Genomic DNA, 239,011 nt, shown 5'->3' with positions numbered 1-239,011 from the left:
TTGTCTTGTTGTAATAAAACTCATTAATATGAGTTGTTTGATTGTTTGTCTAGTGAACCAAGTATGCAGGATTCCTGGACACAAAAACATGGTGATGAGATGTATGAATAACATGATGCCGATGACATAGGAGCAACGCCATAGTGACAGCCTGTTAATGCTTCGAACCCAGAGCCACCAGTTGCTACAGATTGTCTCTGTTTTATTTTGTAGTGGGCTTTTGTGTTTTTCTGGGGCCTTAACTCTATCTTGTCTTTTCTTTGCAGGAGCATGTTTACATGTTTTACCAGTGTCTCTTCTAGTGTTTTTCCTTATCAGTGTCTTCAGGTTGGCGTTGCAGAAATTTTCTTTGCTTGTGTGCTTATTTTTATTGCTTCCATTGTCTATTTATTGCATTTGCCTACTTCAAAATGAGCAACCCATCTATCCCACCCCCTGCTCAGGTGTCTCAGCTACAAGCTATAGATGCAACACAGCTAACAGAGGTGTTTGAGTTTCAGATGCTTCAGATTGCAACCCTTCTAAACATGGTACTGCAGTTGCTGGCCAACCAAGCAGTGAATGCAACACGAACACCCAACCAACATGCAACAACTGTAGCACCAAGTGACATATTGCCTTTTTACCAGTTTAACAAAAAAGAAGAGGAATGGTTCGAGTGGCTGCAACAATATGAAGCCCGCATCATTGCTCACAAACTATCAGGTACAGTGAAACTACATTACTTTTTGTCAATGGTAGGAAGTGCAGAAGTGCAGCCTTTCACCTCATTCAGAAATTGTTCCCTAATTCCACTCTGAGTGGACTTTCCTATGATCAGGTTGTAGGTTCTCTAACTAAGTATTACATCCAACGAGTGAGATGTGGTGGCAGCTAAGTACCAATTTTTATGTGGCAAGAAAAGTCAGAACAAACTTATCTTGAGTGGGTAACAGATTTGCAGCATATGACAAAGAAATGCAAATTCAAATGTGCTTATGGTGCTTTATATTCAGATGTTATGTTGTGTGATGTGGGCTTGTACAATAAAACTAATGTCAAACTTAGAGAACAGATTTTGAACAGTCAGATCGATTATTTCATCATGTAGTGCAAATTCTAGATCGGTATGATTCGGGTGCCACAATGGCCAATAAATTTGAGTAGCCACCAATTTGTCGGGTTGAGTCATCCCTTGCTAGCAACTGGCCCAGTGGGCAGCAACAGCACGCGTGTGTCAAGCCATGTAAACAGTTCTCTAAACAGGTGGTTACATCAGTGAACAGAATAAGTCATGCCCTTAGTGCTATTCATGGCACAAACACCAAGATTGCCCATCCAGACAAGCACAGTGTTCCGTTTATGGCAAGAAAGGTCACATACAATCTGTATGTTTGCAATGGAACAAACTTAGAATTCTGTCCAATCACAAAAATCTAGTCACAAGGTCCATGTAATCAATGCAGTTTATTCAAAGCAAAACTAGCAAGCAAACAGTTTCTTCAGTGCTACGCCAGTCCAACAAACTTTTTGTTCATTTACATCTTAGTAGAAAACATCTGAAATTTCAGTTGGACGCGGGTGCCTCTGTTACATTGCTGAATCATAACACATATGAACTGTTAGGCTCCCCATACCTGTCTGAAACTAGCACGCACCTGATGGCTTATAAGGGATAAGACATTCCTATTCTTGGAAAATATACTTCGCCTGCCACGTATTCCTCGCATAAGTGAACTGTGACTTTCATTGCGCTACAATCATGCGATTGTGAGAACATATGTGACCTTGATTCGTTTGCTTTGTTTGGATTTAAAATTCAGGACAAAGTGTTGTCAGTGACTGCATTCAATGCCAAAGACAGTGTAGCTAGCTTGCTGAAAGAATTCCCTGAAATGTTACTATGAAAGACAATGCTCAGTCGAAATTTTGCCAGGCCAGAACTGCTCCCATTGCATTATGGGACAATGTGGCTGCTGACCTTAAAGAACTGCAGGATAGTGGAGCTTTTGCACCCACACAAGCCAGTCAATGGGCAAGTCCACTGGTTTTGCTCCCCAAACCTTTAGGTCACATTGACCTCTGTGTTGACTTTAAGTCCACCATCAACCCACAAAATGTGATTGATAATTATCTATTGCCACACATGGAGGATCTCATGCAAAGATTAGGTGCTGGTCGCTACTTTCCAAAAATTGATTTGCGCGATGCGTATCTTCAAATACCACTAGATGAAGAATCTCAAACTGTGTGTGTTGTGAACACTCATTTGGGCTTGTTTAAATATTTACATTTGCCTTTTGGTAGTGCTTCTGTACCTGCCATTTTCCAATGGTATCTGGAACAGCTGACTGCTCAAGTACCAAACTGTTCAAACTATTTTGGCGATACTGTTGTAACAGACCGTGCACCTGAAGAATACATTGCATATTTGAGTGCTTTGTTTCATGTGTTATCTGATGCAGGTCTAATGTGTAGGCTGGACAAGTGTAATTTTTTTAAACCTGCATTGCAGTATCTTGGTCATGTCATAAACAATCAACTGTACATCCTCTTCAGTCACATTTTTTACCCATATATGATCTGCCAGTTCCTCGCAATGTCACAGAATTGCGGTCAGTCTTGGGGAAAACGAACTATTATATTCAGTTCATGCCGAATGCTGCACAGGTTGCAGCTCCATTGCATCGCTTCTGCCACAAGAACTTTCCCTTGGTTTGGACAGATGAGTGCCAAGAAGCTCTTCAAAAACTTAAAGACGCATTCCTGAATGATCAATGCTTGGTTCACTTTGATCCTGATAAACCAGTTGTGTTGCAAGTTGATGCTTCCACTTACAAAATCAGTGCAGTGCTCTCACACAGATTTGGTAATAAAGTCAGGCCTATTGCTTTTGTCCAAAGCTCAATGTAACTATTTACACATAGAAAAAGAGACACTGGCTGCTGCGTATGGCATCACCAAATTCCACCACTATCTGTATGGCAGAAAATCCTACTTAGAAACGGATTACAAGCCATTGCAGTCCTTGTTTCATCTGATGAAGCTGGTTTCTGAATGAACTGCCCAAAAATTGCAAAGTTGGAATTTGTTGTTGTCTCAATACCAGTACGAAATTGTGTGTCGTCTGACAGCTCAACATTTATTTATGTATTTACACGTCTTGTTCTGTAGGACCAAATTGAGGAGCAAATCTCCAAGGTCTTGGAATGAGTCAGTACATGAAATTACAACATAAAAGTAATAACAGATAAAATAAAATGTTTATGAACACAAAACAAGTCTAGCCATAAGTTTAAGTAAATGCAATCAACAACATAACATAAGAACCAGCTTAATTTTTCAAGGAACTCCTCAGCAGAATAGAAGGGAGTGTCCCATGAGGAAAATCTTCTGTTTTAATTTGAAAGTGCATGGATTACCACTAAGATTTTTGAATTCTTGTGGTAGCTTATTGAAAATGATGCAGCAGTATATTGCACACCTTTCTGCACAAGAGTTAAGGAAGTGCAATCCAAATGCAGATCGGATTCCTTCCAAGTATTAACTGCATGAAAGCTGCTGATTATTAGGAATAAGATGATATTATTAACAAGGAACAACAGTAAAATATATATATATATAGTAAGAAGGCAATCTCAAAATATCCACACTGGTGTACAGGGGCTGAGAAGAGGTTCGCGAGCTTACACAACTTCTTGCCTGAACTGTCCACTTCTGAGCCAAAAATATCATTTTAGAACGGGAAGAGTTAGCCCAAAAAGCAGACATCTAAAAAAGTTTTGCATCACCTCGGTTCACAGAACTCCTGAAGATAGACCTTGACTGTGGATATTGTATCACAGACACAGTCTTTTTGACTGTTCAGAGATGACACTAAACCTGCCCAAAGATGTAAACAACCATCCATGAGCAAAGCCCATCAGACGGAAGGGGTCTGACAGCTGATCAGTTCCAGGCATTCCACCAGGAAGGAGGTACACAGCTCATGTTGTTTGTAGTTCAACCATGCCTAGGGTCTGTAGTTCAACCATGCCTAGACGGTCAATACTGCAGTTTGATTGTGTCCGCGTTGTTACTTTGTGCCAGGAAGAGCTCTCAACAAGGGAAGTGTCTAGGCATCTTGCAGTGAACCAAAGTGATGTTGTTCGGACACGGAGGAGATACAGAGAGACAGGAACTGTTGATGACATGCCTCGCTGAGGCCGCCCAAGGGCTACTACTGCATTGGATGACCACTACCTATGGATTATGGCTTGGAGGAACCCTGACAGTGATGCCACTATGTTGAATAATGCTTTTTGTGCAGAAACAGGAAGTCGTGTTATGACTCAAACTGTGTGCATGATGCACAACTTCACTCCCAACATATGTGGTGAGGTCCATATTTGCAACCACGACACCATGCAGCGCAGTACAGATGGGCCCAACAACATGCCAAATGGACCGCTCATGTTCTCTTCACCGATGAGTGTCACATATGCCTTCAACCAGACAATCGTTGGAGATGTGTTTGGAGGCAACCCGGTCAAGATATATGCCTTAGACACACTGTCCAGCGAGTGCAGTAAGGTGGAGGTTCCCTGATGTTTTGGGGTGGCATGGAAGGCACCGTAGCGGCTGTACAATACGTGAATGCTGTCCTCTGACCAATAGTGAAACCATATTGGCAGCACATTGGCATGGCATTTGTCTTCATGGATGACAATTCGCAACCCCATCGTGAACATCTTGTGAAAGACTACCTTCAGGAAAATGACATCGCTCAACTAGAGTGGCCAGCATGTTCTCCAGACATGAACCCTATCGAACATGCCTGTGATACATTGAAAATGGCTGTTTATTTCTGACATGACCCACCAACCACTCTGAGGGATCTACGCAGAATTGCCGATGAGGATTGTGACAATCAGGACAACAAGTGCCTTGACGAACTTGTGGCTAGTTTGCCATGACGAATACAGGCATGCATCAATGCAAGAGGACGTGCTACTGGGTATTACAGGTACCAGTGTGTACAGCAGTCTGGGTCACCACCTCTAAAGGTGTCGCTATGTGGGGGTTCAACATGCAATGAGTGGTTTTCATGAGCATTAAAAATGGCGGCAATGATGTTTATATTAATCTCTATTCCAATTTTCTGTATAGATTCTGGAACTCTTGGATCAAAGGCGATTCAAAACTTTTTTTGATGTGTGTATAATACCATACACCATAAGTGACTGAAAATAAGCAAAAATCAAACAATGGAAGATCCAGGATGGGATGTAACAATATTAGAGAAGGAGAAGTTGCCACTCATCATATAGCAAAGGTGCTGAGTTGCAGATAGGCAGAATGAAAAGATTCACACAATTCTAGCTTTTGGCCATTAAGGCCTTTGTCAACAATAGACACACATATACACACACACTCACGCAAACACAACTCGTACACACAACCGCAGTCTCAGGAAAGCACACTTGTTGGCTGAGACTGCAGTTGTGTGTGCGAGTTGTGTGTGTGTGTGTGTGTGTGTGTGTGTGTGTGTGTGTGTGTGTTTGTGTGTCTACAGTTGACAAAGGCCTTAATGTCCAAAAACTACAATTGTGTGAATCTTTTTGTTATGCCTATCTGCGACTCAGCGTCTCTGCTACATGAAAATAAGCAAAGCAGACTACTCTTCATTTTGAACGATCACTTACTTCAGGTACCGTTCGAATAGTAAAAATGGCAGCATTAAGTATTTGACCAAGATTGTGAATGTGGGCTTTCCATGACAGTTTACTATCTACCTGAACACTGTTCAGTTTCACTACTCATACGACCCTTCTGTGAAATTAAAACATTGGGTTTCATTGAATTGTGTGTCAGAAACTGTAAAAACTGAGTCTCATTATAATTTGGCATTAGTTTATTTTCTATGAACCATGAACTTATGTTATGAACTGCACTATTTGAAACAGCGCAAATGCTGCACACAACATCCTTTACTAAAAACACAACTTTTTAGAATCACCTGAAATACTAGAGAGCATGTCATATATACAAACAACGAACAGGGGTGGCCCCAACACTGATCCCTGGGGCACTCCCCATTTGACTGTGCCCCACTCAGACCCTTCATCATAACCATTCTCAACTGCGTGGATAATGACCTTTTGCTGTTTGTTGCTGAAGTAAGAAATAGGCCAACTGTGAGGTACTCCCCAAATTCCATGATGGTCCTACTTCGGGAGCTATATTTTGTGATCAACACAATTAAATGCCTCAGTTAAATAAAAAAACATGCCTAGCATTTGAAACGATTTGTTTAATCTATTCAGTACCTCACAGAGAAAATAGAATATAACATTTTCCATTCCTAAACCACTTCTAAAACCGAAATGTACATTTGATAGCTAATTATGTTAAATAAAATGGTCAATTAACCTTACATAAACAACCTTTCCAATAACTTTAGCAAACACTGATGGCATAGAAATAGGTCTAAAATTGTCTACATTATCCCTTTCTCCCTTTTTATAAAGTGGCTTTATGACTGAGTACTTTGATCATTCAGGAAACTGACCATTCTTAAAGGAAAAATTACAAATATGTCTAAGTACAGGGGTGACATGTGCAGCACAGTACTTTAATATCCTGCTAGGCTCTCCATCGTACCCATGAGAGTCATCAGTCTTCAGTGATTTAATTATTGACTCAATCTCACCCTTGTCAGTATCACAGAGGAGTATTCAGACATCAGTTTTATTTAACTCACCAACACTGCTCAGAAAATGATTGTTAAATACTGTACATACATCTGATTTATCAGTAACAGAAATATTTTTCTTACAAACTGACTTAATATTGTATAAATTGTGCTGCTTACCATACACTTCATTCACAACTGACGATATGGTTTTAATTTTATCCTGTGACTTAGTTATTCTATTTGCATACCACATACCCTTTGCCTTCTTAATAATGTTTTAAGCACTTTACAATACTGTTTGTTATGGGCTACTGTAGCTTTATTGTGACAACTTCTAACATTTTGATATAATTCCCACTTTGTTCTACATGATATCCTTATCACACTAGTCAACCATCCAGGCAGCCATTTACTGCTAGTACCCCATTTAGAATGTTCTAATGGAAAGCAACTCCAAAAGAGCATTAGAAATGAGTTAAGGAAAGCAATATATTTGTCATGTATCTTATCGACACTATAAGCATCCAGCCAGTCTTGTTCCTTAACGAGGTTAGAAAAACTATCTCTTGCTATTGGATTAGCTTTCCTACATAGTTTGTAAATATATGTGACATTTGTTTTAAGTACGAAAACTTTTTAGTGTTAAAATTTGTGCATCATAGTCTGAAAGGTCATTCACCCTTTTACTAACACAATGCCCATCTACTACTGAAAAATGAATAAAAATATTGTCTATGGCTGTGTTACTGTTCCCCTGCACCCTAGGAAAAAACACCATCTGCATCAGATCATATGAGCTGAGGATATCTAACAACATCCTTTTTTCTTGTGCAATCACATTGTTGTTGTTGTAGTGGTCTTCAGTCCAGAGACTGGTTTGATGCAGCTCTCCACGCTACTCTATCCTGTGCAAGCTTCTTCATCTCCCAGTACCTACTGCAACCTACATCCTTCTGAATCTGCTTAGTGTACTCATCTCTTGGTCTCCCTCTACGATTTTCACCCTCCACGCTGCCCTCCAATACTAAATTGGTGATCCCTTGATGCCTCAGAACATGTCCCACCAAACGATCCCTTCTTCTAGTCAAGTTGTGAAACAAACTCCTCTTCTCCCCAATTCTATTCAATACCTCCTCATTAGTTATGTGATCTACCCACGTAATCTTCAGCATTCTTCTGCAGCAACACATTTCGAAAGCTTCTATTCTCTTCTTGTCCAAACTATTTATCGTCCATGTTTCACTTCCATACATGGCTACACTCCATACAAATAGTTTCAGAAATGACTTCATGTCACTTAAATCTATACTCGATGTTAACAAACTTCTCTTCTTCAGAAACGCTTTCCTTGCCATTGCCAGTCCACACTTTATATCCCCTCTACTTCGACCATCATCAGTTATTTTGCTCCCCAAATAGCAAAACTCATTTACTACTTCAAGCATCTCATTTCCTAATTTAATTCCCTTAGCATCACCTGATCTAATTTGACTACATTCCATTATCCTCGTTTTGTTTTTGTTGATGTTCATCTTATATGCTCCTTTCAAGACACTGTCAATTCCGTTCAACTGCTCTTCCAAGTCCTTTGCTGTCTCTGACAGAATTACTATGTCATCGGCAAACCTCAAAGTTTTTATTTCTTCTCCATGGATTTTAATACCTACTCTGAATTTTTCTTTTGTTTCCTTTACTGCTTGCTCAATATACATATTGAATAACATCGGGGAGAGGCTACAACCCTGTCTCACTCCCTTACCAACCACTGCTTCCCTTTCATGCCCCTCGACTCTTATAACTGCCATCTGGTTTCTGTACAAATCGTAAATAGCCTTTCACTACCTGTATTTTACCCATGCCACATTTAGAATTTGAAAGACAGTATTCCAGTCAACATTGTAAATGGCTTTCTCTAAGTCTACAAATGCTAGAAACGTAGATTTCTCTTCCCTTAATCTTTCTTCTAAGGTAAGTCGTAGGGTCAGTATTGCCTCACGTGTTCCAAAATTTCTACAGAATCCAAACTAATCTTCCCCGAGGTCGGCTTCTACCAGTTTTTCCATTTGTCTGTAAAGAATTTGCGTTAGTATTTTGCAGCTGTGATATTAAATTGATAGTTCAGTAATTTTCACATCTGTCAACACCTACTTTCTTTGGGATTGGAATTATTATATTCTTCTTGAAGTCTGAGGGTATTTCGCCTGTCTCATACATCTTGCTCACCAGATGGTAGAATTTTGTCACGACTGGCTCTCCCAAGGCTGTCAGTAGTTCTAATGGAATGTTGTCTACTCCTGGGGTCTTGTTTTGACTCAGGTCTTTCAGTGCTCTGTCAAGCTCTTCACGCAGTTTCGTATCTCCCATCTCATCTTCATCTACATCCTCTTCCATTTCCATAATATTGTCCTCAAGTACATCGCCCTTGTATAGACCCTCTCTATACTCCTTCCCCCTTTCTGCTTTCCCTTCTTTGTTTAGAACTGGGTTTCCATCTGAGCTCTTGATGTTTATGCAAGTGGTTCTCTTATCTCCAAAGGTCTCTTTAATTTTCCTGTAGGCAGTATCTATCGTACCCCTAGTGATACTCGCTTCTGTATCCTTACATTTGTCCTCTAGCCATCCCTGCTTAGCAATTTTGCACTTCCTGTTGATCTCATTTTTGAGACGTTTGTATTCCTTTTTGCCTGCTTCATTTACTGCATTTTTGTATTTTTTCCTATCATCACTTAAATTTAATATTCCTTCTGTTACCCAAGGATTTCTACTAGCCATCGTCTTTTTATCTACTTGATCCTCTGCTGCCTTCAATACTTCATCCCTCGAAGCTACCCATTCTTCTTCTACTGTGTTTCTTTCCCCATTCCTGTCAATTGTTCCCTAATGCTCTTCCTGAAACTCTGTGCAACCTCTGGTTTAGTCAGTTTATCCAGGTCCCATCTCCTTAAAATCCCACCTTTTTGCAGTTTCTTCAGTTTTAATCTACAGTTCATAACCAAGAGATTGTGGTCAGAGTCCAAATCTGCCCTCGGAAATGTCTTACAATTTAAAACCTGGTTCCTAAATCTCTGGCTTACCATTATATAATCTATCTGATACATTCTAGTATCTCCAGGGTTCTTCCATGTATACAATATTCTTTCATGATTCTTGAACCAAGTGTTAGCTATGATTAAGTTGTGCTCTGTGCAAAATTCTACCAGGCGGCTTCCTCTTTCATTTCTTAACCCCAATTCATATTCACCTACTATGTTTCCTTCCCTCCCTTTTCCTACTCTCGAATTCCAGTCACCCATGACTATTAAATCTCCCTTCACTACCTGAATAATTTCTTTTATCTCATCATATATTTCATCAATTTCTTCGTCATCTGCCAAGCTAGTTGGTATATAAACTTGTACTACTGTAGTAGGCATGGGCTTCGTGTCTATCTTGGCAACAATAATGCGTTCACTATGCTGTTTGTAGTAGCTTACCCGCACTCCTATTTTTTTTATTCATTATTAAACCTACTCCTGCATTACCCCTATTTGATTTTGTATTTATAACCCTGTATTCACCTGACCAAAGGTCTTGTTCCTCCTGCCACCGAACTTCACTAATTCCATGCTCCGATCCGTAGAATGCCAGTTTTCTTTCTCCTGATAATGTCGTCCTCTTGAGTACTCCCTGCCCAGAGATCCGAATGGGGGACTATTTTACCTCCGGAATATTTTACCCAAGAGGACGCCATCATCATTTAATCATACAGTAAAGCTGCATGCCCTCGGGAAAAATTATGGCTGTAGCTTCCCCTCGCTTTCAGCCATTCACAGTACCATCACAGCAAGGCCGTTTTGGTTAGTGTTACAAGGCCAGATCAGTCAATCATCCAGACTGTTGCCCCTGCAACTACTGAAAAGGCAGCTGCCCCTCTTCAGGAATCACATACAAAATTAATATTGAAGTCACTACATACAACTAATTATTTTACTTCCTATAAAGTGAACCAAGAACTCTCTCTAGCTTGAGCAGAAATGCTCTGAAGTCAGAGTTGGGGACCTATAAACAACAACAATTAGAAGTTTAGTTTCACTAAATTAAACTGCCCCTGCACAACATTCAAATATCTGTTCAGTGCAGCACCATGATATATCCATGGACTCGAATGGAATACTGTTTTTTGCGTACATGGCCACACACCCACTCCACAAGGAACTCCTTGAAAAACTGCCAGCTAATCTATATTCTGGTAAAGGATTCCTCTGAATTGTCAAATTATTTAAGTGGTGCTCTGATATATCAACAATCTCAGAGTCAACATCTATAAGCAGTTCATTATTTTTATCTCTATTACCTCTTATATTTTGATGAAATATGCTAATTCCTTCTCTACTTGGATACCTGACCTCCTCTCTGAAGGTGATTCCTTAGTTAGAGGGACTTCCTTTAAGCAGGTATACCTATCAGCTGACTTCAATCTAAAAAAGTTGCAGCTCTTAACACCAACTACTACATGAATTTTTCCATGAGTGGACCCACCATCACCCACTACACTGTCACCTATAAGCTTTGCCAGCCACCCCTTCCAATACCTATTGAGGTGCAGGCCATGCTTAGTGTAACTCAATTTCTTGATGGATTCAACTGGCACCAGTGCAATGTGACCCATGCTGTCTGCCATCAGTGCCCTCACCAGCCCCATGATAACACACCTAACAGCTGCATTAGAATGAGGCCGATCAAGATGCTGAAACAGTTGCATGAAATGCAGATTAGTGCCACCAGTTTGAGTAGCTATCTTTGCCAGGTCACAACATATATCAAATACCCCGTCCCTATCAAGACTATTCCCTGCTCCACCCACAATCACTACCTTATCATCTTTCATAAAATTCCTGCATAACTCCCCTACGCTGTCAGTCACTTGAGCCAATCCTGCACTAGGTTCCACAATGCTGGTGACCTGGTACTCACTCCTCAACCTTGCTGGAACTGCTGACCCACACCTCTACCATGCAAACTTCTCAGGACCAGTACCTTCTTCTTTCTGTTAGACGTTGCAACTGATTTAGGCCTTCTAACTGCTGAGGACTGCGCATGTGTCCTACACCTACAGCTACAAGGTAATGCGGACGCACTTTCATGTCTGCTGATTGATCCTGACACAGACATTGACACTTCTGCTGCATCTTGTTGTAATATCAATGCTCATGATTCTGAATTGCTTCAGTCCATTCCTCTGAACTCTACGAAAACTGCAAAGGCCATGGTTGACATCACAGTGTCCTGCATTTGTGGAAAATCAGTCCACTCCACCAAAAAAATTCTCTACTTGGCCTTAGTCGCAATCACCAAGGCAATGTGTGCACATAGATTTTTGCGGATCCTTTTTGTAACATTTTTTGGTTGATTGTGGTAGACTCTCACAGCAAATTTCATTTTGCTGTACCAATGAACTTGACAACGGTTAAGGTGTTGTCCTCTATTTTTTGCCTTGAAGGTGCCTGAAGTCATAGCGTTGGACAACGGCCCTCAGTTCAGGTGAAATGAATTTGAAACATTCTGTGAATGCAATGGCATATGGCATCTACCTAGTGCACCATTCCATCCACAGTCAAACAGCGAAGCGTAACATTTTGTCAGAACCTTCAAGCAGAAGATGGCCAAACTTCACATCGCACACACCAGGGATCAGGCATTGCAACTGTTTCTCGCCTTCTATAGTTCGCATCCATGAGATGGACCATCAGTGGTGGAATTGCTTCATGGCCACCGCCACTGGACAGTGCTTCACCTGCTCCACTCTCCCCAGCATTCCACACTGAAGGAAGGCCACAGGTATCGCTTCATGCTGCATTATATTGTGTTTTTCAGGGTTTTTAGCAGCAGCAGATGGTCGGCACAAGGCAAGATCCTTTGCTGACTTGGTAGGCCCAGACGGATTGCAGTGCCAACATCACAATCAAATTCACCACTGTCATGTGCACGGTGACCCTTCTGTATCTATTCCCCCCAGAATCACAGATTCCAGGGAGAGAGCAGATACAACAGCTGCCAGGAGGTGTCATCACAACAGCACAGGGTGACCACAAGGAGATGGAGTCTTCGCCTCCTCTCGTCCTACTGACAGAGCTGGGTCCACCGATGGTGCAGCATCCTACACGTTCCACATCTGGGTATGGGCCTCAGGAGGTGGATGTGTACTCCCCCCCCCCCCCCCCCCCCCTGTTGTGCTCCTAAAGTCAGCACTGGCACGCCAGTCAGGAATGACAGAGAAGAGAAGGCTGTGACAATTTATTTACCTCTCACATTTATAAGAAAGATTCAAATGAAAAAGGTTTTGTACACTTAACATCTTGTCATGTCATGATTAAATACTTTCACACCTTTCTATATGCTTCTAACTGCATTTAAAATAGTTGTGAATCTCAATATCAATACTATCATTTGTAGAGAAGTGCTCTCCAAGTATGGAAAACAATGCTCTGAGCATGTTGTTGGTTAATGTGTGAAGAGCTTATTTATGGGTTTCATTGTTACCTTTTTTCTAGACAACATTCCAATAGAGCTACTGATAGCCTTGGGAGAGCCCGCCCTGACATCTGGTGAGGAAGATGTATGAGACAGGCGAAATACCCTCAGACTTCAAGAAGAATATAATAATTCCTCTCCCAAAGAAAGCAGGTGTTGATAGGTGTGAGAATTACTGGACTACCAGTTTAATAAGTCCCAGCTGCAAAATACTATCATGAATTGTTTACAGACAAATGGAAAAACAGGCAGAAGCTGACCTTAGGGAGGATCAGTTTGGATTCCATAGAAATGTTGGAACATTGAGGCAATATTGACCCTACGACTTGTCTTAGAAGATAGATTAAGGAAAGGCAAACCTACACTTCTAGCATTTGTAGACTTAGAGAAGGCTTTTGACAGTTTTGAGTGGAATGCTCTCTTTCAAATTCTGAAGGTGGCAGAGGTCAAATGCAGAGAGTGAAATGCTATTTACAATTTGTACAGAAACCAGATGGCAAGCTGGCCGGTGTAGCCAAGCGGTTCTAGGCGCTTCAGTCTGGAACCGCGCGACCGCTACAGTCGCAGGTTCGAATCCTGCCTCGGGCATGGATGTGTGTGCTGTCATTAGGTTAGTTAGGTTTAAGTAGTTCTAAGTTCTAGGGGACTGATGACCTCAGATGTTTAAGTCCCATAGTGCTCTGAGCCATTTGAACCAGATGGCAATTGTAAGAGTTGAGGGGCATGAAAAGGCAGCAGTGGTTGGAAAGGGAGTGAGACAACCTATCCACAATGTTATTCAATTTGTATCTTGTACAAGCAGTAAAGGAAAAAAAAAACATTTGGAGTAGGAATTAGAATTCATGGACAATAAATAAAAATTTGTGGTCTGCCGATGACATTGTAATTCTGTCAGAAAAAGCAAAGAACCAGGAAGAGCAGTTGAACAGAATGGACAGTGTGTTGAAAGGAGGAAATGAGATGAACATAAACAAAAGCAGAATGAACATAATGGAATGTAGTCAAATTAAATCAGGTGATTCTGAGGGAATTAGATTAGGAAATGAGACACTTAAAAGTACTAGATGAGTTTTGCTATATGGGATGCAAAATGACTGATGATGGTCCAAGTAGAAATGATATAAAATGTATACAGGCAATGGCAAGGAAAGCGTTTCTGACAAAGAGAAATTTGTTAACATCGAGTATAGATTTAAGTGTCAGAAAATCATTTCTGAAAGTATTTGTATGGAGTGTAGCCATGTATGGAAGTGAAACATGGACAATTACTAGTTTAGAAAAGAAGAGAATAGAAGCTTTTGAAATGTGGTGCTACAGAAGAATGCTAAAGATTAGATGGGTTGATCACATAGCTAACAAGAAGGTACTGAATAGAATTGGGGAGTTGAGGAATTTGTGGCACAATTTGATCTGAAGAATGGATTGGTCGGTAGGACATGTTCTGAGGCATCAAGGAATCACCAATTTAGTATTGGAGGGCAGTGTGGAGGGTAAAAACTATAGAGGGAGACCAAGAGATGAAGACACTAAGCAGATTCAGAAGCATGTAGGTTGCAGTAGTTACTTGGAGATGAAGAAACTTGCACAGGATAGAGTAACAAGGAAGGCTGCATCAAAGCAGTCTCTGGACTGAAGTCCACAACAACAACAATATTGCTACCTCTGGTGTTGCAGAGGTTTAATTTATACCATAAACTGTTAGAATGGCATAGATTTCTTTCTCTGACTATAAATACAACATTGACATCAGAACACTGGAGCTTCATGACCATTGTTACTATCAGTTGGGTTTCAGCCTAAGGCCTGTTAAGTATGAAACTTTCCAAGCAGTATGTAGCTTTCAAGCATGTCTATATCTGACCATAATAGATTTTTTTAACTACAAAACTGAGATGTAGATGAAAGAGAGAGCTTCCTCTAGACTACAACCTTTCTTCATGTCAGTCTTAACTAAAAAACCTACTCTGATGTTGTCATTTGTGGTAACAGAAGCAGTCACATCACCTATGAATAATTTCAAGATTATCACTTAGCCTGTTTTACTGCAATGAAGAGTAAGATTTTACCAGAATATGAGGGGACTATCCTCCACGTTTATCAGTCATTAAGTTCTAATTTTACAAAGTGGAAGTGTGCAACATATAGGGCAGGTTTCATATATTTGTGTACTGAAACAAATAAAGATACTATTATGTACTGCTTAAGCAGTAATTTCCCTTCAGGTACAGGCTTCATATGTTTCAACCAATACTTAATCATTTGGTACATAAGATAGGAAAATAATACAATACTGTCAGTAGTGACATAACAAGAGCCATTAACTGATACTGATATATTTTTCTCTAACAATAAACTCCCCTAAATGAAAAAGTCAAATATCATGAAGTATATTTTGAACATAATACAGTATCAGGTACCTATAACGAGGAAGGAAAAAGAAAAGATTTGGTCATTATTTATTATCCACAAAACTCTGAATGCATGGAGACATGAGCTCAGTTAACATGGCAAAGAACAAAGATACATTCAACCACTGCCAGTCACAAAAAAGACTGTCAAGGAATAGATAGTATACACAGACCTTACATAATCCCTAATAATAATTCTTTTTTCAATTGCCTGCATGCTACAAAATTCGCTTTTAGGCGTCAATATAATCCAGACTGATATGCACTTGTCAGTATGAATGCATAATATCTAGATTGTGATTGAGAGGCTTGAACAGTTTTGGTAGGTCACTAAGCACAGTTACTGGTTGTAAAATCTTGCTTGTACCCTCTAAGTTATGCTGAGCATCTCATTGGTCACAGACTGAAGTTTCTGGCATAGTAAATATGGGTTTAGGCCTGTCCTGTTCACTGTAATCGTGATAGACAAGCTATTGATTTTTGTGCCTTATAGGGTCCATCATGTGCAACTCCACATTTTGCATACATCATCATGCATGACAAAATTGGTTACAAGACTTTAAATCATAGAAAATGAATGGTTGTGTAACACTGTGCCCTTTTGAAGACACAGGTTCTAGTTGGTGTATCTGCATTCACAGGTGTTTCATAGAGTGTGATGTATCAATGGTGGGAATTCACAGGGAATGATAATGCTTGTCTGTATGTCTCTTGACAGCTGTTGGAAAAGGTATTCATTTAAGAATGCCCACAGAATGAGAAAAATATTGGTAGGTATTTGGTCCAGTGCTTTGTTGAATGACGTATGAGGACAGTCTTCAGCTAATGGTGTAGATGTTACACTATGCCATTTGCAACTGAATGCTAGGCCATCCTTCTAATACAGCTTGTTTCTGGCAATGTTACTAATGCTTATAAAAGACAAGATTCAAATCAGCTAGCCTGATCAGTCATAGTATGAAGTAGGACTTCAAACAATGTGATCCACCCCTGATGGGAGCTCTTGGCAGTGGTTGTTGCTACTGAACCTTCTATTACAAAAACGTCCACCAAGAGAGAGAACTAGTCAGTCGATCAAATCACTGTTTTGGTGAAGAAAGTAACTGGTGGTGCTGCTACCTTCAGTAGATATGCCATACATCTCACTCCTGGATTTGCAAGATTATGGAGTGAGAAGATGGCAGCACAATTAAAAAAAAAAAAAACTTTTTATGTGTTTGAAAAAGAAACTGTGGCATCAATAATACCTTTGAATTAGCAGAGCAAATCTACAACTTCAGTATTCAACATGGTGACAGGTTTGCCTCACTCAATATTATTAACCTCTACACTAATGCATCAGTTACCAAAACTATTGACAGAGTAAAGGAAAATTTATGCAAACCATTAGCAATCACGACAATAAGTACTTAAACCTTGTGTTGTATAAAATACTTTGTGACATCGGTGGTAAACTGTACACTGAACAAACAGGCTGGAATTTTCAATTCAGATTTAATGAACATACATCATGACTGGCAAGTAGTAAATATATTTTTGGGTCAACGCATTGCATGCAATAATCACTTCTTTGAGCAAAGACAGTTGGCACTCAGTGCAATCAGAATTTTGGTAGTGCCACCCCCCCCCCCCCCCCCCCCCAAAAAAAAAAAATCACCAACTTTAGTGCCTAACTAAACTTTAGAATGAAAAAGAATTTTCTTTGAGCACTTTTATTTCTGAAATAATGAGAATGAATTGTAGTTAGATTTTGTGTTTTATTAAGCCACCGACTAATGAGTCAGTCGGATGATTGCTTGTGTGTAACAATCTCTTTTGTATTTGAGTGTTTCTCAGCCGCTACAGATTATAAATCATGTTTCAAATTCATTTAGTCCTGTGTTTTTATTTTAACAATTAGTCAAAAATCTATAGCAATTTTCAGTGCATCATGACTGCTACTATGACTCCTTCTTGGATAAGAAAGTTACCTATCCACAGTGAGGGTAGACACTCATTACAAAACATGCTTCCTCTGCACTACTCCTCTCCCTTGTGGCAACTGATTCACCTACAATCCAATTTCAGATCAACCAAGCTAAAATGTGTGCACTATATTGTTTGTAAATCACTTGAATACTATTTGTAAATCACTCGATTGTTAGCTTCTTTACTCTTTACTTATGCACTGGCAGAAACTGAAAGACTTCAGGGTGTTAATGCTTTGTGTCTGGCCACGATAACTATAATAATAATAATAATAATAATAATAATAATAATAATAATATTGTGTACAGCATTATAGTAGCCCTTCTGTAGTTACTGTTGTGTCATGTTATCAATTAATTCATTTATCTTCTTCAAAGGAAGTAATGAAGCAATTTCTGGTCTGTTGCACAAAATATCTACAACTTGGAAAAGACATCTTCATCCTACATCTAGTGTTTGTTATGTATAGGCCACAATGTCTCATTTTTTACAATCACTGATATATGGTAGAAAGTACAAGGTCCGGCAGAAAAACCTCCCCTTTAAGGAAAGCTAATAAAAACAAAACCAAATAAGGTAGAACAATTTTATTTATACTAAATAAAAGTACATATTATGCCATTTTAGAAAATACTCTTATGGTCTTACTTTTTAAATAAAACATCCCTTAAATGGCTTCCTGCACTGTCGACACACTGTTTGAGTCTTTCCCTGAAGTTATTCATTACTCTTTGAGTCATTTCAGGTGGAATAGCTTCAACCTCTTGTGTAATTGCTTCTTTCAAGGCTCGTAAAGATTGTGGACGTTGTTCATAAACTTTTGCTTTTAAATAGCCCCAAAGAAAGAAATCACAGGGCGTTAAGTCCGGCGATCGTGGGGGCCAGCCAATGTCTCCACGCAACGAGATCACATGTCCAGGAAACATTTCCTTCACCAATGCCAGTGACTGCCGCGCTGTGTGGGCTGTAGCACCATCTTGCTGGAACCACACATTCTCTATTTCACCAAAAAGCTCCCTTAGTTGCGGTTGGAGAAAGTCGCGGAGCATGGCACAATAGCGTTCACTGTTGACGGTTAAATTCCTGTCATTTTCTTCGAAAAAGTAAGGACCGATCACTCCGGAATTGTAAACAGCACACCATACTGTTACTTTAGGGCTATGAAGTGGTCGTTGATGAAGTTCTTGGGGATTGTGTTCACACCAGTACCTGCAATTTTGGCTGTTCACTGTTCCGGCAAGGTGAAAGTGTGCTTCATCAGAAAAAATCACAATATCGTTGGGACGAATATTCCGAAGAAGGTCTTGGCACAAACTTACACGGACACCACAGTCTCATTCACTCAGTTCCTGCGTAGTTACAATTTTGTAAGGATGCATTTTAAGATCTCGATGCAAGATTCTTCTCACACTTCGATCAGATATCCGTAATGCTGCCGCATGCATTTTAGCGGATCGTCGAGGAGATTGTTGAACTGAAGCTCTAACTGCATCAACATTTCCGGGGCCTGTTGCAGTTCGTGGTCGTCCAGGTGATTTCCTTTTTAATGCGGAACCTGTCTCACGAAAGTTAGCAACCCAAGAATAAATTGTTTTCTTATCGGGAACAGGGTCCCGTCGTCCGAGCGCAAAGCGAACGCGAAAAGCACGTTGAGTATTAATAGGCGATTCGCCATTTTGAATAAAATCTTCCACTACGAAGGCACGATGTTCACCAGACCACGCCATGGCGTACACTGAAAACGGCACGTAGGCAGCTACTTAACGACGCGCCCCCCACCACTCTGCTCCTTCTACTGTCCGCTGCACGTTACTTTGTAATTGGGGAGTTTTTTATGCCGGACCCTGTACAAAGTATGTGTGTACTTGTTGGATTTATGAGGAGCCTGTGACATCTGCTGTAGAGTGTCATGCATTAATGCTAGTGTTTAATAAAATGTAATTATTGATCACTTATATAATCTGAGTCCTGGCATTGCTTCCACTTACTTATGCCAGGCTCCTCACTCTTATCTTTCCTATCTGGCCACCCTCAGCCAGCTCTTGTTCTTTTCCGACCCTGACGCTATTAGGTTTCGAGGGCTAGGGGTCTTTCATTTTCCAACCTATACTTCTCATGCAGCGTCTGACCCGGAGCGGGCGGCTGCAAAAGGCGTCTGTATGCCATGTTAGGGGTGGCCTCCAGAACTGTGGAAGGCAACGGAATACCACCGCAGATTATCTTCCCTGCATAGTGCAGTCTCCATTTTATGCACAAAAAATGGCTTCCTCTCATGTTAAATCAGTGTCCAGAGGTAAAATAGTCCCCCATTCGGATCTCCGGGGGGGACAACTTGAAAGGAGGCAAAAAATCAAAACGAGAATTGGTACCTGGAATGTCAGAACTCTGCTACAAGCAGGAAAACTAGAAAACCTTAAAAGAGAGATGGAAAAGAATCATATGGACCTCGTAGGAGTTCCTGAAGTAAGATGGAATGGACATGGAGAGTTGCAGTCAGATGAATATGTATTCTACTACTCAGGAGGAGAAGTAAAAGGAATTAATGGAGTAGGAATGATTATGACAAAGGAATTGGCTAAATGTGTGGAATATGTAGACTATGCAAATGACCGGGTTATTGGTGTAAGGCTGAAAGGAGCACAAAAAGATTTACTGATTGTCCAGGTGTATATGCCAACTTCAGAACATGATGACCAAATTGTAGAGGAAACGTACAATGTAATAGAGAGAATAATGGACGAAAATAAAAAATGCTGCAAAATAGTAATGGGAGACTGGAACGCCATTGTGGGAGAAGGGAAAGAGGGAAACATAGTAGGCAGTCATGGTCCTGGAAAGAGAAATGACAGAGGTGAATGGTTAATTGACTTCTGCAGGGAAAGGCAGCTGATAGTGGCAAACACATGGTTCAAGAACCATAAGAGGAGGCTCTACACTTGGAAATCACCAGGGGATAAATATAGAAACCAAATCGATTTTATACTGGTAGAAGAAAGATACAGGAATGGAATCAAGAAGGTGCACACATTACCAGGTGCAGATATTAATAGTGACCACAACTTACTTATGGCAGAAATAGAAATAAGAATGAAAAAACTGAAAAAGGCGACAATGGTGAAGAAATGGGATCTAGAGAAGATAAGGTCCAACAAAGAACAAATTACAGAAATGCTGTCTCGGGACTTTCTAAACACATTACGAGACAAAGAAGCACCTGATAATGCCAACGAGTACTGGAATATGCTGAAAGAAGGAATCATTAAAGCAGGACAGCAAAATATAGGATATGTAAAAGGAAAAAGGTCAAAAAAACCATGGGTCACACAAGAAATGATTTCCAAGATGGAGGAGAGAAGAAAATTGAAAAACAAGAACACTGAAGATGCAAGAAAGATATACGGAAGGTTAAATAACGAACTGCGAAGAGAAACAGAGCAGGCTAGGAAAAAATGGCTAAAAGAGGAAAGTGATGAAATTGAAGAACTGGACAGGAAAGGAAGATACGACTTACTATACAACAGAGTAAAGACTATGACATGGGAACAAAACAGAGCAGGAAGTGCTACTATGGAAATTTTGAGTAAAGACGAAGAGGTAGTGTATAAAGATCGTGACGATGTCCTCCAGAGATGGGAAGAATATACACTCCTGGAAATGGAAAAAAGAACACATTGACACCGGTGTGTCGGACCCACCATACTTGCTCCAGACACTGCGAGAGGGCTGTACAAGCAATGATCACACGCACGGCACAGCGGACACACCAGGAACCGCGGTGTTGGCCGTCGAATGGCGCTAGCTGCGCAGCATTTGTGCACCGCCGCCGTCAGTGTCAGCCAGTTTGCCGTGGCATACGGAGCTCCATCGCAGTCTTTAACACTGGTAGCATGCCGCGACAGCGTGGATGTGAACCGTATGTGCAGTTGACGGACTTTGAGCGAGGGCGTATAGTGGGCATGCGGGAGGCCGGGTGGACGTACCGCCGAATTGCTCAACACGTGGGGCGTGAGGTCTCCACAGTACATCGATGTTGTCGCCAGTGGTCGGCGGAAGGTGCACGTGCCCGTCGACCTGGGACCGGACCGCAGCGACGCACGGATGCACGCCAAGACCGTAGGATCCTACGCAGTGCCGTAGGGGACCGCACCGCCACTTCCCAGCAAATTAGGGACACTGTTGCTCCTGGGGTATCGGCGAGGACCATTCGCAACCGTCTCCATGAAGCTGGGCTACGGTCCCGCACACCGTTAGGCCGTCTTCCGCTCACGCCCCAACATCGTGCAGCCCGCCTCCAGTGGTGTCGCGACAGGCGTGAATGGAGGGACGAATGGAGACGTGTCGTCTTCAGCGATGAGAGTCGCTTCTGCCTTGGTGCCAATGATGGTCGTATGCGTGTTTGGCGCCGTGCAGGTGAGCGCCACAATCAGGACTGCATACGACCGAGGCACACAGGGCCAACACCCGGCATCATGGTGTGGGGAGCGATCTCCTACACTGGCCGTACACCACTGGTGATCGTCGAGGGGACACTGAATAGTGCACGGTACATCCAAACCGTCATCGGACCCATCTTTCTACCATTCCTAGACCGGCAAGGGTACTTGCTGTTCCAACAGGACAATGCACGTCCGCATGTATCCCATGCTGCCCAACGTGCTCTAGAAGGTGTAAGTCAACTACCCTGGCCAGCAAGATCTCCGGATCTGTCCCCCGTTGAGCATGTTTGGGACTGGATGAAGTGTCGTCTCACGCGGTCTGCACGTCCAGCACGAACGCTGGTCCAACTGAGGCGCCAGGTGGAAATGGCATGGCAAGCCGTTCCACAGGACTACATCCAGCATCTCTACGATCGTCTCCATGGGAGAGTAGCAGCCTGCATTGCTGCGAAAGGTGGATATACACTGTACTAGTGCCGACATTGTGCATGCTCTGTTGCCTGTGTCTATGTGCCTGTGGTTCTGTCAGTGTGTTCATGTGATGTATCTGACCCCAGGAATGTGTCAATAAAGTTTCCCCTTCCTGGGCAATGAATTCACGGTGTTCTTATTTCAATTTCCAGGAGTGTATAAAAGAGCTATATGACACAAATAGCAAACCAGAAACTCTGGAACTTGAATCACACAACAGTGTAAGTGATGAAGAGAAAGGACTGGCCATCATAATGGAAGAAGTAAAGTCTGCTATTGCTGCAATGAAAAATGGCAAAGCAGTAGGTACAGATACAGTACCGGGAGAAATACTAAAATGCTTGAACCACAATGGAATAAGAGAAATATTGAGGTTATGTAATAAAATATATGACAGTGGTGAATGGTCTGAGGACTTTTTGACAACAGTAATGATTCCATTGCCGAAAAAACAAGGAACCAAGAAATGCAGCGAGCACAGGACAATCAGCCTCATTTCACATGCAGCCAAAGTGATGTTAAGAATAATTAATAAAAGACTTGAAAAAGTGATAGAGGAGAATCTCGGCGAGGAGCAGTTTGGCTTTAGACGGAATACGGGCACCAGAGATGCAATAGGGCTCCTACGAATCTTAGGAGAAAGGTTTATTGAAAAAGGAAGAGACCTATATATGTGCTTCATCGATTTAGAAAAGGCATTTGACAATGTGGTTTGGGGCAAGCTGGCGACTATTATGAGGGAAAAGAGAGTGGACTGGAAAACCAGAAGACTTATAAACTCATTGTACCTTAATCAAAAAGTTTCAGTTAAAGTGAGAGGAGAAAGTACAAACTGGATCAGACTAGGGAAAGGAGTAAGACAGGGATGCTGTTTATCACCTACTCTTTTCAACCTGTACTTGATTGACCAATGCTCATTAGATGACAAAGGAGTAGAAATTGGAGGAAGAAGAGTAGGGTGCTTGAGATTTGCTGATGACATGGTCCTTCTAGCCACAGGGGAAAAATAATTACAGGATTTGGTGGACACCATTGCAACTAACGGAAAAAATTATGGAATGAAAATTAACACAAATAAAACAAAAGTATTGGCAATGGGAGGAAATACGGAACTAAAAATTGTGCTGAATGGAGAAAAACTAGAACAGGTGCAAAATTTTAAGTATCTTGGAAGCAGGATAGACACCGACTGGAAGTGCACCACAGAAATTAAAACAAGGATAGCAATGGCAAAAGAGGCGTTTTATAAGAAAAGGAGAATCTTCTGCAGCGGTATGGACAGAGAACTCAGAAAGAGACTCATAAAATGTCTTGTATGGAGTGTTCTTCTATATGGCGCTGAAACATGGACTATGAGGAAAAAAGACAGAGAAAGGCTGGAGGCTTTTGAGATCTGGACATGGCAGAAGATGGAAGGTATAAGTTGGATGGACAGAGTAAAAAATGAAGAGGTACTGAGAAGAGTGGGAGAGAAAAGGCAGTTACTAGATGTAATAAAGAAAAGAAAAAGAAATTGGATTGGGCATATATTAAGAAAGAATGACGGACTGATAAAAACAGTTTTAGAAGGTTATGTAGAAGGGTAAAGGAAGCGAGGAAGGAAGAGATTCCAGATACTGGATGACATGATGGACGGTACAACATACATCAGCCTTAAGAAGGAAGCAATGGATCGCAGAAAATGGAGAGGCAAAGGACCTGCTAATATAGCAGATAACTGATGATGATGATATAATCAATATATACAACCATGGTGCCCTACTGTGTTCATTATATGAAAGGTTTTTATGTACAAATTAGAATTAAACTTTTTGCAGCATTTTTCATTCTCCACACAATATGGCTATTTCTGCCATACTGTTATTGGAACAATGCCTAGCTCCATTTAAATTGCATTTTTCACATATTGAAACCAATTATGTAGAATTTGAGTTTTTATCGTTACTTACCTAATGAATTTGTTTTATCGCCATCAAAAGACTAATAATATTTCAAATGACACAGCTCTTGTTCCAAGTCTAGGTTTTAGTAACAGATAACTTCTATTATCAGAACACATCTGTATTCTTTACATCCAGCTGAAGTAGTAACTGTATCCATGATGGATCCATTACAAAATCACATATGTGTTCCAAGCCTAAGTTTCAATGACAGGCCAGTACTTCTACATTCTTGAATGGTGATCGGAATGCTTAATGCTTTTTTTGAGCTGTTTTTACTTCATACATACTTTGTGTAAGTCCTATGGAGAGGATTTTATATCTAGGTTTTTTGTCACTGGTGCAAAGACTAGAGTTCCAATACTAACATTGCACAAGCACAATATTAGAATTGCCACCAACCAACTTTTAATTCACTGGGGGGAGGGGGGGAATAAAACTAACAAAACCTGAAAACAATTACTTATAACTCAAAAAATACTGAAAAAAATTAAATGTGTTATACACCACTAAATAGACCAATTTCTCAGCTTTCCAATGGTATATAACATGTCATGCCAACTGTTAACAGAGAACAAGAAACACTAAGAGGAAACTACAGCGGCTCAGTGTGTCACAAAGTCGACAATGTAATAATGGACTTGAAACCTGTGGCTGGCTGTCAGCCAGCTGTATAAGCCACTGGGTTAATTATGCACACTTTCCCCCTCGGGGAAAACTGTTCACCATGGAAATATCCATGTCTTCACTGGAAGGAGATGAATGTTGGAGCAGATGTGCCATCACAGGAGACCACGGTCTGAAACGGTGGGGTGTGGATAGGTATGACACTCACTCCCCCTTGAAAGACAGTAAGGGAGTGCTGGTGATGGAAGCCCCATATTTGTGTCCACCTCCGGGCAGGCACTGGGCAATAGTGGCAGCAGAGAAGAGAAAAGCAGTGGCAGAGGCAGTGGGGGCAACAGGGGCACAGAGATGGAGGGGGCCCGGCACTAACTCCTCTATATGGTGGTGGTGGTACACAGAACAAAGATAGAGCAGGAGCCCAAAGGGATGTGTACTATGCCATGGGTGCCAGCGCAGGTGGTGGAGGTGGCTGCAGGGATCGTGGGATCTCCAGCACATGGTCGATCACGCACGAGCAGAGCTGATTGTAGTGTTGGGACACAGAGGTGGCAGCCTCAGCAGTGGTGGGCAACTGCCAGTATCCACTTAGGGTGCCCGTCAAACGTGTAGGCCCACATGGAAGAGCCTGTATGGAACCACTGTAGAATGGATGTCACTGGGTGGTCGGGCAGCGACCTGAAGGCCATACTGGGATGCATTTGTTGCCAAAATGAGATGCTTGCTTGGTAGGAAAAATCTTCCAAGCTATGTGCTGAGTGTAATTTTGACTTCATATGGGTAAAAGCATGCTCGAAGTTGAATAACCAGTGAAAAAGAACACCTTCACATAAGAGATCACGAAGGAGCTGATTCACCATAGCTACATCGGGAAGAAATTTATGGTAGTATGCAATCTTTCCAAGGAAGGCATGAAACTCTTTGACATTGGCAGAATGCACCACAGCCATAATGGCATCAACATGCTGGCATAATGGCCTGATGTTAGCATATGACACTTCAAAACCAAGATAAATGACAGACAGCTGAAAAAATTGCAATTTTTCCAAGCTACATTTTAACTTAGCCACCTATAGCACTGTGAACAAGGCCTGAAGGTTCTGCAAGTATTGATCTGCTGAGGGACTGCTGGGAGACTACAGTATCATCCAGACAGTTACATATTGTCCATCGTGAATCACAACATGAAACACACTGAGTAGAATCCCATCCTTGCTGCCACAAATATGACAACATTGTACAAACACAATATTATTATTCTCACCAACCAACTTTTAATTCGATCCCACATAAAAGGAAAATAAAGATACACTGAATGATGTAATAAGTGCAAAAACACACAAAATTGTGGGTCACATAATGGCACAGTCTAACAGTGATATGTTTCATAGTCACAAAAACGTTGGAGTGCTGAGTGCACTGGCTTATATACAGCTGTTTGCACACAGCGTAGTGCTTGCTGCGCTGTCTGTGACAATGTGTAGCAACTGCTTTAGGCTGGGCATGAAGGTGCATGCTGTTTAATCATGTGCATTCACTGTATATGGTTACAACAATTCCTGTTGCATTTAATGCACCTACTATACTGTATTTAATAATATAATGATACATATTTTGTTCCAAGATAAATTGTAAAAACAGGTCAATATTTACTATGTAATCGTGACCTATCAATCTTTATGTATACTACCCTTCTGAACCAATGCTGCTCGAGACAAATTACACCCAAGTCCGTGCAGAGGGTACATTGTGTCTGCACTTAATGTACGTGGAATTGTTTCTACTGTATCTAATGTATACACTACTTATGTTGTAACTAGTAATAGTACAATGCATATACTGTTCCAAACCTCTGGCATGTAATCAGAACATTTATGCTACAACCATGGTTACCAGTGGCATGCTTTTCAAGACACTTTGTCCCACACACGTTATGTGTAAGGCCCCACAGAGGGTACCTTGTGTCTAAAAATAGACAACGGACACACACACACACACACACACACACACACACACACACACACACACACACACAGCTGCAGTCTCGGGCAACTTAAAGTGTGGCTTCAGTTGCCAGAGACTGCAATCATGTGTTTTTGAACTATGTTTACAAGTGTGTGTGTGTGTGTGTGTGTGTGTGTGTGTGTGTGTGTGTGTGTGTGTTGTCTAATTTTGATGAAGGCCGTACTGGCTGAAAGCTAATTGGTGACAGTCTTTTTATTGTGCCTATCTGCAACTCAGCATCTCTGCTATATAGTGAGTAGCAACTTTCCTTTTCATAACATTGTTATAATGTAGCTGTATCACTTTTATTGTTGTGCCTATTTATTATGTGTCCTCTAATACATTTCATGCTACTCAGTTTAAAGAGAAACAGTCTGAAGATAATTATACACTGATTGAATCCAGTCACCTTTTTGGAGTAAAATTATTGTAAGTGGTCCACATCATTTTTTATTACATAAAAAATTTTAATAGTTTTTTATGGCCACTATTATTTACAAGAACTATGTTTCAACAAACTTTTAGAATTAAAAATTTATTTTACTACATAACTGCAGATAATAGTCGTTTATGCTAGCAAATTTTTATTCATCTCTGGAAACATATATGGTTCATGTAAAAATATAACAACATACCTCAAGGACAGCATACTCATTAGTGTATTGATCAGAAAGTCGAAATAGCTCGCCCTCTGGCTCCTCAGTTCGAAATCTGAGCTGCACTAAGGTCATGAAGCGATCAGTCTCAAAAGAGAGGGCGAACTTGATGTAACTGTGAGGCAGGAATGTGACAGGCTGTGTTGGCTCAGAGCAGTTAGGCCCACTCCAACCAGCATCACACCAGCACCAGGGAGGAGTGTCTGTCAGGTCAGCCTGGCATGTCCCATGTCCTGAACAGTTCAGCGTCCTGCAAGAACTTTCCGTATGTTGGCAGCCAACTGCTGTGTTCTTGGACAGTAGTGAATCAGATAGGTCCAAGATCTGTAAAAGTGAGACTGGTTATACTGACTGACAGTTAACTGAACGTACATTACAGTAACAGAAACCTGGATCTTTATTCAGCCACTTCTTTACTGGAATCTACAGATGTTACAAATCGTGACTGTGTTCATACATCAATTACATCTAATAATAGTTACCTCACTCAACTGACAATCGATTCAGCTTCAAATAATGGTAAATAATCCTGTAAGCAAGAAACAGCAGATCTAATTCCATATGCATTACTAAAAAATGGACTTGTTTATTGTTTCATTCTTTGTGCTCTGCAGGTACCATACAATGACAATTATGTCACTGTCTGATCAAAAATAAAATATTAATTGAAATAAACCTGTCAATATGCAAATAGAGTAAAATTATTGATAAAAGTAACAGATGGCTGAATATAACTATTATTTATGGCTAATAAATATACCTTTAAGTTTTAAATCTGAAAGCTGTAAATGTCCGTTATTTATTATACAAGTCTACCCTTATCTGTAAGCATATTATTCATTCCAGAATTTAGCTGCTGTACACTACTGAGAGGACAAGAAATTTTTGTTTTGTGCCATGTCATATTTTTCATAAAGAATGTAATTAGTTTCCTTCCCTGGTATATCATTTGTACAGAACAAGTGAGCAAGGCAATGAGCAACAGGATAAGATGAGGATGTAATGTGGGGGAAAAAAAAGTTAATTGTCAAGGGGCTATAAGGACCTTATATAGTATGCAACAACTTTGGTCACTAAGAAGTTAATGTTGGATGATCACTGAATACATATAGGCAGACAGTACCAAGATTTATGATAAATCTCACTCATCAAAGGTTACTCAGATGAAAGACATCCAACACAGACCATGGCTATAGCCCCTATTCCTATTGTCTACACCTATTGTTATACCCTTTCCTAGTTCTCACCTCTCCATTTCTTCCATTCTTCCCTTGCCATAAACTAAGATTCAGTTCACCTGTTTCATCCAAAACAAACATTATTCCAAGTAACCACAGTGCCTAGAGAATGCAGCTAATAGGTGTGATGTCTGAATAAGAACACAAATTTGCAATCCGAGCTACATTGATCAACTTGTGTTTTATGTGACTATAAGATAATCAGCTTGTCCACTACTTCATGAGTCATTGCCTTTAATTTTAAAATATTGACAATAATTACTTTCTGAGGAGTGCATGCTTTTAAATGAGTATGTTACCTCTAATTATACAAGTTAGTGTGCACCCTTGGGTGGCATAAGAACTGAAATTAGGGCAACAAAGCAAAGGCAGAAATTATTACTGCTGTTTTCTCATATTCTACTACACAGTAGGAGCCAAGAGATTAATTCTTGTACTGCTTAGATAAGTGATATAGATATTTGTGTTGGTTTTGAAACAGCTGAAATCCCTCAAATTGACACAATCCCAGGACCTAATGTAATCCCTGAAAGGTTCTATATTGAATTTTCAACTGAGCAAAATGTAATCCATTATCCCTGACACTCTCTTGTTGCAGAATGTTAAACAATGGTTTGAAATCAAAGACAATGGGATATTTCAAACAATGTGCCTTCCACCATGCCAATCAATCATTATGTACACTGAAAATGTTCGGCATGTGAAGACCACCTCACAGTTTTCTCATATGCAAACCTGAAAGCCATGAATCAAGGTAATCTGGTAGATGCCATATTTCTTTACTCCCATGAAGTGTTTGATTGATTATCCCACTGATGTTTATTAATACAATTTTAAACATATGGGGCAACAAGTGAAATTTTGTAAAAGACTGAGGGTGTTGTGGCAGTCAGGACTAAGCATGTTATCTTAAATGGAGCGTTATCAATAGATGTAAAAGAAACTTTAGGCACATCCAGAAAAATGTTTGGGACCTTTTCTGTTCATGTTGTATACTAATGACTTGGAAGACAATACTGATAATAATCTCAGAATTTTTATGGATAATGTAGTTATCCATAATGAATAATATCTGAAAAAAGCTGCACAAATATTTAGTTAGACCTTAATAAGATTTCAAAGTGGTGCAAAGATTGGCAACTTGTAATTAAATGTTCAAGGCTGTAGAATTGTGCATGACAGAACAGAAAAAATGTAGAATCTATTTCCACAATATCAATGAGCCACCATTAGAATAAATCGACTCATACAAATATCTGGCTTGTACAATTTGTATGGATATAAATTGGAGTGATCAGACAGGTAAGAGTTGTAGGTAAAGCAGACAGCAGCCTTACGTTCATTGAAAAGATATATGAAAAATTCATCAGCCAAGAGTAATAGGTTAAGCAGGTAGCAATCTTATGTTCATTGAAAAGATACATGGAAAATTCATTAATCTACAAAGACAACTGCCTACAAAACTTTCACATGGTCCATCCTGGAGTAGTGCTCAAGTGTGTGTAGTCATACCAAACAAAACCAATAGGGGATACTAGACATATACGAAGGAGGGTACACTAATGGTAACAGGTATGAGAGCAATGCCCATGTATGCCTGCTTAAAGAGTTTCAAGAAGAGTATTAACTGAGAAATCTCGTGAAATACCATAGCTTTCCGTGTATTGCTTCTGTATGGATGTGAAAACAAGTTTACCCTTAGTAAAGCAAATACACAGGTATTCAACCAGTCATTCTTCTTCCACTCTACACATGAAGGACCATGTTATAACACAGCTGTGTATTCCAATCACAAATGGTTCATGGGAAGATCATCAACATCTTCAGGTCACCTTATGGTGTTATTGTTGTTGTTGTGGTCTTCAGTACTCAGACTGGTTTGATGCAGCTCTCCATGCTACTCTATCCTGTGCAAGCTTCTTCATCTCCCAGTACCTACTGCAACCTACATCCTTCTGAATCTGCTTAGTGTATTCATCTCTTGGTCTCCCTCTATGATTTTTACCCTCCACACTGCCCTCCAATACTAAACTGGCAATCCCTTGATGCCTCAGAACATGTCCTACCAACCGATCCCTTCTTCTAGTCAAGTTGTGCCACAACCTTCTCTTCTCTCCAATCCTATTCAATACCTCCTCATTAGTTATGTGATCTACCCATCTAATCTTCAGCTTTCTTCTGTAGCACCACATTTCGAAAGCTTCTATTCTCTTCTTGTCCAAACTAGTTGTTGTCCATGTTTCACCTCCATACATGGCTACACTCCATACAAATACTTTCAGAAACGACTTCCTGACACTTAAATCTATACTCAATGTTAACAAATTTCTCTTCTTCAGAAACGCTTTCCTTGCCATTGCCAGTCTACATTTTATATCCTCTCTACTTCGACCATCATCAGTTATTTTGCTCCCAAAATAGCAAAACTCATTTACTACTTCAAGCATCTCATTTCCTAATTTAATTCCCTTAGCATCACCTGATCTAATTCGACTACATTCCATTATCCTCATTTTGCTTTTGTTGATGTTCATCTTATATCCTCCTTTCAAGACACTGTCAATTCTGTTCAACTGCTCTTCCAAATCCTTTGCTGTCTCTGACAGAATTACAATGTCATTGGCAAACCTCAAAGTTTTTATTTCTTCTCCATGGATTTTAATACTCACTCCGAATTTTTCTTTTGTTTCCTTTACTGCTTGCTCAATATACAGATTGAATAACAACGCGGATAGGCTACAGCCCTGTCTCACTCCCTTACCAACCACTGCTTCCCTCTCATGTCTCCGACCCTTGTAACTGCCATCTGGTTTCTGTACAGATTGTAAATAGCCTTTCGCTCCCTGTAGTTTACCCCTGTCACCTTCAGAATTTGAAAGAGAGTATTTCACTTGACAATATCAAAAGCTTTCTCTAAGTCTACAAATGCTAGAAACATAGTTTTGCCTTTCCTTAATCTAGCTTCTAAGATAAATCGTAGGGTCAGTATTGCCTCACGTGTTCCAATGTTTCTACGGAATCCAAACTGATCTGCCCCAAGGTCAGCTTCTACTAGTTTTTCCATTCGGCTGTAAAGAATTTGCATTAGTATTTTGCAGCTGTGACTTATTAAACTGATAGTTCGGTAATTTTCACATCTGTCAACACCTGCTTTCTTTGGGATTGGAATTATTATATTCTTCTTGAAGTGTGACGGTATTTCGCCTGTCTCATACATCTTGCTCGCCAGATGGTAGAGTTTTGTCAGGACTGGCTCTCCCAAGCCTGTCAATAGTTCTAATGGAATGTTGTCTACTCCCGGGGCCTTGTTTCGACTCAGGTCTTTCAGTGCTCTGTCAAACTCTTCACGCAGTTTCATATCTCCCATTTCATCTTCATCTACGTCCTCTTCCATTTCCATAATATTGTCCTCAAGTACATCGCCCTTGTATAGACCCTCTATGTACTCCTTCCACCTTTCTGCTTTCCCTTCTTTGCTTAGAACTGGTTTTCCATCTGAGCTCTTGATATTCATACAAGTGGCTCTCTTTTCTCCAAAGGTCTCTTTAATTTTCCTGTATGCAGTATCTATCTTACCCTAGTGAGATAAGCCTCTACATCTTTACATTTGTCCTCTAGCCGTCCCTGCTTAGCCATTTTGCACTTCCTGACGATCTCATTTTTGAGACGTTTGTATTCGTTATGAAACAGGCGAAATACCCTCAGACTTCAAGAAGAATATAATAATTCCAATCCCAAAGAAAGCATGTGTTGACAGATGTGAAAATTACCGAATTATCAGTTTAATAAGTCACAGCTGCAAAATACTAACGCAAATTCTTTACAGACGAATGGAAAAACTGATAGAAGCCGACCTCGGGGAAGATCAGTTTGGATTCCGTAGAAATGTTGGAACACGTGAGGCAATACTGACCCTGCGATTTATCTTAGAAGCCAGATTAAGAAGGGGCAAACCTACGTTTCTAGCATTTGTAGACTTAGAGAAAGCTTTCGACAATGTTGACTGGAATACACTCTCTTTCAAATTCTGAAGGTGGCAGGGGTAAAATACAGGGAGCGAAAGGCTATTTACAATTTGTACAGAAAGCAGATGGCAGTTATAAGAGTCGAGGGACATGAAAGGGAAGCAGTGGTTGGGAAGGGAATGAGACAGGGTTGTAGTCTCTCCCCGATGTTATTCAATCTGTATATTGAGCAAGCAGTGAAGGAAACAAAAGAAAAATTTGGAGTAGTAATTAAAACCCATGGAGGAGAAATAAAAACTTTGAGGTTCGCTGATGACATTGTAATTCTGTCAGAGACAGCAAAGGACTTGGAAGAGCAGTTGAACGGAATCGATAGTGTGTTGAAAGGAGGATATAAGATGAACATCAACAAAAGCAAAACGAGGATAATGGAATGTAGTCGAATTAAGTCGGGTGATGCTGAGGGAATTAGGTTAGGAAATGAGACACTTAAAGTAGTAAAGGAGTTTTGCTATTTGGGGAGCAAAATAACTGATGACGGTCGAAGTAGGATATAAAATGTAGACTGGCAATGGCCAGGAAAGCGTTTCTGAAGAAGAGAAATTTGTTAACATCCAGTATAGATTTAAGTGTCAGGAAGTCATTTTTGAAAGTATTTGTATGGACTGTAGCCATGTATGGAAGCGAAACATGGACAATAAATAGTTTTGACAAGAAGAGAATAGAAGCTTTCGAAATGTGGTGCTACAGAAAAATGCTGAAGATTGGATGGGTAGATCACATAACTAATGAGGAAGTATTGAATAGGATTGGGGAGAAGAGAAGTTTGTGGCACAGCTGGACTAGAAGAAGGGATCGGTTAGTTGGACATGTTCTGAGGCATCAAGGGATCACCAATTTAGTATTGGAGGGCAGCGTGGAGGGTAAAAATCGTAGAGGGAGACCAAGAGATGAATACACTAAGCAGATTCAGAAGGATGTAGGTTGAGTTAGGTACTGGGAGATGAAGAAGCTTGCATGGGATAGAGTAGCATGGAGAGCTGCATCAAACCAGCCTCAGGACTGAAGACCTCAACAACAACAACAATAAAGGCTATTGATGGGGAACATCAATTTGATTCCATATTTCTAGACTTCCAGAAGGCTTTAAAACCATTCCACACAAGCAACTTCTAAACCAATTGCTTGCCTAAGGAGTATCACCTTCATTGTGGGATTGGATTTTTGATTTCCTGTCAGAAAGGTCACAGTTCATAGTAAGTAACAGAAAGCCACCGAGTAAAACCGAATTGATGTCTCACATTCCCCAAGGAAATGTCATTGATCATCTCCTGTTCGTAATCTATATAAATGATTCAGGAGATAAACTGAGCAGGCATTTTAGATTGTTCACAGATGATGCTGTTATCTACTGTATAATAAAATCATCAGGAGATAAAACCACCTGCAAAGTGATTTAGCTAATACATATATATTGAATGAAAGTGGCAATTGACTCTAAATAATGACAAGTGTGAGCTCATCCAAATGAGTTCTAAAAAGACCACTACATTTACATCTACGTCATACTCTGAAAGCCACCTAATGGTGAGTTCTAAAAAGACCATTACATTTACATCTACGTCATACTCTGCAAGCCACCTAATGGTGTGTGGCAGAGGGTATTTCTGGTACAACTAAATGATCCCTCATTCCTTGTGCCACTCATGAATGGCGTGTGGGAAAAAAGAGTGTCAGTAATATTAGTTCTAATTTTCAAAATTTCTCACAGTGGTCGTTTCATGAAATGCATGTGGGAGAAAATAATATGTTGTCTGACTCTTTCCAGAAAGTACTCTCTTGTAATTTCAGTAGTAAACCTCACCATGATACAGTACATCTTTCTTTTAGCATGCTACTGGTGTTTTGAGCATTTCTGTAATGCTCTTGCACTGAATGGACAATCCCGTGATGAAACACACTGTTCTTTGTTGGGTCTTCTCTATCTCTTCTATCAGTCCTACATGGTAAGGCCCCGCACTGATGAACAATACATTTCTTCTTAGCAGGCAAATCATCTCTGATAATAACAGGGGGGGGGGAGTTGTTTCTCTAACCTAAGAAACTCCCATGTGCACACCACATGTACTCCACTACCCTAGTAACAGCTTCCTGCATGTAGTGCATACCTGACGTATTAAGGGAAACCCTACAACTCTCCACCCAACTGTTGAGGTCAAGAAATTTGTATCTGATACCGTTGCAGAGTTGTCCAAACTTCTGGTTTAGACTTTCCACTCCGCTCAAAATGTGAGGACAGTGATTGACACTGTGTACATGATAACTGACACAAATATAGAGGAGTCAATTCCACTGACTCCTCAAGGATTATAATTATAAATGACTTACATTGGAACAGTCATATGGATAATGATGTGGGGAAAGCAAACCAAAGACTGTGCTTTATTGGCAGAACACTTAGAAAATATGACAGGTCTACTAAAGAGACTGCCTATACTATTCTTGTCTGTCATCTTCCGGAGTATTGCTGCATGTTATAATATAGGACTGACAGAGGACTGTTCATCAAGAAAGGTCAATGAAATAGGGGAAAGATTATTATGGATATGATATCTGAGTTGCTGTAGCAATCATTCAAATAAATGTGCAATCTTTTCATGAAATTTTAATGATCAACTTTTTCCTCTGAATATGAAAATATTTTTTGGCACCAACCTACATAGGGGAAAATCAGAGCTTGCACAGAAACATTCAAGTGTTCCTTTTTCCTGCAGTCTGTTTGAGTGTGGAAAAGTAGAGATACAGCCTGAAGGTTGTTCAATGAACCTCTGCCAGGCAGTTAATCATGAAATGCAGAGTAGTAATGTAGATGCAGATTGGAACCATATCAATGGGCAATGGGGAAGTGCACAGCAAGAGTTTAGATTACACACACACACACACACACACACAAAACGTGCTATATCTTGATAGAACAATTTCATAAAGATAAATTGAGAAAAATTGAAGTATCAACTAGTTAATATGACATTGAGGATACATTAATTATTTACAATCAAAGAATTGCATTACTTTATTTAAGTGTAAGAGGGTTGTATTAATTATGTAATTTATAACATGTTTCTGCTGTATTTCTTTTATGACTGTTGGGTACCATATGGATGGTGATGATATGAATGATATGACTGGAATGTGGTAAACATAAATACATATTATTCTTGATCCATATCTACATCTATACTCAGCAAGCCACCTTACATAATGTGGCAGAGTGTACTTTGTGTACCACTGTTACTTCTCCTCTTTTCTTTTCCAGTAATGAATGGTTCACATGAAGATCAATTGTTGGTGAACATGAATCTCTCTCATTTTACATTCGTGGCATTTTTTTGAAATGTACAAGAAGTGTTCAAAACGAAAGGTGACTATATTTTTATTAAAAAATATCTATTTATTCATCAATATTCATGTTGTCCTCTTCAAAGTAATCCCCCTCCGATACAACACACTTGTGCCAACCACTCTTCCAGTCCTTGAAACACTTGTCATAAGCACTTTTTGGTAGAGCCATGAGTACTTCCAGTGATGAAGTTTTCACTTCCTTAATTGTTGAAAATCTTCAGCCTTTCATAGATCTCTTCAGTTTCAGAAACAGGAAAAAGTTGCAGGGGGCCAAATCCAGTGAATATGGTGGCTGACGCATGATTGTCTTGCACTTTTTGACCAAATAATCTCTCACAAGCAACAATGAATAAGCAGGTTCATTGTCGTGACGCAAAAGCCATGAATTGTTTTTCCACAATTCCTAAAGTTTTTTGCATATTGTGTCTCAAAAATGGTGAATAACACCAAGGTAACACTCCTCATTAACTGTACAATCTTGAGGCAAAAATTCATGATGCACTATGCCACGGTATTTGAAGAAAACAGTGATGGTCGAACTTGGCATGATTTTTTTCAGTCTTGGCTCTCTGGGATGCTTCCATTGGGATGATTGAACTTTGGTTTCAATGTCATACCCATAAACCCAAGTTTCGTCACCTCCTGAGTGATGCTCATGTGACAGTTCTTCTGATTGAGAAGTTTTGGAACAAACTATGCTGACACGTCTCATGCCCAAATCATCCGAAAAAATTGCATGACACAAGCTGACTGATACACCAACGTCCTCAGCAGCTTCCCTATGCTGACACGTCTCATGCCCAAATCATCCGAAAAAATTGCATGACACAAGCTGACTGATACACCAACGTCCTCAGCAGCTTCCCTTACAGTAATTCGATAATTTTCCAAAACAATTTTCTTCGCAGCTTCACCATTATCATCTGTCGTTGGTGTGCTGGGATGTCCAGAGCAAGGTTAATTACTGGCATCTTCTCAGCTATTTTGGAAGAGCTTGTACTACTTGCCAACTTTTTTTTTTTTTTTTTTGCTAGAGCAGACTCACCGTCAACATTTCAAGTGTTTTAGAGAACTTGATTCTATTTTTCACATAAAACTTGATTTCATTTCTTTGCTCCATTTTTTATAATAATCAAAAATTTCCAAGCACACTAAAGCATGTCTAACCTTCCTATCTGTAAAAAACAAACAAAGTATGCTGTACACTTGAAACTGCAAACATATTTTTGGGACATGTGTACCAACACAACAACAAAAAAATAGATCAATAATCGAATGTATGTTGCCTGCGCAATTTGAAAAGTCACCTTACTTTTTGAACAGCCCTCATTTGTAGAAGGTAGCTCTTCTAGGAATATACACTTCTGGAAGTTTAATAGTAAACCACACCATAATGCAGAATGCCTCTCATACAGCTTCTGCCACTGGAGGTCGCTGAGCATCTCTGTGATACTTTCATTCTTACTAAATGAACCTGTAATGAAATGCGCTGCTCTTCTTTGGATTTTTTCTATTTCCTCTATCAATCCCATCTGGTACAAATCCCAGACTGACAAGGAATATTGAAGTATTGGTCAAATGAAGGTTGTGTTAGTTACCTCCTTTGTGGGTGGCCTACATTTTTGAGATCTTTTCCAATGTATCTCATTCTATCATGTGCCTTACCTGTGATTAGTTTTATGTGGTTGTTCCTTTTTACATCATTGTGAAAGCAACCTCCTAGATATTTTAAAGAAATAACTGCTTCCAGTGATTATTATGCAATAGTATACTCATGCAATAATGGGTCTTTCTGCCCATTTATGTGCTATATCTTATATTTGCTTATGTAGTGGATCAACTGACAATTGCTGCACCAAGTGTTGATCCTCTGGATGTCTTCCTGGATTTTTGGTGCAATTTTCCACTGTTGTGCCTTCTTTTTACACAACAGCATTGTCCAAAAAATGTCTCATAGAACTTCCAATGTCACCCATTATGCCATTATATAATATGTATATACAGTATATAGTGCAAAGTAATGTTTCAATAACATTCTCTAGGGGTAAATCCAAAGTTATTTCTTTGTGTGAAGATTTCTCTTCATTGAGAGTGACATGCTGTGTTCCAATTGCTATAGAATCTCTTCACTCCAATCACATGGCTCATCATTTATTTGGTACAATTATTTTGTTCATTAGACATTGCAGAAATATGCTGAATGACTTCTGGAACCAAAGGAACACAGCATCAACCTGGGTGTCAGTATCCACTGCTTTCTGGTGATGTGGATGAACAGAGTCAGCCATGATTCATACAATCATTGGTTTCAGAATACCTTTGATTCCTAAACAGAAGATTTTTGGTGTCCAGAAATGTCATAATACATGAGTATAAAACATTTTCCAAAATTCTGCAACAGAGATGTAGGACTATAATTTTGTGCATCTGTTTGATAACCCTCCCTGAAAACGGAAATTACCTGCACTTTTCTACAATCACTAGGAATGCTTCCTTCCTTCAGCATCCTATGGTACAGGGCTGCTAGAACAGAAGCAAGTTCTTTCCCATATTCTTTGTGGAATCTTACCAGTATCCAATTGGATCTAGTGGAATTTATTTCCTCTGATGAACAATTTTAGTCGTTTTCCTGTCCCATGATCACTTATTTAGACATCTGTCATTTGGACATTCGTGTTGTACTTCTATACAGAGATAAGAACATGAAAGGAGTTCTGAATATTTTAATGTGAACACAGTTCTGATGGGTCACACATGTTCAGAGTACAAGCCAGGCCAAGTCCAAGATACAAATCACAATCCTCTCGAGAGAAGAGTCAAGTTACTATGACTCAATACAATACTGAAATGAGACAGAGGTCATTCTGCTGTGAGGTTATATGGAGCTAGTCTGTTTTAGTATCTCAAGGTGGCACTGGCCATCGGTGGTGCCTGCAGGATCTGAGGCGGTGTGGTCTTCTGCTGTTTGAGTGCGCTGTTGCCTGACGGCCAGTTCTACGCCATTTGGCACCTATGCAGGAGAGCTGAATAGCAATGCCTCTTGAAATGTTGTGGTAGCCACAGTAACGGCACCAGTACAAAATGAATGATAACATGGTGGGTTTTCACATCCAAGGTGGAATCTCCCTCAGTGAACAGTTTTCGTAAAAGGAATTTAGAATTTCAGTCTTCTCTCTGTCATTCTGCATTTTGATGCCATTATTGTCACAGGGTGTCTGAACAGATGACATTGATACATTTATTGATTGAAAACAGGACAAAAACTACTTAAGATTTTCTGTCAAGTCAATATATGGAATTTTACTTCTGAATTTGATGAATCCCTCACACATGGTTCTCCTTAGGCTAATTTTGGTTTCACTCCATTTTTGTTTGTCTGTCAGGTTTTGGATATGTTTCAATATGCTGCCTTTGTTGCAGCTTTGGTTGGTTTGTGGGGGTTGAAGGGACCAAACTACAAAGGCCATCGGTCCTGTAGCAGCTTTCTAACACAGTTGTTGAACTACAACAACGCTCAGCACATACCTCTGTAATGTCTATTACTCTTGAACTTTGTCCACTGAGGCTCAAAATTTTCAGTCCTCAAGATGCATTTTTCACGTTCATCAGTCAAGTAACCTGAAATTTCTTTTTCATCAGTCTTACAAAGCAGCAAATAACATTCTGACTTTCCTTGCATCTTATTTACAGTCATACTCAGTGATGCTGTAATGAGCTTATGATCACTGATTGCCTGTTTTAAGCTAATTGAGTCAAAACATTCAGGACTTTTCATGACCAGGAGATCTACATCTAAATTCTGCAAACCATTGTGAGATGCATGGTAGAGGGTACGTCCCATTGTACCAGTTATTATGGTTTCTTCTTGTTCCATTCACTAATGGGATGTGGGAAGAATGATTATTTTAATGCCTCTGTGCATGCAGTAATTATTCTTATCTTAACCTCATGATTCCCATTTAAGTGACCATAAGGGGTTGTCGTATATTCCTAGAGTCATCATTTAAAGCCGTTGCTTGAAACTTTGTTAACAGACTTTTCTGGGGCAGTTTACATCTATGTTCAAGAGTCTTACAATTCAGTTCCTTCAGAATCCCTATGACACTCTCCCACCAATCAAACAAACTTTGGCCATTCATGCTGTGCTTCTCTATATACATTCAATAGCCACTGTTAGTCCTATCTTATACAGGTGCCAAACACTTGAGCAATATTCTAAAACCAGCCGCACAAGCGATTTGTAAGCAATCTCCTTCATATTACCTATGACTGAGCCTCTGTGATTATTCCATTTCATATCCCTACAAAGTGTTACACCTAGATATTTATGTGAGTTGCCCAATTCCAACAGTGACTCACTGATATTATAGTCATAAGATATTATGTTTTTTTGTTTTGTGAAGTGCAAAATTTTACATTTCTGATGCAAGTTGCTGATCTCTGCATCACATAGGGAGCTTATCAAGATCAGGGTGTATACGGGGACAAAGAAAAAAAAATCCCGGATTTCTCCTGGATATCCCGTTTAAAAAATATGCTCTTTCCCAGGCGAAAATACGCTTTTTCTGTGCTAGGTGGCAGTAGGTATTCCGTGGATTTTTCCTCGGAACTGTAAAACTTATCAATCCTTTGAATCATTTGCGTTTTATACAATCGCATAGAACTTCTCGGAAAAAAAAGAAAAGACGGAGGAGAGAAGTTTTGGAGAGACTTTTAATAAAAAAAAGGAGAGAAGTTTTGGAAAGACCTTTGATTTGCAGCAACATATACGCTGCATATTTTCGTATTACGAAAGTATAAATTCGAATTGCACCAAACACAGCGCGTTAGTTTCCGGAGCGTTGAAACTGAGGTTGCCATGTTCTTTTGTAAGCCAGTCATATCTCAAGCCACGAGATCTCGCCAGCCGATGACAGCAGCTATTCAGATCATAGGACACGTGTTATAGTCAATAGAGATGGGCCAAACGGTTATTCTGGAGTAACCGTTATCACAGTTCCAGCTAATTGAGTCAAAACATTCAGGACTTTTCATGACCAGGAGATCTACAAGTAAGCGGAACTTCGCCACAGCACTGTTTAAGTAAAATATTAACAACATGCGTTTTTAAGTATGAAGTAACATGTAAACTGAGTACTGTAAAAGATAGCCCTATTGGGAAAAGTGTGAGTACGCTAACCCAAGTTTTATGTGAGATTTGGAAACTGCTCGATTTCTCCAGCTACAGCATGTTTATAACAAATGAAGACATAGGCTGTAAAAAAAAAAGTGTACAGCCTTGTAAGACAACAAAAAATATACGTAATGAGACAGATTCGTTTACTCCTGTGCTGTAAAAGATTGCCATATTGGGAAAAGTGTGAGTACGCTAATCCAAGTTTTATGTGAGATTTGGAAACTGCTCGATTTCTCCAGCTACAGCATGTTTATAGCATATGAAGACATGCAGATCGAAAAGGTTGACAGTGTTACATATCTGGGACTACAACTCGATAATAAATTCATTTGGGAAGGGCATACCACATTTTTTTCACTGTATTATTTCATAAGGGAGCATATTCTGCGGTAACTCATCAAACGTAGAAAAGTTTATTGGATGTAAAAGTGTGTAATAAAAATCGTTTGTGGTATAAATTCAAGAACATCATGTAGGAACGTGTTCAAGGAACTTTGTATTCTCACCACTGCTTCCTAGTATATTTATTCCTTAATGAAATTTGTTACAAGTATTTCCAACCAATAGCTCAATACATAATATCAGTACTAGAAATAGGAACAGCAATCTATATAACGACCTAAAATCACTTACTTTTGCCCAAAAGGGGTCCAATATTCAGGAACATGCATTTTCAATAAACTGCCAGCAAGCCAGCAACCATTAAAAACTTGGTTTCAGATAAAGCACGGTTTACAGTGTGTTTGAAGGACTTTATGATACAGAAGTGTCTGATTCCACCTATCCTCAATATGCCTATTCTAAGTGTGTCTATGACGTCACTACATACACATGGCAACAAACATGAAGATACATACAAATAATACAATAACATCTCCCACCAAAAATACAATCAAACCAACGGGACAACTGCGGGAAGTTGGGGTTTTAGGGTGAGGACAAGCTAGTAAAAAAAACACACACCATGATCCCAAAACACAAAATGAAGAACAGAAAGAAAAAAAATACAGCATTCTGCTACACCAACAAAAATCTGCAGGAATCGGACACTTCCCTTGAACACTATAGGTCAACCATAGGTGACCATACCAAAACACCAATACCCACAACTAAAAGAACGAAAATGGGAATCGGATATTTCCCCTGACCTACATAGGTCAAGCTCAGATGACGATGCCAAAACATCAACACGTACAACTATGAAAATGGGAATCGGTCATTTCCGGTGACCTATACAGGTCCACCACAGCTACTGATGCCAAAAAACCAACACCTACAACTGCGAAAAATAAAACCACAATCCCAAAAGTCCACAAATCAATCATCCCTACATAAATTAAATCACATTCAATACTCCATAAATATACAAAACATCACAGCTAGAAAAAAAAAAAAAAAATTAATTACCACCAGCAAATTCCGGCACTGCAAACTAGATCAGCCCCCCCCCCCCCCCCCCCACACACACAAAAACCAACTCATAAACACCGTGCCGTAATGACATTCACACACCACAACACCTTTACATCGAAGCACACGGGTGGAATCAGACGCTTCCATTGACCCCTCCTTCTACTCTGTAGATGAATATCGTAACAGAGACTGATAGACCAAGTTTTGACAGCACTTGGTTGCAACAGTCAAGATCGGGTATTCTGTGTATGATAAATTTATTAAAGGTGCGTAACTGTGTTTTATTCTGACAGCGTATCAATTCTGTAAATATTAGCAGTTACTGTAATATATTCACATATTTTGACAATCTCCTGAGAAATGATGAGGATAATAATTATTATATTCAACTGTATTATGTTATACTTTCTGACATGTTATTTGCCATTCGCGATGGCCAGTGGCTATTTCCGAAGAAGTACGTAAATATTTGTTCGCTCCAGTAACTATCGACTCTGAAATATCACCGGGGTCTAAGGCTGGAGTCACTGTGTCAGGAACACAGACACACAGTTATTCAGAAAACTGAAACTAATAATATATTTTTGCCCTCCGTAATTATGTGAATGTATTTTATTTTACTTGATAGCTCCCGGCCACAGAAATCCGTTTTGTTTTCATTTGACGTGGGAGCTGCACACGAAGAGAAACACCGAAATCACTTAACGTAAACACAGGTCACGCTCGAATCTGGCAGCTAGGGCGCACGAGAAAAATTTTTCTCGTTTGCATCTGGCTGCTTGCTGCTACTGCGGATACGGCTAACAGCCAAACTAAAAGTAGCGGGTAGCGGGCGAAGGTGCTGCTTATACGTGAGTGAACTGCGCATGCGCAACAGCCCGCTGGCAACTGGTCAAACAAACCTAATGTGAACAGTTGAGACATCAAGCTCATAGCAAGCAGTTTATTGTTACGAAGAATTACATAGTCTTCGCCCTACGGCCTTTGACATATTTTTGCTATTTGCAAACACTTGTGCGTGCACGGTGTTTTGTTGTTGTAAATTGCGCATTTCCTTTGCAACTAAAGTTTTATTTTCTTCCTCTTGTTTATATTTTATTGCTGCAGTATTATTCTCCAGTAGCAGGATGCAGTAACATTCTTTGCTAGAAAATCAATTCTTGTTGTTGTTGTTGTTGTGGTCTTCAGTCCTGAGACTAGTTTGATGCAGCTCTCCATGCTACTCTATCCTGTGCAAGTTTCTTCATCTCCCAGTACCTACTGCAACCTACATTCTTATGAATCTGTTTAGTGTATTCATCTCTTGGTCGCCCTCTACGATTTTTACCCTCCACGCTGCCCTCCAATGCTAAATTTGTGATCCCTTGATGCCTCAGAACATGTCCTACCAACCGGTCCCTTCTTCTAGTCAAGTTGTGACACAAACTCCTCTCCAATCCTATTCAATACCTCCTCATTAGTAATGTGATCTACCCATCTAATCTTCAGCATTCTTCTGTAGCACCTCATTTCGAAAGCTTCTATACTCTTCTTGTCCAAACTATTTATCGTCCACGTTTCACTTCCATACATGGCTACACTCCATACAAATACTTTCAGAAACGACTTCCTGACACTTCAATCTACACTCAATGTTAACGAATTTCTCTTCTTCAGAAACACTTTCCTTGCCATTACCAGTCTACATTTTATATCCTCTCTACTTCGACCGTCATCAGTTATTTTGCTCCCCAAATAGCAAAACTCCTTTACTACTTTAAGTGTCTCATTTCCTAATCTAATTCCCTCAGCATCACCCGACTTAATTCGACTGAATTCCGTTATCCTCGATTTGCTATTGTTGATGTTCATCTTATATCCTCCTTTCAACACACTGTCCATTCCGTTCAACTGCTCTTCCAAGTCCTTTGCTGTCTCTGACAGAATTACAATGTCATCGGTAAACCTCAAAGTTTTTATTTCTTCTCCATGGATTTTAATACCTACTCCGAATTTTTCTTTTGTTTCCTTTACTGCTTGCTCAATATACAGATTGAATAACATCGGGGACAGGCTACAACCCTGTCTCACTCCCTTCCCAACCGCTGCTTCCCTTTCATGCCCCTCGACTCTCATAACTGCCATCTAGTTTCTGTACAAATTGTAAATAGCCTTTCACTCCCTGTATTTTACCCCTGCCACCTTCAGAATTTGAAAGGGAGAGTATTCCACTCGACAATGCCAAAAGCTTTCTCTAAGTCTACAAATGCTAGAAACGTAGTTTTGCCTTTCCTTAATCTATTTTCTAAGATAAGTCGTAGGGTTAGTATTGCCTCACGTGTTCCAACATTTCTATGGAATCCAAATTGATCTCCCCTGAGGTTGGTTTCTATCAGTTTTTCCATTCGTCTGTAAAGAATTCGCGTTAGTATTTTGCAGCTGTGACTTATTAAACTGATAGTTCGGTAATTTTCACATCTGTCAGCACCTCCTGTCTTTGGGATTGGAATTATTATATTCTTTTTGAAGTCTGAGGGTATTTCACCTGTCTCATACATCTTGCTCACCAGATGATAGAGTTTTGTCATGACTGGCTCTCCCAAGGCTGTCAGTAGATCCAATGGAATGTTGTCTACCCCCGGGGCCTTGTTTCGACTCAGGTCTTTCAGTGCTCTGTCAAAGTCTTCACGCAATATCGTATCTCCCATTTCATCTTCATCTACATCCTCTTCCATTTCCATAATATTGTCCTCAAGTACATCGCCCTTGTATAGACCCTCTATATACTCCTTCCACCTTTCTGCTTTCCCTTCTTTGCTTAGAACTGGGTTTCCATCTGAGCTCTTGATATTCATACAAGTGGCGCTCTTTTCTCCAAAGGTCTCTTTAATTTTCCTGTAGGCTGTATCTATCTGTCTCTATCTATTCTGGATATGGAAGAGAATGTAGATGAAGACGAAATGGGAGATACAATAGTGCGTGAAGAGTTTGGCAGAGCACTGAAAGACATGAGTCGAAACAAGGCCCCAGGAGTAGACAACATTGTAGCCTCTCCCCGATGTTATTCAATATGTATATTGAGCAAGCAGTGAAGGAAACAAAAGAAAAATTCGGAGTAGGTATTAAAATCCATGGAGAAGAAATAAAAACTTTGAGGTTGACTGTCAGAGACAGCAAAGGACTTGGAAGAGCAGTTGAATGGAATGGACAGTGTCTTGAAAGGAGGATATAACATGAACATCAACAAAAGCAAATCGAGGATAATGGAATGCAGTCGAATTATGTCGGGTGATGCTGAGGGAATTAGATTAGGAAATGAGACACTTAAAGTAGTAAATGAGTTTTGCTATTTGGGGAGCAAAATAACTGATGATGGTCGAAGTAGAGAGGATATAAAATGTAGACTGGCAATGGCAAGGAAAGCGTTTCTGAAGAAGAGAAATTTGTTAACATCGAGTATAGATTTAAGTGTCAGGAAGTCGTTCTGAAAGTATTTGTATGGAGTGTAGCCATGTATGGAAGTGAAACATGGACAACAACTAGTTTGGACAAGAAGAGAATAGAAGCTTTCGAAATGTGGTGCTACAGAAGAATGCTGAAGATTAGATGGGTAGATCACATAACTAATGAGGAGGTATTGAATAGAATTGGGGAGAACAAGAGTATGTGGCACAAATTGACAAGAAGAAGGGACCGGTTGGTAGGAAGTGTTATGAGACATCAAGGGATCACAAATTTAGCATTGGAGGGCAGTGTGGAGGGTAAAAATCATAGAGGGAGACCAAGAGATGAATACACTAAGCAGATTCAGAAGGATGTAGGTTGCAGTAAGTACTAGGAGACGAAGAAGCTTGCACAGGATAGAGTAGCATGGAGAGCTGCATCAAACCAGTCTCAGGACTGAAGACCACAACAACAACAACAGTATCTATCTTGCCTCTAATGAGATAAGCCTCTACATCCTCACATTTGTCCTCTAGCCATCCCTGCTCAGCCATTTTGCACTTCCTGTCGATCGAATTTTTGAGACGTTTGTATTCCTTATTGCCTGCTTCATTTACTGTGTTTTTATATTTTCTCCTTTCATCAATTAAATTCAATATTTCTTCTGTTACCCAAGGATTTCTACTAGCCCTCGTCTTTTTACCTAATTGATCTTCTGCTGCCTTCACTACTTCATCCCTCAGAGTTGCCCATTCTTCTTCTACTGTATTTCTTTCGCCCATTCCTGTCAATTGTTCCCTTATGCTCTCCCTGAAACTCTGTACAACCTCTGGTTTAATCAGTTTATCCAGGTCCCATCTCCTTAAATTGCCACCTTTTTGCAGTTTCTTCAGTTTTAATCTACAGTTCATAACCAAGAGATTGTGGTCAGAGTCCACATCTGCCCCTGGAAATGTCTCACAACTTAAAACCTGGTTCCTAAATCTCTGCCTTACCATTATATAATCTATCTGATACCTTCTAGTATCTCCAGGGTTCTTCCATGTATACAACCTTCTTTCATGTTTCTTGAACCAAGTGTTAGCTATGATTAAGTTACTCCTTGTGCAAAATTCTACCAGATGGCTTCCTCTTTCATTTCTTCACCCTATTCCATATTCACCTACTACGTTTCCTTCTCTTCCTTTTCCAACTGTTGAATTCCTGTCACCCATGACTATTAAATTTTCGTCTCCCTTCACTACCTGAATAATTTCTTTTATCTCATCATACATTTCATCAATTTCTTCATCATCTGCAGAGCTAGTTGGCATATAAACTTGTACTACTGTAGTAGGCGTGGGCTTCGTGTCTATCATGGCCACAATAATGCATTCACTATGCTGTTTGTAGTGGCTTACCCGCACTCCTATTTTTTTATTTATTATTAAACCCACTCCTGCATTACCCCTATTTGATTTTGTATTTATAACACTGTATTCACCTGACCAAAAGTCTTGTTCCTCCTGCCACCGAACTTCACTAATTCCCACTATATCTTACGTTACCCTATCTATTTCCCTTATTAAATTTTCTAACCTACCTGCCCGATTAAGGGATCTGACATTCCACGCTCCGATCCGTAGAACGCCAGTTTTCTTTCTCCTGATAACGACGTCCTCTTGAGTAGTCCCCGCCCAGAGATCCAAATGGGAGACTATTTTACCTCTGGAATATTTTACCCAAGAGGACGCCATCATCATTTAACCATACAGTAAAGCTGCATGCCCTCGGGAAAAATTATGGCTGTAGTTTCCCCTTGCTTTCAGCCGTTCACAGTACCAGCACAGCAAGGCCGTTTTAGTTAGTGTTACAAGGGCAGATCAGTCAATCATCCAGACTGTTGCCGCTGCAACTACTGTAAAGGCTGCTGCCCCTCTTCAGGAACCACACGTCTGTCTGGCCTGTCAACAGATACCCCTCCATTGTGGTTGCACCTACAGTACGGCCATCTGTATCGCTGAGGCACACAAGCCTCCGCACCAACGACAAGGTCCATGGTTCACAGGGGGGAATCAATTCTTAAAAGTCAAAATTACAAAAATTTAATGAAAGCTAAAACAACGAAAAATTCCCGGGATTCCAAAAAACTCCCGGGTTTTTCTCAATTTTCTCCTGGATGAAAAAGTTCCCGGCTTTTTCCCGGATTTCCCGATTGTCCCAGGTCGTATACACCCTGAAGATCTGACGGAATATTTATGCAGTTTCTCTCAGGTAATACTTCATTATAGACAACTACATCATCAGGAAAAAGTCTGATTTTACTGCTAATATTGTCTGCAAGGTCATTAATATACAACATGAACAGCAAGGATCCCAACACACTTCCCTGAGGCACACCCAAAGTTACTTCTGCATCTGATGATGTGACCAAAGTTAGTGTTCATTCCCTAGCGAACGAGACAGGAAATGAAATTGAGGGCAGCAAAGCAAAAGCTGAAATGCTTAACTGTGTTTTCCAGTGTTCCTTTACAAAAGAAAACCCTGGAGAATTACCTTAATTTAATCCTAGTCTAACTGAAAAATGAATAAAATAATTGTTAGTGTCAGTGGTGTTGAGAAACAGCTGAAACTGTTAAAATTGTACAAAGCTCCACGTCATGGTGGAATTCCTTTCAGATCCTATACTGAATTTGTGGCTGAGGTAGCCTATCTTCTAATTATAATCTATTGCAGATCCCTCAAACAAAAAACTTTGCCCAGTTCTTGGAAAAAGACATAGGTCACACTCGTCTACAGGAAGGTTAGCATAAGTGATCCACAAAACTACCATCCAATATCCTTGAGATAGATTCATTGTAGAATCTTGCAACATATTCTGAGCTCAAACTTAATGAGGCATCTTGAACAGAAAGACCCACTCAGTGCCAACCAGAATGGATTTCGAAAACACTGATCACGTGAAACCCTACACGCACTTTTCTCACGTGACATAATGAAAGCTTTGAATCAAGGCAACTGGGTAGATGCAGTGTTTCTTAATTTCCAAAAAGCATTTGACTCAGTACTCCACCCATGCTAATTGTCAAAGGTATAATCATAAGCGGTATCAAGTGAAATTTATGACTGGATTGAGGACTTTTTGGTAGAGAGGACACAGCATGTTATCTTGGATGGAGAGTCATCGTCAGATCTAGAGGTAACTTCCGGTGTGAGATCTAATATGCTGTCTTTGTGACAGTTCTCTGAGTAGCTGCTAAAGGTAATGTTTTGGTAAGGCATTTAGAAGAATTTCACTTAATTCCCTGTCCCTACTACCCAGCTTAACCATTTGAGTCTCCGAGCCTATAGATAGTTAGTTGAAATCTCTAATACTGCACCATGATCAGAAAATTTACACGGCATCTTCTTCATGTTTTCCCACAAATGTTCTGCTGCTAAGGGAGGGGCCTTGACAAAAACCTCCGATTACCATTTTGGACCCTCCTTTAATAGTCATCTTCACCCAAATCTGTACTAACCTCACCAGATATCATCACATATTTTATAGCTATATACATGCCTCCACCAACAGTGTTCTATCTATTTTTGTGCTATGCATACCAATCAGAATGTAGAATTTTACTGCTTTTAAAATCTGGCTTTGCTCACCTTCCTGGGTCTAGTACTATTTGGCACTGTTACAATATTTTACAAATGAGATGAGTTTTGGGATCTTTCCATAGACGCTCCTGCAGGTAAATAACACTGAATAAAACATTTTCTTTCTCCAGTCTATCATAATACATGCTGCTCTCTTTAATAAATAACTGAATGAGGATAGCGTTCTTTCTTGCATGAAATTACATTGTATCATATTGGATTTGTGGTGGGGTTTCTCTAGCATAAAAAACCCACATGTCTAAGCCCATGTACTCTGTTAATCTAAGTAGCTGCTTCCTGTGAGTAGTTCATGCCTGACCTATTAGGGGAAGTGCTACAGTTCTTCACACAATAGTGGAGGTCAAGAAATATGCACCCACGAACATCACAGAAGCATTTGAGGTTCTGGTTTAAGTCTTCCACTTGTCTCTGAATCAGAGGATCATGATCAGTTTTGGGATAATGCTCCAAAATGCTAGTTCTGCTTCCACCCACAACTGAGGATAGCCCTCTTCATGAAAGCAATCTCCTCCACATCTCGGACCTGAACACCCAGCAAGCAAACAGAGTGGATAGTGGTTCCTTTCTGAGCTAACTACTACGTTTTTCAGTGGCTTCATCATCTGCAAATGATGGAGCTTCCAATGACAGGCATCCCCACCGTGAGTGTTTGTTCAGATATTTCTGGAACATTGGCCCCAGTCCCAATAGACAAAGGTGTCCCATGCAGACTCAGAAGTACTTTCAGCAGTGGCTAATACGTGTAACCTGTTTTTAGGGCATGAACGGACAGCCTTGTGGCCAGTACCCACTTTTGCCTTCTGCCCAGAGGATTGTGTCATTACCACTATTCACCTGATGGGGAATGTTGAACAGCCTGGATTGGCCAATCTGAAGGTGTTGCAACATTATGGACTTCAGTGAAACTATAGGCACCAGAGGGGCCAAAGCATTTGTCTCAAGTCCCCCAATGCCACCCCAGTACCCTAAAGCCCATCAACAGGGCTAACAGCTTTCAGCTGTTTACAAACAGTGGCCAACTCACTGAGCTCTTATTTATTTTATGTATTTATACATGTTTAAGATACACATTATTATTTTCATACATAGTTATTAAATATATATTGTGCGGCAGGTGCAGTTACCAAATATTTGAAAAAAAGAAGACATGAGCACTAAAATGTTCCAATATGATAAGCATTGGTAGTATTATCATTTCCTGGTCAATGAAGTAGAGTCATACTGGCTTTCTAGGGTGAGCCACTGTTATCACACAATGTTAAGCATTAAGCAACATACCAAGTTTTGTAAATATAACTATATAAGGCACATACTTCAATAACAATCAACAGTCTCACATAGTTGTTGAAGTGTGCCAATTATGCAGGTTAATTTACAAAAACTTTTTAGAATAGTCAATGCTTTGTGGTATATGATGACCATGGCTCACCTTAGCAAAGCAGTATGTCTTCATTATGTTGATGCGGGGGACAGTACTGTTGAAAGTAGTCACTGAATAAATGAAATTATAAGCTGCTTTACAGTGACTGTGGCTTCATTTTTTTCAACTATCCATTTCAATACTGTGTACTTCATCAACAATATAACTTGTCCATACAATAGTATAAAATGATCAGTGATGAATAAATACAATACTCATTACATTCTTTAACATCTACTACAAAAATATTAGAGGTCTGTTTGGACTTTGCTTACCTGTCCATTGTAAAATAGGTTGCTCAGACAGCCATCAAAATTTGCAGGACTTGGACTTGCATTCCACATCCGCATTTCTGTAGGTAATAACTTCCAGTAAATACCACCGATCTGAAGAGGACTGTTTAAAAGGAGTTGCCTGCTGAATGGAGGCAGTTCTTTTTCAGCCATGCAGCTGGTTCTATTGAAGAAGGGTACTGATATTTCTTTCACTTCCAATACGTCAGCCGATTTGCAGTGGTCAAGCAGAAGGCGAATATTCTACAATGAAATTTTAAGAGTTCTTGTATCTAAGAAGGTACTGGTTCTGCAAATATATAGCAATGTAAACCACAATGCTTCAATTTTTATAATGGAAACCCAATCATATTAAATAAATTGTAAATTTTACCAGGTGAGTGATGTCAGATGAGCTGAAGTTATTAACATCTTTTAATACTATGCAGTATTGTGAATGTAGTATTAAAGCATTGGGCCTCTTTCAGTATGTTGCATGTACAGCTCAAACGTTTCTGAAGAGGTAGTCCAGACATGATTTACCAATGTAGTGAGAGACAGTGCAGCTCACAATATGAATTATAAATATTTTTGCATACAACCACTAATATTGGGAACATAATCCACAGCAACACATTTTGGGAGTCAAGTTCCCATGATCTGCTTGTCTAATTTAATTCTACATAAAATGCACTTTAAAAGCACTCAGTATCAAAACATAAGAACAAATAAAATTATTTGGACATTAAGACCTTGTCGTACTTTAAAAACAGCAACTCCATAGTCCCTCCTCTGAAAATCCATGTTACACACATCTTCCACAGCACTGCTCTATAAGGCGGTAAAAACTGGTAACATCAGCTGCCCCTACATGCACCACTAGTTTGTCAACATATGCAGACCCATACAGATTAGATTAGATTAGATTAATTATTCATTCCATGGACCCACAAAAGAGGGGATCGTCCTGAGTATGGAACATGTCAGATAAATACACTACAAAAATGTAATTAGAAAAATTTGAGTTTCATTAATTTTAATAATCCTCAGTCAATAAACAGTCAAATTATGTACAAGATTTGAAATTAAACTTCCACTATTTACAGACTTAAGACTTACATCTTCTTTCCATGCACCCAACATTCACACAGTAGGTAGTTACTTGGCTGTTACAACCAAGTGTTGTCAAAAATTAAAGTATAAGAAATTTTCATTAAAATGGTCTACTGCACTTGTTGAGAAATTCATGGATGGAATAGAAGGAGTTGGCCACCAAAAATTCTTTTAAATTATGTTTAAGTTGTGTCTTGTCTGAAACTAGACTCTTAATGGTTGCCAGTAACTTATAGAAAATATGCGTTGCTGAATATTGGAATCCTTCCTGGGCAAGAGTAAGTGATTTTAAATGTTTAAGTATATTGTTCTTATTCCTTGCATTGATACTGCGCACTAAGCAGTTAGTTGGAAAAAGAGATGTATTATTTACAACAAACTTCATCAAGAAATAAATATACTGAGAAGCTGTGGTTAGTATGTCCAATTCTTTGAACAGGTTTCGACATGATGTTCTTGGCTTTACACTACACGTTACTCTTATTATATGCTTCTGTACTCTGAACATTTTTTCTCTGTTTGTGGAGTTACCCCAAAATATGATACCATATGACATAATGGAGTGAAAATAAGCAAAATATGCCAGTTTTTTATATTTATATCTCCTATGTCTGACATAATTCAAATTGCACACACAGACTTGTTTAGGGGCTTTAGCAGTTCATTAGTATGTTGCTCCCAACTGAATTTATTATCAAGTTGTAATCCCAAGAATTTTACACTCTCAACTTCTCCTATTTCCATGTCATCATATTTTATACACTCTAGAAGGAAATCTCTTGGATGTTCTGAACTGTATGTAGTGGGTCTTTTCAAAGTTTAATGACTGTGAATTGGCTATGAACTACTTATTAATGTAAGTAAAAAATTGATTAGATGCCCTTTCTAAATTTATATTTGATTTACTATTTATTGCTATGTTTGTATCATCTGCAAATAAGACAAACTTGGCATCTAGTAATGTAACAGATGACAGGTCATTAATATACACAAGAAAAAGTAGTGGACCTAGTATAGAACCTTGGGGAACACCACATGTAATTTCTTCCCAGTCAGATGATGTCTGATTGCCTACTGCTGAAGTGTTACATAATGACACCCTTTGCTTTCTGTTAATAAGATATGACTGAAACCACTTTGCAGCACTACCAGTGATGCCATAATATTTTAATTTACTTAAAAGAATGCTGTGATTCACACAGTCAAAAGCCTTTGACATGTCACAGAATATGCCAGTTGCCTCTAATTTGTTGTCTAATGAATTAAGGACATTTTCACTGTAAGTGATGTTAATGAACTAGTGGTGCAGAGAGACACGGCTCATAAGACTGGTTATTTATCACCTTATGGAAGCAATGCTTTGGAGGATGTGCGGAACATGGATTAGAACAGCAGGGAATCTGGTGTTGCTATTTTTCTAGAGTAAGATGAGGACTTCATGTCGTATATTTTATGTATTATTAATATAATAGAGGAAAACATTCCACGTGGGAAAAATATATTTAAAAACAAAGATGATGTGACTTACCATACGAAAGCGCTGGCAGGTCAATAGAAACACAAACAGACACATACATACACACAAAATTCAAGCTTTCGCAACAAACTGTTGCCTCATCAGGAAAGAGGGAAGGAGAGGGAAAGACGAAAGGAAGTGGGTTTTAAGGGAGAGGGTAAGGAGTCATTCCAATCCCGGGAGCGGAAAGACTTACCTTAGGGGGAAAAAAGGACGGATATACACTCGCGCACACACACACATATCCATCCACACATATACCAATGTATTATTAACTTAGACAGTGAGATGATGGGAGTTGAATCCTGAAATGAATTACTGTGGATTATGTTTCTAATATTACTGGTTGTAAGCTAAAATATTTATGATGATTACCTTAACAACTGTTACATTTGGTCCTTGAGATGGACAATATTAGAATCACAGTATGAGGTAAGATGATGACCAGCACCCATAAGACATAATGGAAGACAGTGTCATGAAGTCCCTTGCATCATTATTGACAATGAAACTAAAGGAAGGCATATTGAAAGTGTAATACTTCTGTATCGACCTCAAAGGATGAACTTTAAACCTGGTCAGGCCTATATGTTGTCAAAAACATTGTTTCTTGTTGTGTGATTTATACACTCAGGTAACTACTGCACTGAATGCTAACAGTGATTCATGAAATATTAGTGACTTCTATGCTGGTTTACACAAGCAATCAGCTCTTCTGAATGAAATATCAATAACAGTGAAGTTGACTATTCCATTCTCACTACTATAAATGCCAGCTACTTATTGTATAAATAGCTAATCAAGAGATAATCATGGAACCTAATGCTGGACAGAATCTTTGGAAGTTATCCATATAGAAGCTGTTATGTGATGTTTTCACAATTCCAATGAAATTTGATTGAATAATTTAAAAAAAAAAAGAAAAAAAGTGGAGTGGTCTACTGGTCTCTTCTCAATTGGTAAAATGAATCTGGTACTGAGTTATAACTAATTGGAAGAATAATAATCAAATACCGATAAATAGCTAGAGATATATGAAACTATGAAAAATCCAATGCATGTAATTTTGTGGCCTAAATCAAGAGCATTACATAACAGATCTGAAGATCAGAATTTCATCACGAGACACTGCAAAAGACAAGCTAGTGATGGGTCTGAAATTACTCCTTATACAAAATAAGTATTATTATAAAGCTTAGAGGCTGATTGAGTTCCAGTTGACTTAGTTATATGTAATTCACACAGATTGTGTATCTGCCGTTACAGCTGCAAAATTTCAGCATAATAACAAAATAAATTAGCAAAGCAATTAGTACAGTAAAAACAATGAAGATACAAGTTTTAGGATGGAGGAAAAGTTACCTAATGCTTCAACAATGGAAGTAGATAGATGGGTAAACTTTAGTACAATATATCTAAAGATAATAAATTAGATACAGTAATTAAAACTACTTTATCGCTGTACATTTTCACAGTATTTGAAATTTATAATTACCTTGTGGTTCCAGTATATGTCAACCTGATGCCATTTTCCATCATTTACATAGTTTGTTACTTTCAAGATTAGTTCTATTGTGTTATCATCTATATGTATCAACAGTCTGGGTTCACCCTGCCTTATCTCTAATGCAATGTAATCTGTGGAATTTTAAAAGAAATTTATTACACCTAAAATAACTTTTCACCAGTCTGATTTATGCCAGTACAACAAAACTGTTCAGTACCTGATACATTATTTGAAGTGGCGAATGACAAAGGACCATTGTACAACAGCACACCATCTTCTTTATGTGTTATGAATTCTAGGCTGAGGTGATTTTCAGCTTGTGGATGGAGTGAAGAAAACCAAGCCCATCCACCAGTCTGAAAACTTCTCACTGTCTGTTGACAACGAGGTCCTTTGAAACCAACAGGGCATACACATCTGTAAGATAAAGAATGTAGAACTAGGCGAAGGAAATTTACTCACTGAATCCAAATTAATGTGCTATTTGCTTCATCAGACAAATATCAGTTATTAAATGCTACAGCATGAGACAATATTCAGTTTTTCTGTAAGAAGAGGCAGTAAAGTTAGAAATGGCTCTTCATTAATATCTCATAATTAGATTATCATTGGATATTATTTGCGTGTCAATGAAAAGACAGTTTTTAAAACTTGTTTTTACTTAAAATGTGTGCTCAAGTCATTTTATACCTGTAACAATTTTTCATCAAAGAGATGATATAGTTTATAATGTATCTTTAGAGACAGAGACATATACATATTAATGCATCCATAGTCATTACAAAATTCCTTATGTAAGCATGCAAAAACATAGCTGCCCATGAAAATGGAATTATGTTCCATGTTATAGAAACTTGACACATTTCAAAACTATCATAGGATCATTTCTAGTTGCACATTGCTATTCTATAGCACAAACTTGCACAAATTTTAAAGATAAGCTACACTGCAAAAATAATATTTCTCTCAAATTTACCGTAAATTGGTGCCTTTCTGGAGACAGTGGCCTCCATTATAGCAGTGATATTCTGCACAAGTTTCAGAGGCAAATTTCTTTATTCTGGACCTGCATTCAGGTGTAACTATGATTGTCAGGCCAACTAGTGATGTAAAATTGGCATCCACCAGGTGTGGTTGATTTATGACTCTGAGGCTATCAGTACATGACTCTTGGCATTGCACTCTTTCAATGAAACAGTAATTTATGCCAGCCATTGACATGTCCAGACCAGTTCTTCTTTTAACCTGCAAAAGGCACACCGTCTTTCAGGAAAGAGGGTTCTCTTGAGATTACATTACTATATACTGCAGAGTGTAAATGATTGAGCTTAGCTCACAATATACAATTTTCTGGATGGTTATGCCACATTATTCTTCAAAAATATTTTTCATTAATATTTTTGGATCAATCTTCTCAATTCCCTTTTTGGGCAATGTCATTACCTCTCAGGAAATTTGTCTTGTAGAATGATGACCTTGAAATCATAATACAAAATCACAAAATACAATATCAATGAACACCCACAGTCTCTCCTCTCTCTCTCTCTCTCTCTCTCTCTCTCTCTCTCTCTCTCTCTCTCCCCCCCCCCCCCCCCCCGCCCTTCTTTCTTAACACACACACACACACACACACACACACACACACACACACACACACACACACACACACCACACCTCTGTCTATATCAAACCCACAAACAGACAACAGCACCTCCACACTGACAGCTGCTATCCCCTCTGCATCAAATGCTTGCTACTTTACAGCCTAGATATCTGTGGTAAATGGAACTGTCCCAGTGACAAATCCTACAAATTCTTTACCAATTATCTGTCTAATGTTTTCCTCTCCTGCAGCTACCCTGTAGATCATGTCCATAAGCAGATCTCCTGAGCAGGCCATTCCCACCTTCTGGCAACAATGTGCCTGCTTCCAGGCAGCACAGAAGCATTCCCTTTGTCACACCACCCAGGTCTTGAATGGTTCAACAGATTACTTTGTCATGGCAGCAGCTTTCTCAAATTGAGACCTGAAATGAAATCATCCCTCCCCCTCCACAATATCCTTCCCCTACCAACCGTAGTGCCCTTTTGTCATCCTCTTCACCTTTGCAACATCTTTGTCCAACTCTACGACATTCTCAAATCACTTTCCCTACCTACAGGTACCCACCCCTGTAACTGACCCCACTACCAAACCTGCACCATGCATCCCCCCACAACTGTCTACTCCAGACCCACCACTGGCAAAACATAAACCATTCAAGGCAGGGCCTCACATGAAATAATATGTCACTTATCAGCTGACGTGTTCATGGCATGGCATTCTGCATTGGCTTGACAACCAGCAAACTGGCTGAGAGCTTGAATGGGCACAGACAACTGTCCACCTGAGGGGTGCCCAATACCCAGTAGCAGAGCATGCCCTCCAGCACCTAACTCTAGGGACCGAAGTGCCCGATTTGCCACACAAACCATTTGGATCCTCCCAACTAACACCAGCCCCATATAACTGCACAGATGGGAACTTGTGCTCCAACACACCTGGACTAAACCTACGTTAAACACTGCTCCTGTCCCCTCTTTGGTTCTTTACTCATTTATTTTATTTTTGCACAGCTTTTCTCCCTCCACATTTGTGGAAGAGGGCAAGGAGGAGATTATTGTTTAATGAATTCATTAGAGATGGAGCACAAGCACAGATGGTGTCAAGGATAGGAAAGAAATCAGTTGGGCCATTTCAAAGGAACCATCCTGGCATTTGCTTGGATTGATTTAGGGAAATCATGGAAAACCTAAATCTGGATGGTTGACATTCTCCCGAATGTGAGTCCAGTGAACTAACCACTGCGCCACCTCGCTCAGTATCACGTGTGTGTCTAATACACATGAGGGTGTCTTGAAAAGTAATGTCTCTGAATTTTCTATGTGAAAACTCTTAAAGCTTTTTAAATAAAACAAACAATATCAACATTCTATTTCATTAATCTTCATGTCCACATGTTTCCGCATAAAAAATTGGAGACATTATATTTCAGCTTGGCCTCGAAGATTTGTATGTGTGTGTGAGTTTGTGTGTGTGCACAACACCTATAGACCTCTCTTTCTTGTTTATCATTGTTTTGTTATATTTCTCTTCTTGCTTAGTATTATCCATTTCACATAAACTTCCTACATTATCAATCTCTCTTCTTTGTTCTGAAGCTGATGAACAACTTTTGATGCACTATCTTTCGCTTACCTTCCACTTGTTACCTCATAACCTAGGTTTCTCTCTTTCCTCTATTTCCCTTTCCCTCCTCTCTCCTCCGTGATGATGGAATGAGTTTGTATAATGTAGATTTTATTTATTTTTGTCAATTTCTGTGAGTCTGTTGGCTGTGCAGAGCTAAGGTAAGTTCTGGCTGGCCCATCTGCTATCTTTTAACTGATTTGTTAACCATCTGTTTGTACTAGAAACTATTATTTGTGAATCAGATTACAGCACAAAATTTCACTAGTGAATGTTCTAAGAAAGCTGGAATTAAACATAAATTCAAAACAATGATCTGTTTATGGAAATCTACATGGCATTTAAAACATATGGAAGTTAGTAGAAGCACACTAAACATACATACCTCTTCTTTATGTATCTGCAAAAGGCCATTTACTGTTTCATGTCTTTGAGGTCTTGAAGCAGCAACAGAAAAGAAAATGTCAAGTACAGGAGGCTGCCAGCTGTGCTGCTTTACACTGAAAATGTCCACATTTTTCTTTCCAGTGTTGAGTATTTCTGCAACGTAGCTTCTAAAACGTTCCACTCTGTTATCCTGAAATTAAAGTTGCACAGAAAGTGAAATATCTAACACAGGGCAAACAACATAACATGCCACTTTTTTGTAATCTACTCTTGTAACTTTTTAACTTACTGTTTCATTCAATTCTCTTACAAAATCTTCATCTGATATTCCATGAAATCGTACTGATGCTGAATTAATTACTCTGTCATATGGAATAGTTTTAATTGTGACAGTCACACTTGCTGTCACATTGTTCTGCAAGTGTATGTGATCACATACTCTGAAATCCAGCTTATAGCTGAAAATTATTTCGATAGTATATAATAAATGGCAGCAAACTCTACACAACTGCATCTCACATACTGTTTCACAGAACTATATAGAACACTGTAAGGCTAAGAGATTTACTTTTCACACGTAATTTTACAGAGATGTATAGAATATAAGGCTAAAAGACTTACATTCCATCAGGTGTATTATGCTTCATTGTAATCATCCCAGTGTCTTCATCAATTTTGAATCTATGATGTTCGTATGTCCTCCAATAAAATGTTTTATCTCTTAAATCCCAGTCATCTGGATCTTCAACATATATTCTCCCAATATCTGTTTCTGGAGTTTGATCCTTTATATCAGTGTGGAAATACATTAACATGCACAAAAGTATACATGCAAATATATGAGTTATCTCACTATTTAATGTTAAAAAGAATAATTTATAAATTGTTCAATCTATGACTGATATTCTGTTTTGAATATTTGTTTCACACAAAGATAAAATATTCATATGCTAGAAATGGCTGCGTCTAACAATAGTAAAAACAGCTGTTCACCAAATTGCCTGGCTTCCTCAACAAGAAACATAAAATTGTTTGCAATAAAGTGAAGCAACTCCAAGATTGTTACTTTAAGGATGTATTTGAGAACAGTACATGACCAACAATGCTGAGACGAATGCAGAATAAACAAAATAAACTCTTCAAAATAAAATGGCTTTAGCATTCTAAAGTAGCTTAAAAGTTTTGCAAGATTTATAAATAAGTTCATAACAATAAGAAAAAAAATCTGATGACAGCACTAAAAAGTGCAGCAAAAAGCAAAAAGACAACTCATTAAATATGGAGAGACAGAACTATAGGAAGTCAGATACTGGTACACATATGTATGTAGAAATTTCATTAGGAAGTTTATGATAGAAATGAACCAGAAAAATTCCCAAGGGAGAAAAATGAGTGTCACAGCCTGTGTAGTTCTTTAGTTCAAATGGCTCCGAGCACTATGGGACTCGTACTTCTTTAGTATTACATGTTAAACCACTCCCTCCAGCTAGGGAAATAAGTCGTTAAATCCAAAAGATCACAATTATTTTTTCCTTTAAAGCAGAGTACCACTTTTGTCTCCTTTAAAAATATTAATGTCTGTAATCATTATCACTATTAACCACAATCAACTGACATATTTACCAGTATTATATTATCAGGCACTCAGAGCTAGATAATTGTAAGCCACACAATGAGCACTACTGAGAGTTTTGCACTTTCCTTATCCACAAGAGGATGGCGAGACACTGATGGATTAGTATTTAAACAAACAAAGAGATGGCAGCACACACTCTATTGTTATGTATTGCTCCAAGTCACAGTATGTCATTTTTTGTGCTTTAGTAAGGTAAGCTGAGCAAGATGGTGTATTGCAGAGGAAACAGTGTGACTTCTTCAGATGAAAAAATGCATCGTGGGACCAATAAGAGTGTGATGCTAGCATTGTAGATGTGTGTGATTAGTTCAGTTGATGTGATACTGCATCATCATCACAGGTTGGCATCAACAACATGTAATTATGTGGCATGATATTACAGCATGTGATTATGTGGCTTATGACAGTGCAGTACATGTAGTACTCTTAAATAATACTAATATTAAATGACTATGAAACAATTTTTAACACATTTATTTGGAGCCTATTGACTGTAAATGATTCTTATACTTGTGATGGGCAGCACCAGGCAATTGCTATGGGGATTATTATGGCTTGCTGTTATATAGCTTTAAACTGCTGTAATGCTCAGTTTAGTTAAATAGGTTCACGTTGTTAGTAACTTTTGCATTTTTTCTTTTGTACGAAGTAAGACTTAACTCCTAACATGACAAAAAGAAATACAGCAAGCAATGGGCAGACATTCTATTAACTTTCCAGGAGCAATAATGTTTAAATTTTTTGTCCAAAGTACTGATTCAATTTTTCTGAAGCACACTATTCACGGAGACTCTGGTAAAATTAATGTCAAAGAGTGTGGCTATCATACACAGACGTAATGGATTATTACCTTAACACCAAAATATCCCAGGCACAAGAAAGTGTCTGACATAATGGATCTGCTTCCCTATATACATGTGGTATATCATGAAACCATACAGCAGGTTGATGAACATGAATTGCCGTCAGTGATGCCAAATGATGGCACTGAAGCTTTGGTGTAATGGAATGACAAGCCACAAAATTATATGTATTACCTGTACTTTTTATTGTTTTTCACTATATGCAGTAATTAAACAAGTTCTGTTTCACGTGAAAAGGATACCTTATGGCATGTAGTACTTTATAATACAATAAATATACTTATATAATAGAGGGAAACATTCCAAGTTATATAGGTGATGTGACCTACCAAAAGAAAGCGCTGGCAGGTCGATAGACATACAAACAAACACAAACATACACACAAAATTCTAGCTTTCGCAACCAACGGCTGCTTCGTCAGGAAAGAGGGAAGGAGAGGGAAAGACGAAAGGATGTGGGTTTTAAGGGAGAGGGTATGGAGTCATTCCAATCCCGGGAGCGGAAAGACTTACCTTAGGGGAAAAAAGGACGGGTATACACTCACACACACACACATATCCATCCACACATATACAGACACAAGCAGGCATATTCAAAGGCAAAGAGTTTGGGCAGAGATGTCAGTCGAGGCGGAAGTGCAGAGGCAAAGATGTTGTTGAATGACAGGTGAGGTATGAGTGGCGGCAACTTGAAATTAGCGGAGATTGAGGCCTGGTGGATATCGGGAAGAGAGGATATATTGAAGGGCAAGTTCCCATCTCCGGAGTTCAGATAGGTTGGTGTTAGTGGGAAGTATCCAGATAACCCGGATCGCGTAACACTGTGCCAAGATGTGCTGGCCATGCACCAAGGCATGTTTAGCCACAGGGTGATCCTCATTACCAACAAACACTGTCTGCCTGTGTCCATTCATGCAAATTGACAGTTTGTTGCTGGTCATTCCCACATAGAATGCGTCACAGTGTAGGCAGGTCAGTTGGTAAATCACGTGGGTGCTTTCACACGTGGCTCTGCCTTTGATCGTGTACAGCTTCCGGGTTACAGGACTGGAGTAGGTGGTGGTGGGAGGGTGCATGGGACAGGTTTTACACTGGGGGCGGTTACAAGGGTAGGAGCCAGAGGGCAGGGAAGGTGGTTTGGGGATCTCATAGGGATGAACTAAGAGGTTACGAAGGTTAGGTGGACGGCGGAAAGACACTCTTGGTGGAGTGGGGAGGATTTCATGAAGGATGGATCTCATTTCAGGGCAGGATTTGAGTAAGTCATATCCCTGCTGGAGAGCCACATTCAGAGTCTAATCCAGTCCCGGAAAGTATCCTGTCACAAGTGGGGCACTTTTGTGGTTCTTCTGTGTGAGGTTCTGGGTTTGAGGGGGTGAGGAAGTGGCTCTGGTTATTTGCTTCTATACCAGGTCGGGAGGGTAGTTGCGGGATGCGAAAGCTGTTTTCAGGTTGTTGGTGTAACGGTTCAGGGATTCCGGACTGGAGCAGATTCGTTTGCCACGAAGACCTAGGCTGTAGGGAAGGGACCGTTTAATGTGGAATGGGTGGCAGCTGTCATAATGGAGGTACTGTTGCTTGTTGGTGGGTTTGATGTGGACGGCCGTGTGAAGCTGGCCATTGGACAGGTGGAGGTCAATGTCAAGGAAAGCGGCATGGGATTTGGAGTAGAACCAGGTGCATCTAATGGAACCAAAGGAGTTGAGGTTGGAGAGGAAATTCTGGAGTTCTTCTTCACTGTGAGTCCAGATCATGAAGATGTCATCAATAAATCTGTACCAAACTTTGGGTTGGCAGGCCTGGGTGGGTCAGAGATGGGAACTTGCCCTTCAATATATCCTCTCTTCCCGATATCCACCAGGCCTCAATCTCCGCTAATTTCAAGTTGCCGCCACTCATACCTCACCTGTCATTCAACAACATCTTTGCCTCTGCACTTCCGCCTCGACTGACATCTCTGCCCAAACTCTTTGCCTTTGAATATGTCTGCTTGTGTCTGTATATGTGTGGATGGATATGTGTGTGTGTGTGTGTGAGTGTATACCCGTCCTTTTTTTTCCCCTAAGGTAAGTCTTTCCGCTCCCGGGATTGGAATGACTCCTTACCCTCTCCCTTAAAACCCACATCCTTTCGTCTTTCCCTCTCCTTCCCTCTTTCCTGATGAAGCAGCCGTTGGTTGCGAAAGCTAGAATTTTGTGTGTATGTTTGTGTTTGTTTGTATGTCTATCGACCTGCCAGCGCTTTCTTTTGGTAAGTCACTTCACCTTTGTTTGTAGATATATTTTTCCCACGTGGAATGTTTCCCTAAGATGGTGTGACTTACTAAACGAGAAAGTGCTGGTAGATACACACAATAAAAAACACACAAACACACACACAAATTTCAAGCTTTCGCAACCCAAGGTTGCTTCATCAGGAAAGAGGGAAGGAGAGGGAAAGACGAAAGGATGTGGGTTTTAAGGGAGAGGGTAAGGAGTCATTCCAATCCCGGGAGTGGAAAGACTTACCTTAGGGGGAAAAAGGACAGGGGAATGACCAGCAACAAACTGTCAATTTGCATGAACGGACACAGGCAGACAGTGTTAGTAATGAGGATCACCCTGTGGCTAAACATGCCTTGGTGCACGGCCAGCACATCTTGGCACGGTGTTACACCATGCGGGTTGTCTGGATACTTCCCACTGACACCAACCTATCAGAACTCTGGGGATGGGAACTTGCCCTTCAATATATTCTCTCTTCCCGTTACCCACCAGGCCTCAACCTCCGCTAATTTCAAGTTGCTGCCCCTTCTACATCACCTGTCATTCAACAACATCTTTTCCTCTGTACTTCCGCCTCGACTGACATCTCTGCCCAACCTCTTTGCATTTACATAAGTCTGCCTATGTCTGTATATGTGTGTGTGCGAGTGTATACCTGTCCTTTTCCCCCCTAAGGTAAGTCTTCCCGCTCCCGGGATTGGAATGACTCCTTACCCTCTCCCTTAAAACCCACATCCTTTCGTCTTTCCCTCTCCTTCCCTCTTTCATGATGAAGCAACCTTGGGTTGTGAAAGCTTGAAATTTGTGTGTGTGTTTGTGTGTTTTTCATTGTGTCTATCTACCAATAAATATACTTATTACGTCAATCACCTGATTTATGAAATTTTTTGAACCTTCTTACATCTCTCCTGTAAAGATTTACTCACTGTGGCTTACCATTATCTAGTCCCAAATGCCTCATATATAGAATGATAGAAAATATGAAACTAATGAAAAGCTGAAAATATTTGACAAAAAGGAAGCTCATGCCAATCACAATAAAAGATGATTATTGCTGAAGTTTCTGAGTCATCCATGTTTGACAATCACTGTCATAATCCAGGGAGGTACTGCATTCACATAGTACCTTGAATACAAACAATATACAACAACTTTTGCTTAACTGGATTAAATTTCAGTGGACAAAACACAAGCTCTTTATAATACCATATGGGACAATGAAATATCTGAAATATCAGGATGATATCTGACCTCTTTAAATTATTAAGAAATCCTTTCTCATGATTAACTTATCCAAAGAGCACATTAACACTCAGAGCAACAGGACATGAAATGGCTAGTAATGTAATATATACGAAATATTGTATTCATGATCTACGGAACAGGTATTAATGTAATGTAATGTCCCAGCATGCAGGATGCATTTGGTCAGTTCCTCAGCAGCCTTGTCTCTCCCTTACTGAACACACAGGAGTTACAAAGACAGTGATACAGGTTTCATCCACAGTTATTACAATTATTGTCAGCAGAAGTCAATGTCAATGTGCCACTTGTGATAATGTTTGATGTGATAATATTCCTTGTTACAACTTATTACCGCGCTTTCATTTCATATCTGCAGTATGCTCATTTTATTTCCTTCTTAGTGTTCTCTCAGCTGTTACTCCAAGGGCTGTAGGTTATGACATCCCAAAAAAGAAGAACTAGTCTCTGGTGCAAATTTGATAAACTGAGTGTTTATGATTTATGCTTTTGTTTTGCAGAAGTCAATTTTAATTACAATGTAATTAAATGATAGTTGTAACACTTGTATTAATAATATTCTTAACATGTGAACAAGCTTTTAAAAGATCTCTGACTATTGTAAGGGTATAGATATTAGTACAGTTCCTACATATTGAATCTTGCCATTACTCATATCTGCTGGACTAGAGCCCGTAGGTGGTACAGGAATGCCCCATAACTGAAGTGTGTGAGTATTTTGGTGCTTGCTGATTTGGTGCATGTCTGCTGATTGGAGGAAGTCTGCAGAATGAATAACTGGTGAGTGCGTAAAGTATGTGGAACTTTAATAGTTGTTGATTCACATCAGTTTTGTGTGAAATGAAACTGCCTATAGTGTTTTATGGTGAGCTGACTGTCACAGAAAAGCAATGGGTTAACTCAAGAGGAGTTGTGGAATTGTGGGAATGTTAGTGAAATGTGAATGAGCTTCACACATTATATGGATGTTTTCTATGAACTTAAAACTTAATAAATACAATGTCTAGTAAATCTATTCTAATTTCAACAGACTTTTCTCATCATTTTTGTATGTTACTGTGGAGTGATGAGAGTAGGAATTTGATTGGGCACCTGTCACTCAGGCAGATGGTTTGGAACTTTATTATTGTGATACTTATATCTTGGGAGTAAAGCTATCTGCTAACTGTGAAGATCAGGTCCAATACCAAACCAATATGACAGCAAACTAAAGAAGTCAGCATTCATGAATCAACATTACTCCAAAACCAGCATGGGGCTTTACACAATACTTTTGGTGTGCTTCACATTAAGTCGATAATATTTTATAATTTTCAGCCTCATATTTTAAATACTTTGTGCATATTTTTTGTTTTATCAGTAAAAATTTCCGTTGTTATCTTGTGTGTGTAAAGTAGTTGCATACAAGTACCTACTCAGTTAACAAAATATAATGAAACTTCCTGGCAGATTAAAACTGTGTGCTGGACGAAGACTTGAACTCGGGAATGTCATCAGGAGACTCATACTCATCATATCATCGATGCCCACTCCTCATGTCTGTCAATCAGTGTTTCTGCCTCTAGGTCCTGCAGTCCCCAGTTCAATTTCTAACGATGTTAGAGATTTTCTACATGCAGGGACTGGTTCTTTGCATTGTCCTCATCATTTCAACTCATCATCTTTATGTGCAAGTCACCAAAGTGGTGTCAAACAGAAGGAGTTGCACTAGGTGACTTACTACGCCAGATAGGTTCTCCTGACGAATAATTCCAAATGATCATTTCATTTTTAGTATGGATAACTTCATTTGTTTAATATCATATACCTATTTACAAAAATGGAAAAAAAATCACCATACTATCAGCTTACATCTTTGCCATCTCTTCACTGATTTCTTTTTTGCTAACTATGGCTCTACACTCTATGCAAATAACACAACTATTTGTGGCTGTTTATTAAAGTTGCATTTGCTATTTTGGCTCTACAATCTGTACACACAAGGGATAAGTTTGTGGCTGACAACTGAAGTTGCTTTTGCTACAAGCAATTTGCGATGGAATCAATTATGATCTTTCTCTCTCTATAGCCAGAGCTAGCAAAATAAAAACCTGTTTAAAGATGGCAAAGATTGGCTAATAGTATACTGATTTATTGGAACTCTTTTCTTATATATATTTTTTGTACGTAGGACAAGTTGGCTATCTTTGATATGATATGATGGGTACAGATCATTACACACACAATAATGAGCTGAAACAGTCTAACAGCATGTTGGTTAATCTTTGGAATGCAATACCGTAGCAGTTTTGCATGGCATGGGTTGGACAAGACCTTGGTAGGCTTACAGAGATATGTGCCAACAAACAGCTACATATAGGTCATGCACTTCTGGTAAAGTATGGGCCGGTGATGGGTGGGTGAGGAGCTGACACCCAACAGTGTTCCAGATTCAGGTCAGGCAAATCTTGTAGCAAGGGCACTTGTGCCTACACCAGCATTGTACTCTGTCATTATACATGTCACAGATCACAACATATCCTGCTTAACAGAATGGAAAAACCTCCAAAATCAATTTTTTGTGATGAGGCATAGATGTCCAACACCTTGTTGCCTACTCATGCTTTCATCATTCTTCAACCAGTTTCCTTAAATGCTCACAACAGTAGCACGTGAGCAGTTGAATAGTTTCATTGTCTCTGAGATGTTCATTTCCAAACACTGGACTGTAACAATTTGTCTTTTGTCAAAGCAACTTATCACAGTGGATTTTTCCATTTGCAGTGAGCATTATTAATAAAATGATTCCCCATTCATCTCTGCTGTGCTTATATACTTTCCTCACTGCATCTTGTTCCCACAATGTAACTGGGTGGTATTCAGTCTCCCAGTGGGCAGTGGTCATAATGTTTTGGGCTAATCAGTCACAAAAGACAGCAAATGGAGATGAATCACTCAAATTTAAAAATGCAGCCTCAAACAAAGTTACAAAGCTAATTCAGTTCATATAATACATGGACTATTATAGGTATAATCAAAGTGTTAAAACAGCCATAGAATTAAAGTACAACCTTCGTCAAATATGTGCTTAACCATTATCAACTGGATTTGTCTAAACCTAAATTTATCACACTAGTGTACAGTTTTATTAAGCAAATCCAACTATGTAAATTTCTAGCTCTCACATCATTCAAGTTTTCCCTTACCTGATATTTATAAACCAACACATTTTTATTTCCAGGTCCCATTTTGTTGTCATTGATATCACCAATAACAATTCTCACAGTTGCTGTTCCAGAGAGCTGAGGGTGGCCAGCATCTGTCACTAGTATAGGTACAAAGTACTCTTTTTGTTCTTCTCGGTCAAAAGACCTCAATGATGATATAACAGCTGAGCCATGGCCATTCGGACCTTCTGTTGATGAAAACTACTTGAACTAGTGAAACAGATAAGTAACATTGTTACAAGTCACTTTAAAACTATAAACTTATTCAAGAAATGAGGATATTTTTCATTATACTGCCACAAATAATAATCATTTCCAGAAAGATTTCTCTCACAATCGTGTGAGCATATCTCCACTTACAAAAGGAGAAACAGATAAACTAAATGTAACACATTTATTTCATATCTTTTATTTCCAGAACTGAAGCACGTATACATATTTTAGGAGGGAAACTGAACCAATGCATTTGAAAAAAAGGTCACAGAAGGGATCCAGACATGCGTATAGCTACTTCTCCAAGTACTGCAGTGTCAAAGCAAATTAACAGTTTTGCAGTATAATACACCACTAAGATATTTTGAGGGAACCTGGACATACTAAGTAGCAAGAGATAAACCAGAACCTTCAATGCCAACACATGTTCATACAAAGCAGGCACACCTCACACACACGACTGCCATCTCTGGCAGCTCAGACCAGCATTCCAGTCTGAACTGCTGGAGATGGCAGTCATGTGTATGTGAGCTATACTTGCTTATTTGAATGTGTGTGCACTTTCTTTTTTGAATAAGACTTTCACGAAAAGCTACATGTGTAATAGTCTTTTCATTACGTCTGTCTGCAACTTAACATGTCATCTTTATGGTGAGTAGTAATCTACCCTTTTCTTTATATTGTTGACACTCCAACCCTGGGTTTCCATTGTTTGAAATTGCATGTAGGAGTAAACATAGTCCCCAAGGATAGATGCTTACTTGTGTTAATTGATTGCGCCTTCCAGAATGATGTGATCACCCAGGGAATGTCACAAATTACATTCCCCATATCATAATGCTCCCTCCTTGTTTGCCTTCAGACGTTTCATGCCATACACAACAAGAGCCACCTGATGGACAATGAATGTGATTCATCGGAAAAGGCCACCGGTCACCATTCAGTGGATATTCAGCTGTCATACTGCCATGCAAATTCCATCCTTCAACACCAATGAACAGCAGTCGGCACGGATGCCTGAACCAGGTATCTGCTGTGGAGTACTATAGCAGCAACTTTTACTATATGGCCATTGAGGAAACACTGTTGGCAGCCCCTAGGTTCATCTGTATGGTCAGTTGCATGTCTATTTGCCAGTACCTATCTTTGCAGCTATCGTTCGCCTCTGTCATCTATGGCCCCCTGGTGCACCGCAGTTGTCTGGGCACCAGTTGTAGATAGCCTCATTTTGTCATGCATGGTATGCTTTAAGCATGGCAGCACGTAAATAGTTTACAAGCTTAGCCATTTTGAAATGCTTACATCCTCGGCCCAAAAGCCAATGATTGTGCCCATTTGGATGTAAGATAAATCACTCATTTTTCATATTATGACAATGACTGCATAATTTTCTACAGCTCCTCCAGTCAACGAACTTTATATATCCTCCACTGATAGTGCTGCCACCTGCTATCCGTGAATGGTTATTGCATGCTGATGTTGAACAGAGGTGGTGGTCACATTAATGTGACTTGATTGTGTAAATATACTAGCCAGTGACCCTCCTCTAACAAAGCCTAATTTAAGAGCTTCAGTTTACAAGCATCTCTTTCCTGAGATTTCCCATGAGAAACTAGGGTCTAATTCAAGTATTTGCTCAGTACATACTTTTAAACTTTCACAGTATTACATTATTGCATTCTTTCTGTTACAGAATTAAAGATTCATTCTGGAAACAAACAATTTGATTTTGAGCATGTAGATGCAAAAACTCTATTTCTTCAACTGACATTTCCACCTTTGGCAATCTACCAAGTGACATGATAGACTGGAGTTGCAGCACTTACATACAGACTTTTAAACCCAAGGCCATGCCACTACACAAGTGGTTGCAAACACACAAGGGCCAGAAATGACATTTGGCAGCAAATATATGAATTTATGGTTAGAAACTTGATATTATGATATGTAGATGGTTCAATAAGAGCTGGACATTAACTACGTATTTGAAAGTTGATCAAAGGAAGTATTGAATTCTATGCTTCATCCCACCTGAAATCATTATCTCTCATAATTAAATCCTTTGCCTAGTAAATTTCTATTTCTTCCTTCACCATCATGCCTCAGAACAATGGTTGATGCTAGAATTTTGACATTGTCATATAGAAGAGAGTGGCTAGTGTCAATGCAGTGCCCAACAACAACTTGTTTATTGGACTTTAAGAGACAGTGCATATTCAGTATTCCATGCAGCTCTAAATTTCTGTACATATTGTCTGCCTCAATGTATGAAATGTCATACTTACAGGGCACTATCTAAACCCTAGCCTTGCGGAGCACCATTAGATGAAAATTTCTGTCCTCTAAGCTCAAATTTTATCTGAAGGAACAAAAAAAAAAAAAAGTCACCTGGGACTAGACCAGGTGAGTAAGAAGAGTGGCCAAGTAGCTGACACTGAAATTCATGGATTTTCACCATGGCAACCGCTGAAATGTTATACAGCGCACTGTCTTAGTGAAAATTTTTTTTCTTCTGCAAATGTTAGCTTTTTTAAATTTCTGCATTCAGCTTGTCAAGTAATGTCACTTACTATGCTCATATAGTATTTCGTCCTTTTTCTCTAACATCATTTGGTGAACTTGAGAAATGTTGTCACCAATGGTTACAGTTTTTGCCTATCCCAAACGTTCATTATTACCCAAACTGCTACATACGTACACACGTATCCAGTGATGAAAGGTCTTGCAGACCCACATGCTGCTTCCACAGACTGTCTCCATTCCTTTCTGTTTGTGCTTGGTTCTTCCAGGTGGCTTCAATCCCCAGGCCTGGCAGGAACTTTACCAGGACATCCATCCAACACTGCCTTGGTTGCCCTATGGGGTGTTTGGCATTTGGTTTCCCCTTGAGTGCTTTCTTCATCTGTCTTTCTTCTAGCATATTAGAGCTGCATGGCCTGCCGACTGGACTGTTTTGCTCTTCAGCTTCTCTAGGATTGTTGGTTGTTGGATCAACAGGTAGATTTCCTCATTTCCCTCCTCCTTGTATGGCCGCCTTTAAATTCAGATGCCAAAAATTTCACAGTGCAGAGTCCTCATACATAGCAACCAACTGGTGCTCAATTTGTGCAAGCCTACCTTTCAAAAACAAAAATATACTAACATCTCTGTACTCAATTGTCTCCATTTTCGCAAAAACCCTCATGTTGACTCCCTAAAACAACTGTCAAATAACTGCACATCGAAAATGGCTGAAATTTTGGTGAGCTACTATGCATGTGCAACAGATTTCCCAACTTTTGTTGACAAGTACTACCATCTTCATGCTGATATTGGAAACTTTTCAGACTACCCTCATACATGTCCATATGAGTTGGCCTGCAGCAAACTGCATTTCCCATACTGCCGTCATCTATGAGATGAAACTAAACATTGAATAATGGAAGGCACCTTTCCATTCTGACTTGCACTGTAAACTGAGTATTTCCATGAATGGAATTTAGCCACTTCAAAACTTGATGTAACTCACACTCCCCATGGGGACCACTCTCTACAGATGTAATCAACAAATCTCCAAAATACAGGAGGTCTTAAACTAGTAGAGTCCAGTGCCTCTCTTTGAAATATTTCGTAAATAAATTAGCCACCCATAGTGACAATTGCAGTGTGTTAATAAATTCATTATCAAATCTGAACATTTTTGAATAAAGCTATAACATTTTTATCAAAACGTTTGCTATTAAGAGATAAATATGTTGAAGGAGGACCCTTAGTAAGTAAGGATATCACATCTTAACTGACTAATATGGCAGAACTGATCAGTGTCAGTGATTATGTTTACCAATACAGTTGACAGAACTGTGTACCGTATATAAAGAGGCTAAGTTGTTATTTGGTGAGCCAATGTTACTCACTATTGGTCAAATAGGAACATCATTCTTATGATTTTATGGAGTCCATTAGGCCTAAGAGGAATGAAACCTCTTGGTTTCAATCTTTTCACTCCCTCTGGAAAGAAAGCAGAGGCATTCAGAAGTGCAGCAGTCTTTCTCATAATATGGTTGATAGAGTGTTCTGATATGTGCTGTTACACAGTAAACTACATAGTGGTCCAGAAAAAAGACATACCGTTACAATTCTTACATAGGGGAAACTCATTTTATGTATTCAAAGTAACCCCAATTAGCAGCCAAACAATGTCAATATCGCTGAACTGTTGGCTGAACTATGGCTATTAGAGTTGCCAGTGTGGTAGCAGCACAGAATGCCTTAATGGTTTCTCATAGCCTGCATTCAGTGATACTGATGAACTACATTTTTCAAGGTCTCCTCAAGGTAGAAATCAAGAGGTGTAAGGTCTGGAGGCTGTGTTGGGCACTCAACAGCTCCTCTTTGATCAATCCATTGCCCAGGTAGATATTCATCCAAGCAGGCTCTGTCATCTCTGTGGTAGTGAGGCGGAGTGCCATCATGTTGTAGGTACAATCTTTCATTCCCAAACACCTCTCAGATGGCAAGTAAAACTAATGTTTCTGCAGCATGCGAAGATACTTCTCACCAGTTACGGTGAGAATGGGCCAATCAAACCGCGCGATGACAGACCACACCACACATCAACACCTGGTAGATTAAAATGTTTGTCCTCACCAACATGAGGATTTCCAAGAGACCAGTACATGCAGTTGTGGTAGTTTACAGTATCATTCAATTTGAATTGCACCTTGTAAGACAATACAACCATCCCTGCAAACTATTTATCTTTACAAACCATGCCTTCAAACCATTCACAGTACTCCATCCTTTGATCCAGGTCATCCTTGTTCACAGTGTGCACCAAACTTGGAATGTATACTTTCCACTTTGCACCCTCCAGAATTCATCATATGCTTGATTGCCTTACCCAGCTTTCATGTGCACCCTGTTTCACAGATTTTTGAGGTTACCTTCTAAAATGTTGCAACACAGCAGTGCTGGAAGCTGGACTTGTTGACATTCTTGGTTGGCCAGACCTTTCCTTATGAACGTCCTGAATAGTAATGTCAGTTTCACATTTATCCTGAATATGATAAATTGTTGTATGTGTTTTGTAAACATTACACCACTGCTGTTGTACTTCTGTCATGTTTTCGTACTACCAGTACCACTTCAACATAGCTTTGCATTCCTCAAACAACAGTCTTAACTTCATTCTTTGCTGAACTATAATTTTCTGGAAAACACATGCCAAGATCTGTTGAGAGAACAATGGACTATGCTACCATGCAAAAATGCAATGGTATCTCATTTGGGTCCAAAGATATTAATTACCAAAGAGTGTATGGACCTCTCTGTATACAGCTTATTATGATAGTTGTCAAGAGAAACTGAAGAGTTGTATTACCTTTGTCAGCTGAAAGAACCAACATCTGACCTCATGAATTTTAGGCAGTGCAGCTCACTCCATTACAGATATATTACTCCTTTGTGGGCAAGATTTCATAATATCCCAGAAACTTTCAAATCTTATTTCTCATGCTGACCCCGTAGAAAGTGGCTGAATTCTTCAAAGATAGGCATTAGCAGAACTTTTGTTGTAAGTACCAAGTTCAATCCTTTAATTAAAGCCATCACTTCAGCATCACCCAGATCTCTACCATTTGTATTAATCATGGAGCATCAACTAATAGTTTTCTGCTGCAAATAAGGCTCAAGTCAGCTAAACATTGGCTGAGTGTGACCACCTCATGAACCCAGTTCTGTGAGCTGTTGGATACTTCCACAGAGGTCTTCAGGTGCTAGCAATATTGTTTTTCAGAAACCAAATCCAAATTCTGTTAGTTGCCAAATGCGGTAGTGCACTGCACTGACGCTAGCCATTCTACAGTGTATGACAATGTCAACATTCTAGTATCAGCTTGTAGTGCTTCGAGAGTTTCCATGTAAATTCTAGAACCACTTGGCCTTCCTCCATCTCAAACCCACGATATTTTAAACAGAAGGGTGACAGAGATGAATCTGACCTACCGCGCATTGCATGTTTGTGTGTGCAGGTCTAAAAACAGTTACGAGCTAAATATGAATGTGGCGGCCGAACGGCAGCCAACAAGTATCTGCTGTATGATCCGTAGATTCAGTGTATGTGCAGAGAAGGGCCTGTGCTATTCTTTGCTGGTTTAGTGACTGTGACGATTGTTAAGGACAAATGAAGAAATGAGATTAGACTTTTAAGTAATTCATGTGTTTGACTTGCTAGAAGCAAGACATGTTCATAAATTATGTGGTTGTTAAACCAACGCTATTGTAAATGTATGTAGTCAAGTCTAATGTGAGACAAATCGGTTGACTTGCATACTTTCGAATATTTATGTGAGAAATGGTGAATTTGTTCTTTGTGGAAGTTGAAATATACCAAGACTAAACTAAAAGTATTCTGTGAGTACCCACTTATTTCAAGAGTAGAGAGAGAGAGAGAGAGAGAGAGAGAGAGAGAGAGAGAGAGAGAGAGAGAGAGAGAGAGAGAGCTTTATTCTTCAGAGAAGAAGTTTTGGAGATCGACATGGCTGACTATCCAGAGACGAAGATCAGCTGTGGATACCAAGTACATCAACTGATGTGAGAGACGTGTGAAGTTGGCAAACCAGCTCCACTTCACTTCTTGTCATCTAAAGCATTAGAAGCCCCATCATTCCAGGGCTTGGTGCTGGAGGGAGTAGTGGAAATTTGTCTGACAAAGGATGTAATTAATATAGATAGTGGATACAGCCTGGAAAAAGCATGGTATCTTGCACTTTTTTTGATAAACTCACAAAAATGTCACTACACTGCAGCTCGTATTGCTGTGTTAATATCCTAACAAGGATCGAACAATTAACAGCAGATAAAGTTCACACAATGTTCTCTGCCACTGAATGGCTCACTCAGAAGAGGTGACAGGTATACAGCCAAATTATCATCTGAAGAAATGTTTATGCCACTTATATGGTACTGTCACAGTACAAAGTGAAAGCAACATATAGAATGACGACCTACATGATTCATTTCATACACTAACATATCATATAACTGGCATTAACATGGTGTTCCTATATGGTCAAATAATGAATATGATATTCTTGACATGTAGTACAACATGCAATATAACTGATTTGGAACAGACAATAATACATCACTTGAAAATGGATAAAAAGTCAAAATTCAAATATTGTATCCTGAAGGAAATAAAATAACAGCCAAATGGCAGCAGTATTATTATTTACACAACACAAACTCAATTATTGCCAACACATATCCTTGCAGTAAATTAGCACCCCATTTATCTTACAATACAGGAGTTATGGTATGTACTCTGCAACACATCTAAAGCACCACACAAAGCTAATGGAAAGTTATAAAAGATGAGTTCAAGGTATGAAGATCTGGCTCAATTCCGTCCGAGTTTTGTTGAATAGAATTTAGGTCAGGTGATTTGGGTGTTTACACAAGCATTCTCGTATCAGTGAACTGTTTCTCAAATCATTCTGATACAGTTTGAGAGTAGTTTAATACTACATTCTCTTTACGGTGCAGGTTTCCAGAAGGGTACTCTAAACAAACAAACCGATGAAGATGTTTGGGCAGTAGGTTCCTGCACAATTAGGTGCTGAGAGGTAATAGAATACATATCAGGTAGGTTACCCAATTTTGTCCCATGTTAAAGTTATCCACTGACATACCTCCATCACTTCTGGAGTAGTACTCTGATGGCAAATGTGATGTATTGCCCTAAATATGTTTTTAACATATGTGAACCACAGGATTAGCTTTTACCAACATGTACTGCAACACATTAATCCAAATGATCTTGTTATCAACAGGATGTTTAGCCGTACTAATCTGCCCTTCCTTTTAACTGATGTGTCTGAACAATAGTTCACCATCAACACGTGAAAAAAACACCGTGAAATGCTTCTCTGCTTCAAGAAGGTGTTACTAATTTATCACATTTAGTGACACTACTGGAACTGAATCAACAAACTGTAATTTACTGAGACTAAATGTTAAAATCAGTTTGCATTTGTACATATCAGCAAGGTCAAGATGTTGGCACAAACTCAATTTCAGTGTATGCTAAATGCTGCTCTACTAGGAAATGTATTGCCTTTGACATGTAAAATTCAGTTCTAAAAATTTCAGTGGTTTCAATCTGTATGGAACATCATTTGTCTCTCACCATCTAACTGGGCAAGAAATATATTTAAATACTATAAAGATGTTTGAGATGCATTGTAACTTGTTTGTTTCAAGCACTTTTTCTCATAAACAGATGGTAGGATAAATTATTGTTTGAAGATAGCAGCACATTTCCAAAGAATAAGGTTTCAGCAAACATTCTTTTGGGTGTTAGATTTTGCTTTCCTTTCTGGTCATCATCATGCTAACTGTGTTTCATCTTGTTTAATATTATTTCTGACAATAATACATTTTGGAGCTGAAGAGTTGATGAAATATGCTTTCTGACATTTATTTGGATGTCAGTATGTTGTCTGAAATATTGTAAGCTCTCTATCCTGAGACTGATCAATTTTGAACATGTCCATAAATTTGATCTACAAAATGGTGATGAAATACTTGACCATTATTTTTTAACTATGGAAAGGGACATTACTGAAAGTGTGGAACATATGATTTAGGAGTGCAGTGGAACAAGGGCCTATCTCAATTAGGGTTGGCTTTGAGTAAAAAGGAGTTTTACTAAATTACACTTTCAGCAGATATGTAAGTTTTACAACATATCTTTTCGGCACAGCATTACAATCTACCTGAAAATGTTCAGGCAGCTGTATGAATTAAATATTTATGCTTTATTGTTACCTTCCAAAGCATTCATGCACAAATGGACAAGTGTTGTATCATGTGAGGATTTATTGATTGGAATGCCTTTCTTGCTGCTGCAATTCTTTGATTACTGCACACATTGAAAACACATTAAATAAAGACAGTACGTACAAGGCAGATCAGAAAACTTGCACATCTCTTAAACAGCGATTACTAGTTCTGAAAGGATTAAGCTGCCATCTTCAGATCCACAGAGTGAAGGTTATGATATCACACTATATGAAAAACCACATATTTGTTGTAGTACCACAGTAACGGACGTATAATAAAAGACAGTAGAGCATTACAAAATATAGCTGTGTTTTCATGCCAAAATAGAATCTTACAAGTGTGGCACATCAAGAAGTGCTGCATGTGTCTGGATTGGCTGAGTTTGTTGCCAACAGCCACACTTATATGACTCTATCTTGCCAAGAAAATGTAGCTGTATTTTTTAATGTTCTACTCTCTTTTTATTATGAGTCCATTAAGATAGTTAAAAAAAACAAAAAAAAAAAAAAAAAAAAAACCCACACACAACTACTACATGTGGTTGATTGCACAGTATGATTTCCTAACCATAACCTCTGCTCTGTGGATCTGAAGATGGCAGCTTAGTCCTGTCAAATCCAGAGTTCATACATATGATCAAGACAGTAAAAAAAAAAAAAAAATCATATCAGACACTTTCTTTAGATTGAATTAATTGATCACTCTCCAGCCAACAATGTCAGGTAATTATTGTATTCTTCGGCTGCCATTTTAGGAAACAGACTATGAAGTATTCAACTGATAACAGTTAATGGTGGATCACAGGCTGAATGTTTTATTGTTAAAATTTTTATTTGTCTCAAACCAATTCCAACTATGCTTTGATTTAGTAACATCCCATGTGCCACAGTACCAATTAACTGCTTCCCACTGAAACTTCTGATTTGATGAAAATGTGGTGCAAATAATTAGACTAGGCATAGCATTGATTATCTACAAATAAATATGTCTGAAACATGACTACATCTAATGTGAGCAGCCAACCGACCACTTGACTCATTACACCAAGTGTACCTCACATGACAACAAAAACAAGATACACTGTCAGTACAAAAAGATTAATTTTTGACTGCTAAACCAGTTGCAGCTGCATTAATATAATACTTCGTTTATGGTGATGATGATGATGAGTCCCATACTTCTTTACAGAGCATAGGGGAGCGACGCGGGAGACCCGCGCGCACCTTATGGTAATGCTAGACAAAAAATCTTGAACAAAATGTTAAAGAAGATCACAATTTACAGCATGCGAGGATACAGGACCCTCACATCTTTCTGTCTCTGCATTGAGACTTCTGCTGAACATCAGATACACAGGTGCATCATAAACATAACCATATTTTAGCATTTTAATGGAATGCCATGATGGTATCTCACTGAAAAGATAACATGTGGCACAGAATATTTTCCACTTTTCTTTTTGTGGGTTACTTTTTCTAAAATTTTGTCACTAATAGAAAACTTCAATACGGTGCACACTGACAGCTGTAAAATCATCCTACTTCATGAACTTCCTGCTACTTACTAGCACTGATCAAAATTTAATTTTGAGTAGGAAAAGTCTTTCAAAATTCTCAGTCCTCATTTCTTTGACTTATGCATTCTCAGCACTTTTCATGAGTTCAGTGTATTATTTTGATGACTAAACTACTTGTAGTCTCTTTTCTGTTACAGCTATATCAGTCTCTTATGGGTGTAATAGATGCGCATAGATACATTCAATTTCCTCAAACGATGAACTAATAGTAACTTTCAGCTGTACCTCCATTACTGTGAAATTCTTATTCTGGCCAACATAATTTTTCTTCTTTAACCTCTTCAAGAATCAATGATATAACTTTCAAAAAATTGCTTCTTCACAGGAATAAATTGTTCAGAGATATAGATATATTCCTTTCTGTTATCATGCACAATTGTATTGTTCAATTTTTTCCATTTGCAGACATAGCTTGTTCATTCCTTCCGTTAATTCCACTGTTACCATCACTATTCAAATTAGCTTAGTCAGTTGGTAAATCAGCCATACAACAGCAACTATCAAAACAATGAAAATATCCTTTTGCTGCCACAACAATGTGGATACATGCTCATGTTTGACCATTCATTCAGTCACACATGGAAATACTGCAACTGTGCACAGAAAAAAGTTTCTCCTGCGGCATAGTAGAGAAAACATTAAACATAACTGTAGGTCAGAAATCAAACCCGATATTTATTTTATTTGGAGTAATGGCAGAAGTACATAATTTAAAAAAAAAAAAAAAAAAAAAAGAAACATAAAACAAAGTATAAAACTCAAACCACAGAAATCAGGCATTCATCCAAAGAACAAACAGTGCACTTCACTGATCAGTCTCTTTTTCTTACACAGCCCCCCCTTAAAGTGCGGAGCACCTGGGATGTAGGGGTATTTGAATTTGACTTGTCATCCAGCACTTATACTGATGACTGGTTGACGTGTCATTGTGAGCACAGGTCTGACTGGTTCTTCTGTAGTCCTCTGCCATTTTGGCATTCTCTCTTCAGTTTGACTGGGTATAGGCTTGCCTGACCCTCAATCATCCTGAACTGAAGGAGTGCTTTCGTGCTTTGGCGATGGTAAGGCCCATGATGGTTTCACTCTTTCAATGGACAACCTGACAGTTTTTCCATTTTGTGCGATGTCTATAGCATGGGCATTATGTTGCAGTACTTGGTAGGGCCCACTATAAGGAGGTTGAAGGGAAGCCCATATGGCGTCTCTGCGCAACATGATGTGTGAGCGATCCCAAGCTTTGTGCACAAAGACCGGATGGTCACCATGATGGGATGCCAGTGGCCCTCTCATCCTTGCTGCATGGTCATGAATGTGCTGTCCCAGCAGTGGTAGCTACATTTGTGTGGTTGTGTGGTGCTGTTGTGAGATAGTCTGCACAAATTCTCAATGGTTCTCCTTAAACCATCTCCGCTACTGGTGCGCCTAGCCTATATCTGCCTTATAGGCAGTCCGTAAATCAAGAAGTACTAGTGGTAGTGCCTCTCTCCAACTCTCTTGGTGACACATGAGGGCTGCCTTCAGTGTTTTGTGCCACCTTTCCACCATCCTGTTGCTTTCCGGATTGCAACTGGTTGTGTGATGACGCTGGAATCCACACAGTCTGGCCAGTTCATTGAACAGATTAGATTCGAATTGTCGACCCTGATCCGTTGTCATATATAGGTCATAAATCAAACCCACATATACTAAGAGACATTTATTTTATTTGGACTAACATCAGAAGTATGGCTCTAAAACAAAAAAAAAGATAAAGAAAGAATAAACATCAAACCAGAGAAATCAGCTATTCGTCCAAAGAACGAACAACGCATTCACTGATCGGTCTCTTGTTCTCACATTACTACAGGTGGAGTCAGGATACATGCTAATTGTGTACATCATTTCCAGTTGTTGGTTGGGATGGGCCTTTCTTCCTTCCATTAGACTGTGTACTTCATTAATCCATACTAATAGTAATTCTGTCCATTATGTTTTGCTGACTAAACTGCTGAACTGATTTTGATGAAACTTGGTAAGGAGGTAGACTGAACCTTAAGAAATAACACAGGCTACTTTAGAAACTGTAAAGTTCAAGATATTTATTGATTTAAAGAATATTACACGAATTAGGGAAAAATATTTGCTCTTTGAAAATCAATGGTATTTACTCTTTGACTTTTGAACATTATCATATTTGTGAAAATGCTTTTATTGATTGATATTTCTTACATAATACGATTCAACATGATGAATAGAATACTCTATACAATCCTTAGCACATTTAATCCATACTTCCACAGTAATATTATTAAACGTGACAGTAGCTCCGTCTGTTACATTTTCAACATTAAATCACTGAACTGATTTCAGTGAAATTAGGTATGTAGAGAACTTGAACTCTGAGGGAGAGCACACAGTACTTAAGAAGGTTCCCCCCCACCACCTACGGGTGAACATCTTTTTTATATATACAGGGTGGTCCATTGATAGTGACCGGGCCAAATATCTCACGAAATAAGCATCAAACGAAAAAATTACAAAGAACAACACTCATCTAGCTTGACGGGGGGAAACCAGATGGTGCTATGGTTGGCCCACTAGATGTCATTTTTTTAAAAAAGGAACCCCCATTTTTTATTACATATTCGTGTAGTACGTAAAGAAATATGAATGTTTTATTTGTTAAAATGGACCATTTACCAATTGTGGAAAAGGTCGATATTGTGTTGCTGTATGGCTACAGTGATCAAAATGCCCAACGGGCGTGTGCTATGTATGCTGCTTGGTATCCTGGATGACATCATCCAAGTGTCCGGACCATTCACCAGATAGTTACGTTATTTAAGGAAACAGGAAGTGTTCAGCCACATGTGAAATGTTAACCACAACCGGCAACAGATGATTATGCCCAAGTAGGTGTTTTAGCTGCTGTCACGGCTAATCCACACATCAGTAGCAGACAAACTGTGTGAGAATCGGGAATCTCAAAAACGTCGGTGTTGAGAATGCTACGTCAACATCGATTGCACCCGTACCATATTTCTATGCACCAGGAATTGCATGGCGATGACTGTGAACATGGTGTACAGTTCTGCCACTGGGTACAAGAGAAATTATGGGACAATGACAGATTTTTTACATGCATTCTATTTAGTGATGAAGCATCAGCGGTAACATAAACCAGCATAATACGTGCTATTGGGCAATGGAAAATCCACGATGGCTGCGACAAGTGGAACATCAGCAACCTTGGTGGGTTAATGTATGGTGCGGCATTATGGGAGGAAGGATAATTGGCCCCCATTTTATTGATGGCAATCTAAATGGTGCATGACTATTACAGCACCATCTATCACAAATCGAAAAAAGATTTGTATACAGTTACACATCGATAACAGCACCCCTGTATGAATTTGTTAAGAGTGTACCAAAGTCGAACGACAAGTTTCACTGGACAGACAATGTGTTTCAAGCAGCACAAACAGCAATTGCAGAGGCTGCACAGTTAGCACATCCCTTGGCACAGGAGCCACTTGCACTTATGGCTGATGCCTCGCCTACAGCCGTTGGCACTATACTGTAACAACAGGTTGAGCATTGTTTGCAGCTGATAGCATTCTTCAGTCTGAAGTTATCACCTTCACAGCAACATTGGGCAACCTATGACTGCAAACTGCATGCAGCTTACGCTACACTCAAGAAATTAAGGGATTTACTGGAGAGCTGAAAGTTCACTATTTATACAGATCACAAGCCACTGATGTACGCCTTTGCTGTAAAACCAGAAAAAGCATCACTGAGGCGACTATGCCATTTGGATTACATTAGCCAATTCCCCACCTGCATTGTTTACATACAAAGGAAGCTGAAGATACCAGCAGTTGTGCTATTACGTGTAGAGGCTGTGAATGCAATGGCAGACACCTACTCACATGTTGAAGTTGTAAGGGCTACCATTGATTTTGATGCCCTTGCCCATGCCCACCAGTGTGATAATGAGTTACAAGATTTGTTGAAACAACCAAGATGATTGAAGTTAAAATGTGTCATGATGCCTGAAGCGAATGTTGAATTGTATGATGGCCTATCTGGAGTGAAAGCATGTCCATTTGTGCCACAACACTATCGAGTACAAGCAACTGCATCAGTACACAATTTGGCACATCCAGAAGTACAAGCCACTATCAGATTGGTCAAACAAAGTTTCATCTGGCCTGGAATGCATGCAGACTGTAAAACATTTGACAAACATTGCATTGTGTGTCAGAGGAACAAGATTACATGGCAAGTCAGAGCTCCGCTAGGCGCATTTCTGCTGCCAAATCAACATTTCAAACATGTGCACGTCAATATTGTAGGCCTGCTCACAGTCTCAGAAGGCTATAATTATTGTCTTACAGTTGTGGACCGATTTACCAGGTGGCCTGAAGCATTCCCCATGAAGGATATCATAGCCGAAACCCTGGTGCAGACATTTTTTCACGGTTGGATCACCGGTTTGGCGTACCGCTATGGATTACCACAGATCAGGGATGAAAATTCGAAGCCTACCTTTTCAGAGCATTAGCTACATTATTAGACATGAAGCGTATATGCATCACAGCCTATCATTGTGCATCAAATGGTATACTGAACAGCTGCACTGCCAACTGAAAGCAGCTCTACAATGTCACATGATGCAGAGTTGGATTGAGGAATTACCTATTGTACTCCTCAGACTACAAGCTTCGGCATTCAAAAGTGATCTCAGAACTACAGCAGCAGAGCTAGTGCATGGGCAAATGCTATGTCTGCCAGAAGAATTCTTACACAGCATAGCAGATGATACTGCTGATGCAGATTACGAGAGCACATACACCAGCTCAGACCAACGGTGTCCAGAAGTCAGGCTGGGATGCTTGTATTTGCAGATCTTGAGAATTGCACACATTTTGTTATGCAATGATGCAGTACGCAAGCTGTTGCAGCCACCACATCTGGTGATTAGCAGAGGTGGCCACACATTCCAGATTAGAGTAAATGGTAAGCCAGCACTGTTGCACTAGACAGACTAAAGGCTGCATTTTTCAATGCATTGGACACAGCAAGGACTGCAGGAGGCGAATGAAGATATGAATGTAGCACCAGAAAATGTCCCCACACCCCAGAGCCACCACAAGACACTACAGATGCCAGGTGCCTCGGAGATGGAAACAACACCAAAGACTGGTACCTCATGTCCTGCTGGAACCACAAGCTCCAATGGCACAATCCCAGGTTTCAAGAAAACAGTGGTAATGCCTGCAGGATGACATGTGAGGTTCAATCTGCAATATCGTTAACACTAGGGCGGGAGAGGTGGGAGGGAGATATGTAGCATCTCATTCTGTCCCTGCAAATGTGAGTGTACAGTGGTGCATAAATATTTCATGTGACTAGTATTTTTCATTATAGTTACTCTTTGTCATTAGTGATATAGAAAATTCAATTCCTCTCTTAACAGTTAATTGTTCAACCTTCAATGCTTGCAAGCTATCCAGCATAGATGCATTTTACACAGAAATAAATGTTCAGTTCTGCCAGATACCACACATTTATGCTTTGGGCAGTGATATGTCTCATCACATTGGCCTGTCTTGGAATCTGTAATTTAGAGTTGGGTAATTTCCAAGAGTGATTGCCTATTGAATTCATGGTGTCCAAACGACACATATCGAATGTGTGATTGAAAATTCATGCAAGTCTCATGGCGGGCGTTATGATCAATTATTTGTGATTGTCATTTTTATCTGTTTTCTGTCGTTCCTTTCGTTGTTCTAAATTACATTCCTCCACGAATTATTTGTGAGTTGCTTGGGAAAATCAGACGTTTTCTGTTGATAGTGAGTGTGATGTCTGGTGTTATTGACATTTATTCCGTGGATTCTCTTACATGGAAAAATCTAATTCCATGCTTATCCTGCGTAGAAAATGGTTTGATTTTTTGTCACAAATATGGAGTACTACCGGACAACGAAAGGAGGGACTGTGGTGGCCCAAGTGTGTAAAACTTCGTACGAGAAGTTTTGCTGCTGAAAAACCAATTCAATTTCATTGAGGACAGTGCAGAAAACTAACGAGTTTCAGGAAGAATACATGTTTCAACACTTCCAAATTATTCATCCAGACCAGTTTAATTCTTCTATCTTGCTGGATTGGAGACCACACATTGCAAGCACATTATCTGCTAATACCGTGTGACTCTTTCAGGTTTTGCAGATAAGTCTGTGATGTGGTAGTGACAAACGACAGTGTACCAATTGGTGGAGTGAGTAAAGTTGTGGAAGTGCGTGAATCTCATATAGTTAGAAGGAAGAACCACAGAGGACGACCCTCAAAGAATGAAATCGATCATATTTGGGTATTCGGTGGAATAGAAAGAGAGTACCAGAAGTGTTTTGTTGTGAGAGTATTGTCCCGAGACATGGTCACTTTAGTGCGTCTGATAAAGCACTTCGTGCTGCCTGGTATTAAAGTCATTACAGATGGGTTTCAGTCCTACAAGACTCTGAAATCTGAAGGATTCGACCACGAGTTCATGAACCAGTCTGTACAGTTCATGTCTTTGGATACCCCTAGTGTGCACATGCAGAATATCGAGCGGCTATGGAAATTTGTGAAGTCTTCCATTAAAAGAGAAGGGCATCCAGGACAAAGAGACGAACTGTACTTGTTTCAGTATCTCTATTTCCACAACTTGCATTTGTGGGGAAAAGTTAATGCATGTGACACTCTGCCGAAATTCTTGTGTGACATTGACAGAGTTTACCCAGGCTATGGCAAAAAGGGAATTGTCCCTGTAGTGTACACTTCACATGGTCTTTCACATGACAACAACACCAACGACGAGTAAAGTAAGTCATCTCCTTTGTAATTACCAGTATTTTTTTAATGTTCTTCTTTTGTCGTAGTTGTAGTGACCACTGTAAACGTATTCATAATGCCCACGACAAGAGCCGCATGATCGATTTACAATCGCACGTTCGATATGTGTAATTTGGACCCCGCGACTTCGATGCACAATCATTCTTGGAAATTACCAGTTCTACCAGATACCACATATTCATGCTTTGGGTAGTGATATGTCTCGTCACATTGGTCTGTCTTGCAAACTGTAATTTAGAGTTGACTTCATTGCTCCCTTTGGAATATGTAGTGTACACAAAGAGTGAGCTAGGCATTGTGGTTGTACTGTGTTGTATCTTCAAAGTGAACTGTTCATGTGGTATTTGAGTTTAGCTAATGCACGTCTCCCTCAAACACATTGTTGAAGATGAGCATGTTCTCTGGGTGGCATTATTGGCTGTGAGTTGGTGGGTTGTTTTGCAAACAAAAGAAAGTGTCTGGGGTAGTTTTATCACAGTCATCATATGCTTCATTTAGTAATTTAACAAAGTCACCAACAACATCTTGAAAGCAGAACATGTCATACACAAACAGACTCATGAATACAGAAGACGAAGAAAGACTGACATAGATAGAGCTCCAGTACTGAGGATGATATGAGTGACAGTGACAACTCTGACATAACACAGCTGCACAAAATACATATAACATAAAACACATAAAACGTGCACAACTACTCACGTGAACATTGATCAAAGACTGCAGTTTATATCTTATTATGAATGAATCTAATGAAAAGTAAGGGTAGTTAGAACAGTCCGTGGATAGATATTGTACTAGAATCCACATTAAATCTGTACCCATCATTGCCAAGTAGTTACATCAATGAACACAACATTGTAAATGTAATAATATGAATGTAATATAAATTCCATATAAAGTAAGCAAACAAAATCAAACAGAGTAAATGCACAACAGAAACAGATCATGCATATTACACAATCATACAAAATTAATGTATCCACTACTCAAAAAAGTCTAGTTTCACTCTACAAAAATGTTTTTACAAGATTAATAATAGGTTAGTGGTAGCTTGCTATTTCCTCTACAACTATGTAGCAACAGTATATAACTTAATTATACCAAGTTGAGGCAGGATATTGGTCCAATGCCATGCAGAATTTGTTTACTAACTAACCTAGTGGCAGTAGTTGTTATGTAACCTAACAAATGTCAACTCACACAGTACTCTAAGACACAACGACATATTTGACTGAATGACTGATTTTTTATTGGCCCAGTTATATCCTACAGCACAAATTGTACAATTGGTATTGGAAAGGTCAAAGAAAAGTTGAAGTAATACGTAGTCTTAGCAGATAGTAGCAAATTAAAACTATGTAAATATTCCTGGAATTTAATTTCTAAATAAGTTTTATTTTTGTTACGTATTCAGATATTCTTTTGCGGAACAGAAAGAGTGCTTCATTAGAAATGCCTTTAGTTCAGTTATAAATTTTGGGTAGGTAGCAATTTTTATTACCTGTGGTATCTTATTGTGTAGTATTACATCAACATTAATTATGCTCCTCTGGTATGCTTAGTTGTAATATTTCTGGTGAATATTTGATTTCCCTCTGGTACAATAGTTGTGTACATTTTTGTTTTGTATCAGTTTGCCTGTTTTCAAGAGGTAGTCTTATGTGAACAAGATAGTTTCATAAGAGAACGAGCTTGGAACATTCCAAACACCAAGCTCATTAAAATGAGATTTGTAGGCCTCCATCTTTTTAAGTTCACAAATCATTCTTAGAGATCTTTTTTAAATTCTTAATATCTTTATGCTGTCTGTTGAGTGTCCCCAGAAAATGGTCCCATGTCGAAGCAGGGAGTGGAACTGTGCATAACATATCTGCAATATTGTTGTTTTGCTTGTTGTAGACTTTAATGATTTTAGACCACAGCACATGAAAGAGAGTTTCCTAGACAAGTTATTTATGTGCGGGTCCCACTTTAAGTCTTGCTGAACTGCCAAATCCAAAAATTTTGTGACACTTACATTTTATAGGGGACAATATTTTAATCATACTTGAACACAGACATTCGGTTAGATGGAGGAAATAAACAAAAGTTAACACACACAGTTTTTTTCAGTATTTACAATGAGTTTATTTTTTATTTATTTATTTATTTTTTTTTTTTGTGAATCACTCAAAAACTCTTTTCATACAACATTCTGCTGTTGACTGCAAGGTTTATGGGCTGGATCCAGGAGGCAAATGGCTGGTGTAATCAGCAAATTGGATAGATTTTTTGGGACTCATATATTCAACAAAGCCATCCACATAAATAAAAAAAAAAGCAATGGATGTAAGACTGAGCCCTGCGGTACACCATATTTTATTGGTAATTCACCACAAAGGAAGGAATGTTTTTTTTTTTTTTTTTGGTTCTTAGTGTTGAATTTATACTGAAGTGATACCTTCTGCCTGTAGTTTTTGAGGCACAAACACAACCAGCTATGTGCTGCATCTCCTACTCCACATCTTTTTAATTTTTCAAGCAGAATGTTATGGACTTGGACACTGAAGGCTTTTGACAGGTCTAGAAGAATACCTCGAGCTAATTTTAACGGGAATTTAAAAGCGCAGTCTAAGAATTCAGAAATTGCTGTCTGTTTAGACTTTCTAAAACCTTGTTGTACACTAAGACATTAATATTTATTTATGAAACTGAAAAGCCTGTCATAAAATTGTTTTTCTAAAATTTTTGAGAAGGACTTTGGTGCTAAAGCTTTTGCTATTTTGATAACTTCCGGAAAGACACCAGTTTCTAGAGAAAGGTTGAAAATTTTTGCCAATGGTTTTGCTATGTGGTGAGCACATATTTTTAATATGAAATCATGTACTTCATCAAGGCAACTTGATATTTGATTGCTTAATGATTTAATTTTACTTATAATTTCAGTGGGATTTGTTTTATAAAGCTACATAGAGGCATCCACACTGACTGATTTGGTCGAGAAACTTGGTACTGGCCCTTTACAGTTTACTGGAATGAGGTCGTCAGATAGTGAAGTGAAATATTCATTGAATTTTGTCATGACAGATTTTGGGTCTGTGACTTTTGAGCCCACTAGTGTTAATAATACTTTTTTTCTGTATTGCGCTACAAGTTTATTTCCTTATAACTTCCACATGGTTCTCATTTTTTTAGACGAGTTCCTTATCAAACTGTCATTCCACATAGTTTTTTCCTGTCTGACTGCTCTGCCACAGATTCTTTTGTAGGTTTTAGAATAATCTGCAAATTCTTGGGTAACTCTTATATTTCTGACAACATTACTGCAGACATCTGTTTCTCTCACTGGAAATTGTTGTGCATTTACTTACCCACTGTTTATTGTTGTTAGGTTTTACTGTTTTTACTTCTTTTGGAAATGATACATTAAATTAGTGAAGAAATATACTACAAAAGCTCATGTATATGCTATCAACATTGTTCTGAATGGAGATGCTTTCCCAGTTTTCCTTAACTAGGAAGAAATTAAAAGTTCTAACGTAGTGCTCCATGGGCAACAGTGCCCATGGCCTCAACTGCATAGCACTATTTTGCTGCGTTATTGTGGCCATAGGTATTGGCTAAGAAGTCTGTGTGGAACACTATGTTCTGCATAAGGTAATAAGATGGCAGCCCCTAGTAGTCTAACACGGCTAAAAATGCAGCTTAGTAAATTACTAGCGTAAGTGGATTAACTTGATTAGACAGTGGTGTGTAAGTCGCACCAGCTGCATACATCACAAACTGCTTTCTCTAATGTTTAATATACTTACTATGAGATATTAACATTAGTTCTTTTGCAGATTCCATCTAATGTTAATCTGTCTTGTCTTGTTAACAGATGGACTAAGATGCCCTTAGCAAAACTTTGAATCTGTTCAAATGTGTTAATATTTGTGATTGCAGTTTTTCTTGGCGTATTCCAATGATGAATTCTTCTCAGGTTATCGGCTGAGTGGTGGCTTTGTCTTGTGACAAGACGACACCACCACTCGGCTGATAACCCGAAAAAAATTCATCATATGTTAATATTGATCCCATGGTTGGGATACACAGCCATGTCAAGATCTGTCCTTGTTCTAAAATACTGTGTAACCTTTCAGATTTAGTAAACTTAACTTTTAACAAAAATTTTTAAATTTTTTTTTAAAAAACACAGAATGACAACTTGCAGCAAAATTACTTGTGTTGTGATTGGTTAAGATATTTTGTTTCTATGCATACTCCATCCAAACTAAATCATGGCTTTGATAAGGAATTGTTAATGCACTGTCAATATAAGAAATTCAAGTTAATGTATTGTGATGTTCTTCAAAAATAAATGTATAATACATGTGCAACCTGTGCGCAGATTGGCCTTGCCCATCACGTCATTCCTCCTAGTTGTATTGGTACATCTTTTTGAGGGTGTATTAGTTTTGTACTAAGGTATCAATGTATGGAGTAGAATGATGCACAGACACACATTCCTGCCCACACCCCTCTGCGTGTACTGCTTGGCAGCAACACAGCATGTGCCGCTGCATCGTGCATTGGGGCAGGTGGGAGAGGAGGGTCCACATCAGGAGCTGAGCTACTCAGACAGACAGCTGCATGGGAGCAGCTGGCATTATTGCACCCACGACTTACTTATTCAGCATCAGTCAGCATAACAGAACAACTGATATGGGAGGGCAGACATGGGTACCAGTCAGTCAGTCTAGAATGTGAATGAGCCTGGTACTTGAAGGAGATGTTTTGCTCTTAGAACATAGAGAACTTCATATACTCTATCATACACCAGCAAAGACATGAATTAACACAAGCTGTTTTTCATGCCACTAGTACACAGATTTTTAAAACGATGACTTGTGTTACTGGATATGTGGGTGTGAGCTGAAAATGTTTCTAATTCCTAAACATGAACTAAGAAATAAATATTCTGCCATGATACTTTCATATTACTGCAACTCTGCCTGTACATGCAGTTAGATTAAAATGAAAGTGGACCAGAAATGTAAACACAAACACACCGCAAATTTGGCTACATGGGGTAAACAGTCTTCACTTACCTTATACTGTTCTTGAAAGAATGCCTCTTTGTATTTACATCTAAACTCAAGAAAATACTGTTGTGGAAATATAAAAAGAGCCTCTTTGGTGTAATATGATTACTCATGGCATTGACTGCATCAAAAAGAAAACTTACTTTGATCAAAAGTTACACTGAATGACTGCCTGATCTTATCATCTGCATTGGGAGCCATTCTAAATGTGAATGGTGGCCCATTATTTCTTGAATAATCATCAGCATCTGCTCCAAGTATTTCTATAATTTCTGTAGGTGGTGTATGCTCATATAAAACAGGGTTATAATTCTCCAGGAGATGTGGTGGATTATCATTAACATCTTCAACAATGACTAACAAAGTTGCTGTGGATGTCTTTGCTGGAATTCCATCATCAACTGCTAAGATGTTAACCTGAAACATTAGCAAACAAAAGACTCTTGTCAGATAAGTTAATATGCGTATATGACTTGCTTGCCACAAAAAGCAGTACACACACACACACACACACACACACACACACACATATGAACATCAGCATTTGCAGAGAACTGTGTACTGAATGATGGCAAAGGCAAGTAAGTTGGATATTAACATCACATTGATGTTGAGATCATTAAAGATGAAGCATGAACTTATTTGAAAGAGTATGGGGAAAGGAATTGGTTACATGCTTTTCAAAGGATTCATTTGAAGTTATCCTTAGAGAAAGCATAAAAAAACCTGAATCCATATGGCTGAATGAACATATGAGCCCAGCTTTCCACAAATTTGATGAAATGATGAAAAGCCTCAGGCCAAGATTTCCTGCCTGTCCTTTGAAATTCACTTTTTACTACTAATAGTAACAAATATTTTCTGTAGAATGAGGAAGGACAGGCGTCAACTATTCACTTGCTGGAACAGAAATGTCTACAGCAAGAACAATGGGCATGCTTTTAGTTAATTTGTAATAGATCACACATCATAGATAGTTTACATAAAGATTCAAAACTTCAATTTCACTAATAAAGTAGTAGCAGTTTAAAAACAAGACCCCTGTGGTTTTGTAAATCTTCAGATTCAGCCACTCGAAAAATTTCTGGCAGAAAAAACGAATGTGTGGTCAATTTCACATAAAGTACTGTTAAACAATATCTGAATTCTTTATTCGATATAGGGACTGTATATCTCAATATTACCTTGTTTTTCATGTTATGAATTTGTTTCTGCAGTGTTTAAATGACATGGATCACAATTCTTGAATGAATGGACACATACTCATCAATATTGGAGATACTGCTTGCTTCTTACCTTATGCCAAGGAGTGACTTCTCTATCAAGTTCTTTCTTAATCAGTATTTTGCCATCCTGATTGATGTAAAAGTGCTGCAAAGCATCTAGATCATATGAGATACTGTAAGACACTTTGCTCTTGCCATCACCATCAGGATCCTTTGCATTAAATATTTCAACTATTTTTCCCGCTGCAACGTCTTCTGGTAATGTAACCTCAGCATGAAGTTTCTCAAACACAGGCATATTGTCATTGATATCTCTGAGCTTAACAGTTACCCAAGCATATCTTGTGTAATATTGTTGTGATGTATCATTATCACCCTGAAATTTATAGAAGGTACATTGACACTTCATAACATAATACTATTTATGATTAGAAGCAGTAGTGATATAGAACAATTGTGTTCACAAATTGCACCAGGTAAGAAGTGTGTAGCTGATTAGTAAGGAAAACAGTATTGCAATTTTTAATTAATATCCACAGTCAAAATCACTCAGAATAATTTTGCAAAAATGATGTTTCATGTACACAGTAATTTATGGATTCAGATATGGAAACAGAAAAATCATATTGGTAAAGCTTTATGTAATCATTGATTTAATCACAGAGGACTATTGTGCACATTAAAAAAAAAGTAATTTATCGACAGTGTTGTGTTAATATTGCTCTGAATGTTAATATGTTGCATGTAAATGGCAACATGCAGAGGTACTGGTAGCAAAATTAAGGACTAATGAATTTGAGTCATGCATTTCAATGCTGATATCTATTTACAAGAACTGAAAACATGTGGAAGCAAACCTTATCAGTAACCTGTATTTGGAACCTCATGATGTTGCCATGGGTATCCTCATAATCCAAGGGTCGAATTACTTTGAGTGAAGCAGTTCCATCATTATTTCTCACAAGTGAAAATTTATTTGAACCGTAGCCACTATTTTCGACAACCTAAAAAATGAAATTGAGATAATATTTAGTGTGAAACTACTATCCTCTTGTATATGAAACACAATTGCTAAAGAAATTATTGAGTCTTCAGTAAAATCCATGACAGAGCTAACATTTGTTATCTCCTATTCAGTCTGCAAAAGTGGTATAATTGACAAAATTGGTATTATAAATGGATCAACTTAATACATCAGTGTGCCTAAGTTTGGCCAAAATAAAATGAGCTTGATAATGTAGACACATTAAAAAAGGTTTAGCATCGCCTTGATTCCCAGAGCTCTTAAAGATAGATGTTGACTGTGGATACTGTATCACAGACACAGTCCCTTTGACTGTTCAGAGATGTCACTAAACCCACCCAAAGATGTAAACAACCATGCATGAGCACCACCAATTAGATGGAGGGGATCCGACAGCTGATCAGTTCCAGTCATTCCAGTCATTCCACCAGGACGGAGGTACACAGCTAGTGTTGTCTGGAGTTCAACCATGCCTAGACGGTCAATACTGCAGTTCAATTGCATCCACATTGTTACTTTGTGAAAGGAAGGGTTCTCAATAAGGGAAGTGTTAAGGTGTCACGGAGTGAACCAAAGTGAAGTTGTTCAGACATGGAGGAGATGCAGAGAGACAGGAACTGTCAATGACATGACTCGGTCAGGCCACCCAAGGGCTAATACTGCAATGGATGACCACTACCTATGGATTATGGCTTGGAGGAACCCTGACAGCAATGCCACCCTGTTGAATAATGCTTTTCGTGCAGAAACAGAACATTGTGTTACAACTCAAACTGTGCACAGTAGGCTGCATGATGTGCAACTTCACTCCCGACATCCATGGCAAGGTCCATCTTTGCAAACACGACACCATGCAGCGCAGTACAGATGGGCCCAACAACATGCCGAATGGACCGCTCAGGATTGGCATCACGTTCTCTTCACCAACAAGTGTTGCATATACCTTCAACCAGACAATTGTCGGAGACATGTTTGGAGGCAACCCGGTCAGGCTGAATGCCTTAGACACACTGTCCAGCGAGTGCAGCAAGGTGGAGGTTCCTTGCTATTTTGGGGTGGCATTATGTGGGGCCGACGTACACCGCTGGTGGTCATGGAAGGCACCGTAATGGCTGTATGAAATGTGAATGCCATCCTCCGACCAATAGTGCAACCATATCAGCAGAATATTGGTGAGGCATTCATCTTCATGGACAACAATTCGCGCCCCCATCATGCACATCTTCTGAATGACTTCCTTCAGGATAATGACATCGCTCAGCTAGAGTGGCCAGTGTGTTCTCCAGACATGAACCCTATTGAACATGCCTGGGACAGATTGAAAAGGACTGTTTATGGATGACATGACCCACCAACCACTCTGAGGGATCCACGCCGAATCGCCATTGAAGAGTGGGACTGGCTGGACCAACTGTGTCTTGATGAACTTGTGGATAGTATGCCATGACGAGCACAGGCATGCGTCAATGCAAGAGGATGTGCTACTGGGAATTAGAGGTACCGGTCCGTACAGCAATCTGGACCACAACCTCTGAAGGTCTCGCTGTATGGTGGTACAACACACAATGTGTGATTTCATGAGCAATAAAAAGGGTGGAAAAGATGTTTATGTTGATCTCTGTTCCAACTTTCTGTACAGGTTCCTGAACTCTTCCAACCAAGGTGACGCAAAACTTTTTTTGATGTGTGTATAACGGCATTCAAATGAAAACTGAACACCCAACACAATGGGACTATGGAACTGTTACATTTGAAAGTAAACACCACATGTGTTATGATATTTGACCCACTGTGAGACAAGATGATCAATTCCTGTTTCGTACAACATGGGCTGCTACTGACAGATCCACAACTGCACCTACTGTTGCTCTTCTTAGTCTGCCTGAAACTGACGTCCATGCATGTCTTTCTTCAGATAGCCAAAAATGTTTCCCAACGAAATCACTGAAGCATAGCCTTCATCCAATTGGCAGTGCATGATTGGTGTTATTGTATAGCAGCATGATTCTGTCCGGCACTATTCCTTTGCATTTTGACTTGGCATGTCACAGTTGCTACTGTTGTTTTCACATTGCTGCTCATTGATTGTGGTTCCATGCTTGACGATCTCTATGAGGAAAGGGACCCTGCGACCCTGCAGTTGAAGAAGAAGGTTATCATGACCTTACTGGAACTTGTGTGAACATCTCTGGATTTTTTTTGGCAGGGGAGATATGAGATATTTCTACTCTTGGCTTGCTGTTTTCCCTCAGAATATCAGAATGCTGTTGGATGTAATCATCCTGTTGCAAAATAATGCCTGGCCCTGCACTGCCAATCAGACGAAAGCTATATCTTAGTGATTTTGTTGGGAAACATTGCTACATCCTCCGTACAGCTCAGATCTTTCACATCTTTGGCTACATGATGTAAACATTCCATGGTCCTGTTGTGCCAGATGTTTGGTTTTCATTTTACTGTCTCTCATACACATGCTGTTCAGTAATTTAATAGTGCCTTGCTTACTGCTCGTGTCTGTGTGGTTGGCACTATCTGCACAGTTTCAAATCAACTATGCTAAAGTCTCCTCTGAGTATCATATCACCTACTAATAATAATTAACAAGAAATTTATGGCAAGTGTATCTGTGTTCAAGGAGGCACCAAGTAAATGGAGAGTTGAAGGTCTGCAAAAACAATTAAAAATTATGAGAAAAAGGGTATAATTTTGAAAAACATATACCAATATTGTGAGAACATTTGTACACTGTGCAGCATTCTTTCAGAAATGGTTGACAAAGATAAGACAAAACAGGGATTTTGCACGTAGGGAAATCACATCAGAGTAAACACTATTCACGTGTATGAAGAAAAATCTTGTGTGCTTGTGAGCACTACATAAAAATAGCATTATGTATTTTACTTGGATAACCATGTTACAATAAATCTGTGAATGCCAAATCTAAGAAGAAAATCCAGTTAAGTCCAAAGTGAGACAATTAAGAATTAATGATAAAATTAATGATAGACAGACAAGAAAGAGCAACAGTGGGTGCAGTTGTGGATCTGAGAGCAACCGACCATGTCTGTTATGTTTTGGGTTTTTATAATAAGTTCTTTATACATTATTTGTTCAGTCATGTCCGTCTGGAACCGATGTCCATGCATGTCTTCCTTCAGATTGCCAAAGATGTGACAATCACACAAGGAAAGATCCGGACTGTATGGAATTTATATTTTATTATGCGTTATTGGAACTTCAGAATTTTGAAACTTTTTAGCATAATCTACTATACAGAAACACAACTGAAAACAGGAAGATCAATTTCTGATACAACAGTATGACAAGGTTCACACATAATTCTAGGTGGTATTACGAAAAAAGAGAAAATAATTATCTTTAAGGAAACTTAAATGATAAAACAACTGATGAGTGCTTCTATATAGATAATATTAACCATGCAGTATACAGCAAAGAACATTTAATACGAAAATGCATTACACAAAAAAATTGGTTAGCACAAACGAATACTATGCTCCAATATAACACTATGTAATTTCATAAATATTTTTTTTTCTTTTAACACAAAAGAAAACTCGTTTAGAATGAAAATATTTATTTTCTTGGGTAAACAAAGACATCAGCTTTCTGCAGCTGTGATGTCACCCAGATTTATTGGCCTTCTTTTACTTAGAGTGAACAAAGTGAACAATGGTTACTACAGTTACTTATTATGTTTCGTCTTTAGGTGTTTAAGCCAGTCATTCCATGCTTCCGATACACGAAAAACATTTGAGTTCCAAAAGTCCCAAGTTGTAATGAACAATACTGTAGTGACACATAAGATTCCACACCTGTGATCTGGATGCACAGTTGTATAGGGTGCAAAGATGCTAGCTTCGGCCAAGGTCTCCACACTCGGATGTGCACGCAGCCTCTCCATAGCATTCTCTACCTCTACCGGCTGCCTGATGGTTTACAGAGCAGGGTCCAGTCAGCCTCACTCTCTGTCATATGTTGACATTCAGCCTGTGTGTCTTGATCCATGGCAAGTGTTTTCTTGTACCAGTATTCTTGAAGTAAAAAGGTGTTGTGTCTGTTATTATCCACGTGTTCTCGTAGTCAGAACACACTGGCGATGATTAGGGTCATTTTTCACGAGGTTTGTTGTGCAGTTGTTTTTGCATACGGTTGTGACATTTTTCTTTATGTGACATGAAAGCTCTCCTTCAAACATTGGTGCAACAACAGATGAATTCTACCTCTGCAAGAAACAGCCCCACCAGTCATATCATGTCTGGGCTGCAACTCTCCATGGCCTTAGTCGAAAGTGCAATTTTGTCACGTCCAAGTCAAAAGCGTTACATGTGGATGTCATGGTTCATGATGTTATAATCTGCTATCCCAGGATGAGGAAGTATGGCAATTACAAAACCTTTCCCTTGATGAGGTGCAGTCCATTGCACAGTTGTATGAGGTCTCACACACAACTTGTCGGCAGCTGGAAGCACTGTGTGATGTCACGGCGGGGCAGGATGGCCTGGCTGCATCCACTGCGTCTTGAAAGGATGATGTAGTGGCAGTGCAATCCAGCAGATTTGGCAGCTTCTGTGCAGTACACAGACAACATTCCAGCCACTGCTCCCCTTTGTCCTTGTTAATCCCAATGTGCTGGATCACAGTGTCCCCAGTGTTGGGTCATCTGTTGTAAGTGTTGGAAAAAAGGCCTTATTGTGATAGTCTGCCACTCAGTGTATAGAATACAGTATCAGAGAACATGGATATAGACATCCAGGAAGTGTCATCACCAAGGCTGGTTCCCAATCAGGAGTCCAATGAGCTTTTGGTTCTCCCATTGCAACTGCACCTACTGGTGGACACAGGTTTGGCAGTTTCCTTGCTTAATGCCCAAACATATTCAGACCATGAAACTTCCTGGCAGATTAAAACTGTGTGCCCGACCAAGACTCGAACTCGGGACCTTTGCCTTTCGCGGGCAAGTGCTCTACCAACTGAGCTACCAAAGCACGACTCACGCCCGGTACTCACAGCTTTACTTCTGCCAGTACCTCGTCTCCTACCTTCCAAACTTTACAGAGGCTCTCCTGCGAACCTTGCAGAACTAGCACTCCTGAAAGAAAGGATATTGTGGAGACATGGCTTAGCCACAGCCTGGGGGATGTTTCCAAAATGAGATTTTCACTCTGCAGCGGAGTGTGCGCTGATATGAAACTTCCAGGTTGCATCTGTGGGCCATGTTCCTCTCCAGATACCACTATGACATCCATTTTTGTCCTACTGCATGCCATGCCAACACATATGCCTTATCTAGGCTGCCCATTGGTCCAGAACCCAAGTTTGATTTAGAGGGGCTTGTGTGTTTTAATTTGGGTGTCACTTCCTGCCAAGAGGTATATGGCCTTCCAATCACCAGCACCCAGCTCACCAAGGCCACAGCATCTGTCCCCTGTCCTCTAGCAGGACGTCTGCCTTGTCCAGCAGGGTTGGTCATCTCATCCTCCAGGTCACACTTAAGAACCGCTTCATACCTACAAAATAATGCCTCCTATCTTTTTTGATTACTTTGGATGTCTGCACCAGATGTCACTCGTGTAGTGCTAATGCTTGAATCTTCTTCTTCCATTTGCAGGTGGTTTTGTTGTTCTGTGGTAGTTGGTGCCAGCAGAGGAGTGTTGCAAAATGGAGTCTTATATGAATGCGCATATAAACAGTGATGTCTGAATGAATTCCTCACTGCTGAAGAAATTGCACCAATTCGAATCCGTTGACACTTGCTAATGGAGATGATACAATAGACATGAGCAATGTGAAGTGATAGCTTTGACATTTTCAATGTGATGAAAAGGGTAGCGTAATAAGCCATTGCCTGGTTGATGCTGCACAGCTGTCATCCCTTGCAATGAAGAGCTTCTTGATCAACTCATCCATGTTGATTGGCATATAATGATCAAAGAATTGTGTGCAAAGCTGAATGTCAGCTGTAATGCCTTAGAAACGATGTTGGAACATCTTCGTTATCACAGTCTGTGCGAGATGGATCCTATAGATGCTTACAGTAGAACAAAAAACTCATCAAATGGAAATTTGTCAGGACCTGCTGGACCAATATGACGATTAAGGTTATGGTTTCCTGGATAGCATCATCACCTAAGATGATACATGGTGTCACCACTATGAGCCAGAATCCAAAAGACAATCTGTGGAATGGCGACATGCAAATTCTCCATCAAAGAAGAAATGCAAGACACAGCCATCTGCAGGCAAAGTGATGTGCACAGCCTTCTTTCAGATGTCATGGAGCATGGAGAAACAGTCAATTCAGCACACTACAAGACAACAGTGACTAATTGAAAGCCTGAATTTCCAGGGTAAGGCCAAAGAAGAAGACCAACTTTCACCTGCAAAATGATAATGCCGGGCTCCAGACCAATTTTGTGACCACACAGATCATTGCAAAATTTGGCTGGACTGTCTTACCACATCTACCATACAGTCCAAATTTAGTGCCTTCAGCTTACACAGGTCCCTCCTCCTCTTCATGGAAGAAGCAGCTCCTAGGGCAGTCATTTGGTTGAGTTTGCTACAGGAGGTTTTTACAGCTGTTGCATGAGGCTGTTTCCCACACCAAAGACTTGGCTCACAGTCAAGTGTACTGACCCAGGATAGGGAGCTGGAACATTTGGTAGCTGGATGTCCCCAGTGTACTCGTCTACAGGTGGCTCCCAATGCTTCGTTTTCCCCCATGGCCTCCAGTAACCTAACCGTGGAAATGACTCCATGTGCGTTTTGCAGGTCTATTTCTGAATATGTTTTGGCTGATTGTCAGTGACATGTTTTCCATACTTGGTCTGGTGCTGCCTGACCATTACTGAAGTTATTATTGAGGCCCTTTAAAATTTTCGTCTGTGGAAGGTCTCCCAGCTACTCTCATTTCTGACAAAAGACCTCAGTTCCTGCCCCAAGTATTTTGTGATTTCTGTGCACAGGCGGGTATTCATCATGTTCACTCCCCTCCATGTCACCCTCAATCTAACAGGGAGGCCGAACACATGGTTCACACCATTAATACCCAGATATCTGCAGACTTTCCTGCCAAGGAAGCATTACCATTTTGTTTGACTGCCTACCTGATGACTCCAATTGGGCCCCGTAGCCCTGTCAAGCTTCTTAACGGGCGCCAGCCATGGATGCTGCTCCATTTCTTCCATCTGGGTTTCCATCTGCCGTTATGTTCCACAGGAATGGCAGTCTGGGTGCATGGTTTTGATTAGCACCCCCACTGGTTACTGGCAACACGTATCAGAACAACTGCCATGTCTACACTCCTTGGATGGAAGACCAGAAGGTCAGGCACCATTGAAATCACCTCTGGGTCACAGTGGGCACTCACCCAACTGTCCTGGCCACAAGACGTGCCTTGCTGGTCCTCCAGTTGCTGGATGCCATCAATCTGCCAGTGTTCCAGCCTCAGTTTCTCCCTGTGTCAGCACTGCCTGATAAGCCCATGACTCCAGAACCTCCAGCAGCAGCTCTGGTGCCCCTTCAGTCGGTGAAGATGGCCCTCGCAGGTTTGATATTGCCTGTGTGGCCTTACTGGGAATGGAGACACCTCCACCTTTCCCATCGCTGGTTCTGTCATCTCACGCTCCAACAGGGGCCATCAGGGCCCTCCTTGTACCAGCCACTTTCGCCCGTATTGCAGGGTCTAAGCAGTCTGGGAGTTGCTCTCCCCTCTTGCCCCCACGGACATGGATACTGTGGTTTCACCGCCAGACACCACACTTGCTAGGTAGTAGCCTTTAAATCAGCCACGGTCCATTAGTATATATCGGACCCACGTGTCGCCACTATCAGTGACTGCAGACCGAGCGCCGCCACACAGCAGGTCTAGAGACACTTCCTAGCACTTGCCCCAGTTGTACAGCCGACTTTGCTAGCGATGGTTCACTGACAAAATACACTCTCATTTGCCGAGACGATAGTTAGCGTAGCCTTCAGCTACGTCATTTTCTACGACCTAGCAAGGCGCCATTAGCAGTTACTATTGATGCTGTAAAACATGTACCATCAGGAGCGATGTTCACCATTTATGGATTAAAGTTAAGTATTCCACAGTTACGACCTTTTTTGCTAGTCTCATTTCCTTGATCTGTTCCAGACCTCATGCCAGCCTGCGTGAGCTAAAACGCGTGCCTTTCGGCTTCCTCTCATAGTGGGTTGGCTCTCTTGCCAATCCACAACACATACCATTCCCAGTCACGGCCATCCACATGTTGCCTAGGGAATCAGCAATGCTCCACCCCAAGGTGGGAGGGGTATAGTGATCCATACAAGATTCCACACCCACAAGCCGGGCATGCAGCTGTATGGCACATCAAAAGATGCTACATCTGGCAGAGGCCTCCACTCTCGGATGTGCACACAGCCTGTCCATAGTATACTCTACCAACTGGCTGATGGTTTATTGAGCTGGGCCCAGCCAACCTCACTCTCACGTCACGTGTTGACATTCAGCCTGTGTGTATTGGACTAGTAGTGCTGTCACTTCATGGCAAGTGTTTTCTTGTACCATTATTCTTGAAGTAATGAAGTGTTATGTTTGTTACTATCTGTGTGATCTTGTTGTCAGAGCATATACACAACACAGTTCAATAATCAGGACACTGCTATTTATTCTGGTGTATACCAAGTCTCATATACCGAGCGAGGTGGCGCAGTGGTTAGCACACTGGCCTCGCATTCGACTGGACAACGGTTCAATCCCACGTTCGGCCATCCCGATTTAGGTTTTCCGTGATTTCCCTAAATTGTTCCAGGCAAATGCCGGGATGGTTCCTTTGAAAGGGCACAGCTGACTTCCTTCCCCGTCACCCCTAATCCCATCAGACCGATGACCTTGCTGTTTGGTCTCTTCTCCCAAACAACCCAACCCAACCCAAGTCTCATAAAAATGAGAACAAGGCAATGCAGAGAAACGTGAGGAAATTCTACAGATCTTACACTAATGGGAAAGCAATGATGAGTATATTTTAATTTATAAACATATTTTAATTTATAAACATAACTACAAACAGCTATTTATTTAAATTTTACATTAGCATTATGCTGTAGATAGTGTAGACAGATGAGTAGAAAAGATAAATACTCCAAATAAAAAGAATAAGTGTTCATTTTTCAGCTTCTGCAGTTCATTATCTACAGTAATGAGTTTTTCATTTATGTACCATACAAGAATGTGGTTATGCTAAGGACATGGCACTAATAACCTCATGGGAAAATTTGCAAGGCATTCTAGGTAATTCCTGAGAGATAATCCAAGTGGCTCTTCACTGGTGTCATGATAACCAGTTGTACATTAACAAGACAAAAACAGAAGACATTCAGGCAACAGACCTCCAAGGGAAACCTAAACAAGAATGGGCAGACATAGGTTTGTAACATTCTCCCTAAACTGTGAGTACAGTGTCTTCACCACTGCCCCACCTTACTCCATAAAAATAATGACTGACAAATATTTACTTGAGATACAAATAACAGGCATAGCATAACTGCATGTATACTTCGTTAATGAATGCAAAAGGAAGCAACATGAGTAAACAGCTACTTTGTTAGTCTTATTTTCTTTTTCACACTATCATCTGCAACAGAGAGTATCACTACGATGAAATTATCCAGAAACTAAGTGTTACTCAGTTAATTATTTTTAAATCAAACGATGGAAAGTCCAGGATATAATAACAACAATAATGGAAAGGATAGATAGTTGCTCACCAATGGAGGAGGCACTGAGATGCAGACAGGCACTATGAAAAAGACTGCAATTGTGACATCGCACAAAGTATCAGTATTTCAACCAACCAACTCCTATTCTGCTTCCACAAGAAGGAATATACTAAGACACTGAATGACATAGTAATTAGTACAAACACATATAATAAAGGTGTACTTTACAACACAGTCAAACCGTGAAGTATACAATTGTCACATAGACATTAGCAGGGCTGCCACACGTTTCAAGTGAAATTCCCTAATGTTTCCCTGATTTCCAGAAAAGCTTTAGCATTTTTCCATGACAAATTTTGAGATCTCAAAATTATGTAAGGGCTTCTGCCTTTTTCCCCCATGTGAACAAAAATCTTAAGTACTAACATCTTTTGTAATGAACTGTTTTTAGATGGAGAAAGCAAGCCAAATGATATATGTGTTTCATTAAGACCAATGTTGTTATTTTATTTCAAAAAGTGAAACATATTTGGTGACAAAAATACACATTTCCTTGGAGTCACACGACAGACTTAAAATACTTTCACAGTTTTCATATATAACCTCAGAAAAAAGTAGGCCTCTTGAAAGAAGTGTATAAGGCAGGGAAGAGTTGTGTAAACCAGCAGTATAGGTGACTGCCAATAAAATGTTGGTTTTACTATGTTCATTATTGTCGGTTATTACCCAGTGTGTTATGTCTATTATTTTACAGGTATTATGTGATTTTTCTTTCACTTCTTCTTATTGTCCATACTTTCTAAAATATAAACTACTTTCAATGTACCAAAATGTATTATAATAAATAAAATGTCTACAAAATGCCACACTGTACAATGTACTTGTGGTGAGACAGTCTCAATTTCTGAAATCCATTCCCATGGCCAGGGCTGCCGAGGAGCACTGCAATCCTGGGTCCATGGATAAACCACGAAAATCCATCGCATTACACCACACACAGACAGACCCAGCCTGTGGACAGATCAGTGAGACTAGGTCCAACAGGTAGGGCCTGCACATTAGTGGGAAACGATGGGCTTCAGATCGGCAAGCCCCTATCCATTAGATATAACTGAAGAAATGGCCTGCAGTTTTGGCCGGTCGCAGAAATCCGCTCGTGTCACAGACACCATGTTGATGAAATAAGACCGTGGTGATCAATCCATGCAACAGATAACTTGCACAAATACTCTGAGAATCATTATTAATGAGGATAGGTAGCAACTCACATTAAATATGATTGCTGAGCTGCAGACAGGCACAGGGAAAAGACAGTCACACTCTCAGAACTAAATTTTCAGCCATAGCCTTTGTCAGAAAATCACTCAGATACAACTCATGCACACATACTGGCGTCTCCGGCTGCTACGTCAACAATCTCTGAGAATCACATCCAAGCAAACCACTCCCCGTGTCTCCCAGCCTCTCGTCGGCAGCTGCTAGGCTAGCAGCAAAAAGTGATGGCAGACTGACTGCAAACTGAGGGGAGTGGCATGAAGGGGAGAAGCAGTAGGAATGAGGGTGCAGTGAATTGGTGCATGTACTCAGGTGCATGATGGGTCAGTAAACAAACCATTTCATTTGCAGAGACAAAAACCAGATTTTTGTAGTGTTTTTCCAAGTTTCCCTGATATTTTCCAGATTTCCCTGACATGTTTGAAATTCCCTCATATTCCCTCATTTCCAAAAATTGTGGCAACACTGTTTAGAGTGGCCGAGGTCCCAGTGCACGGCCTTATATAAGGCAATTTTTCTCAAGGTGCAGTGTTTGCTGTGCCATCTGCACCTATGTGAGGCAGCCTCTTTAGGCCTGCCATGGAGACACATGCTGCTTGATTATGCACACTCACTGTATAGGGTTACAACACTTCTTTCCCCTTGGGAAAAAATGTTCACCGTGGAGATGTCCATGTCTTCCTTGGAAGGGGACCTCTGGAGCAGGTGCCATGCCATCACAGGCGAATAGTCTGAAATTTCACAAGCATGGACAGGTGTGGTGCCTACTTCCCTGCAAGACACCATAAGGGAGCATTGGTGATGAAGGTGCTGTACCCATGTCCACATATGCCTGGGTACATGATGACAGAGGCAGCAGAGAATACAAAGGTGGTGGCAGTGGTGGCAGCAGGGGCTGCAGAGATGGAAGTGTCCTTGCACTAACTAGTCTGCCTGGTAGCAGCAGCACGTAGGACAATGACAGTGCAGAAGCCGAAAGGCACACGAACTGCATTGTGGGGGCCAGCACCTACTGTGAAGGCAGCCGCCAGGAAGGTAAGGTCCCCAATGTGTGGTCGGGCACATGTGGGCAGAGCTGGTTGTGGTGTTGGAGGTGTGCAAGATGCAGAGGCTGGAACTTCAACCGTGATGGACGACCACTGGAATCCATTTGGGGTGCCAGCCAAATCCATGGGCCCAGATAGAAATTCTGTGAGGCATGTACCAGTGGATGGCCGGGCACTGGCTGGAGGAGATGAAGCAGTGTATGGGGCTGGTAGTGTGAAGCAGTTCCACCAGGCTACATTCACCAACGGCAAAGAATCTATATGAGCTCAAGAACATATCAAGGGCTACCTTGAGAGGAGATAGAGTGATATATTTTTTGTCAGAATTTTGAAAGTAAGGGTAAATTGCTCAGCCTCACCATTGGACTGAGGATGAAATGGACGGGCCATAACATGCCAGATGCCACAGTTTGAACAAAAATCTTTAAAATCCTGAGACACAAACTGTGGGCCATTGTCTGTCTTAAGCATATACAGCTATCCTTTCAATGAAAAAAATTTTGCTACCGGTCATGACTGTCACTGCCATGGATGTGGGCAGCAATGAACCACATAAGGAGATTCTGAGCAAATGTTAACTACTACAGGCTAAAAGGAATTAAATAAGGGACCTGCAAAATCAGCATGAATATGCTCCAAGGGGTGCTGGGAGGGAGGGGGGGGGGGGGGACGGGCATGAGGGAAAGAAAGGCCTGTGGTGCCATCAGATGGATGGTGCACAGGCTGACACAGTACACTTGACCTCATTGTCAATACACAGCCAAAAGACATGGTTGCAGGCCAGTAATTTTGTATGAGAAACAATCCACTGCTCCCAGTGGAGAAGGCACGTGGGATCCCGCCATGATGTGGACGGGATCACAACACTGAGCGCTGACTCTTCAGTAGCCAACAGTAGCACACCCTCAAGAACAGAGAGGCAGTGGTGAAAAGCATAATAATCATGCAAGGAATCCGATGCCTTGTCTTTGGTTTATCCAGCCTGTGGTGGAGGAAACTATCTATGGTGTTTTGGGCTTCAACATGTAAACAGAACACAATGGTTCATCCTGATCGGATGCTGGATCAGGGCCACTTGGCAGCCAAGAAAGGGCATCCGCATTAGTTGTGGGGTAGAAATGAATTGCATAGTTATTGTGGGACAAACACAGGGCCCAGCACTGCAGGTGGTGGGCGACTGTGCCTGCTAAAGATGCCGAAGGATGAAAAACAGAAAACAGAAGTTTATGATCAGCACTCAAATGAAATTTAGAACCACATAGGAAAACATGTAAAGTTTTCATGCGTACACAATAGAAGGGTAAGGGGCAGAGTGGAATTTTAACATTACTGGCAAGTATGAGACCAGTGAAAAGAAACAACTGTATGTGAGAGAGGATGAAGGGGCTGAGCCACTGTGACTCCATCAGAAAGAAATTTATGATAGTATGCAATCTTTCATAGAAACAACTCTGAGACATTGGTCGGATGCAGCAACATCGCAGTGACATTGACCTGCTGGTGTAAAGGCTTGACACCAGCACACGAGACTTAATAGCCAAGGTAGATGATAGATGGTTGAAAAACCTGTGATTTGTGAAAGTCATATTTCAACATGGCAGCCTTCAGCACTGTGAAAAAGGCATGAAGATTTCACATGTGTTCATCTATTGGGGAACTGGAGAACACAATATCATGCAGGTAGCTAACAGACCCAAGCATGGAGACAGTGAATTGCTCCAAAAATTTTTGGCGAACAGCGGGGCTGCTAGCAAAGCTGAATGGCAGGCACTGGTATTGCTATAACCCAAAGAGGGTATGCACTACAAGGATATGTTTGGAATCATCTTGATGCAGTTGAAAGTATGCATGTGACAAATCTATTTTGGAAAAATACTAGTGAAGAAATTGAAAAATAAATGATTGTTGGAAGGATTGTCTCAGTGTATAGGGAAGTCAAAACAACCTTCAGTGAAACTAAAAGCAAGGTTTCTAACATTAAGAGTGTAATGGGAATTCCAATGTTAAATGCAGAGGAGAGAGCAGATAGGTGGAAAGAGTAGATTGACTGCCTCTGTAAGGAGGAAGATTTGTCTGATGTAATAGAAGAAGAAACAGTAGTCAATTTAGAATAGATAAGGGACCCCATATTGTAATCAGAATTAAGAGAGCTTTGGTGAACTTAAGATCAAATAAGCCAGAAGGGATACATAACATTCCACCATGACTTCTACAATCATTGGGTGAAGTGGCAGCAAAATCACTATTCACATTTGTGTGTAGAATATATGAGTCTGGCAACAAACCATTTGACTTTCAGAAAAATATCATTCACACTATTCTGAAAACTGCAAGAGCTGACAAGTGTAGGAATTATAGCACAATCAGCTTAACAGCTCCTGCATCCAAGTTGCTTACAAGAGTAAGATACAGAAGAATGCAAAAGAAAACTGAGGATGTGTTAGATGATCATCAGTTTGGCTTAAAGGCCAAAGGTGAACATTGCAGTTGATAATGAAAGCAAGGCTAAGAAACATCAAGTCAGGTTCACAAGATTTACCAATGTGAAAAAAGCATCTGACAATGTCATATGGTGAAAGATGTTCAAAATTCTGAGAAAAATAGGGATAAGCTATAGGGAGAGATGGGTAATATACATAGAATATGACAAGAACCAAGATGGGATAATAAAAGTGGACAACCAAGAACGAAGTGCTCGGATTAAAAAGGATAGGGAGACAGGGATGTAGTCTTTCACCCTACTGTTCAATATGTACATTGAAGAAGCAATGAAGGAAATGAAAGAAAGGTTCAGGAGTGGAATTAAAATTCAAGGTGAAAGGATATCTATGATATGATTTGCTGATGAAATTTCTATCCTGAGTGAAAGTGAAGAAGAATTGCAAGATCTACTGAATGGTAAGAATGGTCGACAAATGGAGCAAGGAGGACATTGAAAGTAGAATAGCACTGGTAAAATAGGGCATTCCTGGCCAAGAGAAGTCTACTAGTATCAAACATGGGCATTAATTAGAGGACTAAATTTACGAGAATGTACATTTGGAGCACATCATTGCTTGGTACCGAAACATGGAGTGTAGGTAGAAAAACTGGAACAGAAGAGAATCAAAGCATTTGAGATGTTGTGTTATAGGTGAACTAATAAGGTAAGGAATGAGGAGGTGTTGTACAGAATCAGAGAGGAAAGGAATATGTGGGAAACAATGACAACGAGAAGGGACAGGATGATAGGACATGTGTTAAGATATCAGAGAATGATTTCCACGGTAATAGAGGGTGCTGTGGAGGCAAAAACTGTAGAAGATGACAGAGATTGGAATACATCCAGCAAATAATTGAGGACATAGGTTGCAAGTGCTACTCTGAGATGAAGAGGTTGTCACAGGAGAGGAATTCGTGGTGGGGTGCATCAAACCAGTCAGAAGACTGATAACTCAACTATTCCCTAGAAAGCCATGCAAAGAGTTCATCCTGACAAGGTAAGGGACTGATATCAATAACAGACTGTGAATTTACAGACTTTTTAAAATCTCCGCAGAGCTGAAGTTTGCCATTAGGTTTTGTGACAATTAACAACAGAGTAGACCATTCACCAGAGGACACAGGTGTGAGAACATCCAAGGCCATAATTCAGTTGAGTTCTGATCTGACTTGCTCTCCTAAAGCTATCGGGGAAAAAAAAAATACAACAAGGGTACACGATTAGATTCACATGAACCTTGAAACTGGTATACCCTAAACCTTCTGAAAACAGTTAGGAAAATTCCAAGCAGACTACTAACTGTTGTTGGTAGGGAACTTGATCCAGTACCAGATGCACTTCATCAGAACCTAATTTATACATTATTAGACTATAAAACTGTCCCAATATGGGTACCTGTTGTTTGTTGTAACTCACCAACTGATGAGAGAAAGGTGCAATAGCAGTGATCCAGTGTCCACATAGGTTTGAGAATTTACCAAAGTTTGTTTACGGCTACCACCACTTGGGAAACACAGTTCACATCCATGTTCATGTCTGATGAAGGAAGTTGCAAGTTGCACACAGAAACAGTATGGCCTTTTTGTTTTTACAATAGTTGCACATTTTGGGCATGTGCCCCGCTCAAGCTGAACAGAATAATAAGGACATGACAGGAGACAAGCATGCAGCTGTTGTTGTGCTGTTGCCTGCTGTGGAGATCGCAATTGCATGGCCACAACATCATCCCTCCCCCACCCCTCCCATGAGCTGAGGAGAAGCAACAGTGGTTACTTCACACTAAGCTTCTGTCTGCCTTCCTGCTTCCCTTAGATACTGCAAAAAACAGGGCAGTGTTCGACACCTCTGTGAGAGAGGGCTTTTCACATTGTGAAGTATGATCCCAAACTTCTCTATCAGGGACCAAACATATTATAGCCATCGAATCAGCATGTGAGTTGCAGTAAGCTTCAGTAGCAAACTGGCAGTGAAGGCTAAGAGCAAGAAGTTCCACTGCCCAAGCTTTATACAACTGTTGCAGCTGTTTTTGACAATGGTAGAACTCAATGTGAGCACCAATAACATGACTACATTTGCAGTGACAAGTAAAGTGTAACTGACATATTTTATCAAAAGAGTGACTGGCAGGTTCCAAAAGAGGGGCTAGCTGGCACAAAAGGTGATAAACATGAGGGTAAATCCATGACAGAAAGAAAGCCTTTTGCACATTAGGGTCGGTGACACCAAAAGCTTGAAAATGTTGCTGAAGGTGTTTTTCATATGCATCCCAATCTACTGCATTCTACTTGTCATACGAAGGAAACAATGGGGGTTGCAACAAGGGCACTGAACCCTGGCTTGCCAATAATGCTACCAAATTTTTTACAGACAACCTGCTGTTGGTTGATGAGAGCTCACTACTGTTCCACTAGGGATTGAAGGATTTCTTCAACTGATGCATTGGCCATAGTGAAACACAAAATGAAACAAGTGGAGCAGAATTCTATCCCCACCGTCAAAATTATTATAACACTGCACAAACACAAATTCGGAATACCCACCAACCAACTTCTATTTCACTTCCACATGAAAGAATGTACTAAGACACTGAAAGACATAGTAATCAGAACAAACACACATATAATTAAGGAGTACATTAAGGCACAATTTAACAGTGAAGTTTACATTTGTCATAAAAGTTTTAGAATGGCCCAATGCCAGTTTATATAAGGCTGTTTCGCACATGGTACAGAACTTGCTGCACTGTCTATGTTGACATGAGGCCAGCATGGTCGTGCATGCATTTTAATAATGCATGCTCACTGTACAGAATGACAGCTGCTAAAATATTTAAGATTTAAGACAAAGTCATTGTTTCAAAATATAAGTGGCAATCTGCTGGGATGGATGGTGGGGGTAAGGCAGAGGCACGGGACATGGAAGGGGAGGAATAACTGGATAGGGGTGGAGGATGGAGGAAGATGCTGTGCTGCCTGTGGCAGCATGCAGGGATAAGGTGAGGTCATGACAGAGCTGCTAGGTGAGGTGTCGGGAGCTGTATGGTGGGAAAAGGAGGGGCTGGGGGGAGGGGGGGAGGAGGGGGAGGGGAGAAAAGCGGAGAAGAACTAGTAGGTGCACTGGTTGGATAGAAGGCACACGTAGTGCTGGAGTGGGAGCAGGAAAGGAGATAGGTAGGTGAAGGCTGTCAATTATCCAAATACCTACGAATTACAATTATGAACTTAAACTGGATTGATCACATATATAATGCTGTCAAGAACATGAACTAAAGAGTGTATTATATTAGCAGAATGTTTAAAAGATACAATGGGTCTACTAAACAGACTACTCACATTATGCTTGTCCATCCTATGCTAGAGTAGTGCTTGTGGTATGGGATCCTTACTAGATGGGATTGATGGAGGACATCAAAAAGTCATTTTATATTATCATGAAGTAGGGGGAGAGAGTGTCACAGATACGATAAAAAAAAGCAAGTGGGTGTGGCAATCTTAAATATAAAGACATTTTTCACTGTGGTGAGATCTTTTGAGGAAATTTCAATTCCCAGCTTTCTCCTCTGAACATGAAAATATGTAGTTATAGCCAACATACGTAGGGAGATATGATCATCATAACAAATAGAGAAAGATGTAAGTGTTCATATTTCCCATGGGCTGTTACAAAGTGAAATGGTAGAGAAATAGTCTGAAGGTGGTTTAATAATTTTCAGCTTAACAGCCATGTTCCATCGACATTCTGCCACGATATTTCAGCCCAGATACATCTGGCCATCTTCAGATGAGTAGACAACTATTGAGGAGCCCAGGTGCATTCACAATATTTATGCTAAATCTTGAACATGCAAAATGTACTGGCATCATCTGGCACATGTGTGGGCCAGCCGTGTTGTGTATGCTGCCCTCAGTGGTGGAAATGAGAGATGATCCAGCCATTGAGTATCAAATGACCCCATCAATTCTACTGTGACTGGATAATTTTAATTATAGTATTGCATGGGACACTCAATGGAATACACAAGAACAAAACTTTTAGCTCTAGTTTCCAGTTTTTGGGTTTCAGTAATCAAAGAATCAGTGGAAATATGTCTTGCCAATAATCTTATAAATCGTGACAAGGGCTTTCATCTGGACAAAAACTGGAATCCTACAACCAAACTTATCCAGTCACAGCACAATTGATGGGGTCATTCAATACTCAATGATTAGATCATCTCTCACTTCCACTACTGAGGGCAGCACACACAACTTTGCTGTCCCACGCATGTCTTCACCTGACACATGTACCGAAAGATTCCAGCACATTTCACATGTGCGAGATTCGGCATAAATACCATGATGTGCCTGGGCTCTACAGTATTTGTCTACTCATATCAAGATGGTTGACATCTCTGTGCTGAAATTTCGTGGCAGAATGTTGACGGAATCCGGCTGCATACCCAAAAACTATTAGAAGAAGAAATATACCAGAAAAATTTCAGAAGTTACAACCTGAAGGTGGTTTGAAGAACCCTCTGCCAGACAGTAAAGTGAGAATTGCAGAGTAATCATTTGGGCGAAGATGTACAGGACTGGAGTTAGTGAAGGGTGAGGCCAAGGGGGAGGGAGGGGGGGGGGGGTACAGGAACTTAAGATATGTTAGATATGTTGTAGGGAGAGTTCCCACCTGTGCATGGAGTTAGTGAAGGGTGAGGCCGAGGAGGGTACAGGAACTTAAGATATGTTGTAGGGAGAGTTCCCACCTGTGCATTTCAGAAAAGTTGGTATTGGTAGAAAGAATCCAGATGGTGCAGGCTGTGAAGCAGCTATTTAAGTGAAGCACATCATGTTGGGCAGCATGCTCAGCAACTTGTTTGTCCAGCTGACTCTTAGCCAGAGGTTGGTAGTGGCCATTCATGTGGACAGACATCTTGTTTGCTATCATGCCCACATAGAAAGTGGCACATTAGTTGCAGCTTAGTGGTAGAGCACATGGCTGTTTTCAGGGTCGTGCTGCCCATGATGGGACAAGAAATGCCTGTGACAGGACTGTAGTAGGTGTCAGTGGGAGGATGTATGGGACAGGTTTTGCATCTATGTCCATTGTTGGGTTATGAGCCCTGAGGCAAGATGGTGGGAGCAGGGGTGGAGTAGGAATGGACAAGAATATTGCAAAGGTTCAATGGATGGCAGAATATTTCTGTGGGAGGTCTGGAGCATCCTCATCCACCCCTAACATTCTATTTCTCTCACTCACTGGCTCATGTCTACTCCTTACTCTCCACCCTCACCCCTACCCCTAATCCCACCCCACCCATCACAGCAGATTTGTGCTCAAGTCAGACGCAGTCAGGCCCCTGCACCCGGAGACAGTGGCTGTGTGTGTGTGTGTGTGTGTGTGTGTGTGTGTGTGTGTGTGTGTGTGTGAGTGGGGGGGAGGATTTTCTTCTATGTAGTAGATAGAGTTGTAAATCAGATATGATTTCAGTTTGCAATGTAAATTAATTATTTTTTTTAGTGCTGTATTTTTCAGCAACACAGGTTTATTGAACATTAATTAAGTACAAACAAATCACAGAAAACAATAAATTGTGACACTTCTTGGAACAAATGAAAAAAAAAAGACTTCTGGAGAAGGACACTTCTGGCTATTAAAGTACTCTAGAGATTTGCTGAATAACTCAGACATTTGTGCTTACCACTGTTACATTGACAGGCTGGAAAGCACTTTAATATATAACATACTGTTTGTGCATGAACATGCTGTCAATGCACTCACAATAGGCACAACACATGGCCAAAGAGAGACCTCACTGCATTAGGAAAAAATACATGTTTGTGTGCAAGTCAAATGTTGAAAGTGGGGATAACAGAGTGCAATGCAATACCCACAAAGTAGCCCAAGTGTTGCAAGGCCATTGTAAATAAGCATACAGTAGCCATCAGTGAGCTGCTGTTATTTACCCATGCGACCTGGTGCTGGCAGATGTATCACTCTGCATTGCACCAAGTGACCTCGCTGTATACATTACAAAGATTGATCCATTGATACATCAGGCACTGAATTACAAGATTCCTTTCCTCTTAAATAAGACCATAGTCAGAGTTGTCTTGGCCAGTATGGCGGTGGAAGTCATGGAGCATGCTGCAAAACCAGAGGTGCAGCTACTGATGCTGCTAATGGTAGAAGACCACTCCCATGTCTGGTGGTGGAGATGCAGGAGGTGATAGTATGTCTGACTTGCAACTTGCTGAATGAACTGTGAGTCTGACATCAGATGTGGCACACATTGAAGGACTTCTCATGTGATGTCAGGTCCAGATCCATTGTGCTGATGTATGACAGCTGGGAATACCAGGTGTCCATCACCGGGGATGTCATGGAACCAGGCACTTCATGTGCTTCTATCAGTCCTTGGAGTGGGTGAGATGGGTTGTCCCAATGGTGAGGCAGATCCGGAGCCAGAGCTTGCTTTGGATTGTCAAAAGAGAACCAGTTCCAGTGCCAGCAAAGGATGCCTCTGGATGTGGCCACTTGGATCAGCTGGTTCCCTTGCCCAGTAGAGCTGTAGATACATACCCAGACAGGTACATGTTTGAATATAAGCACTCAGATAGGATGACCATCTTAAACGGTGTACCTTTTTTTTTTTCTTCCAGCATTGATGGAGGCAGCAAGAAACCTAGCAAGGAATGATGATGGCAGAAGCTAGACTGGGTTTCAGTCTTGCAACAGTGTTGCCCATTATAAGGATAGAAAAATCATTGTAGAATCAACAGAAGTGGATGTCAAGGTTGTATCAATCTATGTCTCAAATTTTCTTTCACACAGTTAGATGCTGGGTGAAATGGCGGTGTGGTAACATGTTTAATTCCATTCTGGGTGAAAACCAGCAAAAATAACTGGTGGATCATTATCTGTGATAAGTGTTCCTGGTGCTAATTCAATCAAAAATATTTACAAAGGTCTTAGTGGTATCTTTTTGTACAAAGGGCTTAGTGGTATCTTTTTGTACAAGTCTGTTGAATTTTTATTTTGTGAGTGAAATAAGAATATGTGTCTATCAAAGTCAGCCACATAATGCCATGGAATGGGCCCACTAAATGTGCATGACCCCAGTTTCACAGCTGTGTAGACGTAGGCCATGGCTGGCAAGCTTGAGGTGGTGCAGATTGCTGCAACTGCCAAGGTGAGTGGTGCAGACTGCTGCCACTGCCAAGCTTGGGGTTTTTGAGCCATGTGTACTATATCTTGATCAACTTTTAGCCTATAGACATGATTTGGGCCAGATTCTTCATTCTGGTAATGCTACAACGGAACCAATGCATGAGCTTTAACATACAGTAGCATAGGACCTCCAAAAACACTAGTGAGACTAGTAATCATTCTGTTTCAATAACAGGACACCTTTGAAAAGATGAAGGACATGGCATCTTGGTGGTGGAGGTTAAGGGGGGGGGGGGGGTGAGGCTGGAAAATGGGTATGGGGCAGCTGGTTAGTACTAACTGACAAACCTGTCTCAAAGTGGATCTTTTTGTGTGGCTCCTGCGACATGTATGGAGGTGATAGGAAACTCTTCTAATGATTGTTCCAATTGTGAACCAACGTGGGGACAGCATTGTTCAACAAATTCCTTATCTGGACACCTGCGAAATCTTGACAGTGCATTGGTATTCCTTTGCTGAGCTGATGTATGATAGTGACTGGAATATTGGTAATTTTATAAGAAAAGAGCACAGTGTTGTAGCCTTCAAAAGTCCATTCAGGCAACTTTCACTTAGTGCCAGTTATGGTCAACAGAGTCTTATGATCTGTGACAAGATCAAATTGGTTGCCACAGAAGAAACTGATGAACTTCTGGGTATCAACTGTAATTGCCAGTGTCTCCTTTTTTATCTGAGAATGATGTTGTTGTCCCATGGTCAGTGTAATGAAGGTGAACATAACAGGCCACTCCGAACCATGTGAATATTTACGTGACAGTATGTCTCCAGTGCCACAAGGTGATGCATCTGTGGCTAACAGGAGCAATACATGAGGCTTGCAAGAAGTTAGGTGTAGAGGAGTTTACAGGTATCACTTCAGCTTAAGAAATGTGTGGTGACAATGTGAAGGCCACTGGTAAGGGGTCCCTTTTCTCTGCAGTTTTGTCAATGAATGGCCTATCTTCAACTTTGGTTTAAGAACAATGGTTAAAGGTGATGCCAATGCAGTATAAGAAATCTGGGACAGCACTTCCAACTCCTCTAAGTGATCCAGTTCTGCTTTAACTTCATCCTGTAAGGATAAGGTATCAGTCAGGCTTTGAAAAATTTAGATACTGCTGACTATTTTATTGCCATATAGGTAAAAAATTAGAAGCCATTCTCAGGACTGGAGGAACCAAGGGAGATTGGAGACCTACAGAATCCATTTCTGCATATGGAATTGTTTATTGAATTGCTTGGACCAAGTGTGTATAGAAAATCCAAGTGCTGTATACACACTGAGGCCAAAAGTATTTTTCACTGAGGGTTCTGTGATGGTAAAGAAAAGAAGGCTTCTGGTTAGTTGCTCATACATTAATTTCAGAACTGTTTGTCCTATTGTTAGAATTTCATGGTAAGCATAAGTCTACAGATAAGCAGCCACTGATTTTAATGATGAAGACCACAATAGAGATATACAGGCTGATAAGTAATTGAGACGAGGGCCCTGTATCAAAAAGGAATACAATTGTAATACCATGAACAGTGTAAGGCAGTGTGATGCTACCCTTGAATCTGTGAAGAAGTTTATTTGCATTGGTGCACTCAACTGCTGATGGCTTGGTTGGCTCTGAAAAACACCTGCTATGTGACCCAGGTGCAAATTCTGTTGTTAGACATTACAATGTGGGTAGCATGTAAAGAAAAACAGCTGGGCAGTCAATGAAAATCTTGTCTAGAGTGAGGTGAAAAACAGAGTTGGTGCAGGGTTTGATGTCTAATCTGTTGAGTGAGGGCTACTCCACTTCCACAAGCACTGTCCTACATTTTTGCAATTTTGCCCTCAGACAAACTGAGGCATGCTACATTTGCCAATAGATGACAGTTCTGATATACGATACTCTGTGGAAAGAGCAGCCTGATATACTTGTGAAACCTTGAAAGCCAAAGGCAATATATGAAACTTCAGCTAAAAATGAGGATCTGATTGTCTGCTGCTAATATGATCACCATGTCAGGGATTATTGATTCTGTGTATAATAACACACATAACATGTAAACTGGAATTATCTACTCAGGTGTTGTAGGTCTGCCATCTGTGATGCAGAACTGTCTGATGTTGCCTCCTTATGTAGGAGGAACTCTAAATGAGCAGCCAACACATGCATTTTTGTTGCATCATGTTAACTTTAAAGTGAATTGATAGAAGTTAATGACAGCAGTGATCGTTCAGGCATAGGGGCCAACTTCTGCATAAGATAACAGAAATGTTCTTTTGTAAGTAATAGCAAACTCACTATCTCTCAGGGCATTTAATGACACTTGCCTGGAAATGAAGTGCTAAATGCTCTTGGTACACTTCCCAGTCTTCTTGAACTTCATTAAACAACTGGAAGGCCAGTACTGCCAGAAGCAAATGTAGAGATGCCAGATTTTTCAGCTTCTGTACGAGCTCATGCTGCTGACTGAACTATTGTTTCTAGAGCTCATAAAAATCAGTGTCTGTCATGGTTCTAACATTTGGCAAGTGGTCTTATAAGTCATATTCTGTAATGGAGTGGGCTGTAGCTCCAAACAACTTTAATTGCCACTGTTGTATGTCTGCTTCATCCCCAATATACTTTACTGAACACAAATCAAGTACAAATAAATCACAGAAAGCAATAGTTTGTCTCTTTCTTGAACTAAACAAAATAAAAGACTTGTAGAGGTGGATACCTCTTGACTATTAAAATGCCTCTGGAGATTTACATAGTAGTTCAAAGTGTTGATGCTTGAGAATACTGTAACTTTAGGAGGCTGTGAAGCACCCTAATAAGAACCACTATCTCAGTGCACACACAAGCCATTGGTGCACTTGATGTAGCCACAACACGTGATAAAATGGAGTATGGAGACCTCATTGCATCAGAAGAGTGGATATGTCCATGTGTAAACCACATGTTGACTGGTGGGAATCACAGAGTCCAAATCGATATCCAGCAAACAGCCGAGTATCACAAGGTACTTATTGTAAACTGGTAAATAAGTCCATCAAAAAGCATGTAGTGGACATAGAGAGCTGGCATGAGAGGCTGAGATGGTTCACGACAGCCCTTAAATCTGCAGCTGTTGTCTACCTGTGTAACCTGACACTGGGAGACGTATCATTCTGCACCACATCTAGTGACCTTGGCAGAAGAATGTGTAATTATATGAACTGATCCATTGATACATCCAGTGGGATTATAAGAATTATCTATTAAATTCTTTACGTCATTGGGCAGATGGTCAAAGATTTTTATGGTTGAATACCCATTCCTTTATGTGCCACATTAATGCTTAGTCATGTATAGTGTAAAGAATTTCTCCTCCTAATATTATATTTATGAATGTTGCAGTAACATTCATGAATGTTACTGCAAGTTTCAAACTGTGGCTGAAACTGGTAGTTTCTTCCTTATGGAGGAAGGTGGTGGTGGCGGAGGTGGGGGGTGATGGGTTGCAGAAGGTTGAATAAGAATAAATGTACTGTCACAGATTACTCAAGCCCCAGGATATGGGACGACTATGAGTTGGCCTTTCTAAGCGACCTGTCCTTTCATTTTAACATTCTTTAACTTAAGTCAAACCACATCACCCTCCTCCTAGAAGAAGAAACCACCAGTTCAAAAGGCTAGCATGGCGTATGTGCTTTCATATGCGTCTGTCAACAAAATTCAATATTTCATTTCTGAAAGTAAGTACTGATGAGCAATTTTGTATCATAATTTATTAATCCTCGTGTGGGCATGTCCTCGTGTGTCAACCACAAATGAAATTGTTTTCCACCATCTCATTGTTGTTTCACAACTGTGAGCCCACACATGATTCTCCATTACTGCTTCAGCTAACACAGTGATAAATTGTGTTGTCATACATCCAAGTGAGCAGCAGTAATATAAAATTTACTATTCATGCAAGAAAATGACCCCAGATTATGAGCTAGCAGCACAGTCCCATAACAAGGCAGCTGTCTACTAGCTAAATGGTAACTGAATAAGAGATTGGTTGGAATCTGATGCAAATGCGCTGTTTGAGGCTTCGAGTGGGTAATTACTGTGGGGTAACACATCTGCCTGTGGCTACATTGTGATACAATGAAAGTTTATTTCCTTGCTTTTTAACTAAACAGTGCTTTAGCTCATATTATGTAAGTTTATTTTATCATTGTTTAAGCTAAGTAAGATTAAACTGTGATTTTGCTCATACACGTATACCTTGGTATTGTTAAGACAGTGTGGTATCCAAGACTATTAAATCTACGCACTGAGCAGCAGCACGCTCCATTATACCCAGCTGAGAAACACATCATTGGCTGCACTTCTCCATTGGGGCCCACTGTTTAACACCGCAGGCTGCCTTCGTGCATGTGCACTTCAAACAACAGTGATTGGTCACCCATAAAACTCAGTGACTGGCCACTCAGAATATACAGCAGCCCCAGCCGCTGGCTCCATTAACTATGGAGCCTTATTTAACACTACTACTGATGACTTCAAGCCAGTTCTCATTGTGCTATGTTCCACTCCACAACTCGGAAGTTCTGTGCTGTGGTGGATCTGCTGTTTGATGTTGATTGGGCTGTGCTCTGGACTTAGAATCCGAATGTCATATTGGAACTTGGACTTCAACGTTCACTAGGCTCAATATGTCAACGAGCTTGTGATTTATGCTGGAATTCTGCATTTCAGTTATACTTCATGGAGGTTGGTGTAACCACCATCAATTCATATAATTTTCCATAAGGTGTTCATCTACAACTTAGTGCTTGGTAACAGAATTACTTGTATTAGTGTTGCATAAATAAACTGTAGAACAGTGATGTATTTGTTGTGTTAATCCTGGTTATTACACAATAAAATGGCGATGAGATAGCAACCATCTACACTGGCAGCTCTACTCACGCAAGTTATTCATCAGCCGGAAGAGAGCCAGATGCTGCTACTAAACTCCCTCCAACCACTTTTTCAAAGCTTACTGCAAAATCAAGTAACACACCAAGTGCTGACTTTTCCTTCCTTTGATGAGGCTTTAGACAATTGTTACCCCTAAAAGTAAGGAGTCTTATGCAAAAGAAATGTTCATCTGGTGTACTCCAAACAGGGATTTCCAGCTTGAGGCACTTCAACTCAAAGACCTGTCATTAGACAAAGTTTTGGACTTAGCACAAATCTTTGAAGTGACCTGAACAGCAGGCAAGAAACTGGAGTCATGGATTGACGTAGCAGCCATTAATGTAAACACACCCGAGCCAGTAGCCAATGGCCACGCTAGTGGTGATTTGGATGTACAAACAGTACAGGCGAGATGCCGTACCAATAACTACCAATGTCCTCCACTCTGTTTGAGCTGATTAAAAAGGTCTTGGGAACCAAAATGATTGCCGTCATGTCCAGATTTTTTAAAAAACATCAATGTGAAGACTACCCTGACTGATGGGCCTGTTGCCAAAACTGTTCTGCTACTGGCCATTTAGTTTCTGTCTGTTGTAAGTTCCATCAGGCCAGACAGCCTCCTGCCCAACAGATGGATATTAATCTGTAGCCACTATAGACCATCAAGAGACCTCCAATAAACTCTCCATAAAGTGCAAATTGCAGAGAAACCAGTTCAATTACAAGCAGACAGTGATGCAGCCATGAGCATTCTAAATTGTAACACCTATTTGAAACCTGGGGCTCCTCACTTGCAAGAAACAAAGAGATGTATAACGGCATATAATAAACATACCACCCCAGTATGTGGTCAGGTCAAACTGCCAATAACATATCATAATGTCACCTGCCACATTACCTTCTTAGTTGTTAACAGTGATTCTGCTGAGAACTTATTTGGACTTGGCTCTTTTCAGAAATTTGGAATTTCAATAGACGATTCTGTGAATTTGGTGTTCGAAGATGTTCTGTACTTGGACCTAGAGAAGCTAAGCCAGAATTATGAGGACCTATTCACTCCATAACTCAGCACCACAGAGGACTTTGAGGCACACATTGCACAGAAACATAATGCTCAGCCTTGGTACTTTCGAGCCCGTGCTGTTTTGTTAGTTGTCAGAGACCAAGTAAAGAAAGAGTTGGATCGCATAATTGCAATTGTATTTCAAGAACCTACTCCTTCTAGTCTATGGGATACCACATGAGTCACAGTGCAATAGCCATTGAGGAAGATCTGCCTGTGCAACAATTTTAAAGTAATTGTCAATGCCCAGTCAGAGATTGAAACATATTCTATTCTGAAGCAGGAAGAATACTGTCATAATTGAAAGGTGGAAACTGCTTTTCTAAAACAAATCTCGTGGATGCATACTTCCAATTTCCCCTTGATACAGAATCTCAACAGTTTCTTACACTTAACATACCACGCAAGCTTTATCATTTGAAATGCCTGTTTGGTATAGCAAGTGCCCCCACAATTCATCAACTGTTTTTGGAACAATTAGTACTCAAAGTGGATGGATGGACTAACTATTTAGATGACATCACTGTAACAGGGAGAACCATGGAGGAACACCCTTTCAATCTGAAATCTTTATTCAGCGTCTTAAGGGAGGCTGGCCTAAAATTCAGAAAAGAAAAATGTTGTTTTTTTTCCACCCTGAGATTGAGTACTTCAGCCGCATCATTTCCAGCTCAAACTTCGTCCTCTGGATAATCAAGTCGAAGCCATAATGAAACTTCCTAGACCGACAATGCTTAAGCAACTTTGTTCCTTTCTGCGGAAGATATCATATTATCAAAAGTTCTTACCCGCAGCAGCAACAGAAACTGCTCCCTTGTCTCAGTTATGCAAAAAAAGAGGTGCCTTTCCAGCAGACACGAGCCTGCAAGCATGCCTTCCACAGATTGAAATCCCAGTTGTTGAAGGACCTGTGCCTCTCACATTTTGATCCTACAGAGTAGATATTTATTGCAACGGATGCATCTGATACAGGCATCAGAGCGGTCCTGGCACACAGGGAGGTGGATGGCTATGTGCATCAAAAACATTGACTGACACCCAACGCATGTACTCCCAAATATAAAAGAAGCAATGGCCATCATCTTTGCATTAAAGAAATTCCATGTATTTGTTTATGGCACAAAGTTTCACCTCGTCACCAACCATAAACTGCTGATCCCTTATTCAATCCAGCAGCCAATATTCCAGACAGGACTACTCACCACCTCCAGCACTGGTCTTTATTTTTGGCATACTACCAGTATGAGATTAACTTCTGCAACACGACTGAACACACCAATGCTGATGCCCTCTCCTGCCTTCCATGGGTGTCCTATCCAGAGTTTGACAGAGATGAAATTCTGTGTTTTCACATCAATGAAAAGCATAAACCACATAGATTCTTTTCCCATTACCAGCTCCTGGGTCTCAGATGCTACTGGTAATGATGAGGTACTCCAACAAGTCCAGAGTCATATACTTCATGGATGGCCCGAACTACAACATCAAATGGCTTTCACAGCATTCCGTCAGTTATTCAATGCCCTACATCGGCTCATGTTAATCGATGGAGTTATTCTGCTTATTTCCGATGAGGGCCATCCATGAGTAGTCATTCCTTACTCTCTTTGTCAGCACGTCTTGCAACTATTGTACCAAGGTCACAGGGGGTATCTCAAACTAAATTTCTGGTTCACAGGTTTACTTACTGGCATCAACCAGGAGATTAAATGGGTCAATCAAATGTGTCCATCCTGCCAAAGCCAGCAGGCAGCCTCACGACATTTATTTGCTTCTTGGCAACCATGTGCTAACCCTTGGGAGTGGGTACACATTGATTTCACCGGACCAGTGCTTAATGCCTTGTTCTTGAGAGTGGTTGATGCTTATTCCAGATTTCTGTATGTTGTCCAATGCAACATCACGTCTACCACCAACACCATCACAGCCCTAGAAAAAAATTTTCTGACTGAAGGTCTGCTGGAAGCGCTCATAACTGACAACAGTCCACAATTCCATAGCGAGGAGTTACGTGGTTTCTGTGTCCAGCATGGTGTTCACCACATTCCAATGCTCCCCTTCCATCCACACTCTAATGGAGAAGCTGAGAGGATGGTCTGCACTCTCAAAACGCAGATGAAGAAATATCTCCACAATCACTCCACCAATGCATCACTAACTTTTTTAGCTTTCTTTTTTGAGCAGTTATTGGTCCCCCCCCCCCCCCCTCATCAGAGACAAAAGTCCTGTGGAACTTCTCAACAGATAGCAGCCCTGGACCCTCTTAAGATTTCTCATCCTGATGCCACAGCCAGCACCAGCACTGCCTGCTTCCAAGTTATGCAATGGGACCTCGGTGTGGGTGAAATAATTTGCCCGGCAACCGACCTGGATTCCGGAAACAATAACCTAGCACTGGGGACGGAAGGTCTTCAGGGTGCAGGTTCTGTGACATGCCAATCAACTTCATCCTCCACTAATTTCCCAACAGTTTTTTCCATCCCCCTCTCCACACCACCATTACCAGTCACCTAGTTCCTATCCTACACCAAGTCACCCAGTGAGTGTAACACCAGACTCACCATACAACCTTCACCCCTGGCCAGGGCATTTTCATCAGCATGCTCCTGTGTCCCGAGTCACCAATGCCGCTGAGGACTTGGAGGAGGACGACATGGACATGGTGTCCATTTGCAACACGTTTCCCCACTTCCTCAGGGGGGGGGGGGGGGGGGGGGGGGAAGGGGTGTGGTATCCACCATAATTAAGTCTCTGCATCGAGCAGTGGTGTGCTCCATTACACACGGCTGAGAAACACATCGTTGGCCGCACTTCTCCACGTGCGGCCCTCCGTCTAACATCGCAGGCTGCCTTCGAGCATGTGTGCTTCAAATCACAGTCATTGGCCACCCATAACACTCAGTGATTGGGTGCCCAGAATATACAGTGATCACAGCTGCCGGCTTCATTAACTATGGAGATTTATTTAACACAGCTAGTGATGTCTTCAAACCAGTTCTCATCGTGCTCAGTTCCACTCCACAACTCGGATGTGCTACACTGTGTTGGACCTACTGTTTGATATTGATTGGGCTTGGTTCTGGAATTAGAATCTGGCTGCTATATTGGAACTTGGACTTTAACATTAACTACACTTAGTATGTAAATGGAGTGGTGATTTCCATCAGAATTCTACATTTTACCACCATCAATTTATATATTTTTCGATAAAGTGTTCATCTACAACTTGGTGCTTGGTGTTGTGTCAATAAATGATGGAACAGTGATATATTTATTGTGTTATTACTGGTTATAAGAGACAGCTATTCTTTATACCTCTGTATGAGTTTCAATTTTATTTTGTTGCATTAATCTCCATTTTCACTTTAAAGGAAATGACGGCTATTCTTGTAAGTCTCAAAATGTTAGATTCACATATTTGATATTATGAAAGTTCTTATGGTCATTGCTGATGAACTATACTATATGCAACTACATCATTAAACATAATCAAGAAAAGAACCCGATGGAAGTACTGTAACTAGAACTAATAGTTGGGAAGAACACAACTTGAAGCAGCAGTGAAAGATAATCTGACAAATCCAAATGCAACTTGTATCTCTTTGGGCTGTAAAAGTGTAACAAAGAGGCATTATTCTTAGTGTAATAATCATACTGAGAAATTAGACCGAAGAAAAAAATGAAAATTCATACTACATTGTAGTAGAAGATCGAAACAAGAAGAAAAACTTTACCTTAAACTGAAACGTGTTGGATTCATCCTGATCACGAACAGTTACAGTAAGAATAGGCTTTCTTGGGATATTATCTCCATCCGTCTCATCCACTTCCACAAACCATTCCAGTTTAGAAAATTCTGGTGGTGTGTCATTCACATCTTTCACTGTGATTGATACAGTTGTTGTTCCTGTCAAAACAAGTAAACATTAATTCATAGACCTGTTACTCTAACTGCACAAATATAAAACATATTTACAACACATACCCACACCCATAAGATAACAGATCCTCAAGACCCATGAAATGCCTCACTGCAATAATATCACGACTGAAAGGTACCTGACAACATTATGTCACATGATGCAGTGATGTGGGTACAGGGTGTACAGGAAATTGGAGACACACCAAGGCTATCATAATGCACCTCTTCACCACTGGGATATTTGACTTCAGTGCAGGACAAGATACAATTGCATGGCAAGACAGGATGAACAGAGGCTCCCTAAACAGTGGATCAGATCAAGCAGCGTGTCCTACAGAAATTCCTCCCTCAACCTGACAAACACACTGAGGAGGTCTGCAGTCATCCATGCTGGTGGTGTGGGAGGTGTAAACCTTTGGTCTAAAGTGTCTTTTGTATTTTCAACTACAGGTATTCATCCACCATGAGAGCACTATGTGATTGGGCTTTACCTTCAATTCAAAGGAACCCAAGGCCATATTCGCCACACCAAAGGTGTACTGAATATCATTATTACAGACTGCAGTTGTCACAGAACCCATCACATTATTGTTATATTAACCTCTTCCATTTACTGTTTTTTGGTAAAAGTGTGTACAAAAATTTCCAATTCTTTTGTTGCTGAATTTTAAACTTTATTATGATTATATGTTATTCTAAACAGTAGCTTGATGAACTATTCACTTGAAGAGTAATTAGAGAACGTTTAAGAAAGGTTATATTAAAACTCCAAGTCTACTCATTGCTCTTAAAAAATAACTCTACATAGAATAAAATGTCTTAAAACAGAATATTTCAGTTGAATCCCTTTCAAAACTCTTTGTAGTGTTTATGATAAACAATAAAAATTACACTAATGCAACATCTTTCATATATTCATGGCCGGGTGATAGGCTATGAAGCATAGTACAATACATGGGGCTACATCACAATTTTCACACATACATCATGATTCCCTTTTACTTTTGTTCGCATTCACATCCCACATATTCTGGTAGGATTCTGCTTCTTACCAGTAGCTGGGATGAAAGATGGGAAATGACAGTCAGTTGTATGAATAGGATTGGTGATCATGGATGGATGACAGCTAATTGAGAAGAGAATTCTTTCCTGTGATATTTGGCTGTGATTTTCTCAATCATTGCCACATGAAAATTCCTGAGAGCCAGTTCAAGCAGATGGAAAAATATCTTTTGGTGTATTTTTACCCTCTTTTCCATGTTACTGGAATGTCTACTATATGTTGGCCAACTTTATCCCATAGTGTTGTTATATGACATGACTGCTGTTGGTTTTATTATCTGTTTACCATTTTCATTTACATTTTTCATTTCAACGTTGTGGGTAGCACTCAAAATGGGCACATGACACTAGTCGTTCCATCTCACTTCTGTAGCTTTACGCCTCTCAAAAGCAACAATATCTCCCTTCTTCAATTTCTTACTGTGAAAGTTGGGTGGCACATCTTCCTAGAAGGTCATACACTACCATATATATCAGTTTCTTAGTAATAAGGCGATATGCTAGTAATGAAGAGATGTAGAAATTATCAACTGTAAGACAGTAGCCTTTATTGAGAAGGGGTTTCATTAGTGTCAGTTACTATTTGAGATGACTGGGGCAGAAGATTTGCTTTTAAAAGAAAATGGAATATACAAATATTATGAGCTACAGTTTTTCGATCTTAACATTGATTCATATGCATTAATTTCAACTACAATATTCCCGAGGTGAAAAGTCGCTCATTTACATCTCTGAGTGGGGACTACTCAGGAGGATGTGGTCATCGGGAGAAACAGATCTGGCATTCTTCGGGTTAGAGTGTGAAATGTTAGATCCCTTAATTGGGCAGGTGGGTTACAAAATATAAAAAAGGAAATGGACCAGTTAAAGTTAGATATGGTGGGAATGGGCGAAGTTTGATGGCAAGGGGAACTGGACTTCTGGTCAATTGAATACAGGGTTATAAACAAAAATTGAAATAGCAGTTTGCTGGAGTAGGTTTAATAAAGAATACGAAAATAGGAATGTGGATAAGTTACTACCAAAAGCATAGTGAACACATTATTGTACCCAAGATAGACATCAAGCCCACAGTCACCACAGTAGTACAAGTTTATGTCCCAACTAGCTCCATAGACGATGAAGAGACTGAAAAATGTATGAATTATTCACATAGTTATGGGAGGCAAAAATTTAGTAGACATGGAGGACTGGAGTTCGACAGTACGAAAAGGGTGAGTTAAGGAAAGATAGTAGATGAATATGGACTGGGGAAAGAAATGAAAGAGGAAGCCAACTGGTAGAATTTTGCATAGAGTATAATTTACCCATTACTAACACTTGGTTTAAGAATCATGAAGCAAGGTTGCACATACATGGAAGAGATGAGACACTGGAAGGTTTCGGACTGATTATATAGCAATAAGACAGAGATTTATTGGTTATGGACTGTAGATTAAAACTGAAGAAATTAGAAAAAGGTAGGAAATTACGGAGATGGTGCTGGCTCAAACTGAAAGAACCAGAGGTTGTTGAGAATTACAGAGGCAGCCTTAGGAAATAATTGACAAAAATAGGGGAATGAAATACAGTAGTAGAAGAATGGGTAGCTTAGAGAGATGAAATAGCGAAGGCAGCAAATGATCAAGCAGGTAAAAATACAAGGGCTGGCAGAAATCCTTGGGTAACACATAAGATGCTGAATTTAAATGATGAAAGAAGAAAATGCAAAAATACAGTAAATGAAGCAGACAAAAGGGAATACAAACATCTAAAGGCTGAAACTGGAAGTGCAGAATGGCTAGAGAACAAACGTAATGATTTAGAAGCATATATGACTACGGGGAAGTTAGATACCTCTTACAGGAGAATTAAAGAAGCGCTTGGAGAAAGAACTTGTATGAATATTAAGAGCTGAGATGGAAAAGTAGTCATAAACAGAGAAGGGAAAGCTGACAGGTGGAAGGAGTACATGGAGAGTCTATACAAGGAAGATGTACTAGAGGGCAATATTATAGAAATGGATGTAGATGAAGGTGAGATGGGAGATACAATACTGCATGAAGAATTTGACAGAACACTGAAGGACCTAAGTTGAAACAAGGCTCTGGGAGTATATGACAATCCTTTAGAACTACTCCTAGTCTTGGGAGAGTAAGCCATGACAAAACTTTCCCACATGGTGAGCAAGATGGAGGACACAGGTGAAATACTATCATACTTCATGAAGAATATAATAATTCCAGTTCCAAAGAAAGCAGATACAGACAGGTGTGAATATTACCCAACTACTAGCTTAATAAGACATGGTTTCAAAATATTAACACGAATTCTTTACAGAAGAATGAAAAACTTGTAGAAGCTGAACTCGGGGAAGGACAGTTTGGATTCTGGATAACTGTAGGAACATGCGTGGCAATACTGACCTTACAACTTCTCACAGAGAATGGTGTTAAGGAAAGTAAAAGTATGTTTATAACATATGTAGACTTTGAAAAAGCTTTTGACAATGGTGACTGACATACTCTCTTTGAAATTCTGTGGGCAGCAGGGGTAAAATACAGGAAGCAAAAGGCTATTCACAACTTGTAAAGTAACCAGATGGCAGTTATAAGAGTCGAGAGGCATGAAATGGAAGTAGTGGTTGAGAAAGGAGTGAGACACAGTTGTAGTCCATTCCCAACGTTATTCAATCTGAACATTGTGAACCAGTAAAAGAAACAAAAGAAAAATTTGGAATAGGAATTGAAATCCAGGGAGAAAAGGTCTGCTGATGACATTGTAATTCTGTCAGATACAGCAAAGGACTTGGAAGAGCAGTTGAATGGAATGGACAGCGTTTGAAAGTAGGATATAAGATGCACATCAACAAAAGCAAAACGAGGATAATGGAACGTAGTTGAATTAAGTCGGGTGATGCTGAGGGTATTAGATTAGGAAATGAGACACTTAAAGTAGTAAAGGAGTTTTGCTATTTGGGGAGCAAAATAACTGATGATGGTCGAAGTAGGGAGGATATAAAATGGAGACTGGCAACAGCAAGAAAAGCGGTTTCTGCAGAAGAGAAATTTGTTAACGTCGAGTACAGATTTAAGAGTCAGGAAGTCTTTTCTGAAAGTATTTGTATGGAGTGTAGCCATGTGTGGTGAAACATGGATGGTAAACAAGAAGAGAATAGAAGCTTTTCGAATATGATGCTACAGAAGAATGCTGAAGATTAGAAAGGTAGACCACATAACTAACAAGGAGGTACTCAACAGAACGGGGGGAAAAGGAATTTGAGGCACAACCAGATTAAAAGAAGGGGTTGGTTGGTAGGACACATCCTGGGACATCAAGAGATCGCCAAGGAGGGGACTGTGGAGGGTAAAACTCGTAGAAAAGAGACAAAATATGAATGAAGTAAGCAGATTCAGAAGGATGTAGGCTGCAGTAGGTACTGGGAGATGAAGAAACTTGCACGGGATAGAGTAGCATGGAGAGCTGCATCAAACCAGTCTCAGGACTGAAGACCAGAACAACAACAACACGGATACATAACTAAGGATAACTGATGATTCCGATTTTAACTTGTAAGTGATACACTTCCTATGTTTTTGTGTACAGCTAGCTGTTTGTAGTAAATCAGTTTTTCTTTTCCTTCTTGTTATAAGCTTCTGAATAATTCAAACAATCAGAACAGCACATAACATAAAAACAATAAACTGCAGCACTTACATTAAATTCAGCTGAACGTACGAACTGAAGTGACCAACAATACAACAGATGAACTCAAGTAAGCCCAACAATGTATAATAAATAGCTAGTATTGGCTACAGCAGAGACAGGTGATAGCCGATAGTGCTATCGATATATCGATAGGTTTAAGATATGGTTTGGCAAAACACTGTTTTGATGCGCGAAGAGGTCCATAACTGCCTCCTGCACACCCTCATCCGACGGAAATCGCCGTACACTCAAAAAGGCCTTTCTAATAGAGACTGAAGGCGTGCTAATCGCATGGGTAGAGATCAAGGCTATAGGGTGGGCGCTATGGTGTCTCCCACTTCAGTTGATGTGACTTCTGCGTTACCTTGTTGCGCTATTTCACAAAGCTGCTTTTCGGCAGACATGCAGACCCGTACTCATTCTAGTCTTCACTCTCCTATGGATGTCTAGCAGTATTTGTTTTGCGGCACCCAAGAAAAGAATAACAGCATGTTCGTCCTGTTTGGACGCATTTGGTAATAACGTCGTCATACACGAATGCCACACTAATACCTTGCTTATATACCCGCTTCGAAGTCGCGCTACGTTGCATATACGCAGCAGCAACTCTCTAAAACGGAGACGTTTTGATCGGCCCTCGTATCTTTAAATTGCACCACATGGCAACTAGAAAGCGTTTAATATCATTTAGTTGATGGGAGAGGGGAGGGGGCGCTCGTAACCCCTGGAACCCCCTCCCCCCCCCTCTTTGGCCATGTACTTGGTGGAGATGAGCAAGTGACCTCTAACTGTAAATCAGTCTCCCTTCTCTATGTGATCTCAGTCTGTTTATTGAGTATATGACACACCCACTTGCCCTAGCAAGTTTGACGACTGTGCCAGGGAATGGCCTGGTGATGGTACTTGGTCAGTTGCCAGCAGACGAAAGTGCTGTCATAGAGTAAAGTACCATAATAATTTTCTCTTTTTTATGAATGTTTCATACGACAGTTCGTCTACCATGCAGGTTTCTCTATTATGAAAGCGATATATTATCTCAGGAAATCAGTTCTGGCAGAACTAAAGAAGAAAAATTATCCCGTTAGCAGTTCCTGTGAACTTACTGAGGCCTTTGATTGTACAGATTGTAAAATTCTATGACAGAAAATAAAATAGTGTGGTGTTACGATCACTCCTCTTGAATGGATGGAATAATGTAGCAACAGAAAACTGATATGACAGGTGTATGATTAAACTGGGATTGGGGAACATTAAATACAGTGTCCCACAAGGTTAAGTGCTCAGCCTGTTCCTGCTGTTGATCTACATAAATAGTTTACCCAAAACACTGAAGGACTCTTCAAAAGCTTTCGTGTTTCCTGATGACTACTGATACAGGGCCCAAAGGTATCCACACTAGACAAAGCAGCAGGGTAGTGTAACACACTTAGAACCGTTTCACAGCAAACAGCTTAACCTTAAATTTTACACAAACTCATGTTATGCTAATACAAATAAATAAAAATGATTGGCAACGACTAGAATGGATATCAATGAGCCTACACTGGACAAGGTTCCATATCTGAAGTTTTAAGGCATCCAAATGGATAATACGCCGTAGTGGGACCAGAAAGTGAAAGTGCCTGTTTTGTTCTTGAAAATCTGTGTCTCTTTCTTGAAATTCACTATGCGTCTGAGCTGTACACGTAATTTGGCCACACGGTAAATGATACACATCATCAGTGCAACTAAAAATTTGTGTACTATGCATAACAACTGCGAAAAAAGGAGTTGCTAGTTACAGAATAAAGAAAGGCGGGAGGAGCAGCATTCAAAACTCAGCCGATACAACCGTTATATTGATGAAAATATAAATGTACGAGAAGGGAGAAAGGCCGGAACACGTCTTGGCACAAAAAACGTTACAAAACAAGTAGCTGGTTGCTGCAATCAATTGTTGTCAGTGATATGGGTGAAACAAATGTTAATATCTTATTAGGTACGTGTTCATAAAAAACAAATTATTATAACTTTTAGAATGTGAACACAAAATGCAATCGTCGAATAATGAAAAATGGTATTAAATAATGTGCCTGCTGTTCAACTTGTAGCTCTCTATGTTTTAAAGTATAAATAAATAAGTAAACATGTTATAGCCAGGCAACTACTATTCCACTAAGATCTTTTGACGAGTAGAAACGAATTATAGTTACCTTCCTGGCCTCCTCCGTCTATAGCGACAACCTGAATGGTAAATCTGGGCGTACGCTCTCGGTCCAGACAGCAAACCACCGTCATTATTTCGCCAGTGTCAGGGTCGATTTCAAACATGGGCGAGCCTGTTCGTTCATCCACGGCATTTTTTTCAATTGAGTATCTCAGTTTGGCGTTGCTTCCTTCATATGGGTCATCATTGTCCACTGCTGTGACGTTCAGAATGAACGTACCTGGCGGAAAAAGACATCGCATTTCGAAGAACTAAGATATTTGGACATAATTAAAAGGTGAGCTTAAAATTTTCATTAAATCAACTGTAATCAAAATACACAATGAGCATAAAAAAATGCGGACACAGGGCATACTAAGCTGAAGCATGTTTATCCGCTGCTATCAGCTGATCTTAGTATATATCTGTGAGTGCGGAGATCCATAACATGTTACTGCAGAGCAACGCGTTAAGTTCAAATTTTATAAGAAATAGCAGAAAATAACAGGTAAGCAGGCACTCTCTAGTACATGTCGAACAAGTTACTATTAGACCTTTACAAACACTAGGATTGTATACTATAGCCTATCATTGTAATGTCCCAGAAACTAACTAACCTACATCCATAGTTTCAGTAACAAAAGATTATCTCCTCATGACGCTCACCTACATAAGAATCACTAAGCAAAACTAAGCAAAGTGATTCAGTTTCTATCCTATCTGCGAGCTGTGCATTGAGATTTGAGTTGCATAATCAGATTGAAATCCTATATTCGATATCCATAACAGTGACTGCATCGTTCGTATTGTGAGTTCAGTTATTTGCAACGAAAGCTGCACAGAGTTGGATGCTATTAGGTATGCCCCTGGAAGAAGGCGTTCTCTTGAATTCTTTTCTCCAATCTCACATGGTTTAGGTACTTGTTCATTAAATGAGAAGGTACTGGTTAACTTCGGTCATGTTTAATCAGCAGCAGAATATATCTGTTTCATGCGGCAAGCACCTGAAAGCTTTTGTCAGAGTGCGTTTGTAGTGAGTTTGGTTGGTGTATGCGTTACTGATCTATTACGTATCACATGTTTGGGAATTGATTTTAGCTCCACTGTAAGTGGTTCTGAAACGATGTGTGGTCGGTGATCAGACACACGCGTGTTGTGCGTAATTCTGACAGTCCAACTACGTGAAATATTAGTGGTTTATACACTATGTGATCAAAAGTATCCGGATACCTGGCTGAAAATGACTTTCAAGTTCGTGGCGCCCTCCATCGGTAATCCTGGAATTCAATATGGTGTTGACCCACCCCTACCCTTGATGACAGCTTCCACTCTCGCAGGCATACGTTCAATCAGGTGCTGGAAGGTTTCTCGGGGAATGGCAGCCCATTCCTCACGGAGTGCTGCACTGGGGAGAGGTATCGACGTCGGTCGGTGAGGCCTGGCACGAAGTCGGCGTTCCAAAACATCCCAAAGGTGTTCTACAGGATTCAGGTCAGGACTCTGTGCAGGCTAGTCCATTACAGGGATGTTATTGTCGTGTATCCACTCTGCCACAGACCGTACATTATGAACAGGTGCTCGATCGCGTTGGAAAATGCAATCGCCATCCCCGAATTGCTCTTCAACAGTAGGGAGCAAGAAGGTGCTTAAAACATCAATGTAGGCGTGTGCTGTGATACTGCCACGGAAAACAACAAGGGGTGCAAGCCCCCTCCCTGAGAAACACTCCCACACCATAACACCACCGCCTCCGAATTTTACTTTTGGCGCTACACACGCTGGCAGAGACGTCCACTGGGCATTCGCCATACCCACACCCTGTCACCATATCGCCACATTGTGTACCGTGATTCGTCACTCCACACAACGTTTTTCCACCGTTCAATCGTCCAATGTTTACCCTCGTAACACAAAGCGAGGCGTCGTTTGGCATTTACCGGCGTGATGTGTGGGTTATGAGCAGCCGCTCGACCATGAAATCCAAGTTTTCTTACCTCCCGCCTAACTGTCGTAGCACTTGCAGTGGATCCTGATGCAATTTGGAATTCCTGTGTGCTGGTCTGTATAGATGTCTGCCTATTACACAATACGACCCTCTTCCAACTGTCGGCGGTCTCTGTCAGTCAACAGACGAGGTCAGCCTGCATGCTTTTGTGCTATACGTTTCCCTTCACGTTTCCACTTCGCTATCACATCGGAAACAGTGGACCTAGGGATGTTTAGGATTTTGGAAACCTCGCGTACAGACGTATGACACAAGTGACACCCAATCAAATAATGGTTCAAAGGCTCTAAGCACTATGGGACTTAACTCCTGAGGTCATCAGTACCCAATAACTTAGAACTACTTAAACCTAACTAACCTAAGTATATCACACACATCCATGCCCGAGGCAGGATTGGAACCTGCGACCGTAGCGGTCGCGCGGTTCCAGACTGTATCGCCTAGAACTGCTCGGTCGCCGCGGCCGGCGACACCCAATCACCTGACCACGTTCGAAGTCCTTAAGTTCCGTTGAGCTCCCCATTGTGCTCTCTCACGATGTCTAATTACTACTGAGGTCACTGATATAGAGTACCTGGCAGTAGGTGCAGCACAATGCACCTAATATGAAAAACATATGTTTTTGGGTGTGTCTGGAGACTTTTGATTACATACTGTAGTTTGTCTGTCTGGTGTCTTGTATTAACTATGGTTTTGAGATCTTTGTGGGATCTGTTTGAAATGTGATTTATTCCGCATGTCAGTGGTATGACCCGAATAATGAGTTTATTGACGAGCAAATAAGTTTTGAATGTCATTGGAGAGAAACAACTAAAAAGTCCCGCATGTTTTCTGTGTCCAGTCTTGAGCAACTACATTAAGATTGGAGGCACGACTGGCAGTTAGATGGTCACATTGTGGTGTTTTTCGACAGTATGTGGTTCGCAAGAGCCGTGTCTCAAAGAGTATCGAATTTAAATTGTTGCATTTTATTAATCTGTCACGATCGTGTTCGTGTTTGGTTGCTGGAAGAACGTGGGCGTCCCTAGTTGTCTCGCTGCTTCGTGTTCCTCTGTATTTGTTGTGAGTGTTCCTGGCGTACCTCGATACTACTTGTCTGTCGATCTGTCGATTAGTGTGTGTCTTCAGGATTGTCATGGAGTGTTTTGGGTGGTGGTAAGGAACACGGCCCTTGTTGTTTGTTGGGTTAACATTTTGTATAGTTGCCCGTATCGGTTATTTTATGGACGTGTCCATATATATTATGTTGTGGGCTTGTGATGCATAAGGAACAGTCGCTGTGGTGTACTTTCCTGAGTGGTTGTCTTAATCTTTTATCTGCAAAACCCTTCAGCAAGAACAGTTCTAATTCTTGTAGTAATAAATTAGTCTAAGACGCAGATTACCTTAAGGCTACCGCTGTGTGCCGGGTTTTATTGCTCGTCAGGCAAGTACCTCTCTAGCTGAATCATAGTTTACCACAAGAGACTACTGACATAGTCTTAAGCGACGTCAAGCTCTTTATAGTTAAGGAATTGTGAATGCCCTAACTCAAGTAGCTTTCGGTGTAGCTTAGAGCGACTGCTATTGTCTTCAGTGTCTAGTAACTTTTATTGCTAAATGGGCACGTGGAAAAATGTTACGTATGTAACTGCTTGTCTGTGAGACCTTGTTCTTAGCTACTGTGTATGTTGCTTGACGTTTAGTATTTATTGAGGCCACAACTTCTGTTTAATTCAAATGGTTCAAATGGCTCTGAGCACTATGGGACTTAACAGCTGTGGTCATCAGTCCCCTAGAACTTAGAACTACTTAAACCTAACTAACCTAAGGACATCACACACATCCATGCCCGAGGCAGGATTCGAACCTGCGACCGTAGCAGTCGCGCGGTTCCGGACTGCGCGCCTAGAATCGCGAGACCACCGCGGCCGGCTTTCTGTTTAATTCTTTACTGCTTAAGTTTTATAGCATTACTCAACAGAATATGTTGGTGCGGTTTTAAATTTTGTCAGCAAGTGGCATCGTTGCTTGTAGCGAGATCAATTTGCTTACACAGAGCTCTCCTTCAAATTAAGAGTGCTTCCGTTTTTCTTGGTCTTACACTCTGAGGAGTCATGGTATGTGCGCCGCAGTGCTAGTCCGGCATCTGGCTCGCTCCAAGGACGTCGGGCGTTCCTAATCGGTGTCGTCGGCGATGATTCGTAGAAGAAATTTGAGAAAAAAGAAAAGAATAAAAAACGTAATTAAAAAATAAGTTTCTCAGCCCAGCTGACCCTCGGTCGCAAACACACAGCTCTCCACTCCCCAATCACCTTGCCCGCCGTTTCAGTACGGAGCAGAAACTTGGGTAACAGACAGGAATCAGAGAAACACGTTGCTTGCACCAGAGATGGACATTTGGAAAAGAAACTGCGGCATCTCCAAGCTGGATCGTGTACCAAATACCATAGCATAAGAAGGGCTGTGAGTGTCGATAAATCAATAATAGACCACAGAGGTGGTATGGACATTTAGAAAGGAAGGATAACCACCGATGGGTAAAGAATGTGAGACAGTGGACCGCAGCGGAGAGAAGAAAGTGTGGACGACCTAGCAGGAGCTGGAGCTGAGAGGTACGGGACTCAGTGTATGCCAGAGGATGACAAGAAGGCGACAGGCACGGTCAGTAAGCGAGAAGCGGCGTCAGCCGTAGAATACTCGCTGCGTGATGATGATGAATCGTAGTGCAGTTTCTGTTTGTCTCATTATGTATTTCTTTCATTTACCTTCTATACTATACTGTAGTATTATTTCTTTTTATTTATGTTCTAAGTTTTATCGAGCTATTTTGCTTGGCAATGACACATCATGAGAAAGTTACTTTCATTCTTATGTTTTGCACAGCAATATTGTCGTGGCGCGCACAGCCACACATGGTCACACTATGATATCATTATCCACCAATCAGGGATCGCCAACGGCCGCCAATCATCACTCCGGAATCAACGGAGGAAGACTGGAGCCGCCGTGTTAAATAGCCGGAAGAAAGAGAAGCAGGCGTCTTTCGAGCCGCCGCGGACTGCCGCCCGGAAGAGACTGCGACGCAGCTGAACGTCCAGGTGCCTCGTCTTCGCTACGCAGGCCATCGACCTCGGACTCTGCACCCGTCTACTTCCTCGGCATCCGCCCGAAAGCGTCGAGAGAAAACCCGACAAACGAACGTAAATTCAGTTCTGTTGCTAAGATTTCAATTCAATAAGGTGGCATAATTATTTGGCTTGTTGTAAACTTTTGGTAGAGGAAGAAGCCTTTTGTTTTTTGGAAGGAAGTTCATCTTTTTGTAAAATAAATCGATGGCCTTGTAGTTATTTCCATTTCTGTCGGTGACTCTCGATCCAAGCTAACATGCTGCGTCCTCCCTGACAAGTATCCCCAACCCAGTCACAAACTTCGCTCGGTACGTCACATGCTCGTATGTCCTATAATAACAATGTTTGCGGCACTGAGTCAAATGCTTTTCTGAAGTCAAGAAGTGAACACTGCTTCTACCTGACGGCCTTGATACGTGGCAGTCACGAGATAATGCAAGAAAAATGTAATTTGGGTTTTCGGTATCCATACCGGTTGGCATGAAGGAAGTAATTTTGTTCGAGATATCTCACTACATTTGAACTCCTGTGCTTTCTTCTATCAACTGACCACGGTTTTTTATTCGAGGGATCTACAGTAGGCTATGGTTAAAAGCGAGGCTAACGCAGCTACAAATTCCTTATAGAATCTGATAGGCATTCCATCAGGCCCTGGAACTAGTTCACTTTTAACGATTTCAGCTGTATCTCAATGCCACTGACACTAATATCAATCTGACTCAATTTACAGTGATAAGAAAAATAAGTTGGGGCAATGCACCTGGATTATCCTTTGTAATCGAACATTGTAGATGCAAATAAGAGCCTTTACATGTGCCTAAAGTTTCTTCCGGTTTTCTGAATGAGTTTTTGACAGCTAGTATAGTTGTTGAAGGCTTCACGTGTGGTCCTCTAGGCAGCCAAATAAATTACATTCAGCTTTTCACTATCTATAGCCCTATGCTTTGTTTCACACCCTTTACACAATAGTCTGTGTTTCTGTAAATGTTTCTTTACGGTGAGTGTATATCATGGGGAATTCATGCCATCATAAAGTTTTTTGCTAAGTCCATACCTATCCAGCTCACGACCAACTATTCTTTTAAACTTGAGCTATCATTTTTCTGCAGCTTCTGTTCAGAGCTAAATATTTCTAGTTCCTCATTGAGAAATAACACTACTGTCTCCGTATATAGTTTGCTGAGCATGTGAGTCTACCTATTTGCCTATTCGCTTTATTTGCCCTTTGTACTTTGATTACCATTGGTGCTACAACTGTCTGTTCGTCACCGATAACAGTGTCAATGTGAACATCCTTAAAGAGTCAGTCTTATTTATTGCCATTGGATCCAATCCCGTATTTCCATCAAGAGTGGGGCTCCAAACTATCTGTTCGAGGAAGTTTTCAGAGAAGGCATTTAGTACTATTTCCCAAGACGTCTTGTTATACACTCTGCTAACAAAACGGTAATCATTCCAGTTAACTGTTGGATGATTAAAGCCTCTTCTGGTGATTAGAGAACTTACATACTAGCAAAGTGAGGTTTTGTCTTAAGTTAATGCACATTCCTGATGTTGAGTCTTGAGCAACAGATCTCGCATACAGCTGCAATTTGAATCTCAGTGGATATACAGGGTGTACATAAAGTCCGAGAACACTTTCAATTATTTATTGCACAAGAAGCAAACATTGTACAGGTATCATACATATGTCATTTAGAAGAGAAACCCTGAAAGTTTTTTTTATGTATACCGCCACAGTGTAGTTTGGTAATTTGCAGATAGTCAGCGCTAGTCGCAAACATGGTGAGTTCAGGTGCGGAGCGAGCTTTCTGTGTGTTGGAGTTCGACAAAAACAAATGTGCTACAGCTGTTCAACGGATGTTTAGAACCAAGTACGGTAAGAAACCGCCAACAAGGAGGGCCATTTACCACTGGCACAACAAATTCGTTATGATGGGTTGATTGGGCCCGGAAAAGGGAAGCGGACGTCCGAGTGTGAGTGAATGTGGAGCGCGTACGAGAGACATTCAAAAGGAGTCCAAAGAAACCGGTGCATCGTGAATCCCGTGAACTCAAAATGGCTCCAATGACAGTGTGGAAAGTCCTGCGACAGAAGCTGTCTATGAAACCATTCGAATTTGGGCTAGTACAGAAGCTCAATGACGACGACGAAGACAAGCGTTTTGACCCTTCCGGTCACCAGATCTCACCCTATGTGACTTTTTTCTGTGAGGACACATTAAAGATCTGCTGTATGTACTGCCTCTACCACGTGATGTAGCAGAGCTGCGGAAGGGAATGCGGGAAGGGACTGCCACTGTCAACGTCTGCCAGGTCACTCACGGTTCGCATATTGAATGTTTGTAAAAATAACTTTCAGACTTTGTCTTCAAAATACAATATGTATGCTATCTGTACAATGTTTAGTTCCTACGCAATAAATAATTGAAAGTGTTCCCGGACTTTATATACACCCTGTATCTGTCTCAGAGGTCTGATTTTCTTGTCTACTGCGACAAATGCACCACCTCCATTTCGGCACTTGTTTGCAAATACTTCTGCAGTTAGCCAGTAGGATTTTAATAGTCTCAACGGTGGTGTGTGTGTGGGGGGGGGGGGGGGGCATTTATTGGTATTTTTACTGACCCGGATCTCCTAAAGCTATCGTTATATGAAATAGATTTAGAGTCGCCTAGTCTAAAAAACCCTGTGTGTACCCCATACACGGTCAGCTACTTGGATATAAGTCACTGGAGTGTAGTGTACACATTTAGTGGGCCCCTATAATTCTCAACCTATGGCGCAAGTCTAGGAAGTCACAGTGTAGTTTGTCACATAATCTTTGAAGTCTCTGATCCAAGCCTTCGTCTCAGAATCAGAGGGCCACAATCAGTTCTGGAGACGATGTTGCAGATTATAACCTTCATGGTAACTCCATGAGTGAGGCTGGTCTTCTCAACCTTCTCCTTCAGTCGCTGGAAGGCTCTGTCTATCATCTCGAATCCCAGATGACAGGCATCATTCGTCCCAATGTACGCCAAAATAGGCAGCTCGTTGTACCCTGTTACCTCAACGGCTGGCGGAGCAGCCTATTGGACATCTTAAAGTAATAGCGCATAATATGATACACAGTATATTTCCCAATAGGTGAAGTGAGTATCATTGATTCAGGTCTAATTTCGGTGGAAGACAGCGCCGCGAACTTGTTGCTGAAGGGGATGGATGTGACACCATAAGTTCTCCCTTGTCCCGGCCTCCTCTGCACAGAATGCCTAGATCCGTCACTGAAATGCCACTCACAGGCAAGTGGACGAGAAATGATACATCCTGTACTTCCTGCAGAAGAGACAGCATCTACAGAAGATGGTAGCACTAGAGGTGCCTTTAGTCTCGCTGGTACATGACTCTCAGTGACCCTCCTAACAGCAGCAGCTTCCAATCACTTCACAGTAGCAAGGGCGATTTCCAGCTGCTAATGAATATCAACTAAGTCAGCTCGTGCCCGAGAACAACACATATAGTGGGACTGCATTGTGGCTCGTGTAATACTTCACCGACCAGTGAAAAAATAACTTTAAACTACGCTTTCTGATTCTCTTATAAATAATGGGTCTGATATATTACAAGTAGTACAAGTTGCCTTTAAGAGCTAAAGCGATTATTGGCCAAGAAGAGATATCTATCACGACGACAGAAAAACTTAAGACAAAATTTATAGATTCCTTGGTCACTAACAAACTGGAAAGCAACGTTAATTTACGATAAATACAGACAATGTACTCTGCTCTTACATGAGAATACTGAGTGTAACATGATATATTAATTATATGCTATGACACAGTAAATCACAAACGTCAATTTACTACGAAATATGTTATGCGCGACCCTCGTACCATTCGAAAATACTCAAAAATATGCTTTTAATTCATGTTCATATGCACTGAAATTTATGGTGACTATAATTTTTAACGAGGAAACTGTATGAAGCATAAACATTCACAAGCGTCCAAAAATTCTCAAAAATATACGTTTTATCCACACACGTACACAATGAAACGAGGGTACTGCTTCTTAAAATTTCTAAAAAAAAAAAAAAAAACAAAAAAAAAAAAAAAAGACACGGGATCAGTTTCCAATTGAAGACATAGTACGAATTTTTCTTGGCATTAATACTCAATCTGTCATGATATGAACAAGTCATATCACAGAAAGACCTGGAGAAGGCGAAATGGACATTAAAATGTTACTGTATCTAGAATTTCGAAACGGACCTATCTGGCACACGCGGAATCACACGAATAAAAACTAGGAAGCCGGCTTATACAAGAGGAACGATCAGTAAGTAATGCAACACCTTTCTTTTTCTCGGCCAATTCCGGTTAAAAAAACATGGAATTTGTTTTGGGACATCGTGAAATATTCCTGCTTCAGCCCCTATGGTTTCATGAAGTTTCGGCACGTGGCGGCGCTATACGCAGCCTCCAGAACGGCGTCAGTAACGGAGATGCGTCCAAGGCAGAGTGTTGTCACTGAGTTTCATTTGGCGGAAAAACGAAGCATCGCAGATATATATATTCTTTAAGACCTATGGGACCAAACTGCTGAGGTCATCGGTACCTAAGCTTACACACTACTTAATCTAACTTAAATTAACTTATGCTAAGGACAACACACACACACACACACACACACCCATGCCCGAGGGAGGACTCGAACCTCGGACGGGGGGAGTCGCGCGATCCGTGACAAGGCGCCCTAGACTCCGCGGCTACCCCACGCGGCGCATATATTCATAGGCACTTTCAGAACGTCTGCGGTGACCTGCCAGCGAACAAAAGCATGTTGAGTCGTTGGGCACCTGTCATCACAACAAGGTCACGCAAATCCGTCCGACCTCCCGGCCGTCTGCACACAGCTGTGATCACTACAATGCTGGGACGAGTGGTTAAAGGCGCTACAGTCTGGAACCGCACGACCGCTACGGTCGCAGGTTCGAATCCTGTCTCGGGCATGGATGTGTGTGATGTCCTTAGGTTAGTTAGGTTTAAGTAGTTCTAAGTTCTAGGGGACTGATGACCACAGCAGTTAAGTCCCATAGTGCTCAGAGCCATTTGAACCATTTTTTTGAACTACAATGCTGGAACGTGCGGACACTCTCATTCGAGACGATCGACGGATCACACACAGACAACTCGCTGGAAGTCTCTGTTGGCAATGCTGAGACACTTGTCCACCAGTTGTGGTACTCAAAGGCGCGTGGCCGCTGGATTCAAAATGGTTCAAATGGCTCTGAGCACTATGGGACTTAACATCTGAGGTCATCAGTCCCCTAGAACTTAGAACTACTTAAACCTAACTAAGCTAAGGACATCACACACATCCATTCCCGAGGCAGGATCCGAACCTGCGAACGTAGCGGTCGCGCGGTTCCAGACTGAAGCGTCTAGAACCGCTCGGCCACACCGGCCGGCTGCCGCTGGGTTCCTCGCCGCCTAACAGAAGACCATAAAGAGCAACGAAGGACCGTCTGTCTGGAATTGCTTGCGTGTTCCGAGGCTGATCGAGACAGTTTTTTTTTTTGGTCGAACATCGTTACAAACGATGAAATATCGGTTTATGACTTCGGACCGGAAACAAAACGGCAATACACGTAATGGCGGAGCCACACCACGCTCCTCCGTAGAAAAAGTACAAAGCTGCACCCTTCGCCGGTAAAATCATGGCCACGATCCTCTGGGTCTCTAAGGGGTTACTCTGTTTGATGTCCTCCCTCTTGGTGAACTTTGAAGTGTATCCCACTTCCCTCAGGAAATTGAGAAAACGACTTCAGCTTGTTCGTCACCACAAAAATGCAAACTTCTCCTTCTCCATGACAATGCGAAGCTTCGCATAAGCCTGGGGAGCTCCAAAAACTTTATTTGAATCTTCTTTCTCATCCACATTACAGCCAAGATCTCGCACCTTCCGACTTCCGTCTGTTTGGCCCAATGAAGGATGCACTCCGCAGGAAGAAGTACGTGGAAGATGCAGCAAGATGCCGGTTCCGTCGTCTAGTGGAGTGGTACCCTGCAGTCATGCTGGCCCTTTCAGTAAGGCGACTTAAGGCTGTCGCATTGAAAAGAGGATATGTTGAAAAATGGGATTTGGCAGCCGAAAAAGTGAAATATGATGTGGAATCCTGAATAAAATCGACATACTTTCAGAAAAGAGTTACATTATTACTGAACGCCCCTCGTATCTAAATAAAGCTGCGAAATGAACGGATTATTTGCTCAACTGATTTTGTGTCACCCTCTACACTAGTGCGTCAAAGATGGGCATTTCAGTATGAGTTTTCACAGTCAAATTCGCAAAAATGGTGTAGCGTCGGTAAGGCATGGCTTCCGCTTGAGTGTAGGAGGGCTAAAAATAACAAGTTGAAATACTAGCGAACAGTGGTCAAGAGTTTTTACCTTATCGTCACATCCATGTCTATCAAAGAGCAAGCGCACTTGCAGTTTCAAGCAATCATAAATTAAGTACCATATTGTTCTATTTTGTTTCCATTGTTTCTAATTAATGATACCCTGCATGCATTCTGGAAAGAAAACAAAACCGTACTTGTGTACCATTTTATTTTGTAGATGATGTAAGTATAGGACAAAAATAGTAGCAGTTCTTTTACTGAAAAGCAATAAAGTGAAAGTTTTTAAAATATTATCTGATTGCTCAAGAAAACTGAATTTTCATTAAGTTTTGACAAGACTGAGTGGCTAAAGCAAGAAATCACAAGAGCTAGCTGTTGTTTGATTGAAACTCAGTACAATTTGACATTTTCAAGAGCAGTGCAAGTCACATTAGTTATCTATTTCAGCAATGAAATAGAAGTAGATGGTGTTCTGGTTTTAAGGCTAGAAAGAGATTAAACCATAACTGGAAAGCACAAACCCTAAAATTAATGAAGCTCGATAATGTAATTACATTTACAGCACGTATGATCACAATTATGGTTCATTTAAAAATGATGAATTTGGTCTATTGAAATTATTTTATTGTATTTATTTACACTGAATAATGATTTACATCATAATTTTTAGAGCATCATCAACACAATGGTAACATTTTCACAATACAGAAGATTGTAGAAGACTGTTGTAAGTGCTATATCTGGTGGTATCTCTAGAAAATTCCACTAAGATATCTTGAAAAAATGCCAAACAACTTGCCGGCCGGAGTGGCCGAGCGGTTAAAGGCGCTACAATCTGGAACCGCACGACCGCTACGGTCGCAGGTTCGAATCCTGCCTCGGGCATGGATGTGTGTGATGTCCTTAGGTTAGTTAGGTTCAAGTAGTTCTAAGTTCTAGGGGACTGATGACCACAGCAGTTAAGTCCCATAGTGCTCAGAGCCATTTGAACCATTTTGCCAAACAACATCAGTTATTTTTGTTGTATGGCGTCACAGGTATCCCTACCCATTTTCATCCTTTGTCAGGTCACGTCATTCTTATATATTCTAGTACAGTTTGGGCTTCGTCTTACGTAATCCATCTCAATGGCAACATTTTTTTTTTCCTAACGTCCCAGGGTTCGACTCCAAACAAATTTACGCTCTGGGTAATAGTCTTATACAGTCTCTTCTTCCTTGTTCTTCTTATCTTTCTGTTCCACAGAACAGAGTTCATTGCCCTTTTTACAGTTCGTCCTTTATTAATCCTACTACCAATTTAATCATTGCTTGTGCCCTACTTATTAAATAATACTTCAAGGTATTTTGTCTTTTCTACACCTACGATAATTTTTCCTTCTACATCCAAGTTATTCACTTTTTCCGTTCAAACAGCCACGCACTAACACTTCTTCATGTTTATCTTTAGGCCAACCTTACTGAAATCCTTTTGAAAATTTCTTGTCATGGAGAACAATCAAGTCAATGCGTCTGTCAACTAGTGAAAAGTTACATAATAATAATATTAATCATGGTCAATGGACAACATATTTTAAAGATTTTTTCTAGGCAAACATAAATCTGAGGTGAGGATCCAACAAGAAGATGGTTGGTTGGTTTGGGGAAGGAGACCAGACAGCGTGGTCATCGGTCTCATCGGATTAGGGAAGGATGGGGAAGGAAGTCGGCCGTGCCCTTTCAGAGGAACCATCCCGGCATTTGCCTGGAGCGATTTAGGGAAATCACGGAAAACCTAAATCAGGATGGCCGGACGCGGGATTGAACCGTCGTCCTCCCGAATGCGAGTCCAGTGTCTAACCACTGCGCCACCCCGCTCGGTCCAACAAGAAGAACTATGGCGTTTAGGTATAAAGGTCCCTTAGCAGGCTGTGAGAAGCTGTAAGGTGACGAATGCAAGAGCAGAGCTGGTGAGGTTGGGGCAACAGAAATTATTGCAAATGCTAAGAAGGTTGTCTGAAAGGATATTAAACGGAGATGATGTTCCATTGGAATGAAAAACTTGTCACATAAGACCGGTGTGTAAGAAAGGGCCATGTATGATCCAAATAATTATAGGAGATTGGCAGTCTTTCGTTGGAAAACTCTACTCGAAGTTACTGAAAGATCTGGTAGAAAAAGAAACACGTCATAAGCAGTAAGAAAAACAAGCAGGATTCACAATGAAATTAATAAGCGAGAAACGCATAAAGGCTGACTGGAGACGCATGTTGCATTGATTGATCTAGGCAAAGACGATAATGTAGCCTCCAATAACGTGTGGAAAAAGTTGAAAGAGGTAGAGCTTGATCAAAGGTAGCTAAAGGGTGATATGAAATTATATGGAAATAAGGCAGTGAAAGTAACGACTGGGAATCGTTGGACAGAAGAATACGAGGTGAATAAAGGTGTGTGACAGGGATGTGCGCTGTCGCCGACCCCATTTAATCAGTATCTAGGAGCAATCCTGCAGACTTGACATAGAAAATGCTAGGTTATGGGAGTAACAGTAGAGAGCAGCGAGATATTTAGCTTGTATTTTGCAGATGACCAGATTGTGCTGGCGCTATTACCAATCTTACCTTTTTTAAAAAGTTACAGCAAAGCACAAATATAATTCTGTAATGCTGAAAAAAAAAGCGTCCCCAGAAACAACTACAAGGATTGAAAGTTAGTCACGAAAGCGAAACATATACAAGGGTATGAATGTTATAGCATGATTAAATACTATGCTCAGAACTAGCTTACGACTAACCTAACAAGCAAAAACCCAACGAAGTACCCAGAGCGTTCCACTTGTAGAGAGGAACGGTGGTGGAGCGCTGTCTTATCTGAAAAAAAAAAAAAAAAAAAAAAAAAAAAAAAAAAAAAAAAAAAAAAAAAAGGAAATGTCGCGCGACTATGCCCTCCCGTCGGGTAGAGCGTTCTCCCGGGTGCAAGTCTTTCGATTTGACGCCACTTCGGCGAACTGCGCGTCGATGGGGATGAAATGATGATGATTATGACAGTACAACATCCAGCCCCTGAGCAGAGAAAATCTCCGACTCAGCCGGGAATCGAACCTGGGCCCTTAGGATTGACATTCTGTCGCGCTTACCACTCAGCTACCGGAGGCGGACTCTTCTGAAAAGAAGATATATATGCAGCACAGTGCCAACAGTAAAAATCGAACTCAGAAGCAGAAACATTTCTTCCGGAAATCATTGGCGTACATTGGGGAACAAAAGCACAAGTGTAAAAACATCAAAAAGGGCAGTTTACTGATCGTTGGCGAATATGCGTCTTCCATCCGGCACAATTCTGCCCATTCTAGAGCTGATGCTACACAACACTCAACGGAAGGTGCAGGCTTGTCACTGCCTGTTTCAAATCTACCTCCCCCCCCCCAACTCCTCCTCCTCACAGACAGTATTCTACCAGTTACCCAGACACTGAAATCAATACAGCTTCCTCAAAGCGGCCGAGGACTATGAAAATCAAACTCAGCCTGAAATGTATACGATGTCAACTTCAAAACACCGTCACTGGATGGTACCGCCAGAAGAGCAAGCTCTTGTGCATCACGAAAGCTCGGAAGCTTGTAAATTCCTTGCTAGACTCCAAACAGGAACTGTAAGAACCAAAGGAAATCTTCTAGGATGAGGCATCCACTACCGACAAACCTGTGCAATTTGTTGAGGTCAAGACAAAATAACACACGTATTCCTCACTTCATTTCCCCATTCAGTACAGCCTCGAGGACTTCATCTTAGCAAATCCTAATGCTACTGACGTCACCCACATCCAGGTTAAACTAGGTTACACTGACGGAAAAAATCACATCAAAATATAATTAATGCAGATTCAGAAATTTGGGGAAAACCTTTTTCTAGGTAACATATTTAAGTGCTTAACATTGCAAGATCACTGTTTAATGTAAGCGCGAAATAAGCCATTGCAAATGTGAAATGCTGGTACATTAACAACCAGTGTAAACGTCAGAACGTTGCATGCAAGCATACATATTTGCATGCATTGTGTTGTACGGGTGCTGGATGCCAGTTTGTGGGGTGGAGTTTCATGGCTGTTGCACTTGGTCGGTCAATACAGGGACGGTTAATGCTGTTTGTGCATCGCGGGATTAGCCGAGCGGTCTCAGGCGATGCAGTCATGGACTGTGCGGCTGGTCCCGGCGGAGGTTCGAGTCCTCCCTCGGGCATGGGTGCGTGTGTTTGTCCTTAGGATAATTTAGGTTAAGTAGTGTGTAAGCTTAGGGACTGATGACCTTAGCAGTTAAGTGCCATAAGATTTCACACACATTTTTCGAATGCTGCTTGTGTATGATGCTGTAGTTGTCGTCCAATGATGTTCGATATGTGCTCGGTTGGAGATAGATTTGGTGATCAAGCAGGCCAAGGCAACTTGTCGACAGTCTGTAGAGCATGTCGCTTACAACAGCGGTGTGTGGGTGAGCGTTATCCCGTCGGAAAACACTTCCTGGAGTGGAGTTGATGAATGGCAGCACAACAGGTCGAATCACATTGGCATACAGATTTCCAGTCAGAGCGCGTTGGATAACCAAGAGAGTGCTCCTGATGTCAGACGATATCGCACTCAGCCTGTAACTCCAGCTGTAGGTCCAGTGTGTCTAGTGGCAGACAGGCTGGTTGCAGGCCTTCAACTGGCCTCCTTTTAACCAACAAACGGCCATCACTGGCAACATGTAGAACCAGATTTCATCAGAAAATACAACAGACCTCCTCCCCACCCCACAATGAGCTCTCGCTTGATGCCACTGAAGTCGCAAATGGTGGTGGTTTGGGGTCAGTGGAATTTCCGCTACAGGGCATCTGGCTCGGAGCTGCCCTTGAAGTAACCGATCTCTAACAGTTCATTGTGTCACGATGGTGCCAACTGCTGTTCCGATTGCTGTTGCAGATGCCGTACGATCCGACAGAGCTATACGTCGAAAATGTCGGTCTTTCCTCTCGGTAGCGCTTTCCGAAACCCGGTCTTCTTACGGCCGTACATTCTCGCGACCATCGCTTCCAGCAATCATGTACAGTGACTACATTTCCACCAAATTTTTACAAAGGCACAGTCGGTGTTTAGGAAGGATAGACTGCATGTAACCGGTGGTGGTGTGTTTGTCGCTGTTAGTAGTAGTTTATCCTGTAGTGAAGTAGAAGTGGATAGTTCCTGTAAATTATTATTGGTGGAGGTTACACTCAACAACCGAGCTAGGTTAATAATTGGCTCCTTTTACCGCCCTCCCGACTCAGCAGCATTAGTGGCAGAACAACTGAGAGAAAATCTGGAATACATTTCACATAAATTTTCTCAGCATTTTATAGTCTTAGACGGAGATTTCAGTTTACCAGATATAGACTGGGACACTCAGATGTTTAGGACGGGTGGTACGGACAGAGCATCGAGCGACATTGTACTGAGTGCACTATCCGAAAATTACCTCGAGCAATTAAACAGAGAACCGACTCGTGGAGATAACATCTTGGACCTACTGATAACAAACAGACCCGAACTTTTCGACTCTGTAAGCGCAGAACAGGGAATCAGTGATCAAAAGGCCGTTGCAGCTTCTCTGAATATGGAAGTAAATAGGAATATAAAAAAAAGGGAGGAAGGTTTATCTGTTTAGCAAGAGTAATAGAAGGCAGATTTCAGACTACGTAACAGATCAAAACGAAAATTTCTGTTCCGACACTGACAATGTTGAGTGTTTATGGAAAATGTTCAAGGCAATCGTAAAATGCGTTTTAGACAGGTACGTGCCGAGTAATGCTGTGAGGGACGGGAAAAAAACCCACCGTGGTTCAACAACAAAGTTAGGAAACTACTGCAAACGCAAAGACATCTTCACTGCAAGTTTAAACGTAGCCAAAACCTCTCAGACAAACAGAAGCTAAACGATGTCAAAGTTAGCGTAAGGAGGGCTACGCGTGAAGCGTTCAGTGAATTCGAAAGTAAAATTCTATGTACCGATTTGATAGAAAATCCTAGGAAGTTCTGGTCTTAAGTTAAATCAGTAAGTGGCTCGAAACAGCATATCTAGACACTCTGGGATGATGACGGCATTGAAACAGAGGATGACACGCGTAAAGCTGAAATACTAAACACCATTTTCCAAAGGTGTTTCGCAGAGGAAGACCGCACTGCAGTTCCTTCTCTAAATCCTCGCACAAACGAAAAAATGGCTGAGATCGAAATAAGTGTCCAAGGAATAGAAAAGTAACTGAAATCACTCAACAGAGGAAAGTCCACTGGACCTGACGGGATACCAATTCGATTCTATACAGAGTACGCGAAAGAACTTGCCCGTGTACCGCAAGTCTCTAGAGGAACGGAAGGTTCCAAATGATTGGAAAAGAGCACAGGTAGTCCCAGTCTTCAAGAAGGATCGTCGAGCAGATGCGCAGAACTATATCTCTGACGTCGATCTGTTGTAGAATTTTAGAACATGTTTTTTGCTCGCGTATCATGTCGTTTCTGGAAACCTAGAATCTACTCTGTAGGAATCAACATGGATTCTGGAATCAGCGATCGTGTGAGACCCAACTCGCTTTATTTGTTCACGACACCTAGAAAATATTAGATACAGGCTCCCAGGTAGATGCCATTTTCCTTGACTTTCGGAAGACGTTCGATACGGTTGCGAACTGTCGCCTGATAAACAAAGTAAGAGCCTACGGAATATCAGACCAGCTGTGTGCCTGGATTGAAGAGTTTTTAGCAAACAGAACACAGCATGATGTTCTCAATAGAGAGACGTCTACAGGTGTTAAAGTAACCTCTGGCGTGCCACAGGGGAGTGTTATGGGACCATTGCTTTTCACAATATATATATAAATGACCTAGTAGATAGTGTCGGAAGTCCCATGCGGCTTTTCGCGGATGATGCTGTAGTATACAGAGATGTTGGAGCATTAGAAAATTGCAGCGAAATGCAGGAAGATCTGCAGCGGATAGGCGCTTGGTGTAGGGAGTGGCAACTGACCCTTAACATAGACAAATGTAATGTATTGCAATTACATAGAAAGAAGGATCCTTTGTTGTATGATTATATGATAGCGGATCAAACACTGGCAGCAGTTACTTCTGTAAAATATCTGGGTGTGTGCGAGCGGAATGATTTGAAGTGGAATGATCATATAAAATTAATTGTTGGTAAGGCGGGTGCCAGGTTGAGATTCATTGGAAGAGTCCTTAGAAAATGTAGTCCATCAACAAAGGAGGTAGCTTACAAAACACTCGTTCGACCTACACTTGAGTATTGCTCATCAGTGTGGGATCCGTACCAGGTCGGGTTGACAGAGGAGATAGAGAAAATCCAAAGAAGAGCGGCGCGTTTCGTCACAGGGTTATTTGGTAAGCGCGATAGCGTTACGAAGATGTTTAGCAAACTCAAGTGGCAGACTCGGAAAGAGAGGCGCTCTGCATCGCGGTGTAGCTTGCTGTCCAGGTTTCGAGAGGGTGCGTTTCTGGATGAGGTATCGAATATATTGCTTCCCCCCACTTATACCTCCCGTGGAGATCACGAATGTTAAATTAGAGAGATTCGAGCGCACACGGAGGCTTTCCGGCAGCCGTTCTTCCCGCGAACTATACGCGACTGGAACAGGAAAGGGAGGTAATGACAGTGGCACGTAAAGTGCCCTCCGCCACACACCGTTGGGTGGCTTGCGGAGTATAAATGTAGATGTAGATGAAGTCATTCTGCAATATCGCAGGAGGAATATCCAGTTTCTCGTAGCCCTATTACACGACTTCGCTCGAACTCAGTGAGTTGTTGATAATGGCGTCTTTGTCTCCTTAAAGCGATTCTTTACTAACACCAGCTCACCATGTCCAATCTCAAAAGTAACTAATGATCCCGACCGTTATCACGTGAATTTAAGGCAAACCTGATTTGCATTGCCGCAGTGGAGACGAAACCTTGGTAAAAATTTTCATTTGTCGATTCAGTCTGCATATATACATCATAGATGTTTGAAATTGGAAAGGTCTCTGGAACGATGTAATTTCATTTGATTAAAGTACCTATACCTGAGCTTCAAGCAGGGTCCTACCTTTCGTTAGACGCTGAAGTGCTATTCCAATACCGTTGGAGAACTTATGTAATGATGTTGAAGTGCAGGAGGAATGCCAAGTGGGATGAGGCATGAATGGGAATTTGGACTGAGAGAGATGTGCCAAGGTAGTTAGTGCAGTCCTGCAAATTTGCTGTGCCAGGGTTGCGTAGTGGTTAAAGCATCTGGGTAGTGAGCAGGAGACCTGGGTTCGAATCCCAACCTTGGTACAAATTTTCATTCATCGTTCAGTCTACATATATAAACTATGTTAAATAATCAACTGCGTTTTGTATATATCTACTATTAGTTTCCCATTGTTTTCTATGTTACAGTTTCTGTACGTGTACTTGTCTGCTCTATTCTCGTAACTTGTACTTAGTTTTCTTTTTTTTGTTTTTATTGTTTTTGTTTTTGTTTGTAATCTATACCTGTGGCACGAGCAAAAAGAAAAATCATGAGAGTAGTAGGGACAGCTTTTTGTTGGGAAATTTTGTAGATACCTTTGAATGATATGTTCACAGGGACTTTTAAACTAAACGTGTTATGTTATAATGTAGTTAAGATCAACATTATGATGCTATAATACTACAATGTTCATAAAGTTAAGGCATTTTACTGTACTGCATGTAAACAGAATGTGCATTCTTGAGTTCATTTCATATCTCAGAGACCATTTCCCGCGGAATGCACGAAATACTGTTTCAGATCCGTTGCTTTAAGATGATTACAGTATCTTATGACCGAAATTTTAAGAAGTGGTTATACGGTTTTCAAGTAGGAACGAACATGCAAAACCTAAAATTACAGTACCTCTCCTCCAACCCAGCATTACATGCAAACAGGACCTGATCCGCAGTAGGTCTGCCTGCTGAATGTGCCGTACCTGCAGGAGCGTTTTCGACGACGTAGCCGTGGTACAGCGGCTGTGGGAAGAAGGGTGAGTTGTCGTTGACGTCACTGAGAGTGACCTGCACGTCGGCGAAGCCCACGAGCCCGGCACCGCCCTCGTCCTGCGCGAAAGCCGTAAACCGCCACAGCGGGCGGCCTGCCGGGGGATCGCGGTCCAGAGGCTGCAACACGGCAAACAGTTACACCTCATCTCCGTTCAGGTGAAGGTATCACTACTATAATGAAACTATAGTGGTGGGAAATAAAAGTATACACGTGCAAAGAGGTGTGGAATCGCTATAACGCTGATGCTTATCGCAAACAATAGACACTCAGAGTTTGATGTAACCAGTCACGGTGTGCCACAGGGGTCTGTCTTTGGTCCTCTATTATTTCTGAGCCTAGCGCGCAAATGATTGTTCACTTTCAGTGTCAAAAGATGCAAATTTTGTCGTTTCGCTGTATGATAAGAATTTATGATTAAAAGATATTACCAAACCTATCACAGCAAGGACAGCTAACGAAAAATCTGAAATCATCAAGAGATAGTTCAAGACATATGTATCGTTAATTTCTCATAAAACAAGGTATAAAATACTCTTCTCAAGCAATAATATACAAAAAGTAGAAATAGTGACGTCTTTAGGATTCAGATAGGTTATAATAATAACTGTAGAACCCACAGCCTAGAATAATGAAGAATCTTAGATCAGCTACGTTTGCAGTAAACATGATAACGACCATCGATGATTTTAAAAAGAAAAGCAACTACTTGTAAGTAACGAAAGACGGTATTATCTCTTGGGGAAATTCAACCTAGAGGGACAGTGAACACAGAAATGTGTAATAAAAAGTTTATCTTGTGTCAGTTCTAAGGTATGCTGTTTCAGTAATGTCCCTCATAGTTAACACTATTTACTTTTTCACAAAGTATACTGAAAAGACTTAATATCTCTCCTCCTTCCCCAACTCTATCTCCTCCTCCCCTTATCTCTCTCCACGTTATGACGCCATCGCAATAGGAGTTTAGTAATTCTTACCTCTACAGTATTTCTTTGCACGTCATAACTAAATTGTTCACCAAATTTCATTGAAATCTCTCAGGGCGCTTGAGAATAGATTTTTACCTGTGTATTTGCCCATGTACGCATATATCAAATATATATTTCACTTATATTTGACATATTTCGCACGTATCTGTACACATTTTTCACCTGTATCTCTGCCTGATTTCGCTTGCAGTTTCTTTTTCACACAGGTTTATGATATCGTATCTCCTGAACTACTCGTCTGTGTCGCACAATGACACATTTTTCTAGGCTATTCAGCGGCATATATGGATACTGTCTGCGAAATGAATTTCGAATAGAGTTATTAGTAAAGAAATAATAAATTAAAAACTCATGCATGATGCAGCAGGTTTTCAAACATCTCATTGTTTATGACGTCACAGCTCCTGACTGTGTGTCGTACAGTGACATAGTTTTGTTGGTACATTCAGTGGTGTATGTGAAAACCTCATGCAAAACGTGTCGATTAGTAAAGAAGCAGTAAACTAAAACTTCGTTCTTCATGAACAGAGAAAATGTATTAAGCTATAAACTTTTTCAAATGGTTCAAATGGCTCTAAGCACTATGGGACTTAACATCTGAGGTCATTAGTACTCTAGACTTAGAACTATTTAAAGCTATCTAACCTAAGGACATCACACACATCCATGAACGAGGCAGGATTCGAACCTGCGACCGTAGTAACCGCCTGGTTCCGGACTGAAGCGCCTAGAACCGCTCGGCCACCGCGGCCGGCTAAACATATTCCCTTTCATCATTTTGTGAGGGGATGTCAGGTAGAAAAAGTTTCGCAGAAGTTCGAAAATATTTGTAAAGTTTGTTGCAAGTCACTAACTCTCTCATTCTCAAATACTGGAAAAATTATCCAACAGTTAACTGGCGAAATTACAAAGTTGTTAGAGGTGGGCGTGATAGGGTATCCAGTGAAACTTTGCTGAATGCCTTCTCTGAAAATATAAGATAGTTAGGAACGCCACTCACGATGAAAATATGTTGCATCGAATGGTAATAAATAGACGTGACCTCTTTGACGATGTCCATATCGATGTTGGTGTCAGAGACCATGACGCGGTCATGGCAACAATGATTACCAAAGAACAAAGGAAGCAGAAAGAAGTACATGTTCAATAAACTAGATAAAAAAATTCAGTAGTGTCTTATCTCATTGAGGAATTTGAAATTTCCAGCACACGGCAGTTGCACGTAGAGGAACTATGGTTAAAGATTGAAAGAATAATTGACCATGCACTGGAGAGATATGTACCCAGTTGAACAGTTCATTGTTGGAAGTAACTTCCGTCGTACACAGTCAATGTAAAGAAACTTATAAGGAAGCAGAGACTATTGCATAATAGGTGTAAAACAAAGCGTACGACTATACATAGAGAGATGCTGAATGAAGCGTGTTTGGCTGTCAAAACAGCAGTGCGTGAAACCTTCAATGACTATCGTAGTAGAGTATTGTCAAATGATCTTTCACAAAACCCAAAGAAATTCTGCTTGTATGTAAAGGCTGTCAGTGGCACCAAAGTTAGCGTCCAGTCCCTAGTGAATGAGACAGGATCTGAAGAAGGTGGGTAGTAAAGCAAAAGGAGATATGCGTAATTCAGTTTTCAAATGTTCCTTTACAGAAGAAAACCTAGGAGAACCGCCCCAGTTCAATCCTCGTACAACTGAAAGGATGAATGAAATAAGTACTCGTGTTAGTGGTGTTGAGAAACAGCAGAAATCGTCAAATTTTAACATAGCTCCAGGTCCCCATGCAATCCCTATCAGATTCTATACTGAATTTGCATTTGAGTTAGCCCTCTTCTAATTATAATCTATCGTAGATCAAGAAACGGTGCCAGGTCTTGGAAAAAAGCACATGTCCACACCCATCAAAAAAGGGTCGTGGAAGTGAGACACAAAACTACCGTCCAGTATCCTTGATATCGATTTGTTGTAATATCTTAGACCATATTCTGAGGTCAAACATAATGAGGTATCTTGAACAGAATGACCTTCTCAATGCCAATCAACATGGATTCTAAAAACATCGATCATGTGAAACCCAACCCGCATTTTTCTCACACGACTAACTGAAAGCTTTTGATCAAGGCAGTCAGGTAGATGCAGTATTTCTTGATTTCCGAAAAGCATTTGAGTCAGTACCACACCTACCCTTATTGTCAAAATTACAATCATACGCATTGTCAAGTGAAATTTGTGACTGGACTGAGGACTTTTCAGGAATGATGACGCAGCATGTTATCTTGGATGGAGAGTTATCGTCAGCTGTAGAAGTAATTTCAGGTGTGTCCCAGGGAAATGTGTTGATATCCTGGCTATTCATATTGTATATTAACGATCTTGCAGACGATATTGATATTAACCTTAGACGTTTTGGAGGTGATGCAGTTATCTGCGATGAAGTACTGTCTGAAAGGAGATGCATAAACATTCAGCCAGGTATTGATACGATTGAAAAGTGGTGCAAAGTTTTGGTAACTTGTTCTAAATGCTCAGAAATGTAAAATTGTACACTTCACAAAACAAAAAACGTAGTATCCTATAATAATAGTATCAATGAGTCACAGTTGGAATCGGCCAATTCACACAAATACTTGGGTGTAACAACTTGTAGGGATATGAAATGGAATTATCACATAGGCTCTGTTGTGTGTAAAGCGGGTGGTAGACTTCGGTTTGTTGGCAGAATACTGGAGAAGTGCAATCAGTCTACAAAGGAGACTATTTGTAAATCACTCATGCGATAGGTTCTAGGATATTGGTCGAGGGTGCGGGTCCATTACCTAATAGGACTATCAGGGGATTTTGAACGTATACAGAGAAGGGCAGCAAGAATGGTCATTAGGTTTGTTTGATCCTTGGGAGGGTGTCACTGAGATACTAAAGGAACTGAACTGGAAATCTCTTGGAGAGAGAAGCAAACTATTCCGAGAAAGTCTATTAACAAAGCTTCACGAACCAGCTTTAAATGATGACTCTAGGAATATACTACAACCCCCTACGTATGGCTCATATAGGGATGGTGAGGCTAAGAATGGAATAATTACTGCACTAACAGAGGCATTCAGACAATCATTCTTCCAGCGCTCCATACGTGACTGGAACTGGAAGAAACCACAATAACTGTTGCAATGGGACGTACCCTCTGCCATGCACCTCACTATGGTTTGCAGAGTATAGATGTAGATGTAGATGTAGAATAAAGTATGAGCATTCACACGTCGTGGACTGCACTGCTTTTCACCCTCGACAGCTCAACAGCACCCCTTTGATAGATAGGTGTTTCTTACTTCTCCCCCCATTGATTCTTTCCCGACAGTAAGAGATATGTGTACCCAGTTTAGTTCAAATTGGTCCAGTGATTTAGGAACAGATATGGAACATACATCCACTTAAATTGGAGTGAATCACCTAAAACTTAGTACAAAGAGACATGGCAGAGGAAAGGAAACACAGTACTAATCTGACTATAGCAAATACTGAAAGTGACCACCATCTTTTGGCGCTTTTGGGCCTTGGTCAGCAAGCTGCTGAAGGCAGATGGAAGCTGAACTGTTACAGTAGAATAGCTGCAGTCTCATCCGAAATATTCTTCTGCAGTTCTTGAAGATTATAAAGGTTGTTGAGATACACCTTAGACTTCAGGGCTCTCTGTAGAAAGTAATCGGACACTGACAGGTCAGATGACCTGGGTGGCCATTGGGGCTGCGATCGGACTGAAGCCCATGTTAGTGGTATTCGTCCACATGATCGACGTATGCCGATCCCTTGAGAAAGGCGACGTGTTGGTTTGCTAGGACTCTGAAGCATTTTCTGATGAACTGCAGTCACATTTTTTGGTGTGTGGGCACGTTTAGGAGTATTTTTTGACTTGTTCAAAACGGATCCTGCCTGACGCCATTTTAGAACTAAGCGTTGCATGGCACTCTTTATTGGCAACTTTGACACCATTAAACTTCTCAGCAAACAACTGACCACATCGTTTCCACGACTTAGTTGTCACGTAACTTTCCACAACGAACACCCGCTGCTCCGCTGTGAGTACCATCGACCTCTTTGCACTCCTCCGCTCACACTGACACGGCTCGCACTACACTCTGAATTGGGGTGGATAAATAACATGGAGGGCGTACACGTGGGATACGCATCATGGAGTGGGTTATATGCATACATTCACGTCCAATCGTGTCCACTCATCCGGGCCACTTTTATTTGTCACACACCGTGCTTAGAAAGCGTGTTTTTGTCTAAACATACACCTTTTTATTAAAATCTAACACTGCCCATTGATATCAACAAACTAAAATAGGCTAAATTAGACTGTCATTAGTGTTTGTTGCAGGATTCTAGTGCGAGTTGTTTACGAAAAATATCGTATTTTGAAAAGTTCCCACATCAACACTTGTACAACTCTGTAGTAGCACACACGGAAGCGCAACACAAGTGCATATACTAGTTATGTGGATCCTGCCCAGTAGCGAGACAATTGACCATCACAAGTTGTGTTCAAAATGACCACCGGCAGCGCACGACTGCTGCACACGTGCTAGTCTTTCATCGGGGACTTCCGTGTAGTACGTCGTTACATATCAACAGGTGTAGTTAGTATGTCTTTCAGCTTTTCCCACGGAGAAAAGTATGTAGCTGTCAAATCCAAGAAACGGGCCGGCCAAGGTACAAATCTCTTGGGTCCAATCTAACGACTTGGAAATAATTCGTGATGACATGCTGTAGTACTTCGTGCACTAAGGGCTGGAGAGCCGTCATGTTCTCACCACACTTTCCTCCTATATGCGGGGAACGTTTTCTAGCAACCGTGGAAAATGGTCTGTTAAGAGGCAGCGATACTTGTGCACGTTCAGTGTTCCGTCTACGAATCACGAACCTGATGGTTCAGTGTCCCAAACAACATATTTAGAGCTCATGAACGCTGACGTTCCACCTGACGAAGCCAACGGGGATTGTCAGCAGAACAATTGTGCCTGTTTCGGCAGTTAACCTAGCCATTATTAGTAAATATGGCTTCCTCACTAAACAAGATACATGATACACCTGGAGTATGTTGTCTTAATGCGCATGTACAGAACTTAACACGATTCTCATAATTGTTTTCATGCAGCTCTTGACTGAGAGATGTGATAGATATGAAACCTATATCAATGAAGAGTGCATAGGGCACTTGTGCGGGAGCTAATGTGCAGATCAACTGCAACAGCAGCAAGAAAATTAATTTCTCACTCTTCTGTCGTAGCTTGTTTCCTTCTGTTACGTTGTCTTAGTGTTACACCACCACTTTCACGTAACTGGTCAGAGCTGTTGGTAAATAATTTCCGAGATGGTGACATCTCTTGGAATATCTTGCCGCATACATCGTACAAGAACTCATTAATATATCTCATCGTCCACTCACGACCTACTGTTTGGACTGTCACACTGAGTAACAAGCCGCTAAGCACTCAAGGAACACACATGCACACTGTAAGCAATTGTATGTTTGCACAAAAGTACACTTTCTAGGTATTATTACGATCTGTTTATTGGCTAACAATATGAGCCCCTGACTATCAATCCATTCTTTGAAAACCGCTCATCAATAGCAAAATTTGAGGTGCAAGTTTTCAGCCATTGAGATTTACATTTTCCATGATTTCCCTACAGCCGAGGCAACGCCACTACTGACGCAGAAAACGGCCACTACAAACTACTACCAGGGACACAAACATTGCGGGTCTCTGACTAGCAAAACAGCAACAATGTTACTCTTAAACCTAGAAACATAAAGGGATGAAAATGTTACATTACTAAAACATAGTAAATTTTACGACTCCGTATTTTATTCAAAAGAAGTCATAATTTATAGTCTATGCACTAGTTAATTAGAATTATAAAGTCTCCAATTGTATGTCACGTACAAACTAAGTACAAAAAGTCCTCTTTTACACCTTGTACTGACAGTACAAGATTGGTGGGAACTGCGAATTGGTACCAAGTGCAGTCGTAAATTTTACCGAGTTTAGTGATATAGAGTTCAATCAGGGTGATCACTTATCTCTTATCTACATTGCTAAACACCTAAAACGGGGACACGATCTAGTTCAGGTTACCAATCTAAAGACTCCCAGGGGGCACAAAAATTTGATTTTCTGCACTTCGTTTAGTTACTGATCGAGTTTAAAAATGTTAAATTCTGTCATATAGTACTCACTGCGCACTATAATCTTTCGTTAACGTTTACACAATTAGTCAAGTATTAAAGTTAGAAACTGTATCTAGGGTCTTGAAGCACTGTAACTCATAGGAGGCAAACTGAAGACCTCGGCTGCAAACAGTGGTAGGCGACACTCTATGGGAAACTGATTTATCGCATGCAAAACGGTAAAGGTGATGTGTTTCAGTCCTATTAGTCGAAAGTTCCTTGGTTATCCGAGGGATAGCAGCCTTTTCTCGAAATTCAGATGTTGACCGAGGCGATTTCGGCAGGATGCGTGAATGTAAAAAGTGTTAAGAAAATGATTTCGAGGAAAGAGCTATTCGAATCGGTGGATGATGTGGATGGGTACGTATGATTCTGGTGAAGAGCCAGCGTGTGCTCCTTCACGATAATTCATAACAGAAGGTGTTATCAGAAGGTGTTATTAATCAGAAATGTGCATGTCTCTTTGAGTAAGTATACAATGTTAAGTCGCTCCGCTTCCAATAGTTTACGTGCATTTACGTGGCAGTGTGATGGCAGGCTTGTTAAGCGCTATCGTTAACTTCGGTGACGTGCACTAGCAAGGTGCTTGCATCCGTTTCTTATGAAGCATCATCTACAGCTGCATCCATACCTTGAAAACCATACGAAGAAATATCATTTACGTATTTACTTGCCTACGCACATTATTAATGCATTGATATATCCTATGAGGCCTGCGATGTATGTATATATATATATTTGGCGTATGGATGATTGTGTTAACGGAACACACTACAGGCTGTTGGATTTATTTTACTGATGTGTGTGCAATTATTCTGAGATACGTGCAGCTCGAAATTTTATAGGTTCAGAGGACATCTCAGAAATTTATCCTTTCAAAGATGCACCAGTTCCCGAAATTCTGCAAGCAGATACAATTCATGAAAATGATCAAATGGTTCAAATGGCTCTGAGCACTATGGGACTCAACTGCTGTGGTCATAAGTCCCCTAGAACTTAGAACTACTTAAACCTAACTAACCTAAGGACAGCACACAACACCCAGCCATCACGAGGCAGAGAAAATCCCTGACCCCGCCGGGAATCGAACCCGGGAACCCGGGCGTGGGAAGCGAGAACGCTACCGCACGACCACGAGATGCGGGCTGAAAATGATCAGCGGAGCCGACAGAGAGGTCGGAAAAAGTTAAATCAGGACGGTCTCCACGAACAAATAAAAAAAAAGAAAAATCAAGCAAACGAATGTAAAACACACGGGGGCAACGGGGGTGGTGTTATATGAAAATATGGTTCAAATGGCTCTGAGCACTATGGGGCTCAACTGCTGAGGTCATCAGTCCCCTAGAACTTAGAACTACTTAAACCTAACTAACCCAAGGACATCACACACAGCCATGCCCGAGGCAGGATTCGAACCTACGACCGTAGCAGTCGCGCAGTTCCAGACTGTAGTGCCTAGAACCGCTCGGCCACTTTTTTTTTTTTTTTTTTTTATTCACTAGAAACAGTAACAAAAATGGCTACAATGAAATGACATAAATAAGGTGACAGATAATAGCAGTCATGAATTACAGATTCAAAAAATGAGTCTTTAGCAGTAGCACAATTTAGCACCTTCACTGTCACCTTCAACTGGTGGCAGTTCAGCACGCACACTTTCTTCTTCTGCAGCCGGTTCCTCATCATCATTTCCCAGACCCAAATTAATCATTCAGTAAATCCTTGATGTGTGTTCCTTCCGGGGTAAATTACATGGACAGAAGAGCAGTCCCGAACAGCGACATCGCAAAATATTTCACTGCCTTGTTATTTTTGTCAGTTCCAGCCTTCTAAACGCATCTATAGGGAGTTCATGATCTTCCTTTGTATCAGACACCAGATGTTTCTCGCCGTATTCTTGTATCTGCTGTACTGCTGATTTATTTTTCATGTGTGACTTGCAGGTGAGGTTAGGGTCGGGAACGTGACCCAATCCATTCCCTCTCTACTAGGAATCCAGTTCCTAACCTATGCCCATTCGGTTGAAGACAATTCGGAGCATGTTACCATATTTCTTATTGTGATTCTGATATTTGAGTATTTTCTCGAATTCATTTTCCATATACATCTTGTATTCAATATGTTCATCGCTCCCAATATTGTTAAAAACATAACTTGTATATTTGCCCATTAACCAAATCACAGCGTTATTTTTTGCCTGAGGGTAGTAACTTTCCTCTGGTCTGAAGAAAATGTTAGTCGGTACATTGTTTGCTGAAGTTCTTGTTATTTGAGCAATTTTCTCCCTGGTCCACCTCCAGTTGATAATCCGATCTCCACAAGTGTAACGATGAGGCACACTATCAACGAGGTTGCATTTGCTGCAGAGGTTTGTGTCACTTAAACCGACGGCAAAGAGGCGCTCATTAGTGCTGATGATGTTGTTGACTACCTTGTACCACGCTGTTCTCACGTCAGACGAAAGAACATCACTACTGATGTTTTTCCAGACCACATTCCATGCTATTCCAGCATATTTGGTTTCTATGTTATTTTTTCTTTCATGTTTCCGCCTTTCAGCTAAAATCGCCTTTGCTGTAACGTTTTTGGAGTTTAAAATCTTTTTGCTGAGATAACTTAGTTCAAGATAATACTCCCTAATGTGTTTCAGCTTAAAACTTATTTTTTGTATATTTATCGGCGGCTCCACACTTTCTGGCCTGACAATATCGTATAGTTTTGCTGTAATGCACCCTGGATCATTACACATTATGCTCCATGTTCGTTTGACATACAATGCCATCGCTTTATACTTGATGTCGGTTAGACCCATTCCTCCATTGCTTGGATCCAAAACTGCTGTCTTCACCGGCACTCGAAACAATTCCCCTTTCCACAAGAACTTTGCTAAAGTGGACATGATCGTCTTCGCCACCATTGATGGAATGGGGAGAAACTGTGCTATGTAGTAGGCCTTGGATAAAATATACGTGTTGATAAACAGTATTCTCTGGAACTGGTCTATGCTACGTTGACAGTTTTCAATCAAAGCTCCCTTGATTTTTCTTGCCACCTCCCGCCAATTTATTGCTATCATTTTTATAAGGGACGTTGTCAATGCCATTCCAAGAGCTTTGTGTTCATTAACATGGTTCGCCCACTCAATGCGTAAGTTAGCAAGCCACTTTATATTTAGAAATTTACTTTTATTTTCATTTACCCTCGCACCTGATGCGGAACAATATTTTGCAAGTATCATCTCTAGTTGTGTCACATCTGTTTGGTCTCTGATGATTACGCCTACATCGTCCGCGTAAGAACCTACCACGGTCTTTGTTCCTTGAATGGTAATGCCTGTCAGCCTGTGCTGTAGCTGTCTCAAGAAAGGTTCCAGCGATATAACGAACAGGAGCATGGATAAGGGGCTTCCTTGGGTAACACCCCTTTTTATTTCAATTTTTTTTGTCAGTTGACAGTTAACGGAGATTTGTGCAGTAACACCCATTGCCATGTTCTTGATGATGTCGATGGTTTTTGGCAGGAAGTCCATTCGGCGCATTATCTCTATCAGGTATTTGTGATTAATTTGATCAAATGCCTTATGGAAGTCTATGAAAAGCAGTCCACATTTTATGTTACTTGCCTGCGCTAGCGCAATGACATCGCGATACAAAGCCGCAGTTTGTAAAATCGTTCTTCTAAAAGCACAAGTCTGCTGTTGGCCTATGATGTCAGCAGTGCATGGTGTAAAGCGCTTGTTAATTACTCGAGCTATAATTTTATAATCTGAATTTAAAAGCGAAATCGGCCGTAGGTTGTTTATTTTTTTGCAGCCTCTGTTCTTCGGGATCAACACGATTTTGCATTGTTTGAACTCTGCAGGCACTGGCTTTCCTTGTAAGACTTCATTGACAATTTCGGTGAACTTTTCTCCTATTAGGGTCCAAAATCATTTATAGAATTCAATGGGCAGTCCGTCAGGTCCTGGAGATTTTTTAGCAGGGGAGCTGCACACGATTTCTAATACATCTTCCTTGGTGATGTCCGAAGAAATGTTCTCATCACCATCTCGCGATATTCGTGGAAGATATGTCCCAAAGAGGTCATCGTATTCTTCTTCGTTTGTTTCCCCTGACGCATACATACGTTCATAGTACGCTGAGATCTCTTTAATTATTTCCTTCTGGGTGGTGATTATGGTACCATCATCTATTTGAAGTTCATCCATGAAACTTCTTCTTCTATTCTTGGCGTGTCTGACAAGGTGGTACAATGCAGCAGTCTCATCTTCAGTGACTGACTTTGCTTTGGATTTTATTTTAAGTCCCTCCAGTTCCTTACGTTTCAGACTTATTAACTTTGCTTTTATTTTCTTGATGTCTTTTAATCTTGTAGGAATTGCATCTGTCTGATCGTTGAGGTCCCTGAGCACGCTGTAGCCACTTCGGCCGGCTATGAAAATATGCAGGCCCACCATATGAATGCTCTAAAAAGCGTTTACCAAGCTGATGAAAAGCTCTCGGGTTTCCAGCCGGGTGGCTGTACTATAAAACGCGACTTTTCGACGAGTAACATCCTCATCATTTGCTGAAACGGCGCCGTTTTATAATATTGCCACCCCTCTGGAAACACGAGAAGTTTTCATGAACAGTATACGCCGGGAAAATCTACATTGTTTAACAAGGAAAATCGACAAACAGCCGTATGTTCTGAGAAGTTATTTTATTTGGACAGACATTTTCTGTTTCTTAATACTACCATCTTCAGTCCTCCATGAACGTGAAAATTTAGCTTTTCTTAAAACGCGGAGAAAGTTACCAATACTATACTCACACAGTGTTTGATAATGAGAGCACTTAGTGATTTACAACAAATTTTAAAAATAATTTCAAATCTGTCCAAAACTGTTTCTCGCTTACAGCCCCACATAGTAATGAAAGAAACAGTTTATCACTTGCTAAATGTTCGTTGTCCACATGACAAGTCTTCAGCGTCAAGCATAACGTTTTTATTTATTATTTTTTACTACTAACTCTATTCGCTGCACATTTTGCACACAGTATTCGCAGATACTACTAAAACTAAAAAAAATTGTGTTCTGTTTTACGGCAGGTCTAGTCAGAGAGGTCCACCGCATGAGCGTTAAGGGAAGTGATTCCTGTGGTGGTTTCCCGTTGCCTTCCACTGGTGATGATGAAATGATAATGTGGACAACATAACACCCAGTCCCTAAGCAGAAAAAATCTCCGACCCAGCCAGGAATCGAAGCCGGACCCTTGGCGTGACAGACCGCAGCGCTGACCACTGAGCTATCGGTGCGGACTGATAATCCTAAAGATACTTGATAAAGTATACCATTGTACTACACATAGCCTAGGAGAAAAACTAGCTTTTCAGAAAAATGTAAGCAGTTATCACCGGTCGTTGTATAAAAGTTTATGGAATTAGGAGGACTGAACTGGAAGGTAGTTCTCATATGACTACTGCACATATCGTACTATTACAGAGTCTCATTATAAATGACATTATTTTGACTTTTTCATCATTCTGCAGGTGAATAAACCAAAACTAATCAAAACGAACACAATTTGGGTTTTCAACTACATAGGTTTTTGTTGCTTAACATCAAATATCTAACGCATTAACTTCTTTGTAAAAAAACCAGACGTTAAAAGCTTTTTCAAACTGGTTAAATCCAGTTAGCGGTGGGGAGTGGGGTTACTGGTGATTTGTAAACGAAGAAAAGAAAGAACAGTTCTACACAGCCGAGCAACCCTCGTCCCTGTTGTAGTGGGACGTCGTAGCTTACCTTTAGCACGAAAATTTCTCCAGTATTGGGGTCAACACGGAAGAAGTCGTCGTCCCCAGAGCCTTCTGGAGCGACGCCTGGGCCTGAGATGGAGTACACAATGTCCTGAGGCCGGCCCACGTCGCCGTCCACAGCTCTCACCTGCAACATGGCGAACCAAGTCGATAAGCATTTTGAGGAGGTGTCGCACGCACTTCTCCGAGGACATATAAAAGGAGCGATCAAAAATTTTTGTTCAAAGGCCGTACATCAAAATGGCTCTGAGCACTATGGGACTTAACATCTGAGGTCATCAGTCCCCTAGAACTTAGAACTGCTTAAACTTAACTATCCTAAGGACATCTCACACATCCATGCCTGAGACACGATTCGAACCTGCGACCATAGCGGTCGCACGGTTCCAGACTGAAGCACCTAGAACCGCTCGGTCACACCGGCCGGCCGGCCGTACATCCAGAGTAGGTATACGAGTCAGGCGAAGTCAGGTTGAAGAGAACCCATTTGGGAATACACTGTGTCCTGCTGAACTGCCGGCCGCGGTGGTCTCGCGGTTAAGGCGCTCAGTCCGGAACCGCGCGACTGCTACGGTCGCAGTTTTGAATCCTGCCTCGGGCATGGATGTTTGTGATATCCTTAGGTTAGTTAGGTTTAAGTAGTTCTAAGTTCTAGGGGACTGATGACCACAGAAGCTAAGTCCCATAGTGCTCAGAGCCATTTGAACCAACCTGCTGAACTGTCCGTGTCCGCAGCTAGTGGTCGTGCGGTAGCGTTCTCGCTTCCCACGCCCGGGTTCCCGGGTTCGTTTCCCGTCGGGGTCAGGGATTTTATCTGCCTCATGATGACTGGGTGTTGTGTGATGTCTTTAGGTTGATTAGGTTTAAGTATTTCTAAGTTCTAGGGGACTGATGACCATAGATGTTAAGTCCCATAGTGCTCAGAGCCATTTGAATTTGAACTGTCCGTAACTGCCTGCTGAACATCCTCGTCCGACAGGAATCATCCACCCCTCAAGGCCCTTTTTAAAGGACCGAAGGCGTGATAATCGCATGGGGAAGGGTAGGGCTATAGAACGGGTACCCGAGTGTCTCCCACTTGAGTTGCCATTTGCCATACTTGGACGTGCGTTATCATAAAGCAGCGTCACCTCTTGTCGCGCTTGCCGGCCGGAGTGGCCGTGCGGTTCTGGGCGCTACAGTCTGGAGCCGAGTGACCGCTACGGTCGCAGGTTCGAATCCTGCCTCGGGCATGGATGTGTTTGATGTCCTTGGGTTAGTTAGGTTTAAATAGTTCTAAGTTCTAGGCGACTGATGACCTCAGAAGTTAAGTCGCATAGTGCTCAGAGCCATTTGAACCTTTTTTTTCTTGTCGTGCTCCATTCTACAGCGATGGTTTTCGACAGACATGCTGCCGCTACACATTCTTCATTCCCCGATGGGTTTTTAGTGTTTGTCCTTTACCAGCCAAGAAAAGAATAACAGTACGTTGATCTTGTTTCGAAGTATTTGGTAATAACATCGCCATTTACCACATGCATGTTGGAAAGACATGAATGCCACACTAATTCCTTGCCTACGTGTCGGTGCTTATATACCCACATCGAAGTATGCTGTAAGTACTTTGCATATACGCTGTAGCTACGCCTTCAAACGAAAAATTTTTGTACGCCCCGTATACATGAATTGTCTACTTATATTATGAAGTTACGGCTGAGCATTTGAATTAAAGCATCAACGCCTGGGCAAGGGCCAGATAATGCATCTGGAATGCAAAGCTAGAACCAGCATAACGTTTTGGGAGGCAACAAAGTCGCCCAGTGATTGCCGATTATTAATCAAGAAGGAAGGAAAAAAAAAGACACAAAGAATCACCTATACACCTACAACCTAGACTGAATGCATGTTGAGGATGGGAGTGCTAATAAGCGTGCTTCAAGTTTAAGAGTGAAAGTCCTACCATTAATTGAAGTCTTCGCGTGCCTGCTAGAAGTCAGTTCGCAAACGCTGCTGTTGCTCACCATATGGCAATTAAAAAACTGCACTCTGCAATAAATTACTGAAAACACTTCGCTCTTCATGGCGCCATCAATGCGTTTAACTGTCGCAGTGGCGGCGAGTGGCTGTTGTGGTGGCTGCAAAATCTGTGTCATTTGTCCTGCATTGAAGCGGCTCTCCCTCAGAGCCTGGAAATGAAGTCGCTCTGTCGCGTGCGGGGATCAAGGTGTTCTCTACTGAGTGCTCCCAGCAAGAATTGCACTTTCGTTCTTCCTTTATGGGAGTGGCCCTTGTGCATGGCCTGCCAGTGTGGCCGAGTGGTTCTAGACGCTTCATTCTGGAACTGCGCGACCGCTACGGTCGCAGGTTCGAATTCTGCCTCGGGCATGGATGTGTGTGATGTCCTTAAGTTAGTTAGGTTTAAGTAGTTCTAAGTTCTAGGGGACTGATGACCTCAGATGTTAAGTCCCATACTGCTCAGAGCCATTTGAACCACTTGAACCTTGTGCATGGTTTTGATCGCCAATAATAGCGGTTCTCCCAATTGCCAACGAATCACATATGCTCTAATAAGGCAGCAGTCTCCGTTCCATACTCAGTTTTAATATGATTAACCAGTAGTGGGGATTTTGACTGTTGCAGCTCAGAAATGGACAGCATCTGACTCCCACTGACTTCCTATTTAGTGTTCTAGCCAATTAGACCTCCAGAATTTATTTATATTAGCTAATGGTTGCTGCTCTCACTGTTTGTGAGCAAGAGTTACCTTGGTGCCAAACAGGTAGTCGCTGGTGCCATGCTCCAAGCAAAAAGTGGATGATGACCTCTCCTCATTGCACTTCACGGATCTTATCTCTGAACTGTCCCTTGCCCAGCATTTCACAGAACACGGGACTCCTGTGAGGTTCAGTTTTTATCGATTCTGCTTACCCTGTCACTGTGAGCTTGTGACGCACCCATGGCACCAGCGGACACGCCATTTATACGTCTTTTACTGCTCGATGGCCTCCCATCACTTAGGATGCAAATTCTCTTGACACCCGAAAAGCATAGACGGCACCTGTATGGCTGTCCCTGCCGACACACAATACACTGGACTTAGCGTTTTCCTACCTGGCCTCTCGCTTCCCCCGGTGCTGACAGTACGCGCCTTTTGAAGAAGACCCTTGGCCCCATCGGGACTAATGATCCGACCCTGGCCATCTCTGCTCTGCTAGACTTCATCAACAAACACTCAATAAGACTTTCAGCTGCTTATTCAAAGAATCGTCCAGAAGAAAAAATTAACATAGAATGTTTCTAGTTAGATATTCCAATCAATAAAGTTTACTTTCTCTATAGTCGTACTTTCATTTCTCGATAAAAATTGATTTAGATTAGACGAGTTAATCAGTTTAATGGATTTTGACTCTGAGGCATTGCAGTTCTGATAAAAATGGTCGTGTATCAGTATGTGAGTGACAGTGATAACAGGCCTCGCACTGGCTGAGAGAGTGGCAGAGTCGAGCACATGATGGACACTGTGGACAGGTTCAAAACATAAACACAATATAAAACACACTTCGTGTTTCTCATTACTACATCTGAATCGGATCGACCAAAAACGAGTTAGTATTAACTCCTCTTCTAATTAACCTTTATTACATAGGCGGCTCAGTGGTAAAGTATCGACTACGTTTCCAAAAGCTGTGTGTTTGATTCCTGGTCAGTCCTAGGATTATTAAACTAAGCTCCGTCCGAACAGGCCTCAGAAGGCCCAACGGTACCGACCGACCACGGTGTAATCCTCAGCCAATAGGTGGTACTGGATGTAGATATGGAGGGGTATGTGGTCAGCACATCGCTCTCTCAGCTATTGTCAGTTTTCGTGAGTGGAGCCGCTACCTCTCAATCAAATAGCTCCTCAGTTTATCTTATAACGTCCAAGTGCACCACACTTGACAACAGCACTCAGCAGATCCAGATGGCACACATCCAAGTGCTAGCCAAACCGGACAGCGCTTTACTTCGTTGATCTGACGGGAACTGGTACTACAACTGCAGCAAGACCCGTTGACCCTAGAGTAATTAACTGTCACTTATAACTGGTTATGCATGCAAGTGAAAAATGCCGAGTGCACTGTGGTTGGGAGTCGACGTTAAACTTGTTTATTTCCTGTTTAAACACTAATTTTAAATATTAGCCGAGGAAAATGAATGTTAAACTGTTGCTGAATGATTGGAGAAGGACGAAAAGGGAAGGAAACATTTTATTAATAATTTTGAAAAATAAAGTTTCGTATAATCTATAAAGAACGTCCGAGCCACCACCCATCTTCGCATTACATGGAATCCAATACCTGGAGACTGGTGTGCATCAAGCTGATGAGCGGAATAATGGTTTAAAAGACACGGCATCCATATACATTATTGTCTCGCAAGAACGGAAGAAAATCGTGAGACTGTATTATACTGGGTGCATCAAAAAGGACTTTATAAGTTCGAAAATTCATACAAACGACTTACAGACTTAACATCTTCAACTTTTGTAGTCCTGTCTTCCTCAGTTGCTTGTAATATTACGGAATATTGATAATTTTTACTTATGGACCGTCTGACAGAAACTGAATTTTAGTGCCATACGCGTTGCGTCTTTATTTTCTGCAAGGCATCATCAATGACCTGGAATATGTACATATGTTTGCTAATTAATTTACATTTTGGTCTCTGTACCTATAGGTATAGGAAATCGTCCACGCAACCTGTAAGTACAGTTCAAAACATTACTACTGAATAGGAAATACCAACCACCAGAACTGTTTATAACCTATAGGTACAGTGATCAAAATGTAAATTAAATAGCAAACATATGTACGCATTCCAGGCCACTGGTGATGCCTTGCAGAAAATAAAGGCGAAACGCGCATTGAACTAAAATTGTACTTTATTCAGTCACTGTCAGACGGTCCATAAGTACAAATTATCAATGTACCGTAAGACTTACAGACTTAGTCTTGACATCATCTTGAAGGTACATAGATAAAGTTTTGATTTACGTGGTCCGCTAGTACAGAGTCAGCCTATCATAAGCTCTAGCAGTAATTGCAGCAAAGGTAGCTGCCTTTACCAGTCCTAAGTGTACTAGTAGTGTGTTTTCGTTTCAAGAGTTGAAGTATGCGACAATTTTCATACAGATTTTGGTAAAGATTTTCCCAGAAGGCATGTATCTGATGACGATGTAGAGCAAGTGACACGAAGCTATGTGAACAGTCCTACAAAATCGACAAAGCGTGCATCTCGAGTGCTGAGCACCAAACATACGACTGTTTAGCGTGTGTTAAGAAGATGTTTGTATTTGAAACCAAACAAGTACACAATGGTGCAAGTACTAAAATACAATGATAGAATTAGTTGTAAGGACTTCTATGTGTGAATGGCGGATGGATGAAAATTAAGATTTCATTTGGTATATTATGTTTAGTGATGTGATGAGTCGTCTTACCATTTTAGTGGTAATGTTAATAAACACAACTGTAGAATTGGGGCACTGAATTTCCACGAAAATCATTGGAATGCCAACATGATAGTCCAAAGTTGGAAGGGTTTCGTGCATTGAGCAAGAGAAAATGTCACAAACCTTTCTTTTCCAAGAGAACTATCAATGGAATAACGTATTTAGATATACTGGAAAACTTCTTAATCCCCAGATTGACGTTGATAACCAAGAACGCAGCATATTACTAAAGATGGCGTATCACAAATTTCCTAAATGTCCACTTTCCAGGAAAGTAGATGGAAGGTCGTGTGCCAAGTGCATGTCCCACATGTTTACCGTACCTGACTTTTTTTTTTTTTTTTTTTTTTTTTTTTTTTTTTTTTTTTTTTTTTTTGGAGGGTTTGTCAAGCCTTGTTTGTTCCATCCTTATCGCCCACTCTACCACAGTTCAGAGTTAGACCCTACCTCTCAACTGAAAAGTCACACCTGATATGCTGCAACAAGTTTGGCAGGAAATGGACTATAGATGGGATGAGTGCCCCGTAACCAATGGAAGTCTCATTGAATCTGTTTAGGTGTAAGGTGAAAAATGATACATTTAGCTATAAAATGAGAAAACCACATGAACAAATGAATACGAGTTGTCAATGTTGTAAAGTCCTTTTTGATACACCCGATTGCGTTGTGTTCGTTCTGCACTGAACAATTTATAGTTGCATCACAGCTACTGCAGTTATCTTTTACTATTTTTCTCAGATTGTTACGAACTGATTTTTACGACGTGCAGTGCCTGTATTATTATTTGGAGAATATACTGAGATTTTACATGGTGAACTGCAAAATACTTTCCTTTTGTTTTCAGTAATTTATTGCAGAGTGCAGTTTTTTAATTGCCATGTGAAGCTGAGACAATTAGTAATTGTTTGTTTTGTCATTTTGTATTTCGTAGTTGTTAGCGGCGGTCAGGGCGGTGAAACATTTTTCAATGCAACCAGTTGCGAATCCTTGAGCCGTACATACGATTTTTATCTGATACATTAATTTTCACAGGGCAGTCATTAAATTGGGTCATATATAGCTGTGATTCACCAGAGTAGAATAACTTTAGCGATTTGGACTGAATAAAATTTAAATTAAATTCGTTTTATAAAGGAAGGAAGCTTCCACAAGTGTAGATATCTGTATAACTGGCCAGGTTACAACATTGGAGGCTGGCCATGTGTGAAAATCCTATAGCCTCATACATCGTATCTTTTACTGTTTATTGGCATTCTAAACTTATTTTTTAGTTTCGCTGCATATTGACTATGTAGATAGTCAGTCAGCATCAGACGATTAAGCTGTGTTACGCAGTAAGGATAATTTTTGCCTGCTGGTAGTGTTTTTTTGTATTCTCGTTGCTGTAGTGTTGCACATGCGCTGGAAGTAATTTCTGAATCGGCATCAGTTGATTGACATCGTTCTTGAGATGACGAAGTGTTGAAACGTGTGTGTTTGGATCTCACGAGGGTTAAATTGCATTCATCTCGAGACTACGTTCATTTGCTAAAAACATTCAATGGCCAAGATGGCAGACTCTGCTGTCGTCTTCAGGTCTAAAAAATCTTTTTGTTATGAAACGTCTTCAATCTACTGTGGACCTCAGGCCAAGTAGTCATGTGGATGAATATCAGCACATCATAAAAGGTTTGTCATGACTAAAATATTTAAAAACATAAAGCATCTAGTGCAAATGACTATGTGAGAATGACCTTTACTGGTATACAGATCACTCCCATACAATCATGTGAATTTAATTACTAGTGCTGCACATGGTCGTGACCATTTGTGCAAGGTAATTTATGTTTTTAAATATTTTAGTTACGAAAAAACCTTTTATAATGTGCTGAGTTTTATCCATATGACAATTTTGCTTGAAGTCAACGTAAAATTGACGCGTTCATGAGAAAAATATTCTTTGGGACCTGAAGAGGATAGCAAAGCCTGTCGAAACTGGTTGTTTTAAATAAAGAAATGTTTATGCGATCTCGGGTGTTAAACGTTTTCACCAAGTAAAACACATCGCTCGTTCTGTCTTCTCAAAATGAGATAAACTGAATCAAGACTTTGTTCAGTTTAATTACTTAATCCACAACACAGTATCCCTGAGGTTTCAGTGTGAAGAAAATTGTGTGTGTGTTGTGGTATGGGACTTTTCTGAATCAAAGTATGGGTTGATCTAGTTTTCAGGGATGGAACAATTCCAACTATAAATAATACAGTTTGTGATTCGTTATTAAGTGGTGTCAATTAAATCTTTTGTTGTCCGGTTCGTAATAAGGAGAAGACACAAGTTTGGAATAATGCAGATTGTCCGCAATAATGTTCATGTAGTATACAGCTATTATGGTGCCTTGCATTACTACCACAGGCCCCATGGGATAAAAGCTTTAAAAGGCTGACATTCTCCGTACGAAACGCAAAGGCAATTGAGAAGAAAAAGCATGCACTACGGGAAACCTTTTCTAGCAGACCGCCCGTGCATTTCGGGGAATATCGCCAACAGAATCAGCTGCGAAGAGGCAATGTGTCAATAAAAAAAATGTTCAAGAAATTTGAAGAAACAACTGAATTAAGCTGGGCAGCAGGGAAGAAAAAGCGGCCTGTTACCATGGCAGTTGTTGATGAAGTTGCTGTGGCTGTAGTGCAGCACATGCCTCAGTTCCTGCAGCAATTGCTCGAACTGTGTCATGGAAATTCTCTCCCCCCATGGTAAACAGTTCAAAAGATTTTGCAGCGCATTTTGCCCTGGTATTCGTACAAGATTCAGAATGCGCACCAAATGCAGCCCCAAGATAGTCTACAACACCGTGGTTTCGCCCCCCCCCCCCGTTTTTTGTAGCGTTTGGCAATGGATGACATGTGACTGGGGAATATTCTTTGGAGAGGCGAGGCACACTTCGCTCTTCATGGCGCCATCAATGCGTTTAACTGTCGCATATAGGATTCTACTTGTGCAGGAACATCCGCTGCACTCAGCTTACGTGACTGTGTGGTGTGGTTTAACAAGCTCCTTCATTCTTGGTCTGTTTTTCTTCGAGGAGACGTGACACCTATGGGGCCTTTAGATTTACAGTGACCTCCTCGTGCAACAAGCGATTCCAGGTTTGCAGGAAAGCAACAGAGTCCAAACCATTATCTCCACGCAAGATGGGGGACTCCAAATGTCGCTTGCCAGGTGAAAGGTTTGTGTCGAGAAGTCGTCGGTAATAACTGCATCATGTCTAGGCAGTTTCAAGACATCTGGCTTTCCGGATCACCCGGCCTAAATCCATATGACCTCTGGGTGTGTTTGAGGATGGCATACCGCGACATAGCACTCTGATTACACTTGATGTGCTGTGAGCAACAGTCGAACATGACATGTTATGGACGCAGAATGTTGGTAAGTCAGGAGACTATAATAAATTCATGTAACTTGTGACCATATCCTAATAAATGTACTAGAACCACCTTTATCATGTATTTGGCCGTTCCTCCCATTTCTCCTGCACCCACACCACATGGTGACTGCTTAATGCATAATTTTTTCACCTAGCGGCAGGAAATGGAACTATTATTTTTTCAGCATGCTCCGAGAGCGCACCGATTAACGGACATACGTACGATGTTTCAGCATCCTGCGATGAATGCAGCCCGCACTGCAGCATTCAAGAACACCGTCAGTTTAATTACAAGCACCGGGTACTTTCCTTGCTGCGGCATGTGTCCGCAATGCCATGAGGAGGCGGTGGACAGATGTCATAACGTTTTGGCTCATCATTGTGTGAGAAACAGTGGGATGGGTACGACGGCAAGCTGGCCATTCTTTACAGGGTTCTCTCCACCTACTGTGAGTAGTCGCATGAGATGAGAAAGTTGGTCATGCAATAGGGACTTTACATGCTAAAGCCTCAATTGTGCTGAATGCGATGGTTTACGGCAAGCGATATTCTTGGAACAGACAGGGCAGCAGCAGACTGACCGTAATGATAGTCCTGGGCAGGTGAGCTGGGTCCTCCTCCTCCTGCAGCTCTGCGCGGTACACGGCCTGCTGGAACACTGGCGGCTCGTCGTTGGCGTCCAGCACCCTCACCAGAAGCCCTGCCCTCGAGCTCTCCTTCCCAGACACCGCCACCAGCTGCAGCTCATACTGTCAAAACACACAGCACATCTCAAATGCGTCCAACATCCATTAACAGACAGGCCTCTAAAAGTGGTCAAAAGTGGAACGGCATCTGTACTGCATGAGATACTTGTGATAATTCGGCAAATTTGTGCAAAGCCATGTGCTCCCCATACAGAACTTCCGTATCATGAATCACTGGCGCGATAAGGGTACTAAGCGATTGGGAAAAAAGAAATATCGTCCCCGATTTCAAGAAAAGTCACCAACAGAAGTAAATAAGTATATCATAAAATTCATTCGCAAATGGCGAATGAGGTCCCACAACAGCTATGCATTTCATGCGAAAGCCAAGGCAACCTGACGAGAAAAATAAATGTCTCTCCCTGTGTGGGAATCACGTAGATGTGCAGGTGCTATGGGAGCAGTTACTTGGACAAATGGAGAATTACGTCAGTCGCGTGCTTAGATTGCACAGTGGTTAAGCCCACTACTCGCGACGAGTGGTAAATCCAGCTTCGAGTCCCGATGCACTACAAATTTTTGTATGTTTCTAGTATATAGTATAGCTGTTGTGGTACCGAATTCGGAATTTTCGAATGCATTTCATGTTGTAATACGGAAACTGGTCGTTAGCAGTGTTTGTTCCTTCGGACATGAATGCAAGTCCGAAGGAACACTGCATCGAACTATACAGACACTGTTGAAAACAGGCACTGCACTAATTTTAATATTTACAGCCTATATCACTCGCTTCAGTCTGTTGCGGAATTACAGGAAGTGGCTTTACACGCGCTTTATGACTTTTTGCGACAGGGGAAATCTTTTCTCTAAAAAGCAAAATGGATTCCGCAAACACAGATATTGCGAAACACAGCCCGCTCTGACCATCCATGAAATGCAGTTTAACGTAGACAAATGGGTCTGGGATAGTGCCGTGTTTCTCGATACGGCTCTAAACAGTCATTCAGTGAAAATAATGAAATCTCACTGAGTAGCAGATCAGTCGTTCTGTCCCTTTTTCTTGTCAGTGTTCCATATCTGGTACTTTCCTCGCCGATTCTGCGGGGAATTTCCTCAATCATTACCAGTCAATCTAATTTTCAGCGTCCTTCTATGGCATGACATTTCAAAAACGTTGATTCTTTTTTATTTGCGATTTTCCCAAAGCCCTAGATTCATTTCCTTACAATTCTATGCTAAACGTACATTCTCAGAAAGTTCCTCCTCAGACTAAGGCCGATATTTGATACTACCAACTTACTTTGGTCGTGAAAGCACTCTTTGCCTGTGCTGGTCTGCTTTTCATGTCCTCCTTGCTTCTTTCGTCCAGTGTCATGTTACTCCTAAGGGACAGAATTCCTATACTTCTTGCTCACCACTTTTGTTTGTCTTTTCAGTAATCTCATATTTACTACTGCTCATTACTTCTGTCTTTCGTCGGTTTACCTGTACTGCTTCAATCATTCCAGTCAACAGGCTCCTTAATTCCTCTTCGCTATCACTGGGGATATCAATGTGATCAGAGAATCTTACACCCGTTCATCCTGAATTATAGTCCTTCTCCTGCAACTTTCTTTTATTTCCGTCACACATTCTTAGATGTCTAGACTGAACAGCAGTGGCAAATGACCGAGTTCCTGTGTTACTCCCTTTTTAATCCGAGCATTTCCTTCTTTAGCTAACATTCTTATTCTATCCTTTTCGTCTTTGTAAATTGTGAATCCTTTAGGTTAAAATAATTTTTCAGAGAATTTAGAACATTTTGCGCCATTCTACGTGACCAACCGCTTTTTTTAGGTAGACAAATCCTCAATGTGTCCTGAGTAGTATATATATGAGAGTTCTGGACCAAAAAGAATATTTTTTTAGGATTTGCCTGATATAAAACCAAGATTATTGAAATACTTTATGCTAATAACTATCAAAAACATATGCAATTGTCATTTAGTTGTTATATCATATATTCTAATGGTGATTATACAAAAACCTGTTATGTAGACAGGTAAAGATGCAGGAAAAAGTTCGTTGAAGTCAATAATGTAAAGAAGCTGCAGAAATGTATGACCAAAATGTTTCAATGATAATGACAAATGAATATAATATAAACTTTAAAATTTCAAAACTTGTTTTATTTGTGAAAAAGAATTTACTAAATGAGGAAAAAGTAAGAGATCATTGTCAGTTAACAGGGAAATACCAAGGAGTTTCACACAAAGATTGTAATCTTAACTATAAAAATCCTTAATTTATTCCAGTTAATATTTGTAATTTAACAACTTATGATGTCTATCTGTTTATCACAGAACTGGCATTATATAATCAAGGTATTGACAATATTCCAATTAATGAACAAAAACATTTTTCTTTTAGTAAAACATTTGTAGATGGGTTAACATTAAGATTTTTGGATATGTTTAAATGGATTTCCTCAAGTATTGGTAAGTTACCTTCTAATCATAAAAAAGAACAATTTAAGGAAATGTCAAAATATTTTAAAGGTGAGCAATTAGATTTAATAATTAAAGGAGGCATTTATCATTACAAACATATAGATTCTGAAGAAAATTACCTAAAAATAATTTTTTTGATACTAAATAAATTGATTTAATCGGATGCCTATTAGTATCATGCAAAACCAATTTGGAAAAAAATTCGATATTAAAAATTTAGATGAATATACAAGACTATATAATAAGCCAGGCTTTTTAACACCAGTGGATATTTTCGAAAATTTTAGAGGCATAAGTATTAAATCTAACAAACTCACTCCAACTTGGTATTCACTGCACCAGGGTATCTTGGATTTTTTTAAAGTGACAAATTTGAACTAGATTTATTAAACAATTATGACAGGATTTACACTTGTAGATGGATTAACATTAAGATTTTGAATATGTTTAAATTTATGGCCTCAAGTATTGATAAATTGGTGGTTGAAATTCTGAAAATATGAAAAGATAAGTTAAATCAAAAAATAAATATCTGAAAATTTTGAACCAGAAAAACAAATAAGATGTGCAAATAATAAATATGGTTATACTATATGTAAATTTTTACCATTTAAAAATTTCAAGTGATTAGATCAATAATGTCTTAATTCTACAGAAATAAAAAACCTAATGATAATAAATATGATTATATGTTAGAAGTGGATTAAGAAATTCCAAAAAATTACATGACTTACACAAGGATTTATCATTAGCACCAGAGGGAGGTAATAAATTATCAAGGAGGTAATAAATTATCAACAACATCGATCAATAATGAAAAATATATTATACCTTATAGATATCTTAAATAATGTTTAAAACTCAGATTAAAATTAACGAGAATTCATAGAAGCTTGTCGTTTGAACAGTCAGAGTCGTTGAAAAATACATTGATCTTCATAAAGATATGAGAAAAACTACAACTAACAAATTAGAAAAAGATTTTTAGAAACTAATGATCTACCATATTGTTGATAAAATTATGCAAATACTAGAAACTGACAGAATATTTAAATAATAACAAATCCAGATAAAAAAACTGAGATGGATTCAAAACCAACTTATGATGATACTACACTATTTTCAGAAAATCTAGTAACATTTCATATGAAAAACTATAGTAAATTTCAATAAACCAATTTACATTGGAATGAGCATTGTAGATATTTCAAAAATATCAAAAATAAATATTTCAAAACTAATTTCATTATAATGTATTGAACCAAAAATAAGGTTTAAAATATTGATTTATGTTATATGGATACAGATTCTTTTATTTATGACATAAAAACTAACAATTTTTACAATGATATGAAATCACTGATAAACGAATTTGACACAAGTGATTATTCAAAAGCTAATTTTTTTCACTTTCAACAAGAAAACAAGCGAGTTTTAGGAGAGGAAAAGATGAAAATTGTGGAAAAATTATGTTAGAACATGTTACCTTAAGATCTAAAATGTATGCCTATAAAGTAAAAGACAAAGAATATAAAAGATCTAAAGGTATGAAAAAGTCAGTTGGAAAAACGAATTTACTTCTGATGATTATAAAAATTGTTTAAATGATAAAAGAATGTATGAAAATGAGTTTGATTAGAGCTTTTAAACACAAAGTATATATAGTAGAAGGTAATAAAATTGTTTTAAGTTCTGATGATGATAATTGTATTACACTACGAGATGGAATAATTACTCTACCAAACAGTAATTATAAAATTAAAGAATTAAAATGTGATTAATTGATTTTAGAGATCAGTTATAATATTTTTGATGTTATGATAAATGTTAATGTTTTTTCATATTTATTTTACAAACAAATTTTCCACATAATCATTCATCCTTTTGATAATAATTCTCTTTACATTTTTGATAGTCAAAATATTTAATTTCTCTTTCTGAATGACATCTAAGAATATATTTGAAAGATCTTTTAATCTCTTTTTTATAATTTTCAGAAGTACATGTTTATTATTTCAATTACTGATAAGTTCTTTTATATGTTGTAATTTATTTTCTTTACATCATTTTTGTTTCATTTTTATACACCAGTGCAAGTCTCATGAAGGTGAATTCCTTCGGTCAATTTTTATTTAGTTTGAATTTCTTTTTCTTGGTTACACAATATGCAAATGACTTTATTTTTACTCTCATTTATAATGAAAAATGTATAGGAACTAAACAAAATAATTGTTTTATAAATTTTATAAATATATGTAGAAGCATCTTTGGATCTTAAAAATGTAAATCATACATAATGATAAACAAGTTTCTAAAATTATTGATGAAATTAATGAAACAAGGTTTAAAGCCAAAGATGTGGGTAAACTTCTAGAATTTACAAACACAAGAAATACAATATAAGATCATTTTAGAGAAAAGTATGTGAAAAAGTGTAGGGGTTTGAGGGGTAAAGGTTCACTGCTCTTACACTCAAACACAAATGAACCAGGATAACACCCTTTAATCATGAAGTACAAACTGTCTTTAGAAGAAATTTTTCATAATGGATTTATGAAGAACTTTTACTATCAATTAGAAAACATGGTAAATATAAAATAAAGTATAATGTAAATAACTCTGTGGAGGTCAAATAAATCATTACAAAGATCTAAATAAAATTAAAGATAATTACATAAAAATATCAGCTGGAATATGTGATAGAACTATAGAAATTTTATATGAAAGATATGAACAAATAAGTAGTTTATTACCACATGTTGCTTCTCAATTAACTGGTGAAAATATAATAACTGCTTTAGTTATTTGAAAATAAAATGATTCTAAATATGCTTACTATGTTATTTGAAAACAATTTAAAAATGTTGGAAAAGAATCAAATGTTATCAGAATTGTTAGGAATTTTTAAAAATGAATTACATACGTAATTCAATAATTTCATTCCAAAGATTGATAGAAAGATTGGATATTGTTTGCTATATACTCTTTATAATGGCCACTTTTTGCCTATACATGTCGTCTCATTCTATGGTGTCACCTAATGGTGAAAGCATCTTCCAAAAAATTATTTTCTACGTAAAGTTGTGTAAAGTGAAGTTGCATTGGATTGGAGATGATTTTGTTTCAGCCTTATATGACGCATACTTATTTGTTGCTTATATGTGAGAAACTATCTAAATGTGTCGAAGTATGTAAATGAAGTGACTTACAAAATTTATTTTAAATAAGAAGCCCACCCTATTCTAACGGGAAAAAGATGAGAAACAGCTGAAGAATGCTCCTGTTGGAGCGAATATGCCCCTCTTTAAGAGACTCTGTCAGAAAAGCAGGGAACCAGCTATCTCAATCCTCATTCCGCCTTCCTAGTCAAAAATTTTGTCATTCGCGCGTGTTTGTGTCAAAAGCGATTGGCAGGTGAATTTTTAATTAATTTTTTTGGCTCATTAGTAACTGCATCGAGACCATACAAACAATTACAGTAATTAATTAAAAAAATTATAAAAACTCTCAGCGCTTTAGCATGTCATTTTCGTTAAAGGTCCGTTCATGTATTTATAACTGTGTTCCTTCTCTCTGTGATTTCTCTAAAATCTGCCTTCGCTATCAAACAGCACCCGAAGACGATGGTGGATTGTTCTGGACGACTTTTGCTTAAAAGTAGGGAACCTTTTGCCATGCCAAGTGTCCTAACAATCTTACAATGAATAAAGACACCAAATAAAACATACATTGGTTAGTGATTACAGTGTATTATGAAATATAAACACAATTAGAAGTGCACTTACATTGTGACTTGAATTATGCAATTACGAGTGCCGTTTGGTTGTAACTCGTGAGTAAAATAATGAAATAATTTAGTATTAATGGCGGTTTGCCACATATGCCCGATCTGGACAAAATCTAGAAAACAAAAGGTGCCTCTTAATCATCTGACGATCAAAAATCTTCAAATGTTTCCAGGGGCTGCAGACATTATTTACATAGACGTGGACTATATCTATGGCTCAAATTATTTATTTGCTTACTTATAATTACGTTTTCCTCTAATAAAAGCTCAGCATGCAAGTGTGTCTTTAAAAGCTGCCCTTACGCTAGCAAGATGTTTGGAGTTACGTTATTGTCATTCCCTCAACCTGTTCTTTCAGCTCTCGTTTATTCCATTACTCCATTTTTATACTGAAAATTTCCATTTCCGTACATTTATCGTTATATTTTTTGTGTCCTCACAGTCCTCGGGGCGGCGTACCTGAGGAAATCTTTTTGGTTTCTAAGCCATATTGTTACAAAGGATAAAACCTCATGTTTTCGACAGCTGTTTCTGTTATCGTTGTTACCTCTGTTGAGTGTCAGAACTGGTATGGCAGAAGTGCCCGGAGCCTTCCTGAACATACATGGGAGCGGGTCAGCTTCTGGTAGCAACGACACGCCAAGGGAGCTGGCGACGTCAGGTTGCACCAAGTCTAAGGCTGCCGCTCTCGCCCCTCCACCAATGACAGTCATCCTCATTTGATTTTTGAGAACATTCATCGCGGAGAAAATGAGCAGTCTAACTAAAATACTTTCAAAGAAGGATTAAAAACAGTCTTGACCGCAATGAAGTATTTATTTGCAAGGATAACCGGTTTTGATCAAAAAGTGACCACTTTCAGATCATTTATACCATGATGATAGGCGGCGGCGATACGCGGAACAGATTCAGCAGTTGACGTTCCTGGAGCCACGACAACTGTACCATTCATCGCCACCACCACTCATCACTGCACAAATGGTATCAAAATGGTCACATTCTGACCGAAACAGGGTACCACTGTAAATAAATATTTCATTGCAGTCAAGATTGTTCTCAATGCTTTTCTAAACCATCCTTATTAACTTCCATAAGGTGTCTTAATCCCGCTCCTGTGTCATACCCTCGATGTAGATAACATTGTTGCAGTTTTCTCTTGTCTCGGCCGCCCTCATTATAAAGAAATCCCAGTATGATGAGGCATGGGGCCCTCCCTTACTTTTTAAAAATTAATTTTGTGTTTGTTTTCAAAGAAACTTTCAGCCATTATGAATTTCTCGAGTTCCAGTTGACGTAGGTGGTGCAGGTAGAATTGTGTGCATGACGGAGGTTGAAAAGTGGGAGAATTTTAGTTATCATTAATTAATTTTAATATGCAGTAGTGTATATTATGGCACAGACTATAAAAATCTCAACTAGGTAGAATCCTCAGAGTTGCCGATTATCAGTGTACTAGAGGAGAATGGTGCTAATGAACTTAATTTCGTCAACTTATCTTTGTTCGACGACGAACTTCTTATGTTCTAGAATTCAACTTTCACTCTGCAGAGGCGTGTACGCTGATATGAATTTTCCTGGCAGATTAAAACTGAGTGCCGGTCCGAGACCCGAACACGGGACCTTTGCCTTTCGTGGTCAAGTGCTGTACGGGGATTTTTTAAAAATTTTGTTCGGTATTGTTCGTTTCGTTTGATGTGGGTGAACGTCACATGACATCCGTTCAAGCTGGTCGTTGATTCCTTTACTCAGCATTTTTATTACAGAGGACAGTCGGCCCTGTGACCGAACACGCTGAGCTACCTTGCCGGCACCGTGTGAGTTACCAAAGCACGACCCCTCCTTACAGTTTCACTTCCGCCAGTACCACCTCTCCTACCTCCTTAACTTCAAGGAAGCTCTCCCGCGAAACTTGCAGGACTAACACTCCTGGAAGAAAGGACACTGCGGAGACATGGCTTAGCCACAGCCTGGGGGAATGTTTCCAGACTGAATTTTTTTACCTGTAGCGGAGTGTGTATTGATGCGAAACTTACTGGTAGATTAGAAATTTGTGCCGGACCGAGATTCGAACTCAGGACCTTTGACTTTCGCGAGCTAGTGCTCCACCAACTTTTTAAATTTTTTTATTTAATTTTTTCTGTTTGGAGCACTATCTGCCTAATTAATTTCTATCATCCGTATCAACTTACTTTTGGAAATTTAGGAAACGATAATCCGCTTTTTTGTATATTTACATGACTAGCAAATGCCTACAGTAGTAGTGCACATGAAAAGTAAAAGCAAATAACGCCATGAATGCAAAGCCATCCACTAATAAACGTGTCTAAGGGAAATGCTTATAAGATAAAGAGAAGAAAAAAGGGAGGGGAAAGTTAAGTAAGGTAGGAGGACTTGTGACGCCATCTGCCATGATGTTTCGCCGTCAGAAGACTGTCCATTCTATTGGTGGAGAGGGTCCTCTTGTCTTGGTTGGTGTGTTTCGTCGAGGTGCCAGCTCTTGAACGCGTTGGCGAGAAAACACTGTAAGTTCACTAAAGAGCCAAGGAAACTAGTACACCTCTATAATATCCTGTATCCGCCTCGCGCACAGAAGTGCTACGACACAACGTGGCATGGACTCGACTAATGTCTGAAGTAGGGCTGGAGGGCATTCCAGATATGCTCAGTAATGTTCATGTCTGGCGACGTTGGTAGCCAACGGAAGTGTTCAAGCTCAGGAGAGTGTTCCTGGAGCCACTCTGTAGCAATTCTAGACGCATGAGGTGTCGCAATGTGCTACTGGAATTGCCCACGTCCGTCGGAAGGCACAATGGACTTCGATGAGTGCAGGTGATCAGACAGGATGCTTACGTACATGTCACCTGTCAGCGTCGTATCTAGACATATGAGGGGTCTCATATCACTCCAAATGCACACGCCGCACACCATTACAGAGCCTCCACCGGCTTGAACGCCCCTGCTGACGTGCATGGTCCATGTATTCACAAGGTTGTCTCAATACCCGTACATGTACATCCGCTCGATATAATTTGAAACGAGACACACTGAAATGTTGCTTTTTTAACAATAAATAGAATATGCCCCAATCGTTTAATAAAGGCTACATTAAAAATAAATTTTCTCTATGTAAAATAAATCTGTAAAGAAAGGAGAAAAGATCACGAAGGAATGTATTTTTTTGCTGTTCCGATAAAGAATGTTCGAGAGAAATGTTTATGTATCGAAACTGTAAAGCAAGTTGAAGGCAGTCACCGTAATTTGTTTTTGGATTATATAAAAGCACGAGCTCTCTATCTCTCGTTTGTTTTCGATGGCAGTTTCCCAAAATGCAAGAGTCGCTGTTGTATCTACAACTTTTGGTTCAATTAAAATAGCCGTTTTTAAATTAACAATCTACTTTCCTTTGTCATTAATTCCACATAGCAAATTATTATGCTGCACTTCAGAACTTTTTCAGGCTGCAGCAGAGTGGCCGACGAATTGTTTGGTGGCCACAGCCGAACGCTACTAGTGTTCAATCGGCTATTACTTTATCAAACTTTTATTTCAGCGGGTGTGAGATCTCTTTTACCGGTCATTTCTATCAGTATCCGGGCAATGTAATTACGCAAACTTCGTAATTGTGAGATCAATCACTGGCCTCTAAACAATGCCGTCGGTCAACGTTCTCGTCGGTCTGATGGGAATCTGATGCTGCTCGGCGGAATATATAATTTCATTATCGACAAGTAAAAATTTTCTACGCATCATTTTACCATTTTAGACGCTTACCACCAGCAAAAGTGATAAATATGATATTACCTTTTTTTTTTTTAAATATCAGTAATATTATAACTAACGACCAGACAACATGTTTCAAGTCATCAACAGTCCAATGTCGGTGTTGATGGGTCCAGGCGAGGCGCAAAACTTTGTGTAGTGCAGTCACACGAGTGGGCCTTCGGCTCCGAGGGCCATGTCGACGATGTTTCGTTGAATGGTTCGAGCGCTGACACTTGCTGATGGTGGAGCATTGAAATCTTCTGCAATTTGCGGTAGGGTAGCGCTTCTGTCACGTTGAACGATTCTTTTCAGCCGTCGTTGGTCCCGTCCTTGCAGGATCTTTTTCCGGCTACAGCGATGTCGGAGATCTGATGTTTTTCCGGGTTCCTGATATTTGCGATACACTCGTGAAATGGTTGTACTGAAAAATCCACACTTCATTGCTACCTCGGAGATGCTGTATCCCATTGCTCGTGCACCGAATATAACACCACGTTCAAACTCACTTAAATCTTGATAACCTGCGGTTGTAGCAGCAGTAACCGATGTAACAACTGAGCCCGATAGTTTTCTTAGATAGGCGTTGCCGACCGCAGCGTCGTATTCTGCCTGTTTACATATATCTGCATTTGAATACGCATGCCTATACTAGTTTCTTTGGTGCTTCAGTGTAGTTCACGAAATTGACGCTATAGTGTCTATGTCGCGGCAGAGTGTGGTATTTCACTTGAAGACGTATCGAGAACTTCGCCAAATCGACGATGTCGTCTCTGCAGCGGTAATTGCGGGCCATGCCACTAATTCATGTGAGGTTTCGGCACCTAGATAACGGGAAACAAGTTGCGTCAGGACATATAGGCATGGTAGTACTCAGGGATAGAAAGCCACGATCTTCTGTATGTGGGACCGTTCGGCCGCTGCTGCCTCATACTCGAAACAGTGTAAATCCGTATTTTCCACACTGCACTTGAGGCGCTGGAGTGAATCCACCAGCACGATGTGGTGCAGTTTCTGTTTTGTAGTATACAAATATTTGCCGTTGACCATAAGAAACCACACCGTGGTGGTGTTAGTGCTGTGATATGACTGATGGATCGTTTTCCGTGCTGTAGGGCACAAAATCTTGGGTGACGTGCTTCGACGGGGTTTCGGGATGGGTACAGTTGGAGAAGATAGTAGATGTCTCTGATGGTGGTCTTTCTGGTCCTGGGGAGCTCAGCGCGTATGTAGCTATATTTCTGACTTAAAATAGAGGCGAACTCGGCTATCAACGTCCCAATGAAACTAATATCCTGGCTTCTTTCACAAATGGAGCGTTGTACTGGTGTTAAGCACTGTGATCCCAGATTTAACATTAACCATAACTAGGCCACCATGCAGCTTCGCTAAGGTGAGGGCATCCTAATGGGCTTTGAAGATGTGTCCAAAACATATAAAATACCCGAAGAGCATCTACAATGTGGCCACCATTATTGCAGTGATGGGCAGAATCTGAACTGCGTGGGATATCCGGGCTGCCAGATGTGTATTTGGCAAAAGTGACCTTCTGGCACATCTTCAGCGTGCATAGTAGGTGGCTCTGTATGTTCGCCCGGATGAATTGTATCAGTGTCCGAAGAAATGGATCGTCGAGTTTCGGCGAATAGCTAGCCTGTATACCACTTCGAGACAGCGGACGGTGTCCTTTGGGGGCTACGCTAACTGTGGGAATGCCCCAGGCGATACTGATAGGGCAACATTTTACTACGTTCAAAGCTCTTTGTGCCCCTGCACTGTAACGGGTAATCCATTGCATCGTGGCTTTTATATCGAGTGCTGAACTTATGCGGAAGGCAAAATGCAACAGTGGAAAACAAGCTCCTGGAGTGGAATACCCATCACGCGTAGCCATAGTCTGCAGAAGAGTGGTTCCATCGTGATGGCGTCAAGCACGTTCGACAGCTGACAACTCAGCCAAACTGAGTGTTTGATCCGTACATGTTCTTTGATCCTTCCATCGCTGAGAAGCCAGGATGTTGCCACTCGACGGAGTGCATGGTCGCCTGCATTAACGTCGGGGAAACTGTCGTCTAGTCTAGTCAGAAGTGTGTTGCCATGGAAATAACATCTCAATATTCACTGAGAGTAGTCTGGCAGTTATTATCACCACCTGAGAATGTTTGTTCATGGGACACAGCTTGTCGTAACACATGTTTGACTCACATAGCTAGAAGGTGCGTGAAAATCTTGGATTTAGTAAAGTGATCGATCTGTAAACCACGTTTGTCCTGCAGGTTTTAGGACTGGTATTAGTAATCCCTCCTTGAACGTTGGTGGCGGCAGCATCGCGCCAGACATAAGTTCCTGAGCCATGCAGCATGGTCGATACCTCGCGCTCCGAGTGGTTACGCTGTCTTTGCTCATGAGAGGGTCTTTGGGCAGAGGACTCTGGACAGGAGAGATAGGTTCTAGTGGTGGAGGTGGGAGGGGGGCGGGGGACGGCAAGGTAGAAGCTTAATGGTTGGTGTGAGCAGACGTGCAAGGGCCAATGAACTTGTTTCTTTGGGAAGCATGACCAGTATCTTCGGTGCAGGCCTTTTTCTAGTGCTGTCCCCGGCTGCATCAGGCCCCCATCTTCTTCGTGTTTCCTCCTTGGGAACAGAGTCCCGAGATTTCCGCCACTTACTTCACCGTGACAACAGTTTGTGAGAATACTCGACTACCTCGTCCTTGTCATCAGCAGCTTGTTGTGCTGGAGCAGCTTGGTGCCTACCTCATTGCATGGTTTGAAATTGGTAGTTATACCGCCACATGGTGATCGATTGGTTCTTAGCTAAATGAACCGCCAATACATGTTCAGCTCTCCCCTGTAGCGCCACTGGTTAGTGTATTAGAGTTTGTTCCTTTTGAGGAAACCGTGGGTACTCTGTTAAGATTTAATGACAGTGGCTTGTGTTTTTATTTTAAGTGATAGCGGTCTGGGCTCTGCTGTAAGTGGGGTCTTATCTGTGTTAGATTAAGAAGAAAGATCCGCTCTGCTTTGTGGCAGCCACCCTATCTGTACTTACAAGGGAACCTCCCCATCGCACCCCCCTCAGATTTAGTTATAAGTTGGCACAGGGATAGGCCATGAAAAACTGAACACAGATCAATCGAGAAAACAGGAAGAAGTTGTATGGAACAATGAAAAAAATAAGCAAAATATACAAAAACTGAGTAGTCCGTGTGCAAGATAAGCCACGTTAAGGTACATATGCACGGAGGTGCACCGTGGTCCCGTGGTTACCGTGAGCAGCAATGGAACGGAAGGTCCCTGGTTCAATCCTCCCTCGAGTGAAAAGTTTTAATTTTTTATTTTCAGACAATTATCAAAGTTCATGCACTCAGACATCATCAACTTCGCTCTCCAAAATTCCAGGACATGTTCAGATTTGCTTGGACACATGCAGGATTTGACGGTCTACACACGGAAAAACTTGAAAACGTTAAAAATGTATGTTTTGACAGAGCACAGGGAAAACTGTGCGACTGTGAAACTGTTGCATTCATTTGTTGCCATTTATGTGACAAACTCTTATGTTTTCATCACTTTTTTGGGAGTGATTATCACATCCACAAGAAAACCTAAATCGGGAAAGGTAGAAGAATCTTTTTACCCATTCGCCAAGTGTGCAAGTTAGGTGGGTCGACAACATATTCCTGTAATGTGACGCACATGCCGTCACCAGTGTCGTATAGAATATTCCAGACGTGTTTTCCTGTGGAGGAATCGGTTGACCTATGAATTTGCGATCAAATGTTTTCGCTTCCTATTGGAGAGGCACGTCCTTTCGTCTACTAATCGCACGGTTTTGCGGTGCGGTCGCAAAACACAGACACTAAACTTATTACAGTGAACAGAGACGTCAATGAATGAACGGTCAGATCGTAACTTTGCGAAAATAAAGTAAGTAAAATTTTTATTCGAAGAAGGACTCGAACCAAGGACCTCTCGTTCCGCAGTTGATCACTCTAACCACGGGACCACGGCGCTCTTTAGCTTACATACTCCTTGATCTTACATATGTTACACTTGGACTACTCAGTTTGTATATTTTGCTTATTTTTTCGTAGTTCCACACAACTTCTTCCTGTTTTCTCGATTGACCTGTGTTCAGTTTTTCAAGGCCTATCCACTGTGTCAATTTATAACTAAATCTGAGGGGGGTGCGATGGGGAGGTTCCCTTGTTAGTAGCATAACCCGTGTTTTAACATGCCACAGGCACCTTGCAGAACGACAAGTCGTATATTCGGTTTAATGCTCCAAGGGTTTTACCACTTGCTACATCTGCTACGCCCATGTTTAAGTTGTTCCCGCAGCTGTTTTCTAAGGATAATTGATGGGCCTAAAATTTGTCCGGACTATCTGGTCAGCCTGTTCATACAGCGAAGGTTAAGGTGCTTGGTGGCTTGAGGAGGTTATTTCCTGAAGGCCTAGTCGGTGCACCTGAACTTCATCTTAGGTTTACATGATGCCAAGACCAGCGCCGGTCTATCGATACACTTCATGAAGAAACTGACAACCATCGGACTAAGTGTACAAGCCGCGGCGATGACTTCCAGCTCTTTGCAGAAATCGCCAATCCACATAAAGCAGCTCTTAGTAAGACACGCATGAAACAGCTTGTCCTGCGAGAAAATGGAACCGACATGCCCCAGAAAATCATTGAGTGGCATTTTGGTAACCAAAGAAACAGCGCAGAAGCTGACCATGATGCCGTTTTGTTCCAGTTTTAGTTTCTTCAACTACGCCATAAAATGACCCATGTCCTCTACATAAGTGTAATTCTCACCCACGTGCGGCTGAAGCACAGAAGCGAAGTGCTTCGCCGATTTATATATCGGTGAGTCAGGAGAACTTACGATCGGTCTTAATGGTAAATATTAGAAAAATCGTTAAAGTTAAGTAGGCCGTAGATCCAGAGAAAAAGCAAACTGGCAACATATGGCCATGAAAATTTCAATAATTAAGCACAATCAGTGGTCTGATAATACTATTAATGTCTGGATACATTTTTATCATTAGTCTTGAAACAATCCATCTTGTTCTCCAGAAATCTGGAACACGCGATAGGTTTGTATGAGCACAGAATCGGAGAGTATTTTCTTTTGCATTGTAGTACCATTTCATGGCCGCCATGTTGTTGTTGGGAAAGATACGAAATATGAGGATCTTTTGCCGGCATACTCAGACAGCGACCATTGGCAATAAAGCACGGGAATCATATGACAAGCTCATAACAGACGGGTGGCATTGTTCAGGAGGATGCACGGAAACGGAGCTGCACTCGATACTCACCAGTGTTCTCCTCTCGTAGTCGAGCTCGGCAGCCACTATCACGTCCCCTGTGTCGCCGTCTATTGAGAAGGTGCCCTCCTCGTTACCAGCTTCTATAAGGTAGCGCACGGCAGCATCTGTGAAAAAGAAACAGCCTTCACTCAGTGGGACTGCTGGCTGCTAGGCAAGCGCCCGTTGCCTGGAGATTAAGCATACCTTGAGTTCTGTCTGTAAAATTGCCAAAATAAATGCCAGGTAACTAAAATGTTCATCCTAACGAAAACTCATAAGAAGATTCAGAAATCGTCTTTCAAAACTCTGGAGAAGAGAAAAGATCCCACAGCAATGGAAAGTAATCCTAAGAAGGGTTACAAGCAAGATGTCGACAAATATAAGGTATATCTCTTTCACCAATCTTTTTTATACATCAGCTAGAACATTATGATCTTGACCTACTGTCGATATAAATCCGTTCAGATGATAGCAGCGTCACCTGGCGAGGAACGACAGCTATTCACTCACACTCACACACACACACACACACACACACACACACACACACACCACACGGAGCATATAGTATTAGTAAGCATGCTGTCCGTGTGTGGAATGGGGAGGGTGAGTGATCTACATGAGTTTGAATGAGGCAGATCGTGATGGCCAGAGACTTGCAACGCGCACTTCGGAAACGGCACGACTTGTGTTCGAGTGCTGTGGTGAGTGTCATCAACACATGGCGAAACAAAGATGAAACCACGTCCTGACGTCCTGGGGTTGGGCGGGACGGAAACAAGCTGGTGGCGGCCCCATTATGCTCTGGGGAACCTTCACGTAGGCATCCATGGGTCCAGTGGAGCCAAGAAGTATTGTACACTGATACTGTGTGCCGGACTGAATTGCTTAGAACCGCTCGGCTACCGCGGCCAGCCCACCCTTCATTACAGCTGTCGGACGTACAAGGCTGGGAAGCGTAGTGAAATAGGACAGGCGGCGAACTGTGGAGGAACTAACATCAGACTTTATTGCTGGGCAGAGTACAAGTGAGCCTGTACACACGGTACACTGAACAGTCCTAACCATGGGCTTCCACTGCCGCTGACCCACGCATGCGCCAATGTTAACACCACGACATCGGCAACTACGGCTGAACTGGGTACGTGACCAATGGCACTGGGCGCTGGCGCAATGGTAGAGCGTTGCATCGTCTGATGAATCCCGATTTCTTCTTCATCACGACGATGGGAGGGTGCGAATGCGTCGTCTTCCAGGGGAACAGCTCCTTGACACCTGTACTGCGGGACAGAAACAAGCTGGTGGCGGCCCCATTATGCTCTGGGGAACCTTCACGTAGGCATCCATGGGTCCAGTGGAGCCAAGAAGTATTGTACACTGGTTGCATATCCCTCTTCACGACGATTATGTTTCCCGTTGGCAGTGGTATTTTTCAACAAAATAATGCGCCATGTCGCAAGGCGAGGAGTGTGATGGATTGGTTCAAGGAACATAGCTCGGGTTCCAGTTGATGTACTGGTCCCCCAACTCGCCGATCTGAACCAGATCGAACACATCAAGGATGTGATTAAATGTGGTGTCATAGCTGATGGCCCGCCCTCCACGGAACGTACGGGAATCAGGTGACTTGTGTATGCAGATGTGGTGCTGACTCCCTCCAGCGACCCACCACAGCTTCGCTGCTTTCATGCCACGACTTGTTGCCGCTGTTACCTGTGCCAAAGCAGGACATACCGGCTATTAGGTAGGTGGTCATAATGTTCTGGCTGTTTTGCATGTGCCCGCAAAACTCGAGACTTGAAATTTTGACACAGCATTGCATTTGAATAAACGCTTATTTTTATATACCTATTTTTGAAATATATGTAATATACAAATAAACACGTCATATATAAAAAGAGAAGGTTGTTACATAAAAAAGTCTCGAAAAGTTCTTGACAGATTTACATCAAATTTTTATACCATATTATAATGAAAATTCGGACTGAATACATGTTACATATACAATAATAGATCAAATACATGTATTAAAATATATATCTTGCGTCAGTCTGAAGATTGGATGGCTTCATGTTATCGTATGGCAGGCACACCTGTGTATCCTTGGACCACTATCAGTCTTCTTTACATTTAGAGACATGGAGAACAGTTAGCATGCTGCAAGAAAAAAAAAAAACCTACTTAACCTAAATTATCCTAGGGACAAACACACACACCCATGCCAGAGTGAGGACTCTAACCTCCGCCGGGACCAACCGCACAGTCCATGACTGCAGCGCCTCAGACCGCTCGGCTGATATCGCGCGGCTTAGAATGCTGCAGGAGATGAGTCTATAAGCCTACGGAAGTCGTGTTGAGTATATGCTATGACTGCTGCACCGTAAACAAATTAAAGGTTACTTACAAAAAAGTCGTTGCGATAGCGTTTGGACCTGAGGAACGAGATGTTGTAACGTTCCCACTCAATCCTGCTATGTAGACGGATGCCGAAGTCTGTTTCGCTAAAAGCAATTTTGAGAAGAAACGTGGAAAACATGCCAAACAAAATAGGGGCCCGTACACAGCCTTGACGATCTCCTCTTCGCACAAGAGAACAATCTCATGTGCCTCCGCAAAATATCACAGCACTCTCCATATCGTAGTGAAAAGCGCTGGTCATCTTCAACATTTTTGGAGGGCATTCTATCTTCACAATTGAAGAATACAGTCCCAATCTCTTTGCTGTGTCAAATGATTTATTTTGATCGATAAAAGCAACTAACAATGGGGTCTTCTGCTCGAGGCATTTCTTCTGAATTTATGCAGAGCGTGAAGATCATATCAGTAGCAGATCGTTGGGCTCAAAACCCCCATTTCGACTCAGGGTACATACGCTCGGCAGCTCCTCCTGTCTCTCCAGTACCACACCGGCAAACGTTTTTCCGGCGATACTCAACTGTGAAATGCGTCGGCAGCAGATGCAACCACCGCGATTGCCATTACATTTATACAGTGTGACGATGTTAGCATCCCGCATCTCCTGCGGCACAATACCCTCAGCCTAATATATCAACAAAAGTTGTAGAGCACTGGGAGGAGAGGAGTCAGTTTGGTAAGTTCTGTGTGGATGTTGTCTTTCCCAGGGCATTTCCCGCAATTAAGCCAGGCAACAGCTCTCTCTAGGTCCTCCTTAGCAGGCACTGCCTCCAGGTAATGGCAAGTTGACAACTGAGATATTACAATGAAATGAATACCGATAGCTGCATACAGTTGTTGATGTAAGTCAAGGGGGACAACTGAAAATGTGTGACCCGACTGGGACTCGACCCGGAATCTCCTACTTACATGGCAGACGCTCTATCAATCTTTTTTCTTTTTTTTTTTTTTTTTTTAATTTGTTCGATATAGTTCATTGCGTTTGGTCTGGGCGGACGTCACAAGTCATCCGTTCTGGCTGATCGTTGATTCCTTGACGTAGTTTTTTTTATTACAGAGAGCACGCAGCCCTCTGACCGAACACGCTGAGCTACCATGCCGGCATCCATCTGAGCCACCGAGGACACAGAGGATAGTGCGACTGCAGGGACTTATCTCTGGCACGCTCCCCGTAAGACCCACATTCCCAACTTATTGTCCCGCACTATATTCCTAGTGACCCTCCCCATTATACTCATTACTCGCGGCTTTTTGCCGATTCCCGTAAGAGTTCGGGCACTGTTTGTGCTTATGCACAGAAGAAGGTGGTCAAATCGCCGGTGAGAACTATATATAAAGATCGTATCCGTTCTTTCGGATATGTCCGAAAGAACAAATACCATCTTCATATATATAATTGAGATATTTCTCCTATTGTGATTCTTCAGTTTCTTCAGGTGTATTTCATGACGAAGTAAACCTCGGGTGAACAGCCGGGAGTGAGTGTACAAAGGGCACAATATTTCGGCAATCGACCTTGTTGCCATTATCAGGTGTGCTGATGTACTGATGATGGCAACAAGGTCGATTGCCGAAATATTGTGTCCTTTGTACACTCACTCCCGGCTGTTCACCCGAGATTTACTCGTATTTCGTCATTTCTCCTATTGCATTTAGGACTATGTTGAGAGGATGTTAGTATGGGTTGGAAATAGTGTTCCACCTATCTTGCAATTGTCGATCACAATCTGTGACGACTGTTACATGGATCTTTCGTGCGGTAGTCTTCTTAGGGGTGGGCGCAATGGCTCTATTGATACCCGAATACACTCCCCCGATGTTTCAAGCTCCGACACACTCCTATATACTTTCACAATGTTGCTCCCAGTATGTGTTAACGCAGCACCGGGTAGTGCTCTGCAATATTACCTTTGCTTTGTTAAACCTTTAACGTAATATTGTACTGGGAAGGGGGGGGGGGGTGTGGTTATAATTAAAGTGCAGCTACTGTCTGAGGTCCAGGGCCGGCAGTAATTATCGTATGGCAACGAAATGTCGGAGATATGTTAACGTGTCAATATGGAACGGATTACGCTGGAAAAATTAGTTCTAATTTTAGCCACAAGGAGCAAATCTGGCGCTGTACACTGGTTGTATGGTGGTATGACGATCACGCTGTCATTTGACAAACCATAAAGCGAGTGACCAGTATGGTTATCGAGAAGAAACACCGTGCGCTGTTAGTGAAACTGTTTTGTGTGAACGGCGGTCTGAGGAGAGGCTCGACATCATTAAATAGTTTAAAGCGGATGATAACGAAATTTTAAAAGACGGGTGGGCTTCGTGTGACACCTTGAACACGTCCTATCTCGGTGGAAGTTATTGACGGGGTCCTGTTGCTGTAACTGACAATGCATCACGTGCCCCACTTAGTATTTGTGCTCTTGCAGAGTCACGAACATTTTCCATTCCATGGTCAACAACAGAATTTTGCAATCTGTATTACACCAGTACCCATACAAAATCCAGACGGTGCAGCAACTGAAACCTTATCATCTGCGGTCATGTTCTGAATTTACTCTTCGATTTCTGGCACGGACTGAAGTTGATGACACGTGGCCAGACAATATTCTATGATAATATATAAGAAACTATCAGCCTCGGTTGCTGTAATGAAACTATCCTTTACCTAGGTTTCAGCCCAAATAATTGAGCCTTCTTCAGAAGTTTCACGTGAGCTCCCGAGGCCCACCGCAGGGGTCCATGGAGATGAGGCGCACGCCAGAGCTTTAAGTTAAGTCTTGGTGTTGACTTAGTACTTATGTACCGCATTTTTAAAATGTGACTACGCCTGTTCAGGCTGTTTTAGTTTTACATCTACATCTACATCTATACTCCGCGAGCCACCTTACGGTGTGTGGCGGAGGGTACTTATTGTACCACTATCTGATCCCCCCTTCCCTGTTCCATTCACGAATTGTGCGTGGAAAGAACGACTGCTTGTAAGTCTCCGTATTTGCTCTAATTTCTCGGATCTTTTCGTTGTGATCATTACGCGAGATATATGTGGGCGGTAGTAATATGTTGCCCATCTCTTCCCGGAATGTGCTCTCTCGTAATTTCGATAATAAACCTCTCCGTATTGCGTAACGCCTTTCTTGAAGTGTCCGCCACTGGAGCTTGTTCAGCATCTCCGTAACGCTCTCGCGCTGACTAAATGTCCCCATGACGAATCGCGCTGCTTTTCGCTGGATCATGTCTATTTCTAGACCGCGCCCTCTTAGATAAATTATAGATTCAGGTGTATCTTCTGAAGAAGGTTCAATTATTTGGGCTGAAAACCTAGGTAAAGGTTGGTTTCATTACCGCAATCGAGGCTGATAGTTTCTTAGATTATCACGATTGCTGACTGGGCTGCAATGCTGAAAGTACAAAAATATTCTATGAAGTGACGAGGCATATTTTACGCTATAGGCAGCAGTGAATATACAGAACTGCCGAATTTGGGTTAATGTTAAACCGCGTGTTGTGCGCGAAGAGCCATTGCACTCGTCCAGGAGCGGCTGGTGGTTTCCATACTGGGAAAGGCTACGACGTTTGCCGAACGGAACTAACCTCGATCTCAGGTTGCACTACAGATCAGTCTGTCACAACAACCAAGATTTCAGGAGGGGCGGGCAATATGAGACATTAGGTAAACGTTAATAAACTGTATCTTCTTTTCGTTTCATAAACAACTACTAAATAACATCAAAAGCTAACTCCAAGATTAAATCTACACGTAACTTATTTATCCCCCATCGTCACGTTTCCCGTCACTTTACCACAACATACTAAAAGACACGTTTTGGAGAAATCTATAATCCGGTATATGTTAGCTTCGCTGCATGCTTAAAGTGTTTGGTATCTTCATTTCTAAACTTTAGGTGTTTAATGTTTTGTTCGCACTAACCACGGAGTTTCTCAGTTCTCGTGACGAGACAGTGATGTTTCCATCACGTCACGGATCTTGCGCTGTGGCTGGCTGACATGAGAACCCCGAGTAATTACCATAGTAATTTACACCCAGTATTTATACCTGCGTATTACGAAAATGTGCAATTTAAGTGATATAGCGTACACAACCGCTAAGCTGCATTGTACATTGCTCTGTTAAAGTTACGTGAGCACATTGCCTGGATTTACTCTGTTTTTGTTCTTGATTCATGTTTGCATTGTGTCTGGGCGCATCAAGTTCTTTCACTTCTATCCTAATCGCATGTTTGAAGAGAACACACCCGGAGAGCCAGTTAGGTGTCCAATGACGTCTGCACATTATAGAGCACTCCTTGTGTAAGATCCATGTATTGCAGTCTTCCACTCACGGTTTACCTCCAGACATTTTCCAGAGGCATGGTCTGCAAGATCACTTGACCTGAATCCACGTAACTTTGCGCTGTGGGGACAACTAAAATAACGCGTTTGCCCGGGAAGCCGGCCGCGGTGGGCGAGCGGTTCTAGGCGCTTCAGTCCGGAACCGCGCGACTGCTACGGTCGCAGGTTCGAATCCTGCCTCGGACATGGATGTGTGTGATGTCCTAGGGTTACATAGGTTTAAGTAGTTCTAAGTTCTAGGGGACTGATGACCTCAGATGTTAAGTCCCATAATGCTCAGAGCCATTTGAACCATTTTTTTTCCCGAGAAACATTCGGTCTCTACCTGATCTGGAGATCGTGTACAGGAAATCATTGCTCAGTTTCGACTGGATGCGCTGCAAGAAACTGTTGATCATCCGTTTTACGGATGCAGCATCTCATCGACGTGCTCGTAAGTTGTGTAAGCGGCGGGTAATAATAAAATCAATGTTATGGCTTTCACACTTCTTGACCTATTCTGCCCACGTCCCATTCCTAATCCATTAGGTATGAAAACACTTCTATACGTTGTTCTTGCATTCAAAGCGCCAGATTTTCTCCTAGTGGACAATGGTGAAACTAATTTTTTCCATTGTAAGTCAGTTCCGCTCTGATGCATTGGCATCCGTATTAAGTTTTACTGTCATACGATAATTACAGTCTACACTGGACCTCTATGAGTAACTACACTTTTATTGTAACCACCCTGTATCTATTAATGAAAAGATTATTACAGAATTTTAAATTTTTGAATTCGGTGAATGATTGCATCAAATACTGGAAATCAAATCTCTGTTGCCCATAGAAGCCGTTAGGCAGACAACCTGGAATTGGGTCATGTTTAGTAATACAGATAGGGAATCCCCCGTACTAGTCTACCAGCTCCCGGTATTTGGCCAATCGCGACGCTATAACGAGCAGCATCTCAAATAGCCGGTTATAGTCCTTAGAGTAAATAAAGAAAAGTACCAACAACAAAAAACATAAAGAAACTACATTTCTCTACTGGACAGCATTTCCAAATTAAAATACCGACGAAGGTGGAGCTGTGGAAAGACACCGGGCTCGTATTGTAGAAGACGGTGGTTCAAATCCCCGTCCAGCCATCCACTTTCCATAATTTCTCTAAATTTCTTATGGTAAATGTCGCAATAATTTCTAGCAGCCGCAGGAACCGAGCAGACAGTAGAGCAAAGAAGCGGAGACGTTTGAAACTAAAATGAAATTAGGGAGATGAGATAGAAAAAAGGAACTCCACAATCGCATCACACACAATCGTTAATCACTAGCTCCATCCAACGTGAATTATTAAGACCTGAGTCGTCATGATCAGCAGTTGTAAGTGCTTGGATTCGTACGGGATCGTGTTTTAGCTCCAGAGTAATTTTTTGTTGTTGAATGTGGATGCCTATGACCTATGTTATTTAGTTTGTGTATTGAACAGGCAGTAAAGGAAACCAAAGAATAATTTGGAGTACAAATTAAATTTCTGGGAGAGGAAATAAAAATTTAGAGTTTGCCGATGACATTTTAATTCTGCCAGAGACAACAAAGTAGTTCGAAGAGCAGCTGAACGGAATGGACAGTGCCTTGAAAAGAGGGTATAAAAAGAACATCAACAAAAGCAAAACAAAGATAATGGGATGTAATCGAATTGAATCAGGAGAAGTTGAGGGAATTAGGATAGGAAACGAGACATTATAATTATTGGATGAGTTTTGCTATTTGTGCAGCAAAATAACTAATGAAGGCCAAAGAAGAAAGGATATAAAATGTGCTTCCGAGGAAGAGAACTTTAATAACCTCGAATAAAGATGTAAATGATCGATGAGATTTCGGGATTGCAGCCGGACCATGTTGACTTCTTGCCACGATATTTCGGCTGGACGATTGCCAGCCGAAATATCGTGGCAAGAAGTCAACATGATTCGGTTTCAATCCCGAAATCTCATCGATCGTTCAATACGCCGGGAAAACTTCCAAGACTCACAAAGATGTAAATGTTAGGAAGTCTTTTCAGAAGGTATTTGTCTGGGGTATAACAATGAATGGAAGTGAAATATGGACGATAACCACTTTAGACACGAAGAGAATAAATACTTTGAAATGTGGTGCTGTAGAAAAAGCTGAAGATTAGATGGGTAGATCACATAATCAATGAAGAGGTGCTGAACAGAATTGGGCAGACAAAAAATTAAAATACCGACGAAGGTGGAGCTGTGGAAAGACACCGGGCTCGTATTGTAGAAGACGGTGGTTCAAATCCCCGTCCAGCCATCCACTTTCCATAATTTCTCTAAATTTCTTATGGTAAATGTCGCAATAATTTCTAGCAGCCGCAGGAACCGAGCAGACAGTAGAGCAAAGAAGCGGAGACGTTTGAAACTAAAATGAAATTAGGGAGATGAGATAGAAAAAAGGAACTCCACAATCGCATCACACACAATCGTTAATCACTAGCTCCATCCAACGTGAATGTGACAATCCTCGCAAGACCTGAGTCGTCATGATCAGCAGTTGTAAGTGCTTGGATTCGTACGGGATCGTGTTTTAGCTCCAGAGTAATTTTTTGTTGTTGAATGTGGATGCCTATGACCTATGTTATTTAGTTTGTGTATTGAACAGGCAGTAAAGGAAACCAAAGAATAATTTGGAGTACGAATTAAATTTCTGGGAGAGGAAATAAAAATTTAGAGTTTGCCAATGACATTTTAATTCTGCCAGAGACAACAAAGTAGTTCGAAGAGCAGCTGAACGGAATGGACAGTGCCTTGAAAAGAGGGTATAAAAAGAACATCAACAAAAGCAAAACAAAGATAATGGGATGTAATCGAATTGAATCAGGAGAAGTTGAGGGAATTAGGATAGGAAACGAGACATTATAATTATTGGATGAGTTTTGCTATTTGTGCAGCAAAATAACTAATGAAGGCCAAAGAAGAAAGGATATAAAATGTGCTTCCGAGGAAGAGAACTTTAATAACCTCGAATAAAGATGTAAATGATCGATGAGATTTCGGGATTGCAGCCGGACCAGTTGACTTCTTGCCACGATATTTCGGCTGGACGATTGCCAGCCGAAATATCGTGGCAAGAAGTCAACATGATTCGGTTTCAATCCCGAAATCTCATCGATCGTTCAATACGCCGGGAAAACTTCCAAGACTCACAAAGATGTAAATGTTAGGAAGTCTTTTCAGAAGGTATTTGTCTGGGGTATAACAATGAATGGAAGTGAAATATGGACGATAACCACTTTAGACACGAAGAGAATAAATACTTTGAAATGTGGTGCTGTAGAAAAAGCTGAAGATTAGATGGGTAGATCACATAATCAATGAAGAGGTGCTGAACAGAATTGGGCAGACAAAAAATTAAAATACCGACGAAGGTGGAGCTGTGGAAAGACACCGGGCTCGTATTGTAGAAGACGGTGGTTCAAATCCCCGTCCAGCCATCCACTTTCCATAATTTCTCTAAATTTCTTATGGTAAATGTCGCAATAATTTCTAGCAGCCGCAGGAACCGAGCAGACAGTAGAGCAAAGAAGCGGAGACGTTTGAAACTAAAATGAAATTAGGGAGATGAGATAGAAAAAAGGAACTCCACAATCGCATCACACACAATCGTTAATCACTAGCTCCATCCAACGTGAATTATTAAGACCTGAGTCGTCATGATCAGCAGTTGTAAGTGCTTGGATTCGTACGGGATCGTGTTTTAGCTCCAGAGTAATTTTTTGTTGTTGAATGTGGATGCCTATGGCCTATGTTATTTAGTTTGTGTATTGAACAGGCAGTAAAGGAAACCAAAGAATAATTTGGAGTACAAATTAAATTTCTGGGAGAGGAAATAAAAATTTAGAGTTTGCCGATGACATTTTAATTCTGCCAGAGACAACAAAGTAGTTCGAAGAGCAGCTGAACGGAATGGACAGTGCCTTGAAAAGAGGGTATAAAAAGAACATCAACAAAAGCAAAACAAAGATAATGGGATGTAATCGAATTGAATCAGGAGAAGTTGAGGGAATTAGGATAGGAAACGAGACATTATAATTATTGGATGAGTTTTGCTATTTGTGCAGCAAAATAACTAATGAAGGCCAAAGAAGAAAGGATATAAAATGTGCTTCCGAGGAAGAGAACTTTAATAACCTCGAATAAAGATGTAAATGATCGATGAGATTTCGGGATTGCAGCCGGACCATGTTGACTTCTTGCCACGATATTTCGGCTGGACGATTGCCAGCCGAAATATCGTGGCAAGAAGTCAACATGATTCGGTTTCAATCCCGAAATCTCATCGATCGTTCAATACGCCGGGAAAACTTCCAAGACTCACAAAGATGTAAATGTTAGGAAGTCTTTTCAGAAGGTATTTGTCTGGGGTATAACAATGAATGGAAGTGAAATATGGACGATAACCACTTTAGACACGAAGAGAATAAATACTTTGAAATGTGGTGCTGTAGAAAAAGCTGAAGATTAGATGGGTAGATCACATAATCAATGAAGAGGTGCTGAACAGAATTGGGCAGACAAAAAATTAAAATACCGACGAAGGTGGAGCTGTGGAAAGACACCGGGCTCGTATTGTAGAAGACGGTGGTTCAAATCCCCGTCCAGCCATCCACTTTCCATAATTTCTCTAAATTTCTTATGGTAAATGTCGCAATAATTTCTAGCAGCCGCAGGAACCGAGCAGACAGTAGAGCAAAGAAGCGGAGACGTTTGAAACTAAAATGAAATTAGGGAGATGAGATAGAAAAAAGGAACTCCACAATCGCATCACACACAATCGTTAATCACTAGCTCCATCCAACGTGAATTATTAAGACCTGAGTCGTCATGATCAGCAGTTGTAAGTGCTTGGATTCGTACGGGATCGTGTTTTAGCTCCAGAGTAATTTTTTGTTGTTGAATGTGGATGCCTATGGCCTATGTTATTTAGTTTGTGTATTGAACAGGCAGTAAAGGAAACCAAAGAATAATTTGGAGTACAAATTAAATTTCTGGGAGAGGAAATAAAAATTTAGAGTTTGCCGATGACATTTTAATTCTGCCAGAGACAACAAAGTAGTTCGAAGAGCAGCTGAACGGAATGGACAGTGCCTTGAAAAGAGGGTATAAAAAGAACATCAACAAAAGCAAAACAAAGATAATGGGATGTAATCGAATTGAATCAGGAGAAGTTGAGGGAATTAGGATAGGAAACGAGACATTATAATTATTGGATGAGTTTTGCTATTTGTGCAGCAAAATAACTAATGAAGGCCAAAGAAGAAAGGATATAAAATGTGCTTCCGAGGAAGAGAACTTTAATAACCTCGAATAAAGATGTAAATGATCGATGAGATTTCGGGATTGCAGCCGGACCATGTTGACTTCTTGCCACGATATTTCGGCTGGACGATTGCCAGCCGAAATATCGTGGCAAGAAGTCAACATGATTCGGTTTCAATCCCGAAATCTCATCGATCGTTCAATACGCCGGGAAAACTTCCAAGACTCACAAAGATGTAAATGTTAGGAAGTCTTTTCAGAAGGTATTTGTCTGGGGTATAACAATGAATGGAAGTGAAATATGGACGATAACCACTTTAGACACGAAGAGAATAAATACTTTGAAATGTGGTGCTGTAGAAAAAGCTGAAGATTAGATGGGTAGATCACATAATCAATGAAGAGGTGCTGAACAGAATTGGGCAGACAAAAAATTAAAATACCGACGAAGGTGGAGCTGTGGAAAGACACCGGGCTCGTATTGTAGAAGACGGTGGTTCAAATCCCCGTCCAGCCATCCACTTTCCATAATTTCTCTAAATTTCTTATGGTAAATGTCGCAATAATTTCTAGCAGCCGCAGGAACCGAGCAGACAGTAGAGCAAAGAAGCGGAGACGTTTGAAACTAAAATGAAATTAGGGAGATGAGATAGAAAAAAGGAACTCCACAATCGCATCACACACAATCGTTAATCACTAGCTCCATCCAACGTGAATGTGACAATCCTCGCAAGACCTGAGTCGTCATGATCAGCAGTTGTAAGTGCTTGGATTCGTACGGGATCGTGTTTTAGCTCCAGAGTAATTTTTTGTTGTTGAATGTGGATGCCTATGACCTATGTTATTTAGTTTGTGTATTGAACAGGCAGTAAAGGAAACCAAAGAATAATTTGGAGTACGAATTAAATTTCTGGGAGAGGAAATAAAAATTTAGAGTTTGCCAATGACATTTTAATTCTGCCAGAGACAACAAAGTAGTTCGAAGAGCAGCTGAACGGAATGGACAGTGCCTTGAAAAGAGGGTATAAAAAGAACATCAACAAAAGCAAAACAAAGATAATGGGATGTAATCGAATTGAATCAGGAGAAGTTGAGGGAATTAGGATAGGAAACGAGACATTATAATTATTGGATGAGTTTTGCTATTTGTGCAGCAAAATAACTAATGAAGGCCAAAGAAGAAAGGATATAAAATGTGCTTCCGAGGAAGAGAACTTTAATAACCTCGAATAAAGATGTAAATGATCGATGAGATTTCGGGATTGCAGCCGGACCATGTTGACTTCTTGCCACGATATTTCGGCTGGACGATTGCCAGCCGAAATATCGTGGCAAGAAGTCAACATGATTCGGTTTCAATCCCGAAATCTCATCGATCGTTCAATACGCCGGGAAAACTTCCAAGACTCACAAAGATGTAAATGTTAGGAAGTCTTTTCAGAAGGTATTTGTCTGGGGTATAACAATGAATGGAAGTGAAATATGGACGATAACCACTTTAGACACGAAGAGAATAAATACTTTGAAATGTGGTGCTGTAGAAAAAGCTGAAGATTAGATGGGTAGATCACATAATCAATGAAGAGGTGCTGAACAGAATTGGGCAGACAAAAAATTAAAATACCGACGAAGGTGGAGCTGTGGAAAGACACCGGGCTCGTATTGTAGAAGACGGTGGTTCAAATCCCCGTCCAGCCATCCACTTTCCATAATTTCTCTAAATTTCTTATGGTAAATGTCGCAATAATTTCTAGCAGCCGCAGGAACCGAGCAGACAGTAGAGCAAAGAAGCGGAGACGTTTGAAACTAAAATGAAATTAGGGAGATGAGATAGAAAAAAGGAACTCCACAATCGCATCACACACAATCGTTAATCACTAGCTCCATCCAACGTGAATTGTTAAGACCTGAGTCGTCATGATCAGCAGTTGTAAGTGCTTGGATTCGTACGGGATCGTGTTTTAGCTCCAGAGTAATTTTTTGTTGTTGAATGTGGATGCCTATGGCCTATGTTATTTAGTTTGTGTATTGAACAGGCAGTAAAGGAAACCAAAGAATAATTTGGAGTACAAATTAAATTTCTGGGAGAGGAAATAAAAATTTAGAGTTTGCCGATGACATTTTAATTCTGCCAGAGACAACAAAGTAGTTCGAAGAGCAGCTGAACGGAATGGACAGTGCCTTGAAAAGAGGGTATAAAAAGAACATCAACAAAAGCAAAACAAAGATAATGGGATGTAATCGAATTGAATCAGGAGAAGTTGAGGGAATTAGGATAGGAAACGAGACATTATAATTATTGGATGAGTTTTGCTATTTGTGCAGCAAAATAACTAATGAAGGCCAAAGAAGAAAGGATATAAAATGTGCTTCCGAGGAAGAGAACTTTAATAACCTCGAATAAAGATGTAAATGATCGATGAGATTTCGGGATTGCAGCCGGACCATGTTGACTTCTTGCCACGATATTTCGGCTGGACGATTGCCAGCCGAAATATCGTGGCAAGAAGTCAACATGATTCGGTTTCAATCCCGAAATCTCATCGATCGTTCAATACGCCGGGAAAACTTCCAAGACTCACAAAGATGTAAATGTTAGGAAGTCTTTTCAGAAGGTATTTGTCTGGGGTATAACAATGAATGGAAGTGAAATATGGACGATAACCACTTTAGACACGAAGAGAATAAATACTTTGAAATGTGGTGCTGTAGAAAAAGCTGAAGATTAGATGGGTAGATCACATAATCAATGAAGAGGTGCTGAACAGAATTGGGCAGACAAAAAATTAAAATACCGACGAAGGTGGAGCTGTGGAAAGACACCGGGCTCGTATTGTAGAAGACGGTGGTTCAAATCCCCGTCCAGCCATCCACTTTCCATAATTTCTCTAAATTTCTTATGGTAAATGTCGCAATAATTTCTAGCAGCCGCAGGAACCGAGCAGACAGTAGAGCAAAGAAGCGGAGACGTTTGAAACTAAAATGAAATTAGGGAGATGAGATAGAAAAAAGGAACTCCACAATCGCATCACACACAATCGTTAATCACTAGCTCCATCCAACGTGAATGTGACAATCCTCGCAAGACCTGAGTCGTCATGATCAGCAGTTGTAAGTGCTTGGATTCGTACGGGATCGTGTTTTAGCTCCAGAGTAATTTTTTGTTGTTGAATGTGGATGCCTATGACCTATGTTATTTAGTTTGTGTATTGAACAGGCAGTAAAGGAAACCAAAGAATAATTTGGAGTACGAATTAAATTTCTGGGAGAGGAAATAAAAATTTAGAGTTTGCCAATGACATTTTAATTCTGCCAGAGACAACAAAGTAGTTCGAAGAGCAGCTGAACGGAATGGACAGTGCCTTGAAAAGAGGGTATAAAAAGAACATCAACAAAAGCAAAACAAAGATAATGGGATGTAATCGAATTGAATCAGGAGAAGTTGAGGGAATTAGGATAGGAAACGAGACATTATAATTATTGGATGAGTTTTGCTATTTGTGCAGCAAAATAACTAATGAAGGCCAAAGAAGAAAGGATATAAAATGTGCTTCCGAGGAAGAGAACTTTAATAACCTCGAATAAAGATGTAAATGATCGATGAGATTTCGGGATTGCAGCCGGACCATGTTGACTTCTTGCCACGATATTTCGGCTGGACGATTGCCAGCCGAAATATCGTGGCAAGAAGTCAACATGATTCGGTTTCAATCCCGAAATCTCATCGATCGTTCAATACGCCGGGAAAACTTCCAAGACTCACAAAGATGTAAATGTTAGGAAGTCTTTTCAGAAGGTATTTGTCTGGGGTATAACAATGAATGGAAGTGAAATATGGACGATAACCACTTTAGACACGAAGAGAATAAATACTTTGAAATGTGGTGCTGTAGAAAAAGCTGAAGATTAGATGGGTAGATCACATAATCAATGAAGAGGTGCTGAACAGAATTGGGCAGACAAAAATTTGTGGCACAACTTGACTAAAAGAAGAGATCGGATGGTAGGACACATTCTGAGAGATCAAGGGGTCACTGATTTAATATTGAAGGAAATTTGGGGGGTAAAAATCGCAGAGAGAGAGCAAGAGATGAATACAATTAGTTCATTCAGAAGGATGTAGGTTGCAGTAGTTATCCGGAGATGAACAGGCTTCCGTAGGGCAAAGTAGTATAGAGAGTTGCATCAAACCAGTCTTCGGACTGAACACCACAACAACAACAAATGCAACGTGTGAAGTTATGTTGCTACCTTGCAAACTGCAGCTATGAGTTTAGACGCTATTTAAACGATCGTCCTCCAAAATAGTTTAAAAACGCGTTTTCCCGAGAAGGGTTTTTTTTCTTTTTTTTCTTTTTAAACTGGCGCTTCTAATTTAGGCAGAAATGGCCGAGCTTTTTCATGTATCTATATTTTAATGGAGATTAATGACATCGTACGTGACTTGTATAAAAATGTAATACCTTGCAGAACACACACACACACACACACACACACACACACACACAAAACAACAGCAATCTAATAATACCACTAGCGCTTGCCGGAGCTTCAGAGCAGTCCTGCTCTCAAAAGAAATGGCATCCCAGATCATCCATGGTGGTTGGGCCATATGGTGGCAGATTGGTATACCAGCGCTGTCCGAGGCATCACCAGACACGTCTTTGTTGGTCGTCGGGGCTCCGTTCGAAGCGGAACTCATCACTGAAGGCAATTCTACTCCAATCATGAAATTCCAAGCCGAATGTGCCTGACACCAGTGCAAACGCTCTTTTTTGTGTACAGATGTGATCTTAGTCCCGTTTCCGTGAGCCGCCTATTAATGGTTCTTGTGTTCACTGAAGCACCAGTTGCACGCCGGATAAGGATGAATCCGGGCTCGAGCTAATGGAGGCAGCACAGTATAAGCTGTTTTCATAAGGAATATAAACTGGAAGATATTCCTGATGTTATTGGTAATCATGCACATAAGACATTTTGTGGCACCAATAGTGATCAGTTATGATATTTACATCCATAAAATTAGTACTGGCAAAGAAAAGCAAGGAATGAGGACCTAATCCTGTCGTGAGGAAAGGGAGAAGTATATATAGCGACACCCCTACTATGAAAAATGAAGAATTTGGAGTGAGAACACTTTCTGATGAAAAAGGGGTATAGATAATTTCTGCAGAGGCAGAAAACTAAAGATTTTGAGGGTTACTCCAAAGTTGTAGACTAAATAAACTTTCCTGAGTTGTGGCCCATTGACTATAGTGGACAGGAAATTATAAAAATGAAAAAAGTGTCTTCATTTGTATATAAAAAATTATGAAAGTTTAGCAACAGAAAAATCAAAGTATACAATATTAAAATGATTACTAGATACTCAAATTGTTTCATTTATATGGTTAAAGTGATATTTCTTTTTCTTTCTTCAGGCCTTTATCCTTGTATCTTAATGGGTTGGCAGGCTAATTATTGGATTTTGCTATGTTAGCGGCAGAGGGTGACGAGAAGTCCTTCCTGTCGTTACCCTCTCTCACCCTAGTTATCTGTCCAGCCAATTGGAGTCTTATGTTTTTCATCACACCAATGATATTAGTTCCTTATATAGTTCTTCTAGTTCTGTATTATGGTGCCTTCTTCATTCCCCATTAGTTGTCTCTCAAACTGGTCCATATATTTTCCTCATATTCTCTGAATGTAAGTAGTCAGTTACGTTTTAATACTAGGTTCAGTGAGTAATGGCATCTGTTACCTGCTGTAGTCTAGCATCAATCTGTGCTACTGTTGATGTCCTTTCGGTGAAAGGTGATCCAAGATAAGACCGCTTCCTTCTTGACGCTGTGCTCGGCCATGGTTAACTCATTCCTGCATACATCTTCGAATGCTGGCATCGCCGATTACTCCATACGGCTTCTTAGAGCCAAATTACATGTGCTCTCTAAAATGCTGACATCCGCATAAATTGCTCACGCGCCTGCATGTGAGGCCATAGTTACTGTCCAGCCGAGTTCTTGGAATGAAATTCGCAAATTTATTTTCAATCTATTAGCTTTCAAGGCGTGCCATTCAGTCATCTCAATAATAAAATGTCAGTTACGACGACACGAGCGCAAGGACAGCACGACACCCGTACTTCTAGGGGAGAAAATCTGCGGCCCGGCCGGGAATCGGGACCGGGCCCCTCCGCTTGGCAATCCACCGAGCTGACCACGCGGCTGCCGATGTGGACTTCGGAAAGAATTGATGCCCTGTTATCTACATGTCCTATCTTTAATATACTTGCTAGCTGCTCGGTGAAATTCTGATGCAGTGTCACACACTCATCCGTCGGCCACCAGAGTTTACAATTTAGCATTTTTTAAATCGATGCCTGTATGAACGTCAATTTCTGACCACTTTGTATAGTTCCTTCATGGTGCATCGTTTTTTTTTGTCTCAAAGTGTGTGTAGTCGCGATCGACGTTACAGTACCTAAATTTCACCGTCAGGCCCCTTGGCAGATGACTATTATCATCATTATTGTCTCATTTACGATGATATTCAGCACGGCAATATCAAATACGTCATTATACAATGAAGGGTAGGAAGGTGTTAATGGGTCGTAAATATAGTAAATTTCACCCCTGGCTTACCTTAAAATACTGTATGTTAAAGTTATAAGCTCCATACTAGTAAATCATTGTCAGAATTTTTAATTAGTAGTATAACTTACATTCGTTGGTCGTATTCTCTTTTAGCAAACACCATGTGCCCTGATCAGTAAGACCAAAGTTGAAGTCACTATTATAAGTAGGTAGTGGAGAGGGGTGTACCTTGGTACAATTGGACACTTTTCGCCTTTGGTCAGCTGGAGCAAATCTTCTACTGGAATTTAAAAGCTTTGCACTCGAGAAAACCCTGTCAGTACTGTATTTAACAGTCTTTCTGTTATATTACTTCTCTACTATACGCCAGTAATCAGTAAGTGAAATCAAATTAGGGAAACATATTATCAAAAAGCAGTCACAAGTTAAAATTATACTGAAATAGAAGCTATTGGCAAATAAAACACTTTGCCATTTTCAAGACAGGTGAAATTTTTAATAAGTTCAACAAACTCAGTTCCTTTGCAAGTATCACATTTCCCATGGTAAAAACTTTATTCCGTTTGACGCACAAGAAAGTGCATGAGCAACGAAGAACGTCTTTATCATCCACATGTTATATAAACAGTAATATATATATATATATATATATATATATATATATATATATATATATATATAACATTTTAATCACCATAAAATTCTGTAACTGAAGAATTAACAATATCCTTCCTGTATTATCGCGAAAAGTGGGAGAGTGTCACAGAAATGATACAGGATGTCGGATGGAAATCATTCAAAGAAAGGCGTTTTTCGTTGCGAGGGAATCATCTCACGAAATTACAATCACCAACTTTCTCCTCCGAATGCGAAAATATTTTGTTGAAACCGACTTACATAGGGAGGAACGATCACGAAGATAAAATAAGGGAAATCAGAGCTCGTACGGAAAGATATAGGTGTTCATTCTTTCCGCGCGCTATACGAGAATGGAATAATAGAGAATTGTGAAGGTGCTTCGATGAACCCTCTGCCAGGCACTTAAATGTGATTTGCAGAGTATCCATGTAGATGTAGATGTAGCCTTCCTATATTATACAGAACTCATACGCAGAACTCGTAATATTTACAAGCGCTGCACAAAACACAACCTCATGTCTAACGACTGTAGAAAATGGCGAAAACACTTTATGGCTGTCTCTGGTATGCAGTCCTTCATGTGTTTCTAAAATCGGTCACTAAACTGAAGTACGGACCAAAAAGAATTATGTGATCCTAAGTTCCGCTACTATTCTTTAGAGTGAAGAACTTGAGTAATAACAGTTCAAGGTTCGTGTCCGTTTTGGAATTTATGATCAAACGTCAGTCACTATGATCCATAGCTTTGGCAAGCAAGCTGCTGAATCCACAGTCATACAAGCAAATCCATTACCGGCGATAATTCTTATAGTTACAGAAAACGATAACGTAAATCACTCGCGGTATCCTTTCATCTCTCCCCTTTTAATTATTTTACATCCGCCTTCATGTCTATAAGGCGACTACGCGCCTCATGTTTGTAATCTGGCTCCAGATCCTTAAGAACTCCACACTACTAAATAAAAAAATCTCCGCACTACACATGCTGCAGTTGAAAGAGAACCAGTCGGGAGGAAGGGTACCCCGCCCTTGGCTAACGTATGCAGTAGGTTTACACTGTACAATAAATTTCTTTCATTTCCATCGGCGGGCATGGCAAGGAAAGCGTTTCTGAAGAAGAGAAATTTGTTAACATCGAGTATATATTTAAGTGACGGAGTATTTTCTGAAAGTATTTGTATGGAGAGCAGCCATGTATGGAAGTGAAACATGGACGATAAATTGTTTAGACAACAAGAGAATAGAAGCTTTCGAAATGTGGTGCTGCAGGAGAATGCTGAAGATTAGATGGGTAGATCACGTAACTGATGAGGAGGTACTGAATAGAATTGGGGAGAAGAGGAATTTCTGGCACAACTTGACTAGAAGAAGGGCTCGGTTGGTAGGACACGTTTTGAGGCATCAAGGGAACACCAATGTAGTATTGGAGGGAAGCGTGGAGGGTAAAAATCGTAGAGGGAGACCAAGCGATGAATACACTACGCAGATTCAGAAGGATGCAGGTTGCAGTAGTTACTCACAAGGGAACCTCCCCATCGCACCCCCCTCAGATTTAGTTATAAATTGGCACAGTGGATAGGCCTTGAAAAACTGAACACAGATCAATTGAGAAAACAGGAAGAAGTTGTGTGGAACTGTGAAAAAATAAGCAAAATATACAAACTGAGTAGTTCATGGGAAGATAGGCAACATCAAAGAGACAAGGAACACAGGAGCGATGTGGTCTCGTGGTAACGTGAGCAGTTGCGGAACGAGAGGTCCTTGGTTCAAATCTTCCATCGAGTGAAAAGTTTGATTTTTTTATTTTCAGTTTGTGTGACAAACTCTTATGTTTTCATCACTTTTTTGGGAGTGATTATCACATCCACAAGAAAACCTAAATCGGGCAAGGTAGAAGAATCTTTTTACCCATTCGCCAAGTGTACAAATTAGGTGGGTCGACAACATATTCCTGTCATGTGATGCACATGCCGTTACCAGTGTCGTATAGAATATATCAGATGTGTTTTCCTGTGGAGGAATCGGTTGACCTATGACCTTGCTATCAAATGTTTTCGGTTCCCATTGGAGAGGCACGTCCTTTCGTGTACTAATCGCACGGTTTTGCGATGCGGTCGCAAAACACAGACACTAAACTTATTACAGTGAACAGAGACGTCAATGAACGAACGGACAGATAATAACTATGCAAAAATAAAGAAAGTAAAATTCTCACTAGAGGGAAGACTTGAACCAAGGACCTCTAGATCTGCAGGTGCTCACGCTACCACAAGACCACGGCACTCCTGAGCTCAAATTGTCCATGATGTGGCGTATGTGGCGCGTGGACTACTCAGTTTGTATATTTTGCTTATTTTTTTCACATTTCCACACAACTTCTTCCTGTTTTCTCAATTGATCTGTGTTCAGTTTATCAAGGCCTATCCACTGTGCCAACTTATAACTAAATCTGAGGGGGGTGCGATGGGGAGGTTCCCTTGTCAGAGGCAAAGAAGCTTGCACAGGATAGAATAGCATGGAGAGGTGCGTCGAACCAGTCTCTGGACTGAAGACCACGTCAACAACAACGGGCAAAAAACAGTTTGGTCCTTAGACTACTGGTTTCGGTCAATGGCGACGATCTTCAGATCTATTTTAAAACATGTCCTAATATTGTGAAGCCATTGTGGCATAAAATCAGCTTAGCATAGTCGCTCGTATTTGGAATGTGGTGTATACTACGCCACAGTGCTGGCGGAGTCATACCGTTAACAGTGCTACTGCTCGTAACAAATGTTTTGTTAAGATGAGTAGCGCTGTTAACGGGACGACTCCACCAGCACTGTGTCCTAGTATACACCACATTCCAAATATGTGCGACTATGCTAAGCTGATTTTATGCCACAATGGCTTCACAATATTAGGACATGTCTTAAAACAGATCTGAAGATGGTTGTCATTCACTGAAACCGGTAGTCTAAAGACCAAACTACTTCGTGATCACAGACGGAAATAAATTTATTTTACGCTTTCTGGATCACTTTCCTATTTATAAGCATGTCACAACCTGTGTTATACCGTACACTCATCTACACCGATGGACAGAAACGAACAGTAAACAACCATATGCGGCGCGCCTTTTACTGCCCACAACAGGCGAACACAGAAAAAGACACCTCAGTTTTTACTGTAGAATCAGTCGCTATCCTCGAAGCATTTAAGTGTGATATGTACATAGCGACAAGTAAAATTTTGATACTCCTGATTCTATGTCTGTCTTGAAGTCAGTGCCACGAGAAACTAGAGACCATCATCGAATAATTATACTATCAGAGTTATAACCAGTACATGAATGGCTTGTATGAAAGCACAGTGCGGAGTCAGATACAATGAAAAAGTGGATGTGCTTGCGAAGAAAGCAGTAACAACAGCGACACATTTAAATGTAAAATTACCACATACAGGGATTTATAACACTATCACATCTAACATTGATTTCCTTGGGCAAGAAGACTGGAACTCATCAAGGTAATTAAAGAGTAGTCACTATGCAGCAACTGAAGACAAGATCCGTCTGAAATCATGGTTCTACAAAACCAACTGCTGCAAAAGAAGCGTCTCCAGTTTAATAAATATAAGGCCGAACCATGGTAAGTTTTCAAGCCAAGGTCTTTGTGAGAAACCATGTTGAGAGTGCGCAATTGAAACAGCTGCTGATATGAAACATCTATTTGTTTGCTCCTGTTAAGGATTCAACAAGAAGGGCTACTGAAGAATCGGTTACAGAAAACTGTTGCTATCGCTGTGCCCAGTAGCACTCTCCTGGGATCAGGAGAAGATACCATATGACCGTGATAAAATACAGTAATTTATATACAGCGTGTTACAAGACTATACCGATAAAGTTTAAGGGGTTGTGCAGAGTATCGTGAGGAACAAATTGAGAATAGGAACCAGTGTGCGTAAGCGTCATCCAACGACGCTACAAAATGTTGACGTATAGGCATCGGTGCCTGACACTAAGACACTCCTTCTGCAGCAAGCTTTGTAGACTGACAGACCGTAGGCCCAACGTCTCGTTACACTCTTTATTATTCAGTGATCGCGACTGATTTACTCAATCGCCAGTGTGGAAGGGGCACTAGCTGCTGCGTAGACAGGCCTTGACTACTATGAATGCGATGGGCTGTTGCCTCATTGGATGACGGCTTCGACACAGGTTTCCATCTGCAGTTTATGTTTCTCCTCGAACCCTTTGTCGTCTAGTGTTTTTCGGTATACAAGAGAAAAATGTACTACGGGTGGAAACCAATGTTGGAACACGTGAGGCAATACTGACCCTACGACTTAGGTAAAGGAAAGGCAAAACCTACGTTTCTAGCATTTGTAGACTTTGAGAAAGCTTTTGACAATATTGACTGGAATACTCTCTTTCAAATTCTGAAAGTGGTAGGGGTAAAATACAGGGAACGAAAGGCTATTTACAATTTGTACAAAAATCAGATGGCAGTTATAAGAGTTGAGGTGCATGAAAGGGAAGCAGTGGTTGGGAAGGGAGTGAGACAGGGTTGTAGCCTATCCTCGATGTTCTTCGATATGTATATTGAACAAGCAGTAAAGGAAAGAAAAGAAACATTCGCAATAGGAATTAAAATTTATGGAGAAGAAATAAAAAATTTTAAGGTTCGAAGATGACATTGCAATTCTGTCAGAGACAGCAAAGGACCTGGAAGAGCAGTTGAGCGGAATTGAAAGTGTCTTAAAAGGAGGATATAAGATGAACATCAACAAAAGCAAAACGAGGATAATGGAGTGTAGTCGAATTAAGTCGGGTGATGCTGAGGGAATTAGATTAGGAAATGAGACACTTAAAATAGTGAAGGAGTTTTGCTATTTGGGGAGCAAAATAACTGATGATGGTCAAAGTAGAGATGATATAAAATGTAGACTGGCAATGACAAGGAAAGCGTTTCTGAAGAAGAGAAATTTGTTAACATCGAGTATAGATTTAAATGTCAGGAAGTCGTTTCTGAAAGTATTTGTGTGGTGTGTAGCCATGTATGGAAGTGAAACATGGGCGATAAATAGTTTAGACAAGAAGAGAATAGAAGCTTTCGAAATGTGGTGCTACAGAAGAATACTGAGGATTAGATGGGTAGACCACTAGTTAAGTGGTCTACCCATGAGGAGGTATTGAATAGAATAGGGGAGAAGAGAAAGTTATGGCACAACTTGATTAGAAGAAGGGATCGTTTGGTAGGACATGTTCTGAGGCATCAAGGGCTCACCAATTTAGTATTGGAGGGCAGCGTGGAGGGTAAAAATCGTAGAGGGAGACAAAGAGATGAATACACTAAGCAGATTCAGAAGGAAGTAGGTTGCAGTAGGTACTAGGAGATGAAGAAGCTTGCACAGGATAGAGTAGCATGGAGAGCTGCATCAGACCAGTCTCTGGACTTAAGACCACAACAACAGACAACAACAACATCATAAAACTAGAATATACACACTCGTTATTGTATAAACAATGCAACCATAATCAGTCTTGTTATTCTCGATGTGTTCTGTATTTTAGGTGTATGTGTGCGTGGAAGATGACTTTTTGGCGAAAATGCTGAAAACCAATCAAGAACTGCCGGCCGCGGTGGTCTAGCGGTTCTAGGCGAGCAGTCCGGAACCGCGCGACTGCTACTGTCGCAGGTTCGAATCCTGCCTCGGGCATGGATGTGTGTGATGTCCTTAGGTTAGTTAGGTTTAAGTAGTTCTAAGTTCTAGGGGACTGATGACCACAGATGTTAAGTCCCATAGTGTTCAGAGCCATTTGAACCATTTGAACCAATCAAGAACTAATAGTCCGAGTAGCAATACACTGTTTGCTCACGCGCGATACAACTGTCCTCGTCACATTTGGATGCAACACTTCACTAGTCTCCGCAGTGAGCTACGAATTCTCTCCACTATCCGTCCCCGTCCACCTCCAATTTACATATCTCGTATGCATTGATAACAGCGAACACCTGCCTGTTCCAGCTCTTCAGCTGTACTACCGAGAGTCGTGCACACTTCACTTTTGAACTGTGACACAAAAATCTGGAAGAATGAGGTGATGTTATCTTGGAGGCCAAGGCCTGGGCACCTAACCATCTTAGACCGTATTGTAGCGTTATATGTCGTCTTACAGCAGCAGCAAAATATGCTGATGTTTCAGTTTCATTGCATGTACCACATTCCTCAGACCCGGGTGAAATTCTAGTCCAATTACATGGGGTCTTAATCTAAAAGTTTACATTTCGAATACGTTTATATTAACTAGGATAATATTTGATACTGCAGTCAGTGATGGTCTGTAATCACACATTCGCAGTTATCGCTAAACCGTCGCGTTTGCGGACATATATGCTCGTATTATCGTTCTTTCACCAGTGCCAGTTTTCAGTACTAATTACTATACATTACTTATGTTATAGAATTTGCTGCCATAAAGTAATTATGCACATTGCATCTACAGTCAACTACAACTGAAATGCTTGCAGTGAGTGTGCTTACCCAGCTAACATGGAAGTGATAAAATTAGCACAGTGGCTGGTAGACGCGCCTTTTAGACACCATGAAGTGATATCGCTCCTCCAACGGTACATATTTCTATTCGTTTCTTATGCTGATTAGAGCTTGCGTTGGAGTCCATTTTCGCTTACGACGGACAGGAACAGGTCGAGTTTTGTGTGTGCTAAGAGTTACAGGCGCCCTCCGTGTTGTTAACAGCCAAACGGCAAACAGACGTGGCAGGCATGTAAACTCCGAGAGAGTAAATACGGCTAGACTCTGTTGGCTGGGTTTGCGATGTTTGTCACACTGCAACAAGCAAGGGGTGGGCACTTGAGCGAGTAACTCCCGTGGGACGCGCGCGTGTGTGTGTGTGCGTGCGTGTGTGTGTGTGTGTGTGTGTGTGTGTGTGTGCGTGCGAGCACACGCTTGCTACGCCGGAGTAACAGGAAGGAGAGAGGGAGGAAGAAACATGGGAAAGTGGGGTAAAAGAGGGAAAGGAGGAACAAGAACCAAATAATAGCTGTTAATGAATGCTTTCCCGTGAAGCTCACCTCGTCGGAGAAGTTGCACAGTTACTTCTTAATCAACTTCAGACGAAAACTGTCACCGCGATGCAAATAAGTTTATCACTACTGGTCTCACACTCTGCCTGAATATTCTCACAGAGATGATTATGTGTCTGCTGAGAGTAGGCCTGACAATTATATTCTCATTTTGAGGTGGGACTTTGTCTTTTCGGTTCTGGGGAGTTTTAGGTGACATCATAAAAAATACTGCCCCGACTTCCTACTGGGAAACTGTATTATTGGCAATACGCTGCTGACGGCAGAAATTTCATCTATTCCCAATTATCAACACAAAATTGTGTGTACGTGTCTTAAGCTTGAGATTCAGTTAGATGATTGGCTGTGCAACCAAACAATTAATTTTGGCCTGACCGTTATATGTTAATTAGTCTCATATTCCATAGATAATTTGCACGATTAATCGTTATGATGTGGAACGAGTCGTTTTACATTCGCATTCACATGCAGATTTGGTTTCATGGTGACCATTTACAGTTTTTGTATTGATACAGATGTGGGTAATTCCCAAGCACCACTCATTACAAAAACAGAAGTTCTGCTACGTAAGCTGAGAAGGAGAAACTTTTTCAGTTTATTTACAAATTTAACTTTACTATCTATGAGATATTTTATATCACTGTATAAGTAATCAAAATTTTGGTAGCACCATTTTAAATCCCTTTTTGTGCTAGACAGTCTTGGTCTTGTAATTATGTATATCGTAGATCCTTTCGCACTCGAGCGTTTTGTTTACAACAAACTTCATGAAGAATAAATGTACTGTGAAGCATAGTCAAAATTCCTAACCCTTAAACAGATGTTTACAAGATGATTGTGGGTTACCACGACGTATTATTCTTACACCAAGTTTTTTAGCAATGAAGACATTCTTCCTTAAAGCTGAGTTACCCAGAAAGTTATTCCATGTGACATTATCGAATGAAAATACGTAAAATGAAAATACGAAAAATGTGTCAACTTACTGTTTTCTCTTTCCGTAGGACTCGTTGTGATTCGAAGTGCAAATGTTGCTGAATTAAGTTTTTTAAGAGACCCAAAATGTTTTTTTCAGTTTAAATTCTCATCAATATGGGACACCTAATCATTTTGAAGTTTCCAACTTCCCTCACCAAGTGTTACAACTGTCATTAGTGTAATAGCTCTAGATATTCAGAACCATTCGCAGAAAGCCACCCAGTAAAATTTATTAGTAATTACCATTACTTCTGTTGCTGTACGTATGTTCGGACTTCTTGCAATATTAGTGTGATCTGTAAAACGAACTAATTCTGGTTGTAGTATGTTAGACGGAATTTCGTTTACATATCTAAGAAACAGTAGTGGAACTAACATTGAGCGTTGTTGAACCCCACAAATAATTTCTCACAGTCAGAAGAATCTCCCCTGTTTCGTTTGATTGAACTATTAGGCACAACGTTCTGCATTCTATGGGTTAGATATAACCATCCATCTGCTGGCTACACCATCAGTTCCATAAAACATCATTGTATCGAGGAGAATATTGTGATTTTGGCTGTCAAAAGCCTCACATAGGAAACAGTAAATACCAACCGGTCCTATTCTGTGACTTAATGCTTGTGAAATTTGGTGAGTGAACGTGTAAATGGCGTTCTCAGTCTAGCAATTCATCTGAAACGAATGATTTTTCTCGGGATATTATTATTGCTCAATTGGACACTATCAACTCAAAAATTTTGGAAAATGGCGTCAGTAGTGAAACGGTTAGGCATTTGTGGACATCTCTCCTCTCATCTTTCTTATAGAGGGGTTCAATAATAGCATATTTCAATCTCTCTGGAAACATGTCCGTGGTACTCTGTGGGAAAAACAATGAAATCAAGATAAGTTATTATTTTTGAGGGAACATGTAATTTTGTTAATATCTTAAGGAAAAGTGTGAGACACATCTATATGATACAATTTCATGTGAGTTGCTTTTTCAACACACTGCTTGGTTTTTGCTCTTGACGTTTTTGTCATTTATGAGCTGATTATTAAGCATACTTGTCATTTGTTGCCCTTCCATTTAAATCAATAGTGGTGTAATTTTGAACAGTGTTCTATAGATGTTTAGGACCTGTTTCACTGGACGTAATACTACGGACATTATGCTGCGTCTTGGTAACGTTTCTATCCGACGTACTTATAGGTCGGTTTAAAAAATGTCATTCTGTTCTGCTACACTTCGACACCTGATTCTGTGGTACTACTGCTGCTTCCGATAAACTAATGCCCAACTTTCATTTGAACGCTTTTAACTGCAATGTCCTTTACGTTTAACTGCTGTGTTTGAGGAGAATATGAAACACGCTGAAAATAGGTGCGCGCGCGCACAGTCTGCCACTCGAGAAATCAAACATAACCTGGAGAGGTGATATAAAAGTGATTAGATTCAGGGACGATAGTGCTGAGTTCTTTTGCAAAGCGCCTACAATACACAGTCTAAGAATTCATCCGCTAACCAACCATCATCCTTACAGAATCTTCATTTAGCTCAGAGCGCATATTTCTCTGTTATAGGGTTCTGCTGATGTGAAGAAGACAGAACGAGCGCTTACTTCAAATTTTAATTATATTCATTTACTAGCGATAATCGAGAAAGCAGAGCTTCATCGCCGTGACCTAACAAAACAAATCAGGTGAGAAACAATGTGGAAACGGTGGAAATTTATTTTTAACGGATCCCTCATTCCTACTGAGCTTAGAAAGGTTTACACTTTGCACTGATGGGCTGGCAATGAATTTTCCTCTACCAGCAGTCGGCAAATGTACTATTTTCAATGAGACAGGAAACTGTAGAAAGTCCACAAAAGACAAAAATTACTAAGTAGCCAACTACGGGACTCCTACTCCAATATGCTAATGGTCTCACATCCAGCGCCGACCACCCACCTCCACATATCACAATGATTCCTGAATAAATGCGCTATTCAATGTAACCAGTGACAGTTCCCTATCATTCTTTGAGAAAACCAGTAAGATATTATAGATATACCAACCAACTTCACGTATAGAAGACCCTCATCCATCCCATCATCACCTATGCGAATGTTGCTTCTCCCAAATTTCAGCACTCGAATCAAATCCTTGAACCTCATGCACTTCCTATCACTCACAGCCTGTTCCACCTCATTCCACTAACTATTCGGGACGAAGTCATACTTTACTAAAGATACCAACTAGCCAACTATAGGGACTAAATTTCATGACCATTGGTCACATATAGCAGACTCTCATCCGTCTCAATCTTGTGTATGCAACCCCCCCCCCCCTCCTCACCAAATTATATCACTCGTTTCAAGTCCTTTCCTACCACTTTCACCTCAGAAATTTCTCAACCCTTTAAACACCAGGAAAGCCTTCGATGTGCTTCGTCTCCAGTGTTTATGAATCTGAGCACACCATTGTAGCTCCAACAGGTACACTCCATTTCCTCCACATCGCAAAACCCTCCACTCCTTTCCTCAGCCTAATGACAAGTCACTTTGATCCCATATCCTGAGATCATTTCTGTAATCCACTCAGTAATCTACCAAGCGCAATTCGTCCTAGAGGAAGGGTTCAACTCATCACCTTCCACTGTGCATAACAAGGGAATCGTACTTTCATTCTGACACACATCTCCTACATATCTGACCATTCTTCCATACACATCCTGAGCCATGCGTGGCTCATGTTCATTCCGTTTATTGTTTGTCATCTTCTTGTGGTGTCACCACCAGACACCACACTTGCTAGGTGGTAGTTTTAAATCGGCCGCGGTCCATTAGTACATGTCGGACCAGCGTGTCGCCACTGTGTGATCGCAGACCGAGCGCCACCACAAGGCAGGTCTCGAGATACGGACTAGCACTCACCCCAGTTGTACGGACGACTTTGCTAGCGACTACACGGACGAAGCATAGCTCATTAGCCGAGCCAATAGTTAGAATAGCCTTCAGCTAAGTCAATGGCTGCGACCTAGCAAGGCGCCATTAGTAACATTGCATGTATCTAAAGAGTCTCACTTGTATCGCCACAATCTCCAGATGTACCAAAAGGATGGATTAAAGTTAAGTATTCCAGAAGCTACGTACTTTTCTTTATAGCATTTATTACGTATCCTGTTTCAGACCTCCCGCCATCCAGCTTTAGCATAGCGCGTGCCTTTCGGCTTCCTGTCATTGTGTCTAGGCTGTCTTGTCTAGACACAACACTTCTCTTACCATAATGCCACCTCGTTTTCTTATTCCATTTACTGGCGTCAATAACTTCCTGCCTTACCTGCCCGTGAGTGGCAGCAGCAGCGCTTATCGGTAAGTGCTCTGTTGTACTATCTCTGGAGCGACTGATAATATTTCCAGGTCGTCGTGTGTCTGGAAGTCAATCGGGCATGGAGCAGCAGTTGGGAACGGAGCAGCAGTCGGGGATGAAGGAGCGTCGAGCATGGAGCGCCAGTGAGGTGCGGACAGCCAGTACTAACCAACCGCTGGCGACACACATGGACTGCCTGACTGAAGAAGACTGGAGCGGGAAAGACCGTTGGTTGGTCGTTCGTCTCATCGGCCGACGTGTACGTGATCTTTTGACCATTTCTGGTAGTGGGCAGTTGGTCGGCTGCGACGGAGCAGTGAGGAAGTCTCTGCGGCGTGTGATCAGGCTGGGGCCGCTGTCGGCGTGCAAGCTCTGTCGGAGTTGTGTGGCACTAGTTGCAAGAACTAAGTTCGTCGCCCACCGTACTTGCATACTGGGGTTGAGTAGTCAGTGAATCTTTCATGAAAGCTCAAGAGTTGTGACATATAGATTGCTGCTTGTTGCATCCTGCGCTGTTCCCGCAAGCAGCAGCGTGACGGTATGTTGGAGTCGGCAAAATTTTGCAGCCGTCTCCCTCAATGGTGTTTAACCTTTGAAATGATTATAATTTATTAGTGAAGTGCACCAGCGGTATCTTCTGCCTTGTGGCGTTAACGTTTCGGTTACCTGCCCTGGTCGTTAGTGCAGTTTTGCAGCAGTGTGTTTTCCTCACGGTATTGATGCTGCCCGGCACGGCGTGTAGTTCGACAGTTTGGTGTTGTTCTCTTTTTCTCTTTGAGTGTTGATTGTGCCTTGACTGTGTTTAAATGCCAATTATTAAGACATAATCCTGCTGTGATCCTCGTCTTCACTGTTACTTTTGGTTGTTGTGCTGTTGGTCGGGTGAAAGGGAATTGATTAGGTGGTTGGTTGGTTCGTCAACCGTCCGTGCTGCAACCCGAATGTTCAGTGTTGCGCTTCGCTCTCTGTCTCACCTAAATTGTGGTTAAGAATTTCCTCCCCAGGCCGACCCTTGGAACACTTCTGAGCACTACTGTTTATTGTTTGTGATGGTCATTTTATTTGGTCGCAGGTACTGTGCTAGGCCATGAGCCGTGTATTAATATTATCCGTTTTATGTTTAGTATATGGCCTTCAGTCGAACTTCATAACAACTTTAACATTAGGCCTTCAGCCGTGTTTCTTTTAAAATTATTGTTGCTCTGTATTTAGGCCATGAGCCGCATTTGTTTCAGAATCTGTGGGTTTAATATGTAAATCCTTGTCTGTAAGCTTTCTCTTTAATTATCTTGAATTCTTGGAATGGTCTTCAGCCTTGTTGTGTAAATGTTTATCTTAACCCTTTCATGGATAAAATTCGTTTTTTACAGATTTTTAAAATATCAAGGTGATAACAGTTTCTTTTCAGTCCCATTATTATATTTTCACCACCAAAATATTTTTTAAGTTCTCCATTTTTTTACAACAGGAAGTGGAACACACATGTCCCATGAACCAACGCAAGATACCATTTCTGCTGACTGACTGATTTTGTAATTTTATTTTTTTTTAGCCATAAACAGGATTTTGCAGAGAATAAAATAACTACAAATTATAAATGCATGTAATTTCTTTATTTGTGTAGAGCCAGTGTAAAAAAAATTCATTACATTTCAGTTTCCATGATACATGATCAATACTTACAAAACTTTACATGCCATGAAACTTGGAAAAACATGATGTGGCACAGAGTGGTACACCATAAGCAGTGCAAACAACTTTTGTTCTCTTCTCTTTAGAGTTTGTGCTGCAGAATCTGCATCGCTTCCTAGTGCCACTGCCTTTCGGTACATGTTTGCCTACGTTCACGAGCCGGACGTCACCTGGCACACTAGAGACTCCCCTCTTTGCTGGGAAGAAAGTGGGCATTGATCCCCTCTTTTTCCTGGATGAATACCCATTGTCTTGCTAATTTTTACAAATAATGTCTGCTGGGACACATGTGTCCCACTAATTTCATTTCGATTATAAGATAGTACAGTCGCTGAGAATACATTCCACACTGTATTTGTACTAAAAAATGATTATTAAGTTAATAATAAGATGAATTACTTACTTCAGACATCGCTGGAAAGTGAGAAATGATGAAAACTAAAGAATGACATAAATAAGTGGCGTTGCAGCGGCCATATACATATACACGCCAGTCAACAAAAGTAGCCACCGCTTCTCTATTGCCTTTGCAGTGCAGTCCCGATTTTTTTCTTAGGTTCAGTACAGTCGTCCCTAGATGGCAGCACCGTGCAGAGCTGGGTAACATATATCCCGACACTCGAACTGGCGCTCAAAGTTAGTGGGACATATGTGACCCATCAACCACGAAAGGGTTAAGGTCGTCTTTAATTATTCAGTTGTTTGGGCCTTCAGCCGACAAGATACTTCAAGTTTTCTTAAGATGTTTTTCTATTCTACTGTGTTATAGATTATCTTTAAAGCCTCTCTTTTATTACGTAAAGAAATTTTTGTTTGGGCTTTCAGCTGAAGAATTAACTTGATTTTTCCTTAATATGGCCTTTAGCCGGAATTTGTAAATGCCTATCTTTTAAAGTTCTAAGCAAAGAAAGAAAGGCAGAAAGGTGGAAGGAGTATATAGAGGTTTATACAAGGGCGATGTACTTGAGGACAATATTATGGAAATGGAAGAGGATGTAGATAAAGATGAAATGGGAGATAAGATACTGCGTGAAGAGTTTGACAGAGCACTGAAAGACCTGGGTCGAAACAAGGCCCCGGGAGTAGACAACATTCCATTAGAACTACTGATGGCCTTGGGAGAGCCAGTCATGACAAAACTCTACCATCTGGTGAGCAAGATGTATGAGACAGGCGAAATACCCACAGACTTCAAGAAGAATATAATAATTCCAATCCCAAAGAAAGCAGGTGTTGACAGATGTGAAAATTACAGAACTATCAGTTTAATAAGTCACAGCTGCAAAATACTAACGCGAATTCTTTACAGACGAATGGAAAAACTGGTAGAAGCGGACCTCGGGGAGGATCAGTTTGGATTCCGTAGAAAGGTTGGAACACGTGAGGCAATACTAACCTTACGACTTATCTTAGAAGAAAGATTAAGAAAAGGCAAACCTACGTTTCTAGCATTTGTAGACTTAGAGAAAGCTTTTGACAATGTTAACTGGAATACCCTCTTTCAAATTCTGAAGGTGTCAGGGGTAAAATACAAGGAACGAAAGGCTATTTAGAATTTGTACAGAAACCAGATGGCAGTTATAAGAGTCGAAGGGCATGAAAGGGAAGCAGGGGTTGGGAAAGGAGTGAGACAGGGTTGTAGCCTCTCCCCGATGTTATTCAATCTGTATATTGAGCAAGCAGTAAAGGAAACAAAAGAAAAATTCGGAGAAGGTATTAAAATTCATGGAGAAGAAGTAAAAACTTTGAGGTTTGCCGATGACATTGTAATTCTGTCAGAAACAGCAAAGGACTTGGAAGAGCAGTTGAACGGAATGGACAGTGTCTTGAAAGGAGGATATAAGATGAACATCAACAAAAGCAAAACGAGGATAATGAAATGTAGTCAAATTAAATCGGGTGACGCTGAGGGGATTAGATTAGGAAATGAGACACTTAAAGTAGTAAAGGAGTTTTGCTATTTAGGGAGTAAAATAACTAATGATGGTCGAAGTAGAGAGGATATAAAATGTAGACTGGCAATGGCAAGGAAAGTGTTTCTGAAGAAGAGAGCTTTGTTAACATCCAGTATAGATTTAAGTGTCAGGAAGTCGTTTCTGAAAGTATTTGTATGAAGTGTAGCCATGCATGGAAATGAAACATGGACGATAAATAGTTTGGACACGAAGAGAATAGAAGCTTTCGAAATGCGGTGCTACAGAAGAATGCTGAAGATAAGGTGGGTAGATCACGTAACTAATGAGGAGGTATTGAATAGGATTGGGGAGAAGAGAAGTTTGTGGCACAACTTGACTAGAAGAAGGGATCGGTTGGTAGGACATGTTTTGAGGCATCAAAGGATCACAAATTTAGCTTTGGAGGGCAGCGTGGAGGGTAAAAATCGTAGAGGGAGACCAAGAGATGAATACACAAAGCAGATTCAGAAGGATGTAGGTTGCAGTAGGTACTGGGAGATGAAGAAGCTTGCACAGGATAGAGTAGCATGGAGAGATGCATCAAACCAGTCTCAGGACTGAAGACCACAACAACAACTATCTTTTAAAGAACTTCCTTAGCTGAACTGAAATATTATTTCGGCCTTCCCGCAGTCAGCTGCTGTGCCACTGTGAAGCGTGACACTGTGTGCTTAGTATTTCTGTTAAATGTGGTTGCAATTGCACCCGCTGTTTGACTTGAGTACCTACAAGCCCGTTGCGCGATGTTGCGGTCATCTCCTGCTGTAGTTGACCGTGGTCGACCACCTCACCTCTTTCGGGCAATAGTGGATGTGCTTCAGAATGCTACCGAGGCACGTGAAGCGATGCTGTCAACAGTACCAAACTCCTGGCATACACTCGTCACACTTAGTCCAATGGTTCAAATGGCTCGAAGCACTATCGGACTTAACATCTGAGGTCATCAGTCCCCTAGACTTAGAACTGCTTAACTAAGGACATCACACACATCCATGACCGAGGCAGGATTCGAACCAGCGACCGTAGCAGCACGCGGTTCCGGACTGAAGCGCCTAGAGCCGCTCGACCACAGTGGCCAGCCACACTTTGTCCTTCTACCAGTTTCCCGATGTTTCTTCGCCGCCTGAAGTCATCCGTACGTTGTCTCCAGGCCATGCTGTGATGGAGAACACCAGCACAGTGCACTGTCATTTGTCGCTTATTGACACACACTGGCTTCCCGTTCCTTCAACTGCTTCGTGTTGTGGTGCCAGCTTCATTTGGTTCTACGGTCATCCTGACCTCGCGCCATGTGGCGCCCACATTTCTGTACATGAAGGGGAGACCTCTGGCAAGATGGTCCCGCATTTTCGTTCTTTTCCACCAAGTTGTTAATATACTACGTTATTTCATATATCTTATCATTAAGTTTTGCAGAGCATTTCATAAATGATTTGGAAAAGCTTGTGAGATTGTTCGACTGCTCTCTAGCACTAGTATGCAAACACCACAGCTCTGTGTTCGCGGTAGCCCACAGGGAGAACGACGAGCAAGCTACGCACTTAATGCAAAAACAGAAGCCCTCGCGCGCACATAAACACAAGTACACGTATACCCCATACGCACATGCTCAAACTCACATACCAGCGACTCCACCGAGACCCAACTGAGTTAGTCTGCTGACCGTTACGCTGGATACGCGCGTTTTCTGATGAATTTACAGCAAGGAGACACACGTCACCTAATCTTACTAGCGCAGGCCCCCAAACGGAGCGAGGTCTCCTTTGGGGAATTATGCAAAGCGTGGCACGTCGCTTCTTCCTCCAGCTTCCCCACGATATGTGTAGTGGAAATTGTTGCAAAAGTCGTTCTCTGGTCATTCCGTGCACGCAATACAATTTGCTAGAGGTGAGCGCATTATTTGTCTGCCACGTGCACCTTCCATGGTAACATAATTAACGATCTATCACGCGTTTCGTGACTGGAAAGACCTAGCATGCAGGTGTGATATGTGAATTATTTACAAAATAAATCTACAGAAAACAGTATAAATACAGAATGGGGAAACAAGAAAGCATGTGTGATGCAAGCGGCGGCGGAAGTAATAGGGAAGAAAAAGAAATTTGGGAGGAAATAGGATGACAAAATATGGAATGAAGAGACAGAAAATGCAGTTAAGAGAAACAGATAGCTTGCATTACAAATCTACAGCACAATACAGAACGAAAGTGCATTGTAAGGAAAAACGTAACTAGTGCTAACGCTAAGAAAACAGTGAGAGAAGCTCGTGAAGAATCTTGGAATAGAATGGTATCAGACATTGAAAATGATCTACGTGACAGACAAGAGGTGGCTTATTAAGTCCTGAAACGACTTAACAAACAGGAGAAAGATTCTGCACGAATTCACGTAATAGGCAAAGAAGTTTGAATAAAACACTATCGCGGAATATGGGTAGAATACAATGATAAATTCAAACCAACGGAAATAGATTATGAAAAAGAACAAGATGATGAAATATATTCAGGAAACAACATTAAATTGGAGGAGATACAAGAGGCATTAAAGCAGATGAATAGAAAAGCAGGACGACTCAATAATATTAATGCAGAACCTACCAAATGTGCAAATTTAATGTTGGAATTGAGGCTACTGGAGTGATGAAATGAATTTTGGGGACTGAAGATGATACTTGAATTTTGGAGAGTGGCGGAAAAAAAGAGTTAAAAATTCTTGTCAAAACTGTAGACGAATAAATCTGTTGAACGTTGGCTGTAAATGATATGCGCGATTAAATTAATAACAGTGTAAAAAGAACAGCTGACCCCTTCTTGCTGGAGGAACAAAATTGTTTTGGAAAAGGACGACCATGCACTGACACTACTACAATAGTGCGGCAGATCATTGGAAAGAGACGAGGACGTAATCTGGAAACACATACTGCATTTGTAGTCTATGAACAATCCATCGACCGAATCAGTAGATATACGCTCTGGAGTGTAATGGAAAGACGACATTATCTGAAACATTTAATACCAGTGATAAAAAGATTGATTTAAATACCGAAATTTTAATGGGCACTATATATGGACGATGGAAACAAGAAGACAACGCAGGAATAAAATTAATTCCTAGAAACACACACTCCAATACTGCACTCTTTGTTGGTGATCAAATAATTTTACAAAGGACGGAGGATGTTTAACAATTTGCTCTATATCGTTTGAACTCAGTAGGTAAACTCTATAACTTGATAATATCAGTAAATGAAACCAAAGCTATGACTTGTAAAAGAAAACATCCAGTACATTCTAAAATAATGTTTAGTGGAAAAGGTGTTTCATTTCCAGCTGTTAGCATGTAATGTAAGCTATGAATATGAGAATAACATCTCCAATAACCCCCCCATGAACCATGGACCTTGCCGTTGGTGGGGAGGCTTGCGTGCCTCAGCGATACAGATAGCCGTACCGTAGGTGCAACCACAACGGAGGGGTATTTGTTGAGAGGCCAGACAAACGTGTGGTTCCTGAAGAGGGGCAGCAGCCTTTTCAGTAGTTGCAAGGGCAACAGTCTGGATGATTGACTGATCTGGCCTTGTAACAATAACCAAAACGGCCTTGCTGTGCTGGTACTGCGAACGGCTGAAAGCAAGGGGAAACTACAGCCATCATTTTTCCCGAGGGCATGCAGCTTTACTGTATGATTACATGATGATGGCGTCCTCTTGGGTAAAATATTCCGGAGGTAAAATAGTCCCCCATTCGGATCTCCGGGCGGGGACTACTCAAGAGGATGTCGTTATCAGGAGAAAGAAAACTGGCGTTCTACGGATCGGAGCGTGGAATGTCAGATCCCTTAATCGGGCAGGTAGGTTAGAAAATTTAAAAAGGGAAATGGATAGGTTGAAGTTAGATATAGTGGGAATTAGTGAAGTTCGGTGGCAGGAGGAACAAGACTTCTGGTCAGGTGACTACAGGGTTATAAACACAAAATCAAATAGGGGTAATGCAGGAGTAGGTTTAATAATGAATAGGAAAATAGGAATGCGGGTAAGCTACTACAAACAGCATAGTGAACGCATTATTGTGGCCAAGATAGATACGAAGCCCACACCTACTACAGTAGTACAAGTTTATATGCCAACTAGCTCTGCAGATGACGAAGAAATTGAAGAAATGTATGATGAAATAAAAGAAATTATTCAGATTGTTAAGGGAGACGAAAATTTAATAGTCATGGGTGACTGGAATTCGAGTGTAGGAAAAGGGAGAGAAGGAAACATAGTAGGTGAATATGGATTGCGGCTAAGAAATGAAAGAGGAAGCCGCCTGGTAGAATTTTGCACAGAGCACAACATAATCATAACTAACACTTGGTTTAAGAATCATGAAAGAAGGTTGTATACATGGAAGAACCCTGGAGATACTAAAAGGTATCAGATAGATTATATAATGGTAAGACAGAGATTTAGGAACCAGGTTTTAAATTGTAAGACATTTCCAGGAGCAGATGTGGACTCTGACTACAATCTATTGGTTATGACCTGTAGATTAAAACTGAAGAAACTGCAAAAAGGTGGGAATTTAAGGAGATGGGACCTGGATAAACTAAAAGAACCAGAGGTTGTACAGAGATTCAGGGAGTGCATAAGGGAGCAATTGACAGGAATGGGGGAAATAAATACAGTAGAAGAAGAATGGGTAGCTTTGAGGGATGAAGTAGTGAAGGCAGCAGAGGATCAAGTAGGTAAAAAGACGAGGGCTAGTAGAAATCCTTGGGTAACAGAAGAAATATTGAATTTAATTGATGAAAGGAGAAAATATAAAAATGCAGTAAGTGAAACAGGCAAAAAGGAATACAAACGTCTCAAAAATGAGATCGACAGGAAGTGCAAAATGGCTAAGCAGGGATGGCTAGAGGACAAATGTAAGGATGTAGAGGCCTATCTCACTAGGGGTAAGATAGATACCGCCTACAGGAAAATTAAAGAGACCTTTGGAGATAAGAGAACCACTTGTATGAATATCAAGAGCTCAGATGGAAACCCAGTTCTAAGCAAAGAAGGGAAAGCAGAAAGGTGGAAGGAGTATATAGAGGGTTTATACAAGGGCTATGTACTTGAGGACAATAGTATGGAAATGGAAGAGGATGTAGATGAAGATGAAATGGGAGATACGATACTGCGTGAAGAGTTTGACAGAGCACTGAAAGACCTGAGTCGAAACAAGGCCCCCGGAGTAGACAATATTCCATTGGAACTACTGACGGCCGTGGGAGAGCCAGTCCTGACAAAACTCTACCATCTGGTGAGCAAGATGTATGAAACAGGCGAAATACCCTCAGACTTCAAGAAGAATATAATAATTCCAATCCCAAAGAAAGCAGGTGTTGACAGATGTGAAAATTACCGAACTATCAGCTTAATAAGTCACAGCTGCAAAATACTAACGCGAATTCTTTACAGACGAATGGAAAAACTAGTAGACGCCAACCTCGGGGAAGATCAGTTTCGATTCCGTAGAAACACTGGAACACGTGAGGCAATACTGACCTTACGACTTATCTTAGAAGAAAGATTAAGGAAAGGCAAACCTACGTTTCTAGCATTTGTAGACTTAGAGAAAGCTTTTGACAATGTTAACTGGAATACTCTCTTTCAAATTCTAAAGGTGGCAGGGGTAAAATACAGGGAGCGAAAGGCTGTTTACAATTTGTACAGAAACCAGATGGCAGTTATAAGAATCGAGGGACATGAAAGGGAAGCAGTGGTTGGGAAGGGAGTAAGACAGGGTTGTAGCCTGTCCCCGATGTTGTTCAATCTATATATTGAGCAAGCAGTAAAGGAAACAAAAGAAAAATTCGGAGTAGGTATTAAAATTCATGGAGAAGAAATAAAAACTTTGAGGTTCGCCGATGACATTGTAATTCTGTCAGAGACAGCAAAGGACTTGGAAGAGCAGTTGAATGGAATGGACAGTGTCTTGAAAGGAGGATATAAGATGAACATCAACAAAAGCAAAACAAGGATAATGGAATGTAGTCTAATTAAGTCGGGTGATGCTGAGGGAATTAGATTAGGAAATGAGGCACTTAAAGTAGTAAAGGAGTTTTGCTATTTGGGGAGCAAAATAACTGATGATGGTCGAAGTAGAGAGGATATAAAATGTAGGCTGGCAATGGCAAGGAAAGCGTTTCTGAAGAAGAGAAATTTGTTAACATCCAGTATTGATTTAGGTGTCAGGAAGTCATTTCTGAAAGTATTCGTATGGAGTGTAGCCATGTATGGAAGTGAAACATGGACGATAAATAGTTTGGACAAGAAGAGAATAGAAGCTTTCGAAATGTGGTGCTACAGAAGAATGCTGAAGATTAGATGGGTAGATCACATAACTAATGAGGAAGTATTGAATAGGATTGGGGAGAAGAGAAGTTTGTGGCACAGCTTGACCAGAAGAAGGGATCGGTTGGTAGGACATGTTCTGAGGCATCAAGGGATCACCAATTTAGTATTGGAGGGCAGCGTGGAGGGTAAAAATCGTAGGGGGAGACCAAGAGATGAATACACAAAGCAGATTCAGAAGGATGTAGGTTGCAGTAGGTACTGGGAGATGAAAAAGCTTGCACAGGATAGAGTAGCATGGAGAGCTGCATCAAACCAGTCTCAGGACTGAAGACAACAACAACAACATCTCCAATAAGTTAAATAAGATTTAAATGATGTGAAATTTCTCAGTGATATTGAAATGCTTAATAGACTATACTCGGAAACAAGCAGCAAGAATACAACTACAACAACTGAGCCGGCCGATGTGGCAGAGCGGTTCTAGGCGCTACAGTCTGGAACCGCGCGACCGCTACGGTCGCAGGTTCGAATCCTGCCTCGAGCATGGATGTGTGTGATGTCCTTAGGTTAGTTAGGTTTAAGTAGTTCTAAGTTCTAGGGGACTGACGACCTCAGAAGTTAAGTCCCATAGTGCTCAGAGCCATTTGAACCATTTTGAACAACAACTGAGACAAGAAGAGGCACTGGAATTCTACAAGTAGAGGAGAGCGTTATGTCTAGAGGATTGCGTACCTGCGAACTCATGATGTATTTTGGTTGGTACTTCAGTCTAGTGATCAATTTTAGAATCACATAAAGGAAGGGGCACTATAACCGATATAAGCAGTTTCAGAAAACATTACAGTTTATATTGCTGGTGGACAGGAGGTCGTGTTTTGTGCAGCATTTGTTAATATTCCGAAACACGTTTATTTAAGCTCTGTGTAATACTTAATAAAACTAATTGGGATATATTAGCAATTCTTCAGTTACAGAATTTTATGACAAGTTAAGTTCCGTATATTTTTAAAACTAGTTATATAATGTGTGGGTGTTAAGTCATACTCTGTCGGTCGTGCAGTATCTTGTATCTTGAAGCAGAAGAGAGTCTTTTACCATGGAATACGTGATACTCTCAAATTACTCTCAAAATACTTGTCTTGAAAATAAAAATCAATGTTAGTCGCCAATAGCTTCAATTTAAATATGTCTTTAACTTGTAACTGTTTTTCGATACAACTTTTGCTTACTTTGATTTCACTTACTGCTTACTGGTGAGTAGTAGAGTAATAACGTAACTGATAGACGACTGAATACAGTGCTGATATTATTTTCTCGATAGCAAATTTCAACAGAATAATTGTTCCTAGGTATGTGTCCATGTTGTATATTGGAATTAGTTTTTTTTTTTACATTTGTAAAATTTGTAGTTTTCCGGAGACACTTTTTTGCTTACATAAAACGACGTCAACATATAAAAAGTGAATATCATCATTTAAAAATGGAATAAGAAAATGCAAAAGACTTCTATTACAGGTCTGGTTAGAAGAGAAAGTCCATAAAGTGTTCCATAGTACCTCTTCGCTATCCTAAGCACTTGCTGGTCATATTACGATGATCTTCAATCACAGACAAGAATGAGTACAAACTGCACGGAAAATTTGTGAGACGATAGCGAAAACGATCTCCAAATGTAGCGTAAGAAACGGAATATATGCAAGTAATGGGGTCAACTTTCAACAAAGAACTTTGAGTGACCAAATTTTGCAACATATCTCATGTGTAAGATTTCAAGGGATCAATATAGGGGAAATTATTTTACCCGTGAGACATGCTTACGCCAAACGACGCATACAGTACATACACACACACACACACACACACACACTCACACATTTTTGCGTTCTTTCAGGGAGAATGGGCATTATCCCAGAAATAAACTAAGATAGTTCCAGTCACCCGGCTCAGGGCAAGGTTTTAGGACGGCTCCCTTTGGTTGTAAGGAAAATCCCTATTGGGATTCCATTTGCCCCACTAGCAACTCACCTGGTAATTGGCTGGAAAGAATTTCGACTCTATAATGGACTGGATCTTAAACAGTTCGCCGTACTCAGTGGATTAATCAAAAGTACACGAAGAAATGCGGGTACAAACTTGGAACATTATCACAGGAACATGTGAAAAACTACGATGAACATATTGCACCTTGTGTCAAATGTTAAACAAGAGACGTTGGCAAACGTCAGAAGAAAATTCTCAGGAAGTTTTAAGATCCTAAACGCGATAACCGAATTTGGACCATGATGAAATCAGGTATTTTTACGTAAATGTAGGCTTCCGCGGCCGTTGTCACTGCCAATAAAATTTTTCAGGGTATGTGACCGTCAATACATAAAATTCTCATATGTTTCGGCCAACGTTGGAAATGATCTTCTTTAGAGTGCGCAATGGGCGAAACATCGGAGAATTTTATATACTGGCAATGCGGTCACGTACCCAGAAACATTTTATTGACCAAAGTATTTCCATTTACACAAAAAGTAAAGCGAGGAGAGAACCAGTGCTGAAATTATACCATACTGTGGCTGTCATAGTCTCCAAAAAATTATGGCGGTCTAAAAAATTAGAGACAAATTAAAGTAGCTCGAGAACCGCACAAACATGAGAAGAAATGTATTAGAATATAAAAAACTAAGAGGTCATGTAAATGATGTCACATTGGTATAATAGAACACGTTCATATTCTCAAAATAATTTGCATTATCTACAAGACGATAGCTATTGAGATGAAGTAGAAGGAGATAGGAAGGTCAACATCGGAAGCAGAAGTCCTAATAGGTCATGCAGAGAAAAATGTTTTGATGTCCTGTCGAGGAAGAGATGATTAAAGAAGGGCTAGTACAAAGGGTGTTTCAATAAGAGCCTGCAAAAATGTAACAGGACATAGAGAAAGCTCCATTGAACAGTTTGAGGTAGGGAACCTTGGGTCGGAGAAGTCAGGTTAAGGAGATATGAAAGTAAACTTGTCTACCACTTATTTACAGCTAACGTGTGTACAAGTGAACACATAATGGCTGTTTGTGTTTTTGTACACTCTCCATTTTCTGCAAGGAAACCAGGAGGACAAGCCTGATTACTAGGAAATCATGATGCAGTTTTTTTTTTTTTTTTTTACGTTTACTTTACTTGAAGTTCGTGCAAAGAGTTCTACCTCAGCTCTTGGAGGATTTACCCTTAGCTGTTAATGAGAGGGTGTGAAAACAACATGACGGTGCACTGCCTCACTTTTGTGTGGATGTCCGCAACCATCTCAATGCTGTATTTCCTGGTCGCTGGATTGGAAGGGAGGTCCTATATCATGGCCTGCAAGGTCATCTAACCTCAATACCCTTGATTATTTCCTATTGGGATATCTAAAGTCACTTATGTATGAGACCCCAGTGGATACGGAGATGGAAATAGTTGCTCTAATTGTAACTGCCTGCGATGTGATTCGAAACACACCAGGGATATTTGAAAGGGCACGCTAGAATCTTGTTCGCCGATTTCATACTTGCATTGAGTTTGATGGCTGACAGTTTCAGTTATTTGTATGTCTGGGAATTTCTTGCATTTTAGGTGTTGGTCTATAATGTCTGTAGTTTCTTTTGTGGTTGATTTGTGGGAAGGGACAAAACAGCTAGTTCATGGGTCCCATCGGAGTAGGGAAGGGCGGGGAAGGAAGTCGACCGTGCCCTTTCGATTGAACCATCCCGGCATTTGCCTGAAGCAATTTAGGGAAATCATGGAAAGCCCAAATCAGGATGGCCGGACGCGGATCTGAACAGTCGTCCTCCCGAATGCGAGTCCAGTGTGCTAAGCATTGCGCCACCTTGCTATGTCGTCAGTTTCAGCACATTTTGTAAGACGCAGCACAAATGATAAATTCATTGTGTCAATGAGGGTATTTCCGGTTAACTGTAACTAATATAAATAAAAAAAGTTACACGGTAATGTGGTTTTATTTCTATTATATCCTTAAGGTGGCTTCTCTGACTCTGGGTTCCCTACCTCAAATGTTCAGTGGAGCATCCTCTGTGTCCTCTTAAATTTTACATGCTCTTACGGAAACACCCTACATAAACGGATCAACGATGAGGAATGGTATCAAAGCGTCCTTTTCAAGGAAATTGCATCGATATTTGCTGTATGTGATGTAATGTAATAAAAGAAAAACTAAATCAGGGTTGCTGGTCGGGGAATTTAACCCCACTCGTCTTGAGTGCTGCTCTAGTGCGCGAACGTCTGCACCTTATGGCTTGGCAAATTAAGGAAGAGGGGGCGGAGAAGGAGGAAGAAACGAGAAGAAGAAGAACAGGAAGATGAGCATTTGAAAATGGAAGGAAAATTACGGTGTAACCTCTCGTCGTCGACAAAGCTATTAGACACGGAAGCTGTAAATCTCCTGCATCCAACGTTAAGAGGATCTGCATTCTTTGCCAAAACAGTTGGCCGCACCTTGAGCGTAATTCATGAACAGGGAAAAACTTGCCGGCAGGTGAAGTCTTACCTTTGACTTTGCTGCTCTTATAGTAGCTGCTGCTCTTATTACGTAACGCCAACTTGACGTTATTTAAGTTGGAAACTAACGTGGAGACGTCGTGACTTGATTAACGTCGCGGAGAACCTACAAGTAGTGCTATGAAAACTGCGGCGTCCCGTCCCTTTCATCACGAGTGCGTCCTCATTCCATCTTCCAGAGACGACGAGCTTCTGTCCTGTGACAAAACGGGGCTCCCTAAATCTTGACGCGCTCCGCCCCCATGGCTTTTGTAAGGATGTTCTGAATTACAGTCTGCTGGTGTAACAAATACAAAAGCAAAGCCATACGAACATATTGGCCTTACTTAGTACCTGTAGACCCTTTATATCATTTCATAAGAAAAGATCAAATAAGACTGCAACAAGGGACATTAGCATTGCTCCAGCAGTGAGAAGGCTGCATGTCGAATTATAAAGAATGAAATCATACTAGAACAACAGAATGGTTGTGTGTGTGTGTGGGGGGGGGGGGGGGGGGGGAGTGTATTCCACATTTCCTCCTAAACCACTTGACCGATTTCAGTAAAAACATAATAAACATGTAATTTACTGTCAGGCGACAGTCACTGTGGGGGTAAGGACCACCTACCTATCAAAGGGATGGGGGTGGAAAAGAAGCATAGCACTTAGACATTTGCAACAAACTTTACACACAGTTTCAAACCTTCGCCTCCCCCCCCCCCCCACCCCCTTCTCCCTCAGTCAACCCCTACAAATGATGAAAGCAAAGACGTTTATCGCTTACTACTTTTCTGCTGTTCATCCAGTAGAAGTACTGCATGAGGAATGACGCCATAATTTATTGTTTCCTTACTACTAACTGTATTCGCAACACATTTTACAGACAGTATGCACTTATACGGGGTGTTGAAAAAGTCTTTCTGAAGTGCCTATGATTTTAGCCGCGCGTGCCGTATGCTGCAGTGAATATACCGAAATGAAACTCGATGAAATACACGTTATTAATTTATTGAATATTCATTTTCACTTACAAATTTTCACATTAAATGTTGAAAGTGTCCCCCCTATTGTTGAATACACAATTCAATTCGCCTAATCATGTTTCCAAACACAAGCTGTAACATTTCTTCTGTAACAGAAGCAGTGAAAGTGGATATTGCAGTTTTCAGTTCATCGATGGATTTTGGACGGTTTTTATAGACAGTTGCTTTCACTGCACCCCAGAAGAAAAAGTCAGTTGGTGTTAGGTCGGGTGATCGTGGAGGCCAAAGTCCCTGTGAAATTCTGCTATCACCAAAAGCATCAGCAAGCAGTGACATTGAAACGCTAGCTGTGTGCGCAGTTGCACCATCTTGTTGAAAATAACCGTTCAGTATTTCATTTAACGTCCGCCCTCGTGTCTCGCGGTAGCGTTCTCGCTTCCCGAGCACGGGGTCCCGGGCTCGATTCCCGGCGGGGTCAGGGATTTTTCCTGCCTTGAGAAGACTGGGTGTTGTTGTTTCGTCTGCATCATCATCATTCATCCCCGTTACGGTCGGAGGAAGGCAACGGCAAACAACCTTCATTAGGACCTTGCCTAGTAAGGCGGTGCGGGTTTCCCGCATCGTTCCCCTACGCTCTGTAAAAGAAGCATGGGACTTCATTTCCGTTCTTTCCATTTCATTTAACACAAGTTTTCCTGTGAATGGGTACAGCATATCACTTGAAAAATATGGGACCCACAATGCGACGTCTAGAAATTGTAATCCAAACTCCTGTTTTCACAGAATGAAGTGGTTCCTCATAAATACACAATGGATTTGCAGTGCTCCACATACGAGAATTTTGCGAGTTCATGTACCCGGATAAATGAAACCATGCCTCGTCAGTGAAGAACATTTCATTAAAAATATCTCTTCCATTTTATTGAACGGAAGTTTTGAACCATTGACAATAGTGCAGTCTCTTGCCATGATCAGTATTTTTCACTTCTTGCACGACTGTCACTTTGTATGGGAAAAGTTCTAATTTTTTCCTTACAGCTGTGTGAGCCGTTCCGACATTAACATCGATTTCCTGGGTGAATTTTCTTACTGACTTGTTCGGACTCACGGACGTTTTATCGGAAATAGCGAGTAGTTTATCCTCAGACAAAAAGCTAGGACGACCACTTCTCGGTGCACCTGTCACTGAACCCGTACTTAGAAATTTGTTAATCAATATCGCACAGTATCGCGATGTGGGAGTGTTGTCTCCAGGAAAATGAATCAAATGTTTGACGAACTGGTACTGTGTATTTACTGCCAACTTTGAACACTTGCTCGACTAAAAACGCACGTTCTTCAATGATTAGCATTTTAACGGTGACAAAAACGAAACAAACGAACTAAACTTAAATGTTCACGTCAACACTTAACGACACACACCAACGATAATACTGACGCTGGCTGAGATAGACGAAGCAGTGGAATGTTGGGAGAATCCACTTGACGGGAAGTAACCCAAGAAGGCGAACAATCATACGGCACGCGCGGCTAACAATCATACGGCACTGCGGAGAGACTTTTTGAACACCCCGTACCACTGAATATAAGTGAAAAATTGTATCATTGTGCTACACATAATTCAGGAGATATGACGTCATAAACAATTAGATTGTACTAACTCTATTCGCAATAAATTTCGCAGACAGTGTCTGCGTATGCCGCTGAATGCACCTACAAAATTTTATCATTGTAGACAAGTAGTACAGGAGTAATGACGTCACAAAACAGAAGCACAAGGCCAAAGGCTGCGTGGTACGAGCGTGGACGCGCGTTTATAAAGAAATATCTGGGTAACATCGGATTTCTCCGATATTTTAGTATAAAAGACACAACTGAAAAAAGAGCTACCGGAAGATATACACATGTGATTTCCATAGGTTTACAAAAAGGATATGACATCTTATCAGTAAAGAATCTACTTCGACATCTTGACGACGGAAGTTAAAAAAGTTAACGAGAGATAAGAGACAAATTAAAATAGAAAAAGAAATCTCCAGAACAACACGACCAGCCAAAGGCCTTAGACAAGGCCTTAGACAAGGCTGCTGTATAGTACCTAGTCTATTTAAAAATAGTCTGAATGAACTCCTTATAGAATGGCTGAAAATGTGTGGAGGAATGGGTCCATACGTAGATGGGGATTACCTATCGAGTTTACAGTTCGCCGATGATAACGTAATATTAGCTGCAAATGACTATAATATAGAGCAAATGTTGATGAAAATCATAAAGTCATACTGTAACACCGGACTAACAATGCATTTTTCTAGAGCAAACTATTTCTGTGTAGGAAGTAAATAGCATGAAATTATCATAGCTCGAAATAATATTGAGGCAAAACAAAAGTATAAATACCTGGAAGCTATAATCCCAGGTCTGGGTTCTACTAAAGAGGA

At 40.7% G+C, this 239,011-nt stretch overlaps 1 protein-coding gene across 1 annotated transcript; it reads right to left on the bottom strand.

Annotated features, from left to right (window-relative positions):
• Positions 1 to 27,604: 27,604 nt before the first annotated feature.
• Positions 27,605 to 182,079, bottom strand: LOC126416950 (neural-cadherin-like). Its single transcript, XM_050084830.1, has 19 exons — positions 181,849 to 182,079; positions 174,959 to 175,126; positions 165,490 to 165,630; positions 152,418 to 152,604; positions 131,953 to 132,186; positions 124,824 to 124,996; positions 93,251 to 93,397; positions 92,464 to 92,769; positions 91,311 to 91,584; positions 68,587 to 68,795; positions 59,997 to 60,160; positions 59,665 to 59,833; positions 59,374 to 59,565; positions 57,203 to 57,234; positions 55,977 to 56,176; positions 55,748 to 55,890; positions 51,627 to 51,887; positions 27,652 to 27,996; positions 27,605 to 27,610 (listed from the first exon to the last, which is right to left on the bottom strand). Exons 1-19 carry the CDS (start codon positions 182,077 to 182,079, stop codon positions 27,605 to 27,607), a joined length of 3,582 nt encoding a protein of 1,193 aa, XP_049940787.1.
• Positions 182,080 to 239,011: the final 56,932 nt, after the last annotated feature.

Source organism: Schistocerca serialis, chromosome 8 (genome assembly GCF_023864345.2).
Source record: "Schistocerca serialis cubense isolate TAMUIC-IGC-003099 chromosome 8, iqSchSeri2.2, whole genome shotgun sequence".
Classification (NCBI taxonomy): domain Eukaryota; kingdom Metazoa; phylum Arthropoda; class Insecta; order Orthoptera; family Acrididae; genus Schistocerca; species Schistocerca serialis.
This window is presented reverse-complemented; position numbering and strand designations above follow the sequence as displayed.

Bases quoted from the DNA above. Each gene is read 5' to 3' on its own strand.
- LOC126416950 (XM_050084830.1), bottom strand. From the start codon at position 182,079: ATGAATGTTCTCAAAAATCAAATGAGGATGACTGTCATTGGTGGAGGG. The intron at 175,127-181,848 runs GTTTTATCCTTT...GTGTTTTGACAG, and splicing joins ACAGCTGTCGAAAACATGAG to TATGAGCTGCAGCTGGTGGC. The intron at 68,796-91,310 runs GTAAGTTTTCTT...TTTCATCAACAG, and splicing joins CAGTGTAACTTTTGATCAAA to AAGGTCCGAATGGCCATGGC.